The sequence below is a fragment of the Canis aureus genome, chromosome 9 (genome assembly GCF_053574225.1).
Source record: "Canis aureus isolate CA01 chromosome 9, VMU_Caureus_v.1.0, whole genome shotgun sequence".
In the NCBI taxonomy this organism is placed as follows: domain Eukaryota; kingdom Metazoa; phylum Chordata; class Mammalia; order Carnivora; family Canidae; genus Canis; species Canis aureus.
In genome coordinates this window covers 75,970,651-76,225,649 of record NC_135619.1, presented here as the reverse complement: position 1 = coordinate 76,225,649, position 254,999 = coordinate 75,970,651, and the positions used below count along the sequence as shown (strand labels likewise).

General features: G+C 64.3%; 9 protein-coding genes and 3 long non-coding RNA genes across 27 annotated transcripts; 4 read left to right on the top strand and 8 right to left on the bottom strand.

The window, feature by feature from the left end:
- Nucleotides 1–32,468: 32,468 nt before the first annotated feature.
- Nucleotides 32,469–35,551, bottom strand: TMEM121 (transmembrane protein 121). The gene is made up of 2 exons (XM_077908483.1): nt 35,488–35,551; nt 32,469–33,875 (listed from the first exon to the last, which is right to left on the bottom strand). The coding sequence occupies exon 2, from the start codon at nt 33,718–33,720 to the stop codon at nt 32,770–32,772; it is 951 nt and encodes a 316-aa protein (XP_077764609.1). The 5' UTR covers nt 33,721–33,875; nt 35,488–35,551; the 3' UTR covers nt 32,469–32,769.
- Nucleotides 35,552–48,023: 12,472 nt separating this feature from the next.
- On the bottom strand, nt 48,024–55,866 carry TEDC1 (tubulin epsilon and delta complex 1). Its single transcript, XM_077910877.1, has 8 exons — nt 55,690–55,866; nt 55,520–55,616; nt 54,961–55,163; nt 54,582–54,737; nt 53,360–53,458; nt 50,881–50,967; nt 50,361–50,528; nt 48,024–49,612 (listed from the first exon to the last, which is right to left on the bottom strand). The coding sequence occupies exons 1-8, from the start codon at nt 55,831–55,833 to the stop codon at nt 49,289–49,291; spliced, it is 1,278 nt and encodes a 425-aa protein (XP_077767003.1). The 5' UTR covers nt 55,834–55,866; the 3' UTR covers nt 48,024–49,288.
- Nucleotides 55,867–57,521: 1,655 nt separating this feature from the next.
- CRIP1 (cysteine rich protein 1) lies at nt 57,522–58,923 on the bottom strand. The gene is made up of 5 exons (XM_077910876.1): nt 58,763–58,923; nt 58,028–58,122; nt 57,880–57,937; nt 57,755–57,801; nt 57,522–57,649 (listed from the first exon to the last, which is right to left on the bottom strand). The coding sequence occupies exons 1-4, from the start codon at nt 58,800–58,802 to the stop codon at nt 57,761–57,763; spliced, it is 234 nt and encodes a 77-aa protein (XP_077767002.1). The 5' UTR covers nt 58,803–58,923; the 3' UTR covers nt 57,522–57,649; nt 57,755–57,760.
- A 761-nt stretch (nt 58,924–59,684) lies between these two features.
- LOC144321257 (uncharacterized) lies at nt 59,685–62,876 on the top strand. The gene is made up of 3 exons (XR_013387005.1): nt 59,685–60,067; nt 60,329–60,535; nt 60,918–62,876. It is a non-coding gene; the product is annotated as an uncharacterized LOC144321257 (long non-coding RNA).
- A 1,750-nt stretch (nt 62,877–64,626) lies between these two features.
- Nucleotides 64,627–69,163, bottom strand: CRIP2 (cysteine rich protein 2). The gene is made up of 8 exons (XM_077910875.1): nt 69,027–69,163; nt 66,417–66,511; nt 66,242–66,299; nt 65,867–66,007; nt 65,726–65,794; nt 65,552–65,646; nt 65,260–65,317; nt 64,627–65,180 (listed from the first exon to the last, which is right to left on the bottom strand). The coding sequence occupies exons 1-8, from the start codon at nt 69,154–69,156 to the stop codon at nt 65,113–65,115; spliced, it is 714 nt and encodes a 237-aa protein (XP_077767001.1). The 5' UTR covers nt 69,157–69,163; the 3' UTR covers nt 64,627–65,112.
- A 2,232-nt stretch (nt 69,164–71,395) lies between these two features.
- On the bottom strand, nt 71,396–100,545 carry MTA1 (metastasis associated 1). Of its 6 annotated transcripts, none has more exons than XM_077910873.1 (21): nt 100,464–100,545; nt 89,256–89,323; nt 87,104–87,197; nt 84,301–84,351; nt 84,029–84,155; nt 83,897–83,960; nt 82,767–82,884; nt 80,068–80,170; nt 79,340–79,439; nt 78,892–79,080; nt 77,827–77,901; nt 77,593–77,651; nt 77,173–77,288; nt 76,777–76,928; nt 76,495–76,684; nt 76,283–76,372; nt 75,084–75,236; nt 74,895–74,930; nt 72,368–72,399; nt 72,128–72,279; nt 71,396–72,017 (listed from the first exon to the last, which is right to left on the bottom strand). In XM_077910873.1, the coding sequence occupies exons 1-21, from the start codon at nt 100,489–100,491 to the stop codon at nt 71,867–71,869; spliced, it is 2,148 nt and encodes a 715-aa protein (XP_077766999.1). In that variant the 5' UTR covers nt 100,492–100,545; the 3' UTR covers nt 71,396–71,866. The 6 variants fall into 6 exon arrangements, with proteins under 6 accessions (XP_077766999.1, XP_077766998.1, XP_077766994.1 ...); XM_077910872.1 differs by lacking the exon at nt 100,464–100,545 and adding an exon at nt 90,434–90,743; XM_077910868.1 differs by lacking the exon at nt 100,464–100,545 and adding an exon at nt 89,785–90,302.
- Nucleotides 100,546–102,884: 2,339 nt separating this feature from the next.
- TEX22 (testis expressed 22) lies at nt 102,885–119,404 on the bottom strand (the record flags this gene model as incomplete). Its single annotated transcript, XM_077908427.1, has 3 exons — nt 102,885–106,657; nt 106,930–107,058; nt 119,168–119,404. Coding segments are annotated over 3 exons (546 nt in total), but the record flags the coding sequence as incomplete, so codon positions are not given.
- A 365-nt stretch (nt 119,405–119,769) lies between these two features.
- On the top strand, nt 119,770–122,635 carry LOC144321253 (uncharacterized). Its single transcript, XR_013387004.1, has 2 exons — nt 119,770–122,033; nt 122,252–122,635. It is a non-coding gene; the product is annotated as an uncharacterized LOC144321253 (long non-coding RNA).
- PACS2 (phosphofurin acidic cluster sorting protein 2) lies at nt 121,783–176,625 on the bottom strand. Of its 6 annotated transcripts, XM_077910866.1 has the most exons (27): nt 168,075–168,153; nt 167,366–167,480; nt 166,909–166,981; nt 145,952–146,039; nt 143,548–143,637; nt 141,974–142,099; nt 140,478–140,640; nt 139,881–139,954; nt 139,537–139,617; nt 138,429–138,488; nt 135,868–136,025; nt 134,095–134,185; nt 133,775–133,849; nt 132,995–133,137; nt 132,000–132,132; nt 131,653–131,757; nt 131,415–131,521; nt 130,854–131,008; nt 130,410–130,520; nt 129,992–130,100; nt 129,272–129,304; nt 126,088–126,130; nt 124,857–124,899; nt 124,608–124,743; nt 123,670–123,896; nt 123,328–123,441; nt 121,783–122,451 (listed from the first exon to the last, which is right to left on the bottom strand). In XM_077910866.1, exons 4-27 carry the CDS (start codon nt 145,955–145,957, stop codon nt 122,333–122,335), a joined length of 2,502 nt encoding a protein of 833 aa, XP_077766992.1. In that variant the 5' UTR covers nt 145,958–146,039; nt 166,909–166,981; nt 167,366–167,480; nt 168,075–168,153; the 3' UTR covers nt 121,783–122,332. The 6 variants fall into 6 exon arrangements, with proteins under 6 accessions (XP_077766992.1, XP_077766988.1, XP_077766989.1 ...); XM_077910862.1 differs by lacking the exons at nt 166,909–166,981; nt 167,366–167,480; nt 168,075–168,153 and adding an exon at nt 176,473–176,625; XM_077910863.1 differs by lacking the exons at nt 166,909–166,981; nt 167,366–167,480; nt 168,075–168,153 and adding an exon at nt 176,473–176,625 and having other exon boundaries at nt 139,561–139,617.
- A 1,847-nt stretch (nt 176,626–178,472) lies between these two features.
- LOC144320219 (uncharacterized) lies at nt 178,473–180,571 on the top strand. The gene is made up of 3 exons (XR_013385780.1): nt 178,473–179,372; nt 179,565–179,681; nt 179,935–180,571. It is a non-coding gene; the product is annotated as an uncharacterized LOC144320219 (long non-coding RNA).
- A 19,494-nt stretch (nt 180,572–200,065) lies between these two features.
- On the top strand, nt 200,066–254,782 carry BRF1 (BRF1 general transcription factor IIIB subunit). Of its 6 annotated transcripts, XM_077910855.1 has the most exons (18): nt 200,067–200,274; nt 208,297–208,377; nt 219,417–219,590; nt 229,248–229,279; nt 231,708–231,780; nt 236,438–236,587; nt 237,417–237,510; nt 238,657–238,783; nt 239,275–239,314; nt 239,397–239,489; nt 243,975–244,244; nt 245,601–245,662; nt 246,083–246,164; nt 246,239–246,294; nt 246,813–247,069; nt 249,920–249,971; nt 250,301–250,469; nt 250,718–254,782. In XM_077910855.1, the coding sequence occupies exons 1-18, from the start codon at nt 200,091–200,093 to the stop codon at nt 250,753–250,755; spliced, it is 2,034 nt and encodes a 677-aa protein (XP_077766981.1). In that variant the 5' UTR covers nt 200,067–200,090; the 3' UTR covers nt 250,756–254,782. The 6 variants fall into 6 exon arrangements, with proteins under 6 accessions (XP_077766980.1, XP_077766981.1, XP_077766982.1 ...); XM_077910854.1 differs by lacking the exon at nt 229,248–229,279 and having other exon boundaries at nt 200,066–200,274; nt 219,417–219,646; XM_077910856.1 differs by lacking the exons at nt 200,067–200,274; nt 208,297–208,377; nt 229,248–229,279 and adding an exon at nt 216,071–216,158 and having other exon boundaries at nt 219,417–219,646.
- On the bottom strand, nt 233,169–235,303 carry BTBD6 (BTB domain containing 6). The gene is made up of 4 exons (XM_077910861.1): nt 234,891–235,303; nt 234,710–234,800; nt 234,481–234,599; nt 233,169–234,362 (listed from the first exon to the last, which is right to left on the bottom strand). The coding sequence occupies exons 1-4, from the start codon at nt 235,286–235,288 to the stop codon at nt 233,330–233,332; spliced, it is 1,641 nt and encodes a 546-aa protein (XP_077766987.1). The 5' UTR covers nt 235,289–235,303; the 3' UTR covers nt 233,169–233,329.
- Nucleotides 254,783–254,999: the final 217 nt, after the last annotated feature.

Sequence of the window (254,999 nt, the reverse complement as noted above, 5' to 3'; positions counted from 1 at the left end):
CCCACCACCCCCGCGACTCCCGACTCCTCTGCGCCCCCAGACCCGCTCACGGTCCCCCTCCCTCTGGATGGAGTCACGTGCCCGCCCCCCCAGGCCTCTCCCCTGGCCTTGGTGGTCCCACCCGGATGCTCGCCTTGGCCCCCTGCAGGGGGTCTGGGTGTGGGGGCAGCAGCCCCAGCCCCCGGGACCCCGATCCCCCGTGGTGAGCCCCCGGATCTCTCTGGAACTCAGGGAGCTGCAGGTTGGGTGTGGCAGCCACTGGCCATCACTGCCCCGGTGCCCCCACTGGCCCCCCACTCTGGAGTCACCGTCAGCACCACTGGCCTCGGACGCCCTCTCCCTGCGGGTCACAGGGGCCCTGGGCCGTCACCCTGCCAAGACCCCATCCCTGGGCTGGAGTAGGGCCCCGAGGTCCCGGCCGAGGCGGGGGTCGGGGTGAGGGGCACCAGGAGGGTAAGGCTGCCGGCCCCTGATCAACAGTTTGAGCTGTGAAGACACACAAGTGGAGAGAGATAGAGAGACATCAGGAGATGGAGACAGAGAGACATGAAGATAGAGATACAGAGACTGGGAGGGAGACACAAAGACACACAGATGAAAGAGACAGGGAGCAACGGGGACAGGCAGGGTGGGGACGAGGACAGGTACATGGGGATGAAGACAGGCAGGATGGGGATGGGGACAGGGAGGTGGGGACAAGGACAGGCAGGATGGGGATAGGGACAGGGAGGTGGGGACAAGAACAAGCAGGATCGGGACGGGGACAGGTAGGTGCAGACAAGGACAAGGTAGGTGGGGATGGGGATAGGCAGATGGGGACCTAGACAGGCCAGTGGGGACGTGGACAGGCAGTGTGGACAGAGACAGGCCGGTGGGGATGAGGACAGGTAGGTGGGGACGGGGACAGGCAGGATCGGGATGGGGTCAGAGAGGTGGGATGGGGACAGGGAGGTGGGGATGTGGACAGGCAGGTGGGGACCTGGACAGGCGGGGGGGGTGAGGACAGGCAGGGGGGGACGAGGACAGGCAGGTGTGGATGAGGACAGGCAGGTGAGGATGTGGACAGGTAGGTAAGGACAAGGACAGGCCGGTGGGGACGTGGACAGGCCCAGGTAGGGGAGGCTGCAGGCTGACAAGGGCTCGGGTGCTGTGAGCACCCATGGCCCCAGGCCCGCTCCACAGGCCCAGCCCCGGGTGACCCACAGCTGCCTGGCCCAGCCGAGCCTCCCTGTCCTGGTGTGTAGTGGGGGGGACTGCCAGGTGGGGGGGGTGGCCAGTGCAGGGACACGGGGTCCCCGGCGGTGTCCTCAGCACACCTCCCCCCGCGCCCTCCTGTTCCCTCTACACCCCGCCAGCCCTGGGGCTTGGACCCTCCAGGCCGGCCTGTGAGGCCGCGTCCCTGGGGACTGGGGACAGAGGCCGGGGATGGACAAGCTGAGAACCATTTTGATTCACTGAAGTCACCATTTGCAGGCCAGTCACCGGGTCACTGACCCAGGTGGGCCTCCGCCGGCGGGGGGTTGGGCAGAGGGCCCCGAGCCCAAGGCCTGGGCCCACCTGGCCTGCTGTGGGGGTGGCGGCCGGGCCGCAGGTGGGGTTCGAGGCAAGCTATTTCTGGAAACGGCCCTGGTGGGTGAGAAAGATGTTTTTCAGTGTGGAACAAACAGCCATTTGCATGTCCCCTTCAGGGCCAAGTCTGCCCGAAATGAGTAATTTGGGGAGAAACGGAGACTGGAGCCCCGTGCACCTGTGTTGTGTGGGGGTGGGGGTGGCAGGAGTGGGCACGGAGTGGCGGGCCGTGCTGAGGCCCGGAGCCGCTGACGGTGCACCCCCTGCCCCCCCGCAGCCGTGCGGCTCGGACCCCAGACTAGGAGGCCAGCTTGGGACAGGTCACAGGGGGCCGTGACCCGGCCGATGGCCCTGGCCAGCTGGGGTGTGGCAGCCTGAGGGTGCGAAGCCCAGGAGTGCGTGACCAGTGAGGGCGCAAAGACGTGGGGTGCCTGCAGGAGGTGGCCGAGGACACCAGGCCAGAGGCTGGGGACGACGGCTCGTAGCACGGGCTCAGCGTGGGGGTTCACAGGCCCCCAGCAGGCCGAGGCTGTCACTGGGGCGTGCACAGGCAGCGGGGTCCCTGGCCTGCAGGCGCCAGGCTGCGTGGCCCCAGGGCGGGAGCCCCCGAGGTTCACGCCCCAGGAAGACCCCTGGACCTGGACTCGGGCCTTGACTCCTTACTGTTAAAACACAATTGAGGGGCCGGAAGCATTACCCCCAAACGCTCACGGGGCTCCTTCCAGAAGGAGACGTGCTGTGCCATCACCAGTCACGCAGCAGGAGAGGGACCCGCTCTTTCCGGGGGGCTCCCAGCTGACACAAGAGGACGTGGGAGAACCCTCTTGGTGCCCCTCACCCCGACCCCCGCCTCAGCCGGGACCTCGGGGCCCTACTCCAGCCCAGGGATGGGGTCTAGGCAGGTTGACGGCCCAGGGCCCTGTGACCCGCAAGGAGAGGGCGTCCGAGGCCAGTGGTGCTGACGGTGACTCCAGAGTGTAGGGGCCGGTGGGGGCACCGGGGCAGTGATGGCCAGTGGCTGCCACACCCAACCTGCAGCTCCCTGAGTTCCAGAGAGATCCGGGGGCTCACCATGGGGGGTCGGGGTCCCAGGGGCTGGGGCTGCTGCCCCCACACCCAGACCCCCTGCAGGGGGCCAAGGCGAGCATCCGGGTGGGACCACCAAGGCCAGGGGACGAGGCCTGGGGGAGCGGGCACGTGACTCCATCCAGAAGGAGGGGGACCGTGAGCGGGTCTGGGGGCGCGGAGGAGTCGGGAGTCGCGGGGGTGGTGGGGACAGCACAGCTTGGTTGCCTCTAGGGGCCCAGGCTGAGGATCTGAGGGGGATCTGGGTGTCCCAGGCTGCGGGGCGGGGTGAGCCCGGGGGTCCCTGACCCCTAGCTCCCCGCCGCACGCCCTCCCCCGCCAGGGCTCTCAGGGGGCCCGAATGGAAAGCAGGACAGGAGGGGCGGTGGGGGCAGGACACTAGTGCCTCTGGCGTGTGTGGGTGACCCAGACAGAGGCCGCCGTGGGGCCCTCGTCCCTGAGAGAGGTGACGGCCCCGATCATTAGGGTCAGGTGAGGGACACGGTGACCCCACATGTCTACACATCACTCCTGCTGCCCCGGGGAGGGCCATCAGCTCATGTCACCCACGACGCCGTCCCAGCGCCAGCGACCCCCTGCCGAGCGGCGCTCTCACACCGTAACCGGGAGTCGGTACCCCCGGGCCCTGCACCCGGGCCACCCGCCCCTCGCCCAGCCCCGCCGGCCACCGCCAGCTCACCCTTCTACCCTGGTCACGTCTGAGACACGTGCTGTGAGCATCAAAACACCCCGCGGCCTCCACACTCCCTCGCAGCAGAGCCGCGGGCCTGGCCCCCGCGTGGCCCACCCGCACCCCGACCCCTGTTCCCCAGGGGGCAGCCCCTCGGGGCCTGAGCTCGGTGCCAGCAGAGCCCGCCTCCCCCAGAGGCCCCCGCCTCATGGCTCCTCTGTCCCTGTTCCTCACGCAGCCCGGCCTCTCTGGGCGGCTCCGGGATCCCTCCCGCAGACCCCGAACCCACACGCGACACCCCAGGGCCTCCGCCACTCTGGAACTCCCCACCCCTGTCCTGAGGCCCTCCCAGTGTCCACCCGTGTCGTCAGGCTGTGCCGTGTGCTGCTCTTGCTCTCTGGTCATCCCCCAGGCACCGGCCCCAGGGCAGCAAGGCCAGGCCCCAGGTGTCCTCCCCCTGTGGGGGCCCCTGCATGAGCCCCAGGCCTGAGCCCAGCAGCTGGGGTCCCAGGGCCTCAGAGCACCAGAGCTCCCGTGTCCCCTGCCACAGGGGCCCCCTCTTCCCAGCCCCCTGCTGGGGACCCATGCAGCCTGCGTGCTCCCCCCTGAGGCCCAGAGGCCTGCTCGGGCCTGCACAGCAACAGGGCGCAGGGCGCAGGGCTGGGTGGGCGTCCCAGGGGCCATGGGGGCCAGACTCCCGAGGGGCGCGTGGGTGCCCAAGTGGCCCTGCCCCACCCGCACACCGCACCCGCCTCTGCCCAGGACTGCTCAGCTGCTCCAGTGGTGGCTGACCTCCGCCCTCGTGTCCCTGCACCATCCGGGGGCCTTCGTGGAGCACAGGGCAGGTGCCCCCTGGCAGCTGGGCCCCCGAGGTACACGGGGCGCTGGTCTAGGGACCCAGACACCCGGGTGTGCCGCTCAGCCCCACAGGGCGCGGCAGGGACCCCGAGCCCCCAGGGCGCGGAGGGGGCAGTGTGGGTGGGCATGCGGACATAGGCACGTGGGCATCTGGCCGCCCCCCTCTGTGGACGTGAGAGGGTGAGTTAGGTCGAGAGTGTGGAGGGCGGTAGTGGTCAGGGCCCAGCCGTGAGTGCGTGTGTGAGGGGCTGGGCCCCGGGGCCTGGGCCGTGTCCTGCCCCCTGTCTCTGTCTCTCCCACTCCCTGTGTCGCTACCGACTCTGCCATGGTCCCCGCCCCCGTCCCGGACCCCGGGGTCCCCGGCGGGGGATGTGGGTCCTGCCGTGACCCCCGTGGAGCGAGCGCACCTGTCCTGGTGCATGGCCCGGGGGGCATGGCTGCTGGGGTGCCAGCCAGCCTGGCTGTTTGTGGGCACAGACCTCAGCCCTCAGAGCCTGCACTCCCGTGCGTCCTGTGGCCCTCAGGAGCCCCACTGATCTGGCCTGAAGGTGTGGGTGTCACAGTGTCCTGCACGGATCTGAGCAGAACCCTGGCTGAGCCTGCAGACCTAGGGTGACTTTGTCTCAATCTGGATGACCTTGGCCCCCCGAGGTCTGAGCCTGGCTGATCCTGGTTCACCCTGTTCCTACCCTGGTCTCACCCTGACCTCACCCTGGCCTGACCCTGCCTCATCCTTTTCTTACCCTGCTTCACCCTGACCTCACCCTGCTCTGACCCTGTGTCACCCTGACCCCACCCTGTTCTGACCCTGCCTTACCCTTTCTGACCCTGCATCACCCTGGCCTCACCCTGTTCTGACCTTGGCCTCACCCTGACCTCACCCTGTTCTGACCCTACCTATCCTGTTCTGACCCTGCTTTACCCTTTCTGACCCTGCATCACCCTGGCCTCACCCTGTTCTGACCTTGGCCTCACCCTGACCTCACCCTGTTCTGACCTTGGCCTCACCCTGACCTCACCCTATTCTGACCCTGGACTCACCTGGGCTCACCCTGTTCTGACCTTGGCCTCACCCTGACCTCACCCTGTTCTGACCCTGCCTCACCCTGTTCTGACCCTGCCTCACCCTGACCTCACCCTCTTCTGACCCTGCCTCACCCTGCCCTCACTCTGTTCTGACCCTGCCTCACCCTGTTCTGATCCTGACCTCACCCTGACCTCACCCTGTTCTGACTCTCACCTGCACCCTGGCCTCACCCTTTCTGACCTTTCCTCATCCTCTCCTGACCCTGCCTTCACCCTGACCTCACCCTGTTTTGACCCTGCCTCACCCTGTTCTGATCCTGACCTCACCCTGACCTCACCCTGTTCTGACTCTCCCCTGCACCCTGGCCTCACCCTTTCTGACCTTTCCTCATCCTCTCCTGACCCTGCCCTCACCCTGACCTCACCCTGTTTTGACCCTGCCTCACCCTGTTCTGATCCTGACCTCACCCTGACCTCACCCTGTTCTGACTCTCCCCTGCACCCTGGCCTCACCCTTTCTGACCTTTCCTCATCCTCTCCTGACCCTGCCCTCACCCTGACCTCACCCTGTTTTGACCCTGCCTCACCCTGTTCTGACCCTGCCTCACTCTGACCTCACCCTCTTCTGACCCTGCCCTTACCCTGGCCTCACCCTTTCTGACCCTGCCTCACCCTGTTCTGACCCTGACTCACCCTGACCTCACCCTGTTCTGATCCTGCTTCACCCTGCTCTGATTTGACCTTACCCTGACCTCACCCTGTTCTGACTCTTCCCTGCACCCTGGCCTCACCCTTTTCTGACCCTGCCTCACCCTCTTCTGACCCTGCCTCACCCTGGCCTCAGCCTCTTCTGACCTTGGCCTCAGCCTGACCTCACCCTGTTCTGACCCTGGCCTCACCTTGACCTCACCCTGTTCTGACCCTGCCTCACCCTGACCTCACCTTGTTCTGACCCTGCCCTCACCCTGACCTCACCCTGTTCTGACCCTGCCTCACCCTGACCTCACCTTGTTCTGACCCTGCCCTCACCCTGACCTCACCCTGTTCTGACCCTGGCCTCACCTTGCCCTCACCCTGCCTTCACCTCGCCCTCACCCTGCCCTCACCCTGTTCTGACCTTGCCTCACCCTGTTCTGACCCTGCCTCACCCTGCCTCACCCTATTCTGACCCTGCCTCACCCTGTTCTGACCCTGCCTCACCCTGCCCTCACCCTCTTCTGACCCTGCCTCACCCTGCCCTCACTCTGTTCTGACCCTGCCTCACCCTGTTCTGATCCTGACCTCACCCTGACCTCACCCTGTTCTGACTCTCCCCTGCACCCTGGCTTCACCCTGTTCTGACCCTCCTCACCCTGTTCTGACCCATCCTCACCCTGGCCTCACCCTATTCTGACCCTTCCTCACCCTGTTCTGACCCTGCCATCACCCTGACCTCACCCTGTTCTGACCCTGCCTCACCCTGACCTCACCCTGTTCTGATCCTGCTTCACCCTGTTCTGACCCTGCCTCACCCTGACTTCACCCTGTTCTGACTCTCCCCTGCACCCTGGCCTCACCCTTTCTGACCTTGCCTCACCCTGTTCTGACCCTGCCTCACCCTGACCTCACCTTGTTCTGACCCTGCCCTCACCCTAACCTCACCCTGTTCTGACCCTGCCTCACCCTGGCCTCACCATGTTCTGACCTTGGCCTCACCCTGACCTCACCCTGTTCTGAACCTGGCCTCACCTCGCCCTCACCCTGCCTTCACCTTGCCCTCACCTTGCCCTCACCCTGTTCTGACCCTGCCTTCACCCTGACCTCACCCTGTTCTGACTGCAGCAGACCTAGGGTGACTTTGGTCTAATTATCTCTGACATTGGCCTCTTAGGCCTGAAATTGGCTGAGCCTGGCCTGACCCTGGCCTGACTGTGATCCTGCTGACCCTGACTGACCCTGACTGACCTTGGCCTGACTGTGGCCTCATCCTGGCTGACCCTAGTCTGACCCTGGCTGATCCTGCCTGACCCTGACTGACCCTGGCCCACCTAGGATGACTTTTGTCTCATTCTGACAATAAGTCCTGACCCTGGCCTGACTGTGATCCTGGCTGACCTTGGCCTGACCCTGGCTGACCCTAGTCTGACCCTGGTTGACCCTGGTTCACCCTGGCCAACATAGGATGACTCTTGTCTCAATCTGGCTGACCTTGGCCTCTCGAGGCCTGACCCTGGCTGACTCTGGCTGATCCCAGGCTGATGTTGGCTGTCCCAGGTGATCCATGCTGACCCTGGACAGACCCTGGCTGATGGGGACCCTCGTGAGGTGGGGGCTGGGGCGGTCTGCAGGCTTGGGGAACCTCCCTCGCTCAGGCCCCAGGCCCATCTGCCCAGGTCCCAGTGAGCATGTCTGTGTGTTCTGAGTGTAGGGGGAGGGGTGAGTGCGCATTTCAATACCTTGTGTGTGTGTTGATTTGTGCGAGCCTGCAGCATGGCGTGGGTACCATGGCCTTCAGTGTGTGTGAGTGTGTGGTGTGCATTGTCCCATGTGTGTTGAGGGGGAGTGGGTTCCAAGAGTCACTCTGTGTGTAGGTTGGGGCCACCTCCCTGGGGCCCTCGCTCCTGCATGAGGCTGACCACGGGCTCCCCACCCCACGCTCTCCACTCACTATGCCCCCAGCGGGTCCCTCGGGTGACCAAGCGCCACTCTTCCCTGCCGCCTCTGTGTCCCTTCCTGGCGCAGGCCCTGACTGCCAGCCCCGCCTGTCCCTGCCCACAGGGCTCCGGGGCCTTGGGGAGAACCAGGAGACACCCAGACAGCAGACCGAGGTTCTGTGCCAGAGGCACATGATGAGCAGCCAGGCCCGGAGAGTGAGAGGCCCTGACCCATCTCCTGGGGAGTGCCCACTGCACACTGGTGCACACCCACACACACTGCACACGTCTACACACACCTGTGCATACACTTGGACACATCTATACACTATATACACGTGCGCAGGCCCCTGTACACACCCACAAACCCTACACACACCTAGACACACTGTGCATACCTACTCACCTCTGTGTGTAAACCTGCACACACCTACACACTTACACCCCATGCACACAGTACACAGCTTCACACTGCACACATCTATGTGCTCCTGTGCAACCACCTGAACACACACACACCCATGGGCCCAACTCACCCCACTTTCCTCACATACACTCATGTGCTTACTGCATGCTCACACTCACAGCGTGAGCAGCATTGTGAAGCTGAGCTTTGTCCCTGGGGTAGGACATCTGCCTGAGTGGGCACGCTGGCCACCCTGGGCCTCCATGGTGAGAGCTGTGAGGCCACGGTGATGAGATGGTGTGGCACATGGAGTGTGGCAAGGGCCAGGTCTTCTTGCCACCCTTACCTCTAGGACACGCAGGAGGCCAGTGCAGTGAGTGTGTGCACATGCACGGGGTGTGAGTGTGGAGCCTACCTGTCACTGAGGCTCACTCTCCATCTGCCCCTCAACCCAGGGACACTGCAGCTCTGGAAGGTTCTGGATGGCAGGGCCTCGGGTCACACTCAAGACCCGCATCTTACTGCTGGGTATTGACCCCAAAGATACAGATGCAGTGAAACGCTGGGACCCCTGCACCCCGATGTTTACAGCAGCAGAGTCCACAAGAGCCACACTGTGGAAGGAGCCTCGGTGCCCATCGACACATGATGGATGGAGAAGCTGTGGTCTGTGCATACAGTGGGATGTTCCTCAGCCATCAGGAACGACCAATACCCACCATGTGCTTCGACGTGGAGGGACCCGGAGGGTATGATGCTGACTGAGATAAGTCAGTCGGAGAAGGACAAACATTATATGGTCTCACTCATTTGGGGAATATAAATAATAGTGAAGGGGAATAGAAGGGAAGGGAGAAGAAATGGGTGGAAATATCAGAGAGGGAGACAACATGAGAGACTCCTAACTTTGGGAAACGAACTAGGGGCAGTGGAAGGGGAGGGGGTTGGGGGTGGGGGTGAATGTGTGACGGGCACTGAGGGGGACACTTGACGGGATGAGCACTGGGTGTTATTCTGTATGTTGGCAAATTGAACACCAATAAAAAATAAATTTATTATTAAAAAAAAAAAGACCATCATCTTGGCCACTGGGGCCGCCCCCCAAGGACATGAACCAGGCCTGGGCTCCACATCCGCCAGAGTGGAGGCGCACACCCTGGGGCCCCACCAGGACCCTCAGTGCCCTCAGCACAGAAGCTGGACGCAGGGCCCCCCACCCCCAGCCCAGTCTGAAAAACATGACCCCGGGGGCGCTGGAGCGGCTCCCAGCCCCACCCAACACAGGCACAAACATCCACTTGCAAATATTTCTAAAAACACCAAGGACGGGAACCACAGAGCAGGTGGGGGCCGGGGTGGAAAGCCCCGTGGGCCCCTGAGAGCGAAACAGCCCAAGCAGAACCCTCCAGCATTTGCATTGTGGGGGAGGGAGGCTGTGCCAGCTGGCTGTGGTTGGGGCCAGTCCTGACCATCGTCCCCCTGCCTGGCCATCACCCCATGTGACCAGGTCCAGCATGGCCAGGCCCCACGGTGCCTTCCAGAGGCCTGCCTGGTGGAAGGGGCCTCCTGTTGGGTGGCGAGGAGGGGGACAAAGCCCCCGGGTCGCAGCCAGGTCCCATCCACCCTTCACAGTCCGTCCTGCCAACCCTCGTCCCTGCTGTGCCCAGGCGGGGGCTGCCCCCCCCATGGCCAGACACCCTGGACCGACAGGCCTGGAAGGCAGCAAGGGGGTGATGACCATGGCTGAGGGCCCCCCTGTGGGTGCCCCCCTCTGGGACACAGTAGAGCGGCCTCCCCGGAGCAGGGACCCTGCCCGTACCCACCCTCCAAGCCAGGCCAGAAGCCTCCAGAGAGGCTTCAGTTTAGAGAGGTCTCCAGGAGGGCTGGGTGATGGGCACTGAGGATGGCACTTGATGGGATGAGCACTGGGTGTTATGCTAAATGTTGGCAAATTGAACTCCAATAAAAAAATAAAATAAAATAAAATCAATCAATAAATAAAATCAATAAGGCTCCAGGGCATGGCCTTGGTGACAGGGGTCAGCGCGGTGGCCCTTCTTACAGTCTGGTACACACGGTCACGAAGAATCACAGCCACAGTGACATACAAACAGACACACAGAGACAGAGAGACACACTCTTAGAGATACACACACACACACACACACACACACACAGGCATTGACCTGAAGAAGTACCCACTGACCCCACAGATGACACATGTGGCCTCCAGATAAACGTGGTCACACTGCCAAACACAGACACATGGACACAGCCAGACACATAGCACACAGGTACCTCCCAGCCGCTCACAGTGTCGCAGAGACACATTCACTCACAGCCATGTCGACCCTGCACACACTCACACGCACTTAGGCACACACGTTCTAGAGGCTCACACAGAAGTGGAAGCACATACTCCACCAGGACCATGAGTGCCACAGGCTCACACAGCAGCTTACATGGGTGTACACAGTCTCACACACACATACGAGCTCACACAGGTGTACACAGTCCACAGACACACACGAGCTCACGTGGGTGTACACAGTCCACAGACACATGTGGGTTCACACATGTATACAATCCACAGTCACACATGGGCTCACATGAGTGTACACAGTCACACACACACAGGCTCACAGAGGTGTACACAATCCACACTCACAGGGGTTCAAACAGATGTACAGTGTCCCACAAACACACATGGGCTCAATGGGTGTACACACTCCTACACATGGTCTCACACGGTATACACAGTCCCACAGACACACACAGGGCCTCACACAGTACACACAGTCCTACAGACACAAAGGGGCTCACAGGAGTGTACACAATCCATACACACATGGGCTCACACGATGTACACAGTCCCACAGCCACACACATGGCCTCACACAGTGTACACAGTATACAGACACACACAGGCTCATAGGGGTATACACAATCCACACACACATGGGCTCACACGGTGTACACAGTCTCACACACACACATACACACAGGGCCTCAACTGTGTACACGGTCCCACAGACACACAGGGGCTCACAGGGGTGTACACAATTCACACACACATGGGCTCACACAGCTATACAGTGTCCCACAAACACACACAGGCTCACAGGGGTGTCCAGAGTCCACACACACAGGCTCACATGGGTGTATACAGTCCCACACACATGGGCTCACACAGATATACAGTCCACAGACACACAGGGCCTCAGACAGTGTACATAGTACTACAGACACACAGGGGCTCACAGGGGTGTACACAATCCACACACACATGGGCTCACACAGGTGTACACAGTCCCACACAGGGCCTCATACCGTGTACACAGTCCTACAGACACACAGGGCTCACAGGGGTGTCATCAATACACACACACACAGGCTAACACGGGTGTACAGTGTCCCACACATATGAGCTCACACAGGTATACAGTCCACAGACACTCACATGGGCTCACACAGTCTACACAGTCCCACAGACACACACGGGCTCACAGAGGTGTACACAATTTACACACACATGGGCTCACATGGCTGTACAGTGTCCCACAAACACACATGGGCTCACAGGGGTGTCCACAGTCCACACACACACAGGCTCACTTGGGCGTATACAGTCCCACACACATGGCCTCACACAGTCTACACAGTCCCACAGACACACAGAGGCTCAAACAGGTGTACACAGTCCCACACAAGGCCTCACACAGTATACAAAGTCCTACAGACACACAGGAGCTCACAGGCGTGTCCACATTCCACACACACACAGGCTCACATGGTATATACAGTCCCACAGCTACACACATGGCCTCACACAGTGTACACAGTTGCACAGATACACACATGGACTCACACAGTGTACACAGTCCTACAGACACACACAGGGCTTCACACAGTGTACACAGTTCAACAAACACACAGGAGCTCTCAGGGGTGTACACAATCCATACACACATGGGCTCACAGGGGTGTACAGTGTCCCACAAAGACACACATGGGCTCACACGGTGTACAGTGTCTCACAAACACACACGGGCTCACAGGGGTGTCCACAATACACACACACACAGGCTCACACAGTGTACACAGTCTCGCAGACACACACAGGGCCTCACACAGTGTGCACAGTCCTACAGACACACAGGAGCTCACAGGGGTGTACACTATCCACACGCACACAGGCTCACACAGGTGTACACAGTCCCACACATGACCTTACACAGTGTACACAATCCAACACACACACACAGGGCCTCAACAGTGTACACAGTCCTACAGACACACAGGGGCTCACAATGGTGTACACAATTGACACACACATGGACTCACACGGCTGTACAGTGTCCCACAAACACACACGGGCTCACAGGGGTGTCCACAGTCCCACACACATGGGCTCACACAGATATACAGTCCACAGACACACACAGGGCCTCAGACATTGTACACAGTCCTACAGACACACAGGGGCTCACAGGGGTGTACACAATACACACACACACACAGGATCACAGGGGTGTACAGTGTCCCACAAATACACTGGGCCTCACACAGTGTACACAATCGCACAAACACACAAGGGCTCACAGAGGTGTACACAATTTACACAAACATGGGCTCACACGGCTGTACAGTGTCCCACAAACACACACGGGCTCACAGGGGTGTCCACAGTCCACACACACAGGTTCACATGGGTGTACAGTCTCACACACATGGGCTCACACACTGTACACAGTTCCACAGACACACAGGGGTTCACAGGGGTGTCATCAATACACACACACACAGGCTCACAGAGGTGTACACTGTCCCACACACATGGGCTCACATAGGTATACAGTCCACAGACACACACAGGGCCTCACACAGTGTACACAGTACTACAGACACACACGGGCTCAAAGGGGTGTACACAATCCACACACACACGGGCTCACACGGGTGTACACAGTCCTACATGGGGCTTCACATGGTGTACACATTCCCACAGAAACACAGGGGCTCACAGGGGTGTACACATTCCACACACACAGAGGCTCACACGGGTGTACAGTGTCCCACAAACACACACAGGCTCACAGGGATGTCCACAATCCACACACACACAGGCTCACACGGGTGTACAGTGTCCCACACATATGAGCTCACACAGGTATACAGTCCACAGACACTCACAGGGCCTCACACAGTGTATACAGTCCCACAGACACACACGGGCTCACAGGGGTGTCCACAGTGCACACACACACAGGCTCACATGGGTCTATACAGTCCCACACACCTGAGCTCCCACAGATATACAGTCTACAGACACACACAGGCTCACAGGGATGTACACAATCCACACACACACAGGCTCACACGGGTGTACAGTGTCCCACAAACACATACATGGTCTCACAGAGGTGCACAGTGTCCCACAAACACACACGGGCTCACAGGGGTGTCCACAATCCACACACACACAGGCTCACACAGGTGTGCACAGTCCCACACAGGGCCTCACACAGTGCACACAATCCTACAGACACACAGGGGCTTACAGGGGTGTCATCAATCCACACACACACAGGCTCACACGGGTGTACAGTGTCCCACACATATGAGCTCACACAGTTATACAGTCCACAGACACACACAGGGCCTCACTCAGTGTACAGAGTCCTACAGACACACAGGGGCTCACAGGGGTGTACACAGTCCCACACATGGGCTCACACAGCTGTACAGTGTCCCACAAACACACAGGGGCTCACAGGGGTGTACACAATACACACACACGGCCTCACAGGGGTGTACAGTGTCCCACAAACACACACATGGGGTCACACAGGTGTACAATGTCCCACAAACACACACGGGTTCACATCGATGTCCACAATCCACACACACACAGGCTCCTACTGTGTACACAGTCCTACAGACACACAGGGGCTCACAGGGCTGTCCACAGTGCACACACACACAGGCTCACATGGGCGTGTACAGTCCCACACACCTGGGCTCACACAGATATACAGTCTACAGACACACACAAGGCCTCACACAGTGTACACAGTCCTACAGACACACAGAGGCTCACAGGGGTGTACACAATACACACACACATGGCCTCATATGGGTGTACAGTGTCCCACAAACATACACAAGGGCTCACAGAGGTGTACTGTGTCCAACAATCACACATGGGCTCACAGAGGTGTCCACAATCCATACACACACAGGGCCTCACTCAGTGTACACAGTCCCACAAACACACAGGGCCTAACAGGGGTGTACACAATCCATACACCAAAGGTCACATGGGTGTACAGTGTCCCACAAACACACATGGGTTGACATGGGTGTCCACAATCCACACACACACAGGCTCACACAGTGTACACAGTCCTACAGACACACAGGGGCTCACAGGGGTGTACAGTGTCCCACACATATGAGCTCACACAGGTATACAGTCCACAGACACATACAGGGCCTCACACAGTGTACATAGTCCTACAGACACACAGGGGCTCACAGGGGTGTCCACAGTCCACACACACACAGGCTCACATGGGCGTATACAGTCCCACACACCTGGGCTCACACAGATATACAGTCCACAGACACACACAGGGTCTCACACGGTGTACACAGTCCTACGGACACACAGGGGCTCACAGGGGTGTACACAATCCACACACACACAGACTCACATGGGTGTGCACAGTCCCACTCAGGACCCCACATGGTGTCCACAGTCCTATAGACACACAGAGGCTCACAAGGGTGTCCACAATCCACACACACACAGGCTCACATGGGTGTACACAGTCTCACACAGGGCCTCACACAGTGCACACAATCCTACAGACACACAGGGGCTTACAGGGGTGTTCACAATCCACACACATGGGCTCACAGGGGTGTACAGTGTCCCACAAACACACATGGACTCACAGGGGTATCTACAGTCCACACACACAGGCTCACTTGGTTGTATACAGTCCCACACACATGGGCTCACACAGTTATACAGTCCACAGACACACACAGGGCCTCACACAGTGTATACAGTCCCACAGACACACAGGGGCTCACAGGGGTGTACACAATACACACACACAGGCTCACTCGGGTGTACAGTGTACCACACATATGAGCTCACACAGTGTATACAGTCCCACAGACACACACAGGCTCACATGGGTCTATACAGTCCCACACACCTGGGCTCACACAGATATACAGTCCACAGACACACACAGGGCCTCACACAGTGTACACAGTCCTACAGACACACAGGAGCTCACAGGGGTGTACACAATCCACACACACACAGGCTCACATGGGTGTACACAGTCCCACACACACACACACAGGGTCTCAACAGTGTACACAGTCCCACAGACACACAGGGGCTCACACGGCTGTACAGTGTCCCACAAACACACATGGACTCACAGGGGTATCTACAGTCCACACACACAGGCTCACTTGGTTGTATACAGTCCCACACACGTGGGCTCACACAGTTATACAGTCCACAGACACACACAGGGCCTCACACAGTGTATACAGTCCCACAGACACACAGGGGCTCACAGGGGTGTCCACAATCCACACACACACAGGCTCACACGGGTGTACAGTGTCCCACACATATGAGCTCACACAGGTATACAGTCCACAGACACTCACAGGGCCTCACACAGTGTATACAGTCCCACAGACACACACGGGCTCACAGGGGTGTCCACAGTGCACACACACACAGGCTCACATGGGTCTATACAGTCCCACACACCTGGGCTCCCACAGATATACAGTCTGCAGACACACACAGGCTCACAGGGATGTACACAATCCACACACACACAGGCTCACACGGGTGTACAGTGTCCCACAAACACAGACATGGTCTCACAGAGGTGCACAGTGTCCCACAAACACACACGGGCTCACAGGGGTGTCCACAATCCACACACACACAGGCTCACACGGGTGTACACAGTCCCACACAGGGCCTCACACAGTGCACACAATCCTACAGACACACAGGGGCTTACAGGGATGTTCACAATCCACACACATGGGCTCACAGGGATGTACAGTGTCCCACAAACCCGCGCACGGGCTCCCACGGGCTCATGGAGACAGTCTCTCCCAGAGGCAGCATGGGGCTGGGTGGACCCAGGACTCCCCTGAGGAGCCTGAGGGAACAGCTGCTGTGCCCAGAGACCCCAGGTCTGTCCTCCAGCACCCTCCTCTGGTCTTTATCCTGGGAACATGGGGATCCCAGCTCTGCGCAGAGGTGCACTTCCAGAAAGGTCACACCCGCTCCCCAGGCCCACACCAAAGCCCCTCAGACACATGCCCCCCAGCCCGGGGTCCCTACGAGTAGAGGAGCAGATGGCTGCAGCTGTGAACACACACCCAGCGGGCACACACACGGCCCGGGGGGCTAGCCAGCAGCTCCCAGAGAGCCCGGCAGCCCCAAGGGCCCGGGCACGGCAGGCTCCCAGTCCGCAGCCTGAGTCCGTCCCCTGCCAGTCCCTGAGTGTGCGGGCCCCCACTGCCAGGCCCTGCACTTCTGCAGAGACCCACACCAACCCCTCCCCTGTGGGTCTCCCAGCCTGCAGCCCCCTGGATCCCCATCTGCCACCCTGGGGATTGTTCTTGAACCCACAGCCAACCGTGGCCTCCCGCATTCTCAGGGTGAATCCCGGCCAAGCCCCCTGGCCTCCTGCACGGCCACCTTCTGCCCGGGCCCGACCTCCAGCCCCACTCAGGCCCCTGGTTCCAACACGGGCTCTGGAGAGCCCTCTGGGGTAGGGGGTGCATGGAGCTGGGAGGGCCCGGCCCGAGAGCAGCAGGTGCAGGCAAGGTCCCCAGGGCCTCCTGTCCCCGCCTGCTGAGCCCTCAGGCCAGTCTGGACACTGCACAGGCAGAGGCTGAGCTACCCCATGATGACCTGTGCCCCAGGCTCTGGGGGCTGGTGGGGAACAGTCCCCCTCGGAACGTGAGGCCACGCAGGCTCCAGTGCCTTTGGGAGGAAGGGGCTGCTCTGCTGGGCCTGGGGTGGGTGTGCATCTTGGTTTGGGGGACTTTGCTTTCAGAATGTGACATTTCACAATAAAAAGCGACTTTCTTTCTCTCAGAGAAAAGGAAGACAAGCCCGTCCTGGGCAGAGCAGAAGCAGGGGGCAGTGAACCTGGGTCCCCCCCAGGGAATTCAGTCCAAATAGAAGGGAAGGCCAGTGGTGAGGAGCTCCAGCGGGGGCGGGGTCAGGGGGGGCCAGGAGGGGCAGGGGGGCAGCCCGGGGTGCAGGAGCCTCAGAAGGGTCTCAGCCCTCTCAGCTTTCTCTCCCTCCTCCGACCTCGGCTGATGGGAGGGGTTCTGGCCCCCACCCCAGGGTGGAGGGCACTCCCCTCCAGAACACCTGCCAAGCCCCCAGCCCTGCCTGGCGGAGGGGGAGGAGGGCTGCAACCAGTCCCCCCGGACTGCAGGGGACACACCATCACCCTGCCGCTGCCCGGGCCTCGCCCAGGTTCTCCCTCCACGGCGGGAGCAATAATGCCATTTTGTATTTTCCTGTGCTGAAAACACCGACTTCTAACCCTGCACTCAAAAATCTCTGAGGCCATGCCACATGTTGCAGACACTTGCACACTGGGTGATCAGATTGTCCTTGCGTGACAGGAGCACGAGCCGTCAGGCAAGTTCTCACTGGAGAGGGGCACGCGGGCACGACCGCCCACCGCTGGCCTCTTCAATGGACAAGTGTGTTACCTTCCAAATATAATTAGACACGGGGAGGGGCACGTGTCTCTAGCAGGGCCTCTGGGAGAGCCCCCTACCCAGCCCCACACTCCACGGCCTGGGGCCCCCTCCCAGGACAGGCTCAGGTGAGCATGGGGCAAAGGTCTGGTGACCTGAGCCCTGGGTCAGAGCAACCAGAGGCCTGGAGAGGTGAGCCTGGAGCCTGCGTCAGGCAGATGTGGGGCCAGGGTCAGGTCAGCTGGGGCCTGCGTGGGTGACCTAGCACTGGGTCAGAGGAGCTGGGGCCAGGGTCAGGGGAAGCTGAGGCCAGGGTCAGGGAGACCTCAAGTCTGGGCAAGTGAGCCTGGGACCTGAAGCAGTGACCTGGGGCCCCAGGGTTGAAGATGAGCTAGGGCCTGGGTCAGGTGAGCTGGGGCCGGGGTCAGGGTGACCTGGGGCCGGGGTCAGGGTGCCCCGGGACTGGCCTCACGCAGGCTCCCCCTCACGCCCACTCCCAGCCTGGCCCCCAGCACAGCAGCCAGGGCCCAGCCTCAGGCACCTGCACCCGCCAAGCTCTGCTGCCCCCCTGGGGCCGTCAGCAGCACCGCAGGCACCCTGCCAGCGACAGGCTGTTCCCAGACCTGGGCACAGGGCGGGGGGGAGGGGGCAGGGGGCAGGGGCGGGGGGCACGGCCGCCACCCCCGGGAGCTGTGCTGGCTTCATCTGGGGCCCAGGGCTGGCCCACGCAGCGTGCGCTTCCTGGATCCCTGCTGCCCCCCGCCCTTCGACTGGAGGTGGCCCTGGGGGCCTGGGGACAGGCAGCCTTGACCAACGGGCCACAGCAGGTGCCAGGCACCCTGGAGGGGCTGCCCGGGGGATGTCCTGCGCCTGCACCCTCGTGGCCAGGTGAGGCGCTGCAGGTGTGCCCGCTGTGCGGGTGGCTCCAGGCCCAGCCTGGCCTGAGGGCCGCTGCCCCACCTGGTGGCTGGGGTGCTGCAAGTGTCACCACAGCCGGGACAGGCTCCCTCACGGCCCTCGGCCCCCGCAACGACCCCCGGGCCCTCCTGGGCATGCCTGTGCCGCCTTCAGGTGCACGGGCTCCGGGCAAGCGGTCATGGCCGGGCGTCCCCACAGAGGACATGTGGCAAAGCCAGAGGAAGGACGGGGCCCTGACACCGGGTGTGGGGGGCCTCAGCAGGACCCGGGACTGGCGGTGCCCGCACAGGAGCCCCGGGCCCTCCCCGACCCCTCCCCACCCACGGTCTCAGGGTGCTGTGACCCCTGGCCTGGATGCACCCCACCCCAGCTCTCAGCCCCCCGAGAGACCCACAGGTGACAGCCGTGGCCCCACATGCCCAGCGTCCCCGCTCTGAGGCCAGGACAGGCCGACGGGAAGCTGCCCCCGCGTCAGGCTCTGGGCGCAGACCGTGAGGGGCGGGGCTCAGCCTGGGGACAGGGCTCAGCTCCCCAGGGTCACCCCACCCCGGGGCCTGCTCAACTGCCCCAGGGCGGCCACAGCGTGGGGTTCGGGCGCCCCCCGGTGGCCATCGTGCGCCGACGCTCGCGCCCCAGGCCCTCCAGACAGGTCACAGGGCCTCGGGCCATGGCTCCACCCCCCAGAGCCGCCTGCGCCCCCAGAGGGGACATCCCACACGGCGGCGGGGGGTGGGGCAGGGGGTGCCCGAAGCCAGGCAGCCGTCCCGGGGGAAGCTCTGACACCAGGCAGGCACAGGACAGGCCCAGGACCTGGAGGGGCACACAGGGGCAGCGGGGGGGACACAGGGCAGCACAGCCCGGGGCTGAGGCCTGGACGGGCCGTGGAGGGATGGTCACCGGGGACCGGGCCGTCCTGGCGGGGAGCCCACAGGGCCACGGGGCACCCACCTCGTCCTACGTGCACCTCGTGTCCCGGCCGAGAGCCCCGAGCCCAGAGCTGGGCCCCGAGCAGCTCGTGCTGGGGGGTCCCTGGAGCCTCAGTGCACCTCCAGGCCCACTCCACGGGGAGCCAATCGGGAAATAAAGGACGAGGGAGAAGACAGCAGTGTCCAGGGCAGGGGATCCCAGTGATTAGGTGGGCGCTGCGCCCGCCCGGGGTGGGGGTGAGCCGCTGGAGGGGGCACCGCAGGCCTGCAGGTGGGTCCTCCCAGGTGGCTGCTCCCAGGTGGGTCCTCCCTGCATTTCTCCCAGTCGCCCAGGGTGGATCCGGGCGCCGGCAGCCGCCCCCCTCGTCTTGCTTCCGGGCGGGCCTGCGAGCCCCACTTCTGCTGCTCCCGCTGGGCTGGACGGCGGAGCGGTCCTCTCACCTGTGCCCTGAGCGCGTGCGGAGGACACACCGCCGGCCCCGACCTCCGACCGGGACCTGACCTGAGCTGTTCCGACTTTGTGCTGGTGCAACAGCGACACACACTCAGGGGAAGCCACGCTTTGGGCCCTGAAGCCGCTCTCCCCGCCGGAGCCGGGCAGCCGTCGGTCCCACGCTCGCGCCCACGGTCCACACCGGGACTCAGCCGGTTCCCTGGGATTTCAACCCGGTCTACACAACAGGGTAGAGAGCAGGCTGGAGGCCCTCCCCTCCGGCGCCAGCCTGCGGCCAGGTCCGGCCCAGCAACAGCCAGAAGCGAAGGCCCACGGAGGCAGAGGGGTCTCAGGGGCCGCGACCCCGTGGGTCACCGGGACGGGACCCCGAGCCAAGCTGCTCACGCTGACACCTCTGCGAGCCTGAACCCCGACGGCGCGGGCTGCTTCTGTTCCCTGGGCTTCAGGGCGGAGCAAGGCCGAGCTGCGGGGGCCACATCGGGCTCCTCGCCCACCCGCGCCGCCATGCAGGACTTTGCTGGGTGCAGCAGGTCCGGGGCGGCCGCGCATCTGTGGCTCCGACGTTTCCGCTACGAGGCCTTCGGGGCTGTGGGTGCGACCTCACGAGGCTCCCCCGCGGCGTGCGCATCCCGAAGGTGTGCGGCTTCCCACCTGGGCCGCTGCTCCTGGAATATGCTCCTGCGGCGCCCCCGGGGCCTCCCCGTCCCTGCGCGCCCCGTCACCCCGCGGGGAGGCAAGGGTGCGGCCAGCGGGCAGGCACCTGTGGGCGCGGGGAGGGCAGGTGCGTGCATCTGTGCACCTCCTGGCTCTGCCCCTGGAGGTGCGGGGCAGTAATAAGTAAACAGCACGTATGTGGACACGGGGGGTGCTTGCGATGCTCCCGCAGCTGCCCTGACTTTGACACGAGGGCCCCACCGCTCCTCGGGGCCCGGGGCCCGGGGCCCACAGCCGCGTTTCGCACACAACAGCAGCAAGACTGCGACTGCGACACCCCCCGCGGGGGCTCCCCCGTGGCCCAGGCGGGCACTGGCACCTGTGCCCTGCTGGGCCGGGGCCGCCGGGGTCCCCAACGGAGAAAGGCAGGCAATGCCGCCCGGCCTGGCTGCTGCAGACACCTGGGCTGGGGACCCCCAAGAGTCGGCCGCGCTCCGGGAGGACCCCAGCCACCAGCGGTCAAGGCCAGCTGAGCCCGAAGCCCTGGCCACACTCCTGACACTACGAGGGCAGCGCTCAGGCGGGCGCGTGGGCCGGGGCACGCGGGGCTCACAGCCATGGGGCGTCTCCACGCGTCAGCTCGTGGCTGCTCGGAAAACCTGAAGGGTCCTCGGGGTCGCGCAAACCCAGCGTGCTGTCATCGTCAGCAGCCTGAGCCATCCCCGAACCTACTACTTGTCACTACTCGAAAACCACTACTCAAAAACCAGGATCCTGAGTTGTGGATCCTCGTGGGCGGCAAATCCCACCGCTGTGTGCAGATGTGGGGGTCCCGGGGGCCCCAGCACCCCCACCACATAAGGCGCTGGCCCCCGTCTGGGCCTGACCAACCAGACCCTCCCTGCAGGCCCAGCATGGACAGGTGGCCAGGAGTGGGCGCCCGACAGGCCCCGAGGTCTCCAACCACTGCCCTCAGGGTGCTCCTCATAAGCGCAGCCAGCTCCCCCGATGCCTGCGGGCCACGGCCAGGGCTGTGGAGGTGAGCTTGGCCTGGCAGGGGCCTGGGTCGGCGACCTAGGATCTGGGTCAGGTGTCCTTGGCCGGGGTCAGGGCGAGCTGGGGCCGGGGTCAGGGTACCCTCGGGGTAGAGTCAGGAAGACCAGGGGCTGGGATCCCGGTGTTCTGAGGCTGGGTCAGGGCGAGCTGGACCGGGGTCTGGTGACCTGGGGACACGATAAGGGAGACCTGAAGCCTGGGTCAAGTGAGCCTGGGACCTGAAGCAGTGACCTGGGGCCCCAGGGTTGAAGATGAGCTAGGGCCTGGGTCAGGTGAGCTGGGGCCGGGGTCATGGTGACCTGGGGCCGGGGTCAGGGTGCCCTGGGACTGGCCTCACGCAGGCTCCCCCTCACGCCCACTCCCAGTCTGGCCCCCAGCACAGCAGCCAGGGCCCAGCCTCAGGCACCTGCACCCGCCAAGCTCTGCTGCCCCCCTGGGGCCGTCAGCAGCACCGCAGGCACCCTGCCAGCGACAGGCTGTTCCCAGACCTGGGCACAGGGCGGGGGGGAGGGGGCAGGGGGCAGGGGCGGGGGGCACGGCCGCCACCCCCGGGAGCTGTGCTGGCTTCATCTGGGGCCCAGGGCTGGCCCACGCAGCGTGCGCTTCCTGGATCCCTGCTGCCCCCCGCCCTTCGACTGGAGGTGGCCCTGGGGGCCTGGGGACAGGCAGCCTTGACCAACGGGCCACAGCGGGTGCCAGGCACCCTGGAGGGGCTCCCCGGGGGATGTCCTGCGCCTGCACCCTCGTGGCCAGGTGAGGCGCTGCAGGTGTGCCCGCTGTGCGGGTGGCTCCAGGCCCAGCCCGGCCTGAGGGCCGCTGCCCCACCTGGTGGCTGGGGTGCTGCAAGTGTCACCACAGCCGGGACAGGCCCCCTCACGGCCCTCGGCCCCCGCAACGACCCCCGGGCCCTCCTGGGCATGCCTGTGCCGCCTTCAGGTGCACGGGCTCCGGGCAAGCGGTCATGGCCGGGCGTCCCCACAGAGGACATGTGGCAAAGCCAGAGGAAGGACGGGGCCCTGACACCGGGTGTGGGGGGCCTCAGCAGGACCCGGGACTGGCGGTGCCCGCACAGGAGCCCCGGGCCCTCCCCGACCCCTCCCCACCCACGGTCTCAGGGTGCTGTGACCCTTGGCCTGGATGCACCCCACCCCGGCTCTCAGCCCCCCGAGAGACCCACAGGTGACAGCCGTGGCCCCACATGCCCAGCGTCCCCGCTCTGAGGCCAGGACAGGCCGACGGGAAGCTGCCCCCGCGTCAGGCTCTGGGCGCAGACCGTGAGGGGCGGGGCTCAGCCTGGGGACAGGGCTCAGCTCCCCAGGGTCACCCCACCCCGGGGCCTGCTCAACTGCCCCAGGGCGGCCACAGCGTGGGGTTCGGGCGCCCCCCGGTGGCCATCGTGCGCCGACGCTCGCGCCCCAGGCCCTCCAGACAGGTCACAGGGCCTCGGGCCATGGCTCCACCCCCCAGAGCCGCCTGCGCCCCCAGAGGGGACATCCCACACGGCGGCGGGGGGTGGGGCAGGGGGTGCCCGAAGCCAGGCAGCCGTCCCGGGGGAAGCCCTGACACCAGGCAGGCACAGGACAGGCCCAGGACCTGGAGGGGCACACAGGGGCAGCGGGGGGGACACAGGGCAGCACAGCCCGGGGCTGAGGCCTGGACGGGCCGTGGAGGGACGGTCACCGGGGGCCGGGCCGTCCTGGCGGGGAGCCCACAGGGCCACGGGGCACCCACCTCGTCCTACGTGCGCCTCGTGTCCCGGCCGAGAGCCCCGAGCCCAGAGCTGGGCCCCGCGCAGCTCGTGCTGGGGGGGTCCCTGGAGCCTCAGTGCACCTCCAAGCACGCTCTGCAGGGAGCCAATCAGGGAATAAAGGGACACATGAGGGACGAGACAGCAGTGTCCAGGGCTGAGGATCCCAGTGATTAGGTGGGCGCTGCGCCCGCCCGGGGTGGGGGTGAGCCGCTGCAGGGGGCACCGCAGGCCTGCAGGTGGGTCCTCACAGGAGACTTGGGGGATGGAGCGAAGGGTCCGCTTCCCGGGACAAAGCTGGCACACGCTCCTCGGCCAGGTGAGCCACGGGACCACCCCGTGGCTCGCCCCCTGGACCCCACGGACCCACACTGTCCACACACATGAACCCATGTGCCGGGAAAAGGAGACAAATCCCGTGGAGCCTGGTCCTGCCGTTGTCTTCAAACATCCAGGCCGTCAGAAAGGAGCCTCGGAGACACCGTCCCACCCAGAGCAGCCTCAGCGGAGCTGGATGTCCCGCGGACCCCGGGTCGGGTCCCGGAACAGAGAGAAGGGACAATCCGAACAAAGTGCGGGTGTCCGCTGAGGACAGCGTTTCAATACCAGTCGGGTGACAGTGACAAAGTTCGCCTGGTGACGAGATGTTCGCAGTAGGAGCAACCGGGCTCCCTTCCCAATTTGTGAATCTAAAAGTCTCGTAAATACAATATTTCTTAAAATTTCTGAAGACCTGACAATAACCCCAACCCTCTCCGCAGGCCCGTGGCTCCTGTCTGCGGCCGCGCCCCTCCGCCCCGTGCCCCGCGGGCTCTTCTGCGGCTCCTGTCCCCTACCCTGTATTGCACGTGGTCCTGTGTGTTCTGTGTTTTGTTGTTCAAGTCATCCGGACCCTCAGCGACACCAACACACCCCCTGCCCTGGGGTCCGGGTGTGCCAACGCTCCTGCCTCCGACCGCACCTGCTGGACACGGCACCATCCTTCCTCGGGCGGTCGTGCACGCTGGCGCCTTGTCACCTTCGCCGCAGCTCACAGCCCCGAGCGATCCGGTTCCCGTGTCTCAGGATGTGGACTGAGTCTGGACAGCGTGTGAGCACGAGAGGCCCGGCCACCCTCGGGCGCCCGACCGCACCTAGGGCCACCTTCCCAGCGACCCTGCCGGGCAGGGCTGGCGGCCACCGTGCAGGTGCCCACAGGACAGGCTGCAGGGCCCGGCTGCCCCCACCCAGACCCACCGTGACAGGGTCAGGGCATGAGAGAGGACGCCCCGCGCCGTCCCAGGCTGCGCTCCCCCAGCGGGACGCTTCCCCGGGCGCAGAGGGCCCTGAAGTGTCACCACGGGGCCCTACCCAGATGCCGGGTTTGGTGGGCGCTTCAGCAGACGCCCGGGAACTCATCCAGCCTGGACGCACAGCGCCCCGCGGCGAGGCCAGGTTCCGGCTCAGGCGACACGGGCCTCAGGCTCACGAGGAGCTGAGCTCGGGGGCTCGAGCTGCGGCCTGGAGGTCAGCGAGGCGGGCCAGGGCCGGGCAGCCCGCAGTCAGGGGCAGAAGCAACCTGCCGTCACTCCTGCCGTTGCTCCGCGTCTGGCACGGCTCTGCAGGATCGCTCCACGTGGCCGCTCGGGCACCCAGGAAGAGGCCGCCCTTCGCCAGCTGACCCCCAAGCCCACCACGCGGCCGGGCACCCCAGGACGGCGGGTGCTACGACACACACTCCTGCCCTCAGCCCTCCGGCCAGCGCCTCCCAGCAACAGGGGGGTCGGCGACCGCCCCAGGCCTCTACCGGCCAGAGCCAGGGTCCCGCCCGAGGTGCCCGCGGTGCCCGCCAGCCTGGCACAGGTGAGGCTTGGGAGCCCCCTAGTGGCCATCTGCGCCGCTGCACGTTGTGCCCGCGCCCGGGGCTCCCCCAGGTGACCTTCACTGCCAGGAAACCGTCCCCTATCGTGGGCCAAGCCCCAGCAAGCATCCCCGGCAGGGAGGCCGCCTGCTGTCCCCTGCACCGTGCCGACCACCCGCCCGCACAGCACCTGCCCAGAGCCTCGCCCCAGGGAGTGGCAGCACATCCTCAGCGCCCTCGTGACCTGGGGAGCATGTGCGTGCCTGCGGCTCACAAAACCTGGGCCCGGCGGGAGGTCGGGGCAGGACCCGCGCGTTCCTGGCCTCCTGGTCCCGCACAAAGCCTCCCCTCCTGGCTGTCTACACTGCCCGCGAGCCGTTCCCGAAGCCCCCGTGTTCAGCCACGTGTCGCCGAGACAGTAAAGATTCTCTTCCTCATAAACGGGCTGCGAAGACGTGGCTCGCTCACGTCCCCTCTCGAGGCTTCTGTCACTTACCGTCAAGTGCAACCTGCCTTGGTAAAACCTTGCAGAACTGACTCTTGGGAGGAGACGGTGGCCTCCGTGCCCAGGCCCGGCGGAGGCACATGCTCCGGGCCGCACCCTCACGCTCCGCCGGCCGCTCCGTGCCTTCCTCATTTCATGCACGATATTCCCATTCGATTTAATGAAAGGTTGAAGGGATGCCCGGGCGGCTCAGCAGTCGAGCATCTGCCTTCGGCCCAGGGCGTGATCCTGGGGTCCCAGGATCGAGTCCTGCGTCGGGCTCCCTGCAGGGAGCTTGCTTCTCCCTCCGCCTGGGTCTCTGCCTCTCTCTGTGTCTCTCATGAATAAATAAATGAAATATTTAAAAATAATAATAATAAAAGGTTGAACATTTGCTTTCTGAGACTCCCAGCGAGGTGGAAAGGCTGGAGCATGTGCATCGTTCGCGTTCTCTCCCGAACCCGGTGAAAATGAGAACTTCCAAGACGGCCAGCGCGTCCCCTACGGCTTGTGCGGTCGCACACGCTCCGCCCAGAGCACAAGGTCGGGGTGGGGGGGCCGTGTGCGGTGAAAACACGAGGGAAGCAGAGCTCGGGGCCAGCCCGTCAGGCAGACACAGCCAGGACCTGGAGGCCAGCCCTGCTACAGCTCACAGCAACGCACAACGAGCACGAAGGTGTGCAGGGCACGGACAAGCACCGTGTCACCGCCCCCGCCCACCCAGCACCACTGGCTTCCCGGCCGGAGACGGAGGGCAGGGACCTCTGCGCGCTGGGCCCACCGGTGCAGAGAAGCCTCGCTGCCCACCCGGGCACAGCGCGTTCCAGGACACGGCGGACGAACCCACGGGGAGAGGCGGGGCTCACACACGGACACTCAAGACTTTTCCAACAGCAGATTTTCCGACAGCAACACTGGTGACAACAATCGCACAGGTGGAAGCACGGCCGGGGCCGGGGCCCACGGGCTCCTGGCTGGATGCGGGCGTCACTGGACACGGCTCGTGGAAAGCCGCGCGGCCTCTCGTGGTGACGGTGAACACCCCCTTCCCTGCGTCCTGTTGTGCGTATCCCCAGGAAAGCTCGCCCCGGAGGGCCACGCGGGCAAAACCCCAGGGTGATCCTCGTTCCCGGTGGCGTTCACACGGTGGGATTAACCCACACGCGAGGCAGCACCGGGGACCCTCAGCACAGCCCCGACTGAAGAAATGAGCCGCCGAAGAACACGGAGAGCGCGACCCCCTTTCCGCGGAGCTGGGAGCAGGAGACCCGGCCCCCACCCGGCGGGGAGGAGTGCACGCAGGCCATTGTCGCTGTGGCCTCGGGTGGCTGTTATCAGGACCCGCGGGGGCGGGGGTGCTTCCCAGAGAACGTCGGGGACGGCAAAGGTTTGGGGGGAAACTAAAAAATGTAGTCAGACTCCTAGATGCTTCTGTTTTGGAGTCCAGGAAGCGGCCCCTCCGTCCACGGAAGCCGAATGCCACCTGGACACCTGGGCGCCCCGCAGCTCGGCGAGCCCCCGAGTGAAAGCCGAGCAGCCGCGCAGACGTCCCACCAGGGTCCCTTTCCAGGTGCCCCGGGGGAGCAGGACTCGCACAGAGAAGCGCGGCCTCGCCAGGCCGGGCTGGCCCAGCCGCCGGGACAGCCCGCCAGACCCACAGGCGTCCCCTCGCGACCACCATCCTGGGGCACACGGCCGAGTCCGCGGTCAGTGGGAGTAGCACACCCTCCCCGTGACGGGCGGACAGAGGCGGGCAGCAGCATGAGGGACGCTGACCACTGGGCCTCCACGGCCGTGCCCGCTCCCGGCCCAGGGGGCATCCTGCCCAGCCGTGCCCACCTCCCTCCAGCACCCGGTCCCCTCTCTGCGGCCGCCAACCCCACGGTCCCCTCTCTGCACCGCTGGGCCGACAGGACAGGGCCACGGGACGTGAGCGCGGCGTGTCAGACGTGACTGCAGGGCACGCGAGGCTGCCTCCCGAAGAGACGGGCATCACGTCGGAGGACGGAGGGAAGCAGGCGGCCTCTGGGAGGCTCCAGGAGAACTGTTCTGCCCGCGGTCCCTCGACTCTGGGGGGCTCCCCTGGTCCTGCTCGCCGGCCCAGAGGGTGGGGCTTCCCAGGGCCCTGGCCTCCCTGTGTCTCGGCCGGTCCTAGCGGCCCCATTTCTCTGCAGAACCTGGAGAGCTCGCCCCTACGGCCTCCGGCCCTCTGCCCTCAGCGTCCCGCAAGCCTGCCTGCAGCGCCTCCCTGCCTCCCCGGCGTGCGGGGACCCCTCTGCCCCGGCCGCTCCTTGGAGCATCAGGGCCCCCCCAGGCCGAAGCCCCCAGGCACTACTCTGATCCCGCTTCTTCTGTCCTCTGGTTAGATGGCACTGACCTTGATTGTGCCACGAGTGACTTTGTGGCGTCCTTCCGGTCCTGGGCCTGGGGCCATCAGCCCGAGCCACCCACCCCCCCCACCGCCCCTTGCGGTCCTAGCCCCGGGAAGCAGAGGACACGGCGGCCATCCTGACCGGGACAGCGGTGCTGACGGCCTTTCCTCCCCGTGACTGCGCCCTGCCACCCTACAGGACAAAACGAGCCTGACCGCGTGAGGTTATCACCTCGCACGCGTGGGTTCCATTCCGCAAAGTTGTGTTCTACTGTCGTGAGGCCGCTTTGCTACAGAAAACAGGACTGTGCTTTGGACGGAAGAGGAAGGGTCAGAGTGTGTAGGTTTTGTCTGTGTCTGCGGCGCGGCGGTCCTCACAAGCAGGTGCAGGGGCCTGGCCCCACCGGGGCGGGGCGGGGGGACCCGGGGAGGCACCGGGCGGGGCTCCGGCCAGGGGGGCCTGGGCCAAGGGACACCCCGGAACTTCCCAGAGGCTCGGGAGCAGCTTGAGTCTTGCTGGGTGAGCACCTGGGAAGGGGCACGGCGAAGAGGAGGATGGTGCAGACCTGGAGACGCAGTGGCCTCCTGGGGTGTCACTTCTCTGGGGGCTTGGATGCGTGCCCGCGTCACGCAGAAAGGCTCGGCGACGGAGCTGGGATGAACACGGCCTCGACTCGGTCAAAGGGCCTCCGCGGGGCACGGTAGCCGCAGAGGGAGGGTGCGCCCTCAGCCGTGCGAGCCACACCGCCGGCTTCCCCATGTCCCCACGCGGCTGGTGGCCAGAGGAACCAGGCAGCCCGCACGGGGCTCCCACTGTGCCCCCAGTGACAAAGTCCCGTGTCTCAGACCCGGGGCGCTGTGGAACCCCAGGCCCGACATGTCACGGCCCCAGGCCCCGTGGCCAGCCATCAGCAGAGGGACTGTCACGGGAGCCAGACCTGGACGGCGGGGCCCGAGGGGACCCATGCCGGGGACTTCAGAGAAAGGTTTACCGGCCAACAGGAGGGGCCCAGCCCTCTTCTTCCGGCTCGTGGATGCTGTTAGAGACGACGTGAGTGTGGCGCTGTGTGGACCACGCCGGGAGCCGTCACCAACCCTCCAAGGTGGGAAAAACACGCAGACAGAGCCCGGTCCCACACGACATGGCCAACCTGCTGAGGCCACCCTGGGAGGGCTTGCCTCACGCTGAGCAGGGCACCAAATGCCCTCCAGGTCCCAGCCTGGCCTCCCCGTCTGCATCGAGGCGAGGCTGAGCTCTCGGTTGGAGGTTTCAGGCTGGAGCCCTCTGAGGACAGGACCGGGCGGTGGGGTGAGCTAGAGGGTGGGCACAAGACATCCGGAGCGCTGGGGAGGGCACCTCCGATCCCGGGAGGGGGCGGCTCCCCGGGCATCTTGGAATGGGGGCTCTCCCGCCGGGGCAGCCCGTGTGGGGGGAAGGGCACACCCCGTCTGGGGCCGCGGCACGGCTCGCAGTCCAGCGGTTACCCTTCCGCGGTTTTCTCCTGGGACCCTCAGCTGACACTTGCTGGCAGAGGGCGGGGGAAGGACGCGGCATCCGACCTTGCCTGGGAGGGGCCACAAGACAGGCAGCTGGGCCCACGGAGGTGCGCGGCTCCCAGAAACACCCCTTCCCTGCCCTCAATGCCCAGGTCCTCCCCGCCCCTCCCCAGGGAGCTGCCCACACCCCTCTTCACTCTCTGTCCCATTCACGCCCGAGCTGTCCGCCCCGCTGCCACCCACAACCTAGGGATGCTGTTTTGTCCCGGTGCCAATGGCCTCCCACGTGGCCCATGGGCATCTCCACCCAGCCGTGTCCCCCAGCCCTCCTCTCAGCCCCGGCCCTGTGGCCCAGTGCCCAGCACCCTCACGAGGCCCCTCCACCACCTGTCTGAGCAAGGCTCCCGCAGGGCCCGGTCCGCCCCCCGCCCGCACAGCGATGGTCTCTGCCTGGGCTCAGCTCCAGGACCTGTGTGGGGCCAGGTGACGGGGCACAAGGGACCAGTGGCTGGCTTCTCTGCCACGTCTGGCCATCGCAGGCCACTCGGGAAGCCAGGGGAGGACAGGCTGGAGTGCGGCCAGGTCCGTGCACCTTGTTGCCAAGGCTGACTCCTGAGGACAGACACCTCAGGCCACACGCCTGCCAAACGCCCCTGGTTCCCCGCCCCGCTGCAGCCAGAGCCAAGCTCGGTCATGGAAACAGTGGGCGCCGGCCACAGCCCTCGCTGCAAAGGGGGTCCCTCGCTGGCATCCTCCGCATCTGTCCAGACGCCCTCAGAGACCGTCAGAAGGACACACGGGTCCCTAAACCAAGTCAGGACAGGGTGGGGCCTGTGTCCTCCGCACTAAACGGCCAGGGGAGGCCAGTGGAGGCAGAGGTGGGAGGCTGTGACCAGCGCTGAGTCTGACCAGTTCCCACCTCTGACCCTGGACGCGGGGGCCTCACAGCAAGGCTGACCCCACGAATTGTTCCCCCGCACCGCCTCCCCAACCCGAGGGCCAGAAGGGGTTCCTCTGAGAACAGGCTTCCAGGGCAAGAGTCAAAACAGGTGGGAACCCAAAAGAGGCCAGGTGTCACCCCCTCTCCCACGCACCCCTCCCAGCATCCCTGTTTCCACAGGACTTGCCAAGGACATATCCCAAGAGACCACGTGGGGACCGGACGGGCAGCACTGGCTCAGGTGCAGCAGCTGGGCCCTCAGCCTCACCCACTGCCCCCACCCCACCCCACAGCCTGCCCCACCACCCCCTGCCCCCAGCGGGCTGGACCCCCTGCAGCCCCTCACCTGTGGCCCTTCCAGGGCAGCTGCCCCCAGCAACCCCTCTGCTCCTTCTCCTCCTCCCTCCTCCCCTCCCACCCTCTACTTGCCAACACAGGAGGAGACAGCACCCGCGGCTCCAGACCGGGGCTCCCCAAGCTCAGAGAGATACTGCCGAGGTTGCGGTCAGAGGGTGGGGCCAGGTGGCCACTTCAGAAGAGCAGGGCTGCAGCCACCGTGTCATCCCTGGGCCGCTGACGACAGAGGTCTCCCGGGCTCCTGGCTGGGAAGCACGCAAACTCCCAAAAGCCAGACGCCAGGCAACCTCAAGCTGGGGGAGACCAGAGATAGATGAGCGGGGAGCCACAGCCTGCTGAGGGGAGCCGGTGACCAGCCAGCCACAGCCTGAGGGGCAGATGGCCGGAAGGGGCTCAGAGAGGGCCCTGCCCTGCACCCACAGCCCGGAGCCCTCCTGGGAGCCGTTGGTTCTAGACACATTCAGGCAACAGGGACGGCGGGCGTTGTGACCAGGCGGTGGGGGTGAATGCACGGAGCACACGCCTGGCACGCCACAGGGCTTCACGACGCGGGCCACACGGTGCCACGTGTGCCACCTGCCGCGTGTGGAGCCGCCAGCCAGGAGGCTCGCGAGGCATCCTCAAACAGCCGTGTGGACAGCCTCCTGAGGCCTAAGGCAGAGGGCCCCCCCCCCCAAATGCTACAGAATCGTCCTTGGCAGGTGGAAGCCGGGGCCACGTGACAAGTGCATGGGGCCAGGGGACAGCCCCCCCCAACCCCTGCTCTTGGTGCCCTGTGCTCCCAATGACAGGCCAGACTGCATCAGGCACCCTCCCGGCCCCACCAGGGCGCCAAGCTGCTTGGGCCTCAGCGCTGTGGGCTTCCCGGGGTCTGTGTCTGTGGGCCCAGCCGAGGGGCTCCAGGCTACAACGTCCACCTGGGAGCAAAGCTCCCACCTGATCCCGCTCCTGCTCCCCGTCCCACCTGCGCCTGCACCCCACCCCGGCCGCGGGCCCTGGGGTCACCTGGGCCTCAGGCCACAGGCAGGCGCGTGGCTGAGGTATCCTGGGGGGCGCAGAGTCCGTCAAGGCGTCTCTGCGGGTGGAGCCGGTGCACCAGCGACCCCGGGAGCTGGCCCAGACACCCGCACCCACCCCACCCACCCCCGCGCGCGGGCCCGTCGGAAGCAGGACTCAGGAAACAGGCAGCGCAGGGCGGCTTTGGATACAAAACTGTAAACACGAGTCTTTAAAATGCCAGAGGCCCCCCCTCCGGCCTCAGACTCTGCGCCAGAGGCTCCCCACCACGGGACCCCCAGGGACCAGGCCCCCGCCCGCTCTGTCCTCCCGCGCGCACGGCCACGGGCTGGGGGTCCGTCCACGCGATGGGGCGCGGGGGGCGCGGGGCGCGCGGCGAGCCGGCGGTCCGGGGGATTCCTGAGATGAAGAAGCGGCCGCGGCGGCCCCCGGCGCCCTGGGGGGGCGCGCCCCCACCGCATCCCGGCCGCACGGGCCCTGTCACGTGCCCAGGGCGTCGCGCGTGGGCGAGGGCCCGTGGGGGCGGCCGGGCGGGCCGTGCAGCGGCGGCGGCACCGAGTTGCGCTGCGCGGGCGGCGGCTGCAGCTCCAGCGCGAGCGCGGGCGGCGGGAAGTCGCGCACCTGGCGGCGGTACTCGAGGAAGGTGCAGGCCTTGGTGGCCAGCGCCACCACGTTCTTGCCCACGAAGATGGCCGAGACGCGACTGTCGCGGAACAGGGCCATGTTGGCGGCGCGCGCCAGCACGGCCACCACGTTGACGGTGGCGAGGCTGAGCACGGGGTAGAGCATCATCTTCTGCGGCGCGATGTGCTCGCCCTGCATGCTGACCTCGCTGAGCGCCACGCACGGCAGCACCAGCAGCAGCATGTAGCAGTAGAAGAAGGTGAGGCCCTCGGCCCAGAGCGGCAGCCCGGTGCGCGGCGGCTCCCACAGGTTGGCCTGCATGTCCAGCAGGTCCAGCAGGTCCAGCGCCACCCAGAAGAGGCGGCCCCGCAGGTCCTCGCGCTTGCGGAAGGTGCGCACGTACTCCATGCGGTCGAGCGCCACGAGCAGCAGGAAGAGGCCGGGCACGCACACCGACAGCAGCAGCGTCAGCGCCTTGCGCGCCACCGGGTCGGCCGCGCCCCTGCGCGCCGCCTTGTAGTTCTGGAAGATGAAGTAGAGCTTGATCTCCAGCACGAAGATGTAGAGGAACCAGAGGATCATGGCGTAGCCGCGCTTGGCCGTGCGCACCTCGGCGCCCACCCACACGGCCACGTAGCGCAGCACCAGCAGGAAGCACACGTCGCCCACCAGCACGATGATGCACACCCCGATCTTGCGCGGGCCCTGGTTCTGCTCCACCAGGTACGCGTCCATGACCGCCATGCTGCCCATGATCACCAGCGTGGTCAGGCACACGTGGCGCCGGTCCGGGGGCGGCAGCACCATGGTCGGCCGCCGGGGCCCCGGCCTGGGCGCGCCCGGCCCCCACGCGCGGCGGGACGAGGCCCTGCGGCGGCGCCGCTCAGCCCGCGGGCATGGCGCGCCGGGGCCGGGCCGGCCGCTCCGGGGGCGCCACCGCTGCCGGCCGGCGAGCTCGGAACCTGCGGAGACCAGAGGGCACAGTGAGGGCGCGCCGCGGGCCAGCCCCCGCCCTCCCCGGCCTCCCCGGCCCGCGCCGCGCCGCCGTCCCCGCGCCGGGCACCCGGCCCTCGGCGGCACGCACGCGCCCAAGCGCGCGGGGGGCGGGGGGCGGGGGGCTGGGAGCCGGACGGGGCCTCCAGGGGGCGCTGCGGCCCCACCCGAGATCCAGACCCGCTTCCCGCCGCCGCCAGGAAGGAAATGGAGCGGAAGTGGTTTCTGCCCGCCGCGCGCGTCCGCGGCCCCCGTGGTGCGTCCCCGCCGGGCCCTCCGGCGTCCTTGCCCCCACCCCGCGCGCCTTGCCGTGCGCGCCCCGGCCCACGACCCAGGAGCATCCTCTCCCGGCTGCCTCCCAGCGCCCGCCCCCTGCACCTGCTGCCCCCGCCTCGGCGACCCCGTCCCGCCGCCCGCGGAGGCTCGCGTCCCGCCAGGCGCGCTGCCCCGGCCGCGAGGCCGCAGCCCCACACCGCCTGCTCGCCTGCCGCTGCCTCCCCGGCCCCCTGGGGGCCCCTCCGGAGGTCGCCCTCCGCGCCAGCCCCCGGCCCCGGCCCACGGGCCCCTGCCTCTCTCGCGGCCGGGGCGCGGGCTGTCAGCTCCGAGCTGATCTGATCGCCCCGCAGCGGACTGGGGCCCACGGCGCCCCGCGCGCCCTCGCCCGCAGCCCGCCGAGCCCCCGCACCCCGCCTCTGCCTGCCAGCACCCCTGGCCCCGGGCTGTTTACTGCCCTGTCTAGACAAGGACATAAAATTTCATGTCACCCGTGACTGTGAAGCCAAGGCTCAGCCTTCCCCTGCTGGCACCAGCGCCCCCAAGGCTGGGGCAGCGGGTCCGCCTGCAAGCCCGCGCCTCCACTCCCCGCCCCAGCAAGGCCGCTGCCCCTCCCAGACCCCCCCACCCCCGCAGCCACACTCGGGGGGGGGGGGGCCACCGAGTTCGCGCGCCTGGCGGGTGCGGGAGGGGCTGCCCCTCCGCCCTGCACGGGACCAGGGGCTCCCGAGGCCCACCCTCACCCCAGCCCGTGCTGCCCCACGAGGTGCAATCCCGTCCCACCCGGGCCTCTGGCCGCGGCCTGGGGATGGTCCTCCTGCCAGGCCAAACGGCCAGACTAGGCCCTCCCCATCCAGTCCTCGGCGCCCGCGGTCCCCTCCCGGCCACTCGTCAAAAGCGGCCCGGGGACGCCAGGGCAGACCCCATCCCGGCGGGAGCTCCCAGGGGGCCCGCGCCCCCGCCCCAGGGACCACAGCCGCGCCCCCCCCTCGCGCACAGCCTCCCCGGCCTGTCCCTGGGGAACCTGGCCCCCCGCCCTGGGTCCTGGGCCGGCCTGGGCCCCCGCGTGCCCCTGCCCGCGCCCCCCTCGCCACCTCCTCAGTGCCCAGTGGTGGGGGGCGGGCAGGAAGCGGCCGCCAGCCCCGGCCAGACCCAGGCTGCTCCCGACAGGCTGCGGCTCAGCGCCTCGGCCCGCACCGCCCGCGCCCGGCCCTGCAGCATCGCTGCGCAGCCCGCCCCCGCCCCCGCCCCGCGCCCCCCCCCGCGCCCCCCCCGCGCCCTCCCCGCGCCCTCCCCGCGCCTACCCACCGCCGGTCCCGGAGCTCCGGGCCGAGGCCGCGCTCCCTCCGCTCTGCTCGCTCCTCTCGCTCCTCCGCCGGCCCCCGCCGAGACCCCGCCCCCCGAGGCCCCGCCCCGCGCGGTGGGGGTCCCTGCGCCCCGCCCCCCGCGGCGCCGGTTGCCACGGCGACCGCCCTGCGCCGCGCAGGTGCCGGGACCGCGGCCGAGCTGGACCCCCAGACCCGCGCGCCAGCCCCGGGAAGCCGCTGCCCTGCCTCCCCCGCCCGGGCCTCCGACCCGCCCAGGCCGCCACCACGGTGACCCCGCGCGCCCTCCACGGGCAGCCTGAGGGCCCCGCTCCCTGCCGCGGAGCCCCGGCTGAGCGCTGGCCCCCTGCAAGCGGCCGGTGGGAACGGGAAAGAGCCGTGCGCCTCTGGGCGCCGCGTCCCAAGAGGCCGAGACCCGGATTCTTCAGCCTCCCCCAGCCCAGCCTGAGCCCCGCACCAGGCCCAGCCTGTCCACCCTTAGGGTGGAGGAGGGGCGTGTAGCTGCGGCTCTCGCAGAGCTGGGCCCACAGACGAGGAGATGCACGGTCAGGGCGGTCACCAGGATCCCCCTGATGCGGAGGGGTGAAGCCTGACTCGCACCTGAGGCCCTGAGCGACTCCCAGGCCCACACAGCTGAGGGGGTCTGTGCAGGGGACCCCCGACTGGCACCCGCCCTCAGCCCGGGGCCAGGGACATGTCGGTGCCAATGGGAGCAAAGATAGGAGGCTGCTGTGGCCACCCAGGCGCAGCACAGATGAGGTGCTGAGATCGTGGGGGCAGACCCTCCGGAGGGCTGGTTAGGACAGCAATCCCCATGCCCACTCCCACGCCCCCAGGTAAGGGCCCACCTGCCTCGGGGATGGCTCAGCTCCCCCAGGGAAGCCTCCAGAAGCCCCCTGCCTCGAGGGACAAGGGGCCTGAGTTGAAGGCCACCCCTGCAGCGTGGAGGGAGGGGGCAGCAGGCTGACGGCAGACAGGTCCCACTCGGGGAAGTGTGCACTCTGCGCAGACCCACCCTGGCAGCTCAGGAAGCAGAGGGCCAGGAGCCCCTCCCTGTGTCCTCCTGCCTCGGGACGGGCTCCCCCCCAGCCACCCTGCCCCTCTCCACAGCCTCTCTCCCTCCGCCCTCACTGACGTCACCCAAGGGCATGCTCAGGAAGCCCAGTCTGCAGCCCCAGAGCTGCAAGGCTGCCTCGGTGCTCCACACACCACCCCTGCACCCACTTCTTGCCTCCAGTGAGGCAAAGCCCAGGCCTGAGAACCCCTGATGTGTGTCTCTGCTCTGACCTCACTGGGGCTCACGCCCCTGCCTCCCGGTGTTTCCATCACCGAGGGCCGCTGCCCTGAGGGCAGCCCCAGAGCGGTTGGGGTTGGGACCTTGGGCGGGCGGGCAGTTCCTAGGGGACAGTCCGTTCTTTGCCTCTTCGGCCTGTGGTGACTGCAGCAATGCTTAGCCTTCCTTGGCTCGCGGACATCATGGGGCCTTTGTGTGTCTGTGTTCTTCTCATGAGGACACGTGTCATGTTGGAAAGGCCCACCCTAGTGACCTCATCTTGACAACATCTGCAAAGGCCTCGTTTCCAAATAAGGTCGCATTTGGACATGCTAGGGCTCAGGGCTTGAACATACCTTCCGGGGGGACATAGTTCAACTCACAAACACTTTCCCCAACTTGCCAGTCTGTGCCCCCCTCACTGCCGTGCCTCCCCAGCTCCTAGGTCTGGCTGTAAAGCGCCCTCCGCCCTGCCCCAGCTCTGGCCCTGCCAGCACCCAGCCATGTCTCTCAAGACAGCCCCTCACAGCCAGGCCAGGCCTTGTTTCCCCACCGTGCACATCGTCCTGCCAGCTCCCCGGGCCCCCAGCCGGATGGCGAGCCCGACCCCACGCACCTCACGCCAGGCCAGGCTTCCATCCAGCTGCCACCTCCACTCTGGGGTCTGGCTACCTGCCCTAGCCGCAGCCCCTCCCCTCTGGCCGTCACTCGGGTGCAGTCACCAGGCTGGGCTCCATGCCCCTGGCCGGCCTGAACCAAATCCACAGACGGACCGTGGGAGCCTCACGGTGCCTGGATCCCCTCCGGACACAGAGCAACTTCACACTTCTGGCAGCTGCGCCATGAGCTGTGTGCTGGTCCTCAAGCTCTTGGAGGGGGACGGCAGCTAGGCCCACAGGGGCTGGGGTCCCTAGCTCTGACCTTGGCAGCAGGGGAGGCGTGCAGGCCTCACCTCCAGTGCCCAGCAGAAGCATGTGGAAACCTCAAGGAGGCAGGGATCTGCACTGCAGCCCTCAGTTGTCCCACAAGTGATTTTCCAAACACAACAAGCCATCACACTGGACTCCAGGAGCCAGCAGAAACACACACTGAACCCGACGGAGACGCACCCTGACGCTTCAGAGCCTGGAGGTGCCAGGTGCAGGGCAAGACGGGGCCCTGGAAACAGCAGCACCACCGAGCGGATGGGGGAGAGCGCTAAGCAGACCTGATAGGACTAAAGCAAGGACGAAAGGAGCAGAGTGGACACCCTGGGGGAGCCCCGAGGACGGAGGGCAGTGGGGGAGCCAAGCAGACTGGGGCATGGAGGACAGAGGCGGGGACCATGGAGGTGAGAGGGCAGAGAGGGGTGGTGGGAAGCCTGACCCCGCGTGTCATTGCAAGCCCAGGGCCCCCACCAAGGCACAGCGGCACTCTGAGCAGGGTGGCTGTGAGGCGGTGCAAGGACGGCCTCCGGCCCATTTAGGAGAGCGCTCCCACTCTCACGGGGCACGTGATGGGCTTTCAGGGTGACGGGTCACGGAGCCTGCGCTTTACCTCCAGATGGCCTGGGACACGCATGCCGGCAGAGCTCAGCCATGTGTGGCTTCGGGGGTAAGAGCTGCTGAGCCCAGGCCATGGGCTCAGGTTTGCTCTTTTCGTGTCCTGGGGAGACAGAGCAGACACAGTCGACCCTACAGTGCGTGGAGCTCGAGGGCTCTGAGAAGTAAACGGTAGCAGGTGGACCGTGGTGAAAGCCAGAACTGGAAGCACCACCGAACGAGCGGTGGGTCTCAGGATCTTCCTCCGTATCCCCAGTCTCGACTCAAGCCAGCCTCAAGGCCAGAATGGGGTGGGGACCTGGACGGAGAAAGCTCCGGGAAGCCCTCTAGTTGTGGCTCAGTGGGCAGGGAATAAACAGGCGTCCTGATGCTCACGGGGATTGAGGGAGCCTTGGGCAGAGGGTGGGCTGGGGTGGCCCTCCTGTCCACACACCTGCCCCAGCCTGCAGTGGACACGCAGGCTCACAAGTGCCTGCAGCGGGGAGACCTCCTCTCCTGTGGGAGGAGACGTGGTCCCTAGACGATCTTCCTCTCTTGCCTGAGGGGATGCTGTGCGTGTGTGCAAAGTCTACATGTAGAGCTACAGGACAGTCCCCCACGGGCCACCGGGTAGTGCTCACCCAGGGCGATCCACGTGACACTGTGAAGGCTCCAGGAGGCTGGGTTCATTGCGTTCTGAAACAAAAATATCAGCATTCTCAGTGGGATTTTTAGAAGACCAGGTATTGACGAAGTAATATTTGATTGTGCAAGACACAATCCAAAACTATTCCGCATATGAAGAACCAGGAGAGGGACCCCTGGGGGGCTCAGCGGTTGAGCATCTGCCTTGGGCTCAGGCCGTGACTCCAGGGTCCTGGGATCGAGTCCCACGTCGGGCTCCTGCATGGAGCCTGCTTCTCCCTCTGCCTGTGTCTGCCTCTCTCTGTGTGTTTCTTGTGAATAAATAAATAAAATCTTTAAAAGAAGAAGAACAACAACAACAACCAGGAGAATTCAACCCACAAGGGAAAATAAATCTAGTGCCAACATGACAAACCCTCCACAAAATATTAGCAAGTAGAATCGATCAACATTAAAAAAAAAAAAAAAAAAAAAAAACACTACAACCACCTGAAGGGTGTCCCAGGAATGCAAGGCTGGTTCAACCCAGGAAAACAAATCAGTGTCATCCACCATGCTAACAGTCTGAAGAAGAAAGCCGGTGATCGTATCAGTTGATGCAGGGAAAGCATTTGACGGAATCAGCATCCACCCATGAGGAGCACTCTGAGCAAACGAGACACAGAAGGGACTGACTATCATAAAGGGCACCTACAGAAAGAAGCAACAACAACAAAAACCCTACAGTTGACATAAAACTGAAGGACTGAATGCTTCGCCTTAGTCATGTATGAATTAATGAGGACAACGTACGTCCTAGGTAACTTTACAGTAGAGGAATCTGGCAGGTGCCATTCTGACCGAGTAATAAAAATTAGAGGCACCGACAGCGGGGCAGATGGGCCTCGCGGGCTTCCTGGCGTGAGGCGCCGGGAAGGCACAGCATCCCGTGTGTAATATCCGTGCCCACCGGTCGGGGGACACGATGGAGGTGCATTCTACAGATTGGTGGTGAAAGTCAGGAACAGACAGAGGAACGTTCCAGATAGAAGAGGACTCAGGAGAGGTGGCAGCCAAATGCACACACAAGCCAGGCCTGGTTAGGGACCCATGAAGGATGTCATAGGGCAGTGGCGAGGTTTGCGTGGCATCTGCCCGTTAGACAGGGATGCTGGGGGGCACCCGGGTGGCTCAGCGGTTGAGCGTTTGCCTTCAACTCAGCTCATGACCCTGGGGTCCTGGGATCGAGTCCCACGTCGGGCTCCCGGCATGGAGCCTGCTGCTCCCTCTGCCTGGGTCTCTGCCTCTCTCTCTCTCATGAATAAATAAATAAATCTTAAAAAAAAAAAAAAAAAAAAAGACGGGGATGCTGGGCAGGAGCGGTTTCCAGATTCTGAAGGTGGAACTGAGGTTATATGGGAGAAACGTCCTTTTGCTTCGGGAATACACGGGGGTATAAGGGGAACAGGCGTGTGTCTGCGGCCTGCTCTCTAAAGGCACAGAAGAGGAACGCGTGTACCGCACAAAGGACACGTGTATGTGTTACGTGCATGTGCAGACGGAGAACAGAGGGGTAAAGTGTCAACGAGTGAGGAATCCAGGTGAAGGCATAGGGGAGCTATGGATACCACTTCTGTGGGCTTTTTATTTGAAATTCTTTCCTTTTTTTTTTTAAGATTTTATTCATAGGGCAGCCCGGGTGGCTCAGCGGTTTAGCGCCACCTTCAGCCCAGGGCGTGGTCCTGGGGCCCTGGGATCGAGTCCCACGTTGGTCCCCCTGCATGGGGCCTGCTTCTCCCTCTGCCTGTGTCTCTGCCTCTCTCTCTTTGTGTCTCTCATGAATGAATAAATAAAATCCTTAAAAAAGAAAAGAAACTGAAATTTCTGTGTATAAAACATGCATATGGGGCACCTGGGTGGCTCAGTTGGTTAAGCGTCTGCCTTCAGCTCAGGTCATGATCTCGGGGTCCTGGGATCGAGCCCCGTGTTGGGCTCCCTGCTCAGGGGGGAGTCTGCTTCTTCCTCTCCCTCTGCTGCTCCCCCAGCTCCTGCTCTCTGTTGTTATCCGTCTCTGTCTCTCAAATAAATAAATAAAATATTTTAAAAAATAAAATAGGGATCCCTGGGTGGCGCAGCGGTTTGGCGCCTGCCTTTGGCCCAGGGCGTGATCCTGGAGACCCGGGATCGAATCCCACGTTGGGCTCCCGGTGCATGGAGCCTGCTTCTCGCTCTGCCTCTCTCTCTCTCTCTCTCTCTCTGTGACTATCATGAATAAATAAATAAAATCTTTAAAAAAAAATAAAATAAAATAAAATAAAATAAAACATGCATACATGTGTATGTGATATATGACACCTGTACACACGTGTTTGTATGCAGTGTTTATAATACGGAGGAATAAATCTAACAAAGCAAGTATAATACCTCCAGCCAGAAAACCAGAAAACATTAATAAGTTACACCTAAACAGACGGACCTGTGTTCATAAATTGGAAGAATCAATATTTATAAAGCTGTCCCGTCTCCTCAAACTAATCTATACACTCTGCGTAACTGCAAGCAAAATGCCAACAGTTCATCCCCAATACATGACAAACTGATGATAAAATGTGTACCGAAGTGCAAAGGGTCAAGAAGAGTCAAGACCTTTGGGAAGGGGGCGCCTGGGGCGCTCAGTCGGTGAAGTGTCCGACTCTTGAGCTCACGCCTCGATTTCGGGGTCGTGAGTTCAAGTCCCACATTGGGCTCCACGCTGGGCATGGGCCCTGCTTAAAAAATAAATTAAATTTAAAAAAAATTTTTTTAAAGCCTTCGTGAAGTAAAACAGGATGACAAAAATTTTTTTTAAAGATTTTATTTATTCATGAGAGACACAGAGAGAGAGAGGCAGAGACACAGGCGGAAGGAGAAGCAGGATCCATGCAGGGAGCTCGACGCAGGACTCGATCCCAGGATCATGCCCTGAGCTGAAGCCTCAACTGCTGAGCCACCCAGGCGTCCCAAAACAGGGCGACACGCTGACCGACCACGGGTGCAGACCTGTTGTGAGGCTGCAGGAGTTCCAGCGCGTGCGTTCACGGAGGCGGGCAGAGGGCCGCGGGCCGCAGCAGAGCAGCAGACACCTGCCAGGCACAGAGCGCGCCGTCTGTGGCAGGTGCCACCTCCAGCAGTGGGGTCGGCGGTCTTCCCACAGATGGTGCCGGGACAGTGGTCGTCCACGTGGGCACGAAGAGCGCTGTGGGAGCGAACGATGCTCTAAACTAACAATAGGTACGTTTAGGAAGGTGAGAGCAATGTCACGGGACGGGTCAGTAAGGAAGAAAGCCCTGAGAGACTCATCTAGAGAGAAAAATCTTTCTGACTTTGGAGTTGGAAAAAAAGCTTAAATGGGCCACAAACAGCAGTGGCCATAAAAAAGAAAAGAGTGATCCATTGGATTATGTAAGTCTTGGCTTCTTTTTTTTTTCTTTTTAATTTAATTTAAATCCAATTTGCCAACATATAGTATAACCCAGACTCAGCTTCTGCTCATCAAGAGACATCACTGAGGGACACCCGGGTGGCTCAGCGGTGGAGTGTCCCCCTTCAGCTCAGGGCGTGATCCCGGGGTCCCAGGTTCGAGTTCCGCATCGGGCTCCCTGCATGGAGCCTGCTTCTCCCTCTGCCTGCGTCTCTCATGAATAAATAAATTCAAAAAAGAGAGGGAGAGAGAGAGCCATCACCGAGAGTGTGCGAAGGCAAATCACAGACAGGGAGGTGCTTCCTGCAGCTCCAACGACGGGCGGAGGACTCCCATCCAGAACGCACTAAGAACCTCTACATGTTGGTAAGAACCACGACACCCCGAGGGGAAACACGGGGGGAGATGCCAACAGGCACGTCCCAAAGGGGCAGCAACGAGGTGGCCAGCCCCTCTCGCCATAGGGAAGGGCACGGCTGCGGGGCCGAGTGTGCGTGGAGGCGCTGAAGCCCCCCCGGCTCTGCCCTGCTGGCGGGGTGCGAGCCGGGGCACCAGCCTAGGAAACGGGCCTCGCCTCCTGCCACTGAGCACAGACACGCTCTGCGGCTGGAGGGTTGCACGGTGCGTGCACACGGGCAACAGATGGCCGGGGAAGCGTCACCTGAAACAGCTGCGACAGCCCCGCAGCCCCCGACACAGGGCAGAGCCAGGATGTCTGTACGATGGATTCCGGGCAGCAGTAAGAGCGGGCGGATGACAGCTTCGTGCAGCCAACCCGCGTGAGGTTCACGAATCCAAGGCCGGGGAAAGAAGCCAGACACGAGCGTACAAAACGAATGACTTCATGAAGCCCCAAAACAAGGCGGAAGTAAGTTATCGCGTTGAGAGGTGTGGGCTTCGGGGTGAGCCATACGGAAGTTTGAAATCTATGATCTGAAACAGCTCATGGGAAAAATAAGAGTGGAAGAAAACTTTCTAAAAGTCACAAAACCGGGAAGGCCGGGTGGCTCAGTGGTTTAGCGCCGCCTTCAGCCCAGGGTGTGATCCTGGAGACCCTGGATCGAGTCCCATGTCAGGTCCCGGCATGGAGCCTGCTTCTCCCTCTGCCTGTGTCTCTGCCTCTCTCTCTCTCTTTCTCTCTCTCTCTCATGAATAAATAAAATCTTTAAAAAATAATAAAAAAAAATTAAAAAAAATAAAAGTCACAAAACCAGGCAGCCTGGGTAGCCCAGCAGTTTAGGGCCGCCTTCGGCCCTGAGCGTGATCCTGGAGACCCGGGATCAAGTCCTGCGCCAAGATCCCTGCCCCACAGGCTGCCCCTGGCGTGGGAGCAGAACAGGGGGACGGGAGGGACGTCCCCACACAGACGGGAGGGGACCGGCGGGCAGGAAGGGCTGCGTCCGAGCGAGCCGAGGCGGTGTTGGGAACTGGGTGGGCTCTGGCTGAGGGGACACGTGAATGGGAAAGAAATGTCGCAGACGAGGAAACGGAGGAGCCTAGGATGTAGGAGAGGCCGCGGGTCTCCAGGCGCTCTCCGTCAAGCCAAGAAGCAACGAGATGATCGGTTTGGTGAGAACAAAATCCAAGGTCTCTGTTGAGCAAACAGGATGCCATGAGCAAGCGTGTGAGCAGGTGACAGGATGGAGAAGATACGATGAGTAAACCCAGCGAGACGCACTGTCCCCAACACAAGTGATGAAGGGATATGACCAGGCGGTCGCATCAAAGGGGCCCGAAGAGCTTAGCGAGCGCAGGCGACGACGGCAGCACCTGGTGCCCCTTGCACTGCAAACCTGTGGACGCCACACAAAGCTGGGGAGGGTCTCGGGGACGGGAGCGTCCCAGCCGGTGGGAGTGTGGGCTGGAAGCGAGCACAGCCAGGTGGAGGGTCGCCCCCGCGCCCGGTCCCCGGCCGGTCTGTGACGCCAGAGCCGGGGGCGGCAGGGAAGTGAGCCTGAGGGACGTGGACATGCACCCACTGGACGGAAGCAGTGACGAGCTGGACACACAGCTCCAAGGACGGAGCCCTGAAAACGGAACACCAAGCGGAGGGGAGCAGAACGCAACACAAAACCTCGCGCGCATTAGGGTCGTGCCGAGGCACCCGAGGGTGCCACGGCCAATTCTCAGGGCACAAGGTACTTTGAGCTTTTTCAGGACACAGGTACGCACGGCCTGCCGGGTGGCCCGGAGTCGGGGCGCTGCACTGCCCTGCCGTCCCCTCCAGCGGTCTCTGCAAAGCGGGCTTTCCGGAGCTGCCCCAACACGGGGTCAAAGGCAGCAGCAGGCTGGTCGGCCGGGCCGTGGCGGCCCAGAGGGCAGCGCAGTCTCGGGCGTGAGAAGGCGCGCGGGGCCTCACGGTGTCCGGCAGCCCACGAAAGTACGGTTCTGTGAGAATGACCGCTTTCAGGGGTGCCCGGGGGGCCCGGTGTGCGGAGCGTCTGTCGTCGGCTCAGGGTCCTGGGGTCAGCCCCACGGTCGGGCTCCCTGCTCGGCCCGGGTCTGCTTCCCCCTCCGCCTCTGCCCCTCGCCCTGCTCCTGCTCTTGTGCTCTCTCTCTCTCTCTGTCAAATAAATAAAATCTTTAAAAAAAAAAAAAAAAAGAACATTTTCGGGCAGCCCAGGTGGCTCAGCGGTTTAGCACCATCTTCAGCCCAGGGCGTGATCCTGGAGACCTGGGATCGAGTCCCACGTCGGGCTCCCTGCATGGAGCCTGCTTCTCCCTCTGCCTGTGTCTCTGCCTTTCTCTGTGTGTCTCTCATGAATAAATAAATAAAATCTTTAAAAAAAAAAAAAAAAGAACATTTTGATCTTTAAAAAAAAAAAGAACATTTTCAGTAGATGGGTACTTGGGTTTGTTTCTGGTTTTTGTTCTGAACTGCCAAGTTGTTAGGACCCAAATGCATATTCGTTTTTTTTTGTTTTTTTTTTTTAATTTTCATTTATTTATGATAGTCACAGAGAGAGAGAGAGAGGCAAAGACACAGGCAGAGGGAGAAGCAGGCTCCATGCACCGGGAGCCGGATGTGGGATTCGATCCTGGGTCTCCAGGATCACGCCCTGGGCCAAAGACAGGCGCTAAACCGCTGCGCCACCCAGGGATCCCCCAAATGCATATTCGTAAACAGAACTGTCAGAGGTTTCTTTTGAGCAGGGGGGTCCTGTGAAGAGCCCTGGGGGCAATGCCAGACCCCAGCACGGGACCCGGGGAGACCCTCCTGCTGCTGCTGAGCCCCCATCCGCCCCAGGAGAGCAGCCCCGTGCCCATGTGCTCCCTGCACCCGCTCACATCCCAGGTCTGGGGGCTGCACAGGTGTCTCCACCACGTCCACGTCTGGCCCACGGCAACCCAGACAGGCATGGTCCCCCCGGAGGAGGGATATTGGCACATCATCCACAACACCCCACAGCTGGAAGAAGGACAAACACAGTGCCGTCTGTCCACAGATGGAACGGGACTCAGTCTCAGGGTAAGGGCGGAAGGCCTGACCCCTGCTCCCAGAGGCGAGCCGTGAGGACAGGGCCCTGGGTGACCTCAGCCTGTCACAGAAGGACAGAGCGCATGTGGTGCGCTCACCTGAGGGCCCTCCAGGAGCCTCATCCATGCAGCGGACGGGCCGGGGAGTGAGTGTGGATGGGGCCGGGGTTTCAGCTTGACGGGCTGAGGTTCTGGATATCTGCTGCCCAACGGTGGGGAAGTACGTAACACCACTGACCCATACACCTAAAAATGGTTAAGGTCGGAAATTTAATGTTAGCCTTTTACCACCAAGAAATATAAATGGTTCCCAAAACAGGGGTGGGGGGGACCTTGGTGTTATAAAGAATCTGAGTAAACCAGAAGGAAACACAAGAGAGCCATCAGCTCGCGTGCCCCAGAACCAAGTCAGCCACAGAGCCCAGAACCCGTATCCACCTGGACCCGCCTGGGCCCAGCCCCCACCCCACCTCCCGAGCCCAGCTCGGCTCACCCAGGGGCACGGGGGTTTTCTGGAACAAAGCCATCGGCGGCTCGGCGGGACAGCCCAACGGGCCACAGGCGTGTGCAGCCCCTGCGCCCCGACCCTCCCGAGCACTGCGCTGCCCCCACGCACACCCCGTTTCCATGCGTGGACCCCTCCTGGCTCCGGGTCCCCCAGCCGGTCCTCGGCTCTGCCCACCACCCTGACACCTCGACCCGCCGCCCAGCCGCCCAGGGTATGACGGTTATCCTCCGGCGCTGGCAGCGTGTAGGCGCTGCGGGAATGCTGGGGCACAGCCAGCGCAGCCGGGAAGAGCTGGGGAGGCGGCCAGACACCCTGCGGGGGACACGGGGGCTGGGGACACATGAGGGGAGCACCCAGGCCAGGTCACCAGCCGCGCCCCCCACCCAGGCTTCCATCCCGAGTGCATCGCGGCCCCAGAATGTGGACGTGACCGGCCTGCGGCCCCGCCAGCCGCGCCCCCAAGCGTGGGTCCAGCCAGGGTGGGCCAACAGCCCCGGAGGCCCCGAGCTGAAGGGAGAGGCAGCCGGCCGGTGGGCGCGGAGGTCAGGGCCAGGACCCGGGAGCTGGGGCGGGGAAAGGTCGCCGTGGGCGCAGGACACAGACGGACTTGTGTGCACGGCTGCCCGCGGGCCCTGTTGGCGCCGTAGTTGGTAAAACACCCGAGAGGCCAGCACGGGTGCGGGCAAGGACAGCAGACGCAGGTCCTGGAGCCCGCGGGCCCGGGCCACCAAGCCCCCCCCCATGACGCCTGCGTGGCCTCCTCTGAGGTCTCCTCATAGGTCCCCTCGTGACCTGTGTGTCCTTCCCTCGCGGACCCAGGAGGCCTGGTCACAGCGGGGCGCGTGGCCACACTTACCGGCCGGCTGCCGTGCGGGTCCCCCCTCCTCCCAGCCCCGGGGGGAAGGGCCTCCCCAGCCTGGGCTCCAGCCGCCCAGCCCTGCCCTGCGAGGACCCTGCGCCCACCCGGCGGGCTGGTGCCACCTCCCACCTCTCCCGTCCAGGTCCCATGGTGACCCGCTTCCTCTTCCCGGCGGGGCCTCCCCAGGGTCCCACTCCCTTCTGTGTCCTCTACGCCAAGTCTCCGCAGGTCACAAGTGTCACGAAGGGATTCTAGGCTGCCTCATCCTCCCTTGTCCATAAGATGGAGTCTTCAGAGAAGCAGGCTTCTGGCGTCAGTGGTGGCCAGTGGAGCGTGGTGTCCTTGCCCCGCTGAGCCACCCTCAGACACCTGCCTGCCCAGAGCAGCCCCCACTGCCCCTCGCTGGCCGGGCCGGCCCGTAGCGTGCACATGAGCTCTGCCGGCCTGCGCCTGCGCCTGCGCCTGGCACCTCGGAGGTGGGGGGCCCGGCCTCCACCTGTGGGCCGGTCGCGTCATGTGCATCTCAGGACTGTCACCGACCAGCCTGGGGCTGCAGGGGAGGCAGAGGAGCATCACAGGGGCCGCCTGTGGGAGATGGACCTTGCCGACGGCCCCGCACCCCTGCCCGCCTACGGCCGGGCCGCCGGGCCGCGCTTCCCCAGCCACCAGGTGCGTGCTTACGGCGGCACCCGTAGGAGCCCAGCAGAGCGCACCTGCTCCCGGGCAGCTTCCCCCGGCCTTGGCCGCCCGGGGCCGCCCCTCCCCGAGTACCTCTCACGGACATCACAGACACACTCGGGGTTTTCAGTGGGGCTGTATTGGACCTACAGACCGGTCTGAGAAGTGACAGCTCCGTAAGACCGAGCTTCCTTGGGCCTGTAAAAGCCAAGCTTCAGGGGCCAGGGGCGGCCTGGCTCGGACACGGTCCTCCAAGGCGGGCAGTTCTGAGTGGACTCGTTTCTGAGACGCGAAGGGTCCCACCCGGTGGTCGTGATGGCTGAGGGCAGGGCAGGCGGAGGGTCGAGGCCCGTGTGCCTGGCCTACAGCTGGAGCCCCGAGGAGGAGCGGGGGGGCCTGTGGCTGGAGGGAGGGACCCCGGGCCAGGAAGCTGGGGCGCAGGCCCAGAGGCTCTCCTGAAGGGGGAACCTGCCGGCCACTGCCTGGTCCGGCCCGTGCTTCTGACCAGTCTGCCTGGCGTGACAGCACAGAGGGAGCCCCGGCGTGTCCCCCAGGATGGGGGTGGGGACCAGGCTGGCCCAGCCCAGCGCCCCAAGCATGAGCAGCAGGAAAAGCCGAGGATGTTCTGCTGGGGACTCAGGCTCTGGAAGTGTCCCCGGGCCTGAACCGGCTGGCAGCAGCAGGCTGGGGTTCAGCTGCCCCGGGCCAAGGGGAGCCTGGTGGGAGGCAGGATGAGGCCGTCTGCGCCTGCTGGGTGAGGGGTGCCGACAGGCTGAGGCCCCTGCGATGGAGGGGGCCTGTTCCGGCGCGCTGGGGGCACGTCCCCCAGACACAGATGGCTCTTTGTCAGGGCCGAGCCCAGCTCCCCCATCGGACTCACGAACAAAGCCCCCTCTGTCCACAGTGGCCTCCCCCTCACCCCCAGCACCGCCCCCAGGAAAGGAACAGAGCCCCCACCCCAGGCTCCCAGCCAGCGTCCCTGCCCAACACACGCACACACCAGGCCCAACGAGGCGGGGCATGCGGTGGGGGCCCGGATGCAGTGCGTGAGGGGCACCGGCGACCCTGATGCCTGACACCCAGGGGCCCCTTCCCCCAGGCCTGAGCAGACCCAGCCCCGCCCAGACGGCAACCTGGAAGGGGGGCGGGGGGGGGCAGGACAGGGCCTCACCCCTGCAGGGAGGCCTCTACAACCCAGTTGTGCGTACTCTCTTGGTCCTGAATGCCCACGGACACCTCGCTGGGCCTGTCGTCCTGCCCCAGTATCGCCAGCCAGGGGGCTGGGCTGTGCCCGGTGAGGACAGCCACGGGCTCTGTGTCTGCCTCGTCCCCGGGGCCCGGCCCCCCTGGAGGCCTCTCCCTGGAGGAGGGCCACCCACAGCCCCTCAATGACCAGGCGGCAGGATCCAGATGAGGCCGGGCAGGGCCGCCGCCAACTGGGCCAGCTCCTGCCGACACTGGCTCTGCAGCTGGCGCAGCACCGCCTCCAGGCAGGCCTCCCGGCTGCGCAGTGCCCCAATCACCTCGGCAGCCCGCAGCCCCGGGCCCCCCGAGGCTCTGGCATCACTCTTCACCAGCCGGCAGGGTCCGTGGGGCTGGGCCGGGGCCCCACCTTCCTCCCAGGCCCGCCGAAGCGCCGCCAGCTCCTGTCCCACGGCCTCCTGGGTGGCCCGCTGCAGAGCTCTCCACTCGGACCCCGAGCCTCCAACCTGCGTTGGGGACAAGGCGGCTCGTGAGCCAGGGGCAGCCGCCCCCTGGCCAGGACACAGGCTGCAGGCCCAGATCCCACTCCTCCCCGGGGAAGGGGCCAACCCCGGTGCTGGCTGTCCAGCCTGTACATCACCCTCCCCGAGCACCTGAGCCCTGAGCCAGCAGTGGGCCCGGGACACGGCCAGCACCCGAGCAACCAGCGGACTGCAGCACCGCCCAGCGGCAGGCCAGCCAGCTCACCAGGTCCCCCGGGGCCTGTTCAGAGCCGAGGGCCAACCCTCCAGCCACCTACCCCCACCCCCACCCACCGTGCCGGGGTCAGGCTTGGCCTCCCACACCCACTGCCTTCCCAGGGCTCCCAGGAGGGGGACAGCGCCTGCCCAGCACTGGTGCTCCAGGCAAGCCCAGCCCAGGGGCGGGGGAGTGAGAAGAGGCTGTGTCCCCAGTCGTGGCCCTGACCCTGGCCCTCAGCGGGCTCCGCTGCAGGCAGCATGGGAGAAACGCCTGCAAACATCAAACACGCTCCAGGGGTCACCACCACGGACGGGAGGGGCCGCAGGCTGCTGGGAACACCCCCGCTTCACGGGGTCCTGAAGACTTTAGGGAAAACCCTGCCTGCAAGTTACTTCAAGATGCCTCAGAAAAGGCGAGGCAACTGGGGTGGCTCCCGGGGAGCAGGGCGGGGCTGGGGGGCTGGGAGGGGCTACGTGGGGACAGAGCGCAGTCCCTGCATCAGCGCCCCCTCACCCTGGCCTCCCAGGCCACCCGCCGGGGCTCCACGGCTCCCTGCAGCTCCTCGTGCAGGGCCTGCAGCTGCTGAGCCACCATCTCCAACTGGTCAGCCCCCGACTCGGGGATCCTGGGCAGAAACGGGGGCTGTGCGGCCTCCAGGGGGCAGGCCCCCAGGACGGTGTCCTGCAGAGAGAGACCCCACCCTGTAAGAGGCAGGCAGCGAGCCCAGGGCTCCTAACCACAGGCCCAGCCCCTCAGCCCATGGGGCCGGCGCCCACCGCCGTGGGTGGACAGCTACCTGTCACCCCAGCAGGCCAGAGGCCAGGGCAGGCTGGATGCTGAGAAGTTGGGGCTCCCGGGGAGCTGGGCAGCAACGGGGACGGGACAGAGTCCTGGAGAGGGCCCCGGGTCTGAAGCTGGCTTCATGGCCGGGTGTGTATGCGCCCCCCGCCCCCGACGCCCCTTCCCGTCTGGGCAGTAGGGAGGTGCCCCCAGGGCTGCTGGCTGCACTCAAGGCTGGGGGGCCCCGTCGTACCATCCACTGCCAGAAGACCAGCTCCCGGCGCCGCCACGCCAGGGCAGCCTCCAGGCGCGCGTTCTCACTCTCCAGCCTCCGGAGCAGCTGCAAGGCAAACCACACAGCGCGGCCAGGTCAGAGCCCCACCTGCCCACCGGGGAGCCCCAGCGCCGACGCCCGTCCCTCTGGCCCGCAAGCCCGTCACCGCCGCCACCGCCGGCCTGGCCATCTCCGGGCGGGCAAGGCAGGGCAGCCCCACCTCCAGACGCGACCGGGCCGACACGCCCACGGTCCCCACGGAGTCAGGAGCGGACATCAAGCACCTTGGACTCAGGACCTCTGCCCCACAACCCTCACTGGGGGCCGCAGTCCGAGACGGCGGGCAGGTGAGGGAGCCCAGAACGGGGAGCCTGCCGGGCTCTCGGGGGAGGGAACCCCTCCTGGGCAACCTGGGAACCCCAGCGGCAGGGAGGCCGGGTCGCACACCCCGAACCTGCGCCCCCCACACAAACCGGTGGACCCACAGACGGCCACGGGCCCCAGGGCTGCTGCCGCTCGCGGAGTGCCTGCCCCGGCCTCGGCCTCCAGGAGCTTGGCGGGGGCCAGGAGTCCCACACTGGGGGGCCCACTGGTCACTGGGGAGGCGCAGTCAGGCCTCCTCGAGCCCCGTCCGGGCCCCAGCACGCCCCGCCACCCCCACCAGGAAGCCACAGGCCTGCACCTGCTGTGGCTCCTCTGAACACAGCACACCCGCCGGGCGGCGCCCACAGCTCCTTCTAGAAGGCAGACCTGCCGGGCTTCCTGGGAACCCAGCGGCGCGCTGTGCGGCCAGGACGAGGGGCCAGAGCACAGCGGCCAGCGAAGAGCTCTGCCACGCCGCCGGCGGGAAGGTTCGGGGCACATGCCCTACACACCGGCCCGGGGTGGGGCCCGGGTCTCCCCACCCGGAGGGGCCCCTGCTCTGCCCCCGCTCCGCAGCAGACGGCCAGCAGGCAACCAGGAGTCCACTTCCTACAGCCAGAACCTGGGGCTCCAGGGGCCAGATGGGGACAGCCTCGCCCCCTGCCCCTCCAGCGGGGGGGCCTAGCGGAGCACAGCCCCGGAGGCTGAGAGGAGCGCCCTGCAGACCACGTGCGCGCAGGCGAGCTCAGTTCTGTGGTTTCCGAGAACAGTCCGCGGGGGCTCCCCACCTCCCAGGCTAGGGAAAGGGGGGCAGGCACAACAGGAAGGCGCAATGAGTCCCCGCTGCCCCCCACCTCCGGCCCGGTGCTGGAGTCCCCCCCTCCCCCCGCTGCAGCCTGCTGCTGTGGCCAGGCACGGGGACGCGAGAGGGCTGCAGGCCCAGCCCGGAGCCAAGCACGCGTGCTGCCCAGCTGCTCCGCGGCACGCCTGGCCACCCACAGCAACCACAGATCTCTCCAGAAGCTTCTGGGACCCATCCCAGGAGTGCAGGTCCTTTGGGTACACTGGCCCAGGTTTCTGCCACTCGCCCTCCAGAGACGCTGGGAAGGAAACCGATCGTGACCCCCATCCACCCCACGCCACCTGCGGTCCTGCAGCTGCAACACGCCCCAGCGTCAGACAGGAGGGGGGGCATGCAGGCCGGGGCCCCCAGGGGCAGGAGGCCCGGCCTCGCTGAGTCACCCGTAAAAGGGCACCTCGGGTCACCGAGATACTACTGCCTCCGCACGGCCAGGGACAAGTGCAGCCCTGCCTGAACGGGGCCAGCCAGGTATTGGCCAGGGATGCGGGCCTGGCAGGCACCCCCAGGTGGCCACCCCAACCCCACTAACGGGATACAGGACCTTCTGGGAGCACGTGACTCCAAGGCTGGGATCTGCTGGGCCTGGAAAGAGCGGCCGCACCAGCCCTGAGCCTCAGCCCTCCTGCCTGGCCAAGTGCCCCCCAGGCTGCATGGTGCCAGCCTCACACTCTGGACGAGCCAGAGTCCAGCCCTCAAGTGACAGCCAGCCCTGGGCCTGGCCCAGGACACCCTGGCCGTGCCAGCCCAAGGGAAGGAAACAATCATGACAGATCGGGGGCCACCGAAACGAAAGTCAGCAAAGTCGGGCCATGCTAGACCAGCCCTCTGCCCACCACCTCCATCGCCAGATGACCCCTGCTCGGGCTCCAGGCACCCCCATCGTGACCTTGACCCTCAAGCAGTCTTCCTTAATTCCAAAGGGCCCCCTCCCCCAGCTGCCAGTCCAGCCTAGACACCTGTGCCCCTGGGGCCCTAACCATGCCCAGCCACAGGCACACACAACAGCCGGTCTGCATCCTGGTCTAGGGTGCCAGGGGAGGCCCTCTGGACGTGCCTGTCCCCCACATCAGCAAGATGGTGAGTTGGGCAATCACCCAGAGATCAAAGCGGGTCGGCTGGGTCCTCCTTCGCAGCCCCCCGCCCACCTCAACCCCACTACCTCTGGTCTCTGCAGTCCTACGGCACCGACACACACCTGGCTCAGACAGGAGGGGGACCCACACCAGCCCTCACCTGCCGGCCTCCCTCCGGGTCCCTGAGCATCTCGGTCTCAGCAACAGACAGGTGGCCGAGGCTTCGGTCACTGTGGCAGCCACGGGTATACGAGTGGATCTGAAACAGGCAGTGCCAACCCCAGGCTGAGCAGGAGGAAGCAAGGAAACGGGCCTCGCCTTGCCAAGGTGGTCCAGGGCAGGCCAGGGTCAGGCTCAGAGAGCAGTCAGCACTGCGGGGGTGCTGGCCCAGGGCCCTCCCAGAGACCCCTGCAGTGGGAGGGGCGCTGGACAGTCCCCCCTGTAGCCTCCCTGTCCCACCCAGTTCCCAGGGGCATGGTGGGAATCGAATGGGGCACCCCTGCTTCTCCCTAAGTTCACTGAGTGCCAGGTCTACGTGGGGGGAGAAACAGCCTCTGGACAGGCTACATGGTCCGGTGGAGCCAACAGCAGGGACACAGAGTGACCATTTGGGTCTGGGAGGCAGGGAAGCTTCTCGGCAAGGTGAGGCCTGAAGGCATCACGGAGGTTAATGAGTGGCCATGGCCCACGCAGGAGGAGCAACTGGAGCCCAGGCCAAGCAAGAGACAGGTTCTAAGAAGGGCTGAGGGAGCAAAAGGCTCTCTGCAGGGGTGCAGGGTGCAGGGGCACAGGAGTGCAGGGATATAGGGGTTTAAGGGTGCAGGGTGCATGCATACAAAGATGCAGGGATACAGGGGTGTGGGGTGCAAGGGTACAGAGGTGCAGGGATACAGGGGTGCAGGGATGCTGGGTGGCGGGGCCCACAGTGGTGGGAGTGGGAGTCTGAGCATCCCTGCCCAGTGTCCTCTGAGCCTAGCTGCAGTGGGCCTGTAAGGGTGACCTGTGCCCCCATCACGGAGCCTTACCAGCCTCCAGGAACCCTACAGAAGCTGCCCACTGCCCACGAGCACCCAGGATGTGGTAGGAGGGGGTACCTTCCTCCCGGAAAAACACCAAGGCAGCTGCGGCTCCCCCAGGGCCCAGAGATCATTCTGCTCAGAGACGGAGCCTGAGGCCCCTGACGACTTCCAGGAACAGGCTCCCCAACCCATGGCTCCCTGTCCCAGCGATGCCCAGGTCCACCTGCCCTGGACTCCCCTGGACCACCTGGAGCCCGGGGCTCAGGATCCGGGCCACTGCAGGGCACACCCGGGCTCCTGGGTGGACAGGCCTCGGGGAGAGAGAGGCCGCGGGCCCCGGGGCCAACCCTCAAGCCCCAATACCTTGCCCAGGAGGGCACACTGCTCCTGCTGACTGGTCATCAGGTTTCGCCACTGCAGCCGCAGCTTTCCCATCAACCACTGCAAGTGGCGTATGTCCACAGGGCCATCTGCACCCCCGCAGGCCGCGGGCGGGCCAGGACTGGCCGGGGCTTCGCCCTGGAGAGGGAACGGGGGTCACGCCCTGCTCCCCCACCCCCTGCGGAGACCCCGAGGGAGAGAGAGAAAAGACGCCCCCCCACCCCGAGTGAAAGCCGTGGGCCCCCGGGGCTGCCCGGAAGGGGGGAGGGCAGGAGGCCGGCGCAGGGGTGGCCCCGCCGACCCCCAGGGCGGCCCCGAGGGCTGGCCCAGGCCGCCCGATGCCCGCTCACCCCACACGCACCTGGCACAGGGCTACCTCGTCGCCCAGCCGCACGCGTGTCCGGCCCAGCAGCCGCTCGAGCAGGGGCCCGCGGGCCAGGAGCCAGGCGAGGGCCAGCAGGAGCTCGCGGCTGCCCCGGGCGCCGTCCTCGGGGAGCTGTGCCAGCGCCCGCCGGGGGTAGCCCTGGGAGCGCAGCGCCCTCTTCACCAGGCGGACTTGGGCCTCTGGGAAGGGGCCCGGCTGCTCAGGGGGCGCCCAGTGGGCACCGCCCCGCCCGGGCCTCCGGGGCCCCGCACGGCCACCAAGCGGAGGCCCGGGTCGCAGGGGTCAGCAGGGCACTGGGGGCGGGAGAGAGGGGCGCCGGGGCTCGGGGGCGGGGCTCACGAGGGGGCGGGGCCTCGCCGAGCGGGGCCGTGGCCGGGTGGGCGGGGCCAGAGCCGCGGGGGCGGGGCTTACCGGGGGGCGGGGCCACAGGAGCCGGAGGCCCCCGCGGCGAGTGGGCAGGGCCAGGGCTGCGGGGCGCGGCTTCCTGCGGGGGCGGGGCTCGCGGTGGGCGGGGCTCGCGGTGGGCGGGGCTTACCCAGGGCCGGGGGCGCCGGCGGGGCCCGGGGCGCAGGGGCGCAGTCGCCCGGCAGCGGCGAGAGCGCGAGGAAGAGCATCCGCCAGAGCGGCGGGGCCTGAGCGATCAGAGGGCGGCGGTCAGCGTGGCCGCCGCCGCCCCGCCTCCCCCAGCCCCGCCGCGGGCCTCACCGCCTCCGGACGGTCGAACTTGGCGCGGCGGAAGGTCTCGGGGCTGGGCCCGGCGGGCAGCGTCCGGCTGAGCGCGGCGATGGCGTCCGGCAGGGCCCCGGCCGCGCCCGCCCGCTCCTGCTCCGCCCGGCGCCGCCGCCCCATGTCGCCCTCGCGGTCCCGGCGTCCGAGGCGGGCGGTGCGGCGCGGCCCGGACACGCCCCCAGCGCCCGCGGCCCCCGGCGGACGCGCTTCCTGCGCCGCAGCGGCCAATGCGCGTCGGCGGCTCCCGGGGCCCGCCCCCTGCAGCCCGGAGGCGGCCACGGCCCCGCCCGCCCCGCCCGCCCCAAGCGGCGCCCGCAGGGCCAGCGCCCGGGAGCGCAGCGCGGCGGGGCCGGGCCCCGAGGCCCCCGAGGCCCCCGCGCACCCCGGCCGCCCTGCTCGCCCGCCCCGCCCCGCCCCTGCCCCTGCCCCTGCCCCTGCCCGGGTCCGGCCGTGCGCACCGACGCCGCGGGGCGGGGCGGGGCGGGGCGGGGGGCAGCCGCGTCTCCGGTGTCTCGGACGGCGCCCGGGCCTGGGGAGCCGGCGGGCTGCCTGCGGTACGCGTGGGCACGGGCGTGACCCCCCGCGCCCCGGAGCCCAGGCCCCGCGCCCGCCCCGCCCGCGCCCCCCTCCGGCTGGCCGCCCTGCCCACGGGCGGGGGTGCAGCGCCCTGCGGCCGTCGGGACAACGAGCACACCCTGGCCCCGCCGCGCGGCTCCGCGGCTCCTCTCTGCGGCTTCCCGTGGGAGGCTCTTCCCCCCCACCCGTGTCCTGCGCTGCTGGGCCGCCCTCCGGCCACAGGCGTGGAGGCTCAGCCCTCATCCTGCATCCGCCCCACCTGGCTGTGAGCCCCTGAACCCGCAGGAGGCGGGAGCCCCCGCTGAGTCTCCAAGTCCCCCGCCCCGGCCCCTGCCCCGCTGTCCCCTGAGAAACCCTGCCTCGCCTTAGCACCATCTGTTCCCTCCTACCCCGTCCCCCCAGACGTGCTCTGGCTCCACCGCCTAGGCTCTGTGAGCCACCCTACAGCTGGCCCTTGAAACCTCCCGACACTGTCCAGCTAGGCCTCCACGGCCACGGGCAAAACCCTGGGGTAGGGCCAAGGCCCAGGAGGGGTGGCCCTCTGCCAGGGCCCGAGTCCCACTGGCTGGGAGGGGGCGGGGAATGGGGAGGCTCCAGTGTGGCCCAGCCTGCAGGTGCCCCCAGAACTGACAGGGGAGTTTCCAGAAATCCCCCAACTACGCACTGCCCAGCCAGTCCTCAAATTCCCCATCTGGTGGCCGGCGGCCTCTTGGGCCTCGGAGTGGAGGGCTGTGGGGGACAGCGGTGGTGGTGTCCAGGCGATACCCCCGCGGGTACATGGCCCGCCTGGCACACGGGGCGGGTGGGTAATGGGGACAGGGTGCGGCAGGAAGCGGGGAGAGCACGCAGGGACTCCCCAGCCCAACTCCCCCAGAGCTTCTCAAAAACCGGAACTGTGTGAGCACAGCAGATGCACCCTGTGGCCACCGCCCACCGGCTGGAGGCCTCATGTTGCCACTGAAGTGTGGGCGCTCCCTCGGCCCCATCCCAGAAGCTCTGCGGGTCCGGGCGCTGGACAGCCGAGCCGCCGTGGGGCCTTCCAGGCACACAGCCGCCTGCCCCGTGGAGGAAGCTTCGGCCTGTGGTGGTCCCCAGCACAGCAGCCACCAGGGCAGGGGGCAGCAAGGCTGGCCGCAGCAGGAAGAGCTAGTGTCCCTGGCAGGGCCTGGGGTCACAGGGGCCAGCTGCAGCCTCCCCCCCACACACACCTCCTCAGCACACACAGGCAGGGCTTCTGAGCGTTCAGCTTTATTGAGGGCACAAGAGTCTACAGGGGAGCCCCGGGTGCCAGGGGATGAGGCCTGCCATCAGCCTGGAAGGGTGTGGCCCGGTGGGCAGCCGGGGATGGCCTTTCCATGACCTGTGCAGAGAGACACGGAGACAGGTGAGAGCGGGCCCAGCGAGCCTCGGAGCTCGCTTAGGAGCGGGGGCCGCATCCGCCAGGCTGGGGGACGTGGGGGTGTACCTGGGTTTACTTGAAAGTGTGACTCTCGGCTCCGCCCCGCCCAAAGCCTGCAGAAAAAAAGAGTAGGCAGGTTAGGGGGAGCCAGGGGCTGGGGGGGGGCAGGTCAGGGGCCCCGAGAAGCGTACCTTTAGGCCCGAACATGGCGGAGTAGCAGGGGTGGTTGCAGTAGGGCTTGCCTTCATGCTGCAAAGAGAAGGGCCATGAGGGGCTGTGGGCCCTCGCCCAGCCCTGAGCCCCTGCCGCCCTGCACGCCCACCTGCGCGCCCCACCTACCTCGGCGTGGCCCCCTGACGTCAGCGTCTTTCCACATTTCTCACACTTCAGGCAAGGCCGATGCCAGTCCTTCCCCAGAGAGGTCACCCGCTCAGCTGCAGAGGCACAGACACCCCCCAGGGTGAGGCCCTGCTACGGGGTCACAGGGCACACCAGCCTCCTCCACCTGCCCTGCTCCCACCCACGGCCGCCCAGGGTCCCAGCTGGCCCTTGTGCCCAGGAGTAGGGAGGGGCACCTCCAGTCCCCAGGGCAAGCTAAGAGGGGGCGCTGGGGGGCCAGGGCTGGGGGCCTGGCTGAGCTGCAGGCCGGAGGGGTGGGGCCTGCGGGGCGCCCTTCTCTGGGGCGGAGGCGGGGAAGACACTTCCCACTTCCTCCCTCCGGGGTGGACCCCGGGGCGCGGGGCGGGGAGGCGGCACCCGGGATCGCGCCCCGAGCGCCGGTTTCCGCGTCTGCTTCTACTTAGCGATGGGAGGGGCGGCTCGAGCGCGGTCCCCACCCAGGGCGCGCCGCGGGGGGACGGCAGGGAACGGGGTGACCGGGGCCAGGGAGGAGCAGCAGGACCGAGGGGGGACACAGCGGGGCGGGGGCAGGGGGGCTCCGACGCCGGGTCCCCCCGCACAGCCCGGCGGCCGGCGGCTCGCTGCCCCAGGGTCCCGGGCGCGCCCGCCCTCCAGGGAGACCCGCCCGCTCGGCCCTGGAGGGGCCCGGGCTGGGAGGGGGCGGGGGGCGCTCACCGAAGTACACCTCCTTGTCGCACTTGGGGCACTTAGGCATAGCGGCTCGGGTCCGGCGCGCACGTCAGGGCAGGAGCGGACGGGAGAGCGGGACTGGGTGGGTGCGGCCGGGCGCGCGCCTTTCAGCGACCCCAAGGCCCCGCCCCTTCGAGACCCGCCCCCTCGCGCCCCGCCCCCGAGTCGAGGACCTGGACCCGAGGGCCTGGTTCCAGGCCAAGCAGCTAGGAAAGGTCATCGGTCCACCCCCGCCTCCGGGCAGCACCCGGGCCAGCCGACGGGGGGCGGGGGGGGCGCCCGGGGGCGCGCGGGGGTCCTTGGAGATGCACCGAGGGGGCGGCTGCTCCGGGGGCTGCAGGGGTCTAGGGAGAGGGCTCCCCAGGTCGGGAAGGCGCTCCCAGCCCGAGCCCCCGGATGCTTGGGAGCCAGGGAGGGGCCGAGTCACCGCTAAAATGCAAATCCCTGCAAACCGGCGTGGGCTCGCTCCTCCGCACCGCACCGCCCGTGTCCCGCAGAGGGTCGGGGACAAGCTGCCGGGGCATCTCAGCCTGGTGCCGCCGCTCCAAGACCTCGCCTCCGGCCTCCTCACTCCTGGAGCCTGGACACCCCCCCCCCCCCTGCCCCGCCGCTGCCCGCGAGACCACAGGACAGCAGCCCGGGGGACCTGGACGAGGGGGCTCCAAGTCGGGGCGTCCCCTGCGTCGGTGTCACCGCGATCTGTGCGGCCCGGCTTTGTCAGGGAAGGCGCGACCAGCCGTGCCCAGGGCATCTCGTCCAGGGAGGGGCTCCTTATCTCTGTGGGAAGCGCACGAGTGGGCACGGCGGGGGCAGTGCAGGGCCGCCGCCCAGGGAAAGTGGGGGCTGGCGCCGGGTGGAGCCGGCAGCCTCCACGCACCCGGGGTGGGAGCGCCCAGGGGCGCGGGCTCCTGTCCGCCTTGTAGCCCCGGCCTGGGCGGGGGCCTGGCCTGCGGGAATCCCTGCCCTGTCCTCCCTCCGGGTCACTGGCAGCCTCTCCACCTCCCTCTCTAGCTGCTGGGGAGCGGCGCCCTCCCTCGGGGGCTCTGTGGACCCTTCACCTCCGGCCGCAGCAGCACCATCCGGGGCTTCGGGGTCACTCTCTGCCCGGACCCCAGCCAGTCTGCCCCTCCTGCCCTTCCTCCACGGGTCCCTCCCTCTGGCTACCCTGGACACACCCGTCTCTCAAAACAAAACAGGCCCTGGGCCTCTCCAGGCCGCATCTTCATGGAAGGTGCTGGAGACCATCCTCGAACAGGACCCAGGGGCGCCTGCCTCCCCACAGAGCACACGGTGACTGCGGCTTTGCCCACTGACCCATCATAGGCCCCTTGGCTGTCACTGGGGGACGGGAGGGAAACCATGGGCGCCCCCACCCCCGGCCCCCACCCGCCTGGCCTCTGCCCCCCCAAGCCTGGCTTGGGGTGGGGGTGGCAGCTTCTGTGGTTCAAGGGCCACGGAGACCACCTCCAGGGCCAGCCCCCCATGAGGATGGCACCCTAGACCCCACAGCCTCACTTCCTGCTCCTCACTCTGCCCTCTACTCACCCCCAGCTCCGCCCCCCCGCCCCCGACTCCCTTCCTGAAGCCACAGCTGGACTCTGCACGCCTGGCACCACATCCGGGAACCCCTCAGTGGCTGGCTGGCTGTCGCCCTCAGGAGCAGGGGTGCACACCACACACTGGCGGAGCCCCCAGACTCCCACCCATGGACACTGCCCCTGTGGCCGGCGCTGGGGCACCTCGGCACGGTTTCTGCAGGTAAGCCCACCAGCCGCCCTCCCCCACGGCCCCACCCGTCCCTTGGTGTCTCCCCGGCCTGGCCTGTTGCTGCTGCAGACAGGCAGGGTGACGGGGTGGGGGTGTGGGGGGCTGACTTCCCCGTCTCCCGGCTCCAGGAGCTGGAGAGAGGCCGAGATGGGGAAGAGCAGGACGTGGAGGGAGGGAAGATGGACACTCAGAAACAGACACAGCAGAGGACAGCAGTGTAGACATGGGGGTGCAGCATCGGGGCAGGGGCTGCAGCAGAAGGGCCCTAGGCCCCAGACCACTGCTGACACGGTGTGGGGGGTTCTCTCATAGTGGATCACGGGGCTCCAGCCACGTGCGTACTCCCACTCATGTCACGTGTACCCCCTTGCAGCTTCCTGAGAAGGCTGCCCTGCACGGGGGTGCTGGCTGCAGGCCTGGGGCTCCAGGGCAGGGCTGCCTCCACCCCGCCCCGATGATGGGCCACGCACAGGGTGCCAGGCTGTGCCCACGTGTGTCCCGGTGCCATGGACACAGCCGTGTATGAGTGCGTCTGTCTGGGTACCCCAGCTGCCTCCCCATGTTTCCACCCAGCCTGCACCCCCAGCCCACCTTAAGGCTCCAGGCGGGGGCGGGGGGAGGCCATGAGCCAGCCTTGTCCGCTTCTCCACCCACCGCGCCCCGGGGTTGCCTCCCCCACTGCGACTCCAACCGCGCCCACCATGGGGGAGGCCCCCCTTTGAAAACGGTTGATGAGGTTCTTGCTAGCTTGCCTTGCTGTTATTCCCCGTTGCCATGGTCACGGGACTGCAGAGTGACGGGAGGATGCCAGAGGGGGCCAAGGGCCGTGCGCCTGGCCCTCCAGTTGGTATACAGCACAGTTTTTCCAGACACTCAGACACACACACACACACACACACACACACACACACTCCCTGGAACCCTCGAAAATCATCAGCCACAGACTGGCATGCTCCTCAAGTCCCCGGAGCTTCCCACCTACCTTGCTGGGCCACGGGGCCTGGAACCCCTCAGCAGCTGCGGTCCCCATCACCCCCCAGACTCTATGTCCGGGAGCACCCCCATCTTGGGCTCGGCTGGGTACCAGTCCGGGCCCTGACGGCCTCCCCTGGAGATCTGCCCCCCTCCCCAGGTGCAAGGCCTCCTACTCCCATCAGCTCACCTGGCTCAGGACGCACCTGTGGGGGGTCAGAGCGCTTACCTGGCTCAGGGGACCAGTTCAAGACCCAAATCTGCCCTGCCCAGACACCCACCCCCTGGCCCCGCTCCTTGGAGGGCACTATGGCATTTGGTGCCTGAACAATGGAGGACACCATGGGCCTCCCCACCTTGCGCCCTGGTGCTACCAGCAGGCACAGGGGCCGTGTCCGAGCGGGAGGCACAAAGCGGCCAGGACGCAGACGCCTGCTGGCCCCAGGCTGCCTCTGTGCCCAGAATGCCCCGCCTTGTTCCAGGACAGCATGGGGGTACCCCAGGACCCCCGAGACCTGGGGGAGGCAGCTGCGGGGTTCTGGTGCACCAAGCAAGACCTCAGTCCGCTTGCCCTTCCCTCCACACACACCCCCGCCCCACCCTTGCCTTGCCCAGGTTGCTCCCTCCTAAGGCTCAAGGGCCAAGTGCCCCGGGGCAGCTGCTGGCTCCCTCCCCAGTGTGCACTCCTCTGCCCTCCCCAGGCCCAGCTGAGTCATGGACGCTCAGACATTCCCAGGGCCTATTTTCAGCAGCTTGTCCCCCGGGACCCCCGGCCTGCTCTGAGGTTCTGCCCCAGAGCGGGTCTGCTGGGCCCTCCGTGGCCGCTCCTTGGCCCTGAGGCAGGAGAAGGGTTGGGGCGCTGCACCTTCGCAGGAGGACTCTGCTCCTGACCACCTGGGCCTCACCCGGGCCACGTGAGAGGGCCGCCCCGCTCCTCCTGTCCTGGAGGCGGGAGTGGCACAGAGGATGGCACCGCCAGCCCTGAGCTCCCTCAGTCAGCCCCGCATGGGCGCCAGTCTGGCCAGTTGGGGTGACCCTCGTCCCCCACGGAAGCTGAGCCTCGTTCCAAGGATCCATGTCCTGGAGACAAAGCCCAAGCAGAACTGCCTCAAATTCTGGCCTCACGAGTCCAGCAGCTGAGCCTTTCGGTGGGCCCGAGCCCGAGCCTCCCACCCCCGGCAGCCGGCCAGGCCCGGGAAGTGTGCTGCCTACACCTGCGGCCCTGGTGCCCTGCCAGTCTTCACCTGGCCCAGCCCCCGGCAGCCCAGAGCCAGGGTCACCGGCGCTTGCTGACTTCTTGACACCGATCCCGGGGACCACGGCTAGGGGCTGTGACCCGGGGTCCTTAGGCAGGTCCTAAAGAAATGTCGGGAGGGGGCCTCAGCTGGGTGGGGTCCTCAGGGAGCCTCGGGCAGGGGAAAGGGGGATGTGATGATACAGGGGCGGCGGGGGGACCGTGGGGAACCTGGAGGGGGACGTGCCGGGGTCTAGGCCCTCAGGGGGGCGGGGCCGAGGGAGGTGCAGACAGCTGACTGCACAGCAGACTGGGGACAGCAGCCAGGGCCACACGGGCCGGGCCTCCCCAAGCTGCAGAGCCCCGCTGCGGGCCGGGGCGTGAAGCGGGCGGTTGGCACGGGGAGGGGGCTGTGCGCTGGCCTCTGCGGGCGCCCCGCTGGCTGGCGGCCGTCGGAGGGGCTGCGGCCTCGGGGGGCCCGACTCGCCCGAGCTTCCTGGAGCGGGTGCCACCGAGGCGCCGGCGAGCAGCGCAGGGGCTCGGGCGTCCTCCCGACACGCCTAGCGACGCGCCAGGCCGAGGGTGGCGCCGCCCCGGTCTCCGTGACAACCGCTGGGAAACAAACAGGGCGCGCGTCATCGTCGCCCGCAGGAAGTGGGACGCGCCTTCCCTGCCGGGGCTGGGGCGCGCGGTGTCCCGGGCAGGCCTGGGGCCCGTCTCCCCCGGGGCCGTCCCCGCCGCCCACCCCGTCTGTCCCCGCATAGTTTCCACTGGAGGCTCCCGAGGGAGGCCCGGGCCGTGCCCTCAGCAGCTCCGCTCAGGGAGGGGCAGGCGCTTCCCATCCGACCCGGCAGCAAGGGCGGGCGGGCGGGGCTCAGGACGCCTCCCCCAGCCGGTAGGTGGGGGCCTTCCACGGAGCTCCCCGAGGGCCCTGTGGCCGCCCGAGCCTCCCTGGCTGCCCTGGGGGTACCTGTTCCAGCGTGTCCCCCCCCGCCCCCCGCGGGCCACCTGCCCTGCACATTCTGGCTGCACTCCCAGGCTGGCCAGGTGGGAGGAGACACTGCGGCCCACGGTGGGCCCCGGATTGGACCGCCTGGGAGGAGGGCGGCCTGGCATCGCTGGACACCGGATCCCGCCGATCCACCCCCAGGGACACGGCTGGCTGCCCCCAGGACAATGGCCACCGCAGCCAGGCTCAGCTACGTGGAGCCTGGGGCCCGGAGGGTGGGCCAGGGCTGGGACGCGGGGAGCTGGTCCTGGGGTGCAGGGCACAGGGGCCCAGCAGGGCCGGCGCCGCCCGCCCGCTTTCGGCCCCAGCCCAGCCCGGTTGCGGAGCCAAGGACAAGCTGCGCCCTCTGCTGGGCACCAGACAGGAGGAGCCGGCGGGCGAGGGGTCCTCAAAGCCGCAGGCGGGACTGCGTGGGGAGCGGGGGTGACTGCAGTTTCCCTGCCGACCCAGACACAGGAACGCTGCTTGGGCAGGAGCACCTGAGCAGGGCACTCAAGGCCCCGGGTCCCAGCCCCACGCTGCCTGCCTTCTGTCCCCCACGAATGACCACCCCCCTTCCCCATCCAGGCCCGCTGTCCCCCCCCCAGCTCCCTCACACCCATGGACGGCCCCTCCTCTGGCCACCTGCCCCCCTTCCTCCGCGTGCCAGGCCCTGGGCTCTTTCCCACGCTAACCCCTCCCGGGCCCGGGGTCCGAGGGAACCAGGCGTCTCCCGGCCCCGGTGCCCACGGCTGGCATTCCCGGGGAGCGGGACCCCAGCGCCAGCAGAAGCCCGCCCGCAGGTGCCGGAAGCACCCGTGGATGGGACACAGAGATGCCATCCTGGGTTCACGTCCAACCCACAGCCAGACACACAGCACTAGGTCCCCCGATCCTCAAACCTTTTATTGACAGCAAATCTCAGCGGTAAGTGTGAGCCGCGTGTCAGACAAGCGTTTGCAAGGCGGTGCGGGAGGTGGGCGGAGGGCTCCTGACAGGGACGCCCTCGGTGCCCCCCTGGGAACACCGTGAAGAGCGTGGCTGTGGCCGTCACTGGCAAGGGAAGCAGAAGTAATACTGTGGGGCAGGCCTGGGGCCGCGAGAGGGGGAGTGTGGGGTGGCCACCCCAGGGAGACCCACCGGGGCCACGGGCACACAGGGACACGAGACACACAGAGGAGGGGCACAGACCATGAGGACACAAGAGGGCGAGGGGCGGCCAGAGCAACAGGCGTGGGCAGGCAGGCCGCCACCCGCGGCACCGGGCCCTGGGCCTGCAGGCAGGACGCGCCGGGCCGGGCTGGGCAGCGGCTGCCCCCGGGGCCGAGCAGCGGGCTCCGGAGCAGGCCGGCGGGAGGCGGACGGGCCCTCGCCCTAGGGCTGAGCTTTGCCCTCGGGGTCTCTGTCGTAGATGTAGCTGCCCACGGCTCCAGTGTTCACTCCTGCGGGGAGAGGCGGCAAGGTGGCGGGGAGCCGGGCGGGGCGGGGCACCCCAACCCCAACCCTCCTGGCGACACTCACCCTTGGGCCCAAACAGTATTCCGTAGCAGGGCTTGTGGCAGTAGGGCTGGCCGTCGTGCTGCGGGCGGAACGGGGGTGGGCGGCGAGTCCCGCACCTGCCGCCTCCACACACCCCTCGGCCGGCCGCGGCCTTCAAGATCTCAAAGCCGCGACCTGCAGCCCGCTGGGTGGAGGCCCAGGCGCCTCGGGCCTCGGTGGAGGCCCATGCTCTGCAGCGACATGCCTCCCCTCTGGCCGCCGGGGGGCAGCACCCGCCCGCCGTCCCGCCCCACACCCCTGCCCCGGCCCTCACCTCCGCGTGCCCGCCTGGAGTAAGCGTCTTCCCACAGCGCTCACAGCGCAGGCACGGGCGGTGCCAGTCCTTGCCCAGGGACGTCACCTTCTCGGCTGGGAAGGGGGGAGACGGTGATGCCGGGGACCCTCCTGGGGAGACCCCCACCCCCTGGTGGTAGGCGAGGTCACTCACCAAAGTAGACCCTCTTGTTACAGCGAGGACACATGTTGGGCTCCCCCGTGAACGTGGTGACGCTGGAGGCTGGGGGGGACGAGCGGTGAGGGCAGGGCAGCCCCCCAGGACCCCCCGCCCCCCACACGGAACCCAGCCCACCTTTGCTGGGCCCCTTGGGCGGACCGCTCGCCTTGCGCTCCTCAGCCCGGACCACAGGCACCTCGATGGGGCCGGTGACCTGCGGCCCCTCAGCAGAGGGCTTGTCATAGATGTAGGAGCCGGCACCCCCGATGTTCACACCTGCGGGCGGCGGGCGCTGTGGGGTGAGTGGCGGGCGGCCTCGCGCACCCCACTGACCCGCTCAGGAAAGGGCCCTCGCGGCCTCGCTGTGGGGTCAGGACTCGGCACCCAGGGGGTGCCGAGGGCCGGGTTAGATTCCTGGGAAGGGCACGGAGGATGGGGGGGACTGTGGGGAGGGGCCAGGCCTCCCGGAGCCAGAGGCTTCGCAGGCTGAGGAGGGTGACCCAAGCTCACCTTTGGGTCCAAACAGCGTGGCGTAGCAGGGCTTGTGGCAGAACGGCTTCCCGTCGTGCTAGGCAGGGGGGCACCGGGTGAGGGCTGGGCCCCCGCAGCCACAGGCCCGGCCTGAGGGTGGGGGAGCCCGGGATTCCCCGCCCTGCTCCCCGCAGCCCCAGGGCAGGGGGCTCACCTCCGCATGGCCCCCGGGAGTCAGCGTCTTGTTGCAGCGCTCACACTTGAGACAGAACTTGTGCCAGTCCTTGCCCAGGGAGCTCACCTTCTCCGCTGGGGGGAGGGGGGGCCGGGGGAGGTGTCAGGGCCAGGGCTGCAGCGCCCTCATCCTGCCCCGCCCCCCACCTGGGCCCCGGAACACCCGCCCCCCGCCAGAACCGCCTTCTGCTCCTCGAACCGCCTTCTGCTCCTCGGAGTCCCTGCTTCCCTGCTGGGTCTTGGTCACCCTTGCTGCCCGTGCGGGGTCCCAGCCCTAGCACCTTAGGTTTTGAGATGACCCGGGTTTGAGGTTTTGCCTCAAACACCTGCCTCACACTCACACACCTGCCCCCCCCCCCGCAGGTCCCCGAACCCTTCCAGCTGGGCCTTAACTAGCCAGAGGCCCCCCGCCCCGGCCCGCAAGCAGGGGGCATGGAGGGTTACGGAGCCTCTGGACGCTCCACCCCGGGGGCAGGATGCCCACCTGTCTAGATGGGGAGAACCCTCGCCCCACTGCGTCCAGCTGCTGGCTGATGTTCAGGGTCAGCCTGGCCACTAAGGGCTCAGTCACCCCCCATCTCCCCACCCCGCCCGCTGGGCCACCTCCCAATGCGCGGAAGCGTGGGGCCCCCCCAGGAGAGCGGGGCAGGAAGGGCGGTGGAGGAGAGGGCAGGAAGAAAGGCCGGAGCCAAGCCGGAATTCCGAAGGGAAGGGGTCTGAGCAGAAGCCTGAGGGCGGAGGAGGTGAGGCGGCCTGGGCCCTCCAGCAGGAGGCCGAGGCCCCACAGATGCCTCCTGGGCCCCCCTTGCGCACGCTGCCAGCGGCTTCCCCGAGGGTGGGCAGCGACGGCCTGGCCGGCTCACTCCCTGCCCCCAGATGCCCATGGGTGCTGCTGCTGGCGCCCCAGGCTCGGGGCCCCAGGTGCTAGCTCCCCACGGCCCTGGCAGGACCTGCTGGGCCCAGCCAGGCCAGGGCCAGCCTCGGGGACCCCGTCCGCCCCACCCCTTTCCCCGAGGCCGCTCTGCCCACGGGGTCCTGTGTCCTGGGTCCCTTGCCAGCCCCACTGCCTCTCCCAGGGCTCCTGCTGGCCAGCGGTGGCCGTGGCAGCTGCAGCCCAGGGCCGCCAGGGCCAGGCCACACTGGCCAGCTTGAGCACAGGGCCACACGGGGGCAGGGGACGACCCTGAGAGCCACCGGGTGGGTAGGGGGCCGCACAGTAGCAGCCCGGTTGCCAGGATGGAGTGGACTGGGTCCAGTGGCATGGAAGGGACCGGCTCCCCACCGGGCTGCTGCACATTGTTCGGGACACAAAGGCAAGGCATTCGGTCAGTCTGGGTGTCCTGGCCCAGGTTCCACTCAGCATAAGGGTGTTGGTGCTGGGGGGGGGGGGGTGACTGGGGGATGGGCAGGATCCCAGCCCAAAGGCCCCCCTTCCTCTGCCAGCGCCTCCCGCCCAGGACAGAAGCCAGCCGGGTCTAAGCTGCCTTTGTTTCCTGCTGGGAGCCGGCGACCGCCCAAGCAGGCAGAAGCGCTTTCCGGGCTTTCCGGGCTGTCCACACGGCCGTCCTGTCCACACGGCTGTCCGCCAGCCCTGGAGGGCCCCGAGCTGGCCCTGGCCTGGCCGGGGGCAGGCTCGGGGGCAGGCTCGCAGGCAGTGCGGCTGGCAGGAGGACCCTGGGGCCGCCCCCCACCCCGACCCCCAGGGATGAGCCCCCTCGGGGATGGGGATGGGGATGGGGACGGGGACGGGGACGGGGATGGGGACGGAGGGCTGGGCCAGCTCCCGGGGAGGCAGCCGGAAGCCCCTAGGCTCCCAGCCAGGGCAGAAGCACTCGCGGCCAAATCCGGTCCCTCCCCTCTGGGAACAGCAAACAACCCTCCACCTCCTTCTCCCGCCCGGGGGCAGGGAGGCCAAGTGGCTTCCTCCACCTTGTCCAGCCCCCACTGCAGACCCGCTGTCCCCGCAACGACCAGGGAAGGGTCCCCTGCCTGCCCCCCCCACCGCTAGTCCCTCTGGGGCCGGGTTGGTGGGAGGCTCAGGGGCAGGACTTCGCCGCCCAGGCCACGTCGGGAGGGAGGGAATCAGCCCGGAGAGTGGCTGCGCGGCGGGCCGGGCACCGGGGGTGGGTGGGCGCCAGGTGCCCGGGGCTGCGGGCGGGAGCCGGGCCGCTGTGGCCCCGCGGAGGTGGGGGCGGCTGGGCGGGCGGGGAGCGCGCTGGGACTCGCAGCGCCTGCAGCCGAGGTCGCCCCCGCACGGACGGGCCCCGGCGCAGCGCGTCTGGCCCGGCCCGGGGCGGCGGTCGCGGTCGCGGTCGGGGTCGGGGTCGGGGTCGCGGGCGGGGTCGCGGGCGGGGCGGGGCGGGGCGGGGCGCGGCGGGGCCACGTGTCCGCGCGGAGGCCGAGGAGAGCCGCAGCGCAGGGGCTCCCGGGGCGCCCCCCGCCCCCCGCCCCGGCCTGACCCCGCGCGCCCCGGGCCGGGAGCCCCGCGCGCCCCGCCCCGCCCGCCCCGCCCGCCCCCGCCTGGGCGCCCGCGCTCGGGGCCGCGGCTCCGGGCGGGCGGCGAAGGGCTCCGCGGCGGCGCGGGACTCACCGAAGTACACGGTCTTGTCGCACTTGGGGCACTTGGAGGCCATGGTCCCTGCGCCCGCCCGCGCCCGCCGCCCGCGCCCGTCTCCGCGCCGCCGCGCCGCCCCGCCCGCCGCCCGCCGCCCGCGCCCCATTGGCTCCGCGGCCGGGGCGGGGCCTCGGGAGCCCGCGGCGCCGGGCGGGGGGCGGGGGGACGGGGGCGCACCTGCCGCGCCGCGAGGGGCCGCCCCGCCCCGCGCCCCGAGGCCCGCGCGGCGCCGTGTCCATGGCAACGGGCGGGCCCGCGGCCCCCGGCTCCGGGCCCTGCGCGCGGTGGCCTCGGCCCGAGCCCGCCCCGGGACGCGCTCCGGACCCCGCGCGGGACCCGCCCCCCCCGCCCCGCGTCCCTTTGTTGCTCGGTTTCCATAGCGACGCGCGCGGCGGGCGGGAGCGGCGGGAGCCGGGTTCCGGGCGGGCGCGGCCGGCGGGTGCGGGTCGGAGGGACCCGGCGGGGACCCGCGGCAGGCGCTGCCCCCAAGCGCTCACCCGCCGCAGACGCGGGAGGACGGGGTGCGCCGGTCTCAGGGCCCCCGCGGGGCTCCGGCCGCCCCGCCGCGCCGACCCCACCCAGCCCGGGCAGCCCAGCCCAGCCCAGCCCAGCCCAGCCCAGCCCAGCACCCCCGCACTCACGCCCTCTGGCCACTGCCATTCCCGTGAGGACAACAGCCCAGAAACATGTGGTCCCCTCAAGCCTGACTGACCAGCCTGACCAGCCCCCCTTCGCGGCCGCACCCTGACTCCGGCCCGTGCCAGACAAGGCGGGAGATGGGGGTGGGGAGGCCTCAGCGGTCCTCCCGGGGAGGGCGGCCAGCCACGGGCCCCTCCTCGCTGAGGCTGGGCGTCGGGGGGCTCCTGTAGGGAATGTGTGCAACAGGCCCAGGGCCCAGCCCTGCCCGGGGAGCGATGGGGCACAGGTGCCCCGCCCCCAGCCGCAGTCCCAGGGCACGACCAGAGCCTCCCTGGTGTGACAGGGCCATTCTGGACCAATGGACACCGAGGGCCGCAGCAAGGGCAGGGCCAGGGCAGACAGGCTCCCAGCGAGCAGGATGGAGGAGGGCAGCGGGTGCAGAGCAGCGGGCAGGGCCCACAGAGACCCCCAGGGTCCCCCCCCTCCCGGGGCCACAGTGGCTCGGCATCCTGGCAACACTGGTGGTAAACAGCACACAGGACCGGCTAGGCTCTGCTGCAGGGACCCCGGGCTGGGCTCGACGGCGGGTGGGGGCTCTGGAGGTTCTGCGGGTCTGTGTGCAGGAGGGGAGAGGGCCCGAGGGATCCCTACCCCATCCTCAGACCCCAGGGGTTTGGAAGAGGTGCCCAGGAAGCTCGTCTTTGTCAGCCCAGGGCAGCTGTCCCAGGGCAGGGTGGGAGTACCCGGGCTACAGACGACCCGGCCAGTGGGCCATATCTTCAACACCCCGGCCTGTCACCTTACAGGGCCCCATCACGGGCTCCAGGGAGGCCAGGGCTCCCTTATCTGTCTCCAGCGGGGGAGCACAAGTAGTTTCTATTTTAATTCCGTGGCTGAGATGTGCACGCATCAGGGGTGGGACTGGGGGAGGAGGAGGCAGAGCTCAGGGAGGAAGGTGGAGGGGGCCCCACCCCAGGAGGGCCCGGCCCAGCCTCCTCCAGGCCAGCTGGCGTGGCACAGAGCGAGAGGTGTCCCCCCCAGACCCTTCTCTCCGGTGGCTAGACAGCTTGCCCCTGTCTTGCCGGCCTGCAGGGGTGGGTGCAGAGGTATGGCCAGAGGTAGAATTTCTGAGAACAACGTATTTGCTGAAATCTGAGCAAATTCTCACTTTGGAAACTCCACACCTGCTGGGGGTTGGTTGGCCCTGTGGCTCTGGGCAGAAATCCTCGGACAGCTGGGACAGGGCTGTGCCAGGAGCAGGGTGGGGGGCCGGCCTGACCCAGCTATGCTGGCCGCCCTGGTGGGAGAGGAGCCACAGGGCCACCGGAGCCAGGCACCTGCCCGCCTGGGTCCCAGGCCAGGTCCAGGCCACCCCCCGACTCCACCAGACACAGGGGGTCTCAGCTCCGCTGTGTGAGGGCCCCGAGCTCTGCACCCTACCTCCACGGGAGACAGGGGGTCACTGGGCCAGGTCCCACAGAGGGCCGGTGGGGGGGGGGGCAGGGGCCAAGGGGCCAGCAGAAGCCCCAGCCCGGCCTGGAGGCCAGGAGAGCCGCGGGGCACGCGGTGTTCACGTGTGTTCCTGTCTGAGGACCCGATCTCGGCCCGGAGCTGCCCCCCTGCCCTGCGGTGCTGGGGGTCGGGGACAGCCTGGACGCCCGAGGCAAGGCGGGGGACGAGGGGACACAAGACACGGGAGGGGCTAGTTGGCTTTTTCTTTTTATGAGTTTTTTTTTCTTTGTTTTTTTTAATATGAAAATTACTTGAAAAGACCAGGGGCCAACCCCACCAGGCAGCTCGGCCGGCCGCTGGCCATGCCGATCCTAACATTCCAGATGTAAGTTACAGAGCTTAAGTTCATCTACAAAAAAAGTAATAAAAATAAAATTTAAAATGGCACCTTCAACAGAACACAACAAAACTTCCGGCCGGCCCGCGAGCCCGCAGCGCGGTGCGGGCCCGCAGGGCGGCTCCTCGGCTCCGCTCCGGCCAAAAAGTAAACACAAAGCTAAAAACGACTCCTGGGCGTCCTGGGAATCGGCGCGCCTCTTCCCGACGTCCCGGAGGAGCAGTTTCTGTGCGGTGGGGCGGGAGGGGGACGCTACCAAAACCGGGCGGGCGCGGGCGGGCGGCGGGCGGGGGCGCGGGCTGTGGTCGGCGGCGGCGCGGCGCGGGCGCTAGTCCTCGATGACGATGGGCTCGTCGTTGACGGGCGCCGGCGGGGGCGGCCGCAGCGGCAGGGCCTGGCTCTGGCGCAGGGCGATGGGCTTGTAGGGCCGGCGCGCGGCTCGCTTGGTCTCCGAGGACGATAGCAGCTTGCGGATCTTCCTGCGAACAGAGCGGCGTGGGGTGCCGGGGGTGCCGGGGGAGCCCGAAGAGCCCGGGGAGCCCGGGGAGCTCCCCCCGCCCGCCCCCGCCCGCCCCGGGGAGGCCCCCACCTGGTCTCCTCGGTGGCCATGTAAAACACATCATCGGGGGCGTCGATCCAGTTCATCCTCCGCCGCTTGACGGGGGGCAGGGAGCCCCCCCGAATCAGGCGCACTTTGGTGGGGTAGGACTTCCCGTTGAGCAGGAGGTTCCGGCTTGGTCCCTGCGGCAAGGGGCGGCGTGAGGGGGACGCCCGCACCCCCTCACCCCGGGCTCTGCCGCGCAGCCCCGTGGCCGCCTCGACCTCTTACCATGTGCCTGGTCTGTCCGTGGTTCGCCAGACCTGACAAGAGGGGGAACAGGGCGTGAGGCCTGCAGCTGAGGGCGGGGGCTGCGTCCCCTCAAGCCACGGCCTAGCACACGCGCCGGGCGAGCCTGAGGCCGCGGGAGCCCCCCCAGCTCCTGGGGCTCCAGGCAGAAGGCAGGCGTCCCGGTGTGACGGCCCGGTCCCTGGCACGCAGACCGCCTGCCCGGCTGGGCCGCCACAGACGAGGCCGGGTTTACGCGGTAGCCAGGCAACGCCTCGCCCGGCTATCAACACGGTGGTACCAGAACCCCGCGGGGGGCCGCCCCTCCTCGGGCAGCGCTGCGCCTCTTCCCCAGGGACATCAAGCATCCCTGGCTGACCCTGGGGCTGGCTGCCCCGGAGGAGCACATGGAAGCTTCTAGGAGAGGCCAGGGCACAGGCGCGGCCACCCTACCGGCTCGAGAGGGCACCCTCCCAGGCCGTGGTCCACACGCCCCCAGGCCCCGGCCACGGGCACCCGGGCAGAGAAGCCAGGTGACCCCCGATGACCCCACTGCCCCCCGGCTCCGCCTGCGCCAGTGAGCGTGCACGCGAGCACACGGTGCGGCCCGTGGGAGCACGAGAGCCTGGCCTGCCGGCGGCCTTCCAGAACTAGCCCTTCCCGAGCACGCTCCTTGGCGGAGGTCTGTCGCCTGCGTGCAGCTGTCCAGCCCTCCCACCGCACACCTCCTAGCCTGGGGCGCCCCTGGGCAGGGCGGAGGGACAGGCCACCGCTGCCGCAGCCCCGCAGCCCCCAGGCCCGGCGCTACTTACCCAGGTAAGTGCCTATCAGAGCGACGGGTGCGGAGGGAAGGAAACACACGGTTAGTGTTAGCCAGGGAGCACGTGCACTGCCACGGGCCGGGGAGGGCGGGTGCGGAGCAGATGCGCCTGGAGGGCTGGGTTAGTGGGTTAAGGCCCCAAGGGTGCCAGGGTCCGGGCCGGCCCAGAGCTCAGCTCCTGCCCCCGGGCTGCCCGGGGGCGCCTCAGGAGGCCAGCTGCCGCTGCTTGCTGGGCTTGTGGGTGGCGCCAGGGCTCCTGGGGGAGGCGCCCAGCAACGGCGCCCTTGGGACCCTCATGCTTGGACCCGAGCAGATGCGCAAACACGTCAATTTGGACAAACCGATAAAAGCAAATTAACTTTATCCACCTCGCTCGTTAATGGCTTTTTGCAAACAAAGCCCCAAAGCGCAGCAAAGATACCTGCTAACTAGCACCAGGGCCCGTGGCAGGCCCTGTGGGGGGCTGACCATGGGGGGCTGACCGTGGGGGGCTGGCGGCCAGGAGGCAGGAGCCCCCACGGAGGGGCTCACGAAGAGAGACAGCCGGGCACTGGGGGCCTAGGGCAGGCCAGGGGGCAGGGCCCAGGGCAAGGCGAGGCCAGATGGCCACTGCCTGCTGCCCCTCGCAGGTCCCCATGCCTGGCCCACTCCTTGGCAGCAGCTCCCCAGCCCTGTGTGAGCAGGAACTCTGGGCACGTCTGTGCTCGCTGGCCCGCACCATGACCCCGAGCCTCCGTCAGCAGGGCCTCTGACCTGCTTCCCCTGTCCCTGCCTCCCTTCCACACGGATCCCGCTGCGGGCGGACGCTGGGGGGCCAGAGCCTCCGGGGCCCACAGGCCCCTCGCTGCCACCACGGCCACCCCTCTTAGCACCTCACTGTGGCGCGGTCTCAGAGCCCGTGGATGCCCCTCGCCCAGCTGAGGGGGCAAAGCCAGGCCCTGAGCCACTGGGGCAGTGACTGTGCACCGGCCTGGACGATCAGGAGGCCCGCTCCCGAAGCGCCAACCACCGGGGCACTGGGTGGCGGCAGGGTCCCACGGCCCCTGCTCCCCCCCGCCAGCCTCCCCCCTTCCCCTGGGCGTCCGGCCCCACTCGGAGCGTGCTGCCTCTGCTCTGGGACACCTGGCCCCGCGTGCCTCCCCGTCAGGCCCTGGCCTGGACATTCCCTTGGGCCTTGCGTGCCTCCCCCAGCCCTGCCGGCCAGGCCCACAGCTCGGTCCTATCTGCCCCCACCAGAGAGGCCGGGGTCCCAAAGCCCCCCCCCCCCCACGGCAGGGCGCACAGGAGGGTCGTAGGCACAGCGCGGGCAGCCGCGGGAGCAGAGGCTGACGGCATGCGGGCGGTCACAGCGCGACGGCAGACAGTACAGGCAGGTGGCGGGGGCACCAGGGCTACACGAGCAAGGACAGTCCACTGACCGGGCACTGGGCCGGGAAGGAGGGGACACCCCACGAGCCAGAGGCCCCGGGGAAGGAGACGGCGTTCGGGTGCGTGCGATGGGGGGCCCGTGAGGCCGCACTTGGCTCTCTGCCCAGCGACAGGGGAACCGGGGGAGCGCGGGGAAGCAGGGTGCGGCCCGGCCCGCGTGGACTGGCCCCTGGGCGAGCCCTGAGCCGCCCGCCGTGCACCATGCACGCAAGGGTACAGCACACACAGGCAGCGCACGGGGGCTCGCGCAGCAACCCTGCCAGCGGCCGCCGCAGGCCTTACCCCTACTGGGCATCAAGAGGCGCTTCTTCATGTTGCCTGCCAGCGCCCGACGGCGGGAGAGAGAGGGAGAGAGAACACCATCAGCGGGCGCGGGCGAGGCAGCGACAGGGCCGGCCGGGCACCCCCAGGCCAGCAGGCCGCGCCGGCCCAGAGAGGAGGCCCCGCCTGGCCGCCCCGCCGGAGACTCACCGTCCACCCCGTTGTGCTGCTCATAGCTCCTCTTGCCCAGGATGGTGGGGGAGCCGTTGTTGATGACGGGGGCCGACTTGGCCGGGGTCAGGCCTCCGAGCACGCCAGACACGCTCTTCACGGGGTCGGGCTTGGGGGGGCGGGGGTGGGTCTCTGTTGGGAGCAACAGCGGGGGCTCACTGTGGCTAGGGAATGGCTCGAGCAGCCCCCGGGGCCCATCCCGATGGAGGTCGACCACGGGGCCGGCCGGGGGAGCACACCGCCGGCCCTGCCCATCAGGGTGTCCGAGGAGCGGGGAGAGCGAGGCAGGCCTGGGCCCCACAGATCACTGGGTGACTGCCAGCAGCTTCCAGGCTCCAGACACAGGCCCATAAACAAGCAGGCCCATCAGAGGTGTCTAGGTCCAGGCCACCGGAGCTGATGGCAGCGGGCTGGCCGCCGGCCAGGTGATGAATTAACTGCCAGGCTGGCCCAGCCAAGGCCACGCCCCCCCTCAGCGCCGGCCGGCCGCAGGCTCAGGCTCGGACCTGCCAAGCAACCCCCCCGGGCCCCGGTAGCTCTCAAGATGGGGCAAGGCCCAGCCCCCCGACCCAGACCCTAGACATCTGATGACGCCAAACCCACTTGTGTCCACGTGGAACGCGATTAGGTCATGGTTCTGGAATGTCCTTCACAGAAGGTCAGCCACCTCCACGCTGGAGGGACTGACTCACGATCCCGCCCTGAGCCCAGCACAGGGGCCAGCTCCCTCCTGCCCCCAAGCACCCTGGTGAGCCCCCAGGACAAGCCGCCCATGGCTGGCTGAGCAGTGGGCAAAGCCGAGCCCAGGGGTGCCAGCCGAGGACCCCCCCGTGGGCTGCAGACCAGGCATGTGTGCTGCTCACGCGGCAATGGGCCGTCCGCTTGGGCTGGGGGTGAAGAACCATCCTGCAGGTGTCTGCAGTGGATGCCCGAAGCCCGTCCTGAGTCCGTGCGGCCAAACCCTGGACCCCCCCCAGGCCCCCCTGGACCCCCCCAAGCCCCCACGCGCTGCAGCAATACAAAGCAATACAAACACAAATACGTGCCGGGGGCCACGGCAGCTCAGGCCCCAAGGGCCCCTCCAGGCCTGGCTCGGTGGCAGCACGGAGGCCGGCTCCCTCCCTTGCAGGCGCCCGCTGCCAGGCTGCCCACGCGGGGCTGGGGCGGGGCAGGCTTACCTAGGTACCGGAGCACAGCTTCCAGGGGCTTCCGCACGGCCTGCTTCAGCACCAGTGGGCTCTGGGAGGCTTCGGGCAGCCGGGCCGTGCCTGTGGGGGCCCGGCACACAGAAGGGAGCCCGGGGTCAGAACCCCCATACCCGCCAGCCGCCCCGCACGCTGGTGAGCCCCTCCTCCGAGGACCGAGCCCGGGGCTGGGGGGCGGCACTCACACTCCGCCTTGATGGCCGCGCTGTTGATCGGCATGTAGGGGTGCCGGGCAGCGTGCCACGGGCGCAGGATCTCTCGGCACAGGCGCCGGGCGATGCGGGTGAGCTTGGTGGTGTGCAGATAGAAGGCCTGTCTCGTCTTCATGGCAAACTTGGGACTCCCGCTGCTCCGGGCTGGGATGCCGTGGGGGCTCTGCGGAAGGGGGCGCGCCGCCCCGACACAGCGCCATGACCGCGGGCCGGGCGCCCGGCCACGCGTGGGGGCGGGGAGGGGTGCCCACTTACCATGTTACTGCGGTTTGGTCCTGGCCTCTCTCCATCTAACCGGGTTGGCATTTTCAAGCCACCATATTTCTTCCAATATGTCCAGCAAGATGCGCAGAGGCGACACTGCATGTTAGGGGGACCCCAAGAATACCACTGGTAAGACTGGGCGGCTACGGACAACAAAGTTGGAAATAGACGGGTCCTTAAGCAGAACCAGTGACGGCAGAGAGCATTACACAGTGTCGCCCGCCCGCCCGCTGAGCCGCCCCGCCCCGCCGCGGGCCCAGGCCCCCCGCACACCCGCAAGGAGGGTTTCCCGGGAGGGGTGGCCCCCGCCCCCCGGCCAGGACCCCGGGACGGAGCAGGGCGCCCAGCGCTGCGGGTGGGCCCCGATGCCGGGCGGCGGGCACTTACTGTAACAGCTCTCGCAGGCTCGGCCAGCCCCAGGGCTCTGGCCTGGCGCCCCCGCGCCATTCACCACGCCTGCCTTGACGTTATTGACGCTGATCTGGTTCGGGTTGGGCTTGTTACTTAGGGCAAGGGAGAGAGGCAGGACGTCACGGGAGCGCCTCGCGGCCACGCCGGGGGGCGCCGGCTTCCTCCCCGCCAGTCCTGGAAGCGGCTGCGGAGAACTTCGAGCCCCTGTCTACACCCCAGCTCTGGCCGCCAGAGCTGTGCTGGGCTCAGAGTGGAACCCTGGGCCAGGTGGGCTCGAGTCCTGGAGCCTGTGCTACAAGAGCCACTCCCACCCGCCCGGCGGCCAGAGGTCCGAGGACCCCGGCCCACCCAGCCCACGGTCCCCAGGGGCGGCGAGGACGTGCACGACGCACTTACTAGTTGGGAATATACACTTGCTTTAACTTGCTCTCCGCTTCAGCCGCTTTCAAGCGTTTCTGGAAACGTGGAACTGATGTCAAGGACGGTGGGAAGGGAAGGGCCGCCCCTTGGGGTGCGGGAGGGGGAAGGGCCACCCTGCTGGGCTCAAGAGGGAAATGGCTGTCCACACCTCGGGGCGTGGGAGGGGGAAGGGCCGCCCGTGGGGTGCGGGGTCCCCGTGGGGGCGCTCACCTGTTGCACGTATCTGTCGGTGGTCTTCCACATGTAGTAGTACTCGATGATGCTGGTGAGGGACTTCCAGGGCAGCTGCGCGACAGGGGGCGGCATGTGTACGTGGGGGGCCTCCCCAGCCAAGCACCCCTCCCTCGCATGGCCGTGACTCAGAAACCCGCCTGGTCGTGTCCCAGATTCAGACCCTGCCTACACCTCGAGTGCTCAGCGGTGGCAGAGGGGCCAGCGTGTCTCAGTCGGGGTCCCAGCCCCGTGGCCTCCGCCAGCGTCTGGCTATGCAAGTCGGCCCAAGGGTTCCCAGCAGCCCCATCTTCTGGCTGTCATTTTCTTTTTAAGATTTTATTTATTCATGAGAGAGGCAGAGACACAGGCGGAAGGAGAAGCAGGCTCCCTGCAGGGAGCCCGACGTGGGACTCGATCCCAGAACCCCGGGGTCACGAGCTGGGCTGAAGGTAGACGCTCAACCGCTGAGCCACCGGGCGCCCTTGGCTGTCGTTCTCGGGGAAGCTCTCAGCGAACTAATCCTACATCAGACTCTGAGCGAGTCAGACTCTGCTCTCCGCTCTGCCCCTCGGGGGCCTCAGCAGGCTTCTCTATCCTGAACGGGTCCCTTCCACCTTCCCGAGGCTTATCAAGATTCCCACCTGGGGCGGGGGCCGCTCCTAAGCAGATGCCGGCCGGCCTGTGGCGCCCCCCCCCCCCCCCACCTGGGACAGACACGCTCGCCTCTTGCGTGAGTGCACGTGTTCAGCTGAGCACAGGGGCTGGGGGGTCCCGGAGGGCACAGGCCCTGCCCGCGCTGCGAATCCCAAGGGCTCCCTGGGGGACACTCTCAAGGGACAGGAGACAAGGACGCACAGGGAGAAGCCCTGTGGGTCAACAACCGACAAACTCAAGGCGGCACAGGTGTTGGCGCCAGGAGGACACTGCGGGCCAGCATGGGCCCCCGGCCTGCGGCAGGAGCAGCTCTCAGCCCAGCCCTCCCGGGAGCCGCACACACACTCGGGGGGCAGGGGGTGCACAGCGGTGCTGGGAGGGGCCCGGAGCCCACCCGGGGGCACTCACGAAGTCTTGCTGAATGTCCGTGAAGTCCTTCCCGTACTTCTCCAGAGCCTCCTCGAAAAGGCTGGCCTCGGAGGCCGACCACTCCTCCATCTCGTCCCTGCAGAGCACGGGCCCGCCCTGCGGCACCAGCGCCGAGATGGCCTTGGCGACGTCGTACACGCTCTTGTGCAGTGTGTCCATGGCATGGAACTGGCAGGACACACAGGTGTCACCCAGGCCCACCGCCCGAGAGGAGAGACGACAGTCCCAGGGGCAGCTGCAGGTCCGGGAGTACCGGGGCCTCCGAGGGGCTCGCTCCCAGGACGAGCTGCTGGGCTCTCCTGGAGGGCATGGACGGCTCGCCCAGCCTGCCCTGGCTGGCGTGGAGACCCCAGGGGGAAACGTGGCCCGGACACAGCAGGCCCCAGCAGCACACCTGTGTGCAGATCCCCGCACCCGGCCCACTCACCAAGGTGATGTCCCGGGAGGCGGCCGCGGCGCTCATGTGCAGGCTGGGCTGCCGGACGGAGCTGCTACAGTCCAGGGCTCGCGCAAAGGTGCCGACGGAGCTGGGGGCGGTGGGGGCACAGTGACCACTGGAGCCCGACACAGAGGCGCCCCAGCCAAACCCCCAGCACAGCGATACAGGAAGACGCCGCCGGGAGGCCCCAGGGACAGAGCGGGGACACCCGGGACAGAGCTCTGACTCAGCCGCTGCCCGGGGCTCCCCTTCCACAGGCTCGGGTCCAGCTGAGATCCACGGGCGCCCCCGGGCATGGGGCTCCCGCACCCACACAGGGACTCCCCTCCTGCTGGCCCGGGCTCAGGGCTCCACTGGGGGCCTGCCGGAGGGAACGCCGCTCCTCGGAGCACTGCCTCCCTTGTGGCCCGAAGACCCTGGGTCGTAGGAGCCACGTCCCTTGGCCACCTCCCCACGGTCTGCAGGGCAGCGGCCCGCAGCCCATCCAGAGATGGCAGCATCCCCGTCCAGCCTGCAGCCCTGCCTGTGCCCGGCCTGCTCAGGCCCTGCAGGTGGGGGGCCCCGGGTGATGCAAGTGCACAGGTCCCGCCCCCAAAGCCGGGAGCTGCCCCCGGGACCCTCCAGGAAGGGAGACAAGGGCTGGGCCAGGGGAGCTGCTGAGCCCCAGCGCTCGGGTCCAGGCGGTACCCTGGCTGCCCCCGGTGCCCAGAACTCACCGAGCCACCACCAGGAACTGGTCGATCTGCTTGTCTATGAGCGGGTTGTGCGCCTCCCACACTTTGGTCTCCAGTCTGGACTGGTCTCGGCCGTCCTCCTCACCTATAGGAAACACGACACGGTGACGCCAACGTGACCCCGAGGCCCTCCCCCGCTGCTTACGGCCAGGCCTCTTGGAGCGAGGGCTCTGCAGGCCTCCGGGGTCCTGGGAGTGGGCCCGAGGGCCACTCGCTGCGCTAAGCGGTGAGCCCAGGTGAGGCGGCAGCAGGCATGCACGCACAGTTCCAGGCATACTCGGCTCGCAGCGGATTTTCACCTCTGCAAACACAGCAGCCCCCTCTTCCCCCCGCCGCCCCGGCCTGCCTGCTGGGGGCTGGCGGAGTCTGATGATAGGCTCAGGGGCCGGGGGAGCCCCGGGACGGCTTGGCCTGCCGTGGGCCCGGGCGGCCAGGTGTGACAACGGGGGTGCCAGAGGCTGGCTCTGGCTTGGATCAGGCTCCTGAGGCAGAGGCAGCCCGGCAGCCCGGCAGCAGCAGTGCGCTCTGCGACCAGGACACGGGACAATGGCTGCATCCGGCGTGGGCATCTGCCCGCCGGGACCCCTCGCAGTGCCAAAGAGGCCACAGTTCAGTTTATCCTCTTCCAGGAGGGCCACCACCCCCGGCCGCTCTTCAGCCTGCAGACGCCAGAGTCGGGGCTCGTTTGGGGGGCTGTGTCCTGCACAGCTGGGGGCAGAGCCCCACAATCCGGCAGGCACGACGGCTTCTGATGAAGCAAGCTTGCTCCCAGAGGACAGGGCGGCCGGTCAGGGGACACCTGGGGAGAGCCCGCGCCCAGGGCAGCCAGCCAGCGTGTGCAGGACGCCCACGGCCACACTGGCCAGCCCCCTGCGCCAAGGGCACGTCCTCAGGCAGCCCAGGCCCGCAGGCTGCACACCCGCAGGAGATCCACTCAGCTCCTGTGCTGCGGCGACAGCACGCTCCAGGCCAAGGGCGGGGACCCACACGGCGTGTCCCACCGGTCAGTGCCCAGCAGGCCGGCCAGGGAGCCTGTGCAAGGGGGTGGCTTGAGCGGGGCCGGTCACCAGAGACGCGTGTGCTCCCTCGCCTCGGGGAAGGTCGAGCCTCGCGGGCCCACCTGGGGTCACGGCAGGAGGGCCCCACACCGCAGGGGCGCGACGGTTATCCCTCCCGGTCGCCCCTGGAGCCTGCGGCACAGGCTGACTGCGGGTGGGACGTTCCTGGTCGTAGCCGGTGTCCCTCCTGGGGGGCCTCTGCCCTGAGGCCCCTCGCCAGGTGTCCAACCCCTCCCGGCCTCTGGAGTCTGAGGGCCATGGCCAGCACCAGCCACCGCCAGCACGTCTGTCCCGCCAGCCCAAGGGACCCTGCAGGCCCCCACGCTGCACCCACTTCAGTCTCCAGCGTATGAGTGGTGGGGCACAGTCCGTTCCCTGGGAGGGTCCCGGGCTCCAGGGGCCACCCTGTGCCCGCCCTGCTGCAGGTTCGCTCGACCAGGCCCGGGCCCCACACCCCGAGGCAGCCCTCACAGCCTCCTTGGGGCCGCAGCTCAAGGGTCTGAGGCGGCCGCTCGGAGGAGCCGAGGAGCCCTCTCCCTGGCACCAGGTCACTGCCCGGGAAACCAAGGCCCTCTGACGTTCGGGCCACTCTGGGTCCTCCTCTGGCCATCACCAGACCCGTCACCCTCAGCCACGCAGGGAAGGCAGCCTGGCACCTGCCGCGGACCTGCCACTGTCGGATGGGCCAGCCGAGCCCCGAAGGACGCCTGGTCCCCGGCACCAACCACGCCCACAGCAAGGGGATGGGCCTTGCTTGCTCCTCAGAGGCCGCCAGGGGGGCCGGCGTGAGCAGGCAGGAGGAGCAGGTGCGCTCGGGGACCCCACGGGAGAAGAGCCAGAAGGGGGACGCAGGGCAGAGGGCCAGCGGGCCAGGAGGGCAGCCTCACCACACACGGGACAGAGGGAACCTGCGTGCCTCCGGCGTGGCTCCTGCCCCGTCCTCATCTCCCACCGGCGGGACCACAGAGAGCCAACAAGCCAGCGCGTGAGCGCATCAGCGTGACGGCGCACACGTGCCTGTGCATGTGGTGGTCACGCGGGCGCAGACAGGGCGGGGGGGCGGCACACGAGCCAACACCAGACCGGCCTCAGGGGATGGAGCATCACACCCAGGGAGACGCAGAGGCCACAGAAAAGGGAACCTGGGCACTCAGGAACCGTCCTCGGATTAAAGCCAGGACCACAGACATTGGGAGGGAGGCCGGAGCCCGGGGCCGTGGGCTGGGCTGGCGGCCGGGCAGGCTCCACGGGAGCAGCTCAACGAGCAAAGACCTCAAGATCACCAGGGCCAGTGGGCCTACGTCGGGGTGACGAGGGCGGTCTCAGCAGCGGGGCGGCAGGGGCGGCGCCTGCACGCGGCCACGCCCGGGCGCACTGAGCCACGTACAGGCTCCAGCTCCCGGGACCCAGCCCCAGCCCCAGCCCCAGCAGGTGGCTCCCGGCTGGAGGCAGGATGCACGGCTCCTCCGACCACGACCACGACCACGGCCACGGCGGGCTGCGCAGAGTCGCTGGCAGCACCGCCCGGCGGCGGAAGTTGGCAGCACGGGCAGAGACTCATTCAACAAGTTTCTTTGGAGAAAAAGCTCAGCAGGGCGCCCGAAGGCCGCGGGGGGCGCCTACCTTCCTTCAGCAGGTCAGTGATGTCCGCCTGGTAGCGGTTTCCCACGCGGATCTCCCCCTTATCGGCCAGCAGGGTCTTCTGCTGGGGGTCGTAGACTAAAGAATAGAAGAAGAAATCCTGAAAGACAGCACACAGGACGGCGTCAGCAGGGCGCCCGCGGCCTCACTGAGCCGCCGCAGGGACCCGGGCCCCGGCCAGCCCGACCGTGGGGGGTGGGGGGGGCGCTCGACAGCGACAAAAACGCTCCAGCGCGGCTCGGAGCGGCTGTCACGGGAGATGCCCACGCGGGGCCACAGAATGTTCCGGGCTTGATGCCCCGGGCTGCAGCGCAGCAGCCGCCCTGTGTTTCTCGCCCGTCCTGGGGGCACACCCGGCCCTCCTGACCCCAGCCCCGCACGGAGCTCTTAGAATCTGTGTTGAGCGGGTTGGGCTGTTCTCCCACGGCTGCGGGTCCAGGTCACGAGCGGAGCGCCCCCCGGAGGCGGGCGACCACACTTCCAGCGCCTCCTCCAAACGCGCCTGGCGTCTCGGTCCGCCCTGCGGGATGGACTGTGGGCTCTGCCCCTCCCGGCGGCTGCTCCAGCTCCCGACCCCATGTCAAGCGGTTGCGGGACCGCACCACCGGCTCTCCTCAAAGCCACGCTGCTCGCTTCTGCACGCCGTCCCGGCCGCAGGCCAGGCTCCGCGCGGTGGGAGGGGCTGTGGCTGACAACGAGGCCGCCCCTCAGGCCTCCAGCCCCTGCAGGCCCCACCTGGCCCCCCAAGGCCCGCGTCCCCGCGTCCCGAATGCAGGCTCCGCCCGGGCCATGCAGCTCCCCAGGGACACACGCGCTGTCTGGAGACATTTTCGGCTGTCACAACCGGGGGCGGCATCGGCGGGTCGCGTCCTACAAACGCATGCGGTCCCTGCTCCTGTGTGTGGGACGAGAAGGCTGGCTCCACGGCCCCGAGCCCCTGACAACTCGTGTTTTTGGTTTTAGACTCAGAAACCCTTCCCGCCGCCTGGGCGTCCTGGCTCCGGCCCCATACGGTGAGGGTCCGAGGTGCTGGCCTGCGGCGGGCTGCGAGGCACTGGCCCAGAGGAGGGGCGGGGTGGGGACGGCCCCAGGGACGCCGCGGCTGGCCTCACCTCCCGCTCCAGGTAGGACTTGAGCGACTCCGTCTCGTTGAGCAGGGTGACGCTGCACTTCCCTCTGCAACAGGAGGGCGCAGCGTCAGGGGGGCAGGGTGGACCCCCGGCACCCTCCGGGCCGCTGGGTACCTGATGTGAGTGGCGGGCAGCGACTCCAGCTGCCGGGACAGGAACAGCTCCCGGTGCCGTAGCTGGTGCTTGAGCTTCTCGGGCAGGTCCACCATCTCGGGGTTCTCCATCTCCTCCTCGATCTCCCCTGCAGGGTCCAGGGCTTCCTGTGAGTCGGCTGCGAGGTGCCTGCCCAGCCGCGCCCACTCGCCCCCGGCACTGACAGGGGGGACAGGGGACGGCAGCTCCCGCCAGCCAGCCCGGGAGGGTCCTCCGCAGCAAGTGGCGCTTACCTTCCTCGCCGTTGTCGGCCCCTGGTCCGGTTTTATAGCAGACAGACAGGGCTGAACGACAGACAGACAGAGCCCAGACGGCAGGTTAGCGCCGGAGCACCGGCCACCCACCGGCTGCCCGCAGGCTGCGGGGAGGAGGGGTGGGGCAAGGGGGACACAGGGCCCAAGGGCAGGGAGGGGCCCAGGTCAGGTGGGCAGAGCGCTGACCATCCCGAGCGCCGATCAGGGGCCTCGGCCACACCTCCAGGGCTCGGACACTGATGCCCGCAGGGAGCGCCCCAGGCTCCCGCGTGAGCACGCACACCTGTCGGGCACCTACTGGGGGTGCGGTGACCGGGAGGCACAGTGGAGGTCTGGGGGACCTGGGGGGCCTGGGGGCCATGCCAGGCCAGGGCACGCGGAGGCCGGCCACCCCACGAGGCTGCTGCACCTGGGCAGCACCTGGGCAGCACCTGGGGACCCGGGTCTCTATCCCAGGGCCCTCCGCAGCCCTCTGCTGCCCCCCAGTGGTGACAGAGAGGCCAGGGCCCCGGGCTGCAGGGGGACGGGGTCCTGTGCCTGCTTCAGGCAGGTGGGCCCGGGGCCTGGGCATCCACACTGCTGGCCTTGCCACCTCCCTGCCCACTCCCGCAGACCCCACCAGCACACTGCGGCCCAGCTGGGGACGTCACCAGCGTCCACACAGCCACCAGCCGGCCCACCTGATGTGCACGCCTGTCGTGTGATGGCTCCGGGCCAGGGCAGCGTGGTCAGGAGCGGGGCCGGAGAGTCACCCGGGCCCCTCCCCAGCAAGACACAAGCCCGCAGTGGCTCCGAGATCCCCACCCCTCAGCTGCCACCGGCAGTGGTGAGGAGCCCCGAATGGGCCTTCCAGGCATGTGCACGGCCCAGGAGCCACACTCGCCAGCAGCCCCGGGAGCTTCCCACAGCCCCGCGCCCCCCACCCCAGCCTCCAAGCGTCCTGCAGGCCTGGTGGACCCGAGTGTGTGTGGCGCTCGGGCTGCAGGAAGTCAGCGAGTGGCGGCTGGGGGAGGCAGTCTCTGGCACAGAAAACCCTGCCTCCGGGACGCGTGCGTCCTGGTGCTGGGCCCAGTCTGGGGCTCACCCCCCAAGGCACAGGCGGGATCCATGCTCCCACCACAGCCAGCTCTGACACGCACCCCGGGAGCCCCCGCAGCCTGCTCTGGGGGCGTCCGGGGGGGGGGGGGCTGTCTCCTGCACCCGCCGCTCCCCAGGGCAGGGTCCTGCTCAGGCCGACTGTGTGTGCACGTGTGTGTGCAGGCCCAGGGCAGCGGGCTGCGGCTTGAGGGGACTGTTCTGGTTCCCTACAAGGGGTCGGGGCTGAGCAGAGCGTGGCTGGAAGATGGCCGGAGGACTTCCCTGCTATGGGGACACCCACGTGGCCTGGGTGCCTCTGGCCCATGCTGGGGGCTGGAGGCCTGGCAGGGGGCTCCCTGGGTCCCCCGCACGCCAGGAGAAGGGGCCCCACAGGTCTTCACACCCACCCCTGACACTGGGCTCGGGCCTGGGCCAAAGGGTGGACCAGGGTCACCCTGGCCACACCCGCCAAAGTGGCCCCATAGAATGAGGTTCCTGCCCCAGAGGACCACGCCAGCGGCTTTGGTGGACCTTGTCACCCACCTCGCCGCAGTGCCCTGGGGAGCCTCAGGGGCACTGGCCACCCCATCAGCCCCAGCGTGGTCCTTCCAGCCACACGGCCCCCCACCCCCCAGCTCCCCTCACGTGATGTCAGCCAAGCTCCCACCTGGCCCCTCCTGGCCACCAGCTCACCGACCTCCACGGTGCCTGCCAGCGGGAGCCCGGCCCTGGGGCCACCGTGTACTACCGTGCGCCAGGGGGGTAAGGACCGCGGTCCCGTTGGGCCAGGCAGGGGACACAGGGGAGGCGGCCCGTAAGCATCAGCACCCAGGTCAACAGTGACCCCTGTGGGACATCCTGGTTCCTGCTGCGGCTGGGGGGCAGCTTCAGCACCCACGACCAGACACAGCCACGTGCAGCATGAGCGCAGCAGCCGATGCAACCAGTGAGTGGCACAGAACGCGCCACGGCCCAGGCCCCAGCCACCCACCCACCCAGGAGGCCGGACCGGGCCAGCCAAGGACCAGCGGCTGCTGCCCTCCCCTCCCCTGCCCGGTGTAGGGGCCGTCCCGGGGGACCCGCTCAGCCGGGGCCCTAATGCACCTGGCTGCTCCCCTCCCTCATCCCCGAGGCCTGGGGAGACCCAGTCCTGGACCACCCCCAACCCCTCCAGGACCCAGGGAGGAGGCTGGTCTGCCTGGGCGTCCAGCCCCTCACACCACTGTGCTGGGGGCTCCCCCGGGTACCCCAGGAGGCTCACAGGTGGGGCCTGCGCCCACCCAAGGAGGACGCCTGATGACCTGATGAACCCATGAGAACGGCGCGTGTCCCCAGGCTGGACGGCCGTGTGGCAGGCAGCTGGGGGCCCAGGGGCAGCCCCCACGGAGGCCAGAACCTCAGCCCGGGTGCAGGCAGGTCCCACCCAGAGGACGGGGGCTCTGAGCGGCCCGGGCCCCGGAGCACACGCCCCCACCTGCTCCAGGCCAGTCCCCAGGGCGGCGCCGCTGGCCGCTGACCAGGAACAACATCCCGGGGCTCGAGCTAAGCCGCCGCGAGTCCCTCCGGCCCCACACTTCCCAGACTCAGGTTCGAACTACAAACAGGGACTTTGCTTCTGAAAACACTACACCCAGCGTCAGGAAACCTTCGGAGCCACAGAGGCCTCGCCCCTGACCCCCGCCCCCAGGGAAAGGCCAAGACTCACTGGCGTGCTTGTCGGCCAGGGCGATGAGGGTGCTGGAGATGTCGCGCCTCCGGTAGAAGCACACCACCTTGGCCTCCACGTTGCCGTTGGCCGTCTGCAAGAGCAAGGCAGGGTCTGAGCAACGCACGCCCCCGACCGGCCGGCGGCTGCCAGCAGGGGCGGCCCAGAGGGGCCTCGAGTGACCCCAGGGCCGGCAGGTCGCGGGAGGAGCCAAGCCCAGGGAGCGCTGACGCCGAGTGGGCCGGGGCACGTCTGACCGGGGAGGGGCGCTCGGCGGACCTGAGCCCTCCAGCGGTGCACCCTCCTCCCGGCCCGCCAGCCGGGTCCCCCTGTTGACCTGCGTCCCTCCCCCAGGCCTTGCTCGCTCAGGACCAGAACCTGGTGGACGTCCGGACGCTGGAAAGGCCACAGCCCCTGGGCCCCACCTTCCAGCACCCCCGGGGTGGATCAAGGCCTCCGTCGCACCGCTGGGCAGACCCCAGCGCCAGGGGCCTGGTTCCCCATCAGAACTGGAAGCAGCCACAGGGGCACCTGGTCAGGCGGCCGCCTCTCAATTTCAGCCCAGGTCGTGACCTCAGGGTCACGGGGCCGCGCCCCACGGGCTCCCTGCTCAGCGGGGGTCTGCGCGGGGCTCCCCGCTGGCGCCCTCCTTGGAACCACAGGGGCTGGAGCAAGCAGTAGGTGCCCCTGCCCCGCCGGCCCCCGGGGAGGCCGCCAGCGCCCAGACGCCTTCCAGGACCTCCGAAGAGCTCGGCAGACACGAGAGAGGTGGGGGGGGGCGGGGAGCGCCGGGTGACCAGCCGGGAGCTCAGGGGCCGCGGCCAGCTGCCGCCCCCGCCCTGCGCCAGAGCTGCGCCCAGACGAGCCCCGACTTCCGGGGACTTGACCCTCGGGGCCGTTTCTCCTGTGCCCGAGGGGCCCTGGGGGCCTGGGGGCTCCGGGCAGGGTGGCCCCAGCAGGGAAGGGCCCACAAAACGAGCTCCCAGCGGCCCCAGCCGGGACCGCCCCGGGTCCCCGGGCAGCAGGGGAGGCGGGCTGCGGGGGCCAGAGGGTCCCTCCCGCCCCACCCCAGTACTGAAGGGGGCTGCAGGCTCACACGCAGACGCCCATCGACCCCACCCCGAGCGCTCCAATGGCAGGCTGTGGCCACTGCCATGCAGACCCGTCACCTGCTGGCTGCCACAGGTGGCGCCACCTGCCCTCTCCACGTCACAGCCAAAGCGAGGGGCAGGGGCTGTGCTGGCCCCACCCGAGACCCACTGCCCGCGGCCAGCCCAGCAGTGGGCCCCTGGCTCCCCTGCCACGCTCCCCACCGCTCACTGGAGTCGCGGGCCCGACCCCATGTGTTCCCGAGCCGATGCCCACCCCGTGCCCTGCTGGCCCTGCTGCCCCGGCGGGCCGTGGGCAGCTTCCCCCAGCAAGCACCCGCGGGAGGTGGCCCCACAGCGTCCTGGTCACTGCCCTCGCCCTGCAGCGTCCAGACCTGGCCCAGCCTCCCAGGAGCTGCCAGGCTGCAAGGACCAGCCCCACACGCTGTGTGCAGCGGAGGCCTGGGGGCACCCCCTCCCCCGGGCAGATGCTGCGCAGGAGTCTCGGGAACGGGGGCACAGGGGTCGGGGCTCGGCTGCCACCAGTCTGCTCCGTGGAGCACCAGCACCCCGACCTCCGCCCCCAGCCCGCCGGTCCCAAGGATGCCCAGCCACGCTGCCGTGCTCGGGGTCCAGGAGAGCAGCCCTTGAGGACTGGCCTCACGGAGCACAGCCAGTCGGGGACAACAGGTGCTCCGGGGCCAGGTACTCCGCGGCCGCAGGGACACTCCTGCCTCTCCCCAGTGCTGCCGGGGGCGCCTCAGAGCGGGAGGCTGGCGGGAGGGGGGGCGGCTGCAAGGGCCCAGAGCGGGGCGGCAGGGGCCTGAGTGAGCCGGGAAGTGGCAGAGGCAGCAGGTGGGCAGGGAGACCCCGGCCAGGGGGACCCCACAGGGCGCCCCTGTCCCACAGAGCACACCCGCCACAGGGACCCCACGGAGAGCTCTCCAAGGAGAAGGACCCAGGTGTAAGCGTGTGGCACGGGAACAAAGCCACCGAAGGGTCTGGGGCCGGCCCTGAAGCCCCGGGCGGCCCCCCCCCACGCCCCCCCCCCCCCATGCACGTACCTTGTTGAGCTCCTCGATCCTGCGAATCAGGTACGGGTTGCTGGAGGAGTTCTCAAAATAGACGTAGTCTGCAAACAGGAACAGGGTGCGTCACCCCGCAGCACTGAGCCCGGGGACCAGGGGAGCCCCGACCCCCCTCACACCCGCGCCCAGTTCTAGGGGCCAGGGAACAGGAGGGAACGAAGGACACGGTGCCCCTGCCACCTTAGTGCAGAGACAGGTACCCAGACATGTTGGTGGGTGCCAGACACGGGTCCTAGAGGACGGAGGGGGCTGTCCCGGGCAGAGGGTCCACACGCCCCGCCCCCTGCCCCGCGCAGACGCTGTGGGAGCCAGACTGCAGCTTCCCCCGGGACAGCTTCCGAGGGGCTGCCGGGCGCCTGCACCTGCCCCCCCACCCCACGCGCCCCGGGCAGGGAACGGAGGAGGCCGGGGCTCCCTGGGCAGAGGCAGGGCTCTCGGGGGTGCGGACGGGGTCAGGTGCCAGAGGAACGAGGTCCCGCCACCGCCCGCCAGGTCCCCAGCACACCATGTGGGCACCAGCTCGCCTCCGGCTCCAGAGCGGCCTGGGATCGGTCCCCGGGAGGCTGGCAGGCACCCGGGATTTCCCAAGAGGCCCACGGGGGCGGCTGGCCGGCTCCCATGGAGCCCAGGCCAGCCGGGAGGCCACCCAGCTGCCAGCCTGGCCGCCGCCGTGATGTAGCAGGTAGCTCGGGGCAGCTGCGGGTGACTCGGTGCCAGGACGAGGCCAGGCTGCAGTCCCCAGCAGGGGTGCCCCGCGCTGTCCCCCGTGCCCCAGGGAAGGCCTGCAAGAGGCCCGTGTCAGCCGGGACACAGCCAAAGGGCCACTCGGAGCACAGATCCTGCCCCAGGACCCAGGCCAGCTCCGTCCTCTCAAGAGGTCCTACCGCTCCACCGTGTGGAGAGGCCCCAGCAAGCATCTGGCACCTGCTGCTGCTGTGTACCTGCTGCAGGCACCTGAGGGGGCTCACCTGTGCTTGGGGGGGGGCGCTCACCTGTGCTGCAGAGGAGAGCTCACCTATGCTGCAGGGAGATGGGGGCGCTCACCTATGCTGCTGCGGGAGGCTCACCCGTGCTGCAGGAGGGGCTCACTATGCTGGGGGGGCCTCACCTATACTGTAGGAGGGAGCGCACCTGTGCTGCTGGGGGGGGCTCACCTGTGCTGCCCGAGGCCACAGCCGGATGGGACGCGGCCATGGGCACCCACAGAGCTCCATGGAATGAAAGAGCAACAGCACTAACAGCCCAGAGGGAACAGGGCTGCCGGGCTCAGAGGGCCACGCTCGCGGGCTGGGGGGGAAGAGAGCTCTACGGGAGGGGGCCATCGACGGGCTCGAGGTCGGCTTGACGGCAGTGGAAACGCTCTGAACACAGACCGCGGCCACGCCGTACGCCTCGTGAGCGGGTGAATTTTATCACACGTGAATTGTCGCTCAAAAGAACAGTTTTAATATAAAGCCCTATTGGTCTTAAAGCTTTCATCCAAAGAAACCGAAAAACCAATTAAATCAAAGCTGTCGGGGATCCCTGGGTGGCTCAGCGGTTTAGCGCCGCCTTTGGCCCCGGGCGTGGTCCTGGAGCCCCGGGATTGAGTCCTGCATCGGGCTCCCTGCGTGGAGCCTGCTTCTCCCTCTGTGTCTGTCCCTCTCTGTGTCTCTCATGAATAAATAAGTAAAAATCTATTTAAAAAAAAATAAGTAAATAAACCAAAGCTGTTATTCACATGCAGTCTACACTGGACACGACCCAGGAGGAGCACCACCGGCTCTGCATGCGGCTCTGAGGATCCCTGCTCAGGCAGGGGGCTGGGGGGCACGGGGCTGCGTCCCAGCCGCCAGTTGCACCCCTGCGTGTGCTCCCCACAATTCAGACCTGCACGCCTGAGACGGGTGGGTTAAGCTTTGGTAGATGGGAAAACACGCAAAGCAAAAAGATGGTAGATGATGAGCAAAAACCAGCATAATGAGGAAAAATGAACTCGTGTAAACAGCCAGTAAGGGGATCAACCTCAGGCCAGGGTGACAAAGGAAAGACCCGGAGGGTGAGTGAGCGAGAGCTGGGTAGGAGGGGGCTCCCGGCGCCGCTGCCTGACGGCTCAGGTGACACGGGGCCCGCGCTGGGCGGACGCAGACCCCCGAGCTCCCTGCAAACAGGCAACCCTGTGCCCTAAAGAAATCAGGCTCGGGCAGCCCGGGGGGCTCAGCGGCTTAGCTCCACCTTCAGCCCAGGGCGTGATCCCGGGGACCTGGAATCGAGTCCCACGTCGGGCTCCCTGCGTGGAGCCTGCTTCTCCCTCTGCCTGGGTCTCTGCCTCTCTCTGTGTCTCTCATGAATAAATTAAATAAAATCTTAAAAAAAAAAAAAATCAGGCTCAGGGGCACCGTGGTGGGCTGAGAGTCTGCCTTTGGCTCAGGTCACGATCCTGGGGCCCTGGGGTCAAGCCCCACGTCGGGGTCCACGCTCAGCCTGGAGCCTGCTTCTGCTTCTCTCTCCCTTTCCCTCTCCCTGTGTTCTCTCTCTCTTTATTTTTATTTTTTTTTAATTTTTTTTTATTTATTTATGATAGTCACAGAGAGAGAGAGAGAGAGGCAGAGACACAGGCAGAGGGAGAAGCAGGCTCCATGCACCGGGAGCCCAACGTGGGATTCGATCCCGGGTCTCCAGGATCGCGCCCTGGGCCAAAGGCAGGCGCTAAACCACTGCGCCACCCAGGGATCCCTCTCTCTCTCTTTAAAGTAAATAAAATTCAAAAAAAAAAAAAAAAAGAAAGAAAGAAAAAGAAAAGTAAACCCTTTCAACTGCAAGCAAGAAAATAAAAATCAACAAAGGAAAGAAAGGCAGCCCTCCAGACCCAGACGGGCCCTGCTGAACCCAGCCAACACCCAAGGGGGACCTGACGCCAGCCCACGCCGTTCACCCTGAGAGCGGACGCGGAGACCACGCGGGAACCCCACAGACGCGAGGGAAGCCGCTGGGACCCGAGGACACAAGGTCGGCTCGACGGGGAGGATCGCAGCGGCGGAGTGAAGGCAGGCCAGGCCGCGCGGCCGTCGGAGCAGAAGCAGGAGGGCCACGCCGTCCCGACAGTCTCCGGCAAGCCGGGAGCACGGTCCGCCCCGCAGCAGGCGCTCGTGGAACCCGCCAACGGCAGGAGGAAAACCGGCGCTCCCGGCCCACCGGCAGGACAACGGGGCGCTCTCCCCGCCGCGCTCACGGCCGGGGCCCACCAGGGAGATCATCAGCACACGCGGGGCCCGGCCTGTGCGCCCGGGAGATGCCAGAGTCGACGGGGAAGTGACGAGCGAGCGAGCGTCACACAAGCGCCGCGGACAGGAGCTCCGAGGACCGTCACGTACTCAAGGTCCCTTTAGTAAAAGACCTACAGACGCTTAAAGCTGCAAAGTCCCGTGCGGGAGCCGAGGGCAGAGCTGCACACGCGGGTCGGGACGCGGGTCGGGACCCAGGAGCCTCCTCCCAGGGCACCACGCGGCCCGAGCGGACGTCCCCGCCTGTGGATGGCTCAACTGGCCGAGGAGCACGGGACGCCAGCTCCGCCAGCTCCACCGCGACCGTCTGCCCAGGAGCACTGATCGGCTTCCGGGCAAGACCTCTGGCTCCGCCGGGGTCCACGGTCAAGGCCGCGCCGTCCAGAGCGACCACGACGCCCGTCTGCAGGGACTGTGGGGCAGCCTGCGTGTCTCATCCTGTCCGACGGGGAACCACAGGGCGCGTGGAGGGCATCACGACCGCGTGGCGGCCTCGGGCGAGCAGCCTTGGGTCCACGTGGTGGCCGGAGAATCCGTGGTCCCCGGGAGAGGCCGCGAGCCTGGGCGCCGCCCGGGTGCCCTCGACGTCACTGCCCTGGCTGCAACGCTCTTGTGACCAGCCACGAGGGCGTGAGGGCCTCGCGCGTCCTGGGCCTGCAGTGCAGGGGGGCCGGGAGCCCAGGGCCCCCCAGCCCTCGATGGGGCCCACGTCCTGCCAACACGGCCAGGGCCGAGCTCTGCCTCCCGCTGTCGCCGTGACGCTCGGACACCACACGGGGCCGTCTGAGCCGCCAACCACCTCCGCTGTCCCCAACACGGCTTCCCCAGGTGGGAGAGTCGCCGGGGGCAGGGCTGCAGCTTGCCGCGGCCTCAGAAGCACCGTTACCGGGGATGCGGCGCCACGTGTCTCCACAGGCACGCGGGGAAGCAGCGGGCGGCCGTGGGCCTTCTGCCCCAGCGTCCGCCTCTGCCCGGAATGTAAGAAACCGCAGTAACGTTTAACCCCTGCGGCGCCGCGGGGCTGCTGCACGGCGGGGAGAGGGCAGCGAGGACGCTCGGCCTCCACCGTGGACAGTGGCGTCCCCAGGGTCAGGGAAGGTCGTGCTGACCCACGGCTGCACCAGGCGACAGAGACTCAAACATCGTGCACGAAGGCACCGGCCAGCAGGACAGCGGCCCCGAGCACTCGCGCTCCGTCCCCTCCGTCGCCGTCCCACGTGCCGCCTGCGCCAGCCGGGCCCCCAGGTGCCCCCTCTGCCCAAGGACGAGGGTCTCCGGCCACGGCCCAGGAACACAGTCCAAGCAGACTGGCCGCCCCGAGCCGCAGGCCCCACGTCCGCCTGCACTGGGCCGTCTCCTGCCGACTCGTCCCAAACCACGCTGGGTTGCAGGCGTCCCCGCTCACCCCTCGGAGCCCACGCCCAGGGGACGCCGCCCTGCCCCGGAGGCCAGCTGCCCCCTGCGAACACCGTTGGGGCGCGTCACCATCCGTCGGCGGCCTCCCGATGGCTGACGGACGAGGCGCCAGGACGCGTGGACAGCGGCACCTCACTCGGCTCCGTGGACACGCTCAGCTGTGACGAGATGCTCCGGTTCACATCTTCCACCTTTTGTGACCGTGAGCTGCTCACGAGCTGTGAGACGGGGTGATGCCCACACGCCCTGTGCTGCCCTAGCGGCCGCGCCACCCGAGCCAAGGACGCAGGGACGCCCACGCCGCTGGGTTCACAGTACACATTTTCCTGCGATGCGATGTCACAGCAGGGACGCCGCGGGGTGCTTGAGCACGGCCGAGATGGGACAGTGTCCGCGGGAGCAGCAAGGGGACCCCCGCCACGGCGCTCAGGCCACCGCTGCGGCTCACGAGTCGCTGGAGGAGACGTGGGAATGCACCCGTGGGGCTGCGTCTGGGGAGAATTTGCTGCGGTGCTGAGGCGGGAGCCTCCCGCAATTTTGGCGTCCGGGACACGACGGCAGGTGCAGGTGTCTCCCCCGCACGGACCTTCCCGCCAGCCTGACACCCCCCAGCGGGGCCCCGCCGCTCCTCTTCTGCGGACCAGCCGAGCTCCGTGTCACCCGGGTCCAGGCCGTGGCCAGACAGGGGGGCACAGCACCCGCCCGACAGCCTGCGCCCCGACCTCAGGGCTTCCTGGGAGGCGTGGACGCCGCGCCCGAGCACCGGGGACAGGAATCCGACCCGTGGCAAGACGTGACGGAGGGGCCGGCACGACCGGTGAGCGAGGACGGTGCGACTGCAGCCAGTGGTAACGGAGCCGGAGGAGGTTTGTGAACAGACGCACGCGGGTGAGAGCCCAGGGCCGGGGGCGCAGCGGTTTAGCCGCCTTCTGCCCAGGGTGTGAGCCCGGGTCCCGGATCGAGTCCCACCTGGGGCTCCCTGCAGGGAGCCTGCTTCCCCCTCTGCCTGGGTCTCTGCCTCTCTCTCATGAATAAATACAATCTTTAGAGGAAAAAAAAAACCAAAAGCAAAACCGAGAGCCTCCGAGTGCACCCCACACGAGGGGGAACCCAACAGCAAACCCCTGGGGCGCCCGGGTGGGCCGGTCGGATCTCAGCTCCGGTTCCGGTCGTGACCCCGGGCCTGGGACCCAGGGCGCCCGGTCCATTGCACCGTGTCCATCGGGTTAGGGCTGCACCCACGGGAGCCTGCCCCGCCCCCGCCCACGCATGCGCTCTCCCCCCCAAATAATCTATAAAAAAAAAAAGTAAAGCCCCGAAACTACAAAAATTCCACAAGAAAACAGAAAGAAATCTTTGTGAGCTTAGATGAGGCAGGTTTCGTAAGCACGGAAGAGCTGCGGAGCCCGTGCGTGAAGGCCGGGAAGACACGCGCTCCCACAGCCCGGCGCGGGGACGGCGACCCTGCGGGTGGGGGCCTGGGCTGTGCCAACCTCACCGCCAGCCTCACCCGAGAAGGAAGGCCCTGCCCAGGGTTCAGCGCCGCCGTCCGCCGTCCACCCCGGCTCCACGCGCAACTCCGCGCCGACCCAGGTCACAGCCCAGGACACGCATGAGCGGCGGCACCGGCGGGCGGGGGGCGAGGCCACTGCGCAAGGCGCCTCCACACTCCCTGCGCGCGACACGCGGCGCCTGCAGCCCCTGGTCCCCACTGACAGCCCGCTGGCCCCTGCAGCCTGGCCTGGGGTCCGCCGGCCGGTGGACGCCTGACCCGGTGCCACCCCACCCAGGGTGCTTGGGTGTGCGCCAGCCTCCCTCACCCACAGTCCGCACCCCACGCAGCTGGTAGAGGGCCGAGCACGAGCGTTGGTTCCGGCTGTGGTCCCCGCCGGGATCCAGCCCCGCATCGGGCGCCCTGCTCTGCCCGCGCCCTCGGCCCGGCCCGGCCCCCTGCTTGTGCTCGCGCACAGGCTCGCTCTCCAGTAAGTAAATAAAATCTTCAAAAAAGGAATAAAATAAACAGAAGTTGAAAGACAAAAATGTGGAAAACGCATCACGGGACGGGCCCGGGGAGGACCCCCGCCCCCGCCCACGGGGTGGAATGAAACCAGGAGGCAGGGCGTGGCCCCCGTGGGCCCGGGCTGGGGGCCTGCTCCTGGGGGACTCGGTCTCAGGGCTCTCGGGCTCTGGGCAGCGGCCACAGCACGACCCGCGTCACAGGTCAGGTGGGCGCAGGGGTGTGGGACCTGCGGGAACACCGGGATGGTGCCCGGGGATGGTGCCGGCGAGGGACCCGCCCACAGGAGGTGCCACAAGAACCGGGGAGCTGGGCCGTCCGGCACACCGCGGGCGGCCCTGGCACCCACCGCCCACCCCGCGTGTCAGAACCCGCCCACGCTCTGCGGGGGCGGGAACCCCCCAGCCCCAGGCTCCCTCCTGGCTCCTGCACCGCGGGGACACCTGCAAGCCCAGCATTCTTCTTTTCAAATTTGGGGACGGGGATCCCTGGGTGGCGCAGCGGTTTGGCGCCTGCCTTTGGCCCAGGGCGCGATCCTGGAGACCCAGGATCGAATCCCACATCGGGCTCCCGGTGTATGGAGCCTGCTTCTCCCTCTGCCTGTGTCTCTGCCTCTCTCTCTCTCTGTGACTATCATAAATAAATAAAAATTTTAAAAAAATTAAAAAAAAAAAAAACAAATTTGGGGACGGAATCGAGAGAAACCCAAGCAGTGGCCAGGACCTCAGGCTGACCAAGGGCAGAGCCAGGGCTGGGCACAGCCCTCGAGCGCAGGACACGGAGAGAAACCTGACTCATGCCTCTGCAGGACTATCCCCCAAATACCGCACGGGGTCCCCATGCCTCCACCACCCAGACCGGGGCAGTCCTGTGAGCGGAGGGCCTCGGCACCCACACACCCCACGGGGCTGGGCCACAGGGGACCCCAGAGGGCCCCTGAGAACACAGCGACGGCCCTAAGGACAGCCAGCAGCGTGGGGCCATGTCACCGTCCCCACAGAAGTCTGGGGACCAGAGGCTGACGTCTACTTCGGGCAGGTGCTCCGAGGGTCAAGGGCTCCAGACAGTGGGCCTGAGTGGGGCCGGGTCTCCCATGCTCTCGGGGACACATGCTGGGGCAGGGTCTCAAGTGTCGCCACCTCCTCTGCCGCCCGAGGGAAGGGTGAGTGGAGGCAGAGGCAGGGCCGCAGAGGGTGGGGGCCCAGCAGGGGGGCCTGTGGCCGGGGCGACGGGGACGGTGGCTGCGCGGGGGACCCCCGCTCCTCGGAAGCTGCTAAGCAGTCTTAAGCGGCGAGAGAGAAGCTTAGCAGGATCATCTCCTAAGGCAGGTCCCAGACCTAGAGCGGGGGCCAGACTGGGGGCCACCAGACAGCTGAGGGCCGGGGAGGGGCCGTGGGGCCCCAAGGACCTGCACCCTGGGTGGGGGGCACCCTCACAGCCTGGCGCAGGCCTCCGGGGCTAGCTGTGCAGAGACCTCGGGAGCCACGGGAAAGCTGCACCCCAAGTCTGTTGCCAGGCGGGTGGAGGGACAGAGAGAGAAGCCGCAGCCCCGGGCAACCCACACATCAAATTCTGGGGAGCCCGCGGGCGGGGGCAGAAGCCGCGGCCGAGCCAAGGGCAGCCCCGCATCCTCGTCCCCGCCGCCGAGGTCCTGCTGGGAGCCAGCAGCCACCCCGTGGGCTCCCGGAGGGACGCGTCCGCCTCTTAGGACCGTCTACTCCATCCTCGGGTTGTTTCTCATTAATCCAGCAGTTAATGACCGAATTCTTCTCTCGAAAGGGACGAGGGGAGCCAAAGCCACGTGGGCAGGCCGCTGCGGGCCCCCCCGAGGGACAGGACGAGGGCCGCAGACGCAGCCGGGGGCCCCTGGGCGCCCCACCCCTGCCCCCGGCACCGGCCTCGACAAGTTTGGGATTTTCACGTGCGTGACCTTGTCACCTGGTCAAAAGTTTAAATGACACAAAAGGCAACAGGATGGTGTGGCAGCAAGACAGGGCGTGGGAGCACAGAAGCAGCGCGCGGCCCAGGTGGACCCCGGGCAGCGGCCAGGAGGCTTGGGGTGCTCCCGTCACCTTTCTAAAGCACGTTTTCGAGAAGCAAACTACCACCCCAAAGAACGGGTGTTAACTTATAGCAAGGAAAGGAGAAAGGGGGAACCACGGCGGCTGGTTACAGGCTGTCGGTTAAAAAGAGACACCCCAGTCGGTGGCCGTGCTGTCAGGGGGCTCGCGGGCTCCGGAGCCCTCAACGGCCCCGCAGGACACGTGCAGAGGGAAGAGCCACCCCGCGGCACCCGCCGGGCCCAGAAGCCGGCCCAGGCCTCGGGGAGACGGACCCCAGAGGAGCAGAGTCACGAACCCCGACCCCGCACCCGCAGCCGGGCCCCGCCTTGCCACGCTCGGAGCCGCCAACAGAAGGCCTCTGTCGGCAGCCAGGTCACTTCCCTGGGAAGAACCGGGCCGTGTCCCCTCCCAGGCTGACCCACTCCACCCAGCTGGTCAGCTGGCACAAAGCCGCCTCCGGCCTCCGCCCCGCCCAGACATCCTGGCAGCGCCCCGGAGCAGCCTGCCAGGTAAAATGCAGGACACCCAGATAACTCCGGGTCCCTGCTAAGGATTTTCTCGCGTGAGTACGTCCTCTGCAGTATTGGGGACATGGTTACGCTCAGAAACTGCTTCTGCGACGTTCACGTCTAGCCGGCGTCCTCCACTTTCCTCGCTGAACCTGGCACCTTTGCAAAAGGCTCTTTTCTGAGGGTCCTGAGCGGAGATGAGAAGGTGGGGGGGGTCCCCTTCTCAGAATGGCCCTGCTGCCCTGCCCAGGCGGGGCCCCACTCGGGCCACCATGGGCTCAGAGAGGGCACCCATGTGCGAGGCGCCCCTTCCCTAAGCAAGTACTGAGGGACAGGGTGCCAGCAGCCTGGCCAGGACCCAGGGGCGGCACCACAGGGTCCCCATCCACAAAGCATGAGCCAACCCTGCTTCGTCTACAGGGACCCTGTGGTCACACCTGCGGAGCTCAGAGGGGAGCAACAGATGCGGGGCGGCCAGGCCTGTCCTGGAGGACGAGCCGTAACAGAGCCCCGCAGAGCTGGTCCACTGTGCGCAGCTGAGGCCAGGAAGGTGGGGGGTGGGGGGTCAAGGTCCCGCCACGTTCACGATCCGACCTCAAAGCCAAGCAGCTCGGCCCACATGACCAGGGGGCCCGAGGCCCGGGTGGGGGTTCTGCTAAAGCCCACGAGCCCTCGGAGCAGCTGCTGGTGGAGGGCCACGGCCGGGGTCGATGCGCCCAGGGCCCACGGCCTCCCTGCCACCCGCCTCGCCCCGTCTCCATGCAGGAGCCGGGTGCCCCGCTTCTCGCCATCACGCCTTCGTTTGTTCAACGAACCTTCTGGCCCAGACAGCACGTGGGAGCCACGGGGGCCTCACACCCGGAAGGGGGTGTCTGTGCTGCAGAACGGTGGTCCCCAGCGGGCAGGTGGTGGGGGTGGGGTGGGCAAGCCAGGGAGATGGGGGAAGCCCTGGGCCGCAGCCGGGGGGCACAGCTGACCAAGGGGCTGGGGACGGGGCCAGGTGGAGATGCACAGGGCCCGGTGGCACCTGCGTCCGCCAGAAGCCTGCGGCCAGGTGGGCTGTGGGCCTCGACCCGGCGCGGCCCCTGCGCCAGAGCGGGTGGGGGGCCTGGGGCCAGGCGGGGCGAGGGGGCCGCACACGGAGGAGGCCGAGCCCAAGGTCACAGGCTGGCCTGGCCGGCTGGAGCCCGGGTCCCAGGCCCTCGGGGGGCAGCCGGGGACACCCCGACACCGTGGGCGGGGGAGGCCGGGGGAGGCCGTCGGCGCGAGGAGGGAGCGCGGGGCCGGGCGAGGACCGGGCGGACACAGCCTCTGCCGGGCTCGCGGCTCGCGGCCCCCACGGCCAGGCCGGCCCAGCTCCCCGCGGGGGCAGCCGGCGGCCCCGGGCCATGTGCTCGGCGGCGGGGGCGGGGGCGGCGGCGGCGGCGCTCAGGCCCGGCCCAGGGATGCTCCCCGGTGCCGCGGCCCCAACAGGTGGGCGCCCCCCGCGGGCCGGGCCCAGGGGCCGTCGGGGCTGCGGCCGCGCGCAGGGCCGGGGCGGCGGCGGCGGCGGCGGCGGCGGAGGAAGAGGAGGAGGAGGAGGAGGAGGAGGAGGAGGAGCAGGAGGAGCAGGAGCAGGAGCAGGAGGAGGCCGCTCGGCGGGGATGGAGGGCGGCGGGCGGGGGCGGGGGCGGGGGGCGGCGGGGAGGGTCGCGCCGGGCGGGCCTGCGGGGGAGGGGGGAGGGGAGGGGAGGGGGGGAGGGGTGCAGAGGAGGAGCGGGGAGCCGGGCCGCGGGGGAGGGGAGGGTGGGGGAGGGGCGGACGGCGCGGCCCGGGGCGGCGGGCGGGGGCGGGGGCGGGGGGGGCGGCCCGGGCGCATAAAGGCGGCGGCGGCGGCGGCGGCGGCGGCGGGAGCGGGAGCGGGCGGGCGGCCTTACCTCCGACCCTGTACATGTTGGCGGCCATGTCCGGGCGGGCGCGGGGCCGGCGCGGGGCGCGGGGCGCGGGGCGCGGGCGGAGGCGGGGGCGCGGGCGCGGGGCGCGGGGCGCGGGCGGGGGGCGGGCGGTTTAAAGGGGCCGCCGCCGCCGCCGCCGCCGAGGCCGCCGAGGCCGCGCAGGGACCGAGGGCCGCGGCGCGGGCGGGAGAGGAAGAGGAGGAGCGGCCGCGGGCAGGGGAGGGGCCTCGGGCGCCGCCGCCCACCGCGCGGCCGTTACCCGCCGCCCTCCCCGCGCCGCCGCGCGCCCCTGCCGGGATGGGGGCCTCGCGCGCCCCGTGCGCCCCCCGCGCGCCCCTCCCCGCCCCCCCTGCGCCCCCCGTGCGCCCCCCCTGCGCCCCCCCGTGCGCCCCCCGCGCGCCCCCCCTGCGCCCCCCCCGTGCGCCCCTCCCCGCGCGCCCCTCCCCGCCCCCCCCGCGGCTGCCCCCCCAGGCCCCGCACCTCCCTGCAGACCCAGCGCGTCCGCCTGCCCCTCCCCGGGCCCCTGCCCCGGGCCCCTGCCCTCGCCGCCCAGCCCCGCCGTCCACGCTGCCGCCCGCCCGCGGCCCTGCCCAAGGACCCAGAGGACGGAGGTGGCCTCGCAGCCGACGCTCTGTAGGCCGCGTCTGACACCCATGAGGTTGGGGAGGACGCAGGTGACCTACCCCACAAGCAGGGGAGCTGGCAGGGCTACCTGTGGGGCGCAGCACCCGCCTGTCCTCCCCAGGGCGGTCAGGGCCCACGACCATGTGCACCCGCTCGAGGTCCCCGCTCGTGGACAATCCGGTGACCGCGTGGCGCACACAAGACTGCAGGCCCCAGGCAGGAAGAGCAGGAGGGGCCCAGAAGCAGGTGTCCCAGCCAAAGTTTGCAGCCAGGATGGACGTCGGTGCTGGGGAGCAATATAAAGGGAGCGTCCCGGCTCCCAGGTGGCTGGTCCGAGCAGTGCAGTGGGTTCCTGCCCGTCACTACGAGGGACGGGCCTGTGGCTGGAGGGGGTGATGTCTAGTTGAGGAGCATCCCTGTGGGGCCTGGAGGGACGCTCCAGAGAGGCCCCCGGCTGAGCATAGGATCCAGGGTGGTGGGGGAGGGACAGAGCACACATGAACCCCCCCACAGGCCCCCACAGGGGACAAGGCAGGTGGCAGGAGCCCCAGGCAGGTGCTGGGGTAGAAGGCAGGCAGAGTTCCAAGAAGGGCCGTGGGCTGCACACCACAGGCTGTCCAGCAGCCCAGAAATCCCAAAAAGGAAATGCCCGTAGCAGACACCATCTCTGAAGAGGGGCAGCCACGGGCCAGGGGATTGGTGGTAACTCAAAGGGGAGGTGGTGGAGGAGCCTGGGCACAGGACAAGGGGCAGACACGTCCAGGAGGTTCCCCAGAGGGCAATGGGGACGCAGTGATGCACCCACATCTCTCCCGCCCCATAGGCCCCTTTGCTAATGCCCTGGCCTGAGCCTCCTCATCTGGGCAGTGAAGCTGCATCATGAAATTTTCCAATACTGAACAAATTGACCAAAGAGTTACAGCTACCAAGAAGGGACAGCTGGGTGGCTCATTGGTTGAGCATCTGCCTTTGGCTCGGGGCGTGATCCTGGAGTCCCGGGATCTTGTCCCAGGTCGGGCTCCCTGCATGGAGCCTGCTTCTCCCTCTGCCTCTATCTCTGCGCCTCTCATGAATAAATAAACTCTTGAAAAAAAAAAAAAAAACTACCAAGAAATGCCCAGGCGGCTGTTGGGCCTGGAGCAAGCCCAAACCTCCGTGCCTTGTGAGGTGCCTCATCTGCCTCCATCCCAGGAGCGGGGTGGGCTTCATCCTGAGAAGTGCGGCACCGGCCCAGCCGGGGAGGGACGCCGACCGCGAGGGGAGGGGAGGCTGACTTCCTCCCTGCGGTGTGGACACAGCTTCCCCTCGAAGGGCAAAGGATGCGCCCGTCACAAAGCAGAGTGACATTTAAGGAGCCGTGGGTCACCGCAGGGCCCTGTGGCTCGGGCTGGCTCCCCCCACCCCCCCCCCCGATTTCTCCCCTTCCCAACCAACAAGAGAGGGGACGGTGCCTGCGGTGCCCCTGTCCTGCTCCGAGCCAGTCAACAGATCTGGGGGGGGGTTGCTGAGTAGCCGTAGGAGTCCGTCCATTAGGTGCAGGTGCATGTTCAGGAGATGCTCCTCGGCTGGCACCCAACGTCTGAGAAACTGGGGGGGTGGGGCGCCGGGGGAAGCCCTAAGGGAACACTCGGGAGGCCAGGAAGCCGAGCCCTCAGGAGCACCTCGGGGCGTGAGGAGAAGGGGGGCGGATGAGGGGACAGCACCCCCCCCCCCCGCCTTTGCTGGTTGCCAGCATCAGCGAGGAGCCGCAAGGGGTCATTTGGGGGCGAGACAAAACAATTAAAGCGATCATTTATTCATTCAGTTATGACTTAAGCACCTAATTCACGCCGCTGTTTAGACGGGGTGGCGGGGGGCGGTGGTGAGGAGACCAGGTCCCTGCCCCCCGGAGAGGCCGGCTGGTGGGGAGGAGGGCGCAGGTAAGGAATCCTCTACGGTGATGGCACAGGACGAGGGTAAGGGGACGGAGGGGTCACAGCGAGGGCCACGGCTGACCCTGGTGAAGGAGGGAGCACGGCCCCGTACAGCTGCGGCGCCCCGTGGGGCTGTGGCTCTGCCGCTGGAGGGCCCCGAGCCACCGCCGATTCGGGGAGCCCCTCGGCAGCCGAGGAGCCGCGGTGAGGCCCGGGGCGCCAGAGGCCGAGCGCTAGAGCTTTCAGAGATCCGCTTGCAGGAAAGTCGGGGTGACGGCCCCCCGGGTGGCGGCCGGGCGTCTGGAGCCCAGAAGAGCCCAGAAGGAACCCAAGTTCCTCAACCGCGGAGGAGCCGACCTTCCGCACCAGCGAGGCCGGAATCACAACAAAGGCTGAGCGGCCACGTGGGGGTGGCGAGGGGGCCACGCGGGCGGGGCGGGGGTGTCGCCTGAGCGCGGTGCCAGCGCCGCCGGGAAGGACGGAGGGACGGTGGCGGGGGTGGGCGGGGGCCCAGCGCCAGCTCCTCAGCGGCTGAGGCCGGACGTCAGCCAACGCTGTCTGGGGGGAGCGCGCTGCCAGAGCCACGTGACACCGTCTCTTGATTTTTGCAATTTCTAAAAATAATCTTGGAGGCTTTGAAACTTGGGGTGAAGACGCATTCATCTAATCCAGCGATCGTGTTTGCCCTTAAATTTTTGGAAATTTGCAGAGGGGAGCTCCGTGCTTTCATTCTGCGTCTCCACGCGCTCTGCCCCGGCCTCGGCTCTGGACGCACCCGGGTGACCCTCACCGGAGGTCGACAGCCTCATGTCGGTGAACTTGTGGGCGAGATTGTTAAGACTTCATCGTTGGATTGCTGGACAGCGAGCGCGTTCCTGCAAAGCCGACGAGGCTGGGTTTTTCCAGCTGGGGCAGTGCTGGCCCTGGGAGGACACGAAGGACACGTCCCTTGCTACTTGGGGTGTCTCAGCAGCGTCGCTCCCTGCTCCCAGCCGGCCTGGCTCGGAGCTCGAGGGACGGTGTGCGGCCAGCCCCGGCAAGCCTGCCTGTGAGGCACCGTCCCCCCAAATGGCCCACCATCCCCACCGGGGAGGCCTCTGTGAGTCCTGGGGAGGCCCCCCCGGGGAGCTTGGAGAGACACCCCCACCGGGCTGAAAGGAAGGGAACGGCAGTTAGGAGTGGACGCTGGGGGCAGCCCGGGAGGCTCAGCGGTTTAGCGCCGCCTTCAGCCCAGGGCCTGATCCTGGGGTCCCGGGATCGAGTCCTGTGTCGGTCTCCCTGCGTGGAGCCTGCTTCTGCCTCTGCCTCTCTCTCTCGTCTCTCATAAATAAATAAATAAAATATTTAAAAAAAAAAGTGGACACTGGGGTTAAGCATCTGACTCTTGATTTCGGCTCAGGTTGTGGGGTCGGGCTCTGGGCTCAGCAGGGAGTCTGCTTGGAACTCTCTCCCCCTCCGCCCTGGCCCCTGCTAGTGCACATAGGGTGGGGGCACCACAGTGGCCGCGGTCATGGGTGGCCCCAGGTGACGTCCTCACCAGGCAGGTGCTGCCCCATGACTCTCCCTGCTTGTCCTACCGATGCCCGCTCTGCTGGGCGGACCCTGTTCTCTCCCAGGGACTCCCAGCCGGGGTGCTGTTCACATCTGGGGCCCGATCACCCTCGGCTGTTAGGGGCAGTCCTGTGTTCTGTGGGATGCGAAGCAGCACCCCCAGTTCTACCCGTTCCACGCCAGGAGCCCCTGTGGAAGGCACAGTGCCCCCCCCCAAAGATGTCCATGCCTTCAGAGCAAACCCGCACATGTGCGGGTCCGCACAGCGGGGCCTAGCAGCAGCCCGCGCCACCCGGGGGCCCACGGAAGAGGCAGGCGGATGCCACGTGCTGGCTTTGGAGGCCGAGGAAGGGGCCTCGCGCCAAGGGGTGCCGACCGCTTCTAGAGGCTGCAGCAGCCGGGAACACACTCTCCCCAAGAGCCTCCAGGAGGGAGGGAGCCTGCCCACACCCTGATCTTGGCCTCGTGAGACCCGTCTTGGACTCCTCAGTGAAGTGCTTGGGGACGTGAGGTCTGGGGCGGCGAGCTCTTGGGGCAGCAGATCCGTCTCCAGGTGGTGGGTGAGTGACCTCTCCTGGCTCCACGCTCGACTGGAGAAGGCCACGGGCTCTGTGCTGTCCCCAACCCGTCCACGCGGGGCCGGCCCTGCGGCCTCCCTAACCATGGTGACCGTGAAGTGGCACAGGGTGCTGCCCCGCTGGAGGCCCCTCCGCTCTGCCCACTGTGGTGGGTGCTGGGGGCTGGTCCACCTGGCAGCCGGCTCCCAGCCCGGGAGAGACCCTGAGACCCCGTGAAAGGCAGAGGGCTGGTCATGGGTGTCCCGGACTCCCCGCCGTCTGACTGCAGCCTCTCGACACGCCCCCGGTGACACCAGAACCGGTAGGGGCAGCCCACTGGACCCCCAGATCTCTAGGACACCATGCAGTCCTGTAAGCCATTCGGTGACAAAGACCTCCAAGGCACTTGTCCCCGCTGCCCTGTTGACGCTGTAGCTCCCACCCGGCCCGTGAGCGCCCACAGCAGGTTCTGGCCCCACATCCTCAGAGGAGGGGGAGGCGCCGTGAGGGCCGCAGGCCCTGCCCCAACCTCACCCCCCACCAGGACACCTCCCCTCCCCTCGCCCCACCCACAGCCCCACCTGCTGAGGGGAGGGTGGAGGGAGGCAGGAGCCCGCGGGTGCCTGGGTGCCGCACAGGCCTGGGGCCGACCGCCTCACCCTGCCCCAAGTCCCGTCCCCCCAGCTGCCCCCCCACAGCCCCCGTCAGCCCCCTCCGCCGCCTTCCCACTTGCGGGCCTCTCCACCGTGATCTCCCCCGATGCAGCCCTGCCCCGTGACCCGGCTCAGAACCCTTCCGCCTACCCCTCAACCTCCAAAGGCGGACACCGCGGGGGGCCGGGGCCAGCCCCTCACAGCCCCCCTCCCTGCCCTGCCACCCCAGGACTACGTGTGCCCTCGGGGCCTCCCGCAGGCAGGGCCCACCAGGAGACCTGGGCCCCCACGCTGGGTGGACCTGGGTGCCCAGCAGGTCCTGGAGCCCACCCTCCACCCTGACCCCTCCAGCCGTCAGGCGGGGCACCCGCTGGAGCCCGGGAAGGTGCCGCGGCCTCTCTAGGCAGCAGAGGGCGATCCTGGAAGGTCCCGCCGCCCTGCCCCCCAGCGCCCCCCAGCGCCCCCAGGGCACCCCAGCGCCCACGGCCTCCCGGAGGCTGGGCTGGGCCAGGGCCCCCTCCCTCCCCAAGGTGCCCTCCAGGGCCCGGGGCTGGTGAGGAACGCGCAGCTCCCCCTGGACCTGGGACCTGTTTCCTCGTCCCTGGGCTCCCAGGCCCTGCGGGAGGTCAGGAGGCCTCAGCCGCCGACCCCAGGACCCCCAGGAAAGCGCTGGAAGCCGGACACAGGCTTAGTGGCTCTTAGGAGGGCGGGGACCTCGAGACCTGTGCGGCCCAGGTCACCCTCTGCCAGAAAGGTGCGCACCGGGCCAGGAAGGCGTGGAAGGCGAGGGCGGCCTCGGAGGACCTCAGCGGGTGGGGGAGGAGCACGTCCCTGTCCACGTCCTCGGACACCAGCCGGGCCACGAGCTGCCTGATGTCCTGAGGGCGACCACGGGGTCAGGGCCGGGCCAGGAGGGGGGGTGGGTGCTGGGAAGGGGGGTCTCCACCCGCGTCCGCCCCGCGCCCCAGGTGCACCCTGCGGGGGGGGGCCTCTCCGCCACGCCTCCCCTGGCCCTCTGCCCCCCACCCCTGCCGCCCTCCCCCGCAGTATCCCTCCCCCCCCCCCCGTCTGTGGGTCTGTGGGTGGGGGTCCCCGCGGTGCCCGCCCTTCCCCCCGGCTGCCCCTATCCGTCCCCCCCCGCACCGCACACCCGTCTATGGATAGGGGTCCCCGTGGTGCCGGGCTCCTCCCAGCCGCCCTGCACGGCCAGCTGCCGTCGCTCCTCGATGCTGAGGCTCCAGTGGCGGGTCGGGCGCTTGCTCTCCAGAGGCTCCCACACCTGCGGGGACAGGGAGGCTCGGCCGTGGCCACCTGCGTGCCTGCCTCCCGCGCCCACCGACCCTCTGTGCCCTGCACGCGAGGGGAGGCGCGGGGGCTTTCTGAGGTGCCCTCCACTCGCTCCTCCCCAGATCCAGCTCGCCCCCGGGCCTTTGCACGGCTCTGCGCCGGATGCTGCGGCCCCACCACCTGCCCGCTTTCCTGCGCTGAGTGGGCCCTTGACGGGGGAGTCCTGGCAGCGGTGGCCCTGCCCTTCCCACCCGGGGTCGGGGTCGGGGTCGGGAGGTGGCCTGCGAGAGCCTCAGAAGGCGGGGACGCAGAGGTGGGCCACCGCCCCCCAGGGCTCTTTACGGACCTAAGGAGGCGTGAAGGGGAAAGAAGCCGCAGGAACCGGGAGGACATGAAGAGGAGGCAAGGGGCCCGTGGGGGAGGGTGGCCAGCACGGGCAGGAGGCTGCAGGGAGGCCACCGTGGGAGAGGCCGGAAGCAGCCGCCGTCCCACCAGCTCCCGTGGGCTCCCGGCCCCCAGATGGAACCTCCCAGGGGGCTGCGTGGGAAAGACCCTCAGAGCGCGCCCAGGCCCCCTGCTACCGCCTGGGGGTACGGCAGCCAGTCACTGTCCCCGCGCCACAGGGGGCGTGTTCAAAATACACGGTGAAGACAAATGCAGATTAACCTCCGCAGATTCCTCCAGAAATTAAAAATAGAAGTCCCGCCGGGCTAGCAGTCCCACTTCTGGGGCTTTACGCAGGGAACTGAAAGCATCAAAGGGATGCCGCACGCCCGGGTCATGGCAGCGTGACTCGCAACACACTCGAGAGGCGGAAACACCCGACCGGCCATCGCTGGGTGACTACATAAGCCCAGGGGGAGGATCCCCTCCGTGGAATATTATTCAGCCCTAAGAAGGAACAAACCCCGATGGACCTTGAGGACACGGTGCCAAGTGACATAAGCCCGTCTCCAAAGGACAGACCGTGGGTGCTTCCACTCACAGGAGGTCCCTGGGAGAGTCAGGTTCACGGGGACAGGAAGCCGACGGGCCACGGGCCGGGCGGGTGAGCGTTTAATGACGACGGCGTCAGGTTTGCAAAACATAAAAGTTCCGGAGATCCATCGCCCAAAGACGTATCGGGGCATCTGGGGGGCTCAGCGGTTGAGCCTCTTGGGCTCAGGGTGAGATTCCACGGTCCTGGGATCGAGTCCATCATCGGGCTCCCTGCAGGGAGCCTCTCTGTGTGTCTCTCGGGAATAAATAAATAAAATCTTAAAAAAAAAAAAAAAAAAGACGTGAGTATCCTTAACGCTGCTGGACCATCCGAGTGAAGGTAACGAGCAACAGCAGGACCGGAGACGCACACAGAAGGACGGGGTGTGAGGGGCACGGAGGGAACGGGGCCGTCTACAAGCCAGGGAGGAAGGGGACACATCCTGGCCACGCGGCCTGGAAAAGGAAGCGGCCCCGTGACACTCGGATTTTGAGCTTCCAGCCTCGACTCTGAGCAGCACGTTTCTGTGGGTTTCTGTGGCGTAAGCCCCCCGCCCCCCACAGAGAAGTCCCCAGCCCCTCTGCTCACTCTGCCGCTCTGCACAAGAGCCGTGGGGCTGGCTGCGCTCCCCCTCCTCCCAGGGGGAAGGGGTCCTTTCTGGGGGAAGCGACCAGCCCGACCCCCGAGGGTGGGGCACCCAGCGCAGAGCCACCAGCAACCTGCCCCCGCCCGCGCCTGCAGCGAGCATCTGAGCGCTGGCACTGCGGCACCGCGCAACTCTTTTTTTTAATTTTTATTTATCCATTAATGAGAGAGAGAGGGAGAGGCAGGCTCCATGCAAGGAGGCCGACGCGGGACTCGATCCCGGGACCCTGGGGTCACGCCCTGAGCCGAAGGCCGTGCTAAACTGCTGAGCCACCCGGGCTGTCCCCCGCACCCGCACCCACTCTTCAGCACCGACCAAGAGCCGGTGCGGGAACCCGATCCCCGTGTCCTAGGCACGTGCGCCCCTGACCGGGAAGAGGGCGGTGCGGGAAGGGCCAGTCCAGCCACAAGCCGGAGCTCTTGAGACGCGCGGTGGCGTCAGCATGGAAGGCTGGGTGCTGGCGGTCCCTCGGTCGGGGTTCCCCGTCAGCAGCGGGCTCCCAGAGCACCCACTCTAGCAGGCCCGTGTGCCCCACGCCCGCCTCTCAGGTCTCCCCGCTCGCCGTGGGTGCGGCGTCCCCAGAGGGACCTCTGCAGAGGACACGCAGATCCTGCTGACCCCAGGCCCCTGAGCAGAGCGCGCGGTTGTGCATCAAGGAAATCGCTAGAGCATCGTTACAGCGAATGCTCACTGACAGTGCAAGGACTGGCGAAGCACCGACGACGAGGATACGGTGAACGGGTAACAATTCATGAGAAAACTGGAAAATCAGGGACGCCTGGGTGGCTGAGCCGTTGGGTGTCTGCCTTCAGCCCAGGGCGTGATCCTGGGGCCCCAGGATCGAGTCCTGCGTCGGGCTCCCTGCACGGAGCCTGCTTCTCCCTCTGCCTGTGTCTCTGCCTCTCTCTCTGGGTCTCATGAATAAATAAATAAAATCTTTAAAACAACCAAACCAAGATCCTTTCATAGTAAGGAAAATCTCCAAGTAAATTTTCCAAAAAAGTCTTTATTCCTTCAAACAACATCCTTACGATGCAGGCACACAGGCCCGCTTTTGAACCCTGGATAAAGGAAGCCGCTACACACACGTTGTGCCGCTGGCTTCTTGCACCCACGCGCACGTCCACCGGGTCGCCTGCTGCAGCGTGGAGGGGCACCCACGTGCTCCAACTCCAGACCCAAAGCGTGGCAGGAACGGCGGGGAGGCTGTTCGTGGGAGGTCTCCGTCCCACGCGTTGGGCCAGTCCCATGTTCGCCCCATGCACACGCGCATATCGACGATGGACTGGGTGGGTTTGAACCCGCGCTGCCGGGGGCTGCGTCGTAAGCGGGGCGCCGGGTCTGTGCATCTGCTGACGCGACTGCCATCGGGGTCACGCCTGCTGCGGGATCTTGGGCTTCGTCTTGCTGGGTCCACACCTCTTTCTTGGACCCGTCCTCTCTTCTGCTCCGCTTCCCCTCCACTTGTTCAAGGTGCCTCTCTCTCCCCGGTCTCCTGGCGTAATCACCGCGTGAGCCAACGACTCACCAAAGTCTGTTAACAACTGTGCTCGGGATCTGCGGGTGGCGCAGCGGTTTGGTGCCTGCCTTTGGCCCGGGGCGCGATCCTGGAGACCCGGGATCGAGTCCCACGTCGGGCTCCCTGCATGGAGCCTGCTTCTCCCTCCGCCTGTGTCTCTGCCTCTCTCTCTCTCTCTCTCTCTGTGACTATCATAAAAAAAACAAAAAACAAAAAACTGTGCCCACCGCCTTCGTGCCACCGGAGGGGATGGTGAACACTTAGCTCCACGTCCAGAGCCCGTCCCCACAGTCGCGCCCACGTGGGTGTGCGTGTTGGTCCACGCGCATTCGTTTCCGTTTGCCCACACTCTCCCTGCTGCGGCCCCTCCTGTCTGCGAGCACCTTCCGGGGTGAGCTCCGTCTTCGTGATGAGGGGGAGGTCCTGCTGGGGCAAAGCTTCGTTCTGTTTTGTTGTGGTGCATCGTTTTCTTGACTTTTCCTTCTTCTTTTGGAAGATTATTTATTTGAAAGGCCGAGCACGAGCGGTGGGGGGCCAGGGGGGCAGAGGGAGAGGGAGATGTAGCCTCCGTCCCAGGACCCCAGGATCACGCCCTGAGCCCGAGGCCGAGGCCTCACCGACGGAGCCACCCCACCGGGCGCCCCTATATTTCCGTCTCCTTAAAAGATCGTTTTTGCTGGGCGTGGAAGTCCAGGTGGACGGTTGTGCCCGCCGCGTGGGGGTCCTGTCGTAGTCAGGCTCTCTGCCGCTCCTCTCAGGCCTCTGTCTTCCCTCTTTGCCTCTGCTGCCCTGCAGCGTCACTGGGATGGTTCTGGGGACACGTTCCTCCCGCTGCTCCAGCTCTGGGCCTGCCGGACCTACGGCTGCAGGGACATCCAGGGACTCGTGTCTCCTGGTGCCCTCCCCTCCCACGTCACGCGGCGCTGACCCTCGGAACCAACGGGGTGGTGCGGTAACGAGGGAGCGGGGGTCCAAGGCTGTCCTCGGACACTGCGGCCCCCTCCTGCCGCGTCCCCAAGCGCTGGCTCGGGGGGAAGTCAGCGGCAGGACCGGAGGACTCCTGCAGCCCCGCGGGAGGAGCGAGGCCCCTGCCCACGCCCGGCACCCACCGACTTGCCAGGCACGCGAGTGCGCCGCGGGGGACGCGGATTCTCCGGCCCCGTTGGCCTCGCCGAGGACTGCAGCTCTGACGTCGTGACTGTAACCCCGCAGACCCTGAGCCACAGCCACGCAGCTAAGCAGCTCCCACATTCCGGACCTACAGACGCCGGGACAAGCAATTTACCATTGTTTTAAGCTGCTAAGTCTCGGGGACATGTGTCATGTGGCGACAGATATGCCAGCGGAGACATTACGCACATTTAGGATAAAATTTTCAACGTTAATGAAAAATTTAAAATAAATTGGTGTTGCACTGATTAAGATACTTGGGGGAAAAATCTGGCAGATTTAGAACATTAAATCTTCCCATCAAATATGATGGTATCGCTTTGGGCGCCCGGGGGGCTCAGAAGGTGAAGCGTCTGCCTTCGGCTCAGGTCGTGACCCAGGGCCCTGGGATCGAGCTCCACGTGGGCTCCCTGCTCCGCGGGGCGTCTGCTTCTCCTCCCTCTGCCCCTCCCCGCCGTGCGCGCTCTCTCTCAAATAAATAAATACAACTTAAAAAAAAAAAAGAAAGATGGTGTAGCTTTCCATTAGGTGTCGTCTGTGGTCCTCGGTCGCATGTCACAGTGCTCTTCACAGGGACACACTCATTCTTAAGGACTTTGCAGCTTCCGGTGTCAAAGGGAATAGATCACAAAAAGGAAAGAAAAAATAAAAATAAAGGAAACCAGACCCTTTCCTCCCACTACGTTTTCCGATTGGTTTCCAGTGTATGGAGAAACTATTTAGTTTTGTTTTATTTCATTTTATTTTACTTTTTGTTTTGTTTTTATTCAGAGAGAGAGAGAGAGGCAGTGTTTTATTTCATTTTATTTTTTTTTAATTATTTTTGTTTTGTTTTGTTTTTATTGAGAGAGAGAGAGAGAGAGAGAGAGAGAGAGGCAGAGGCACAGGCAGAGGGAGAAGCAGGCTCCATGCAGGGAGCCCGACGTGGGACTCCATCCCGGGTCTCCAGAATCACACCCCAGGCTGCAGGCGGCGCTAAACCACTGCGCCACCAGGGCTGCCCTTTTTTCATGGTTTTGTTTGTTTGTTTTTTGTTTTGTTTTTATTCAGAGAGACAGAGAGAGAGAGAGGCAGTGTTTTATTTCATTTTAAAGATTTTCTTTATTCATTCAGGAGACGCACAGAGAGAGGCAGAGACGAGGGCAGAGGGAGAAGCAGGCTCGACACAGGACTCGATCCCAGGACCCGGGGTCACACCCTGAGCAGAAGGCAGGTGCTCGATCGCTGAGCCGCCCGGGCGCTCCCCGACTATTAGTGTTAAAGGGAGGTCATCAGCCGCAGCCTTCCTCTGTGCCAGCGGTCCTGTTCCTCACCTGGCCCGCGTGGGGTTTCCAGGCAGACAATGGGTTAGCTGCAAATAGTGACGTTTCAGGCCTTCTTTGCAGGTATTTATAGCTCATTTCATCCTCCCCGACGACCGCAGGGCCTCGGGTGTCCGGTGCTCATCGTCATGGCGACGTGCGACCTGCCAGCAGCTCCCGCGGAGGCCCTGTGCGGCTCTGGGTCCTCCCTTGACCGGGTCACAGAAACGCCCATCACTCCCCGCCTTACTCAGAATCAACGGGTTTCCACTGGGTTAATTCTGCTTCAAGTAAAAACAAAAAAAGGAAAAAGAATCGATAGGCTTTTGTGTTTAAGGAAGGACACCAGAATTTATTAACGGTATTTTTCAACATCTATGGAGATAATCACGTGGTCTTCCTCCTTTGTTAACGCAGAGAATTTTATTAAATGGATTTCTTTTTAATTTTTTATATATTTTTGGATTTCTAAATTCCTTTGTCCTCGGGGTACGGTTTTCCTCACATTCACGCACTTCCTCAACCCCGTATCTTCACTGCGCCCCTGATGTGCCAGGCACCGCCGTCGACCCTGGGAGCGGAGCTGAGGAGGGCCGAGTCCTTGCCCTCCGGGGGTCCCGGGGACAGTCTAGCTGTACACGCTGCTCACGCCCTCGGGAACCCGCAGTCTGTGCCACACTTGGCCTGGCACCGCGCTTCCCCCTCCTCCTGTCCCGGCACCGCTGTCAGGGCGAACGGGAGGACTCGAGTCCTCATCGCTGGGCAGGGCCCGCCCCAAGCTCTTCACTTAGGGGTTTCTGGGACCACTGTAGAGAAGTTTCCGTCCTTGTCATCCGTGTCTTGAGGTGTTTAAGTTAATGGGGGTGGGCGCCTGCTGGCTCAGTCAGGTGGCCCTCTGACCCTTGTCGTGACCTCACGGTCATGAGCCTGAACCCTGGTCGGCTCGGGGTCGGGTGTGGCGCCTGCTTGGGGTGCTCTCTCCCTCGCCTTCTGCCCCTTCCCCGGTCTCTTTCTCCCTCTCTCTACAATAAAATTAATGAAATCTTCTTTACTTATTTTTAAAACATTTTATTTATTTATTCATGGAAGACACACAGAGAGAGGCAGAGACCCAGGCAGAGGGAGAAGCAGGCTCCATGCAGGGTGCCCGACGCGGGACTCGATCCCGGGACCCCAGGATCGCGCCCTGGGCCGAAGGCGGCACTCAACCGCTGAGCCCCCCAGGGATCCCCACGAAATCTTCTTTAAAAAAATAATTCTAGTGATACAGGTTCAGACGGTCGCCTTTCACCCGCTTAGTGAGCCCGTGACATCTCACGGCTGTCGCTGCCCGGCGCGCGCGTGGTCTCTCCGCACAGCTCCTGTTTCTCGTCTTTTCTCCCACTTCCCCGCCTTTCTCTTCCATTTCTCCGGCGGTTCCCGCAGCTGCAGACTCGAGCCCTCCGACCGGGCGTCGCGATCCTGCTCCGTCCGTGAACAGCTCTTTCTGTTTCTGTGTACAAACCACAATCCTTCCCAAGTTACGGGGAGGCACGTGTTCCCCCATTTCCTGGGGTTTCCCCGTGATGCTCTGGAGGCCTCCTGCTCCCCGCGTCCCGCCCTCCGAGTCCCTGCTCCGTTCGGCGGGTGCCAGCCGTTCCGCGGGGTGCCAGCTCCGCGGGGTGCCAGCTGTTGCTCTAGCTCCCGGGCGGGGCAGGCCTGCTGGAGGCGGTGTCAGCGGAGGGGCGGCTGCGACCGTCACCACCGGCCCCCTGCTGTCCCCCACTTTCCTCCTGGGTTGCTCCCGCCTCTCTGGGGCTCGGTCCCAGAGCGTCTGCGTCTCAGATCCTCTTGCCAAGTTCCGGGGCTTCCGGAGCGACAATGGAAAGAAAAAGCGACTCTCCGCTCGCTGCGCTCAATGTTCGGGGACCCTGTAAGTCAGACGTGTTAACTGTGCTCCTCAAACCCGCTATTGTTCTTCTTCATTTTGTCACTTGGTTGTTTTCTTCTGAGAAAAGCGCGTAAACGCTCCGGGATCGGGAGTCTGGTTCTCATGGCATCACGGTGACTTTGCGCCTCAGGTATCTGCATCCTCGCCGCGGCCCCGGGCCTCCGGGAACCACATCCGGGGGTGTCCCTGCAGCCCGTGCTGTGGGGCTGCCAGTGGCAGGAGGGCCCCCCAGGCTTCCGGCTGCGCTGGGGTGCGGCGGTCCTGCACTTGCTTCTCACGCGCACGCTTCCCAGCGGGTCCAGGTGCTCCCAGCAGGGGTCACGCTGTCGCTGTCCTGCCACCAGCAGCCACCGCCGGGGGTGCCGGCCAAGCTTCATTTCATGGACACCGCGGGCACCAAAGTCTTTACTCTGCGCGGCCAGCTGAGCTCCCCGACGACCGTGGCTTCGCCAGTGTGTCCCCGCACGACCCCCGCGGCTCTCTGCCCCCATCGCTGGCGCCTGTCAGGTGCTGGGTGTCAGGGCAGGGAGGGGCTGGCTGGGGACAGCTCACGGTGCCCTCCGTTGTCAGTGCGACCGGCTGGCCTGCGCGCCCCAGGGGGTCCACTTCAGACTGGCCCGAGCCCGGCGGGTCCGCTGCTGGGGCTCCGGGGCCTGCGGCCGCCTGGCTCAGTCTCCCTCCCAAGCTTCCAGCGCTTGTAGGAGGCACGTGTCCCCCTCTGTGCCCTGTGCTTGGTGTTCACGCCCGCCTGCTCCGTACGGACATCCCGGAGCTGTGTCCCCAGCTGATCCCTTGCGACACGACAGCATCTGCCAGCACCTGCCTTCCGGGACGGGCAGCAGCTCCGCCCCGTTCCCCACAGGGACGTCCCCAAGTGACGTCTCCCCTTCTTTTCTCTTCTCTTTTTTACACTTTCACATGTACCAAACTGCACATAAATCTCACCATCTTAAGGCGTACGGTTCAGTGTCGTTAAGCACACTGGGCAGCTGCCGGCACCGTCCGTCTCCAGAACGCCGTCTTCCCAAATGGAAACGCTGTCCTCGTTAAACACCAAGTCCCCACCCCCTCCTCAGCCCCTGCCCCTGTTGTATGTTCTGCCCACGGGAGTCTGAGCACCCTGGGGACCTCGCGTGGGGCGCCTTACAGTGTGCGTCCTTCTGCGACCCGCTGACCTCACCGAGCATCACGCCCCGAAGGTCCACCCGCGTCGTAACCTGTCGGAACTTCCTTTTCTCGGCCTAAGCCCGGCTCCGATGGGGCACACACCACACTCATCCCTCGCGGGGCCCCGGCTGCTTGCACTGCGGACATTGTGCACAATGCTGCTGCTCACACGGGCGTGCGCCCACCCGCTTGAGCCCCTGCACGAGAGGAGAGCTCGCACGAGCCCAGACGTGGAATCGCCGACCGCCCGGTGATTCCAGGGTAGTGTTTTCGGCAACTCCGTGCCGTTCCCCACAATCACTGCCCTACGTTGCACGGCCGCCAGCGCTGCACGGGGTTCCGATCTCTCCACATCCCTGCCAGTCCTTTCTTTCTTTTTTTTATCAGTAGCTACCCCAACGGGAGTGAAGCGGTTTCCGCTGTGGTTTTGATCACCGTTGCCCTAGGACCGGTGAGGTGGGGCATCTTCTCATACACCTGCCGGCCACTGATACACCTGGAGAAGAGTCTGTTCAAGCCCTCTGCCCGTTTTTTCTCAGGTGGTGGTTGTTTTGTTTTAGTCCCCTCTGCATTCTGGACAGTAATCCCTTACCAGGTACGTGATGTGCAAACGTTGTCTGTCATTCCGCAGGTTGGCTTTTCACTCTGGGGACTTGACGAACCCTAATTTACCTATTTTCACTTTTGCCGCTGGGGCTGTTGGGTATCATCCACGAAATCACTGCGAATCCAGTGTCATGAAGCTTTCCCCTGGGTTTTCTTGTAGGAATTTTGCAGTCTTTTTTTTTTAATTTTTATTTATTCATTCATGAGAGACACAGATCCAGAGAGAGAGAGAGAGAGAGAGAGAGGGGCAGGGACACAGGCAGAGGGAGAAGCAGGCTCCATGCAGGGAGCTGGATGCGGGACTCGATCCCGGGTCTCCAGGATCACGCCCTGGGCTGAAGGCAGCGCTAAACCGCTGCGCCACCCGGGCTGCCCGTTTTGTAGCCTCCTGTCTTTGATCCACTTTGAGTTAACTTATGTATGTGGCACTAGGAGTTCAACTTCATCCTTTTGCACGTGCAAACCCCGTGTTCCCAGCAAGCGCAGACAGGATGGCCCCCCACCCTCCCGGAGCGTCTCGGTGCGCTGGTCAGCTCTAACTCTGCGAGTGGTGTGTATTTTGCCTCCCTAAAAGTTTTGTTGGTTTTCCACACGTGGTTGCACGTAACCGTCTCTTCTTTCATGGCTTCTGGACTGAGGCTAGGTCAGAAAGGCTGCCCCAGGCATCTGGAGTTCGTCCTGGTGTTCAATGACGGCTTCTAGATAGCTACACCGCCGCCCAGCACGGTTTACCATAAACTCCACCTTCCCCACTGATCTGAGATGCCAGCTGCATCCTACACCCGGTGTCTGTCGGCATTTGGGTCAACTTCCAGACTCGCTCTTCAGTCCCGGTATCCACGCATCACACGCCAGGGCTCCGTCGCTTTGCTCACTGGAGCTCTGTGCCATGAATTCACACCTGTTAGGACTGGACCTATATTTATTTTTGTTTTGCCAGTTCAGCTTGCTGACAAAGAGAAAGACATTTACCATCTTTTAAAGCTTATCAAATATTTAGCATTTTTATTGTTGATGACACTGAATCGTCAAACACTTAAGGAGGACCCTCTGGGCCGGTGTCTCTTCCTGTTGTCAACTAATATTGTCAAAGTTTCTCTCAAATAGGTTGCTTGTCTCCTGTTAAGCTTACTCCCGTTTCCAAGTTGGTCTTTCTCGTTTCTCTCCTGGAGTCTGTTTACAGTCACGCGGGCCACTGCCTTGCACGCAGTTGTGTGCAGCGTCTTCACTAAAACCCTCCGCTGTGGATGCCTCCTCGAGCCTTCTCCTGCAACGGAGCAGGAGCAATTGCATGTCACCCGTGGTGCTGCTGTCACCGTGTGCACATCCCTGTCGTTTGGCTGCTTGCGACAATTTTTCCAAGATGGCACAGGTCCCGTGAGGATGGTGACACACCCGCAGCTCCGTCTTGTTCTGCCTGGGACTGCTGTGGTTCTGATTCCTTTTGCTTTCCTTGCTGTTTTGCTCTCCTTCATGATAGAAGTTTTCTTCTTTCTTCTTTCTTCCGCTGTGGTTTTGATCGCCGTTGCCCTAGGACCGGTGAGGCAGGGCATCTTCTCATACACCTGCCGGCCACTGATACACCTGGAGAAGAGTCTGTTCAAGCCTTCTGCCCGTTTTTTCTCAGGTGGTGGTTGTTTTATTTTAGTCCTCTCTGCATTCTGGACAGTAATCCCTTATGAAGTACGGGATGTGCAAACGTTGTCTTCATGATAGAGGTTTTCTTCAAAGGTGCGGCACCCTTGGCTGTTAGCTAGGGTGCAGCGGGGCACCAAAACCATTGGCAACACGTGCGGCCTGGGGCTCAGGGGCTCGGGGGCAGCCCGCTCCTGCTGCCTCCCACACGCAACTAAGAGCGGCCTGGCTCCGCCCAGTGGGATCACCCAGTAGAACTCCCGCTGGCCAGCCCTCCCACCCTCTTCCGCTCCGTGGGTCCTGGCCTTCTTCTGAGCCTTCCGTGGTCATTGCGGCGAGAGGCCCACAAGGCAGACGTGCACACGCTTGCCCAGCCGTTGGCCGGAGGCTGCATGTCTGCAGATGCTCCCCGGGGGAGGTCCCTTGCACCCGGCCTCAGCCTGAGGTCGCTACCCTTGGGCGAGCACCTGTCCTCACTACGTGCGGTGACGGCCGAGCTGAGCGCTGCACGGGAACGGAGCTCTTGCGGGCTTGGGACGCGGGGCTGGGGGACAGACGGGCGGTGCGGCTCCCTCGGGCAGGCTGGAGCTTCCCTGGGAGGCGAAGCCTGCAGGAGCAGCCGCGCACCCTAAGGAGCGGAGGGAGGAAGGACACCGGGCAAGACAGACGGAGCGAGGGCCAGGGGGCAGCAGGGAGTGGCGGCCCCAAACCCGGGGCGGGCCGTCCGCACACAGGGGTCAGCACTTTCCTCCCGGGCCCCCCAAATCCCTCCCCGCGGCGCCCCCGCGAGCTGGGGCTCCCCGGTCCCCGGTCCCTCGGTGGGCAGCGCGCGCCTGCTCCCGTCCCGCCCCCGCCGCCGCCCCCGCCCCCGGGTCGCGCCGTCCGGCCCAGCGGCCCTGCACGCACGTGTCTGGCGCCCGCGGGACAGGCCCCTGCGCCACGCTGGCCCCGGCGCTCGCACCCGCCCGGCTCTGGGCCTTCCCCGCGGGGCGCCGCGCCCGGTCCTGGGCTCCGGCCTCCTGGCTCCCGGGGCGCCCCCGGGCTGTCCGCGCCCTCGTCCGCGGGCCCGCGCGGCGGGGGGGGTGCTCCGGGGCCGCCCAGCCTGAGGCGCCCCGCCCCGCCCCCAACCCCGCCCCGCCCCCGCTTACCCAGTCCTGAGTCTGCGGCCGCCGCCCCGCGCTCCGGGCCCGGGACCCCGCGGGGCTCCGACGGCGGCGCTGCCCGGGCTCCCGCCGCGGCGCCGGCTCCTCCCCCGGGGCGCGTCCGGCCACGGCTCCCGGCCGCCCCTGTCCTCCCGGGCCCCCGGGGCAGCGGGACCCGCCGGCAGCCGGCGCCCCGCCCCCGCCCCCTCCGCGGCCCCCTCCGCGGCCCCCAGCCCGGCTGCAGCCCCGCCGCGCGCCCCCGCCCAGGGCCGCCGCAGAGCCAAGGCCCCGGGCCCCCCTGTGACCTCAGCCGCGCCGCGCGGGCCACGCCCCACGGGCCCCGCCGCCGCCCCCGGCCCTCGCGGGTCCGCTCGCAGGGATCCCGGCACCGGGCGGAAGGCGGGCGGGGGCCGCGGGGGCGGGGCGGGGCGGGGCGGGGCCGGGCGGGGCCCACAGCGCTGCGGGAGCCCCCAGGGGGCGGGCCCCAGCCCGGCGGAAGTTCCGCCGCGGCCGTCCCCGCCCCGCCCCGCCCCGCCGCTTCCGCTTCCGGCCCGCTCTGCGCCTGCGCCGCGCGCGGCCCCTCCCCCCGCCGCCCGGGGCGTGGCCTGCGTCCCAGGCCCGCGGGGATTGTGACCCGGCGCCGCCCCCGGGGCTGCCCTCGCGGGGCCTCGGCCGGGTCCGGACGCTCGTCCTGCGGGCCCCGCCCCCCGCCCCCGGTACCCCGGCCCGACGCTGACCCCGGGAGGCGGCGGGGGCGCGGGGCGGCGCCCGGAGGAACGACGCGGCGGGACGGGGAGGGCCCGGGCGCCCCAGGTTTCCGGGTGTCGCTCAGCACCTCGGCAGCCCCCGCGGTCCCGCGCGTGACGGGTCCGTCTGCGCCCCAAGAGGCCGCGTACACCGACCAGGGCCCCGGGCGAGGACAGAGCCGAGCCGAGCCGAGCCGAGCCCTAGCGGGGATCCGCTCCCGGACAGCGCGGACCGAGGGAGCCCGGTCGTCCCGGCCGACCTCGGCCACCCCCGGAGCTGCGGCGAGGCCCGGACTCGCACTGGCCGCACAGCCGCAGGAGGCCCGGCCCCGGGGACCGCATGGGGGGCGCGGCCTGCGAGCCCCGGTTCCCCCGGTGGCCCGGGGCGGGAACCCTTGACCCCCAGCCCCGCACGTGCTGGCGGCGGCACCGGCTCAGCACCCCCGGCTCTCACGTCTCTCGCCTGCGCCGCCTTCCCCGGAGCGACAGGTGCTTCCACGTGGGTCCTCTGCAGCCCGGAGGTGGGCAGGAGGACGTGCCGCCTGCTCAGCCTTGGGGAAGCCGAGGCCCGGGCCAGCGCAGCCCAGGTCTCCGAGGCTGTGCGCACGAGCTCCTGGGCCTCGGACAGTGCGGCGGGGGGGCCCCGGGGCACTTGGGAACAGACCGACCGCGGCTGGGCTCCGGCGCAGGTGCGGTGCGTCCCCCGCGGGCAGGAGGCCGTAGCCAGGGAAGTGGACGGAGGGGGGGGCGGGGCAGGTGGACGCGGCTGCTGCCCCCTTGGTCCCTTCCGTAGTCAGTCCTGCGGCTGGAAAGCGGAGTCAGGAGCCTCCCCCGTCCCTCCTCCCTGCTGAGTAGGACTCTTTGGGAAGAAACCCTGAGGAGCAGCGGGGACGGGGCCGGGAGGCTCGGGGTCCCAGGGCCTGCTTCTGAGGGCGGCTGCGGGTGGACACCACACGGGCTCCCGCGGCGTGAGGCTCAGCCGCCTTGTCCCGACCCCGTCCTTCCAAGCCGGTTCTGGCCCAGCTGCTGTCAGGGGAGGAGTCCAGACCCTCACGGGGAAGGGCCTCTGCCCACAGGCATCCCTGAGGCAGGGCCATACACGAGGTCAGGCCCGGGTCCTCCTGTTCCCCGACCAGCCCAGGGCCACCGGCCAGGACCCTCCGACCCTGAACAGCCTTGGGGACAGAAGTACACAGGTGGGTCACAGGTGGGTCACAGGTGAGAAAGCGGGCCGTCTCTCACCGCCCCGGGGTCAGACCTGTCCTCTGGAAGAATGGGAGCGGCCGCAGCCTGCCCTGCACTGGGCGCGGTGCTCTGAGCACAGCCTGGATGGCCCCCTGGGTGGGCTTCGGGTCCCGGGGCCACACCTGCCAAAGGATGGGAACTGGTGGGCTCTTTCTGTGCAGAGTGGGGGCACGTGCTTGTGGGGGGAGCAGCGGGACTGGGCCAGACTGTCTCCTGCTGCAAGGCGGGGGTGTCGCTGCCACCCAGGGTGGGATCCACACCCAAAACCTCGCTCTAGGGAGCTTGGCCCCAAGAGGTGAGAGCTCCCTGCCTCTTCAGGATCCCTCTGCGCCTGGCGCCTGCGGTCGGGCTGCCCAGGCAGCAGGTGGACGGCGGAGGCCGAGTGCGCTGGGCCGGCCGCGGGCCGCTGTGCTTGCTAAGTCTGGGGCGGGGACAACTGGCGGAGGAAGCGAAGTGGCTCAGGAGCAGCGGAGGGCGGGCAGCACAGGGTGAGGGGGGTGGAGGGCCGGGTCGCGGGGGCAGCGCTGGCTGGCTCTCCCCAGCCCCGGGGGGCCGCTGGGACGTCAGAAGAGCAGTGTCTGTTTGGCAGCTACATTTTAACGTGTATTTAAAAGCATTAAAAATATCTGCTACTATAAAACCTCCGCTGCCCCGCGAGGCTGGAGTTTATTGGGAACCACGAGTGGGCGGTGCTGGGGCATCTCCCGGCTGGTGGGCGGCTGGGCCCAGCCTGGCTGCCGGCCTCCCTGGCCTGCTCGGGACGCCCCCAACAGGAGGCCGGCCCCCAGCCTCCGGCAGCCCGTGGATCTGTGCGGACCCCGCCTGACCCCAGCTCCCTGAGGACGCAGAGTCCTGGCTTTCAGGAAGGACAGGACGCGAAGGTGAGGACCCTTCTTGCTGGGGGGCTCGGGAGGTCCTGAGGCCAAAACACACCTTTCGTGATCCTCAGAGCTCAGCACCGTCCGCCTGACCTCCCACCCCGCCGGCACGTCTGGTTAATGAGCAGAGCAGTTAGCGGGCTCCGAGGGCGGGAGCCTCCCCAGGAGTTTCCAGGTCGCGAGCACATTCATACTTAAGACTGTTTCTCTTTGTTTGTAAGGGTCTCTGTGGTAAACTGAAATGTTAACAGAAAAGCAGCTGGGCCCTCCTGGCGCTCGCCGTCCAGGGCTTCGGGGCAGGGCTAGCAGGTGGACTTGGAGTGTCCGAAGATGCAGATGGGGAAGTGCTTGACGTGGGAGGACCACTGGGCCGCCAGCTGGAAGAACTTGACGTCGTTCCACTCCACGCCGTCGATGAGGACTGTGAGGACAAGACCGCCTGACCCGCCTGCCCACCAGGCCCCAGGACGGGGCTGGAGGAGCCCAGCACCCCCCGGGGCCCCAGGCTCCTGGGGGACACCCAGTGGCAGTCCACCGGTGCCGGCTGGCTTCTCCCGGCCCCGGGGACCTGCTCGTCCACAGCCCCTCCACCCCAGCAGGGGCCTGGCGACTGCGTTCAGACACCCTCCACTTAAACCAGAAAAGCAACAGAGGAAGGTGGAGCGGTTCTTGACTGCAGTGGTCACCAGGCTCAAACTCACGAAGAAGACAAGTGTTTGGGGCTCCATGTTCTGAATTAATTGGTTGTAAAATATCTTGTATAAAAAATCTGAGACACACAAATCAATCTTAAAAGAATAGAAAAGAGGGACGCCTGGGTGGCTCAGCGGTTGAATGCCTGCCTTTGGCTCGGTGTGATCCTGGGGTCCCGGGTTCGAGTCCCCAAATCAGGGTCCCTGCAGGGAGCCTGCTTCTCCCTCTGCCTGTGTCTCTGCCTCTCTCCCCTTGTGTCTCCCATGAATAAATAAATAAAATCTTTAAAAAAAAAAAAAAAAAAGAATGAGAAAGACTCAGAAATCATTTCTCAAAAATTAAAAAGCTGTCCCTCTGGTATGAGCGCTTTATCCACACAGGTTCGGAGCTTCGACTACGTATGTGCATTTTGTAGCAGAGCAAAAGTGTTCCCAGACGGGAATTCTGAAAAGCACTCCAGCTTCCTCTGGTTTCCTTTTGTACTTTAGACAGAAGCACCGGGGACTGGGGTCAGGGACCCAGCTCCCCACGGCCCCCCGCTGAAGGAAGCACATCTAGACAGGTGACCTCCCAGGAGTCCCGGGAGCCCCCCCGAGGTGCTCACCCCTCAGCATGTTCTGCTGGTGCTTGGCTGTGCAGATGAGGCGGCTGATGCCCTCGATGCACTGGCTCTTGGACTCCACGTCCTTGTCCTTGGTTTTCTTGGGCAGAAACATCACTGGGAAGGAAAGGGCTGCAGGGCTCAGCCACGGCCCTCGCAGCCCTGCCGTCCTGAGCCCCCCCCCCCACCGTGACCACGGCCGCCAGCCCTCCCGCCGACCCAGGCGGCCTCTGCTCACTGCCCGTGGCCACGGTCAGGAGCGGCGCCCTGACCCGTGGTGACCTCGGGGCCTGTGTGGCCGCCCTTCCCGTTACCCCGACAGCCAGCCCACCACCCCCACCTCACCCTTCTTGTTCTTCTCCTTCGTGACCACGGTCATGGACATGGTGGGCGTGGCCGCGGCCTCGCCACTGCTGGGCAGCCTGCTGACCTGGAGAGACCGGAAGGTGCACTTGAGCGTGTTTTTGGTGGCAGGCAGGTCCTTCTTCTCCACCTCTCTCTTCCTGTCTGCAGGCGGCGCTGCCGTCCAGTAATCCACCTGCAGCCCCATCAGCTCAGCGCCGACGCCCTGGCTGCGAAAGCAGAGGGGGCCTCACTCCTCTGTCCTCGCTCGGGGGCTGGCACGGCGGGAGAAGGTGCCAGCTGGCGCCCGTGCTGCTCAACGCCGGGGAACCGCCTGCGGCAGCTGACCAGCACACGGGAGCCCCGGCCTCCGGGGACAGCCCAGTCTGTGCCTGTGGGTGGGCACGGTCGCGATGCTGAGATCCCCCAGGAGCGCCCGGGACTGCCCCCCGCCTGCTCCCTCAAGCCACCCCTTGGAGCCTGGCGGGCCAAGGTCAACCAGCCCCGTCTGAGGTGTGGTCCCCACGGGACTCGGGGGCAGCCCCATGAGCCCGCGCCCTGCCGACCACCCCACCTCCGGCTCCTGCCGCTTCCCCCTACACCCCATCTGCGTGCAGAGCACCCCCCAGCTTTACTCCTGTGTGGTTTCGTCCCTAGTGCCACCAGGGCCGGGGGGCCGAGGGGGCCACACCAGGCCAGGACCTGGCCCTCTCCCAAGTCTCCCAAGCCAGCAGGGCCCATGCCACCCCCACCCAGGGGGCACCTCGTCCCAGCAAGCCCGTGTCTTCCCCAAGGCCGTTCTGAGCCCCCTCCGGCCAGGCTCTGGGCTTGCTGGTGTCGGGGAGGTGCGGCCGGCGGCCGTGAACTCTCCGCGTCCTCTAACCCGGGGCCCTGCTGCGTCAGGAGGGGGTGGGCCACCTGCCTTGCGCGGCCACCTTTACCTGGGGGAGGACAGGCCCCCGCTCACTGACGGGGAGGAAGGCGGGGTGGGTGAGGCCTCCTTGGCCGCGGGAGACGTGGACGGTGGGGTGGACGAGAGCATGCTGGAGCCCGAGGGGGCCGCGTCGTCAGAGTCACCTTTGGGAGGGAGTTGAGCAGGGCTGAGCTCCGCAGGCCTCTGTCCGCAGAGCAGCCCAGGGGGCTGGGGAGGCGTTGCCAGGGCCCCCCAAGGGCAGGGAGAACCGGGTTACCTGACGTGGCTGAGGACGGTTCCACTATTCCAACCTTCACCACCTGGAAGGCAACGGGACGCTGGCTGGCAGTGTGGCCCTGGCCAGCGCTGCCCCCAAGTGCTGGGGCCCCACAGGCCGGGCGCGGTCCTCCCGCCGTGGGCCACCTGGCTCGCCCCACCCTCCCAGGGAGCTCGGGACGCTGCAGCACCGTCCCAGTTCTTCCTGTCGTCGGAGCGGAGCTGAACCCCCAACCGTGGGGGTCCGTGCCACAGGACCTTCCCGCTGCCGTGGCCGCGCGGGTGACCCTGTGGAGCTGCGGCACCCTCCCTGGTCATCCTGCACACCCGGGCCGGGGTGCAAGGCCCACACTCCAGCCCTCAACAAACCATGAGCCCGTGGCTGGCCTGGCCCAGATGTCGGTGGGGTCAGGGCACTGGTGTGAGGGACCCCTGCCCAGTGAGGTGCCTGCTGCTCCAGACCCCACGGGGGCTGACCTGCATGGGGACTAGGTGAAACTAAGGCTAATTAAGTGATTGTCAGCCTCAGTCACGTGACAGGGTTTGGGGCCTCTGCATCCAATGGGGCAGGACCCTCCTGTCGTTACAGAAGATTCCCCAAGACGGGCTGCCCCGGGCTACCTGGTTCCCAGGAGGGCCACTAGCTGCCCTGACGCCTGGCCAGGGTAAACGGCCGCGTGGACGTCCTGCTCTGCCAGCTGGCCCCCTCTGCCAGACTGCCCACGGCTCCGCAGCAGGTGCCGCGGCTGGAGGCCCCGCAGGGAGGGACCCGGCTGTGAACACCTGCGGCCGTGGAGCCGCTGCTGATCCCGGCAGTGGGAGACACGCAAACCTCCCGAATTACAAAGCCCACTCCCTGCTGAGCAGGCTGGCGGGGTGGAGGGGGTGCGGAGCTCCTCGGGACAGAAGCAGCCCTCTGTGACCTGTCCTGGGACCCTGCTGGCCCAGGTGCCCGCCCACAGCCGAGTGCCCACAGTCTGACTCGGGCCGTGTGCCCAGGATGAGCTGAGCATGGAGCACCGAGCCCTCGCCTGCAGGGGAGCAGAGCTGGGGGCAGTGACGTCCTCGGGCCCAGCCCTCAACGCGGGAAGGAAACAACGAGCTTTCAGATGGGGGAGATTTAAGGAGTCTTCAGCTCACACTGGTGAAGGAGCTTCTAGAACACATCAAGTTGATGCAAAACCAGGCAGTATGAGACAGTTTGGCAGGAGCCCCACCCAGGAAGTACTCACCCCTACGAACGGGATGAACTTTTGAGAGGATTCTTCGTCAGGGCTGAGAACAAGAGACACACAGTTACCTCTCCCCGCCCGAGGCAGGCAGCACCAGGGCCCGCTCCGCCCCTGCCAGGCCCACGCCCGTCCCTGCAGTGCCTGGCCCAGGCCTCTGACCCCCTCGGTCAGCTCTCAGCCCTGCAGGAGCCCAGCTTCTTGGGGGGATCTGCTTCTCCATCCCAGGCGCCTGATGTCTGGGCCCGACTGCCCTTCTGCTAACTCTGCAAGCCCATGCTTCTGCTCAGCCCCAAGACGACAGCTTGCCGCGTGTGCTCCAGGACCCCCCAGGGGACAGTCTGGCCTTCCTCCACCAACTGGGAGCGGCCAAAAGCCAGGGTGTAGAGGCTTTCTCCCAGTCTAGGTAAAGTCCGTGCAACTAGACAGGGTGGGCAATTCCCGGGGCTCTGGCCTCAGGGATGGGGTGCACACTCCGCGCTCAGACACAGTGCCCTCCCAGAGCAGCCTGGCGCGGAGACCGAGGCTTTGGGGCCGTGCCTCTGTAGGAGGCTGGGCTGCAGTGCAGGTTCTGTCTGGACTTGGCGCCGCACATCTTCGGGCAGGGCCCCGGCCTCCCCGGGGCCACTGGTCACCACCCATCCTCGGGCAGAGGGCCGTCAGGGAGCGGGGGACGTGGCAGCAGCGGTCCAGGCCAGGGCCAGTCCTGCAGCTCACCTCTGCAGCTGGCTGTACAATGACTGGTCTCTACCTCGGGGCCCAGGCTGTGGCCTGTGTGGCTCCCCCGGGGTGGGGTGGGCCTGGGCACCACAGTGTCTCCGGGCCCTGGGAAAATCCCCAGGGCAGGGCCAGTCCTGGGCCTCCTGTGACCTCAGAGTATGGAGGAGGCACCTCCATCCTCCCAGCTCTGCTTCTTCTGTCTCACGCCCCCAAACATCAGAGCTCAGCGTCGGAGAGCAAATCTTCCGCAGGTGGCTATGCACCGGCTGTGCTGTGCCCACGTGCTGGCTGGAACGGTCCCCCGGGCACAGGCCCTTCGGGGAGAAGCCTCAGCAGCAACCCCGGCCCTGCCCTTGTGGGCACGGAGGCCGGCACCTGGCCAGCGCCGCCCATGAAGTGTGTGCAGAGGCCAGCCCGGAACGCACACCCAGCCCAAGGCTGGTCCCAGCGGGAGGTGCTGCCCTTGCCCCGCGGCACCACCCATGGCCTCTCCTCGGCACCGCCCATCACACCTCCAAAGACCTGGAGAGCGTCTTTGGATAAAAAAACCTACAGATCTGGGCTGTCCCACTGAACGGGGCCACATCCCCAGGCTCTGACCTGAGGGGAACAGAGTTTATCCACAGATAGCACAGAATTCGAACCCTGTGCCCGGGCCGGCTTTCGCATGCAAGGTCCTCATGGGGTCCCCAGCCCAGCGCACGGGAGGCTCCAAGCCCGGGGGTCCCGGGACCCTCCCATGAGCAGCACGCAGAGAGACAGACGAAGGCCTGGAGGGCCGCCAGGATGCGCCATCACACAGGGACGTTGCTGGACTCTGAGAAGCCAAGCTGAGCCTCTGAGCCATGCAGACAGCATTCAGCACTCGACACGCGCCCAGCGTGACAGGGGTGACACCGGCTCGCCACTGAGACCCCCCCACCTGCCCCCGGGACGCAGAGGGAACACGCGTGTTCTGGGCGAGACAGAGGCCGGCACTCCTAGGCTCCAATGCGTGGCTCCGAGGGGGCCCTGGGTCTGGCTCAGGAGACCACGTGGGGGCAGGGACACTGGGAGCGTGGAGCTGAGCGGCACCGGGGGCGTCGTGCCCCGAGGCTGCTGTTGGGTTGTACACAGCAGGTGGGTCTGAGGTCCCGCCGGGAGCTGGGTGCTCCACGGGGGCAGGAGGCCGTGGGGCCCCGAGGGCCATGTCCACTGCCCACCCTGTCCCGGGTCTCCTGACCCCTCTGTTTTCTGTCACATCAAAGGCTACCCGCTGACCTCCTGGTCCTGGGCTCTAGGGTGGCCAGCATGCTGGGCGTCCATGGGGCTCCACCCAGCGTGTCCGGAGCCCCCACTGCAGGTGCCGGTGTCACCACTGTGACGCAGAGGCAGGGCCAGGGCCCCCTGAAGCCCGGGCCTGAGGCCGAGGAGCCAGCCATGGGAGAGACGAGAGGCCGTGGCCAGGCAGCGAAGCAGGCTGCGGGCTTCTGCAGGTCCCGGGCAGCTCGAGCAGTGGGCGGGCACACCTCGGCTGGTCTTTCTCTAGCTCACAGAGGCTTGTTTAGCAGGACAACAGAGAACTCAGACCCTCCCGCCCGCCCTGTCTGTCCCAGGGTCCAGCAAGAAGGCTGCCCGGGGCCCAGGGACCCTGCCCTGGATGCACTCCCCTGGACGGAGAAGCCCAAGAGCCAGGGTGCCCAGTGGGCAGGACCCAGGACGGGAAAGGGGACCCCGACTGAAGGGGCAGCTCTGGGGGCGCCCCGGACTGTGGCTCCCAACACCCAGGCTTTCAGGGGTAAAGCTGCCCTGGGGGTGAAAAGCCCTTCACTGCACGTGGGGGTCTTAGCGGTCTGGCCGGGCGTCCAGTTGAGCTGCAAAGCCGGGAAACCCTCTGTGCCGCTCTGTCCTCTCCGCAGCCCTGGGCGCGAGGCCCGGAGCCAGGCTGTGAGTGTGTGCCATCCGGCGGGCTCCCCACCCTTCTGCCTACACACCCCCACACGTAGGACCAGCACCCACGCTGTCCTTCTAGGGCGCTTAGCCCGTGAATCGGTCAGCAAATACCACGAGCCGAGACAAAGGCCCACACGCGGCCAGGGTGGCATCGGTGGTCAGAGGCGCGTGGGGGGACCCCAAGCGCCTGCTTCTGCTGTAAGAGGTGGTGGTGCCCAGGGCTTTGGAAACACAGGCACTCACGGAGAGGCTAACGTGGGCACCTGTTCACCTCAACCTCTGGACTGGCACGGACGGAGGACCGCCTGCCCGCTCTGACGTCCAGGCCACGGCGCTTTGCGCTCCTTCCACCTGGGTCGGGGGCGGGGAGCAAAGTCCTGGCTGGGGCGGGGGGGACCTGCCTGACGGGCGCCGCCCCTGCTGAGCCCACGAGAGGCAGGCGGCCGGGAGAGTGATGCACCCCACCTGCCCGCACTGCTAAACAGCCCTAAAGACCAGCCTGGGGACAGGGGCGCAGACCCACGGACAGCGGTACCTGAGGGTAAAGTCAAAATGAAAGTTCTTTTTCCTTTTCAGAAAGCCACCAAAAGAGAAAACACAGACATGTTACTAAGCGCTGAGGAGCAGGACGCAGCTCCAGGCGTGGGATCGGCCGCCACAGCCCTCGCTCCGGACAGCCTGGCGCGGGGAGCTGGGGCTTCAACCGCACTCCGTCTCCCACCCCGGGACAGCCTCGGAGCGTGCCGCGGGCGGGGACCGAGACGCGTGGCCTTGTCTGACCTGCTGCAGAGCTGGCCTGTCCCCCCTCGGCCACCCGCCCCCCTGCGCCGGCCTGGCAGCCAGACCTCTGCCCGGCCTTGGCTGTCCTGCCCGCGGCGGGGCGCGAGCTTGTCCCCGGGCCGGGAAGCCCAGGTGTTGAAGGAGCCGGGGCCTGCGCTTGCGTGAGCAGGTCACCGCGAGGACGGGGCCGTGTGACAGCTGTTCTTTTGACCTTTATTACGGGGAATCCCGACATACGAGATAGAGGAAACCTGACCAGCTCCTTCTAATTCCTCTTCTGCTAATTCACGAGCACCTGGGGCTGCCGGGCCTGCTCAGGGCGTTCCCCCAGCCCAGCTTGGGCTCCGTCCCCCGGCCAGCCAGGTCTGTCCCTGATGCCGTCCTGAGCCGCTGCCGTGTTGCCTGTGTCTGTGCCACGGAGCTGGGGCCCCCTCCGTCCCCCACGCCCTGCCCTGCCCAGCGCCCGGGAAGGTACCTCTTCTGCTTGTAGGTCAGCATGGCCTCTGCGATGGGCAGCTGGTGGGCACAGTTGGCGCCTGCGATGTACTGTGTGATCCTCGACACGATGTCCGGCGTGTCCTGCACTGCAGGAGAAGGCCGGGCAGGGTCCGTGGGGTGCACACGCTGCCCCCAGGCCACCCAGTACCCAGCCCGGGAGCAGCGGCAGTGCTGGGGGCCCCATGCCCTCTATCCTCAGGGGGTCCCGGGCACAAGCAGCAAGGCTTCTCCAAATCCCTGGGAGCCCTCGCCTGGGCCCACTGGCCAGCCGGCTCCGAGGCCCATGGTGGCCCGAGGGGAGCACCCGGCTGAGGCCCTGCTTCTCCTCGGGGAGGCGTGGCGGCACGGATGCCAGGGTAGCCCCACCCGGCCGGCCGGCCGTCCTCAGGCCTCACCGGCACTCTGGGCCTCCAGCTTGTTGAACAGGTCTCTCCAGGCCAGGTCTTGGAAAAAGTTGTTGTAGCGGTAGTCCACGGAGCCCAGGTACCTGGCCACGGGGTGGGAGCCTGCGAGCCGAGGGAGGCGCGTCAGGCGGCAGGCTCGCCCTGCGCCCCCTCCAAGCCCCTCCCCGCTCCTGGTGGACGGGGGCGCCTCGGGGCCCAGGTGCGTCCTGCAGGCCACAGTCGGTGCCTGGGGGCCGGTGAGCCCCCCGGGACTCCGCACTTCCGAGAGATGGCCGTTTACCAATTTCATAATAGAACCAATCGCGTAAGCCAACGAACGAAGGGTCGTGTCCCACGGGGCTGGGGAACACACAGCCACCCCGCTGTTCCCGACAGCGGCATCGAGGCAGCCTGACAACGGAGCGCAGGCTGGCGTGTCCTGTCCGAGCCCCTCACCCAGCGGGATGATGAGGAAGCGCATGTAGCCCAGCCAGTCGGGGGTCTTGTGGGACAGCTGTTCCACGAAGAGCCGCAGGACGGCGCTGAGGTAATGCTGAGCTCCCGCCACGGCGATCTTCACGGGGGTCGGGGGCTGGGAGTTGCAGTTGCAGCTGTCCAAGGGCGGACAGAGAGGGACAGGTGCGTCAGGGAGCCGTCCTTGCTGCCAGGACCCCCCGCCGGCCCGAGCAGGCCCTGCGGCCATGGGCACTGTGCCGGGACGAGGCGAGCGCTGTGCCCCCAGCGCCACACTCGGGCAGCAGCTGCTGCAGCCGCTCACGACCCCAAGAGGGCCGCCAACGCCCGGGTCCTCCACCCCAGACAGCGGGAGCCCTGGGAGGGCGCCGGGCCTCACCCAGCAAGGCCCCCTCGCTGCAGAAGTCCCGCCACCGCCCAGATCTGGACAGAAGACCTGCTGTGGGGAGCCTGTGGGCGGGCACATCGGGGCCCCCGGGACAGAGCCGCAGGCAAGGCCGGGGTGTAGGGGCCCTGACAGATGCCATGGGCCGCTGGACTCACTATCTCTGTATCCTCGAGACGATGGTGCTGAAGGCCGCCTGGACGTCAGCTGCGGAGCACGTGCACACCACGGGGAGCGTGTGCCTCTGCAGAACTTCCGACAGGAACTGCGAGCGAGGGCGCAGCAGCCTCAGGGCTCCACCCAGCCCCCGCGGCCCGGCGCTCCCCGCTCTCCCCAGCCAGTGCGGAGGATGCCCGCCACCTCCCCGCTGCGGGGGGACACCTGGCCCCTGCCCACCTGCCCCTGCCAGTCGGAGGTGTTGACGAGAATGATGTTTTCAGGGAGCTGGTCATCAGAGATGAGGATGTGGTTCAGCTGGTCGTACACGGTCTTCCTGGGGATCTGCAGACACAGGGCCCATCCACCCTGGAGGGGGGCCTGCCGCAGCCCCTCACCCGCCCCGCCGACCCCCCGCACCCCAGCGGCCGCCCGGGAGTGCTGGCTCGGGAACTCGGCTTTGCGTCAGGCAGAGGTCACTGGGCTGAAGGCCGAGGGGCCGTCCCAGCCACGAGGCGCCGGGCCCAGCACCGGGCTGGTCCTGGGCCACCGCGGCCTCCGCCCACACGCTCTCCGGGGGCGCGCACCTGCAGCTGGCTCCTCGTGTCCGGGCAGCGCTCATTGTCCAGACTGTTGGCCCGCTCGTTCTGCGGCCGCGCCGGCTGCCGCTCCTTCAGGGACGTGCTCCGGCCGCGGCGGCCAGCCTGCTTCCCCTCGGACCTGTGAGGCGCAGGACAGGCTGGGACAGCCCCTCGGGCTCCCTGCTCCCCACACGCGGTGGTGGGGCAGGTGGCAGGCAGCGTGGGCACCTCTGGGGGGCCGAGGGCTGAGCTGGGTGATGCCCACCCTCGGCGCACGCGCATATGGCACGCACGTGTGGCACGTGACGGCCGGCTGCTGGAACCACAGCCCCAGAGGGAGGGCGCGCAGCCGCAGCAGCTCCACTGTCCCTCCGGGGCCCGGGTCCCCTGCAGAAGCCTGACAGGGCTCGGGCAGGAACGGACGTCCTGGCTGCAGTGGCAGCACGTGGCCCATTGTGGCAGGGAGGGGTGGCCCGCATGGCGGCACAAGGCTGCCTGGGAGTGCGGCCAGGTGCCCAAAGGAGGTGAAGAAGAGCTGGCCAGGGAGCACATCCCGGGAGGGGCTCAGGTGACCCCAGACCGAGCGAGACGCAGTGGGGCGGGACAGAGACCCTGCGGATGTCCTCCCTGGGAGGCTGCCTGGGTCACTGCAACTCAGACCCCCACCTCTTGGATGAGCGCATGGGGGGCAGGGGCCTGACCCCACAGAGCCCGTGTCGGACCCAGCGCCACCGCCTGGGCCCTGCTGCGCTCGACCACACTGGTCCCCGGAGCCACCCCGTGGGCTCAGCGAACGGCGTCAGGTCCAGGAACGTGTGGGATGACAGCAGGGGCCACACCTCGGCCCTAGAAGGCCTGCTGGCGTCTGGCTACAAACAGGGGTGGGGGTCCCGGGGGACCTCCGGGGTGAGCCCAGAAATCTTCGAGCTTCTAGGTGTTTCTGCTCAGACGGGGCCATGGCCCCCACACTGGCCGACAGCCTCCCCAGGGCATCCTGTCACCTGGTGGATGGGATGACAAGGGACTCCGTCTTGGTGATCCTCCCACTGGGCGGCAGCTTCTCGGTGAACACGTCCAGAGCGGAGGTCTCCACCTCGGGGCTCTCCTCGGGCTGTGCGGGCTGCTCCCCGGGGGCGGGCGTGCTCTGAGAGGCAGAGAAGGGGACCCGCTGGGGGTGCGCGGCCCTCAGGTCCCTCCCCAGGCCACAGCCCCTGCCCGAGGAGCCCTGGTTTGGGGGTGTTCAGGTGCTGTGGTGCAGTTCAGGTGCAGTTCTGCCACCCGCAGAGCTGTCGGCACCGAGCGGACTCCACCTCCTACCACAGGGCTGCAGGCCTTGCTGCCACGGGAGCCCAGCACCAAACTGCCCCGAATCTCCCCAAAACCTGCCCTGTGGTCCCCACGAGGGCAACAGGAGCCAATCAGTGTTCATAGGGCCAGACAGCAAAGCAGGGGGATGCCCACCATCCTCCCAGAGCTCGGGTGAGCCCAGGGGGGGCCCTGACCTTCCCTCAGGGTGGGGGTGAGCCCAGGGAGGCCCTGACCATCCCCCGGGGTGGGGGTGAGCCCAGGGAGGCCCTGACTGTCCCCCGGGGTGAGGGTGAGCCTAGGGGGACCCTGACTGTCCCCTCGGGGTCAGGGTGAACCTTGGTGGGGCCCTCATTGTGGTTCTTGCTCAGATCCTGGGATGTGTGAGCTAAGGACCCACACGTCAAGGCCTGTCCCCCAAGGCACGTGTAAGTGTGCTCTGTGCTTGAACAAATAAAGGTGTCCCTCGTGCTCACGTGGGTCACTGTGTCAGAGACGCTGTCGCTTGGCTGCCTGCCTCCCAGGGCCCGAGTCTTCTCGGGCACGTCGGCCTGTGTGGACAAGGCGGGAATCAGGAGGTGTTCGGTGGTGGGCGGCTGGCTCACCTGGGGCAGGGGATCTGGGCTTGGGGGCAGCCTGGGAAGATGGGTCGGGCTTTCTCAGACCGCGGGCTCAGGGTCAGCCTGTGACAGCTTTGGGCCCGGGTCAGCAGCACCTGAGCGACCCAGAGAGACGGGCAGACCTCCCCTTGCCTGAGGTCCCAGGGGAGGGCGGCTGCGGGGTCTGGTCTGCTCACCGGACTCGGAGGCTCCTTGTGGCTCCGGACGCTGTGGATGCTCCCGATCTCCGTCTGCGAGCTGGAGTGTGACAGCCCCTCGAAGTAGGGCCTGGGTTGGGGACGGAGAGATGTCACTCTCCGGAGCCTCGCCGCACCGAAGGCAGGGCCACAGTGCTTGTGGGAGCCGGCGGCCACGCGGAGCTGGGGGGAGGCAGCCCCGGGGGGCCACGAGCACCGAGCAAAAAGCAGCCCTTCTCAGCTCTCAGCTCCAGCCCACTGGAGAGGACCCGCATCCTGAAAGCCACCTGCTCCTGGCCCTCGCCCTGCACAGGGCAGCGGCAGCACAGGGTGGCAGCTCCACCCAGAGGTCCTGCAGGAGGACATGTGGTCGGGGACCCTCGGGACCCAAGGCCAGCTCCGGGAACACGGGAGCACACTCAACAGGGCAACAGGGGCACATCGGCCGGACACAGTGAACCCAGGCCAGCCTGGCCGGATGCCCCGTCCCCAGTAGACAATGGGCAGAGGTGGAGGGACGGAGCCTCACAGAGAGGGTGGGCAGGGCTCGTGCGGTCTGACAAGGCCACTCAGGGACGTGTGAGGGCAGAAGGACCACGGCCTGAGACGGCCACGCTCACCCGCAGGGCTGTGGGCACCAGCTGGCCAGGAGCCTGCTCTGCAGGTGCGGCCAGCAGCAAGGGCCACACGTGGGAGGTGGCCTGCGACAGCCGTTCGGGGGAAGGCGGCTGGACGGCCTCGCTGGCCCTGCCGGTGGCCGACAGCTAGAGCACAGCCCCCGGACACCACCCACTGTCCACCATGGCGGCGGCCCCAACCACCGGTGCGGGTCAGGCTGGAGGCTCAGCAACCACAGAAAGCCCACCTCCCGCGTGTACGTCCGTCTCGCTGACTTATGTCAAAAAGTTAAAGGGCGCCTGGGTCGCCCAGTGGGTGAAGAATCTGCCTGCAGCTCAGGTCACGATCCCGGGGTCCTGGGACGGAGCCCCATGGGCATCTCGCTCCGCGGGGAGTCGGCTTCTTCCCCTCGCTCTGCCCCTCCCCCTACTTGTGAGTGCGCACTCTCTCTCTCTCTCAAATAAATAACATCTTTTAAAAAAACACATAAAAAACAGAACTAGAACACCAAGGATCTTCTGGACTCCAAATGGCCCCCACTTGGAAACCATAGGTGGGCCAAGCGTCCCCCCACCCCACAGGGGCTCCCCCAAAACTGGGGCCTCCCGCTCGTCCTGGGCTGGGGTCACATGTGCTCCTGCGCTCTCCTGCCGCGGCCAGGCTGACACCCTGCTCCTCAGGGACGGGTGCCAGCACTGCACGCACGCTCCTCCCTGTGTGCGACAGGGATGCCCTGCGGTTCCCAGCACCCCGTCTTCCCGGGAAGACCCGGACCACCGTCCCTGGCCGGAGCTCTCGCCCCTCCATCTCGGACAGCACGGCCTCTTGCAGGGACGACCCCGATGCCTCCTAACTGGTCTCCTGTCATCATGCTCCCAGTGGATTCCAGAGACATCTTTCCAGAATGCAGGTGTGACCCTGTCACTTTGCTACATCTCTCCCTCTACAAACACCGCGGACCTGGGCAGCCTGCTAGGATGCGTGCCTCCCTGCCCTCCCTGAGCCAGAGCCCATGTCCCCACAGCAGGCTCCGCTGTGACCCCATGTCCCCAAGTGCACACTCCGCTGTGGCCCCCTGCAATGCGTCAAATGGCCAAGGGCTTGCCTGCTGGGGCCTGGGGCCGGGTGGCAGACGGAGGCGGCAGGTGTGCTCACCTGAGCTTTGGCTTGGGGGTGCTGAGGACACTGTCATCGTCCTCCAAGTCAGGGCCACTGTCGCTGGGGTTCTCCATGTCCAGCGTGTCATACAAAAGGTCCAGATCCTCCTCTGCCTCCGGGACATGCTCTGCAGGGTCCTGCTCTGAATCCAGGACCTACAGTGAGGTCAGACGTGTGAGGACTGCCCTGGTGGGGTCCCCCTGGCAGGACAGACGGGAGGGGCACACGGAGCCCCCAAGCACCCTCTGTCCAGCACGTGCCACCAGCCCAGTTCTGCTAGACGCTGGGGTGACCTTGGGGACCTCTGGTCACCGGGCACTGGGCACGGCACGGCCATCCTTCCCCTCATGACTTGTGCTTCAACAGAGAAACGCACAGTAGCAGTGCAGGGCAGTGAGCGCCACCTGGGACAGGCCACCACTGCCACCACGACTCGAAATGCCTCCCTCTGCAGGGCGTCCCCAGCCCTCTCGCTGTCCCCTCCCAACCACTGCACCGCCTTCCGCCCCCCTGCGCTGGCCGCCTCCAGAACATCACAGAAAGGGAGTCACACAGCGGGCAGCCCTCTGTGAAGGGCTCCTCCCACCGCGACGTGCGGTCTGCCCCGGCACCGTCCTCGCACAGCCCGCCCGGCTGCCCTGAACGTGGCCCAGGCCTTGCCCCTGCCTGGACGGGGGATTTGGGCCGTGGACGAAGCTCCTGTGCCCGTTTGTCCCTGAGTCTTGGAGCGACACCTTGGACCTTGCCCAGGACTGCTGTAACTGCTGGGCGGGCGCAGTTCACGCTGCGAGGAGCGGCCAGGCCGGCCTCCAAGTTTTCTCCGGCCAGCAGCACGAGCTCTGACCGGCCCCCCCATCGGCGCCCTCCTGCCCTGTGGGGTCACGGCTACCCTTCTGGGTCTCGTGAGCTTGCCCGTATCTTCTCAGGGTCTTGGGGCCATCCAGGCTTTTTCAGAGAAAATGTCTAGTGAGAGCCTTTGACCAACCGCTGAGCGGGACGACTGATTTCTCATCGGGGTCGTCTCTCTACGGGGTTGGGAGCGTGCCTCCCGCCGTGTGGGCGCTGGTCCCTCACCAGGAGCCACAAGCACAAACACCTTCTGCCCGACGGTCACTTCCTCTTCCCGGCCAGGGTTCAGAGCACGGAAGTTTCTACGTTTTCATGTTCCCGGCTCACTGGTTCTCGCTCGGGCCACCTGTGCTTCCGGTGTCTGATTGAAGCCACACGATTGGGCCGCATCACCCTCCTGAGACTCCATAAGGTAAGCGCTTACGCTGGGGCTTCGATCCACTTGGAGCTGATTCTGGTACATGGGGCGAGGCAGGGGCCCGCCTGCACCCTGTGGCGTGTGAGGTCTGGCTGTGCCGTCACCGTTCGCCGGAGAGCCTCCCCTCCCCCGGTGGACGGTGCTGACGTCCCTGCTGGTGACTGGCCACGTAGAGGGGTTTCGTCCTGCCCTACGGTCTTACTAACTGGACGTCCTCGAGAGTGCTTGAACTGGGGAGCGGCGGTCTTTCTACTTCGTTCTTTTTCAAGACTGTTGCGTTTCCTGCGGGTCCCCTGCTTTTCTATGCGAGCTTGAGGACTGGCTGGTGTGCAGGAGGCAGCTGGGGATCTGCCGGGCCCACGGAACAACCTGCAGACCGAGCTGGGGAAACCGAGGCTCAGACGGGCCTGACGGTGGCGCGGGCGTCTGAGGAGGGCAGCCCACCTGCTGCTGCTCCCGAGAGACAGCCCCGTGCCCGAGGGCATCAGTGTGAGGACGAGTGGCCGCCACAACCGCATGCGGCGGGGACACTCGGACGCTTACACGCCGCCTCTCCCGGGGGGGGCAGAACCCGCACAGTATTCTCCTCTGCCCGTGTTCGAAGGAAACCAAGGCATTTTTCTTCAGGTTATAAAAGGTCTGCAGGGCAGCCCGGGTGGCTCGGGGTTTAGCGCCGCCTTCAGCCAGGGCGTCATCCTGGGGACTCGGGATCGAGTCCTGCGTCGGGCTCCCTGCAGGGAGCCTGCTTCTCCCTCTGCCTGTGTCTCTGCCTCTCTCTCTCTATCTCTCTGTGTCTCTCATGAATAAATAAGTAAAATCTTAAAAAAAATAAATAAATAAAAAATAAAATAAAAAGTCTACAGACCCATCAAAGCAAATCGGGAGGGGAGACAACAGCTCAGGGCAGGAGCCCCCGACACAGGTGCCGACGGCGGAGGCCGTGCGTGGGGCGATGGGCACGCAGAGGCGCCTGTCTGCCAGGAGCCAAACGCGGCCCTACGGTGCCATCGACCGAGAACCCACATGAAACACGGAACTTGTGGTCACACCGCCGAACGACATCCAGCCTCCCTCCCGGTCTCTTGGCGGGGTCGTGATTTGAGAGACATGCAGGTGGCTCCGCTCAGCCCACGGGGCACCTGGGGACGGCCACCACCCGCCTGCTCTGGCAGACAAGGACAATGGGGCCCGGGGCCACGGCGGAGCGGCAGAGCCAGGACGCCGCCCAGATGCCACCACAGCCCGGGCTCAGGGTCGCCGCGGGCCTGGGGGTCCAGGCGGGGTCACTCACCTCGTCGGACACTTTGAACCTCCGCAGCAACGCCACGACCTTCTGCTTGAAGTTTTGTTGCTGGAGACAAGCAGGACAGAATCAGAACCCCAGGGGGGCGGCTTCCCCAGGAGGTCGCGGCGGCGGGCGGGGGGGGGGGGCACGGCGTCGGGGCGCACGTGAGCCCAGCTCTCGGCAGCCGGCAGCGCTGACCTCAACCGGTGCTGGGCTTGGGGACAGGCCCAGGGCGGAGCACAGTCCCAGAGCCAGCCAAGGGGACTCGGGGGGCGGCCGGCCCTTCCTGAGGCACCCCTCACCCCAGCGGGACTCCGGGTGGGCAGGGGGTGGGCGGGGGCGGCAAGGGCTCCGCAGAGGGCCCGAGCTCCGTCCACGCCCCGTGCCGCCCGGGCCTCCGAGGCTGAGCTCTGACCCCTGAGGGAGGCAGCTGCCCTCAGCCACCCTCAGCAGGGTGTGTGTGTCCATGAGACCCCACGGGAGTCCTACGCTCCCCCCCGCAGGTGTCGGGTCCTGGAACCGAGGCTGCCACAGGCGCTGCCACGTTCCACCTGCTGTATCGGGACCAGGCCTCGGCCTCCCAGCTCTGCCAGGGGTTCCTGGGGCTGGGCTTGTGCCCCACGCCCCCACCCCCCACGGCGCAGGCCAGGAGCCCAGTGGTGGGCGTCCTGTGACGGGCTAAGGCCTCTGCCTGGGGCTCTCCTGGAGGAGAAACCCGATAGCCCCGCCAAACCTGGGGGGCCCGTGCCCGGTGAGCCAGACGCTGACTGGACAGGAGGGCCTGGCCTCGCACAGGGCTTGTCTGGCACAGGCAGGAGTGGGACAGTCTGCCCAGCTCTGCGCATGGAGCTGCCCTCGGGGACGAGCACAGGGACCCCCCAGGGAAGCTCCCACTGACCGTGGCCAGTGCCTCGCAGCCCGCCTGCCTCCGCGCCCCATCTAAGAGGCGGGGCCTCAGGGAAGCCAGCAGAGCCGGGCCCTGGGGGCCCTGGGACGACCGCCCCATTCCCGACACCTAGTCTTGGGACACCCAGTGCCCGCCCGCCCCGGCCCAGGGCCCCAGGCCCCCCACCTCCACCCTTCCCCAGTGTTAGTAAAACCAGTTTCCACCGACCCTGGTCATGGACGCCGTTCTTACTATCGATCGCCGCTGCTTCTTAGGCTTCCCCACATCGAAATCCTCCTCGTCCAAGTCCTGGGGAGACAAGCCACAGAAGTCGGCGGACGGCACCCCCAGAGCACCTAAGGCGCACAGCAGGGCCCCGGGGCCGGGAGGAGTCGCCCACACGCGTTCAGGGGCCGAGCTCCCAGCCCCCACCTCCCCGCCAGGGTGCCCCGCTCCTGCCGGCAGCTCAGGAGGGTCCCCGCCGTCTGCTGGGGGCTGCGCAGCTGCCGGGAGCCCCGAGGGCGGCATCTCCCACCTGGCCGCGCGGTCCCGCGCGCCAGACCCCAGGTTACCTGCCCTTGTACGGCATCATCACTGGCCTCCTGCTCAGAGGAGAAGCTCTCGTACTCCTCCTCGGAGTAGTTATCTATGGAATGAGCAAACGGAAGGGGGAGTACCGCGAGGTTCCGACTGGTGTTCTAGCAACGAGGCGGTGGCCAGAGGACGGGCCCCCGGGCACGCAGGGAGCTGTGCGCAGCCCCGGCAGGCCGACTTCAGGGCGGAGGCAGGGCTGCGCTTCTGCACTCCCACGGTGCCCGATGGACCCCAGAAGCTTCTGCCTGGATCTCGCGCCCAACTGGGTCCCCTGCGTGCCCTCCCACACTCCAGGGGGACAGGGGCCCCCCACGTGACGGTGGCAACAGTCATGCCAGGACCTGTGCCCAGACCTTGGAAGGCACTGCAACCAACCCATGACCTGCTGCCTACGGCTGAGCTCGCACACCCCAGCCCAGGCTCCCAGAGCACGCACGAGGCTGCCTGTGAGCTTGGATCCCAGAGGGAAACCCGTGAGCCCTCTCAGCCGCTCGCCAGCTCCTCAAACCCAGCAGGATGGGGGCCAGGAGGTAGCGAGAAGCAGCTAAGCAGAGGCCACGAGCAGCGGCACCCACCTGTGGACTTGGCCTTGGGCCCCGCCTGCATGGCGCTGTCCTCGTGGTCTATGGGCTGGCTGGAGAGGGAGAAGATCCAGATCTCGGCCACCTTGACCGAGGCCTCCTTGATGCTGCTGCAGAGGCTCAGCACCTGGCCGCCCTCAGAGGGGTGCTGCATCACCTGTGGGCAGGCCTCAGCTCTAGAAGGTGCCCTGGCACAGGGCCGGCCCCCAGCAGGGGCACATGGCAGGTGGGAGACCTGACCGTGGGGCAGGAGGATGACAGGGGGACACGACTCTGGGGGTCGGCGCCAGGCTCAGCCACGAGGGACTGAAGGCTGTCAAAGACGGGAGGGTCCGAGCCCACCTGTCCAGAGCCTGCGGCAGGAGCACGGTGTGTGAGGCTGTGCCTATGGGCCACCAACCCCTGGGATCCGCATCCAGGGACCTCTGTCCGTGGGGCACCAAGGAGGACCGGCCACCAGCACGGGCTGGGCGTCTCGTGTGGCAGAGCCAACACCCACCCGGCCGGCCCCCCAGGTGGGGAGTCGTTGGAGCCATTCCAGTCGTGAGAGATTCAGGCAGGCCAGGGACCGCGGCCCGTGCCCCTGAGCACCCCCACGCACCGACGATGCCCCTGCAGGCTGGAGCCTCTGGGCTCATGTGAGCAAGTGCAGATGTTGGGATTTCATGGACCAGATTGTTTTTAATTTCAGGTGCCAACTCTTCAGTGGAGCGCGAAAATAAAATTTTTGAGAAAGCTAGTGACACCCGCTAAGATGGTAATCCCCTCTTAGAAGCCAGACAGGGAAGGTGAGCCAGCGTCCAGATGCACCCCTGGGCCCGTGCATGTGTGGAGGTGGAGGCACGGGGACGCTGCCACGGTCTCCGTCCCCGCACCCTGCACACCTGTGCCACCTTCCTGAGGGGATGCTGGTCCAGGGGCAGTTAGGGTCTGAGGGGAAACAGGAGGCCTGCAGGCTGGGGCAGGTGCTGTGGGCCTGGGGGTCCCGGGAGCAGGGCTGAGAGGCGCGGGGGGCACCCTGGCTCCATATCCCCTGCCCTGCGCCCAGTGAGCACCAGCGTGGTTCCGCGTCCCTGGACCGCCCTGAACCCAGCCCCATGACGGTGAAGCCCCTGAAGCACAAAGCACACCGATGGCCTTGGCCGCCCTTCCGCCCAGGCCCACCCTACGCTCCCAAAGGCCCTGTCAGGGCTCCTCCTCCCCAGCCCCACGCCACCCACATGTCAGGATGCCAGGTCCTCGGTGGTTCCGTCTTCATGAGCTGTCCCCGTCTCCTCACCAGGGAGCGTCCACACCACCCCCGACCCACAGCAAGCATGTGCTGCCCACCCAGGCCGCCCCCTGGCCAGGGTCAGCGCCCACGGAGGGACCAGCCGGGGGCGGAGGCACCTGTGGGGACACCCTCCAGACCCACGCCGGGCCAGGGGGCACCATCGCAGAGCCCGGCCACACCGGCCATCGGGTCAGGGCGTGATGAGGGGCCTGCTCACCTCGGCCATGTTGATGGAGCCCGCCGCCAGCGTTTTGTAGCCCAAGATCGTTCGGTTTTTGTACCGTTTCCTCCGCTGCAGCATGATCTGGAGCTTGTTGCCTTCTCTTTTCAAGAAGTGAGGGTACTGCAGAGAAGGGGAGTGACGGCTGCCACCCGTGCCAGTAGCTTCGCCAGCCCAGCCCCAACGAGCCCCAGACGCTCACTCCTCGCTGCGTCACTGTGTGCCTCAGTCTGGGCAGATGTGAGCAGCTGGCCAAGGCCTCCGGGTCATCGGTGGGGGCCGTGGTCAGCCAGCACATCTGCCCACGAGGCAGACTGCAGAGGGTGTGACCCTACGAGTGGCGCTGGTCCACGTGGCCCGCGCAGAGCACGACAGGGGCTCCTGCGAGAGCAGGGCTCGTGTGCACGAAGTGGAGGCTCGCTAATTTACTTCTCGAAGTTCACACACTACACCCCTGTGCATGGCTGTCGAGCCCCCCCCGAGCCCCGCACTTACAGAGGGAGCTGCACGTTTTGCAAACGACACTCTGATAAAACTGATCCCTTGGAAGAAGACTTCCAAACCCAGCAGCTCCCGTGGTGGCACCAGAGCTGGAGTCGTGTGCCCCCTGCTCCGGGCACAGCCAGGCCGGGACAGGGAGAGGCGGTGCGGGAGGAGATGGGAGCTGGCAAAGCTGTCGCAGAGCTCACTAAACCACAGCCCCGCCTCACACACTCACAAGGAGAGACAGTTTTGAACAGGTCCGAGGTGGGCTGACACAAGTAGTGTTCGTGGGACGCCCGGGTGGCTCAGCGGCTGAGCGTCTGCCTCGGGCTCAGGGTGTGATCCCGGGATTCGGGATCGAGTCCCCCATCAGGCTCCTGCGTGGAGCCTGCCTCTCCCTCTGCCTGCATCTCTGCCTCTCTCTGTGTTTCCCATGAATAAATACATAGAATATTAAAAAAAAAAAAAGAGTTCAGTATTCACCTCTACAGCAAGTGCGTCACACAGACGCAAGCACGCCTGCCGAGTCTAAGCAGCACCCTCCTTAAAACAACCGTGCCAAGAGGAGCAGGATGCGTGCCACGTGGGTCAGCGGGGGCTGGTCTGCCCCCACCCCCCACACTCCTGGGCTCAGAGGGCCGGGGAGGAAGTCCTGGCCCACGCTGGGAGGGGGGTGCCCAGGGCACTGAGCCCCTGTTCATCGCCAGCATGCCCGGTGTACTTCCAAGGGGTCTGAACTAAAAACTGAGGTCCCATATATTTCCCCCCATCTTCTAAACACTGGAATGAAATGGCCTTTTTTTTTTTTTTTTTAAGTTTATTTAGATTATTTGTTTATTTAAGTCATCTCTACACCCAACGTGGGGCTCGAAGTCATGACCCTGGGATCGCGTGTCACATGCTCTGAGCCAGCCAGGTGCCCCCAAATGGTCTCTGGAGAGTGAGTTTGGGGCTCACCACACCCTTCAGCGCGGGACGGTTGGGAAATCTGGAGCTCACAAGGCTGCCCCGTCTCTAGCCCTCAGGAGTAAAGCAGGACCCAGGGGGACACCCGAGCCCGCTGCCCCCGCCCCGCGTGCCAGACCCACCTGCAGCGAGAAGGTCAGCGCCAGGTCGGTCTCCACTTGTCCACTGGGGGGCAGCACAATCTCATGCGACCGCAGGATCCGCTTGGAGCCCTGGGACAGAACAAGACCTTCGGTTCTCAGGGGGGCATCGTGCGGGGAAACCCGCTCCCCTACAACTCACAGGTGCAGCCGCACATCAGGGGGTGGGAGGCAGAAGCTCACGGATCCCCAAAGGCACCGCTGGGGAGATATGTCAAGAGCCTGAAAATGTCCTCGTCCCGTGACCCTCCAAGTCCTTCCCCTGGATGATCAAGACTGGTCACTGCTACATTTAATGTAACCACCAAATATGCAGCAGTGGGGTGGGGGTCACGGGACAGGGCTGGGGTGGGGGAGCCGTAATGCCTGGAAGAACCGGCGTGCAAGACGCCAAGCGTGTCTGAGAACGTGGACGGGTGAAGGCAGCTGCCTCCACGGGGAGCAAAGGTGGCCAGAGGTGTGATGATGACAGGGTGGCTGCTGTGTCGCGGGCCGGAGACGAGGCCCTAGAAACGCGCCTGAGGACACTCAGATGCGTATATGACACACATGCTGTGGCACGACGAGCCTGCAGGTGCCCAGGAGGGGCGACGCCCTGAGCAGCCCGGGTGCGTGGGTGGCCACTCGGGATAAACGTGCAGCTCCCCACCTCCAATCCTCCACCAAAATAACCGTCAACGGGTCAAAGACGCTCCCCATGGGACTGTTTCACAGACGCTGTCCATGTGCCCGGACAGCACATGGCCCCTCGCGTGGGGGGCACCAACCTCCATCAGATTCAGAGCAGCTACCAGGGCACGGGTGGGGGGCTCCTGCGGGCCTGACCCACATGAGGGAGCAGAGCCACGGGGCCGGAGCGGGATGCGGGGCCGGGGGTTGCAGACCCATGCCAACGGCCGGCAGGGTCCCGGGCACAGGGATGGGGCGCCTCCCCTGGGCCTCACGCTGTGGGCTGCTCCCAGCCCGTGTGGCACCGTGCAGCGCCCCGCGTGGGGTCCTGGGCTCTCCCAGGTCCTCTGGCCACGTCCCCCCGACCTCGTCCGCGCCAGGTCCCGTCGTGGAGTGCTTGCCTCGGAGGACCCGCGGGCAGGCGGCAAAGGTGAGGTGGGTCCCCGAGCCTGCGTCCCAGAGATGGTGGGGTCGGGGGCCGCCGAGGATGGGGCCCGAGTGCGGGTGGGCCGCTCGTGTGCGAGGTCAGGGGCGGCCAAGCTGCACCTGCCCCAGAGCCCGGGGAGGCCCAGGCCTCTCCCTGCCAGGAGGCCCAGAGCCGGTGCGAGCTACAGGTGGCCTCGGGCACGCTGGGTCCCCGTGGGGCGGGTCCCCGTGGCCCCGGCACGCAGCCTGCACGCCTGGCTTTGATGAGAACTTACGACAGATTCTTCCGTGAGGAAAAGGATCTTTGGGTCTTTACATGAAAGACGCTGGCGACCGACGGGATCACTAACGGCGGGGCTCACGCCTCCCTGAGCTCTCCTGGGGGGGAGCCCAGGCCGGCGCAGAGGTCAGGCTGCTCCTGGAGGCCCGCCACAGGCCCTGTGACCCTGCACTCGGGGCCCCGGGCAGCCCCGCAGTCTGGGAACGTGGGCTCCAGAGCCTGGGACTGAGGGCGAGGCAGGACGTCTGTCCTGTGGGGCGGACGGTCTGGGGACCTGAGGCCCGGCCCCTCCTGTGGCTCAGCTGTGGGGGCAACACCAGGGGCAGCCAGCGCCCATGACACGGCACTGGGGGAGGGGCCTGCCGACTGGACCCCAAACCTGTGGGGGGGCCCTTGAGCACAGGGCCACAGGCGACACCCCACGAGCGGCCAAGGGCTGGGAGCCACCTCCTGATGGTGGAGCAGACCTGGATCTGGTGGCCCTGAGAAGGTCGAGGAAGCACACGGCCAGCAGGAGCCCTCCCCACGGTGGCGGGGTGCTGGGCAAAGGCCGTGCAGGGGGCCGGGGCGGCTGTGAGTCAGGTCCCCCCGGACACGCTGCTATTTGTGCCAAGGCAGGAACCTGTGAGGACCAGGGAGGGGAGCGGAGCGGGGCTGGGCCGGGCCTGGGTCAGAGGCTGGTGGCAAAGGGCCAGCGTCCAGTCCACTGCATGCACCGGGGGTGGCCGGGCAGGCCCTGCGCCTCAGTTCTGCGCCAGGAAGGCCCGTCTGCAGGCGACCTACACACACTCCGTTCCCTCCATGCTCCTGAACACGGGGCTGCCTGCCCTTGACGGGGGCAGGACCGCGCCCTGGGTCTGGGCCAGTCCAGCCCCACCAGAGAACAGCAGAGGCGGGCGCCCTGGCTCCTTGCACGGTAAGGCTGGTGGCGCAGCTGTGCCCACTCCCACTCCGAGGCAGCACGGGTGCCCGGCATGTCAGCCCCTGGGACGGTGGCAGGGGGACCCTCACCTGCATCTTGACGGCAATCACCACCGAGATGAGCTCCTTCTCCAGCTCCTTGAAGACCACCAGCTTCTTCAGGGTCAGGCTGCACAACCTGCAGAGGGCAAAGGCCTGCTTAGCGGGGACGGCTCCCTCCCACACCTGGAGCCCTAGGAAGGCCCCGCCCTCGGGAGCTCCTGCCTCAGATGTGGCCATCACATCTCCCAGGGACCCCTGGCAAGGACTAGGGCCACCCTGCAGGAGGCGGGTCTCCCGCCGGTGAGGGCAGCTCTACACAGGCCTATGGGCAACAAGAGAAGGGCACACAGACTAGGCGCCCCCAGGGACCAGGCACCCTCGGGACCAAACATCCCGAAGGACCAGGTGCCCCCTGAGAGGAGGAGCCCCCAGGGACCAGGAGCACCCAGAAACCAGGAGCATCCAGGAACCAGGACCACCCAGGGACCAGGAGCACCCAGGAACCAGGACCACCCAAGGACCAAGAGCACCCAGGGACCAGGAGCACCCAGAGACCAGGACCCCACAGGGACCAGGAGCACTCAGGGACCAAAAGCACCCAGGGACCAGGAGCACCCAAGGACCAAGAGCACCCAGGGACCAGGAGCACCCAGAGACCAGGACCCCACAGGGACCAGGAGTACTCAGGGACCAAGAGCACCCAGGGACCAGGAGCACCCAAGGACCAAGAGCACCCAGGGACCAGGAGCACCCAGGGACCAGGACCCCACAGGGACCAGGAGTACTCAGGGACCAAGAGCACCCAGGGACCAGGAGCACCCAAGGACCAGGAGCACCCAGGGACCAGGACCCCACAGGGACCAGGAGTACTCAGGGACCAAAAGCACCCAGGGACCAGGAACACCCAAGGACCAAGAGCACCCAGGGACCAGGACCCCACAGGGACCAGGAGTACTCAGGGACCAGGAGCACCCAGGGACCAGGACCCCACAGGGACCAGGAGTACTCAGGGACCAAGAGCACCCAGGGACCAGGAGCACCCAAGGACCAAGAGCACCGAGGGACCAGGAGCACCCAGGGACCAGGAGCACCCAGGGACCAGGAGCACCCAGGGACCAGGAACACCCAGAGACCAGGATCCCACAGGGGCCAAGAGCACCGGGACCAGTAGCACCCAGGGACTAGGAGCACCCAGGGACCAGGAGCACCCAGGGACCAGGATCCCACAGGGACCAAGAGCACCGGGACCAGGAGCACCCAGGGACCAGGAGCACCCAGGGACCAGGAGCACGCAAGGACCAGGAGCACCCAGGGACCAGGAGCACCCAGGGACCAGGATCCCACAGGGACCAAGAGCACTGGGACCAGGAGCACCCAGGGACCAGGAGCACCCAGAGACCAGGACCCCACAGGGACCAGGAGTACTCAGGGACCAAGAGCACCCAGGGACCAGGAGCACCCAAGGACCAAGAACACCCAGGGACCAGGAGCACCCAGGGACCAGGATCCCACAGGGACCAAGAGCACCAGGACCAGGAGCACCCAGGGACCAGGAGCACCCAGGGACCAGGAGCACGCAAGGACCAGGAGCACGCAAGGACCAGGAGCACCCAGGGACCAGGAGCACCCAGGGACCAGGACCCCACAGGGACCAGGAGCACCCAGGGACCAGGAGCCCCCAGGGACCAGCAGCACCCAGAGACTAAATGCCCTGAGGGACCAGGTGCCAGCCTCGGAGCCCCACCTCAGCTTCCAGAGCACAGGCCTCTGCCAGCCCCGCCCCAGGCCCAACCCACTCACCTCCACCCTGTCCCCACACAGGTGCCTGGGTCTCAGGTCCATGGCCCCCACCTGCCCTGCCCCCCCGCAGGGCCCCTGGAGACACCACCACCACTTCCCTCAGCCCCTGTGCACACCCCTGCCCCCAGCACCCGAGTTCCCACCCCGGGGAGCTTCCCCTGGGCCCTCACACTGCCGGGTCACCACTCTGAGTGGAGGGTGGAGGCGGGGCGTGTGGGCCCTGCCGGGGGAAGGCCTGGGGACATGCCCACACTGTCCCCCGAGCTCCGTGGGGCACCTTCCCCTTCGCTGTGGCTGCAGCGCCTGCCTTGCAAACGCAGCACACAGGACCTCAGCTGCACGAAGGCTCCTTCCTGGGGGCAGCAGAGCCGTGGCAGCCCCCAGAGGAGCCACCTAGAGCCTAGGTGGGGCAGCTCGGGGCGTGTGGGGTGCAACACGGCCCCTGGAAGCCCGGCTCGCTTTCCCACTCCGGTGCCAGCCTGCTGCTCACAGGGCCGGGGCCACGCACCACCCACACGTGCACTGACGCCCGCACAGCTTCAAGTCGCCATTCACCTGTCCTGTCTGGGCAACCCAGACTCTCCATGCCCACCTGGGCTGTCACTCAGTCCCCAAAGTATGCATCTGAACCCCAAGCAGCAGGACAGATGCTGACATGGCCAGGACGGGGGTGGCCCATCCACTGACATCAGGGACTCCCCACTCTGTCTGCCTCAGAGGAGGCATGGGGTCACGCGCACCAGAAGGAAGGCCCGGGCCTATCAGCTCACATGTCTGCATCCAGGCGGCAGGGAGTGACGGGGTGAGGCCAGGGAGCTCAGGTCTCGATGTGTCTGGTCAACCGTATGGCCTTGGAACGTTTCACGGGCTCCCTGAGCACTTGCCAGCCACCCATGGAGCAGAGACACCCGGCACCATCCTACGCTTTCTATGGAGACCCCACCACCATCCTGGGCACGGCACAGAGACCCCACTGCCATTCGGGGCATGACGATGAATGTGTTTTATTAGATTCTGTATTTGTCTATTTGACCTCCATTATTTATAGGGCCAACCGGCAGCCAGGACTGTTTACATCTCCCCTGGATCCAGAGCCCATAGTCTGAAACCCTCATTATCCAACCCTCAACACCAACCTAATATCCCCCTGCCCTACACACCCAGGCCCAGGTAGCAGACAAGTAGGGACAGCCCTTGGGACCTCAAGGTCCACCGGAATGATCCCAACCAGCCAACCCTAAGCTGTTTGCCCTATGCTGTGCCTTGCCCGTGGAAACCCCAGGACAGACTCGGGTTGGGACTCTCCCTGGTGCCTCCCCATGGCCTTATGGACAGGGGACGGTGAACAACTCTCTGCACCGTCACTCAGTCACCTTTATAAACGAAGACCGGCACAAACCACCCACTCCCATCCTGGGCCCGCGGCCAGCCGGTCACAATGCAGCACTCAGGGCCACTCGGAGGATGATGGTGACAGCAAGTGCGCTGGACTGAGCCCAGGGGAGCCAGGAGATGGACACGAGGGCTTCCCCAGGCAGCGGGGCACCTGACTCGGGACGTGTCCCTGACAGCCCCTGACACGTGGGCACTGAGGGGAGGCCCAGCTCGCTCTGCCCATCAGGCCACCCCGACTTGGCAGGAAACAAATTGCAAAGGAAAGAGCAGGGAGAAGGAGGTGGGGCATGGGGGCGAGCGTCCGTCAGTGCGGGCCGCATCTCAGCCCCAGAGGAGCACCAGCTTCGAACAACTGCAATCATGGTCTCGACCAGAAATCAATACTGGAGGGCACCTGGGGGCTCGGCGGTAAAGCAGGTGACTCCTGATCTCGGGGTCATGAGTTCAAGCCCCACGCTGGGTGTGGAGCCCATTGAAAACAAACAAAAAGGAATCAATAGTAGACAGATGGCCGGAATGCCAACCACTCGGACAGTGAGTGGCACACAGGCCCAGGAGGAAGGCTCAAAGGATCCAGAAATACCTTGTGCCAATCAAGCAGATACGAATTGAGCCCGGGGGAGGCAGCCAAAGCTGTTACTGTGCACGCTCACGCCAGAAAGTAGGAAAGGCCTCAAGTGCACAGCCCGAGCTTTACCTCGAGACGTCAGGAGCACAGCAAACCGAACCCAGGGTCAGTGGAGCGAGGGAGTCACCAAGACAAAAGCAGAAACCATGAAACTGAAGACAGAAAAACAACAAAGAAATAAAAAACGGGCAGCCCAGGTGGCTCAGCGGTTTAGCGTCGCCTTCAGCCCAGGGCGTGATCCTGGAGACCCAGGATTGAGTCCCGCGTCGGGCTCCCTGCGTGGAGCCTGCTTCTCCCTCTGCCTGTGTCTCTGCCTCTCTCTCTGTGTCTCTCATGAATAAATAAATAAAATCTTTTTAAAAAAAAGAAATAAAATATAAAGTATTAAAAAACTCGTTCTTTGGGATGAGCAATAAAAGTGATAAGAGCTCTAGTCCAACAGAGAAAAAAAGGAGAGAGAACAAAATCACGAGCATCAGGAAGGGAAGGAGGAAGATCATACAGGTCTCCCGGGGCGAGGCTACAGACAGGTGCAGGGCTTGGACACACCGCAACCATATGTACTGACATGTCACAGTGCCCTGAGGCCACAACCTGCCAGGCTCTCCAGGATAAACAGATCATCTCAACAGCCTAATCTACCGAAATAATTGAATTAGTAGTTTAAAACCTGAAAAAGACGGACTCCTGGGTGGCTCAGTGGTTGAGCGTCTGCCTTTGGCTCAGGTCATGATCCGGGGTCCCAGGATTGAGTCCCGCATCGGGCTCCCTCCAGGGAGCCTTCTCCCTCTGCCTGTGTCTCTGCCTCTCTCTGTGTGTCTCTCATGAATAAATAAAATCTTAAAAAAAAAAAAAACCTGAAAGAGAAAACTCCAGGTGGATTTAACCAGATATTAAAGGATGAAACAACAGCAATTCAACACAGTATCTTCCAGAAAAACAGAAAAGGGAGGAATATTTCTCAACTCATTTTCATGAGGTCAGGAATTACCCTGATACAAAAAAAAAAAAAAAAAATCCTGATACCAACACCAGACAAAAACATACAAAAACAAAAACTACAAACCGATATCCTTCTATGAACATAGACATAAAGACCTTCAACAAAATAACAGCAAACCGAGTTTATCATACATAAAAAGGAATGAGTGATACACTATGACCAAGTGAGGTTTGTTCCAGGAATGGAAAGCTGGTCAACATTTGAAACCAATCGGTGTAATTCATCCCAGCAACAGACTAAATTTAAAAAATCATGAAATCTCCTCAGATGATTAAAACTGGACAAAATTCAATTCCATTTGTGATTAAAACTCTTGGTGAACCAGGGCCAGAAGGGAACGTCGTGAATGGCCAACATCACGCTGGCGGCAGGATGGAACACCCCCCGCGCCCGGGAGGCAAAGCCACACCCTCACACCCCTTTGCTGGGGCACAGAGCTGAAGGCCTGCCCTGTGCAATAAAGCAAGAAAAGGAATAAAAGGCACAAAGATCGAAAAGGAAAAACCAGAGCTCTTCTTTGCAGAGAAAACAACAGTTTAGGCAGACAACCCCAACTAATGTGGAAAAATGTGAAAGCAAATCCCCAGAACTAAGGAATTTATTATTAGCAAGACCATGCGATACAAATTTAACATGTAAAAAGTAGTCCCGTTCCTACATACGAGCAACAAAAGATTAGAAGTCAGGTTTTTTTAAACACTGCCATTTATAGGAACTCCAAAACGGAAAGAAAATACCTAAATCTAACAAGACCAGCGCAGGATCTGCAAGCTAATGAAAGGAGCCAGCAAAAGGCTGAGCAGGGGGAGAGGCAAGCCGCTGCATGGGCATCGGTGCTCCCAGACCAGATCGACAGGTTTCACTCCCGTGAAATCCCAGCACGACTCTTTTGTAGAGATCAACAAGCTGGTTTTTAAGTTTATATGGGATGGCAAAGGAACTAGGATAATCAAAAGGACTTTGAAAAGGAGAACCAAGGATGGCGGGGGCCGTCCAGACTTGTGTGGACACGCAGTACTCAGGGCGGTGCTCATGGGGTGAAGGCAGGAGGCAAGGAACAGAAACAGGAAGTCTGCAAACTGGACTTCATTAAAATTTTGTGAAAGAAGGCAGAGAAGCTAAGGCTGGGAGAAACTACTGGCCAACTGAGTATCTGACAAAGGGCTTGATCCAGAATATATAAAGAGCCCTCAAAACTCAACAATAGGAAAAGAGGGGATCACTGGGTGGCTCAGTGGTTTAGCGCCACCTTCAGCCCGGGGTATGACCCCAGAGTCCTGGGATCAAGATCCCGGTCATGATCTGGGGTCCTGGGATCCAATCCCACGTCGGGCTCCCTGCGGGGAGCTTGCTTCTCCCTCTGCCTGTGTCTCTGCCTCTCTATTTCTCTCTCTCATGAATAAATAAATAAAATCTTAAAAAAAAAAAAAAAGGAAAACAGAGAACCCAATTTTTTAAAAGGCAAAATATTTGCAGAAGCTTCACTAAAAAAGACAAATGGACAGTAAATTAGCACATGAAAATATGCAACTGAAAAGCACAAGGAGTCAGGAATCACCACCTCATGCAGATGGGCGTGGCTGAAACAAAACCAAAAACCAAAAGCCTGACACCCTGTGCTGGCAAGGGGGCGGGTGACAGGGGCACTAGATGTGGTCACACATATGCCACCAACAGCACTGCTCGGGGCATGCGTCCACCCAGAGACTCCACATGGACACTCACGGTGGCTGCGTGCACACCTGCCCACGCCTGGAGACACACTTCAAGCAAAGGTGAAGGAACCGGCCTGGCCCAGTGCACCAAGAGGCCCACAGCATCGGCACAGACGTGCACGCACACACACAGGTGTGCACACGGGCACACACCTCCCACACGTACATGCACACACAGAGGCCCACACTGGCCCCGGGTGGGAAGAGAAGCCAAAGGCAAGAGGCTGGGCCCTGCGCATGGGGTCGCCTCTGTGGCGTTCTGGAAAGCCCATGGGGACAGCCATGGCAGTGTGAGGACGCTGGTCCTAGGTGGAACCACCCAGTGTCCTGAGCCTGGTTGAGGGGGTAACGGGGATGTCTGGGTGGTAGACAAACATGGGGGCAGGTTGATTTTTACTCTGAGTTTTAAAAAGTAATTTTTCGGGAATCCCTGGGTTGCTCAGTGGTTTAGCGCCTGCCTTCGGCCCAGGGCGTGATCCTGGAGACCCGGGATTGAGTCCCACGTCGGGCTCCCTGCGTGGAGCCTGCTTCTCCCTCTGCCTGTGTCTCTGCCTCTCCTTCTGTGTCTTTCATGAATAAATAAAATCTTTAGAAAGTAATTTTTCAAAAGTTAAAAAAAGCCACAAGACCTAAGAGATGTATCAGCTAATTGCAAACAGGAGGCCTGTCTGGAACCCACTTCGAATCAACTAATTACGAGGAATACCTGCACAGCCCTTCCTCGGGACGGTGTCTCTTGCTTCTCAGGCTGCTTCTAGACAAGTCGTTCGGCTGGGCAGGGGCCACTGACCCGCTTACTTCTCCGGAGTCACGTCCCCACATGGCGGGAGAAATACCTACAAGCCATTTGGATTCTCTTCTTTCTTTCTTTTTTTTTTTTCTTTTTTAATTCTAAGACCTATTCAAGCTGATGCTACTTGTGCAAACAACATTAAAAGCATAAAAAGAATCATTTGCATACAGAAATGGAGCCAAACAGAACTCACATTATTTGTTTTTATACAAGACTGGTTCTGAGAGAAAGGCCTGAGGGCTGGAGTATAGATTATAGCCAAGGACGGGATTTATTGCATAATACTTGGCCCTAAAGGAAATCATGAGCAAATACACTAAAAACACCGCACGAACGATGATTCATCACGAAGCCGGGCTGTTACTGTGTAAGACGCCCTGCAATTGTCCTGGACTCAGCAGTAACAAAAAAGGAAGCCAAGCGTATCTTAGACACACTGTCAGGATAAAACAATCCCCCCGATGGGCAAAAAACCCAATATCCTGTCCAAGGGGCACGGGCCCCACGCTGCGTGCTCTCCTTCCTCTCGGATGATGGTGCTCAAAGGACTGGAAAGCCAACTTCCATACCTCACCCTGGAGAAGCACACGTTCTGGTTTTCTGAGAGAGAAGTATGGGGCCTACAGAAAAGTCTCCGAGACTCACGCCCCCAAACCCACGAATCCGACAACCAGAAGTAACAAATGCTCTCTGTACGGGCTTCAGATCTTTTTAAAGAAATGGGGACCAGGGACACTTGGATGGCTCAGCAGTTGAGCACCTGCCTTCGGCCCAGGGCGTGATCCCGGGGTCCAGGATCGAGTCCCGCATCGGGCTCCCTGCATGGAGCCTGCCACCCCTCCCCCCCCGCGTGTGTCTCATAAATAAATAAATAAAATCTTAAAAAAAAAAAAAAGAAATTGGGACCAGAACCGCATTCACCATGCGCCCTCCCTGCCCCCCTTCCCTCCGCAGGAGCCACCGTCTGGAGGGGTCGCCTTCCAGGAGACCGCCCGCTGTCCCCAAACTCAGGCCTCCCCCGTGTCACAGGGGGTCTGTTTCCCTGTCAGAGGCCACAGGCTTGCCTGGGCGAGGCTCCCGAGTGGAGGTGATGTGCGGCTCGCCCCCCGCTGGCTCCCTGCTCCAGGCTGGTGGCAGGGCCCGGCAGCCACCTGGGGCCTGCATGGCCACCAGGCACTGGCCCCGGCCCACAAACACCTGCGCGGTCCCCCAGCCCGGGTGGCTTGGGTCCGGGCTCGCTTAGGGCACACATGGCCTGTGCCACACGCGGCCGCACACGCTGGCTTCAGGGGGGTGCATGGCTCAGGTCGCCTGCCTGTGCATCCAAGACGTGTCCCTTCCGTACGAGGTGGGCACGGCCCTGCCAGCCGGTCCTCTGCCAGCCGGTCTCCCGCCAGCCGGTCCTCTTCCACCCTGTGCGGGCGGCCGTTCAGGCTGCTGCCAGCCGTCAGACGCCACGGGACGCTCTGGGCCACACCTGCCGCGTGGTGGGAGCCGCGTGGAGGGGTGGGGGCCCCCAGGGCAGGGGTGCGGGTTCCAGGCTCTGTGTGCTCCGAGCCCGCTCTGGGCAGGGTCCTGCTGTGCACCCCACTGGCCCAGAGGAGTGCTGACTCCCACGCAGTCCCGGCGGCTCCTGGGGCCGCTCGCTGCCAGAGGGGGCTGTGCCCCCGCCCTCGCTCTTCAGGGGCCTTCCCTCTGCGCACCCCGGCTGCTTCCTCTTCCTACTAGGACACGAGTCATACTGCATCAGGACCCACTCTACGGCCTCATTCCTCTAAATCTCCTGGCGAATGTCTCATCATTTCAACTTGATGGCCTCTGAAAGCCTCCAGGCCCCAAACACACCTTCTGAGGCGCCTCTGGGGTTAGGAATTCACGTGAACCCGAGGGGGACACAGTGAGCCCAGAACAGTCACCGACACCCCTTTGGGTCTGGGGCATCTGGCGTGGTGAGGCTCGCCGCGCCTTCCCTTCGCACCTGCTGCCGGGGGCTGCGTGGGGTGGGGGCGGCCAGTCTTCCTCCTGGACTCAGGCCGGCTGTCCAGGACTCCTCAGCGCCGGAGATGTACAAGGCAGGTGCCACCCCTTGGCTGTCACAAGGAGGCGCTTCTAAGGTGTTCACAGGACACCGTCTTCCGTGATTATGCCTCGGGGTCCTCTATCCTTTAAGCCCCGCCCCTCCTCCCAGGGCGCCACCTGTGCTTCTCACAGCACCCGGGGCGCCCTGCGTGTGGAGACGCCCACGTGACGACTGCTCCCTCTGTGGGGGGCCCAGCATCCCCAACCCCTTCCTCCAGCGCGCACCTGTCCTCTCAAGGACGCCGCGGTCAGGTGTGCCCATTTCATATGGCTTTAGTTGGTGTGGCTTAAACAAACAGCTAGGGACGCCTGGGTGGCCCAGGGCGTGATCCTGGAGACCTGGGATCGAGTCCCACGTCGGGCTCCCTGCATGGAGCCTGCTTCTCCCTCTGCCTGTGTCTCTGCCTCTCTTTCATGAATAAAAAAAATAAATAAAATCTTTTTTAAAAAACCCAGTTATCTGCTAAGGAAGGTTACCCCCTTCAACATAGACACGCGTCACTTTTCTTTAAAGCCACTTGCCTGTTCCACATAAACTGCAGCGTCCACTCGCCAGGTCCCTTCCCCGCCTGTGGCCTCGTGCACCTGACCTGGGTTTAGCGGGAGCGGGGTCTCTGCACCCCTCACTCAGCGTTCCGTGTCCCGGAACAAGTGCTAGACACCTCCTCGTGGCGTCTCTGATGTCCTGGGTTCACCGGGTCCTCGATGGCCAGGAGCTGCTTTTAGGAAGAGCACTGTTTTATTTTCAGATTGGTTACTGCAGGCGACCCTGCAGCAGTCAACGTCGCACGACTCACTCCTCCTGTTCTCACGACCCTACTGCCCTGATAAAGCGCACACTTTCACCCCTACTCTTAGCCTCTCTCCAATCTCTGCAGCACTTCATATGATACAGGGCTTATTCCTCAAAGATTTGGTAACATTCAGCAATTAAAACCATCTGAGGCTGTTTGGGGAAGAGGAGGTTTTAATGTAACGTAATTGTAGTGTAATTCGCGTCTTCTCTTGCACGAAGTCAGTGATTCATAATCTCACAAAATTATCCTATCAAGTCTCATAGCAACCGACGACGCTGTGTATCGGGATCTTCGACTTCCCCACGACCGTCATCCCTGCAATGTTAGCCTGTGCGTTCTCTCTTCCTCTTCGCCACCGTCCCCAGTGGCTGCCCCTGTCACCCTTCCCCAGCAGGGACGTCGGGCTGTTAACGGTCAACACTGTTTCTATTTCATTACGTTTCGCTCTATATTATCTGTTTCTCTCTCTCTTTTTACACCGTCCTTTGTCGGACCTGCGCTGGATGACGTGCCCGTGACGGAGCACTCACTCGGTCGCCGATACCTGCGCGGACAATGAGGTGTGTCGGTGCTCAGGACGGACGCCGGCCTGGACTCGACGTGCTGGCCCACCTCCTCGCCACCTCGGGGCCGGCCAGCCCTGGGCCCCTCTTCATGCAAGTGGGACCAAGATCTCCCCTGCATTTGTCCAAGCGAGGGTGTGCACCGTCCTGGGGACTGTGTCTGACGGCCTTCCCAAGGCAGCTGGCCTGGCTCTGCAAGGCCACACGGCAGCACCACCTCCCCAGCACCTGATGAAGCTGTCTCGTCACATGTCATCCTTGGTGTCGGGGGGGGGCAGATCACAGGAGACGCCTCTGTCCTGGGAAGGCAGTGCCTGGATCTCCGGGTGCAAGGGGCCTTCGATGCCTGAGCACACACGTCGATCGTCAACGTCTCTGGTTCCCGCTGTGCAGGAAGAGCCGGCCTACACGACCGCCACAGACATCAAGGGACGCACAGGGACAGCCACCTGTCCCCAAGACCCTACACAGCAGGGGCCAAGGAGTGCCTGATGGGCAGCAGGGGCGCCCACGGCCCAGGACAATGGGACGCCCGGGTCGGGCTGTCGTTGGGCTGAGGAGGGGGCCAAGCCCCTGCCCCTGGTCTCTGTCTGTCCCATACCAGCTCTGGGTGCTGTGGCTTCTGTGCGTTCTCTGGTCAGTGGTCCTCAGGGAGAACAGGATGCCAACAAGATCGAGCTCCTGGCCTGGTGCCCTGGGCTGCCGCAGAGAGCCACCCACCCAGGCCACGGACAGAGGCTGGATGACTGGGTGGAGAGGGCCAGCATCTGGAGGGTCGGAGGGGACAGCACCGACTGGGGGCAAGGGTGGAAGGAAGGACAGGAAGGAGCTGGCACCATGGGAGCGGGGAGCCAAATGTGGGACTGGGGCAAGGGGTGGGTATGAACCAAGCCCTAGGACCCTGGGACAGCAGGCCAGGGGGGAGGTCGGCGGAGGGGGGGCTCCCTGAGAAAGGGAGAGTGGGCCACAGGGGCCGGGACACACGGCTGCAGCGCAGGGCAGGCGTCCTGGGGAGCCCAGCGGGGAGAAGGCAGCAAGAAGCCATGCAGCTCCTCCAGGGCAGTGACACAAGGGCCGTCGGGAGCAACAGTATCCTGAAGCCCCCCCAGTGTTTGTGGTTGCAGAGTAAGTGACGTTTCAGAAAGCTCACAGAAACCTGGTTTTGCACAAATGTCTGCACACAAGGGCTACAAGGTATTTCCATTTCCACCACGGTGTCTTGTGGGTAAAGAAAGCCCTGTAGGGGCTGCGGGGAGGACATCCACCCACCCCTCCCCGCGGCCCGACCTGGGCACCCACAGGCAGGCCCTGCAGCAGGTCCCCCACGGCCCAGTCCTGCCTCCAGAGACCCGGCCAGCACCCATGCCGTGTCCCAAAACAAAGACCTCGGCCCACCCACCCCTGAAACCTGCATTCCATGCTTGGGGAGCAGAACCCCCGAAGGGGAGACAAAGCTGGAAGCAGCACAGGAGAGACTGACCCCCCACATCCCCTCGTACAACACCAACCAGAGATGGGTACGCACGTGGCAGCCAAGGAAGCATCTGGGTGTCACAGCAGAGCGGGGGTGGGCACCTCCTTTAAGCCACCAAACCCCCTAGAGTCTGGACAGCAGTGGGTGCTCACATGTGGGGGGGGGAGGTGGGTCCTGCGAGGGTGGGTCTGGTTGGGGCACTACCGGGGTCCCTCAGGCTCCAGGAGGTCGAGGGACAGAAGTCCAGCCCCATCGGGAGGCCCTTAGAGACCATTCCTCACGCCGCAGGAGCCCAGCAGACGGCGAGGCTCAGCGCTGCTGAACACCACGGCTCCTGGTTTTAACTCCCCTTGCCTCCCCACGAGTGTTCATCTCCATCGTCTTATTTTGGGGGACAGTTTGGCCATGCCCAGCTGTTTTTATTGTGGTAAAATATACACAATATAAAATTCACCATTTTTATTTTTTATTAATTTAGTTTTTAAAAGATTTTAGTTATATATTCACGAGAACAGAGAGAGAGAGAGAGAGAGAAAGAGAGGCGGAGACACAGGCAGAGGGAGAAGCAGGCTCCATGCAGGGAGCCCCATGCGGGATTCGATCCCGGGTCTCCAGGATCAGGCCCTGGGCCAAAGGCAGGCCCTGAACCGCTGGGCCACCCGGGCTGCCCAAATTCACCATTTTAAAACACACAGCTCAGGGGCACTGAGCACATGGACGGTGTTGCATGCCCTTCGCCACCATCCACCTCTAGAACCTTCTCACCGCGTCAAGCTGAAACCCCGGCCCCATCCACACTCACTCCCCAGCCCGTCTGCTGCATGGATGAGGCTCCTCAGGTGAGCGCACCACGCACGCTCTGTCCTTCTGTGATGGGCTGAGGTCACCCAGGGCCCGGTCCTCACAGCTCGCCCCTGGGAGCAGGGGTCAGGCCTGCTCTTTTACAGTGGGATGATGCTCCCCTTTACAGACAGACTTCTGTTTGGCCACGTGCCCTCTGACAAACCCTGGGGCTGCCTCCACGGCCCCTGGGACTCGTGCTGCCACGAGGTAGGAGTGGATGTCAAGACCCCACTGCCAGGCCCTCTGGGACACACACCCAGGAGTGGGGGGGCTCCGCTTGGCACCCCCAGGCTCCCCACAGCGTTGTCACGCACCCACCAACGGAGCACAGGGCTGTGCCTTCAACCTTCGATCCAAGCCCTTTGCCAGGAGGAGCTGTCCCACAGCCCCAAGAGGAGGGAGGACCGTCTCCCCACCTGCGCCCCAGGCCCTGCACGGGGACTCCTCTGCTCATTCCTTCAGAGAACTCTGGGCAGAAGGGTGTGGAGAACGCGCTGCTCCCCTGGAACGGAGGAATGGCCACGTCAGTCAGGAGGCGCCTGGGATCCCGCCTTCGGCGCAGGCGGCGTCTGTTACCGGGGTGCGGGGGCTCCTGCAGGGGCCCCCGACTCTTATCTCTTCTGTCCGTTTCCTCTCTGTTGCTGCTCCATTCTCCCCTTCTCAGCTGTGTCTGGCCCCATGCAGAGCTTTCCGTCTGCCATCAAGTTCTGGTGCTCACGAAGGAATGTTCTGGAATGTTCTTTCACTAGCACCTCCAGTTCCCATTTCACAGATGCAGGGCTGTGCCACTGTTCAGCTCTGCCCCCTGCTCATCTGCTCCCCCTTGCTCTGCTGGCTCTGGATCCAGGTGGCTGTGGAGCCCAGAGTGGGGACACGGAGGCCACCGGGCTCCACCCTCTGCCACGGGCACCTGTGTCTCGGCTCCTCTCCCTGCTGCCGGCCCAACCCAGGGCCCTGGTCGTCCTCCCAGGGGTCCTCCCGGCTCCAGCCCTTTCTGGCTCAGCCAGGCTTCCGGAGGAGGCACAGGGGCCCGTGCGTGCGCACCACCGCCCGTGCCCACTCCGGTCTTCTGCACGTTCCGCCGTAAGGTGAGAAGTTCCCACGGTGCAGCTTCCCTCTGCTGTGTGGTCAGTGTCTTCGTGGCCACCCCGGGGGGAGCCCCAGGCCCCCCGCCCCGACTCTCTCCATCTCCTAGAAGCCATCTGTTCTCTCCTGCTGCCCACCGGGCCCTGCATCACCTGCCCTGTGGCTCCTGCGGGCCTGTGCGTGCCGGCGGCTGTCGCAATGCCTCTGTCCAGCCTTGGGCAGGCCCGACGCACAGCGCCACCCGAGAGCTCCTGCACCACGGGCCCAGGACCCGAGCCGGCCCCCCACCCTCCTCGAGATCCCCCCCCGCTGCAATGTCCCCGCCTCCATCCCTCTGGGCCCAGGGCAGGGCCCGCCACCCGGACGGGCCCGGAGCCGGGAGCCCAGAGCGCCGCCTGGCACAGACAGGCAGGTTCTGGCTGAGGAAGGGGGCCAGGTACACCAAGCCGCAGGGAGAAGGCACGAGGCCCCGGCTCAAGAGACCGACTCCTCCTGCGACGGGAAACGCGGACGTTACCGCGAGCAAGTCGGGGACGGACAACAGATGCAGGAAAATAGCGGCTGGCAGACAAAGGACTAATGTCCCGAGCACAAAGCCTCTTACAGAAGCACAACAAAAAGACAAATAATCCAAAGAACGTGGGCGACAACCACGAAGAGGCGGCTCACAGAAGTGCAGACCCACAACCCCCCTGACCTCAGGCTCCAGAACCTTCCAGGGCTGCTGCTCCCCTGCCGCCTGGAGCCCCAAGGCTGGAGCAGGCCTCGCCCCCTGCACGGCCCTCCCTTCTCACTCTGAAAACCTCTAGGCTACAGAAAAGTCACAGGGGTTCAGGGAGCTCCCCCCTCTGTGCACCTGGGATTTCTGGCCAAACATCCAGGAGTGAGTCAGGGCGCCAAGCCCCGAAGCTCCCGGCGACCACCCCCGGGAGGGCAGAGCGGTCTGCGGGACGTGCACGGGCCTGCCCGCCTGCCGCACGCGGCACCGAGCCGCGGGGGTGCATCCCCTGCATCGCTCCAGCTCACCTGCCTGCTGGCCTCCTCGACCTAGAACCAGCCTCGCCCCTTTCGTAAGAGTGTTTTTTGTTTTGGCGAAGTACATATAACGTAAGACTGACCACTTTCAAGTGAGTTCACTTAATACGCTCAGCGTCAGGCAACTACCGCGTCTGATTCCAGAACGCTCTCGTCAGCCCCCGGCCTCCCGCGGCCGCTGGCAGCCACCGGTGTGGCCTCCCTCTGTGGCTTCTCCCCTCCAGGCGCTTCATAAAAGGGAACCGCACAGCACGTGGCCTTCCGTGCCCCGCTTCTTCACGGAGCTCGTTTTCTCCGATCCGTCCATGTCGCAGACCTCACTCCTTTTTAAGGCTGAGTAATAACCCATTCTCCGGACTTTTTGCTCACGCACTCATCCCCGGATTGGACGTGTGGCTTGTTTACACCTTCTGGCAATCGTGCGTGGCGCCACCGTGAACATGCGTGAGGGAGCCTCCCCTCATCTGGGGCCCCCGGTGGACGTCCGAAGCCTCGGGTCGTCCCGACCCCCACGTGTACTGTTTCCCTACACGTCGGCGCCTACGGCAAGATTAATCCAGGGTCACCGTAACGGCTGACGACCAGAGGGCGCGCGAGGACGCACACCGCGTGGGCGGCTCCAGGAGCGGCTCTGAGTACGCACCCTACCTGGGCTGACGCGAGATCAGAACCCAGGAGGCGAGGTGAGCGAGGTGAGCGGGGCGAGCGACGAGCGTGAGGCTGCACTGCCCTGCGACCGCCATCAGGACGGGGGCCGGCCGCCTCCAGACCCCGCTGGTGCCGGCAAGTTTCTGCTGGAGACCGAGCCTCCACTCTTTGAAACAGTGATCGGCTGGGCCACATGGTGACTCTGCCCGACCTCCTGAGGGCTGCACACTGTTGCAGGGCGGCTGGCACAGGGCACCCGCGTGGCCAAGGAGGGGCCCCGCCAGGCCCAGCCCCGCAGACGGCACACGGGGCCTACAGGGCCGGAGGAGAACACTTTATGGGTTTCTGCAAAACTGACCAGCACCCGGGCTGGCCCTCAGCAAAACGCTGACTTCTACAGTTTTCCTCTAGGCACGGAGAACAGTGAGCACCGCAGCCACGCGTGGGGCATACCTCTGTGGTCCCAAACACGCTGACTGTGTTTGATAGGAGGGAAAACTAAGGGGCCTTTTGTTTTCAGAGGCCGACCCGTCCGTGCGGTCGCGTGTCTGCCCTGGTGGGAGCCGGGCTCCGTGGTGGCTGCTGGGGAGGCCCCCACGCAGTCCCCACCTCTCAGGATCAGCGAGCCCGAGAGCAGGCCAGGGTGGAGGCAGAGGGCCGCCTTGCCCCGCTCAGGCTCCGTGGGCCGGACGTCCCGGGGCCGGGCTGGGTCGGGGAAGGCCTGGGGACTAGCGTCTGGCCCAACATGCTTCCTGCAAACACAGCCCAGCCATGGCGAGCCGTGGCCAGACAGCTCACAAGCCCAAGTTCTGCAGAAGGCCGCGGGCTCCAGCTGCACCCTCACCCTGAGCGCCGGTCACCTGTCTGCGGCAGCCTGGGGCTCAGCTTCCTAGGCTCAGCTCAGCTTTCTCTGGTGTCCGAGCCTTATCTGGACACAGCTGCTTCCTGCTAATCAGGGGCAAGGTCAGAGGTGTCTTCTCAGTGTCTCTCTGGCCAGCACGGCCTCCGTCACGGAGGCTGGAAGCCCCTGGAAGTGGGGGGAGGAGGAGGAGCGGCCAGGTCACCGGGGGGCCCACCTTCCGGCCCCGGTCCAGCCCGTCTGCCCGTGGTGGGGCCAGCGTGCCAGAGGAGGCAGAGGGGGAGCCCGTCCCCGAGGTGTGGGTGTCAGAGGACAACATGAGCACAGGAGGGAGGAGTCAGGTGCCTGCAGTGACTGCGTGTATGTCGGGGGATGCTCCGGGGACACCTGGGACCCCAGAAGCTCCCGCCGGCCAGCGATGACAACGCTCAGCAAGAGTGCTGGCTGTTGGCCACAGCCTGGTCCAGGACCAAGCGTCAGGGGACCTCCTCCTGGGGCTGCAGCCTCCACCTGGTGACCCAAACGCCCCAGCATCAGTTCAGGCATGCAGGTGTACCCCAGCAACCACTGCAGGGGAGCCCACATTGTCTCGGGCAGGTGAGACCTGGAGGAGGTGTGGGCCTCACTTTAGCAGAGGACGGCGAGGCTGGGCCTGGTGCCCTCCAGAGCGCGCCGCAGGCTGGACTTGAGGGATGCAGTGCCAGGGCTGGGCGGCCCTGCTCCAGGCAGGACACGGATTCAGGTGACGCTCAGCTGGCTGCCAGCCCTAGGGCCTGCCTGGACAGGGTCAAGGGATGGCCCTCGCCTGGCCAAAACTACCCACTTCCTGCCTCTGACAAGAGGGGTGAGGGCACACTGGGGTGGACTGCAAGGGGGGGCCCGGGCCCCCCTTCCAGCTGCTTCAGCACCAGCTCTCAAGGGCTCAGAGAGCCTGCCACGTCCTCACCGCAGCCCAGCTCACCAGGCATGGCCCCAGGCTACCCGGAAGGAGCCAGAACCTTCTCCGGGGGACAGCAGGCTCCCCACTGCGGGCGGGACGCACACCAGGTAGCCCTTCCAAGCAGCCAGCAAGGACCCATGCGCCCCACGGAAGGCCCGGAGGGACCGAGCGCTGGCCTGTGGCACACGCGCCTCCGAAGTGCCGCAGAGGCCAGAACCGTGGCCGGGGTCCGCGAGCAGGTCCCCACGCGGCCGGCAGCGGATACGCACACCAGAAAACAGACGTCCTGGAGGAAGCCCTAAGGGAAAGCCGACCACGCCCGATGGGCTTCTGAGGAAGCGTGACCAAAATGACCAAAACCAGCAAAGGAAAAGCGCATCAGACAGAAGGTGCCGGGGATGGGTGCGGCCGGGCGGGCTGCTGACCCCAGGGCTGCACGGGCCGCTCCGGACACAGCAAGGGGCCCGACCCCTGAAGGGGTGCCACGGCCAACGCCGGCCGCCTCCAGATCGCCGACGAGCGGGTCGAGCTGGGCAGGGGCACGACCCCGGCGGTGACCTGGGAAGTACCGGCCCCACCCCCAGGGCCAGGGTCCACGGGGAGACGCCGCTCGCCAGCCGCGGGGGCACGTGCCCGGGGCCTGCGGGAAAGCGCCACAGCACGGCGGGCCCCACGGACGTGGCCTCGGCCGGGAAAGGCCCCGAGAGTGCCCAGGGAGCCCTGTCCCTCTCTCTCTCACAGACACAGCGGGAGCTTGCTGGCACATCTGCTCCCTGCTGAGACCACCCAGGGGGCACTTCCACGACGCCTGGGCCGGGTCCTGCCCCAGGAGCCACCACACGGCCCCCTGCCCGGCGCCCCCTTCCCCCCACTGGTTCCTCTCGCTTCCCCAGCAGCCCCGCACCTGAGATGCTGGACACAGCCACAAACAGGGCCTGGCAGCAATGCCTACCCGGGCCCTCAGCAAGGACATCCGGGCGCCCAGCCTGCCCGGGTCTCTGCAGCACTGTCGGGGCCACCGCCTTACCCCCACCCCCACCCCCTGCCCCGACACTTACTCTTCTGAGAAACAGCTGATCCACCCAAAGACCTGCTTCTCCCGCCAGGACGTACACGGCCACCTGTTCCTCCTGGCATGCACCCCTCGCCCCCTCCCTTCCCATCACAGACACTGCCTGCGAGCCCCCTCCCCTCCAGCTACCACTGTGACCCTGCTGTCCCCGACAGCGCCCACCCCCTCCAGTTCTCTCGTGCCCACACCCCCGCAGGCTCAGCCACAACCGGAGAAACTCCTGTGTGGTCCCAACGAGGGGTTCGGGCGCACACACCTCCTCCCAGTAGCAGCCTCCTGGAAACGCTCGGGCTCAGGCCCCTGGTGTCCAGGGGTGTGGTCACCCTTCCCACCCCCCGGTGCCGTGGACACCAGAGCGCAGCTCTGGGCCCCTCCGGAAGGGACCACGCTCAGGTAAGCCAAGGCGGTCACCGAGTGAGAGGCAGGACCACACCGAGGCCAGGACAACGGTCAGCTGCATGGGCCTGCAGCCTCGGCCACTTCCCAGCACCCTCCGTGGGCACAGCAATCATCACTCAGGATCGTGTCCACAGCGTGAAAGAGCCCGGAAGGTGCCAGCACAGTGGGTCAGGCACACCTGTTTGGGTGGGCCCTGCCTCACAGCCCTCCTCTCTGCAGGCTCTGTGAGAGCCCGAGAGGTGAGGGGCAGAGCTGGGGGCCGGGCGGAGGCAGCACTCGGCGGCTGTGGTGCAGGTGGGCACTCGCCTCTCCTCCGCCCACTTGCGTCTCCGGTGTGCCGCTGCCCGGCCGCGGAGGTCTCATTCTGTCTGTGACGTGCCTGTTGGGCTCTGCAGCAAAGCGAACCCGCAGTGGAGCCGCCAGTCACCCAGAGCCTCAGGTCTGCGGAGGGTACCGCGGGCGTGCCCCACCCCTCAGCCATGGGAGAGGCCCTCCGGGGGCTTACAGCACAGCAATCCCCCCAGAGGGTACCACACTACAGACACGGAACGTGGGAGCCACGCACGCGAGGCTCTCCCAGAGCTCCCAGAGAACCCCGCGTCGTCTCCACAGCCACCAGCCAGTCCGGTGCCCAGGGTGGTGCTGAGGCTGGGGCAGCAGGCCGCGCCTGGTTCTGGGGCTGCCCGTCCAGGCAGGAAAGGCAACAGCTGCCAGGGAGCAAATCTCAGATGACGATGGGAATGCCAAGCTGGGCGCCCAGCGCAGGAGGGCGGGAGGAGGGGGTTGGGACAGCACGGGGGGTGCTGGCGGGCAGCCACAAGCACCCCTCTGGGGGGCCCACCCTGGCTCCACCTCGCCCTACCGTGGGGGTCAGCCTGCACAGGGGGCACGTGGCGAGATCCCCTTCTGTGACTCTGGGTCCCGGGGAGGCTGCCTGCCTCCCTCCTGGGCCAACAGCCACAAAAACAGGGTGCCCGGCCGCACTGCTCAGGAGCAGGGATCTCATCGTCCCCTCCTCTCAGGATAACTGGAAAAATGCCGCCGTGGAGGAACTTCACCAGGCACTCTTCTAAGCAGGCTACGCAGACACGTTTCTGCTCGTTCCAAACACAAACAGCTAAATCGGAAATTCTCCGAACCTTGTCCGGTGCGCTCCTAGAAGGCAAGGCGGTGCCTGGGGGCCTGCCCCGAGCTGGGTGTGGCAGTGCTTTCTCACCCCAGTCCTAAGACCAAGAGGCAGCCCGGGCTATTTCAGGTACAGAGCGCGTGCGGGACATCCCAGCTCTCCAGGGAGCCTGAGGCCAGCACAGTTTCCTGTGTCCCCTGACCGTGGGGCTGGTGACACAGCTGTCCCCTCCCCGGGGGCCTCGGTGTCCTGCTGGCACAGGATGGAATGTCTGCCTGTCCAAACTGCTGAGCCAGAGCAGCCTGCTCTCCTGCCAGCCACACGCCCTGGGGTGGGGGGTGGAGGTATCATCACCATTTCTTGAGGAAACTATTCTCCAAGAAACAAAACAGGCGAGCGGAGAGCAGGTGTGGTCATCCTGTGCTCGGCTCAGAAGGCGGAGGCCAGGACCCTGCAGGTCAGAGGGCACGGGCTGCACCCCCATCCACACCAGCTCCTCCCAGACCTCTGCCACGGCCCCCACAGCCTCTAAGACCTGGGATGGCCATGGGACGCCTGGTGGCTCAGTGGTTTAGCGCCACCTTTGGCCCAGGGCACGATCCTGGGGTCCCGGGATCGAGTCCCACGTCAGGCTCCTGCGTGGAGCCTGCTTCTCCCTCTGCCTGTGTCTCTCCCTCTCTCTGTGTCTCTCAAGAATAAATAAACAAGATCTTTAAATAATAATAAAATAAAATATTAAAAAGAACCCACCCGGGAGGTCCTAACTGGCTGTGACACAATCGAAGAGGTAACGTGATAGGATGCGAGCTCAGCAGTGGTCACCCTGGAAAGCAAGCACCAGATTAAATGAAAGATGCAGGTGCCTCAGCTGTCCCCAGTCTGAGGCTCTGATTCACACAGAATCACCCCAGAGGTCACCTGAGGGGCTGCCTAGGGGGGCGCCACCACTGTCCCAATGCGGATGTGTGCCCTACAAATTGAGCACTCGGGGGCAGAAGGGCCCAGTGCCACATGGAGGCTGGAGACTGCGGTCCGCGTGGGCAGAGCCAGCTGTGCTCAGGGCACAACCACACCGGGGCAGAAGGAAGTGCTTCCAAGGGCCTGGGGTAGGGGGCGAGACAGGGGCCAACCCCCTGCCAACTGGGCTCCTCCTTCAGCGAGGACAGAGGGTGACATGTGGACAGACCCCTGGGCCCACATCACTCACCTGGGACTGCGTGACGTGTGCGGGGGACGCGTGCTAGAGCGTGGAATTACCACATGGAAAGAGGACACGGATCCAGCTGACAACCAGCAGTGACACCTCCGAGGCACCTCCCTTTCTGCCGAGGGCAAAACCCAGCACAGAGGAGTACAAGGCTGGGCCTCGCTCCTCCAACGCCCACCCAGCCCACCTGACGACGGGAGCAGAGCCCCACCGTGGATCGACCTGACCTCCTAAGGCCACTGCGTGTCCCCTGCCATTCTCTCCCACCATCAGGACACAGGTGCCCTCGGGGCAGGGCCACCATAGGGTCTCTCCTTGTGCCTCGGGGTCTGGGCACCATGGCAGGGTGCTGCCTGTGGCTCGGCCAGGGGGCAGTGGGGACAGAACAGCCAGTGCAAGCCCGGCCACAAGGAGGGCAAGGGTGCCCGCTCCCTGGTGCCTCCCACCGCCATCTCTGGCCCCTTGGGGTGCAGACGACAGCACTCAGCAGGCGCTCCCACACAGGTCCCGCCCTGGGCGAACCACAGCAGACCCAGGGCTGCAGCCTCGCCTCCGCGGGGTGCGAAGTGCCAGGCCGGCAGCGGCCAGGCTCTGCCTGCGGACGGCTGTTGACGGTGGCACCGTGGGGCGTCTGCGTCGCCACCAGGTGTCCAGCACAGAACACCGCCTCCCCAGGGGGACGGAGCCAGTGCAGGCCGGAGACACTTACCGCAGAGGCTGCGCACACAGCGAGGCGGTCACAGCGCACCGCGGCTCTCGCACAGGCCGCCCGGACTGAGGGCCTCCAGACAACCTGCCTCCAGGGCGGAAGGGAACTGTAAATACGCACCCACGCTATTTTCAGGGCTGACTCTGCGTCCCCTGCCGCTGCCTAGCAATCCACGGGAGCTGACAAGGCGCAGGCCAGGACACGGCCAGCAGCTCCACGCGCTTGCCGGGCTCGGTGCCAAGTCCGAACTCTGCCCAGCACGGCCGCGGGGACACAGAGATGTGCCAGTTCCCAAACAGCAGCAGCAGCCGGGGGCCGGCTACAAGGCTGGATGAGGCTGGGTTGTGCCTGTGGGGACGATGTGCTCGACTCGTGGGGCCTGGGTGCGCGGCGGCATGCTGCTCCCCCTCCTGCCCGCCTGCACCTGAGCACCCAGCTCTGTATGGATCACTCTGGCCAGGCCCTGTGACACCCGGGCTCCTGGAGAACTCGAGATGTGACCCATCATGAGCCCCAAAACACCCATCATTGGCGCCTGGGCGGCTGAGCGGTTGAGCATCTGCCTTCAGCCCAGGGCGTGATCCTGGAATCCTAGGATCGAGTCCCGCGTCGGGCTCCCTGCATGGAGCCTGCTTCTCCCTCTGCCTGGGTCTCTGCCTCTCTCTTTCTTTCTGTTTCTCTCAGGAATAAATAAATAAAATCTTTTAAAAAGAAAAAAAAGAGGGGATCCCTGGGTAGCTCAGCGGTTTGGTGCCTGCCTTCATCCCAGGGCATGATCCTGGAGTCCCCAGATCGAGTCCCACATTGGGCTCCCTGCGTTGAGTCTGCCTGTGTCTCTGCCTCTCTCTCTCTCTGTGCCTCATAAATGAATAAATAAAATCTTCTAATAAAAAATAATAAAAAGAAAAGAAAAAGAAAGAAAAGAAAAGAAAAAGAAAAAGAAAAAAAGACCCATCATTTTTCCTGATTGCAGAGCCACTCTCTGGAACAACCTTCCTAGCCCCACTGGGGTGGTGGCATGTTGGGCAGAAGCAGGGGGAAAGCTGCTTTTGGAGCCCAGATCCCAAGAAGGGACCAGTGCACAGCAGGGCAACCCAGTGGTTCCCACCCAGCTCACAGGCCCTTGAGCGTCAGATGAGACCACACATCTGTCCTGGCAAAGCACCCGTCTGGGCCCTTCAAGGCAGCTGCTTCCTTCCTCACCAAAGCCCATCCACACATACGGGTGGGCTGACGTGAGCTGCAGCAGGGGACACTGGCTGCCCGAGTCCGTCCCACAGACGCCAACCCACAGGCCTCCTCACTCCCTGCCTCGTAGCAGACTTGGTCCTTCAGACCCTGCAAACACCGGGTCCACTCACCGTGCACACAGCCGATAACCCCAACCGCCAGCCAAGTCCACAGCTGGCTGCCCTGCTCGCCCCTACCCCCAGGCCTGCGCTGTCCCGGCACACACCCTCCAGTGAGAGGCGGAACCCACGTTCCTGAGCAGAGCACCGCCGCTGGGCTCCGGGAGCGTTCACCCAGCAGCCACTGCAGGGCCACGCCAAGTGGGGGCAGGAGGGAGACGGCGAGTCCCCTCGTGCAGGCCGCAGGGCAACGGGAGCGGACGGAGGCAGAGGGACGGCTGACAGCGGCCACCATCGCAGCGACATGCAAAACCTGCCCAGCCCACGCCCTCCACAATCACCCAGTAGGAAGAGCTCCTGCACCCCCAGATGTTGCCCCGAGGGGAGGACGCAGCTCATGCCACAGAGCCAGCAACTGCACCCGTGGGGCTGACACTTCCCAGAACTGGGAAACACCGCCGTCCCGCGACGTTGGAAGTCCCAGCCCTGACAGGGCGGCGTCAGGAGGAAACCACACCTGGACACCACAGGGCAAGGCAAAGCCACCAGGGAGGAGGACCGGCCTTCAAAGGAGTCTTGCTTCACTCACAGCCCACTTCTCAAGAGCAAAACTGAGAGCAAAGTCAGGGAAGGTGCATCCTCCATGGGCGGAGGGGAGACGGCGCCATAGCCCCACACCTCGTCACCCCCAACACCTGCACGTGTGGAGGGGAGATGCCACCTGCACCCCCACACCCCCCATCACCTGCACGTGCAGTGGGAAGACGCCGCCTGCACCTTGACACCTCGTCACCCCCAACACCTGCTCGTGCAGAGGGGAGATGCCACCTGCACCCACACACACCCCAACACCTGCATGTGCAGAGGGGAGACACCGCCTGCACCACCACACCCCACCCCACCGAGAACACCTGCACGTGAGGAGGGGAGGCACCACCTGCACCCTCACACTCCACACACCCCCCAACACCTGCACCTGCGGAGGGGAGACGCCGCCCGCACCCCCCCACCCCCACCCTGTGGAACACCCTGCAGAAACCAGGGTAAACGTTTTCAGAACACAGAAAGAGCAGTTAGTTATCAACACACCCTCAGCCAAAGAAAATCCTAAAGGTGCATTTTCAGACCTACAGGAGAGGAAAACAATTTCAGGTTCCGAGTTGCCGGAAGAATGAAGAAAAGCAAGTGGTGAGTTTCCAGGTGAATCAAGTAAGTGCAACCGGAATAAAGGAATAACAACCTCTTGTGGCCTTAGTGAGAAGAGACAATTAAAATATGACGAACAGGACCCTATAAGCCTGAAAGAGTTATGTCAAAATAAGTGTTGGAAGATCTATCCTCATGTCTGTCATGAACAGATAAAGATAAATTAATTTTAAAATATAGCCAGTATGGGGGCGCCTGGGCAGCTATGTTGTTTGAGGTCTGACTCTTGGTGTCAGCTCAGTCACAATCTCAGGGTGCTGAGACTGAGCCCCCCATCAGCTCCGGGCCGGGCGCACTGGGCCGGGAGCCTGCTTAAGGCTCCCTCTCTCCCTGTGCCTCTCCCCCCATGGGAAAACCACTGCCAGTATGCACATTACTACCTCCACAGTAACCACTAAAGATGCAGAAATAGCGCTAAGTTTCAAACTAACATATGAAGTGGAAACAGAATAAGGAAAGATATCAGGGCGAAATTAAGGTAAGACAAATGAGAAAAATAGACGTAAAAAACCAGGAAAATAATAAGCACGAAAACCAAAATGGTAGCTACAAACCCAAACATCAATAATCTTGATAAGGGACAACAGACGGGATGGATGTTCTAGTTAAAAAAACAAGGATTGTCAGATTGAATGAATATAGATTCTAGATCCATGCCGGAAAACCAAAGACACATGTCACATGTAAGGATACAGAAAAGTCTAAAGAAAAGAGACGAAACTACCCTGGGCTATCCTGTCACCAAAGTGCAATTCAGATGCAGAGGATCACCAGATAGAGTTGTGTAGCCTCAAAGTTCAAGACACTTGGAAGGTATTCTAGTCCAAGTACATATGGCTCGTGATGTAGTCTCAAAGTAACAGAGATCCAAGAGAAATAGATAGATCCACCATCAGGCGAGAAAGGCTTTTTTTAAAAAGAGACTTTATTTTTTTGAATGAAAGAGAGTGAGAGAGCATGAACAGGAGCGGGGGTGGGGAGCTGCAGAGGGAGAGGGAGAAGCAGGACCCCCCCAAGCAGGGAGCCCGACTCAGGGGCCCCGGGATCACGACGCTTCACCGACTGAGCCACCCAGGCACCCCAAGGTTAGAAGGTCTTAACACATTTCTGCAGCAGACAAAAAGGGGAACAGATCTGAGGACGGCAGGGATGGACAGACATCAAGCACCGCCGGCTGCCAGACACACATTCCTTTTCAGTACACAGACTGTGAAAACTGACCTCACAGTGAGCCATAAGGCAAGCCCCCAAAAATGTTAAGGACCTGGTGTCATACTGCCCACTTTCTCTGGCCACAACATGACTAGTTAGAAAAGAACCATGGGAAGAAGAGACATGAACTGGATCATGGAAAAGAACTAGGAAAAAACCCCAAATGTTTGCATATTAAGAAACTTTGAAATATCCTGGGAGGTTAAAAAAAGAACAATGGGAAATATAAAGAATACTTTTAGTGGGATGATTCTGTATAAAAGCTTGTGAGGTGCAGCCAAGGCAGCCCTTGTTCGGTAGATACAGATGCTGTAGGACAGGACACAAGGAGGAAAACAAGGAGCCACCCAGGGGTCTTGAGAAATAAGAACAAGAACAGCGAAATAAACCCGAGGAGCATACGTGGCAGGAAATAAACAACCAGTGTTCATTTTTAAACACCAATGAGGGACGCCTGGGTGGCTCAGAGTGGGATCCGGGGATCCGGGATCGAGTCCCGCATCAGGCTCCCTGTGGGGGGAGCCTGCTTCTCCCTCTGTCTGTGTCTCTGCCCCCCTCTCTCTCTGTGTCTCTCACGAATAAATAAATAAATCTTAAAAAATAATAATAATAAAATAAACACCGATGAGCCTCTGGTGAGACAGATCGGAGTGTGCCTGCCTACCCGCAGAGTCAATGGGAGGAACTGAAGGGAACAGCTCTACAGACGCTGCAGCCATTGAAAAAAGAATATCATGAGCAGCTTTGTGCCAATAGACCTGAAAATCTGGATGAAATGGACAAATTCTCAGAAATACATATTAAAAGAAAAAAAAAAAAGAGCTCAGAGGAGGAGAAAGTGTCCTAAACCGCTAAAGACACCGAATCTTGGTTGTGCTACCTACAAAGCAACCCCAAGCTATAGTTACTTTATGGGTGACTTTTCCCAAACATTCAGAGGATGCACAATTCCAGTCTCGCATCAACACCACCACAGGACAGCAAAAGAGGGCACACTCCGAAGCACATCCCACGAGATATCTTGGTGCCAAAATCTGGTGAGGCCACAGACTCTACGTATGCATGCTAAAGTCCTAAACAAAATCGTAATCATAAACCCACCAACGAACAAGGAGGGTAATGCTGCATGACAAGGCTGGAATTTTTCTAAGGTTGGAAGGTTAGTTTAATACCAGAAAATCCATTTACGTAGAGTAATGTTACGTAACATGACAGCAAATCAAGGAAAATCACATGATGCTCTTGATTTAAAAAAAAAAAACCCATTTGGTTATATTCAACATCCACTCACATTAAGCACATAATAAACTCTCAGGAGAAGCCGTCACCCAGCTGTCAGAATGGCTGAAAGTCACAAGACGGTGGCATGGAATGTAACACAACGGCCGGTGGCAGCTGCAGATGGTGCCACCACTTCCGAAAACCGGGAGTTCTTCCTGAGACTGGCACGTGGCCCCCCCACCCGTGGCCAGTTATTACTCAGGAGAAGTGAAAGCATACGACTTTCAAAGTCCTGCACCCAAAGGGTTGTAGCAGCTTTGAACCCAAGAGCCTTAGAGTGGAAACAACCCACCCACTTACCAGAAGGATCAAGTTGACACAAAGCGCGCTTTATTCCTGCAGTGGGGACACTGTACACCAAATGGAAGGAGCTGAGGACTCAGACTCGGCGTGGGTGAGCCCAAGAGCCACATGCTGCCCATGACAGCGCCGAGAAGCCGGACAACAAGGGGACTTGCACTTGCCTGCAGGTGCAGAGCAGCGCCCTCGTCCTGCTGGGGTGTGGCTGACGGGCACACCGCTGCCAGAACTTGCACTGCCAGCTGGACATCCCTCCACCATGTAAACTAAACCACGATGAGGTCCCTCAAGTGGGCCAAGGATGCAAACAAGGAGTTTGTAGAAGACAGACGTGAGTGAACAATAAGCATGGGGAAGGATGACCAGTCTTGTAAAATTTAAAAATTGATTAATAACCCCCAATAGGAACGAAAAATAAATAGGAAGCTCAACGGTGTAAAGTGACCCAGAACCAGGGCCGGGGGCGGGAGGGGGCGGGGGGGGGACGGACCAGCAGCTGCTCTGGGAACCCAGCAGGGGGCACACCCGGGAGGCTCCGGGAGAGGGTCAGCGGGGAAGACTGCCACCAGGTGCAGTGACCCCGAGGTAACCCATGACACCTGGCAGGAGCCCCGGGGAAGAGCAGAGAGCTTGCTGCTGCGACCAGAGGGGAAGAGCAGGAAACAAGAGCAGCCGCCTGGTGCCAAAGCGGGTGCGCAGGCCTTGCAGATGGCCAAGACATTCACGGGGATGGAAGAAGATGGTCTCAACACCTCTAGCCGGGGAAGGATTCCTGTCCTCTAAAGACAGTGCCGAGACTCAAGGCGGGGTGGGCAATGAAAATAAGGAGAGAGAATCCTTGGCAGAGGAAGTGACCTGCAATTCTGCTGACAAGGAAGCACCAACAGCCTGCATTAGTAATCAGAGAAATTCAAATTAAAACCACAAAACCATTTCACACCCACCAGATTGGCAAAAATTAAAAGTCAGGCAAAGTGCTGGCAAGAATGCAGAGTACTGGGGACGCTCATCCTCGCCGCTGGGGGCTGGAGTTGGCACAACCGCACTCCATGAAGCCGCTCAGTAGCAATACTGAGCACACACCCCCAAACCCTACTACGGCACGTGCTTCCGACGGGCCCGTGCAGAGGACAGGCCCTCAAATCCTGACACCAGCACGTAGGAAACTGGCCAAAGGTCCCCTGAAGAGCAGAGACCCACACTGTCATTCTGCAGGGACCGCCTTGCAGCCCTGACCGCCGCTGGCGCAACATCACTCCAAAACTTAAAGACTGGGCAAGAGCAAGACGTGCAGGGGAGCAGAGAGAGCTTGACCCCTTTTACATGAAGTCCCAAGAGCAAATGGGAACAGCCTGCGCAAGGACTCTCCGGCGCAGAGGGTACAAGCAAGGGACCAGCACCACCTCTCAGTGAGGGGCCACGCTCACCAGGACAAGTGGGGGGGCGTCTGCTAAACCCGATGTTCTCTACATTCCAGCCATAAACCGTGCCTGCCTATCCTGACGACTCTGTGGCTTCAGGACACAACCTGCCATTGTGTCCCCTCACCTGCCATGTCCCACCCATGCTGAGCCACGGAGCCCCCAGCACCTGGTGCTGCCCAGCCCTCTCATCCCACCCTCCCTGGAGTGGCCTTCCCAGACCAACTCCAGGAGGGGCTGACAGGGCCTCTAAATGCAGCTCCACCCTCCTGGCATCTCCTGCAACCTCTCCCACCACCCCCAGTCTAGCTGCAGGGGTCTTTCGGGGAGCCCCAGGAAGCTGCTGAAGACCTGCAGCACTGAGAGGCTGCAGTCCGCACGCACCCTGCCCGGGGGCACTGACAGAGACTTCCCAGACAGAGAAGAGGCAAGCAGGTGGATAAGGAGTCCTTGGCCCCAAGCCCTGGCTGGCGCTGACCCTGAGGTCACACAGGGACACTGCATCCTCCAGGAGGCCCCATGAGAATCTGGCAGATGCGCTGAGGCCCATCCTTTCCAGGTGGCACAGCCAGTGCTCCGACCTCCGGCCCTGCACTCCTGGAGGGCGAACCCCACCGACTAGAAGCGCCCACACCATGCTCCACGGCTCCTGGAAAATGAGCTGTGGCGGGGGTGTGCGGCCCCCTCGGCAGGAGGCCGCCCTTCCGGGACTGGATGGCAGCCCTGAGGTCCTCCCCAGGAGGCCTCCCCCCAGGCGTGGTGTCCACTCCAGAAGGGACCCTGGTGCCAGTCTCCCGCCCAGCCTGAGCGCTTCACCGCCAGCGACCAGCGCGACGGGAAGACACCGAGAGAGCTCCGAGGGGGCAAGAAGCAGGGAGGCTGCGGGTCCGAGTGGAGTTGACGCGCCTGCAGCGGTGGGCTGTGGGGCAGACCTCGGCCAGTCGTTCCCGCGGGGACCCACGCGCTTCCCCACGCAGCGAGAGGCGGTCTTTTGCCCTCGCAAACCTGGCAGCCTGATGCAGAGAGCCCGCTCGTGCACACTGCGCACCGGTGACCGGCACCAGGCCCCAGCACCGCGGTAAGGAGGCGTGAGCTGCACGAGCGCGGGCCTCGGGTCACTCCAGCACCGCGGCGGCGGACAGGTGCAGGCTGCCGCCGGGGCCGAACCAGGTGAGCGCCCGCAGCCTGCAGCAGCCTCGCGGCACCGCGCCACTCCCTCCCGGCGCCCCCGGGGCTCGGGGCCCTGCCGCCTCAGGGCTTGCGCCCGCAGAATGCGCAGACCGGCGGGGGGCGCCGCCGCGCGGCACGGCCCGGGGGGGGGGGGGTCCCGGGTGCGAGGTCCCGGGTGCGGGTCCCGAGGGGGGGGTCCCGGGTGCGGCCCCGCGCGCAGGTCCCCCGGGGCTGCCCCGCTGCACCGCCCCGGCTGCCCGCGCCCCTCCCGAGCAGGAGGTCCCGAGCAGGAGGTCCCGGGCGGGGTCCCGGATGCACGGAGCGGGGCGGGGGCCTCGGGCGCCTGCGGGCGGCGGTCCCGGGCGGGGCGGGGCGGGGCGGGGCGGGGGCGGCGGTGCGGGCGCAGGTCCCGGGCGCCGGCAGGTGCGCGCGCGAACAAAGCGGCGGGCGGCGGCGTACCTGGGCACGCAGCTGGGGCTGGAGCCGTCCACCTCCCAGGTGGCGAACAGGTTCATGGGCACCGGCGTGTTGAGCGCGGCGGGCGGGCCGGCCAGGCCCAGGCGGCCCCGCTCGGCCATGGCGCCGGCCCCGCCGCTCCCTCGGCGGCCTGGGCTGCGGCCGGGCCGCGGACGCGCGGCGGGCGGGCTGGCGGGCGGCCGGGCGCGCGGAGGGCGGCGGCGCGGTCACATGGCTGCCGGCGGCGGGGACGGCCGGGCGGGCGGCGGACAGGCCCGCGGGCGGCAACCAGGCTGCGGCCGCCCCGCCCCGCCCCGCGCCGCGCCGCGCGCCCCGCCCCGCCCCGCGCGCCCGCGCCGCGCGCCCCGCCCCCGCCGGCCGCCGCCGCCGATTGGTTGGACGCGCGCGCGCTCGCCGCCCGGCGCCCAATCGCAGCCCGCGGCCCGCTCGCCGGAAGTGCGGGGACGCGCGCGCTCCCGGCCGCCGCCTCGCCGGGCGGCCCCGCCCTCCGCCCGCGGGAGCGCGCGCCCGCGCCTGCGCACAGGCCCCGCCCCGCCCCGCCCCGCCCCCGGGCGCCGCCGAGCGGGGGCTCCACACCCCCCTCCCCTCCCCCGCCCGGCACCCCTGTCCCGCGCCCGCGGCGCCCCCACGGCACCCTGCGTGCCCCGTGTCCCCGCGCACGGCCGCTGCCCCCGGCGTCCCGGTGCCCCCGCCCTGCCCCCAGGGGCGCTCCCGCCCCGCGACTGCCCGTGCGCCCCCTCGGGTGCCCCGGCCCCGGCGACGCCCCCGCCCCGCCCGCGGCCCTGGTGCACCCCAGGCCGGGCGTGCGAGCCGGGGCGCTGGGCCGCCTCGCCGCGGGGGTCCTGCCTGCAAGGGGGTCCTGCTCTGGGGGGTCCTGCCCGCTGGGGGGGTCCTGCTCTGGGGGGTCCTGCCCGCTGGGGGGGTCCTGCTCTGGGGGGTCCTGCCCGCTGGGGGGGTCCTGCTCTGGGGGGTCCTGCCTGCAGGGGGGGTCCTGCTCTGGGGGGTCCTGCCCGCTTGGGGGGTCCTCTCTAGGGGGTCCTGCCTGCAGCGGGGTCCTGCTCTGGGGGGTCCTGCCTGCAGCAGGGTCCTGCTCTGGGGGGTCCTGCCTGCAGGGGGGGTCCTCCTCTGGGGGGTCCTGCCCGCTTGGGGTGTTCTCTCTAGGGGGTCCTGCCTGCAGGGTGGTCCTGCTCTGGGGGGTCCTGCCTGCAGGGGGATCCTGCTCTGGGGGGTCCTGCCCGCTGGGGGGGTCCTGCTCTGGGGGGTCCTGCCTGCAGCGGGGGTCCTGTTCTGGGGGGTCCTGACCGTTGGGGGGGTCCTGCCTGCCGACGAGCGGGGGTCCTGCCTGCAGGGGGGGTCCTGCTCTGGGGGATCCTGCCCGCTTGGGGGGTCCTGCTCTGGGGGGTCCTGCCCACTGGGGGGTCCTGCTCTGGGGGGTCCTGACCGTTGGGGGGGTCCTGCCCGCCGACGAGCGGAGGTCCTGCCTGCAGGGGGGGGTCCTGATCAGGGGGATCCTGCCCGCTTGGGGGGTCCTGCTCTGGGGGGTCCTGCCCACTGGGGGGGTCCTGCTCTGGGGGGTTCTGCCCGCTGGGGGGGTCCTGCTCTAGCGGGTCCTGCCTGCAGGGAGTCCAGCCCTGGGGGGTCCTGTGTACTGGGGGGGGGTCCTGCCTGCAGGGGGGGTCCTGCTCTGGGGGGTCCTGCCCACTTGGGAGGTCCTGCTCTAAGGGGTCCTGCCTGCAGGGAGTCCTGCTCTGGGGGGTCCTGCCCGCTGGGGGGGTCCTGCTCTGGGGGGTCCTGCCCACTAGGGGTGTCCTGCTCTGGGGGGTCCTGCCCGCTGGGGGGGTCCTGCTCTAGGGGGTCCTGCCCGCTGGGGGGGTCCTGCTCTGGGGGGTCCTGCCCGCTAGGGGTGTCCTGCTCTGGGGGGTCCTGCCCGCTGGGGGGGTCCTGCTCTAGGGGGTCCTGCCTTCAGAGGGGGTCCTGCCCACTGGGGGGTCCTGCTCTGGGGGGTCCTGCCTGCTGGAAGTCCTGCCTGCCGTGGGGGCACTGGCTCTGGGGTGGAGCTGATGCTCCCCCGCCCCCGCACGGTGCTCTCCCGCCGGAGCCCCTTACCTCTTACTGCCCAGCCGAGCCCCGGGTGCTCTTTCCCCGAAACCAGGGAGAACGAATGTGGGTGGGGGGCAGGGGGCTCATGGCCCCGGGGTCAGTGCCCTGGTGGACCCAGGCAGGAGGAGACCGAGACCAGGGTGACCCGCTGGGCCCGTGGGCAGGGCAGATGGGGAAAGGCCATCTAGATTTGGGGGCCCAAGGAGGGGTTCCCTCCCCCATCCTCCAGCGATAGCTCTGGGGGGTCACCAGATGCTGCACTGGGATGTAGGAAAAGCTTTTCTGGCATCTCTTCTGTTTTTTTGTATCTTTTCTTTCCATTCCTTTTTTTTTAAGATTTTATTATTTATTTATTCATGAGAGACACACAGAGAGAAAAAGAGAGAGACAGAGACACAGGCAGAGGGAGAAGCAGGCTCCCCGCAGGGAGCCCATCAGGACCCCAGGATCACGTCCTGGGCTGAAGGCGGCGCTAAACCGCTGAGCCACCCGGCTGCCCTGTGTTTTGTCTACAAGTAGTTTTATAGAAACAGGTGCCGTCCAAGAACCTCTCTCTTCCCCAGCCCTCCGGCTTTGCCACCGTGGGCCGCTGTCCCCTGCTGAGGGCCCCGCCATCGGCAGCTACAACGGCCAGGCCACACTTGGGAGTCAACAAGACAAGCTGTGCTTCCCACATGCGCCTGCCCCTGGGGTGGCACCACCCAAAGCCTGAGGGCCTGTGTGTCCTCCGGCAGCCGACTGGCCATTGTCAGAGAGAGCTGGTCCCGCCAGGCAGAGCACCTGTGGGTCTTCTACCTACGGGGTGGGGGGAGGGGGAGGGGGATGTGGCCGTGTCCAGGGAGCACGCAGCAGTCCCCCGTGGGGCCAGGCTGCCATTGACCTCAGCATTTGGCACGCTGCGCTGCGGGACAGTGTGGGGTACGGTCGCCGTCAGCTGGATAGGCTGCCTGACGCTTCACATCTGTGTGTGCAAGGAGTACGACGGGGGGCCAAGTGAGGAAATGTGGGGTGACCACGCCGTGCACACGGAGGCTTGACACCGACTGCCTGTTACAGCAGAGCTCTGCGCTTCCTGTGTGCCAGCCGGCATGGTGAGCCCTTGGCGGACGTGACAGTCCTGTCTGTGTTCCCACTCGACCACTGAGGAAACTGAGGCACAGAGGTTATGCAGCTGCTAAGGGGAGGTGCCCAAGTGTGTGCCCCACAATCTGGCCCAGAGCCACCCCAAGTGGCCACCATGGTGGAAATTCTTAAATACTTCAAGTCTGGGAGGCAGAGACGGAACACAGCTCCCTGTGCACTATACCTGAGACACTGTTCTGGTTTTTTTTTTCTTTTTTTAAGATTTTACTTATTTATTCATGAGAGACACAGAGGGAGAGGCAGAGACACAGGCAGAGGAAGAAGCAGGCTCCAAGCGGGAAGCCCGACGTGGGACTCGATCCTAGGACCCCGGATCACGCGTTGAGCCAAAGGCAGGCGCTCCACCACCGAGCCACCCAGCTGCCCCTGTTTGTTCTGTTTTTTTAAAGTGGTTCTGTAGGAACACCAAGGGGTCAGTCGGGGTGAGACTGTGGCCTTTTGTGTTTTCCAAATTTTCTACAATGGACAGACAACATGACGGTAGTCAGAGTTACTATTTTGGCCAGAACCTGTTATTTGCATTGTTATTCTCTGTATTTGAAAATGAGTCTGTGTCTATCTTCCACTTGTGGAACATCCCAGGGTAAGTGCCTTGAGAGCTGGGAGGACGCTCCTCCAAGTGAGCTTGGTGTTACACACACACGCACGCACACACACACCGGATGTTGGGAGCGTATCTGCTTTCTGGTGGCGGTTTCTTTAAGACGGGAACTTGGTTCAAGAGGAACTTGTCTGGACAACTGGGGTGTCTGGGTGTGATGGGGGAGGAGTCCCTGAGCTCCGTGGGCCCGTGGGCTCCGTGACGACCCCTCCTGAGGACTTGGTGGTGTGCCTCTGGCCTGCCCCTGTTTTGTTTTTTTGTTTTTTTTTTTAATTTTTATTTATGATAGTCACATACACACACACAGAGAGAGAGAGAGAGAGAGAGAGAGAGAGAGGCAGAGACACAGGCAGAGGGAGAAGCAGGCTCCATGCTCCGGGAGCCTGACGTGGGATTCGATCCCGGGTCTCCAGGATCACGCCCTGGGCCAAAGGCAGGCGCCAAACCGCTGCGCCACCCAGGGATCCCCCTGCCCCTGTTTTGTAGATGGATTAAAGCCTCCGATTTCCAGCTGGTGCAGTGAACTCCCGCTGTGTTGCAAGGGGGAGGGGGGTCAGGCTCAAAGCCCCTTTTATGGGGCCCCACTCACGGTCACTGAGAACCCCCGCTGCCTGCAGGTTGGGCTCTGGCGTTCTCGGTGGGTGGTAGGGACCTCCGGCTTATTGGGAACGCATTCATCTACTCAGCCTGACTTAAGCTGATACAGTCCAGGTGTGGGGACGCGATGAGGCGCCAGCAGGTGTGGTTCCCCTCCGGGTGCGGGGGTGGGAGGTGCTGGGCTCCCCTCGGTCCAGGAGCTGAGCATGCATCGTCCCAGCAGCACAGCCCCAGGCTCAGGGGGCAGAGCTGGCGACAGAGGGCACGCCGGTGCCGAAGCTCCGCTGTGCTCACACGGGCGGGCCACGTTCCCGTGCACCGTGTGGGGCGGCTCAGCCTGACGGGGGGCACGGTCCGGGTGGCCTCCTCCGCTCCAGCCTGCAGCTCCGCCGGCCTTCTCTGCCAGGAACCCGTTGGAGCGGGTCCTCGTCTAGCGTGTGCTCCTGGCAGGATAGGCTCGGAAAGCCGTGCCTGTGGCCCGCGTCGCGCCCACTGCCCTGCGTGTAACAGCCGTGTGCCCGACCCCACCGCCGAGGTAGGGACAGAAAGCCTGCACAGAAGGCACAGCAGGTGTCCGGGCGCGGCCAGGGGGCAGGCCCCCTGCAGGGAGAGGAACAGGGTCACCAGGGACCTGGGCGGCGTCCCCACGCAGAGCAGGTGCCCGGGGGGGCGGCGGTGAGTAGGAAGGCTGGCCGCTGGCCCCTGAGGGTAGAACAGGTGTGTGGGCCCTTGGTAGCCAGCCGCATAGGGCGTGTGGACTCACCTAAGGATGCCACCAACGATCGGTTGACGTCCAACCTCATTAACCGCTGCCGCTGCCTTACCTCTATGGAAGCCACCGGTTCCCTCAGAGCCGCCCGGCCAGCACCTCCCGGGTGACCCTCACGGGGGTTGAGTCCAAAGGTTCTGGTATTGGCTCCTCCGTTGGCTTAATAAATTATGATCAGGCCAGTTTCGAACCCTGAGAACACGGGAGTGACAACGCAGGACACGGTTCCCGCCGTCGTGGAGCTGCTCCAGAGGGAGCACGAAGGGTCGGCATCCACACGGACGCGCGGTGCGTGCGGATAGCGGGGTCTCACCAGCGTACCGTGGGCCGGGAAAGCGGGGTGGGGGGGGCACGGTAGCAGGTTAGAGGCCGCTGAAGGCCGAGTCGGTGACACGGAAGACAAACTGGGAGAGTCCCCAGATCGCAGCACTAACGGAGAGTACGGACGAGAGGTAAAGTATGTGGACGCAGGTGTGAAGACGCCCGATATGGTCTCCCAGAGTCGTGGAACACGAGGAAAGGGACCGGGGACCCCTGGGTGGTCAGTGGTTCAGCGTCTGCCTTCTGCCCAGCACATGCTCCCGGAGTCCCGGGATCGAGCCTGCATCTGGCTCCCTGCGTCGTGGACCCTGCTTCTCCCTCTGCCTGTGTCTCTGCCTCTCTCTCTGAGTCTCTTGTGAATAAATAAATAAAATCTAAAAAAAAAAAGGAAAGGGACAACAGGCTAGATGAGGGAGTTGAGGATGTGAGGTGCAGATGCAGATAGTAGCCACCATGTTGCTGTGGCAGGGGGTGGCTGGGGGGACACGGGGGAGGGGACCGTACCCAGTAGGCCAGCGATGACCCTCTTCATGGGCCTGTTAGTAATGCAATGTTGATGAAGACCATAGGGTACCTAGAAGAGTCCTTCCAGCAAACACCCCATCTGGGGCAGGTGTAAGGGAGACCCAGACAGGGCAAGGAAGGTCATTGACACCTGTAATGGGGCGGCAGCATGGATGTACCCAAGCAGCCCGTGGAGGCTGACCCACCCAGCAGCCGGGAGACAGGGAGCCTGTTCCTTCAGAGGCCTGCCTTGGCGGCGGGGGTGGGGGGTGCTCCAGGCACATCTGTTGACTGTGGGGGAGCCCACAGAGGAGGTGGTGAGCCAAGGCGCAGCACCCCATCACCCCAAACCCAGCAGGTGGAAAACAGCAGCGAAGCGGGGATCCTGTTCAGAATAGAAAAAGAAAAATAACCTACCTGGGAACAAGTTCTGTAAAAGTTGGAAAGGGTTAAAATTCTACTGAGGGGGCAGCCCCGGTGGCCCAGCGGTTTAGCACCGCCTTCAGCCCAGGGCGTGACCCTGGAGACCCGGGATTGAGTCCCACGTCGGGCTCCCTGCATGGAGCCTGCTTCTCCCTCTGCCTATGTCTCTGCCTCTCTCTCTCTCTCATGAATAAATAAATAAAATCTTTAAAAAAATAAAAAAAATAAAACTCTACTGAGGAAAATAAGAGAGGTTTCCTGACTCTCATTTGAACCTGAACTGGGATCTATACCAAAATGTGGATTTGGATATAGTCAAATTAATTCTCGGACGTCTGTGCCACACTGAGCTGGAGCACGTGGCCAGGACACTTCTGCAAGAGAAGAGGAGGAGGTGCTGCATGGACCTGAAGAATGGGGTGGAGGGTGTCACGACGGAGGGACCAGTGGGGGGGGGGGGTGACTGTGGACGTGTCTCCCACACACCGGAACCCAAGGGTTGCTGACAGCTCCGTGGCAGTTGTCAGGAAAGGATGGGTTACCCAGAAAATGGTATGGGGACATCAGGCTGCACTTAAAAAAAGAACACTGGGCAGCCCGGTTGGCTCAGCAGTTTAGCGTGGCCTTCGGCCCAGGGCATGATCCTGGGGTCCCGGGATCGAGTCCCATGTCGGGCTCCCTGCATGGGGCCTGCTTCTCCCTCTGCCTGCGTCTCTGCCTCTCTCTCTCTCTCTTTCTGTGTCTCTCATGAATAAATAAACAAAATCTTTAAAAAACCACTTAATTTCTACCTCACTTTTTACACCAAAATAAATTCCAGATGGAGCAAGAATTTAATCATGAAACATGAAACTCTATGGGCTCTGGAAAAAACTGGAAGAAAATAGTTTGTAATCTTGGAGCAAGGAGGGCCGTTACAAGCACACTGCAAAACTCTAGAAGATGAGATTCATAATTTTGTCTATGTTCCTAAAAAAAAGTCAAAGACCACAAATTTGGAAAAAATGCAAAAGATATACCAAAAGACTAATTCTTAAAAATATTTTTTACTTATTCATGAATGACACAGAAAGAGGCAGAGACATCAGGAAAACGATGTTGAAAAGAGCGTCGAACGCAGTGGCAGATGCTCCACTTGCCTAACAAGAGACAAAGGTCGTGGGCAGGCCGGGTGGCTCAGTGGTTTAGTGCCACCTTCGGCTCAGGGCCTGATCCTGGAGTCCCGGGAACGAGTCCCACGTCGGGCTCCCTGCATGGGGCCTGCTTCTCCCTCTGCCTGTGTCTCTGCCTCTCCCTCTCTCTCTCCCTCTCTGTGTCTCTCTGTGTGTGTCTCTCATGAATTAATAAATAAAATCTAAAAAAAAAAAAAGAGAGACAGACAAAGGTTGTGAAACAAAGACGGGAAGCAGGCTGCGGTGGCTCCCGATAGTGGAGAAGAGCTCATCCCTCCTCCTGCTCCGAGCACCCTCCCTGAGTTATCATCGCCCCAACCCCCACTTCAGGTGCACCTCCCGAGACCCAGGATCCCCACCTCAGGCCCCTCCTCCAGCGCCGACAGAGACGTGCTAGGGGCACCCCTGCATTTCACAGAAAAAGGCCTTGGATGACGTCAGCCGTGGCCAGGAGTGAATGACATGGACAGGGCACTCGGGGTGGGGGTACACTCTCCCACCCCAGATTTTAGACCTCAGTGACCACGGCCTCTGTCCAGCAGCAGGGCCACCGCCAGGTCTTCCTAACGTGGGGCCAGCTGGCGGCTCCCACCCCTTCCCGAAGGCTCCCAGCTCTCCCTGCCAGTGACCACCCATCCCTCCTGTCCTGCAGGGGCAGCTGCAGGGGGTGCAGCCTGCGTGGCTTTCGAGGCTGGGTGGGAACTGGGGCCCCGCTCAACTGGCCCTGACCCTCCGCCAGCTCCTCCCCTCGCTTGGCCTCTGCGGCTGTCCCTGTGCACGGCCTCTCTGCCCTCCTGTGAGCACAGGCCCGGGAGGCGGCCTTCTCTGCGGCCGGGACAGGGTCCTCCCGGAGCCCAGTTGACCTCGGGGTCCTTGACCTCGGGCTTGCAGCCTCCCGAGCTGTGAGGAGTCAACGACCGCGCTCACGGCGCCCGGTCGGGGTGTTTGTGCTGGCAGCTCCAGCAGCTCACCGGGAGGCCAGCCGCCCAGCACTGGTGCAGACGCGGGAAGAGCCCAGCATGGAGGGGACCAGCCCAGCCTTCCCACCGGGGTTGGTCCACCCTGCTGAGCCCCCATTAAATGCCAGTCCTACGACAATATAAATATTGTCCTTCAGGGATTTTTTGTTTTAAGTAGACGCCATGCCCAGTGCAGAGCCTGATGTGGGGCTTGAATTCACAACCCGGGGTCAAGACCCGAGCGAGATCAAGAGCCGGATGCCTAACAGACCGAGCCACCCAGGCATCCCTTCTCGGTGGATTTTTGTTTTTTATACCAGCTTTATTGAGGTAGAATTAGCACATAACAAAATCCACGGGGTGCCCGGGTGGCTCAGTTGGTTCTGTGTCTGACTCTTGATCTCCGCTCAGGTCGTGATCCCAGGGTCCTGGGATCGAGTCCCACGTTGGGCTCCGTGCATGGAGCCTGCTTCTCCCTCTGCCTGTGTCTCTGCCTCCCTCTCTGTGTGTGTCTCATGAATAAATAAATATAATCTTTAAAAAAAAAAGAACGTACATAAAATCCATCCATTTAGAGCATACAAGTAAATGATTTTAGTGAATGTGTTAAGTTGTGCGGCCGTCACCACCAATTTTAAGCCGTTCTCAGCACGCCCAAACTTCCCCTGTGCCCGTTTGCAGCCACCTCGTGTTCTGTCCCCAGCCCCTGGCAACCACTCTCTGTTTTCTGTGTAAGAAATATAATATTTCTTATCTGTAGATTTGCCTTTTTGGACATCTCACATAAGTGGAAATACACCATATGGGATCTTTCGTGTCTGACCTCTTGCACTTAGCACGGTGTTCCTGAGGTGCTTTCAGGCAGATCTGTGAGTACTTTGTTCTTTTTATGGCCAGCCGGGTAATATTCCGTGGTAGAGATATGCTGCCTTTTGTCTATCCGTTCACCGCTTGGCGGACGCTGGGCTGCTTCCAGCGGGGGCTGGTAGGACAAATGCCACCATGAACGTGCATGGACGAGGCTTTGTGTGGACCTGAGCTCTCAATTCTCTTGGGCACATTCCTGGAAGAAGAAACGTGTACTATGGTAGCTCTTGACGAGCGAGACTCTTAAAGAAACTTGTTAAGACCCTCTTAAGACTCTCTAATTAAAATGTTGGGACGCCTGGGTGGCTCATCGGTTGGGCATCTGCCTTCAGACCAGGGCATGATCCTGGAGACCCGGGGTCAAGTCCCGCGTCGGGCTCCCTGCATGGAACTTGCATCTCCCTCTGCCTGTGTCTCTTTGTCTGTCTGTCATGAATAAATAAATAAAATCTTTTTTTTAAAGATTTGAGTAGACATTTCACCAAAGAAGACACACAAATGGCCAAAAAGCACATGAAAAGATGCTCAAATCATCAATCATTAGGGAAATGCAAATCAAACCGTATATATATATATATATACACACCACCTCTTCTTTACCCATTCATGTATCAGCGGACACTCACGCTGCTTCCGTAGTTTGGCTGTTGTAGATAACGCTGCAGTAAACGCAGGGGTGCATGTATCCCTTTGAATTAGTGATTTTGTATTCTTTGGGTGAATACCCAGTAGTGTGATTACTGGATCATCGGGTAGGTCTGTTTTTCCAGAGTGACTGCACCAGTTTGCGTTCCCAGCAACAGTGCACAAGGGTTCCCCTTTCCCTGCATCTTCACCAACACTGGTTGTTTCCTGACTTGTCGATTTTAGCCATTCTGACTGGCGTGGCTTCAGGTCTCACATTCAGGTCTTCAAACATTCTGAGTTTATCTTTGTGTCTGGTGCAAGAGAATGGTCTAGTTTCACTCCTCTGCACGTGACTGTCCAATGTTCCCAGCATCATTTATTGAAGACACTGTCCTTTTTCCAGTGGGCAGTCTTTCCTGCTCTGTCGAATATTAGTTGACCATAGAGTTGAGGGCCCATTTTCTGGATTCTCTATTCTGTTCCATTGATCTGTGTGTCTGTTTTTGTCCCAGGACCACACTCTCTTGATGACCCCAGCTTTGTAGTACAACCTGAAATCTGGCATTGTGATGCCCCCAGCTTGGGTTTTCTTTTTCAAGATCGCTTTGGCCATTTGGGGTCTTTTCTGGTTCCATGTAAATTTTAGGATCGTTTATTCTAATACAGTCAAAAATGCTGTTGGCATTTTCATAGATTGCCTTAAATGTGTAGACTGCTTTCAGTAGAATAGATGTTTCAACAATACTTGTTCTTCTGACCCATGACATGCTGCCATTGCTTTGAGCCACTACATCTTGGGGCAGCTTTTTTTTTTTTTTTTAACTGAATAATAGATGACAGAAAAGGAACATGCAAAGGAACAGAAGTGCGTCTACAGAGAGGCAACACGTCACATCACCCAATGCATTGGAGGCACAGAATAAAGCAAAAGCGGAAGACAGAACCGTAAGCCCACTGTCCTGAGGGCCCTGCCGGTGGCTCAGGGGCATATCTCTGCAGTCCTGTTCTGTGCATACACACTTTTTTTTTTTTTTCAAAATCTAGTTTGAAGTATACAAATTCTTTTTTTTTTTTTTTTTTTTTTACCTAAGAACACACTGTGAGCATTTTTTATATCCTTAAACATTTTTCTGGAGTGTGGCTTTCCATAGTCTTTTGGTATTCTGTGATGTGGATACGCTCTAACCTGTTTACCCAGATGTTCACTGGGGGCATTTAGACCAATGTTGTATACTTGGCAACACATTACTAGCATCTGATTAAAATGGTCAATTAGTAAGAGCTATGGGAAGGAGGAGCTTATATTGCCAGTATATGTATGTATTTTTTAAAGATTTTTTAGAAGATTTTTTTATTTATTCATGAAAGAAACAGAGACAGGCAGAGACACAGGCAGAGGGAGAAGCAGGCTCCATGCAGGGAGCCCGACGCGGGACTTGATCCCGGGACTCCAGGATCACTCCCTGGGCCGAAGGCAGATGCTCAACAGCTGAGCCACCCAGGCGTCCCAAGATGTTATTTATTTATTCATGAGAGATGCAGAGAGAGGCAGAGACATGGGCAGAGGGAGAAGCAGGCTCCATGTGGGGAGCCCAACATGGGACTTGATCTCAGGACCCCGGGATCACGACCTAGACGAAAGGCGGGTGCTCAACTGCTGAGCCACCCAGGTGGCCCATATTATCAGCATTAATAGAACTTGGTTATATCCTGAGAGAACACAGGAGAAAAGGCTGGGACTGTCCAACGTTATGAGGTATAAAGGGAAGGTCCATCCCCCAAACAGTGAACAATAAAACAAAACACCTCTTGTGGCAGAGAGAGCTGGGTGGCACCAGCTTCTGCTCTCTCCTCTCCCCTAGGGACAGAGGCCTCCATTTAGGGCTGGACACAAGACCCCGCAGAAGGGAAACCCCCTTGCTCAGCCTTCCAGCAGAAGCTGGGACTCTGTGCCTGGCTCAGGAAGGAATATTTGAGTGTGTGGACAGCAACACCTTGTTCCTCGGTGAGGGAACTGATGCAGCGTGCACAGACCCAAAGAGGGTGATGGAGGAGGCTGAGGGTCCCCTCATGTGTCAGCGCGACCGGCCGCAGGCGCCCAGATCACACATTCCTTCTGGGTGTGTGTGTGTGGGGGGAGGTGGAGGGTTCACAGAGAGACCAGGTGGGGGCTCGGTGGCGCAGGTGGCCGTCCCGTGGGGGGCCCCATCCAGTCCAGGGCCCGGACAGAACTAAGGTGGAGGAAGGACGGATTCGCCCCCTTTCCCCACCTCAGAGCTGAGGCCAGGAGCTTGTTCCCGTCCTGTCCTCAGACCCGGTCTTGCACCACGGGCTCCCCTGGGCCCCGGCTCACAGACGGCAGATCGCGGGAGTCCCCTGGGCCCCGTGGTCACAGGAGCCAGGTCCTCAGCATCCAGTCTCGTGATGAGTCTCCCCACACGTGTGCTTCCTGCGGGCCCCGTTGCTCTGGAGACCGGGTGCCACAAGAAGCTTGAGAAGCGGGGCCCCTGGGTGGCTCAGCAGTTGAGTGTCTTCCTTGGGCCCAGGGCGTGACCCCAGGGTCTCGGGATCGAGTCCCACATCGGGCTCCCTGCGTGGAGCCTGCTTCTCCCTCTGCCTGTGTCTCTGCCTCTCTCTCTCTCTGTGTCTCATGAATAAATAAATACATCTTTAAAAAACAAAAGAAGCAGCAGCTTGAGAAGCTGGTGATAGATCCAGCTGGAAGGATAAATCAGGGTTGTCCCCGAGGAGCCGGCCTTGCCATGCAACCGGCTCACGGGCTGCGACGTGGCGGGGCTGGAAGCGCAACCAATGAAGTAGAACTTGTTATCACCCCAGAAACCGCACTTCGGAAGCAGGGGGTGATGCCAACCCACGCGTAGAGGTCCCAGGCGATGGCCATGGCTAAAGCCATGCAGGAATCAAGGGGGGCCCGAGAGCACGGCCTCTCTCACCGCCACCTGCAAGGACCCCGAGTTTCAGCCTTCCCCCCTACAAAACACCAACAGGAAGCCTGGGAGGATGGAACAGCGAGGCGGGAGGGGCATCGAGTACAGCAAAACCACGCTGAGACGCAGGGGACATTGTGGCTGAGAGCCTGGAGCTGTCAGGTGTGTCCACCGCCGAAGCCCCCCGAAGCAACGGCAGAGGGTGAGCAGGAGAGACGTGTCTATAAGGCGCAGCAGGCCCAGGGGCGGCATCCCCAGCCAGCACAGCCTCCTGCGGACGGGTAGGGGCAGGGCAAGGGCCGGGAAGGGCGCACCTGCAGATGGCGTGGACCGGCTGGGCAGGGCCCCCTGCGGGGACGCTCACGGTCCTCTCCAGGCTTCGGGAGGGGGTCGAATGCCAGGGTCCCTGTGCCACGCCGGCCGGAGCTGCGTGCCAGTGCACTGGAGGGGCTACATCGGGCACCGTGTAGCGACACTTGCTGGTGCCTCCGAGGTCACCCTCAGACCACTGGGGAGCATGTGTGCCTGGGGACCTGGCCAGCGGGGCCTCTGAGAGTGACCCTCGGGTCGCAGGGCAGGGCGCACTTGGGTTGCGTGGCATAGTCTCCCCAGCACGACAGCCGCGAGAAACGGCAACTATACAGACGCTAAAAATAGAGTATATAATACGATCCCATCTGGCTAACAAACGTGTGTGAGCGCATGTACGTGTAAAATATATATTTCCGTGTAGGTGACGATACCTGGCGGAGACCTTTTTCCAAGTTAGAAACGAACCCAACGTGTTAGGCAATAGTGGGAATGCACTCGATTTAGTTTCCCCTTTCTGCTTGTCTGTATTTCCTATTTTCTCTGCAACGGACACGTATTAATTGTGTGCTAAAAATAGAGGAAAAGAATACAAGCTCTGTAGTCAGAACCCAGCAGGCTCAGCCGGCTGCTGGCCGGGCGGCGGGTGCCATCTGGCTGGGGCTTCTCCTGGCCTGGAAAAGCCAAACGAACAAAGCCCCCCCCCCTCCCCCCCCGCGCCCGCGGCAAGCAAGGCCATGGTCCTACGACTACTGTCCTGCCGGGCTACAGCCCTAGTATCAAGGGGAACCACGCAAAACTCCGAGGTGGTAAAAAGGTCCCAGTGCAGATAGATCAGAAACGATGTGAGACGGAGACTCTTGTTGGCACCAGCAGCAGAGTCGCAAGTTAAAACACGACGCGCGCTTCCGTCTCCTGGGTACAGACTAACGTAGACCACACGGGACCTCAGGCCGCCAGGACACCCAGGTGCCTCGCTTTGCTCTCGGCTGCTGTCCGCCCACTCGCTCCTCACTCCCCTGCAGGCAGGGCTGGGCTGGCCTCTGGGCGGAGGCAGCAGCCCTGGCCTGTGGCTCGGTGGCTCCGTGGCTCGGGGCCGGCACAGAGTCTAGCGGCCTCTTCAGGCGGGACGGGACGTGTCAACCGGGATATGGGAACAGGTGCGTGCAACATTTCAAAGAGCAAAACTCGGAGACAGGAATGTCTAACAGCAGAGAAGTGTCAGAATCAGGGGTGGATGGGACGCCTGGTGGCCCAGCACTTGGGCGCCTGCCTTTGGCTCAGGTTGTGATCCAAGGATCCGGGATTGAGTCCCACGTCGGGCTCCCTGCGTGGAGCCTGCTTCTCCCTCTGCTGTGTCTCTGCCTCTCTCTCTCTCTGAGTTGCTCATGAATAAATAAATAAAATCTTTTGTTTTAAAGATTTATTTATTCATGATAGACATAGGCAACTATTTCTTTTTTATTTTTTTTAACTATTTCTTTTTTTAAAAAATTTCTTTTATTTACCAGGCATCCCAGTAACTATTTTTGGGGGTGCCTGGGGGGCTTACGCAATTAGGTTCAGGCCATGATCTCAGGGCCTTGGGATGGAGCCCCGCATCTGGGGTCCCTGCTTGGCGAGGAGTCTGCTTCTCCCTGTGTGTCTTCCCCTGCTCATGCTCTCTGTCTCAGTCCCTGTCTCTCTCTCAGATAAATAAATAAAATCTTAAAATTAAAAAAAAACAGTATTTCTTAAGTCAGAGAACTGAAGGTGGGGTGGGCCACATGGAGGTGAACCCCAAGGGCTGGGTTTTGTGCTGCAGCAGGTGCACAGGTAGGAGGGATGGCACAGTTCTGAGCCAAACAAGACCTGCGTGATGAGCACATCTCCCAGATCTATGGGACACAGGATGCGGGGGGCCCGGGGGAGCCTGGGCAGAGGCTGTGAGAGCCATGGGGAAGGTACCTGCCTGTGACTTGGTGACACTCGGGGCTGGGGCAGGAGGAGAGAGGGCTACAAGCCAGCTCAGGTGTGTAAAAGTGGTGGTCCCCCAGGAGGAAGAGAAAATTCAGTACAGGGAGCTGCAGTATAGAAGGTCACACACACACACACACACACACACACACACACACACACAGAATGCGAGCCTCTGGATGGGGAACTGTGGGCTGGGGGTGCCGTTCTACATCACACGGCTGCAAAGGAGCACAGAGTCACACAGATATGGAACTTTTCCTGGAAACTTCCAGACACTGCAAGCTGCGGGGAGGCCCCCTGACATGTTGGTGACCTTAACAAGGAAGGGACAGGAGGGGGGATCCCTGGGTGGTGCAGCGGTTTGGCGCCTGCCTTTGGCCCAGGGCGCGATCCTGGAGACCCGGGATCGAATCCCACGTTGGGCTCCCGGTGCATGGAGCCTGCTTCTCCCTCTGCCTATGTCTCTGCCTCTCTCTCTCTGTGTGTGACTATCATAAATAAATAAAAATAAAAAAAAAAAAAGGAAGGGACAGGAGGGATGAATCAGAGGCACCCAGAGTGGCAGGGTCACCCCAACGGCTGCCTGGGCAGGGTGGAGGGACGGCCGTGAGCTTCATGTGACGGAGCCGGCCTCGGGGACGGCGGGTGTGGCGTCGCCCTAGCCCGAGGAGGAGATCCTGCCCATCCAGCGGATAACTAGTGGGGGTCTTAGCCTTCGGGCCGGAAATCATGCGTCTGTACATAATTTTAGACTTTGCAATAGGGCAGCCCGGGTGGCTCAGCAGTTTAGCACCTGCCTTCAGTCCAGAGTGTGACCCTGGAGACCCGGGATCCAGTCCCACGTCCGGCTCCCTGCACGGAGCCTGCTTCTCCCTCTGCCTGTGTCTCTGCCCCTCTCTCTTTCTCTCTCTCTCTGGGTCTCTCATGAACAAATAAATAAAATCTTAAAAAAAAAAACACTTTGCAGTAGACTGGGAGTTTGCAAATAATAGGTCCCGCTGTTCTACTAACGCTGCGTGCTCATCTGTGTAATCCAGAACGACCCGGGTTCAGGGGCTGTGTCACAGGCCCTGCGTCCTTCCTTTCCTGGGACATGTGCTGGCTCATTACGTTCAGCTGAGGCTTGGAGACGTCAGGACATCCCGAGAACCCCGGTTCTTGATCTGAGTTGCAGAGGTGGGTGGCTGTGCAGGGCCGGGAGGTGGGAATGAGCGCCTTGGCCCTCAGCTTCTGTGGAGCAGGACGGACCGAGCCCCCCCACGCCTCTCAGTGAGGGCAGGACCAACAGATGGCTACGGGGAGTTGTGTTCTGAGCTGTCTGCAAACAAAACTGTCCGTGGGACGTTGGTGGTTTCCCACGACGCTAGGGTGGAGGTGCCATCACCCCTAGTGTGCAGACAGGAGATGGGAATTGGGAGAACTTGCACATGGCCGTGTCCTGGTGGGAAGGCAAGATGCTGACGGGCTCGGGGGAGAGGCCTTATAGCAGGCCTGGGGCTTGTACATCACATATGGTAAGGTGACAGACCTGGGGACGACTGTCTTTGAAGGAAGGGTTTATCACTGACGGTTCCCACAAGGAGGGGTGGCCTCTAGTGGTCTGGAACCTGGCCCCGGGTCATCCAGGGCAGGGGGATCGTGTCCTGACCGCAGCAGCAGGCTTGGAGCAGGCGCACAGGGTCTGTCCTCGGCGTTGGTTGGTTAGTGCATCAAAGCAGAGCTCAGGCCAGCTGTTTGCTCTCTGGAGGACTTACGTGACCCTGGGTCTGTGCAGCCCCAGGACATCAAAGCATCATAAAATATACAAAGTTAAAAAAAAAAAAAAAAACCAACATGATGAATACAGAAAGTAGGAGGAGCAGGCGGTTTGTGGCGCCTCCTGGTCCCCCTGGTCCAGGAACCCGCTGGCCGAGCTGTGTTTCTCAGGCCCTGGCCTAAGGAAACCCTTTCTGCTTTGTCTCCTGGGTGCATCCAGCTCAGATTAAAGCTGGTGTCTTGGGCACCCGGGTGGCTCAGCGGTTGAGCATCTCCCTTTGACTCAGGTCATGATCCTGGAGACCTGGGATTGAGTCCCCCGTCGGGCTCCCTGCAGGGAGCCTGCTTCTCCCTCTGCCTGTGTCTCTGCCCCTCTCTCTCTGGGTGTCTCTCATTAGTAAATAAATAAAATCTTAAAAAAAAAATAAACATAAATTAGAAAATGAAGCTGGTATCTTTCCAGTCCCACGGTCACGCTGCTTTCTGGGGTCCCCTCTAAGAAACAGCCATGCAGTGAGCCCCCAGCCTATCTGCTCTTCTGTTCCTGGAGTCAGAGAGAGCAGGGGAAAACCTAGGGCCCCTTCCACGGTTGACTGGAGTGCATGGCTCACCCCTCCTGGGCTGACTCCTTTTCCCTAGCCTGGGCACACCAGGTGCCCTTGTGGGTGCTGGGGGTCGGCACAGGGCCCCCCATGTCTCCCTCCATGTCTGGAGCTTGTCGGTACAGGCTCCGGCCTGGTGGTGCATCCTGTGCTTATCGAGACTCTTCTGTGTGGGAGCTGCTGGGTCCTGAGGGAGCCTGCCGGGCGTCCTAGGGAGACAGCTTCCCTACAGCCTCCCTCCACACGGCTGCATTCTTTGTATGCTCACCTGGCCATTGGGGGGCTCACTCCCCTCTGTGGTCCGGCTGAGCAAAGGCTTCTTGGCCCTGACAGCACCCACTTCTCCCTATCACCCAACCAGCCACGCTCTTCACACCTCTTCCTCTGTGGGTGCTGTCATCCCCACCCCTGCCCCTTTGTTCAGTGAAACCCCAGGCCTGGCCCTCCTGATGCGGATGTGGCCCCTGGGCGGCCCCCGGGAGCCTCCCCGGGAGTCCCCCTGGTTTCTGCAGCCACGGGGATCCAGGCTGGATTCCAACTCGGTCCCCTGTTGACTGTGTGCGATTCTCAGGGGTCGCACTACGCAGTGGGCATGAGAGCATCTGCAGCCTCGTGTTGCCACGATCACTGAGGGCGGCCGTGCACGGACGGAGCAGTGTGCCTGGGAAGCAGTAAGAGATACTGGGGAGACACCCCCCCAGATGCCCCTCCCAGCTGAACAATGGGCTTCCAAATAACCCTTGGATCCAAGGAGAAATCGAAAGGGGAATTAGAATTCTAGATTGAACGAAATGAAAACCGAACCCATCGAAATTTTTGGGATTAGAGGCAGGTGTCCAGGCCGCAACACCTACGTCACGGAGGACGGAAACTGCCCCGAGGAGCTCATCTCCTCCCTACAAAATGGGGGGGAGAAAGAACTAATTAAGCCCCACTTAAGCAGAAGGGAGGACAAAATAAATGTCAGAGTAGAAATCAATGAAACAGAGCCCTGAAAAACAATCAAGAAGATCGATAAACCAGGTGTGGTTGTCTGAGGAGGTCGGTCACGTTGACAAACCTCTGGATTGATCTGGACGCCAGACACCGAAGACAGAGATGGTCAGTTCTAGGGTCTTGGATGTGAGACGGACGGGGGCATCATTCTGCTCATCGTGTTGACTCTGGGGATGCTTTCGTGGGTGTCGGCACTTATCAAATGTACCAAGTAACCGTTGGGCTAAAGAAGAAGCCAGAAGGGAAACTTATCAAATCACACACATTAATATGTGTGGTTATCACATCCTTGTGAGAGCTCGAGGAAGCTGCAAACAAAACCCAAAAGCATTTTTTGGGAGAAATTTGGAAAGACCTCAATAAAGGAGTCTCAGAGAAGATGGAGGTGGACGTCGGCCGCAGGCCCCAGATCCCTGGTGACTCCTCAGACTCTAGCTTCGGCCCTGAACAGGCAATGCCTGCAAATGAGAACAGAGCACCCTCACAGAGCCTGAAATAAAGCTTGGAGTCCCATCAATGCCTGATTGTATCGAGGAGTGGGCCCCTACCCTATTTGACGGACAGAATAAAAAATGAATTCTCTCTGAATAGGAAAGACACCTCCCAGAACCTCGAGGTTTTCCATCAGGATGATCATCATTTATCCCAAAATGACCAGGTGTGCCAAGAAACAGGATCCCACAAGCCAAGAATAAATGGTGGACACAGACAGACGGGTCACCATATCAGAAAATCACTGCAGTGAACCTTAAAATGTGATTAATATGGGCAAGACAATGAATGGAAAAAGCAGAGAATTTCATCAGGGGTTTGACGTCTAAAGAGAAAAATACCAGATGGATGTTTGAGAAGTGAAATCTAAAATAACCAAAATCAACAATTGAATAGATGGTTTTAACAGCGGATTATGGAGAGCAGAAGAGGGGATTTGAGAAGTGGAAACTGGGTGAGCAGAGAATACCCAGGGGGAAGGGCGGAGGGCAGGCGAGGAGTAACGATGCAGAGCAGAGTGCCAGATGCTGGAGCACATGGGGCCTGGGGGTCACTGCTGTCCCAGAGGCAGGGGGCTGACCGCGGAGGGCAAAGAAGCAATATGTGAACGATATTGGCCAAGGTTTAAAAAAAAAAAAACATGAAAGACCAAAACTATAGATTTAAGACACTCAATGAATTTTAATTAGCATAAATACAAAGAAAATACACTTACGGACATCCTAGTAAAACTTCAGAAAGTCAAAATTTAAAAGCATCCAGGAGAAACTGATACATTATCCCTAGAGTGCAACGGAAAGAGACAAAGCAGAATTTTTCAACAGAAATGAAAGCAGGAAGACGATGGAATGGTGTCCTGGACGTGCTGAATGGCAAGGACGGCCAACTTTCAATTCCGTACGGGGGGCCGGTTACTGCTGCGGGGCCCCTCTCTCTGGCTGCCGCCCAGCGGCTCCCCCACACTGCGGGGACGCTCCCCGTGCCCTCTCACGGTCCCCCACCTCGGGGCTGTGCATCCTGGGCCTGTGATGTCTGCAGCCAGGCCCCAGAGGGCAGGCTCCCCTCCAGACGTCCCCCCTGCACAAGGCCCACCAGGGACGACACCCACCCCTCTCCCTGCTCCCAAGAGCTCCCCACAGGAGGCCCGGGCAGCTGCAGAGGCCTCTCAGGGTCAGCCGGGGTCCCCCTCTCTGGAGGCCCAGCTCCCACTCCGGGGTTCCCGCCCACCCGGGGAGTCCCACTCCCTGCCTGGGGCAGTCTCCCCTTGTCTCCATGGGCTTGCAGGACCGGTAGCTGGAGAGAAGGAAGCTCTGGGTGCTTCCCTGGCTCTGCAGCTGCGGCCTTGGCCTTGCCCTGGTGCTCTGTCCCCTTAGCTTAGCGTCTGTGTGTCCTTGCTTGGGTGAGCATTTCCTTCCCACCCCCAGGGCCAAGTGAGTCTCGTCCACACTAGCAGCAGCTGGGGTCTGGAACCGGCCCTCCCCTCCCAGGAGCCTGCAGTGGTTAGGGTCTGAGCACCCTGCATGGCCAAGTTGGAGTGACTGGAACCCCAAGGGAGACCCTGAGCCACAACCACCTTGCTAGGCTCTCCTGGATCCCTGACTACTCCGAGACACAGCAGGAGATGACAGATGTTTGTCATTTCAAGCCGTCAAGCTCAGTGGTAATTTGTCCAGCAGCAGCTAATAATTAATACACGATGTTGGGGGTGTGCATGCCCTGCACTCCCGGCTACTCCCCTGGGGTCCCCTGGGGTCGTAGTGGACAACGCCCGCCCACAAATAGAAGGCTCAGCCCTGCAACGACCTCCTTTTCCTAAGCAAGAGGTTGATACAAAGTCCCCTCTTTTGTTTTCACCATCTCCACGCAGCAGTGGAGAAGAATGTCTCAGGGCTGAGGAGAGGAGGGAGCTGTAGGCTAGACGGGGCGATCTATGCACATTTTACAAACATTCAAAACCGCTGCTTACCAGGAGTAAATCTTCCTATTTTCTGCTAGTTTTTCGGTCATGTTTGAAACTTTTTTTTATGAGGAAAAGCCACTAATTTAGGCTTTTCAAAGCAGGTGAATTCTTCTGGCTTCAGCCTCCTGGGGGGCTCCGCTTGTCACCGTGACTCAGCCAGGCAGTGTTTTCAGGCTGCGTGGCTTTGCTGGCCCTGCGTGGAGGTGAGGGCGGTGGGCCAGGTGTGGGCAGGTGCTGGAGCGCGGGGAGAGCGCTCAGAAGGGGTTCGGCTGCCAGCATGAGGCCCCGGGAACCAGCACGTCCTCCTGTTCTGGACTCTAGTAAAGCTTGCTCTGGCTTTGCCACCGTGATGCTGCTTGGAGTTTATGTTTAGATCTGCACTGAGGTTAGGGCTCAGTTTACCGGCTTTGTCCTCCAGGTGGACGAGAGCACAATGCCAGGGAGAGTCTGTATTTTCCTTAATGAGGTGAGGCCCCTGAATCTCAGTGTGCAGTTGGGTCTGTTTGTGCTGGTTTCATCCCCCTTGTCCTTTTGTCTGTCTCTGTGCAAATATCATGTGGTTTTCCTGCCTGAAATTCCGTATGATGCTTTGATATTCAAAAGGGCAATTTTCCTCTCCTTCAATTTTGTTTAATTTTAAAACCATCTTGACTGTGCTTGTGAATGATCTCTTCCAGAAGACTCTGGGATCAGCTTTCAACTTATCTGAAAGTCTTGTTGGCATTTTGATTGGGATGAAATCGGCTTTAGAAATTGAGTCAGGAGCGGCTCACGTCTTTAACAACTGCTCCCAGGGGGAAAGGGCGTTTCCTGCTGGAGTCTGAGCCCCGGTGCGCCCTACGGAGGAACTTGGGAGCGTTCAAACGAGATGGCCTTGCACATGGGACGCGCCCTGGGTGTCACCAGGAGTGTTCGCGGCACCTGCACATCTCCGGGAGCGCGTGTGTCGGGGACACGGCGGGGGCGGAGGGACATCAGGGGGCAGCCCCGGGGTCAGGGCGAGCCGCGAGGGGGGTCTGCGAGAACCAGGAAGGGGCGGGCGGCCCGGCCTGGGGGTCTCCACGCTCCACCCGGCCCCGGGGCTGCAAGCTCCGCTGCCTGCACCTGCCAGGCCCCGCCCACCGCTCCGGGTCGGGTCCCAGGGGGAGGTCCCCACAAGGCCCCGCCCACCGCTCCCCAGGGGGCACGCCCCGCCCACCACTTCCAGTCGGGTCCCAGGGGGCGCTCCCCACCGGATCCCAGGCTCCAGCCTTGGCCAGTTCAAGACTCCCGAGTCCGGTCCTTTGGGGGCCACTACAGAAGCCCCGCCCACGATTCCTGATCCTGCCCTAGACGGCGCCCTCACCACAGCCCCGCCCCCAGCCCTGGCCCCGCCCCCGACACGTCTCCCCAAGCCCCGCCCCCAACCCTGGCCCCACCCACCGGCCCGCGTCCGTCCCTGGCGGCCCGTCCTCAAGCCCCGCCCCAGCCCTGGCCCCGCCCCCGCCCCGTCCGTCCCTGGCGGCCCGTCCCCAAGCCCCGCCCCAGCCCTGGCCCCGCCCCCACCCTGTCCGTCCCTGACGGCCCGTCTCCCCAGGCCCCGCCCCCAGCCCTGGCCCCGCCCCCAGCCCTGGCCCCGCCCCCGCCCCGTCCGTTCCTGACGGCCCGTCTCCCCAGGCCCCGCCCCCAGCACTGGCCCCGCCCCCAGCACTGGCCCCGCCCCCGCCCCGTCCGTCCCTGGCGGCCCGTCTCCCCAGGCCCCGCCCCCAGCACTGGCCCCGCCCCCAGCACTGGCCCCGCCCCCGCCCCGTCCGTCCCTGACGGCCCGTCTCCCCAGGCCCCGCCCCCAGCACTGGCCCCGCCCCCAACACTGGCCCCGCCCCCAGCCCTGGCCCCGCCCCCGCCCCGTCCGTCCCTGACGGCCCGTCTCCCCAGGCCCCGCCCCCAGCACTGGCCCCGCCCCCAGCACTGGCCCCCGCCCCCCGCCCCGTCCGTCCCTGACGGCCCGTCTCCCCTGGCCCCGCCCCCAGCACTGGCCCCGCCCACCGGCCGTGTCCGTCCCTGGCGGCCCGTCTCCCCAGGCCCCGCCCCCAGCACTGGCCCCGCCCCCAGCACTGGCCCCGCCTCCGCCCCGTCCGTCCCTGGCGGCCCGTCTCCCCAAGCCCCGCCCCCGCCCTGGCCCCGCCCGCTGCTGGCGCCTGCGCGCGGCCCGCGAGGCCTGCTGCTTAGTGGTTCTGAGGTCCGGTGGCGGCGGCCGCGTCCGGAGGTTGCGGGTTCGAGTCCTCGCGGCCGCACCTCAGCCCCGGTGCCCGTCCCCGACGCGCGGGCGCGACCGTTGCGGGCGGCGTGCGCGGCGAATCTGCCGCTGCGAATCGGCGGGCTCGGCGGCGTCGGCGGCGGCGGCCTCGCGAGAGTCGGGCGGGCGGACGCGCGGGCGGGCGGCGGGGCCGGGGCCGGGGCCGGGGCCGGGGCGGGCGGCGGGCGGCGGGCGGAGGAGCCCGCGCGGGAGCCGCCGGCATGACGGGCCGCGTGTGCCGCGCCTGCGGCGGGACGGACATCGAGCTGGACACGGCGCGCGGGGACGCCGTGTGCACCGGCTGCGGCTCGGTGCTCGAGGACAACATCATCGTGTCCGAGGTGCAGTTCGTGGAGAACAGCGGCGGCGGCTCGTCGGCGGTCGGCCAGTTCGTGTCCCTGGACGGTGGGTCGGCGCGGGGCGGCGGGGGCGGGGGACACCGGGGACCAGGGGCACGGGGGGGCGGGGACACGCCAGGACAGCGGGGCCGCAGGGGGCAGCAGGAACGGCCGGCGGGAGCAGGGTCGCAGGGGGGCAGGAGGGGGCGTGGGGAGCAGGAGGGACACGCCGTGGGAGCAGGGGGCAGCAGGGTGACCAGGGACACACCAAGGGGACCAGGGGACGTCGGGGGCAGCAGGGGACACACCAGGGGACCAGGGGGCACCAGGGGGCGCAGGGGGCAGCGAGGGGCACCAGGGAGGCAGGAGGCACCTGGGAGGTGGGGAGGGACACAGGGTGTCGTGGGGGTGCCGCACGCCCCAAAGCCAGGTGTCCCCTGCACCCACCGAGCAGTGGAGCAGGGAGGACCCCCGGCCTGTGCGTAATAAGGGGGTTTGAGGGAAGAGGGGAAGCGGGATGACTGGCCCGGCCCGTGTCTGTAAAGGCCCAGGAGCACTGGCTTTGCAGGGCGCAGCTCCGTGACTCTCACCACCCGCGGGTTGGAGGAGCCACCGCAGGGTAAAGTTGCACCGCGGATCCGGGTGCGCTGGCCCCCTGGACTCCCGGGACTGTGCTGTCCCCACAGGTGGGCGCCGGCACCTTCCACTACCCCCAGGATGTTGTGAGTGACCGCACTCGCATCCTCACCCGCTGGCTCACGTCCCCTCCTGAGGGTGGAGGGTGATGTGGATGTTTAGGGACCGAGCTGCTCCGGCACCGCGGGGGGCCCTTCCTGGGAAGGAGGCTTCTGTTTCTTTCCGTTTTTGTTGTTGTTTTTTAAAAGACTATTCACAAGAGACACAGAGAGGGGCAGAGACCCAGGCAGAGGGAGAAACAGGCTCCCTGCGGGGGCCCCGCCGTGGGACTCGATCCCGGGACCCCGACCTGAGCCAGAGGCAGATGCTCAACCTCCAAGCCCCCCGGGGGCCCACGGGTGTCCATTCCCAGGGCCGTGCGCCTAAGCCCCAGGCTGGGCTCCGGCCGGCGGCGGTTCTCAAACACTCAGGCTTTAAGTGTTCCTCGCTGCCACCTAGCAATAGGGTTGACTCCTGTCCTTGGCCTGTTTCCTGCGCCCTGGCTAAACTTAGTTATTAGTTGTGAGAGTTTTCAAAATAGATTTCTGAGGATCTTCCGTTTAGACAGTCATGTTGTTTACAAATAAGGGCTGTTTTATGTCTTCCTTTTGTTTCTTTTCCTTGCTTTGCAGCGGCCCTGCCTGCCTTCCTCCCAGTCTCAGGGGAAGCGGCCACCGGCTTCCCACCGAGCGTCGGGGAAGCTCCCTTTCTATTCCTGGTCAGTTAAGAGCCTTTGCCGTGAGTGGCTGCTGAATTTTGTTAGATGATTTTTCTCTATCAACGGACACGATCACATTTTTCTCGTTCAGTGTGTCCGTGTGGCCGATTTTTGAATGTTGGCCCTGCCTTTCCTTCAGGGGAAACCCACTTGATGGTGGAGTATTAGTCTCGTGTGTGGGGCTGGGTTAGACACGCCAACGTTTTGTGGAGATGCTCACGTGGAACGTGGGTGGGTGTGTTTCTTGCGACGTCTTTGGTTTGGAGACCAAGGTACTGCCTCTCGGGGAACGGGTTGGGAAATGTTCCCTTCCTTCCTTTATTGTTTTTGGAAGAAAGTGTGGAATTGCTGTTATCTCTCTCTTGAACGTTTGGTGGAATCCACGAGGGTAGCCATCTGGGCCTAGAGGGTTTTTCCCCCAGCAGGTTTTTAACTGCAGATTCAGTATCTGGAGTAGTTGCAGGTTACGGTCATATTTTACGCTACCTCTTTCCCCGTGGGTGGGTCTGTGGTTTTGAGGCATTGGCCCAGCTGACCGAGGTTGCTGACTTTATGCCTGCAGAGCTGTTGGTACCATTCCCATATCCTTTTGGTGTCATCAGGGTCTCTAGTGAGGCCTTGTGTTCCGTTTACACGTTTCCTTTCACGTCTTCCTCTTTTCCCCTTTGTCTCTCTTGCTGCAAGTTTCCCACTTTGGTTGATTTTGGCAAAGCACCGGCTTTCGGTGTCATTGCCTTCTCCGTGCTGCTCTCTCCCGGTCGCCTCTGCTGCAGGGCACACATCTTCGTGCTCTTCTAGAGCGACTTCCTGGGCTGCCTGTTGTCGCTCTGTCACACGTGGTCAGACTGTCCCTCGAGTCCCTGGAAAGAGTGACAGTGACGACAACAGTAAGAACTAGCAGTTATCAAGCTGACACTGGGGTTTCCCTCGGAGCACACGCCTTCTCCTGCTGACAGCCTGCCCTCACTGTGGTTGGGGAAGCAGGTGCAGAGGAGATGGACACTCCGGGAGTCCTGGGCACAAGGGATGTGCTCCCACCCGTGTGCAGTGGGCACAGGGTCAGAGCCAGGTGCTGCTCGAAGGTGCGACCCACGGCTGTGAGGATGCCTCTGTCCCGCGGGCTGTTCTCTCGAGGCCCCCGGTGGGTTCCGAGCCCCCAGCGTGGCAGGCACACTGCTCCTGGGCCAGGGGAGGGCATCAGTGGTGCATCTGCCCGCCTGGCCTCTCCCTTCCCCCTCGGGGCAGTGATGACTTGGGTTACTCTCGGTGCCCCCGGGCTCGGAGCGCGTGCCAGCTGGCTCTTCTCGGATCTTGCTTACTCCCTTCTCGCCCTGAAAGCTGAGCTTGCTCCCAGAGCTCCCTGTCGGGCCCATGGTCACTCTGCGTCCTAAGGATGCTTTCTTCCTCTCCGAGAACTGCGCACGGAGAGTCAGGTTAGGGGTGTACGTGGGACCATGTGACTTAGACAGCAGGGCCGTGTGGCCAGAGGCCCTGCCCAGAGGCTCCTGACCCCCAGGGGTCTTTCCTGGTGAGCTCCCACTGTGCGCCAGGCCCGGACTCTAGAGGGTGAGGGGCTCTGGTCCCTGATGTTCTCAGACCAGTAGACTGTGAGGCCAGCGTCCAGTGACGGGGCCGTGAGTGGTGCTGGGAACGTCCTGGCCGAGTCCTTTGGCTGGAGGGCACGGGTGTGAGGAAGGCAGCCAGCCGAGAGGAGGGACGGGTCCGTGAGGACTGCTGGCAGCTCATGTGGCCAGAATGGCGAGTCACTGGGCAGAGCTGGACCAGCTGCGGCCTCAGTGGGGTCCTGAGGAAGGGTCCCGCTGCTTCTCTGGGGCCAGGCTCACCCCAAGTGTGTCAGGAACCGGGAGGGCAGAGCAGGGCTTCCCAGCACGGTGCGTGTGAGCGTCCTGTGCCGTGTGCGCGCCGAGTGCCTCAGAGCCAACAGCCCGTCCCCTGGGCGCGGAGGGGGAGGTGCCAGCCCCACTCCCCTGAGATGCAGCCTGGAGGCAGAGGGAGCCCTGGCACCAGGCAGCCTGCCGTGACTGCCTCCTGGGGTCCTTCCCTCTCCCTCCTGGGGAGCATGTCCCACGGTCTCCATCATCACGACTTTTCGTGGCTACGGACTTCATCTTTCAAGTCAAGGTGTTTATAATGCTGGTGTTGTCACAGCACAGCCGCGAAGCACCTTCTACATGTCTGTGTTGCATGGACACCCCCCCCCCCACCATAATACAATGAGAAAGGTTTGCAGCCCCCAGCCCCGGATGGAGAGGGCCCCTAGGAGGGGGAGCCGCTCCTGCTTGTTGGAGGGGGTCCCCCTCCCCTAACGAATGCTGAGCCTTGCACCTGCCGGCCTGGCCCGTGCCTTGCCCTTAGGGGGCTCTCCTGGGCACAGCCCCGCCACCCCCCCCCACCCCCGCCCCCATGTCCAGGCCGACCTCTGGTCCCAGAGGGGGAGGGTTCTGCATCTCTCTTCCTACCCTGTGGCCCCTCAAAGCCCCGGGAGTCCCTGGCCAGAGTGCCTGTTCTCAGGAAACGTTGGCTGAACTCTCCTAGAGGCACAGTGGTGAGAGGGGGCTGTTCTTTTCAAGATGTCATTTGCTGTGTTTGTCATCTCCCTTGCTCCGCGCTGCATGGTTTCCATAATCAGAATTTTAATCCCTACAAAACAGGCCCTTTGGGAGCTGCACCCGGTGGAAAGGAGTCTCGGCTGCTGCCGGCGCTTAGCTCCCTGTGTCCACACAGATCCCTGTCCAGGTGGCGTCCCGGTCCTCAGGACTCCCCGTGGTTTGCTCAGGGGTCTTGGGGTGACCCCAGGGGCCTGAGTCCTTGTGGGGCGCCGGCCGCAGGGGGGCTGAGCCTACTTCCAGGGCCTCTGGAGGAGGGGTTACAGCAACAACGGAAACCCTCCCCTGAAGTAAGAGCGCAGCAACTTATTCCCGGTTCTGCCCCCCCGTGGGCGGAGCTGCGGGTGGGATGGGGGCAGATGTGTGCGGCGGCCCTCGGGCCTGCCTTTCTCTCCCTGCTGTGGAGGTGCGGGTGTCGCTGGCTCTGTCCCCCGTGTCTGCAGGGCGCCCCTCCTGTCTCCGGCTCTGCCTCCCTCCTCCGGCGGCCTAGGGGCAGGGATGGGGGGGCCTGGGGGGTGGGGGGCATCCCGCGCTCCTCCGCCGCCCACAAGGGGGCGGTCTTGGCCCGCTCGTACCTTCCATCTGCTCCTTCCAGCTTGTGATTTTGTTGCAGGAGCTTGCGACAGAGTATTTCAAATGTTTTAAGAAGTAGAATCGTGTGAAGGGGATCTGAAGGCCAAGAATGTCATACCTTGGCGATGAAGCTCGATCGCAGGGAGCAGTCTAGCTTTTCTTCATGCTTCAGGAGACCTTTCGCTTCACAGTTAAGGGGCCGAGATTTGCTCCATAAGCATTTTTTACACTATCCACGCGTGCATTCCAGATTTTATCTCTTGTAACCAAACCCCAGTGGGTGGTGTCTGCTGAGTGACAAAATCTGCATCGGTTTGGCAAGCAGGCTTTGACGGCCACCCCCTTGGTGCAGAGGGGACAGGAGCTCAGGGACCACGGGGCAGGTGTGCACACGTGAGAGCGAGTCAGGAGACCGCGCCCCGAGATGTAGCAGCCCCAGGAAGGGTGGCTGGGTCCTCAGGGAGAGGCAGGGCAGGGCAGTGCGGAGACAGGAAGTACAGGTCAGAAGTGCAGCAAGGGGTGTGGGGGTCCTGGAGGGTGCAGGGGAGAGTCATGGAGCAGGGAAGGGGGGCAGAGGCGGCTCGTGAGGGGGACCTCTGGCGGCTTTGCAGGACATTGAGGAATAAGGAGTTTGCATTTAGCTCTCCAGCAGAACGAAGTCCCACTGCTTCAGCGTAGCATCTCTGTGGGTCTGCCCTGGCTTCCCTCTGTCTGCATTTATGCAGGGGGTGGTGCTGGGGGGAAGACCCCGGTCCTTGTTCTGGAAGCCAGGGTTCCCAGGGCTCACACCATGTCCTTGCCCATTTTTCTTTTCTTCTTTTCTTTTCTTTTCTTTTTTTTCTTTTCTTTTCTTTTCTTTTCTTTTCTTTTCTTTTCTTTCTTTTCTTTTTTTCTTTTCTTTTCTTCTTTCCTTTCCTTTCCTTTCCTTTTCTTTTTTCTCTTCTGTTCTCTTTTTTTTTTTTAAGATTTTATTCATTTACTTGAGAGAGAGTGAGAGAGCACAATCGGAAGGTCAGAGGGAGAGGGAGAAGTAGACTCCCAGCTGAGCAGGGAGCCCGCCACAGGACTCGATGACCTGAGCCAAAGGGAGACACTTCACAGACTAAGCCCCCCAGCGGCCCCTCATTGTCCTTTTTCTTTTCTTTTTTTTTTTTTTTTTTTTAAGATTTTATTTATTCATGAGGCAGGGGGGAGGCACAGAGACACAGGCAGAGGGAGAAGCAGGCTCCATGCAGGAAGCCCAACGTGGGACTTGATCCAGGGTCTCCAGGATCACGCCCTGGGCCAAAGGCAGATGCTAAAGTGCTGAGCCACCCAAGCATCCCCTCATTGTCCTTTTTCTAAACAGTTATTTATTAAAAGTGCACGTCCATTTTAATTAAAACAACATGGCAATTTTTATCTTCTCCCAGGTTGAAAGTTGGTGGGGGTGCTGGAAACAAACAGGCCAAGATATGGCTGTCCTGGTCAGGCGGTAGGAGTGGCCGAGTCTTCCCCATTGGTCCTGGTATATAAAAGATTGCAAATGTAAAAATCCTCAAGTGGTAAAAAGCAGCCACCACTGGAACAGGAGGGCGGGAGTGCAGAGCCCTGATCTCAGCCCAGCGAGCATGGGTCTGGCTGTACGGAGCTGACAGGTGGCACCAATGGTGTTGGAAGCCCCTTGTTGCTGGTTCAGGTAAAGGAGTCTCCTCTGGGCCCTCCAGCCCTCCAGCCCCCAGCACGCCCTGTCTGACCCTCTCTGGCCCCATCCTCTGTGACCAGCTGCTTGAGGACATGAGGTCTGGGGTGGCGAGCTCTTGGGGCAGCAGATCCGTCTCCAGGTGGTGAGTGAGTGACCTGGAGTGAGTGACCTCCTGGCTCCACGCTCAACTGGAGAAGGCCACGGGCTCTGTGCTGTCCCCAACCCGTCCACGCGGGGCCGGCCCTGCGGCCTCCCTAACCATGGTGACCGTGAAGTGGCACAGGGTGCTGCCCCGCTGGAGGCCCCTCCGCTCTGCCCACTGTGGTGGGTGCTGGGGGCTGGTCCACCTGGCGGCCGGCTCCCAGCTCTGCTCCCAGCCAGGCCCCTCACCTGTGCTCTAGCACCTGCCCAGCGAAAGCCCACTTGTTGCTCTTTTCTGTGTTCTGTTGGCTTGTCTTACTTCCTGTCTTTGCTGGCTAAACTTGGGAACCATTTTGCTGAGATCTTTAAGGAATCTTGTGAGTGTTGGTTTGGGATTTGGTTGCAGTCACAGATATGCTGGAGGTCATACTTATTCTGCACTGTGTGTGCTGGTGGCTGCCCATGGATGATCCCGAGGTCCCTGCTGGCCCCGGACAAGGGCCACGTGCTTTCCCTGGAGGCCTGTTCCCAGACGTCAGTGATCTGGGTTCTCAGGTCCCTGCCAGGTCTGAGTTTCCATTTCATTATCACGTGTGTCCCGGTCCTCCTGCAGGCTCCACATCACGTGGCTGAGGCTGTGAGGTATCCCCTAACTGCAGAAGCCTCTAACCCTTTGGTGTGTGCTTGGTCACAGACGCACTGGCCTGTGGGGACGAGCATCACTCCCCAGCTCCACTGCCTTTTCTTGGCTACCAGTGTACTCTTTGGCTTCGATAGTGGGGTTTGTAAGTCTGGTGAACAATCCAGACATCTACCTGGCCGTTTTCAAAGGGTAATAGGGCAGAAGTTCCAGCTCCAGGGCCTTGCAGAGCAGAGTGCATGGAATTTCCTGGGGTATCTGAGCATTGGAGACCCAAGGCAGAGCATCTGCAGGTCTGGCTGTGGTGACCCTTTGTGGCCGGGGCTCCAGGGTGCCGTCCTGTGGTGGGCAGCACACGGGGGGAGAGAGGTGCGAGTGCCTCCTGTAGAACGGCTGGCTCAGGGATCCCTGGGTGGCGCAGTGGTTTGGCGCCTGCCTTTGGCTCAGGGCGCGATCCTGGAGACCCGGGATCGAATCCCACGTCGGGCTCCCGGTGCATGGAGCCTGCTTCTCCCTCTGCCTGTGTCTCTGCCTCTCTCTCTCTCTCTGTGACTATCATAAATTAAAAAAAAAGAAAAAAAAAAAAAAAAGAACGGCTGGCTCAGAGGTTCCAGGCCTACAGAGATGAGTGCACTGACAAAAGCCATTGTGCAGGTGTAACCCCTGTGCATGGGCTGGCCCAGGGTAGGGTGCTGTAGTTTGGAAGGGAGCTGTGCCCTCTCTGGCTGCCATGTGGCAGCGGTCCACTCTGGACTGAGTGTGTGTCTGGAGCCGTGGTTAGAGAGTGCAGATGGGCATGGTCCACCTGCCATGGCTCTAGGTCAAGGCCACAACCCTGTTGGCATGGCAGAGGGAAAGGAGGTGTGCAGGCTGCTAAGAATGGCCGCAGGAGGCCCCACTTGCTGCTGCCTCCAGCCGTGAACACTGATCCCACAGTGTCCTCGCTCCAGAAACACCCCGTGCGGTAAAGGTGTGCAGGCACGGATCTTTCCTGCCAAGGTTTGACTAATCAGTCTGATACGTTTTTCTAGGTGCCGGCAAAACCCCAACCCTGGGCGGCGGCTTCCATGTGAACCTGGGAAAGGAGTCAAGAGCACAGACCCTGCAGAACGGTATTTCCCATGGCGGGGGCTCTGGATGAGGGTGGGTTTTGGGGTGGCATGGAGGTAGGGGATGAAGAGCAAGAGCGGGCAGCCTGCAGTAACCCCTGGCTAGCACTTTCTGCACCGTGTCGAACAGGAGGGTCTTATTCCTGAGTCCCGGGGAAAGCATCCGGTCTTACTCCATTACGGATGACGTCAGCTGTGGTTGCTCAGGCGGGGGCACGTCTGCCATCACCTCTCGGACACTCTCAGGAATGTTAGAGCATGTGGGGTGCCTCCCGCTGTGGTGCACCCCCTTGCTCTGCGGTGCTTACAGGTGTGCCTCGGACACACTGCAGGATAAGTGACTATCACAACAAGCGAGTTACGTGACCTTTTCCCTGGTGCATGTAAAAGTGTGTCTGTGTTACAGTGCAGTCTTTACGTGGGCCATAGCATTATGTCCAAAAAGTCAGTGTTCTTACCTTCATTTAAAAATACCCTCATTAAAAGAAAAAAAACAACAACAAACAAAAAAATACCCTCATTGCTAACAACATTCATCATCTGAGCTCTCAGCCAGTCATAATCTCTGCTGGGGGAGGGTGGGGTCCCCGCGGTGCTGGCTGCCCACTGGTCAGGGTGGTGGGTGCTGGAAGCTGGGGTGCTCGTGGCAATTTCTTAAAACAAGACAAGGAAGTTTGCCACATTGATGGGCTCTTCCTTTCATGGACAATTTCTCTGCAGCAGGTGATGCTGCTCGATAGCATTTTTTACCCACAGGAGAACTTTCAAAATGAGGGTCAGTCCTCTCAAACCTGCTGCTGCTGCTTCATCAACTCAGTTCACATGACAGTGTAGGTCTTTTGTCATTTCAACAGTCTCCACGGCATCCCGACCAGTAGTAGTTTCCATCTCAAGAATGCACGTTCTTTGCTCTCCCCTAAGAAGCCACTCCTCATCCTTTCGAGTTTCATCGTGCGATTGTAGCAGTTCCGTCTTCGGGCCCCACTTCTGATTCTGGTTCTCTCGCCATTTCACATCTGCGGTCGTCACATCTGTGATGACTTCGCCCACTCAAGACTTGAACCCCTCAACGTCATCCACGAGGGCTGGAGTCATCTTCCTCCAAATCCCTGGGAATGTTTTGAGCTCTCCCTAGGAGAGCTCTCCCAGGCTGCTGGGCGCTGCCCTCTGGCTGCTGTCCACGTCATGGATGTGTCATGGATGTCTGAATGGCATCTAGGATGTGAATCCTTTTCGGGAGGTTTTCAATTGATAGTGCCCAGATCCGTCAGAGGGGTTACTACGTGATTCTATAAGGCGTCTATAACCTTGTGAAACGTATTTCTTAATAATAGGACTTGCAAGTCAAAATGGCTCGTTGATCCCCGGGCTGTAGGATGGATGTGGTGGTAGCACGTGTGAACACGGCATTAATCTCATCGTGCATCTCCGTCGGAGCTCTCAGCCCAGGTGCACTGCCGGTGAGCAGTGATGTTTTGGAAGGAAATCTTTTTTCTCTGAGCAGCAGGTCTCAACAGTGGGCTTCAAATATTCAGTAAACCACGTTGTGAACAGATGCGCCGCCACCAAAGCTGTGTTCCGTCTGCAGAGCACGGTCGGAGCAGGTGTGGGGTGAGTTTAAGGGCCCGGGGCCTCCGAGTAAATGAGCACTGGCGTCCGCAGGGAGGCACCAGCTGCGGGGCACCTGACAGGAGGTCGGCCTGTCCTTGGAAGCCTTGGGCAGAGGCCCCAGGCTCACCCCCGAGCTGTGGGTGCTAGGTGCTCCTTCTTTCCGGGAAAGGCTGTTTGGTCCCGTGGAGGCCCCGCGGCCTCTCCAGGACCCTGAGCTGGGCCTCTCCAGCGGCCCGGCTGCCTCCCCCCGCGCTCGCGTGTTACCGCCACGGCTCATTGCCTGCCCCCCGCCGGGGCCGACCTCTGGCAGCGTCAGACTTTCCCTCTGCGGGGCCTTCGCCTTCACAGGATCGCAGAGCGGCCTTGCGGGCCGGGCTGCGCGGGGAGTGTGGCTGTGGCCGTTGATCTCCTCCCCGGAGGCTCCAGACAGCGCAGGCTGCTCTGCCTTCTCAGCAGTCGTGTGTTCACCAGGGTGGCGCTTTTAGTTTCCCTCGAGAACCTTCCCTTTGCATCCACAGCTCGGCTCACGTCAGGTGCAGGAGGCTGTGCTTTCGGCCTCCGGGGCCTCGCCGCGCCTCCTGCCTCGGCTGACTCGCTCCCAGCGTCGCTTCAGAGTGAGGGCGGCTCTTCCTTTCACTCGAGCCCTCGGAGGCCATCGGAGGGCTGTTAGCTGGCCTCGTGCTGAGGTTGCGCGTCGGGGACCAGGGAGGCCCGAGGAGGGGCAGGCGGGAGGGGCTGGAACGGGAGCAGCCCGGGCGCACACGGCCATGGGGGGCTCGCGGCTCGGAGCAAGACAACAGTAACGGCAGGATCGCTGGTCACAGGTCACCATAATGGGTAAAACAAAACATTTGAAATATTGGGAAAATTACCAGCGTGTCATATAGAGATGAAGTGCGCCAGCACAGTCGGAAAAACTGGTGCCCCCAGACGTGCTGGCGGCAGGGCTGCCGCAGACCTCGTGTGTGGAGAGCGAACGAGGCGCACCTGGGCCTGCCTGCTGGGACGGCGCCGGCGAGTTGTCGCCCTCGGACCCCAGCACTGTCCCGTCCCTGGGCTGTGCTTAGCACATCCAGCTCTGTGTTTCCATCTCCCTTGTGCTTGTTCTTTGACCCCATGGCTTGTTCTTAGTGTAGTTCGTTCTTGTGAGAAAACCTGCCGTGTGTGGGACCTCCGCCCCCTCAAAGGCCCAGCCTTACGGTCCAGCACGTGGTCCCGCGTGGTCCACCCGCACTCGAAAGGAGTGTTTTTCTGCCCAAGTTCCGTACATGTCACTCAGGTCAGGTTTCCTCGTGATGCTCGCTGATTTGGGTTCTGCTTGTTGTGTCGCTGGGAGGGGTGTGCAAATCTCCCATCGTGACTGGAGTTGCCCTGTGCTCCCCGTGGCTTTGTCGGGTTTTTGTTTCACCAGTTTTCAGACCTTGTTCTCGGTGCATCCAAGTGTGGAATTACCCCTGGCTGGCAGCCCGACCCTCTGCTGCCGAGGAAGCGCTGTGCCTTGACCCCTGGCTGGGGGCCTGGCTGCGCTTGCCCCTTCTGATTGCTGCCGTCACAGAGCGAGTGCTCCCTGTGGCTGACTGTGAGGCCTCTGCCTCTCCATGACTCTTTCTCAGTGGACAATGTATCTGCTCCTCAGACCCGGCTCGGTGTTTCCTAGGGTAGCTTGTGCCTCAGCCCCACATGGTAAAGAGCAGCATTCGGGCAGACGCACGCACGGCGGTGAAACTGGAAACTAATCATAAAGACAGAAATAACCCGTGTTATGAAAAGTAGTTACCTCTCGGTTAAGAAAGTAAAACCGAACATGCAGAGTCCTCAGTGTGGGGTGTTGGCGGGGTCTGAGGCCGAGGTATTTGGGGAGCGCGAGGCGGCCCTGGGGGCCTGCACCCCAGAGAAGACCCGCGCGTGCTGTCTGCCGCACACCTTCCCACGGGGCTCCTGCCTGCGGACAGGGCCTCAGGCAGCTCCCAGCAGCCTGGTGCCCACAGGAGGGCCTGGCTTCCCTTCCCCCCACCTGCCTGGGCAGGTGTCCCCCCCCTCCCGCCATCATCCGCATCCAGTCTCAGCCTGGGGGGCTGCAGGGAGGCTAGCGAGTCCAGCCCCCGGTTCTGTTGCTTTTGAGCAGGGCTGTCCGCCTGGCACTTGGGGCCTAGCGCTGTCCTCGCCTGGCGGTGCGCCCACACTCTGTTGACCTCCTGTCCTTGGAGATCGTTCTTTTCTCTTTGCCCTGGTCAGTTTATGCCAATTTTATCTCCTTCCTGTCATTTTTCTGTAGCTCTTGGGGAGATGGAAAGGGCAGATCCCAGCAGGTTCTGCAGGCGTTGTCTAGGAGGTGCCATCGGTGCATCTCAGATGCGTGGGGCTCCCCCCGTCCCGGACCTCCGCGGGGCAGGTCCTGGCTGCCCCTCCGCCCGCGCAGCCCCCCCTGGGGGTTTGGGTGCAGCCTGTGAACGTAACTTCTGCTGTCGCGGTGTCAAGGGCTGCGCGCCTTTCTTAGGAGACGGGTAGGTTGGCAGGTGAGCAGCAAACTGACAGCCCCCACGGCCCCGGTCGAGGTTGACGTTCACGCGGGGGTTGCCATCTCCCGGCCTCCCTCCGTATGGCGCTGGTGCTCACGCCTTTCCTGGGCTCGTCTCTGGTTTTGTCGGGGACACACTCAGGTTGTGGTTAGCGAGCAGGTGGGCGGAAGAGAGCATGGGCCCCTCGTCCTCACTCCGGGGCGTGTGTGGAGGGGCCGAGAGGGTACCCCACAGGAAGCAGGAGCTGGCGATCCCGAGTTGTCAGCAGGGAAGGTCCTGCCAGGCTGCATCTTCCTAACCGGGCCCTGTGGGGGGTTCCCTCTGTCCCTGGAGTTGTGATGCGCCACGTTGACTCTCTGAGCCCTTTCCTTTTACCGGGGAGACATTTCTATTCTTTCTGAGTGTCCGTTTTTCTTGGTGTGATGCACGTAAAGTGCATGAACTGCACTGACCCTCCGTGAGCTGCTTGATAAGCTTAGATGAGCTCGGTATGCCTCGCAGGCCGGGGCAGAGCGTGCTCTGGAGCCCCAGAAAGCTCCTTCCTTGTTCTGCTGCGGACGATCGGAATCACAGAGGGCGCCCTTTCTTGTGCGCGTCGCCCCTGGGCTCCGTGCGGTGTGGGGCCTTCCTCGTGTGGATACACCATGATTTGTTCACCCACTTCTCCCGTCGGGGGCGCTGGGTGCTGCCCTCTGGCTGCTGTCCACGTCCACGTCCACGTCTGCGCACGTCGTCCTTCGGTGGGTGCTGCTTGTGGGCAGGTGCGTGCCCGAGAGCGGGCTCTCTGGGGCGGCAGGTGAACAGACGGGCCGGGGGCTTCCCAGCTCGGCTGTGCCGTTCACCCTCCCACCAGCAACACCTGTGCGTGTGCAGGGGCCGAGGTCTGTCATCTCACGCCCGCGGCGGTGTCACCTGCTTTGCCTGGTGAGTGAGGACGGGCCTCCTGTGTGTGTTTGGCCATCGGAGACCCGTTCTTGTGTGAGGCACCTGCTGCGCCTTCTGCACAAGTGTTCTGAGAAGTTGAGCTGCCGCTTTCCTTCTGCTTCACTCATGTTTTCGTGCGTCCGGGGTGTGAGTCCTTGCTTGATTGCACACACTGTGAATCCTTTGCCCACTCGATGGTTGACTTTTCACTTTCTTGTCTCTTGACGAATAGATGTGTCTTAATTTTAATGAAGTCCCCAATATGTTGTTGTTGTTGTTGTTTTATGGCCAGGGGGTTTTGTGACTTAAATTCTTGTCTGTCCCAAGATCTGAAGACCCTTACCTGTGTTTTCCCCTGGAAGCTCTGTTGTTTTATGTTTCGCCTTTAGGTCCGGGATCTCCCTCAGACCAACTTTGTGCAGGTGCTGTAGGTGGGGGTTGAGGTTGACATTTCTCAGTGTGGACATCGGGCGTCCCACTCATCTACGGCACCGTCCTTTCCACAGGACACTGAACTGGTGCATTTGTGACACGTCAAGTGACCGTATGTGGGCGAGTCAGCTGCAGATGCTGGGGTGACACCCAGGGTCCTTGGAGTGTCTGCAGCTGTGCCGGGTGGGTCTGCGTGTCCCGAGGCTGCTGCCGCGCTGCCCGGCCTGCTGTGGCGTCCTCTAGTGATCCCGCGTGCACTCCAGCTCCTCAGCAGGGCCTCGGCGTCTGGCTCCCTTGTGTGGCAGAGTAAGCGTTGGGATCAGCCTGTTGGCTTGCCCGGATTCTGGTCGCTGTGTGGCTCCGTCAGTGCAGAATTGCTCCAATTACTTAGGAAACGTGGTCGCTTGTAGCTGCTGGTTAGCAGCCGTGTGACCGTGATGGCCCTGACCCCTCTCCTCCCCGTCTTTCTGCCCTCACTTATCTCCAGGGCTTCGTGGCTGTCGCTGCCGTGTGCTGCCCTCCCCAGGGCGAGGGGAGCAGAGTGCTGACCGTGCACCTTGTCCTCCGGCTCCTGACCTTCAAGTGACAGTGGCCACCAGCCTGTTGTCAGGAAGGATGATGTTGGCATTTTGTCACATGCTCCTTCCTGTCTCTTGGAATGATTACATGCATTCTATTATTTTGTTACTGGGCTGAATTACGCTGATTTTGTGAGTGTGCAGCTCCCCTCGCCCCTCTGGGAGAACCGTGCGGGGCCACGGCTCGTTATTGGTGTGCTGTCTGCGCGGGCCCGAGTGACCCGCCACTGTCCCCTCAGATGGAGGACGCAAAGCCGTCCGGGCCTCCAGTTGTCTTTGTGAGAAGACTTTAACGACACGTGAAGATTACAGCTGCAGCTTCTGCTGGGACTGTTTTTCGTAGGGTTTTGGTGGGACCGGTGAGATTTCTGTTCCTCCTTGTCAGTTGTGTCAGACATCCTCTTCGAATTGTCTGAGTAATTGGGACTCAGAGTGGGGTCGGACCGTGCTCCCGGGTCTCCGCGTCCCTGACCCGGGTACTCTGTGCTTTCAGCCCTTTTCCTGAGTTGGTCTTGCTGGGGATTTTTCGGTTTGGCCACCGTGTTCATCTTTCAGAGCGTCATTCGTGGGCCTCCTGCCTGAATGGGGTCTTCTCTGTGACTCCCCGCCGTGACGGCTTCAGCTCTGTGCGCTCTTTCAGCTTCTTCACTCAGAAGCTTTGGTCACTTTTTTAAGCCTCCTTTTTCTGATATTTGCAATTACAGCTATTTGTCACTGCTGGCTTTGCTCCAGCTGGAACCCACATGTTTAGAGATAGCTATTTTTCGTTTTCATTCTTTTTTTTTTTTTAATATTTACTTATTCATGAGAGAGAGAGAGAGAGGCAGAGACACAGGCAGAGGGAGACGCAGGCTCCACGCAGAGAGACCGATGCAGGACTCTATCCTGGGTCCCCAGGGTCACGCCCTGGGCCAGAGGCAGATGCTCGACCACTGAGCCACCCAGGCATCCCATGTTCTGTGGGTTTTTTGAGGTTTTATTTTAAACCCCCTCTAGTCTCCTAGCATTGCTGCCCTGCAGCAGCTTCCCTGGTGCAGACATCTCCCGTGCCCTGCCCGCAGGGCTGCCGCTCGTCCCCGGGACTGCAAGCAGCCTCTCCATCCTTGACCTCATCCTGTCTGCAACTGTCTCCCCCAGTCTGGACACCTTTGAAGAGACCTGGCACTCTGGAGTTGGCCTCGGGCTCGGGGTGATCCCGCAGAGCTGGCACCCTTGTCTTGGCCCCATGTCGGGGTACTGGCCGCAGTGACCCGGGCCTGGAGTGTCCTTCCATGTCCCCCGCCCCCCCCCCCCCCCCCCGCCCACTGTCTCCTGGGAGAGGCTGGGCCGCGCTCGGACCGGAGGGGTGTTGCTGTGCCGCAGGGTAGGGCCCCTGCCACGACCCGCAAGACCACGGGGGACCGGCCGAGCTTCTCCTGCGAGGGTGGCGCTGGCCCCGCGCTGCCTGCCGTCTGCCCTCCCTCTGCACCGCGGCGCTCACCACCGCATCCCGCACTCAGTTCCATGTGCGTGAAGCCCTGTCGGGTCCTCGCTCCGCGGGACTGTTGTTTCTCCCTGTGGCGTCCGCTGTCCTCATGCCGTGTCCTTGTTCTTTCTGATAACCCCTCCTGCAGGAGTCCGCGCCCCGCCTGGAGGGAGAGGCCTGTGGAGCCAGCTGCGAGCCTCCCCCGTGGACCCCGCCGGCAGCCGCTCCTCCTCCACCCCTGAGCCCACTGTCAAGGTCTTTATCTGTGTCTGCTCGGCCGTTCGGTTCATTTTGAGTTTTGTTTTGTTTCGTTTTGTTTTTAAGCAGACTCCATGCCCAGCGTGGAGTGCATCGTGGGGCTTGAACTCACGACCCTGAGATCGAGACCTGATCGAGATCAAGAGTCGGACACACTCAACTGACTTGGGCCACCCAGGTGCCCCTAATTTTGAGTTTTAAAAAATGTTCAGTAATCGTGTTTTTAGTTGTCAAAGGCTGTGACTTTTTTTTTTTTTTTTTAAGATTTTATTTGTTTATTCATGAGAGACACAGAGAGAGGCAGAGACGCAGGCAGAGGGAGAAGCAGGCTCCATGCAGGAAGCCCGATACAGGACTCGATCCCGGGACTCTGGGATCACGCCCTGAGCCGAAGGCAGACGCTAAACCGCTGAGCCACCCAGGTGCCCCAATGGCTGTGTCTTTTTAATTATAGGGTCTTGATATGTTTCTTTTTTTTTTTTTAAGATTATATTTATTTATATGACAGAGCGAGAACACGCACAGGCAGTGGGAGCAGCAGACTCCCCGCTAAGCAGGGAACCGACGCAGGACTCGATCCCAGGACCCTGAGATCATGACCTGAGCCGAAGGCAGATGCTTCACCAACTGAGCCACCCAGGCACCCCTCTCTTGATACATTTCTGTGGATTGATAGCTTTTTGGAGGATGTCATGGGCTTTGAAAGCTTTTTTTCCGTTACCAGTCTGCTTGTGGAGCCTGGTGCTTCTCTTCCCTCTCGTTGCCCTTTCCCACGGAGGTTGCTGGCTCTCTGTGCCGGTTCTCACTTCTGCACGGGTGCCCTTCTGTAGCCAAGCAGGCTTCTGTTGGCCACTGAGTGCCTCTGGGTGTCCCCAGAGCTGGCCACAGGAGTCGCTGTGCTGCGTGGCCCTGCTGGAGCACCCCAGTGTCTGCTGTACTGGCCTTGGGGCCCGGCTAGCATCGTGAAGGTCGTCCTGGCCTGGGGTGGGGGTGGGGGTGTCCTGTGGATGGAGGACCTGCAGACTCGAGCAGTTATGACTTAGGCCCTTCCTTCTGCATGTTCCTGGGGGCGCTTGCCCTGCCCCCACCCTGCTCTGGGTTCCTTCTGCTCTCCTGTCCGGGCCGGGCCGTAGCCGTGGGCCTGCCAAGATGCTGTTCAGCCACTGGCTGGAAAGGAAAGGCGGGCCTTTTTTTCATAAAACGCCAACATCTTGAAGGCAACTATGTACTAGCATGTTTACGTTCAGCATTTGTTTTTTTGGGAGGAAACCTAAGGAGAATAAGCTACGGTTAGTTACTTAGGAATCGGATCCAAGAAATTTATTTATTAATGTCTTTGCACAATTGTCTGCACGTGCTTGCTGACCTCACATGGATTACAAATTCATTTGGGGAGTGACTGCTAATGGGTACAGGGTTTCTTTTGGGGGGAAGAAATGTTCTGAATTGTGCTAAATATGCTAAAACCATTTTTAAAATTATTTTTATTTATTTTTATTTTTTTTAAAGATATCATTTACTTATTCATGAGAGACACAGAGAGAGGCAGCGACACAGGCAGAGGGAGAAGCAGGCTCCATGCAGGGAGCCCAACGTAGGACTTGATCCCGGGACCCCAGGGTCACATCCTGGACTGAAGGCAGATGCTCAACCACTGAGCCATCCAGGTGTCCCAAAACCATTTTTTAAAAGTTTTTTTTAATTGAGAGACAGAGGACACGAGCAGTATAGGCAGAGGGAGAAACAGACTCCCCACTGAGCAGCGAGCCTGATGTGGGGCTCCACCCAGGACCTTGGGATCCCGACATGAGCCCAAGGCAGACAACCAACCACTGAGCCACTCAGACGCCCCCAAAACCATTGAATTGTATACCTTAAGTGGGTAGATTGTATGGTATGTGAGTTTTATACAATAAAGATATTATGAGATAACTTCCTGCAATAATTCTGAGCCCCCAGGCTACCAGAGAGCCAGCAGATGGGGACCCGGTGTTCACAGGTCCATCAGCTGCTCTCCGTACCTGCCAGGTGTGCTGGGATGAGTGTGTGCGTGCCGATGGGGAGCCAGGGATAGACCCTGCGGCCTTTCTGTCCAGTCAGGGCCGTGGGCCTCCGGACAATGACCCCGACCCTATGTCAGTTCAGTGTAACTGGAGGGCTGCAGGCAGGGCAGGGGTGCTCTGTTGGGAGGCTGTGTTGACTGTCAGGTCCCCCAGTTGCCGGACCACATGCCAGACCACGCACCAGGTCCCCAGGTGCCCACCCTTGGCTGGCAGTCATTGTCAGGAGCATGTGTGGGGCGGTCGGGAGCCACACAGGCCTTGCCTTCCCCCGCCTGCTGCCCCTGTCGGAGAGCAAGGGATCTGCACTGAGCCTTTGTGGGCAGCACACGAGTCCCCCGCTTCTTTCCCCGGTGCAGCTGAAGGTGGCCTTTGCCAGAAGAGAGCGGGTCTGGGGGCCAGAGGGTGCTGGATGGAGTGAAGTCCGTGTGGGGAGGTCCAGCGTGGCAGCTGGGGGTGCGGTATGGACAGGGCTTCCAGTCCAGCTCGTGCTGTGTCCCTGACCTGAGCTTTGGACGTCTCTGCTCTGTAGTGTGTGCCATGTGGCCCACAGTGACCGCCGCCGTGTGGGCACAGCACGGCTGCACCCTCTGCTGCTGCTGCCTGTAGCTGACGGGAGGGGTCAGCCAGGACGAGGAGTGTGTGCGGGCTGTGTCCTGGCCGTCCCCTCACCCGGCGGCCCCCGCCCTCCCGGAATCTGCCTGCTGGTGCCCCTTGCCCAGACGGCGCGCGGCAGGCCGGAGCGGCGGTCTCGGTGGGGAGGCTGGGGTGGGGGCCGGCCGCGGGCACACACTCGCGGCCCCGCTGGCAAGGCGGGTGGGCACGACCCAGCCTCCCGGCTGCCGGACAGGAGGCCACCTGGGGCCCTCGGCCGTGAGGGGGGCCGTTTCCACGGGGGCCCCTGGCCGTCAGGCAGTGTCGTCTGTCCCTGCCAGGAGGTCGTGCTGTGTGGAGCCCGCGGCACGCGCAGTGGTGAGGAGGGGCGCCGGGCGGGCAGGCACCCCGAGCTCAGAGGCCCACGAACCAGGGCCGCTCAGGCGTGGAGAGGAGTGGGACCCAGCAGCGTGGGGCTTCGCCCCACTGGCCACGCATAAGGCTCGGGACGCTCGGAGAGCGGCCCTGAGCACGGACGGGAGAGGGCAGGTCGCGTGGCCCTCGCTGGGAACCAGTGGTAACGTGTCGTGTTGTGTCCTAGGGAGGCGCCAGATCCACCACCTGGGGAACCAGCTGCAGCTCAACCAGCACTGCCTGGACACAGCCTTCAACTTCTTCAAGATGGCCGTGAGCAAGCACCTGACGCGCGGCCGCAAGATGGCCCACGTGATCGCGGCCTGCCTCTACCTGGTGTGCCGCACGGAGGGCACGCCGCGTATCCTTTGCTGCGCCTCGGCTCCGGCTGGGCTCGCTCTCACGGCCGCCGGGTTTGTATGTCACTGAAGGCCCCGGACGCCACCCTCTGCGCCGCTCGTTCCTTCCCGCCGTCACCCTGGGCTCCCCACCGCCTGCTCGGGCCCCCCCCCCGTCCCGTGTCGTCCGCGTCTCGTGACGGCGCGTCCTCCTGGTGCTTTCCTGTCGGCGGCGTCCCTTCCTGCGCCCCGGGGGCTCTGGTGGACTCGGGCGCCCATCGCTCTCCAGCATTTGGACGGCGGTGCCCGCGGTCTCGTGCTCCCGGGCGCCCGGACCCTCGCCCTGTGCCTGGGTGGCTGCGCTGTTCCCGGAGCCCTTAGCGCCGCCTCGTCCTGCGCTCTGAGCTGTGGGCCCAGAGTCCCCGCCACCGCCTCGAGCGACTCGCGGTTCCCGCCTTGGCATCACTCGGTCGCGGCACGGCCCGCCAGCTGCCTTCTCGCGTGCCCTCTCCTTGTCCCCGCTTATCTTTCACTTTGGGGCCTCTGTGTGCCCCCACATCCTCGTTCCTGCTCCTGCGCTTCCAACCGAAGGCTCTTCCTGTCCTCCGAACGCTTCCTGCTCACGTCCCCTTCCGGGGGGAACGGTGCCTCCTCCTCTCCTGGGGCAGCAGCCACCCTCGGGCTCCTCTCGTGCCCTCTGCGTCCCCGGTGGCTGTGTCTGCCTGGCAGACGGTGCCGGCCGTGGCTCCTGGTTAGGCAGGCGTGGGCTGCTGGGAGGCTCCCGGCGGGCCCGTGTGTGTCTGGGCGTGTTGGGGCCCCTCTGCTTGGGCAGCCCTCAGTATCGGAATCTCTCATTACACTGTCATAAGATCTTGGAAACTGCCGATTCCAGCCTGCAGCGCCCGAAGCACACGTATGTTCTACGCGGGGCAGGGCCTCGGGCTCTCGGGCTCCCGCCACAGCGCCCCGCCAGAAGGCACCGCCGCCCCGATCGTGCGAGTGCCGGCCTAGTCTTTGTTCTGCCCTCATGGTGTCGTGTCGCTCATGTCACTGAGCAGCGAGAGGCCTGCCAGGGGTCGGGCCGGCTCAGGACGCAGGTGTGCAGGCCAGGCTCTGGAATCCGGCCAGAGCGTGGAGCGTCAGAGCTGATGCTCCCGTAGGGAGAAAATGGGTGTAGACAAGCTGCGAGAAGAGCCGTGCTGTGCTCTGTGCACCACGGCAGGGGGAGGGGACATGGCCTTTCTTCCTACATCAGAGTCCCCCCCCCCCCGGCCCCCAGCCGCACCCCTGTCCACCAGAGAAGGTTGTCCTTGGGGACCTGGCCCGTAGTGCCCACAGCGGCACTATCACTGTCGCCCAGAGGGAGTGGCCGGCCCGGGGCCAGGGAACCGGGATGTGGGGGCAGAAGCGTCAGGGTTGTAACCAGACACCCCTGTCGTGCTGCCAGCAGGCTGGGTCTGAGCCCGGGAGCTGTGTGTGCATGGAGGCCTCTGTCACTTGGGACTTGTCGCCATGTTGCCGCCAGCAGGGGCCCTGAGTGGGAGGGACAGACACACACTCCGCAGTCCCAGGGCCCCTGGCTGCGCCCTGCACATCCTTCTCCAGGCATCGGACTCCGGGGCTTGGTCAGTAGTGGGTGTGGTTTGCAGGCCTGGGCTCGGCTTCCAGGGTCTGATTCTGTGACTCTGGCCACTGCGTGTCACCCCCTCACACTCACTGAGGACCTTGTTCGTTTCTTATTCAGAGGGTGAGATGGTCGAGGACTGACCGTCCTGCCACCAGGCTCCCCAGCCCACCTTTACCTGCTACCTCATGTGTCCCCAGGGACAACCAAAGCGTTTCAGAAAGATGTTTTTACTTTTTAAAAAACATTTTTTAGTATTTTTTTTTTTAAGATTTTATTTATTTTTTCCTGAAATAAAACCTGGGGAACCAGCTGCAGCTCAACCAGCACTGCCTGGACACAGCCTTCAACTTCTTCAAGCCTTCTCTCTCTTCAGCAGAGAGAGGCAGAGACACAGGCAGAGGGAGAAGCAGGCTCCCTGCGGGGGCCCCGCCGTGGGACTCGATCCCGGGACCCCAGGATCATACCCTGAGCTGAAGGCAGATGCTCAACCACTGAGCCACCCAGATGGCCCTAAACAATGTTTTTAATGAACTATTTTCTTGATGAGTTTTAGATGCACACCGAAACTGAGGGGAGGTACAGAGATTTCCACGTGCCCACCTGCACGCAGCCATCCTCCCCTCGTGCAGACACCCCCGCCACATGGTGTGTCAGTTGTGCTGACGAACCTGTGTGACGCATCAGCACCCGAGTCTGAGGCTCACCGGGGCTCACTCTTGATGAGGTGCCTTCTGTGAGTTTGGGCAAACGTGCAATGACATGTGTCATCACTGTAGCCGACGGGGAGCCCGTGGTCAAAAGAAGGCCGTGGGACGGCTGGTTGGCACATGTCGGAAGGTGGCCAGTGTCTCCGGGCACCAGGGAGTTGCAGATTGAAAGCCACGATAGGCTGCCATGGAGCAGGCTGCCTGCGCCCGGTGTCGGGCAGCCGGAGGCTTCCAGGACCTGGGGCACTGCTGGCCAGCCTGTCGGTCCGGCCCTGAGCTGTGTGCACAGGGGCCTCCCCACTGCGCCGTGTCCGTAGTGGTGGGACCTTCCTGCCGCCGGAGCTCTGACGGAGGGCTACCTTCGCAGCTTGCCCCCTCGGCTGATGGAAGTCATGGAAATCGGGGAGAGGCTCTCATGGTGTCCCTTCCAGAAGCTTCTGGTTTTACAGGGCCCCTTGGAGTTTGGGATTTCTGAGGGGTCACCTTGCACTGTGTTGTCCACTGTGAGGAAAGGGCCGGGTTTGCTTCTGTCCAGGGGTGTCCGGCACGCGGTGCCCGCAGGAGCCCTCCTCTGCTTCGCTCGCCTGCCCATGGCCCAGGCCCGCGTCTGAGGACCTGTAGCAGCCCCCGCGGCTGTCCTTGGGCCTCTGGCCTTCTGTGTGACAATCACATTGTCTGTTCCTATGAGAAAGCTTCTGGGATTTTTTCATTGGGGTTCATGGATCCATATGTGGGGAGATTGACATTGATGCTCATTTTAACAATAGTGAACCTTCCAGTCGAGGACTATCCTTTGCTTCTTTGGGTGCCCCCCGCAGCCTGCGACGTGTTATTTGTGGCGAGGGGGTCTTTCCCGTGCTGTGTCAGGCTGTTCCAGAGCGCGTGCCCTGCACTAGCGTGGACGGCCTCTCTCTGGGTGGTGACACACGTCGACGTGACGGCCCATACTACAGAAGTCAGTTACCAATCTTAGTGTTGGAACGCTGGGATCGCCTGTGTGTGGCCACTGTGGCTCATCCCTTCCGATCTGTGTACCTGCCACCCGTTCTTGCCCGTCTGTGCACCTGCAGCGCTGCACGTGCTGTGCGCACCGGTGGGCGAGGCGCCCTTGGCTGTGTCTGGACCGTGGGCAGTGCCGTCCACACCCGCTGTGGGGGTCTGCAGGCGCCCTCCTGCTGAGAGCACTTGTCAGGAAGGGTGCGCATCTCCCACGTATTTATCAGAGTGATAAATACTGGGATGTGTCCCTTAATCGATGAATTACATCAACTAGTTTTTTTTTACTTTAAAAAAAATTTTTAAAGATTTTATTTATTTATTCGTGAGAGACACAGAGAGAGATAGAGAGGGAGAGACACAGGTGGAGGGAGAAGCAGGCTCCATGCAGGGATCCTGATGTGAGACTCGATCCCGGGACCCCAGGGTCATGAGCTGGGCCCAAGGCAGGTGCTCAGCCCCTGAGCCACCGAGGCGTCCCTTTTAATCCAGTCTTAGAATATTTCTGTTGGAGAATTTCACCTGTTTGAATTAAATGTCTTGTTGGTATATTTGCGTCTAATTCCACCGCTGTTTTGCTGTCCGTTCGTTTGTCCTTTGCTCTCTTTCTCACCAGCTCTCAGAGAACTCAAGTGTTTTATTCTGTTTCCTTGAAGTCACTGGTGTCTCACATGCTTACGTGTCACTGTGTTGCCCCCTGCTCTCCGTCACACCCTGTGCCCCCAATGGCAGCCCCGGGCGGCTTGGACCACGCAGTGTGTCACCGTGGCCGCCGCCGCTTGCCCTCTCAGCGCCCGTTCACATTTCCCCGTTGTGACCCTTCCCGTCCTGCATTTTTGTGCGTGCATCTGGGCCGTTTCCTTATGTGTCTGTGGTCGGCCTCCTGGAAGACGCTTCTCTCCGCTTTTGTCTCTATGAAACATGTTTACTTTGAAGGATGTCCCTGTGGCTGGCGGTGCTTCTCGTGGCGCTCACTGGTCTCCGTGCCTCTCCCCGTCCTGTCCAGGGGACTCTGCATCTTCCCATCACTGTTTTCAAGGCGCTGACCTCCCCACTCCCTGCTGGCAAGGAGTGTGTTTGTCCTGCTTGTTATTGTCGCTCTGTGTCTTTTGTCTGTCCTGGGGCAGTCTGGGGCACAGTCACGTCTGGTCTGGGGACTGCCCCATCCTCTCTGTTCCCTCTGGGCTCCAGTGCCGTCACAGCGTTACGTCCCACCCTGGGTTTGGCAGTTTCTGTTCTCTGTTTGCTTTTCTTCTCCTCTCTCTATTTCAGTCTGTTTTCCCAGAACCTGTATCTGTGAGTTCCCTTGAGCTTGCCTCTGTGTGTGTGTGTTTTTTTTAAGATTTTATTTATTTGTTTGAGATAGAAAGAAAAAGAGAGAGCATGAGCAGGGGGAGGGCAGGGGCAGAGGGAGAAGCAGGCGCCCCGCTGAGCAGGGAGCGCGAGGCGGGACTCGATCCCAGGACCCCGGGATCACGAGCTGAGCCCAAGGCAGACGCTTCCCTGCCTGAGCCACCCAGGCGCCCCTCAGTAGATTCTTTCTACTAGAGTCTGTGTCTTCGGTAAAATTCTCCTTCCGTGAAAGTCTTTAATGACTCCCGACAGGAGGATCGCTGGTAGTTCTTATTGGTTTGAGAATATTTACTTGGTCTTGCCTGCTCCCATGCTAGGTAAGTCTTATTGAATTGATGGGTGTTATGTTTGAAGGACTGTGGGGACTGTGGATAATTTTCCCCCCCAGGAGGGTCCTGTCCTCTGGCAGGCGGGTGGGCCTCGGGGAGCTGGCCGTGTCCGGTGCAGGCTGGCCCCGCCCGGGACCTAACCAGGAGCCTCGGTGTGTGCTCGCCTTGGGGCCAGGGGCGGGAGCCCGGGATCTCTTTCCCGCCGGCTCCCACCCTCCGCGTGGACTGCTGCTGCCAGGTCTGGGGGAGCCCGTGACATGACATTCGACCACTTCTCTTTTGCCACTTCTTGCAGGGGCTGCGTGCTCTTGACAGTCTGGTGCCTGAGTGTGGCCGTCTTGGAAACGCCCGGACCCTAAGCTTCACCTTCCTGCAGGCGGGACTGCGCGAGCCCCAGGCCTGTGCGCCTGGCCCCAGGGCAGCTGGTGCCCTAAGCGGGAGCTCAAGCAACGGGCATGCCCTCCTTCTCTTGAGGGTCTGCCCCACAAGGGTGGCTCCCAGTCGCTCTCCTGCATTTTATCTGGTTTTTTGGCTGGAGGGTCGCTCTCCTGTGCATCATGCGGGAGGGGGATCTCCTGATGGGGAGCAGCAGCCCCTCCTTGCCTGGCATTCACCCCCAACTGCTCTGCCTGCCTCTGCGGTGGGGCCCTGGGTGGGTTTGCCTCCAGCCACGGGTGAGCCTTTCAAGACTGAGGTCTGGACTGTCTCCTTCCTTGTGTGGACCGTCCGTGGCTTTCCCCATGGCCAATGGCTGTAGCTTCCAGCTCCCGTGTCCCTTTCCCTCCCTCCCTGCTTTCCCCTCTCTGGCTGCTACTCCCTGGCATCAGGGATGCTGGCCTTCCCAGAGCTCCCCAGTCAGAGATGCTGGCCTGTTGCCAGCCCGTGCAGAGCAGAGAACTTCCAGAGCACGGAGGTCAGCGTGATGCCCGAGTGAGGACTGTACCAGGCTGGGCCTGAGCCGGGTGCACAGGGCCCTCATGGGTGTGGGGAGGCACAGGTGTGCTGGAACCAGGTGCCGCCAGCACAGGATGGACTGTACTGGTGTCGGGGGGCTGGGGCTGGCGCTGGGGCCGGGGCAGGTCCTCCCCCAGCAGTCAGGGCAGCAGGGACACTGGTGTGCCAGCGCATGCGGCTGACCTGGGATCTGGCCCTCGGCCTTTCCCATACCTCTTCCTGGCACAGGTCCTGGTGTGGAGCCCCGAGGGCAGGGTGCAGGCACCTCCACACTGTGGGAGTGTCGTGCAGAGTGGTGACGGAGACCTGTGTCGATCATTCGAGGACTGGTGTACACAGAGGAAACCCCAGCACAGGATGCTGCAGCCTGGCCCTGTCTCTGGGGTCAGGTGCATTGTGCTGGGGATGTGGAGGGTGCAGGGAGCAGGGTCAGTGTAGCAGGCAGTGCGTGCTCGGCATGTGCGTGGGGGCAGGCTCGGAGCCCTGCAGGCTACCACTCCTTTGCCAGGCGAAACAGTGCAGGGGGCGCGGCTGCGAGCTCCTCTGTAAACAGAGGTGTGTGTTGGGCCCATAAATAAGTGCCTCCCTGCCCAGGTTTGCATCCGGGCCTGGGAATGGTGGTGCTAGCTCGTAGCGTGGCCACCCCGCCATTCCCACCGTCGTCTGCTGGACGCACGTGCAGGACCTTCCAGACCTTCTGGTGGACTGGACGCCAAGAGCAGTCTTCCTTGTCCTGTCTTTGGGCGTCCTGAGGGAGCACTTGGGTGTGAGGCCGTGTAGAGAAATCTCGCGTTGAACGTGGGTCTGAGTTTAAATCAAGCCTCGTCTGATCGTTCTTCCAAAAGCAGGATGCAGGCCAGCCACATGGTGTCCCCGTCCTTGTCGTGGTGGACCCGGCCCTGGACGTCAGGGCAGCGGAGGCTCTGTGTGCACTTCTCACAGCCTGCTGGAAGTCGGTGCGAGGCCCCTGCGTTTTGGTCTGTTGACCCTCAGGAGTGTCTAGAATCTTCTGGTGGTGGTTTATCTGCTGCCGTTCTCTTCTGCGACCGGCACTCAAAGCTGCTATTGGCTGAGCAGATGTCCCACCTAGTAGGGCATGTCTGGGAGGAACATGCCATGGGAGCAGGACGAGGGACCAGGAGGAGGGGCCGGCCCAGGGGAACAGATGTGGTCGCGCTGGGGCGCTTTGCTCAGCGCCACCGGGGCTTTAGACAGGCCTCGTCCACGCCGACTTTACGATTCCAGCAAATTTGGAGGACTGGTTGATGTCCCTGTGCCGGGAGGTTGGGAGCAGCTGCTCAGCAATAGGTGGAGACCCAGGCCCCTGGCAGGCCGGACAGAAGACCTTGCACGGCCACCACAACATCCCTAAATGCCCATCACTGGGGACCTGTCGTGGGCCCGGCCCTGCGGGCGTGAGCAGGCGGGAAGCACGGTATTCAGCCTGCCGGTGCGGCCAGCAGCCAGTGAGCCCTGGCCGCGTGCCCCACTGCCTCTGCGTCTCAAGGAGACCAGTCGTATCAGCTTGCTTAATTTGAAGTCCAGTCTCCTTTTTAAAATGTACACGCTCTCCCCCATCACTGTGCCGTGGGGACTCTCCGACACCTGGCAAGGCTGAAGGAATCAGACGGTGGACACCCCTAGCCGTGTCCATCCCGGCCCTCACCCGCTCCCCTGCCCCCGCAGCCTCCCACCGTCCGGCACATTTCAGAGTAAGGCACCGGCCTCTGCTGCTCCCTGTAAGCCCTTCAGCTGCCCAGTCGTTAACTGACCAGATTGCAGTATTTGTCTATATTTTTCTTTTCCCTTTTGGGGTCAAATTGGCGTAAAACAAATACATGAGTGTTTGTGGTACTGCTTGAGTTTTGCCAATTGTATGCATCTTTGCAACCAGGCCCCCCATCGGGACTAGGGGCGACACTACCACGTGGCCACCCTGCCCCCGAGGCACCCACTGTTCCGGGGACCCCCACCCATTCGTTTTGCTCATTCCAGACGCCCAGGGGAGCCCTGTTCGTAAGGTTTCTGTCACTAGGCGAGCTTCGGGCCCATCCGTGTGGGGTGTGCCAAGAAGTGCCCCCTCCGTTGTGGGAACGTGTGACAGGCCACGGGTTCTTCTGTGGGTGGACGTCTGGGCTCTTCTTGGCTTTCAGCTGCTGGTTCAAGGCTCGCGGGTGGACGTGGGGCGGTCCGGTCGAGGCAGGCGTGGTCCGTGCCACGAGAAACGTGCCCGCCTTGTGCCAGCGTGGCCGTTCGGCGGCAGCGCAGCCGGCGGACCGCGGGAGCGGGGAGGCCCACGTCCCTGCCAGCATTCGGTGCCGCTGGGGGCCCTTCGTCTGCAGGTCTCCGGCAACCGAGGGTGACCCCTTCGCGCGTGCTTACCGGCTCTTTGCTTCCTTGAAATGTCTGCTCCGAACTTACCGATGACTTGGCTTTTATTTTATTTTATTCTCTTTTGAAGACTTCAATTTTTAGAGCAGTTGTAGGTTAAAAGAAAAGCGGTGCAGACCCGCCACCTCCCCCGACCCCCTGCCCACGCCGCAGCGGCGTCCTGGACGGCCCAGCGGGGCTGATGAGGGCTCGCCTGGCCTGCCCCTGTGGTGTCCCTTATGGGTTTGACGTGAGCGGTGGGCGCCCGTGCCCGTGGCATCACGTGGAGTGGCCTCAGTGCCCGGAAGTCCCCTCCCGCCCGCCGGCAGCCCCTGACCTGCACGCTGTACCCCGAGTGTTTCTCGAGCCTTCTGGCGCCTCTCGGTTTGGCGCGTCTCCCGTGTTGCCTGTGTCGACGCGGGTCTTGCCCCCTCGCGTAGGACCGCTGCCCCCCGCTCCCGTGGACTGCTTTCCACACTTCGGGCTCGCTGCTTGTCCTGTGGCGACGCTCCCGCCGAAGCGCGTGCCTCCAGAGACCGGGACATAGGGTGCCCTTTATTCAAGGACCTCAGAGGCCGTGGCAGGGTGTCTGGGGCCTGGTGGGACGCTGTGGCATCGGGGGCCTCTTTCTCCTGTGTTTGGGCCCAGGGGTCCTCCCCGACCCTGGCCTGGCTCTGATGCGGCGCGTCGGACTCCTCTCGGTTACCTTCTCAAGGCCACAGCGCGCCGGGGAGCGACAGGACGTTTGACCTCGCTTGACCAGTTGCCTTACACAGGGGTGCGTGTCTTGTCGCGTGTCTGTGTGTGCGCGTGGGTCCACCTGGGTTTCGAATCACTGAGGACATGATGTGGTTACTCTTTAATCACCTGCTGAGAGTGAGGACAGGTTCCATGCCAGAGGCCCCACAGCTGTCCCTCGAGCACCGGCACCACAGAGGTGCCCGCCCGCCACCAGGGCCCTCTGTGCCTGTGTCTGCCCCCCAGGAGCCATGAGTCATGGGCCAGAGGCCCACGCAGCACCCAGCGGGCGCTCACTAGATGCTCCAGGGAGCAGTGAGTGTTGTCACGTGCTTCTGGGCTGTGCCACTCGGGGCGTGGGGGGTGCTCTGTGAAGCAGCAAGTACTCCAGGGACGACGTGATGGGCTCTGCTGCCCCTCCCCTCCCGGGAGTGCTTGTCAGGGGTCTCTGGCAGGTTCTGCGCAGCCCTGCTGCAGACACCTCCCTCCCTCCCCTGAGATCCAGGGCCGAGCCCAGGTTGGGGGGCTGGGTCTGTGCCTGGGAAGGTGGTCGGGTAACTGGAGCCCGTGGGCTTGGGCGCAGATGATCCTTGACTCCTGCTGCAGACATGCTCCTCGACCTCAGTGACCTGCTCCAGGTACATTGGCTTCCTTTCTGAGCCCCCTTCCCAAGGGAGGCTGTGACTGGGGCGTGCACCACACACCCTGGAGGCTGGTCCCCAGGCAGAGGACACGCCGGGCTGGGGTCTGATGCAAAACTAGTGCGGGGGTGGGGGGCAGTAAACATGGGGTCACTGGCCTGGGAGCCGGGCAGCCTCGGCCTCAGAACCAGTGGAAAGACCCAGGTGGACTTGGTCTGAGGGAAGGGAGGTTCTTTAGAATAAAAAGAACTCTATCTTCAACAGTATAAGAATCCACATTATAGCGTATTTAGGAACTCTGGGTACCAGGAAAGCATTTTCTGTTCCATCTCTTGTTTCCAAGGTACTGAATAAAATCGAAGGGCCCAGCAAGAGGGACACCTGTGTGGATGGGACATTCACCAGGGTGGAGCCATCGAGGCTCTGCGCATGTCCCGTCCCTGCTGACAGCGCTGAGGCAGGCACAGTGATCACTGCTGAGGACTCGGACAGGGCAGGGGTGTCCGGGAAAACAGACCATGACCACAGTGTGAGGGTGCGTGCGGGACTCACAGAGCTCCCGCCCCTCTGAGGAAGGCTTGTCAGGTGCACGTGTGCACATGGGGCCTGTGTGCTGGTGGCCGCAGGCCCCCCGCAGACAGAGCTAGACTAACAGGTAAAGCAGATGCTGCCTGCGTGCGTGGCATGTCAGGAGTCCCGCTCAAGTACTCTGTGGCCGGGCTCACAGTAATGTGCTGGGATTGTGGAAACCCAGCGCTCCACGTGTGGCGGCGTGTTGCCACCCTAGGACTTCCCAGGGAGCACGGAGCAAGGCTGGTGCGGGACCACCCACGGCTGACCCATGTTCACGATTCTGTTGTTGGTGTTCCTGCCGGGGTTTGGATCCGGGTGAGCTCTCCCGGGCAGGACGGGGTGGGGGGTCCCGTCACCCCATCAAGGCATGGTGGGCACAGGCGCACTCGGGCCGCCTTCACACAGAGCCCGCCTGCCATTTGGACAGGAGCGGGAAGGCTGGCCGGCCACACCCAGCGGTGACCAGCCACTTCCGCAGGGACCGATCCTCACCGATCCTCAGAGTCCATGTCCCAGTTTCTGATGCCCGTAGACGGACGTCGGCATCTCTGGCAATCACGCCAGGTGCTGTAGCCAGCAGGCCGCTTAGCATTTCGACTTTCCACTTGAAGTCCATTCAGAGAACCCTTTTCCGTAGCATCTAGGTCTTTGTGTGCTTGGGACACTGTCAGAGAGGTGGGTCAGCTGTGCGCAGTGCGCAGGGAACAGCACACTGCAGGGCACGTGAGTTCCACTCTGCTCCAGATGGGCATGAGGTCAGGAGGGTAAAGGTGCAGGAGCTTGGCAGGAGCCCAGCGAAGGCCGGGCGCTCCTAGAAGATGCACACCTGCACGTGTGTGGGCAGCCCAAGGGCAGAGTCCCCTTAGAAGCATGCTCCGTGAGCTGCCAGCCCGAGGACGGGGGCTTCTCGCAGGAGGCCTGGATGTGCAGCGTAGCCCCTGAGCTGACGGGGCTCCACAGATAGCCTCCATCGCCCCTGAGGGGCCTCTGTTCCATTCTTTAGTGCTCTCTGATGGCCATAAGCCCCCATGTGTGCTGCCCAGACCCCCTGATGGGCGTGCTGCACGCCGAGGTCTTGGTTCTTCATACTCTTTTCTGGTGGCTTCTTGGGCACGGGGTTAAGGAGCCCTCAACCAGGACTTCACAGGCCAGGCTTGATGAGGCAAAGGAGGTCTACGGGGAAGCCAGAGGCAGAGAGCCACACCCTCTGCAGCTCAGGCAGGAGGGGCTCAGCCCCGGCTTTTCCCAATTCTGCACCTCCTCCAAGCCCCATGGCGTTTTCCATGGCTGCCGTCAAACACTGCTCAGAAGCCCCCTCCCCATAGCACCGCAGCCTTGGTCAGCACAGGGCAGGCTCTTAGGACAGCCTCAGGCTCAGCAACAGAGGAGGTCTGCACCCTGGTCAGGCGCTGGACTGCACAGCCGATTTGGACTTGAAGTGGGAGCAGCCTGGGAGGTAGGGGAGTTCCTGAGATCTGCGGGGACCCATGGCCATGACTCAGCTGGTCCCTGGGGCCACAGATAAGGATCCCAGTCTGCGTGGGGCGGGGTGGCCAGTGGGCCCTGCATACGCAGCTGCACACCACCCTGAATTACACACACTGAGCTCCGGCTGTCTACACTTGGTTAGCAAACCCAGTTATTGCTGAGACAGTGGCAGGGTCTGAAAAAGCTGCCCGTGATTGGGAAGCAGGGCCCTGGGCTGCTCTGAGGGGTGGGGGCGGGGGCGGTCCTGGAGCTTTTACGCTGCATCTGTCACACTGGACAGTGAATGAAATGCATCGTGAGGAAAAAAAACCCAAACATCCCCTAAATTCAAATGCTGTTCTGTGTTGTGGTTTCTTCCTAACAGGTGAATGTTTATGTGCTGGGGAAGACGTTCCTTCTTCTGGCAAGAGAGCTCTGCATCAACGCGCCGGCGATAGGTATGCTGGGGCTGGCAGAGGGCAACAAGGTGCCCGGAGTGGGAGGGAGTCACGTGCAGGGGCCAGGGCCCCACTAGATGGTAAGGAATGTCTGAGAAGTAGCTGAGAGCCTGACAGTTTGGAGGTTACTCCTGGTTTAAAACAAGACTGCCCACGGTCTGTCCCCGGCAGGTGTGGAGGAGGACACGGAGGGAATACACCTGGTGGCAGGTGTCCCGGGGAAGGCAGGATCTCTGCACACAGAGTAGGGGTGTCGCTGGCCCATTCCGTCTCCTCGGGAGCTTTACTGAGAGGATTGTCTTCACAGTCCACTTGCAGGGGCTGCTCTCTGTTTTGCCCTTTATAAGTGTATCTCGTTTCAAGGAGGTGGAATGCAGGGCCAGGGAGGGTGGGCCGGGTTTAGTCCTGGATAACTCACAGGGTGGTACCCTGGGGCTGGGAAGGCAGGGTCCGGCAGGATGGGGCAGGGGCGGGTGCAGCTGCAGAGGTATACCAGGCTTGGGTGGTCTGCTCCCAGCCCAGACCCTGTCCAAGATGCCATTTCCTTGTGCCAAGTGACTCGGTCCCTCCCTCTGGGGGTCAAGCTAAGGGTTTTCAGAAGCAAAGCAACTGGCCCCAGAGCACACAGCCTGGGAAGACGGGCTCAAAGAGCCTGCTTTACCCTGAAGTACACCTGGGCAGGGGCTGTCTGGGGCCTGCCATGGAAGGTGCTGGCGAGCCTGAGGCAGGACATTGGTCCCCAGGGTCTGCAGCCTTGGGCCAGCAGAGAGCCCCACTTCACGCCACCACCCTCAAACCTGAGTCCTACAGTAGGGCTTTGTCTCAGAGGCTGTGATGCATCACAGAGTATGACAGAAGCCGACACTGGGCCTTTTCTGGAGCATTCTAGCGACAGACCCACAGCAGAAGCCAGCCTGCCAGCAGAGGGCATGCTCAGGGACAGCCGACCTCCCCAGGGGGCAGTTTGTTTCTAACCAGGAAGCAGGGCTCAGTGAGAGCTTTTTGTGTGCTGGAAGGAACACAGGGGAAGGCACCTGCCCCAGCTTCACGCTCCTTCCGTCACTAATCTATTGGTAGCTCGTTTCACTGAAACTTTGTTATGAAAATCCAGGTAGACGTGGACTATTTTAGGTATTTTTTCCCAAATGTGGATTTGAAGGGAAGGTCTGGGCTAGGCGTCGTACCACTGTGAATTCATGAGGGTGGGATGGATGGCAAGGTCCCCAGAGCTAGCCACGGTGTGGGCACCGCTGGGAGGGGACCTGGATGAAGCCTGCCTTGCACCCCCAGATCTGCCCAGCAGCCAACACTCAGCACCCCAGGCTCTGGCTGTGCAGAGGAGCCTCTGGTTCCCAGCTCTGGACTGCAGCTGACTAGTACGAGAGAAGTACAAAGTTGGCGAAGCCTTTAATGGGGTCAGGAAGGCAGCCAGCTGGGGGACGGGTAGCACAATGTCCTGCACTTCCCTTCCCGGCCGGACCAGCTGCAGAGAAAGGCCTCCTCCTGGTGCCCAGCAGAGGGCAGGGCGTCCACGCCAGCCCAGGGCCCCTCAGGCATAGAAGATGAGCTCGGGGATCTGCCCACCCTGGACCCCGGTCCCGTTGGTGCTGTCCGAGGAGCACTGGAACTGGAAGGTCACCTTCCCACACTGTACTTCCGTCATGCCTTCCTGCCCGAAATAGCTGAGCTCGCTGCCATCCAGGACGGCACTGGCTGTGTAGAAGGTGTCCTGCTCGACCTGCACGGGGTGTTCAAACCACACCGAGAAGGTGTTGCTGGAGCCGTCCGACACAAACTTGGTCAGGTTCTGAGCCAGGACCACCCCCAGCCGTTTGAGTTCGATCTTCACGCTGTACTCGGCTTTCCCGGAGCTGGACCCGTACAGGCCCAGCCCTGCAACAAACACCCTCCTGTCCACGGCAAACTGGATGCTGTCACAGCGCCCACGGTAGCGCCACTGGTTGCTGCGGTAGGCAGAAGACTGGAACCGGTGGCACCGCTGCGGGGCAAGGCCCTTCCTCTTGGTCAGGGGGAAGTTGAGGAGGGGCTTGTTGGACGCCGTGTACCACAGGAAGATGTCGTGGGTCTCCTCCAGGGTCAGGATGTCCGACTGGGCTGCGCCGTTGGCAAACTCCTCCAGGGTCATGGTTGGAATTCGGACCAGATAGAGGGCAGGCCCCAAAACGTGCCTCTTGTTGCGTGGGGTGACCGGCAGGCCCTGCCTCTTGCACTCGGCTTCAGCCCAGTTCAGGACGGCCTCGAAGACCACTGCCTCCTTGGCGTTGAGGGCCTCCCGCGTCACGATGATTTCCAGAGTCTGCCAGTCGATTTCGCAGAAGCCTTCAGATCTCAGGGCCATCTCGGCCTGAGCATCGATGACCTCCCAGCAGCGCTGGGTCAGCTCCGGCTCCTCAAACAGCCGGCTCTGGGACAGCAGGACACAGGCGTTCTTGGCTTCCAGGCTCGTCTCCAGGAAGTTGACACAGGCTTTTGCTAGCGCGGGGACGATGTACTTCTTGGCGGCGTAGAGAGTGGCCAGCACCGTGTCGGCCTCCAGGTCAATCTCGTCACTGTACATGTACCTAGGCAGGGTGGGGGCCGCGTCACGGGCTGCGTGGGCCCTGCCGCCGACCCGGGCCCGCAGCGTTCCCGCCTCCCCGCCTCCCCGCCTCCCGACCCGCGGCTCCGGGGCACACGCACCTCAGCAGGATCAGGAAGGCCGCAGGCTCCACGTCGGGGATGTGGATCTCCGACTTGACTTCTGCCAAGTCGCCGTAGAACATGGCATAGAAGACGGAGCTACCGACGGCCAGGACGTACTGCGGGGAGACGGAAGCTGCCCTGAGCCCCGCCCCGCCCCGCCCCGCCCCGCGGAGGCCGAGGAGGGCCACCCCGGGGTGCCGGGCGGCTGGGCCGCGGCTCGGCTCACCTTGTGCGCGGGCACCCTGCGGGCGGCTCCCGGGGGCCCCACGATGAAGTGCACGTCGGCCATGAGCTCGTTGTTGAACATGAGCGCGTTCCTGCGAAGGGCAGAGGCAGGCTCGGGCTCGCGGGGGCGCGGGCAGGGGCGCGGGCGGGGGCGCGGGGGGCGCGGGGGCGGCCGGGCTCACCTCTCGCGCAGGGTCGGGTGGAAGGACTGCCAGTTGGGGCTCTCCAAGTTGTTGTTGTCGGGCGCGGGGGGCGCGGGCGCGGGCGGCGGCGGGGCGGGCGGCGGGGCGCTGGGCGGGCCCTTCCTGCCGGCGGCGGCGGCGGCGGCGGCGTTGGCGTTGCTGTTGGCGATGTCCGTGGCGGCGGCGGCGGCGGCGGCGGCGGCGGGGTACAGCTCCGCGGCCATCTTCGCGGGCAGGGCGGCCTCCGCGCGCGTCGGCGGCGCCCCGTGCACCCTCGCGCCGCGCCGGGGTCGGGGCCGGGGCCGGGGCCGGGGCCGGGGGGGCGGCTCGGCGAGCACCAGGAGCGCCGTGAGGCACTGCGCCACCCGGCCGTGCAGGCAGGCCAGGGGCAGCAGCATGGGGCCGCGGCGGGCGCTGCTGCCTCGGGCCGCCCCGCCCCGCCCCGCCCCGCGGGCGCGCAGCCCGAGTCCGAGCCCGAGCCCGAGCCCGAGCCGCAGCCCCAGCCGCAGCCCGCAGCGCGGCCGCAGGGGGCGCCGTCCGGCCCGCCCTCGCCCCTGCCGCCGCGGCGCCCGCACGTCACGCCCGTCACGGCCGGGCCGGCCCCGCCCCCCGCGGGGGACGTGCGCGCTCCCGGCCCTGCGTCCCGGCCCCGCCCCCGCGCGGAGGGCGTGCGCGCTCCCGCCCCTGCGTCCCGGCCCCGCCTCCCCGCGGGGGGGCTGGGGCGGGGCGGCAGGTGCGCAGGCGCCGGCGGGAGCGAGGGGGCGCGCGCGCTGGCCCGGGTGCGGGCACGCGCACGGCCCCTCGCAGGTCGCCCCCGCCCGCCGGGCCCTTCCCTGCCCTCCCCGGCCGTGCGTCCGGCGGCTCCGGGGCCTCGGGGAGCAGGGTCCGGTGCGGGGGCTGGGCCGGCGGGTCCCCACGGCGTCCGCCCCGCGCCCCCCCGCGGCCCCCACGGCCCTGGGGACCCGGAACGCCTCGGGGTGGCCGCTCATCTCTGCTCCCTTCTGGGAACCGAGACGGGCAGAGGGTGCAAGGGCCCAGAGCGCAGCCAGGTGGGCCCCGAGCCGGGGAGGACGGCTCAGCAGTCCCGGCCCCGGGGCTCCCGGCCGCCCCCAGCCTGGCCCGCCCCCTGCTGGCCCCCGCCCGGGCAGGGCCTTCCCAGGTGACCCCGCCGCGACGCTCTGCTGCGCTGTGCCCGAGGCTGGCAGGGGGAGGGGGCCTGCGCGCGCCCCCGGGTCCCTCCGGAGCCCTGCCTTGCCGACTAACGTGGCCGCTAGAGACGCGCTCCCGCCTGCAGACGAGGGCAGAGTCCCACCGGCAGATGCAGGCGGCAGACTGGGGAAAGGCGCTCGCCGTGGGGCGTGTGTACAACCTGCGGCTGCCCGCGGGCTCAGCACCCTGCCCCGAGGCAGCTGTGGGAGGGACGAGGGACGAGGGACGAGGGCGGGCACCCCCAGCCCAGGGTCGGGCAGGACTGGGAGGGGTCGCCCTGGCGGAGGCCCTGCCCCAGGACTCGCCCCGGCCCCGCTGACGCAGTGTGTCTGCCGCAGACCCGTGCCTCTACATCCCCCGCTTTGCCCACCTGCTGGAGTTCGGTGAGAAGAACCACGAGGTGTCCATGACAGCCCTGAGGCTCTTGCAGAGGATGAAGAGGGATTGGATGCACACCGGCCGGCGGCCCTCGGGCCTCTGCGGAGCGGGTACGGCGGCCCCGCGCTCACCCCAGCCCCGCCGGCCGCAGGGTGGCTCCTGCCCTGACTTGGCGAGGCCGAGCGCGTGGGTGGGGGCGGGCGGTCTCCAGAGCTGACCTGGCCCCGGAGCCCGGGGGGCAGGGCAGCACCCGTGGAGGCCGAGGCCGCGTCCTCACTGCAGAGGGCGCCCCAGCCCTTCAGGCCGTCTCCTTAGCCCCCCAGAGGGTAGCTGCCCCGTCTCCCGTCTGAGTCCTCCCCCTGTGCCTGACACCCTGGGGTCTGACGTAGCCCTGGGGCCTGGAGTCCTCCTGGCAGGCCCCGCCCCCAGCACCCCTGCCCCGCTCCTTCCTGGAATGCCAAGGGTCTGCGCATCTGCGCTCCTGCACCTCGGCCACCAGCAGGACCGTGTCCCCTCTCAGCCTGCGTTCCAGGCGCACGGCCAGCTCGGCCTCCCGTAGTCAGCCCACCCCCTTTGCTCCCCGACCTGGGCTGTGTCCCCACAACCCTTACCTCCGTGGACAACCACCAGGCTCCCCAGAGTTCACTCACTGACTTTGAGGGGGTGCGCGAGGTTCTCAGAGACGTGTTTTAACCCTCTTTATATTTGAGGAAGAATGTGTGGTGCAGCATCTCCTCCCTTTTTAAACCATAGTGTAGTTGGATGGAAAGCAGCGTGTGGCTTTCGGGTGTTGGGACGGTCACATATACTGCGTGACCGTTATCCGCGGTGAGGCCGGGGACTGGACCGAGGCCCCCCAGGCAGGGCTCTCACCGCCGCTGAGTACTGGGCTGCTGCTGCCTGTTCTGACTCTCGATTCCCCGTCGTGCTCCTCTCCAGCACTTCTGGTTGCAGCCAGGATGCACGATTTCCGGAGAACCGTCAAAGAGGTCATCAGCGTGGTCAAGGTGTGCGAGTCCACGCTGCGGAAGAGGTAGGTGGCGCTCACTCCTGGCCTGGGGCTGCTCAGAGCCACCTCCTGGTCTGGGTCCAGCTCGGCCGGGGTCCTCGAGGGGCCTCCTGCCTCCCCTCCAGGGCGTCTTGGTCAGCCCTCCTGGTGCCACACCAGCTGCATCTGCCGTGGGGACACTTCCACCCCGAGTTTCTCTCTAAAGTAGGTTGGGGGTTGGCTGAGAGCTGACTGACTGGTCGGGGAAGCCAGGCTCAGATGAGGGCCACCACGCCATGGGAGCAGGGGCTCACGGGCTCTGCTTTGGGATGGAGCGCTCGGTCATGGGGCGGCACAGCTCAGCTCCAGCATGAGCTGCACATGGGCTGTGACTGGAGAGCCACCAGCTGACCACAGGCAGACCTTTCACTGTAGCTGTTTACACCACGAATCTGGAACATTTGATGGCTGTTTCTCAACTGAGGTCCTTTCCCGTGGCAGTTTCCAAAGGCAGATTAAAAGAAAGTGTTTCACTCATTTGATTTTTAAATCTATTTAAAAATTTTTTATTAAAATTAAAAGAATTTTTCTTTTTTTTTTTTCCCTTTTTTTTTTTTTAAATTTTTATTTATTTATGATAGTCACAGAGAGAGAGAGGCAGAGACACAGGCAGAGGGAGAAGCAGGCTCCATGCACCAGGAGCCTGATGTGGGATTCGATCCCAGGTCTCCAGGATCACGCCCTGAGCCAAAGGCAGGCGCCAAACCACTGCGCCACCCAGGGATCCCAATTTTTCAAATATTTTTATTTATTTATGAGAGAGAGAGAGAGGCAGAGACACAGGCAGAGAGAGAAGCAGGCTCCATGCAGGGAGCCCAACGCGGGACTCGATCCCGGGTCTCCAGGATCACGCCCCAGGCTGAAGGCAGTGCCAAACCGCTGAGCCACCCGGGCTGCCCCAAAATAAAAAGTTTTAGATGTTTTATAGATCACATAAGACGTAGGTAATTTGTAGTCAGTGACCACCTAGGGCCTCCTTCCTTCTGGGCCTTCTCTGAGTCTCCCTGTGGGAGCGACAGGCGTGCATGGCCTTTCCTCCCTGGGGCCTGGTGCTCGTAGCTGAGCGTGGCTGGGGTGCTGGGCTGGCTCTCTCCAAGGGCCCTGGGCCCCCTGCAACATCTCTTGTTCCAGGCTGACGGAGTTTGAAGACACACCCACAAGCCAGCTGACCGTGGACGAGTTCATGAGGATCGACCTGGAGGGGGAGTGTGACCCCCCTTCGTACACAGCCGGGCAGCGGAAGCTGCGCTTGAAGCAGGTGAGCCCCCCACTGGCCTGGCCGTGCCTTGCCTGTGTAGCCCGAGAGTATCTAGCAGCATTTTCTAGATCTCATGTTTCACGTTCTTATTTTGAAATAAGTGGCTCAGTTGCAAAGGCTAGACTGGGTCTGCGTCTACACGGCTTGCGGGGAGACGTGGACAGACAGATGGTGGGGTGAGGCGCTGAGGGGGCAGGAGGGGCACCGCTGCTGCCCACTAGGGGTGGCACACGGAGTGCCGGGTCTCGAGATGGTCCTCCCGCCTTCCCCACAGCCGTTAGGGTCTGTGCCAGGCTCAGCCTTGGGTGCCTCGGGCACGGTGCCTTGGGCAAGTGCTGCCTTGCTGTGGGGCCCAGTTGTTAAGACTTATGGGGACAGCTGGGGACCCTGGGCTGCCGCTCCGTGGAGGGCCTCCGGGCACCCTGGAGGGTGCTGCTTCCCGGGCTGGTCTCCTCATTTCTTTGCTGAACGTTCTCATTGCTTTGTTTCAGCTTGAACAAGTTCTGTCCAAGAAACTGGAGGAAGTTGAAGGTAACCAAGCGATCTTACGTTACAGACGCCGTCTCCTCCGAGAAGCGGGGTTTGTGCTTACTGTGTGCTTTTGTCACGTCAGGTGAGATATCCAGCTATCAGGATGCCATCGAGATCGAGCTGGAGAACAGCCGGCCAAAGGCGAAGGGTGCCCTCGCCACCCTGACTCGGGACGGTGAGTCCAGCCGCGACCCACATGGCCTCGAGGGGCCAGCCCCGCTCACTTCACTCCTGCCAGGCACGGGTGCAGGAGTGTCTGTCTGTAGCCACAGGGTCCTACTTCACAGGGTCCCACTTACTGCCCCGGCCGTTGGCCGCCTCCCGCCGTGACTTGCTATGCTGAATGTCCGGGGGCTCCCCCAGGTTCCAGGCCTCGGGGGAAGGCTGCTCCTCAGCACCTGGATCCTCCTTCCAGACTGTTATGCCCCCTCCCACCAGAATCCCTTCCTGCCGCCATTGCCTGCGACCTCCTCGGGGTTTCCTTCCCCACGTCACGGCTCCCCTGCACCTCTGTTTCCTACTGGGGCGTTGCAAAGCTGCGGTGTGTGTTCTTGGGTGGATCCTTCTGCGCACACGTGGTCTTGCTTTCTCTGCTGGACGCTGGCGCGTCGCCGTCCTTCCCAGTCCTCTGGGGCTGTAGGTCTACAGCTGGGCCCTGTTGCACCACCTGCCTGTTGACCAGGACCAGGTGCCGAGTAGGCGCTGGAGCCAACGCTTCTCACCCACGCCTCAGACCGTCTGAGAGTAGCATCTCCGCCCCTTCTCTAGCCCAGGGTCTGCCACCGATCGTATTTCCTCGCACGATCTGAGACACCTCTTGCCCACCTGCGCCAGCCCAGTGCCCTGTCGACTCCCTCCCGAGAGCGGGCGTCTCTGCACCAGGCCACTGCTGCCGTGAGCGGCGTCCTTCCCCTGGTTTCCAGGTGCTGCTCCTGTGCACTCGTGTGTTGGGAATTGTGTTTGGGCTCTTGGTACTGTGCTCTTGCTCACTGGGTTTTCCACGTGAGTGGTGTGTTCTACAGAGAGGGCTGCCTCGTGATTGTCACTGACGTTCGGGCCCCTGATGTCTCCCGCCACCAAGGCCAGGGCCCGGCCCTTCAGCGCCCCTGCTGAGTCGCCGTGGTGGCGGCGGGCACATGGCCTGGCTGCCTGCGGGGCCTGGGTGCCGCCCAGGACACAGTGCAGGCTTTGGGCTGAGACGCCCTGGGAAGGATGTGCCCACCCACTGTCCCCCCTGGGTGTTGTGTCGGCTGTCGGTGAGCGTCTCTAACGTCTGGAGGGCTCATGGAGAGAACATGGGGTTTTCTGGGCGTGGTGAGCGCAACCTGGCATCGGGCTGCCCTGCCCGGGTCCCACAGCAGACTTGGGCAGTCACGCGTCTCAGGATGCGTTTGATTTCGTGCCTCCCACAGATGTGTCCTTTCTCCGCCTTTCTCCCCCTGCCTGGGTTTTCCTTTCTCCGCCTTTCTCCCCCTGCCTGGGTTTTCTGGTTTTCGTAGCTAGTTAGAGATTTCCCGTGAGTGCCGTGTGCGTCGGTCATAGATCGTGCTGCCTCCCGTGTGCTGAGTCAGCGACTCCTGCTTCTCCCTCTGCGCGCCTTCAGCCTCGCCGTGTCCTGACCTTTGGGGTCACAGCTTGATCTTTGGGGTCACGGCTTGACGGATGTACTCTGGGGCTTGAGGCGGCATGTGTGCCGGGCACCCCCGAGCCTCATCAGAGCCTCTGGGACACTGAGTCTCAGCTGGCGTTTCTCTTTGATGCTAAAGTTTACGTGAGGGGTTTACGGTCCTGGGGGGATGCCTTTGGTTTTCAGGTCTTGGTGTAAATGTCCATGTTCATCAGTGTGCCCGGGGGTGTCACGGGCACTGTCCTCCGTGCCATCTCCTGTGCGCTTGTGCTTGGAGATGCCCACGGGAGTGTGCGTCCCCCAGGGCGTCACCAGCTCTGGTCCTCATGCGCTCGCCCGCTAACCCCTTGAGGACGGAGGTGGCCAGTGTCGGCCTGTCCCCACCGTGCCCCCCACAGCCCCCGTTTGCTGGCTGGCGGGCGTGTGTGGTGGCGCGCTCCGGGTGACGTGGGAGGCCCTCCGCAGGTGTGCGTGTGCAGCTCTGCTCCCCGCCCCGGCCCTTCCCCCGGGCCCTCCTCTTCTGTATGGCACAGACTTGGGAGCGGCCTTGGGAGCCGCCCCGCAGCTTTTCTCCTCTAGCACTTGGGGCTCGTTCACATGTGGCCGAGTGACTTGTCGCGTGGTGTTCTCTGGACCCTGGGGAGGTCTGGCTTTGTGCCGTGGTTTTCTTCGTGCCATTTCTTAGGCAACGCCTACCTGCGTGCCCTGCCCCAGCCGTGAGGGAGCTCCCCACCTCCTGCCCCCTCTCAGCTTCTCACACGTGTTCCCCCAACAAGACCGTCGGGACACGTCCGTCTTCCTTGCTCCCCACGGTTATCCAGACCATTTCTGTGTCATCGGGATGGCAGACGTGTCATTCCCTTTGTCTGGCCCGGGCCCAAAAATAGGTGGGGTCGTCCAGCCCCCTTGGTTACAGGAGGCTGCCTGGCGAGGCCTCAGCTCCCGTGTTCCCTTGGCTCAGTGTGCCGTGCCGCCACGTGGTGTGCCGTGGGGGTGCAGGCAGCAGGGCTGGCCTCCTGCCGCCAGCCTCGCTGCGGGGACCTGAGGTGACACACAGTTCTGACGGCACACCGGGGAAGGGACCGGCGAGGGCAGGTGGTGATTGGGAAGTGAGGGCGCCTGGAGGTGAATGAGGGGGCCTGGTGCTCACGTGGGGTACGGTGGGTGTGGGGGGGTCCCGGGCGGGGGCAGGGGCGGGGGGAACAGCACGGTCTGACTCTGGTTGAAGGGGAGAGTTGACATGGGAGTGGGAGCCACCTGGGAGCAGTGAGGCCAGCGGGGAGGCCTCCAGGGCGCGTGGCAGCTGAGGCCCGGGCCTGGCTCTCAGGCGGGGGTACCCACACGTCCGGCGGAGGTGCAGCAGATGTATCAGGAAGAGCCGTCACTCCCACGATTTCTCTGCTCTCAGGGAATCAAATGGTTTCCTGTCCCCAGAGAAACACTTATTGTGACGCGTTATCCTCACGTGTGTCTCGGTACTTACCCAACTTTTAAGTATCGTGTGTTGGAAAAGTAGAGTAGGGTGTTCCGAGGTGTGCTTTTTTTTTTTTTCTTTTTTAAGATTTTTATTTTATTTATTCATGAGACACGCAGAGAGAGGCAGAGACACAGGCAGAGGGAGAAGCAGGGTCCCTGCGGGGAGCCCCACGTGGGGCTCGATCCCCAGGCAGGGATCCGCCCTGGGCTGAAGGCCGCGCTCAACCACTGAGCCGCCCAGGCGGCCCTGAGTGGGGGGCCGTTCAAATGTTAAAAATTAAAACATTAAGATTCAAACGTTAAGAAATAAAAAATAAAAACCAAACATTCATAGGTGACATTTTAGCAAATTCCGTGGAGGTGTAATCCACGTACGACGAACTATGAACCTGAAACGCAGCCCGGGGGTCCCTGGGTGGCTCGGGCGCTGAACGTGGGCTTCCGCTCAGGCTGTGCTCCCAGGGCCCTGGGATGGAGCCCCGCGTGGGACCCTGCTCCGCGGGGAGTCTGCTGCTCCCTGCCCTGCCCCCGCGCTGTGTGTGCGCTCTCTCTCTGCCTTTCTCAAATACGTGAATAAAACCTTTAAAAATGAAAAATGAAAAAGTAAACTGCAGTCTTTGGTAAGTGTTGACAAACACGCACACCACAAAACCGTTGCGGTGGCTGGAATTGCGAACGTGCGCACCCCAGCACCCCCGGGTTGTCACCGCGCCCGGCTGCCTGCTGCCACCAGGGTCTCACATCTGTGGTGTGTCCTGGTTCCCCTTCGGCTCCTCTGCTCCGCGTGACTACGTGGGCCCGCGTGCACAGCTCCCCGTCTCTGGTGCCCTGAAGTCACCCAGGTGTCGGGTCCAGCCGGGGCTGAAGGAACATTTGTGCGCAAGCGTCTTTGTGGACGTTTACCTGCTTCTGTCCTGGACAAGCACCGAGCTGCTCGGGTTGGCAGCCCGGCATGTGCCCCAGCCTTGGAGGAGCCACCCAGTGTCCCCTGACGTGGCTGTGGCCGCAGCCGCGCATGTCCCCCCACTGGAGCAGGGGCTGCTCCCTGGCCCGCCGCTCCCGGCCCGGGGGGAGGGTGGCGCCCGGGGTGGCCCAAGTCCCCGTGTAGGCCTTTCGCCCGCGTTCGGTCGAGGCGTGTGTTTTCCTGTTACAGAGCTTTGAGGGTTCTCTGCGGCTGCAGACACAGACGCTCACAGGAGGGCAGAGCTCGAGGTGCAGCAGTCCTGCTCGGGGGTGTTTTATGGGTTGCTGTCGGCATCCCATCTGGGAAACTCGGCCTGATTCAAAGCCACAAACGTTTTCTCCCTTTTTTTCTTAAAGCTTCTATGCTCTTAGCTCTTATTTTTATTTAGATTCAGTTTTTTTGCAGCATGAGGTGTAGGCCAAGGGCTCCTCGTGTGCACGTGGACATCGGGCAGCTGTGACAAGGTGCGACTCGGTTCCCTAAGTTGGTGTCATAAATGCCTTTTGCAGCTGGACGGCCGTGTTTCTCTGCACAAAGGTGGGGCTCCCTGGCTTTCCGCCTGGTTCACAGGGTGTGTCAAATTGTGTCTGTAGGCTCTGTCGAGGACACCACATCCAGCTTATTTGGTGAGGAGGACCCCGAGGACGAGGAGCTGGAGGCTGTGGCCAGCCACCTGAACAAGGACTTTTACCAGGAGCTCCTTGGCGACAGCATTTCCAGCAGCTCTGAGGTGGCAGGAGGCGCCGAGGGTGGCAGCAGGCCCCCTGCCCTGGAGTCCCTGCTCGGGCCCCTGCCCACTGCGGCCAGCCTGGGCATCTCAGACTCCATTCGAGAGTGCATCTCCTCCCAGAGCCAGGACCCCAGTGAGTGCCTGGGAGCCCCGGGGAAGGGTGGGGCTGGGGCAGAGGGTGCTCCTCTGGGCGGGTGGGGTGAGGCTGTGGCCGGCAGATCCCAGGTCCAGGTCACCCCTCCGCCTCCATGGGAGATGGAGGTGCTGGGCTGTGTGAGCCATCGTCGACCCCAGCGTGTGCTGACACCCTGAATACCAGCAGGGCTTGTCACCGCCTCCAGAACCCTCCTGCACGAGCCCAGGTCCCGGCCAGAGCCCGTGCTTGATTGGGTTGTGGCTGCAGCTCCTTCCTGCCCGTGTGTGAAGCCTGGGGCCAGCCTCTTCTCAGGGGACAGGGACTGGTTTCCCTCCAGCGTCTGCGTGAGCTGGAGGGCAAGTGCTGAGTGAGGGCGCAGTCCCCATGCTTGGCCCGACGTCCCCCGGCCCCCGTGCTGCCGGTGCTGAGCCGCCTGGGCAGGGGTGGTGCTGGCAGCTCTGGGAGGAAGGCCAGTTTGGCTCTGCTACCGTGTACTCCCAAGAGCAGGCTCTGGCCCTCTGCTAGGACAGGCTCCCCCAGGCCCCCCGGGCTGCAGACCTCTCCTGCCTGGTCTCCGGGCGCCTGGGACTTGGCCTCTGTCCGCTGGGAGCCTCTAGAGGGGTGCTGCTCAGACATTTATCACGTGCCTCTGGGCAGGCATGGTGGTGGCAGCCGTGCGCCTGCCCCGATGGCAGTGGCGTCTAGGGTGATGGGGGTGGGGACACAGACCGAGCTGTACTTAAGAGGCAGGAAGAGACCATTCTTGCGGGAGCTGAGGGAGGAGGCAGTGAGGCAGAGCAGGGAGGGGCATGAGCCGTGTGCCCGAGCACCAGGGAGCCTGCAGAGCCGCAGTGTGCGGGAGAGCGTCCCAGCCTGCCCACGGGCTGTGGGTGGAGTTGGGCGGGCTCCGCAGAGGACCGCCTGGTGGTCAGGGGCCGCCGACAGCCGGGGCTGCCCCGGTTCCCGGGCTGAGCAGATCTTGCTGTTGACCCAGCTGGGGCAGGAGGAGGGTGGGTGGGGGTTTGATGATGTCCTGAGCACATCGCCGAGGGCTCCCTGAGGGCCCTGTCCTGGGCCGGTGGGTGGAGAGCCAGATGACCCGCTCTCCTGCTCCGTAGGTGCTCCTGTCGTCGGGAGCCCAGAGGCCTGGTGGGGCTGCCTTGCCTGTGGCTCTGGTTTAGCCTCCTCCTTGCACGGAGCCCTGAGGTGTGAGCCACACACTGTGCGCACAGAGCGGGGACAAGGGGGCTTCCACGAGCCCTCGGCCTAAGCCCCCAAGACGGCCTAGAGGGTGTGTATGCTTGTGCACCAGAGCTTGACCCCAAACGACACTGGTGCTGTGCTTCCCTGTAGCGGACCCGTGTGGGGACGGTGAGCTGGACCTCAGTGGCATCGATGACTTGGAGATTGACAGGGTGAGCATCCACACACACACACACTGAGCGCCCTGTCGGGAGCCCAAGGCTGCTGCGGATGTTCATGCCCATGGGGATGTGGCGGCTGTGCCGGCCCTGCCCACACCGGTCCCCACAGGCTCGCAGTGGCTCAGCCGGCAGCCCTGGCCTCCCCAGGCAGGCAGGGCATCCCCCATAGTGCTCCACACAGCCCCTGGGTCCCACGTCCCCACAGCTGGTCCGGCCTGGCCCCGGTGCCCGCGTGGTGGTGTGGGGACACAGGCCTCTGCTGCTGGCCATGGGCAGGCTGGAGGTCGACAGGTGTCCTGCCTGGCTCCTGGTGGTGGGCCCGGGGCCCCGCGGGTCCAAGGCCACCCTTGACTGGCTTGGGCGGGTGGGGGCGCCCTGCTGGCTGAGACCTGAGTGTGCTGCTCTGTCCAGTACATCCTGAACGAGGCGGAAGCCCGCGTGAAGGCCGAGCTGTGGATGCGAGAGAATGCGGAGTACCTGCGGGAGCAGAGGGGTAAGTGCCCGCCCCCCGCCCGGGAGCCCAGGCCCCGGGGCCCACGCTCATCCTGCCGTGTGTGGACTTTACAGAGAAAGAAGCAAGAATAGCGAAGGAGAAGGAGCTCGGCATCTACAAGGAGCACAAGGTAGGGCTCGCTCACGTGTGCGGGGCCGGCCTGGGCCTCCAGTGGCGCGAGGGCTCCCAGGGTGGCAGCCTGGGACAGAGGAGGCCGGCCCCCCTCGGACAGATGCCGCCTCTGGGTCCCGGGAAAGCCTGCTTGTCTCGTGGTCAGTCCTGTTGGGGTCAGTCCTGGCTCCGCGGCTGCGCCGAGCAAGAGCGGCAAGAGTCAGGCACACCCCAGCCAGGTCTCTGCTCCACTCGAGAACCTTTCTGGCAGGGAGTCAAGGAGGCCAGAGGCAGGCGTGGAGCTTGGGGTCGGGGTTTGGGACCCTTAACCGCGTGGCAGGAAGGCTGGCGGGCAGGGGAGGGGGAGGTGGTGCGGGGCCCTGCACACCTCAGCTCCTTGGGCGGGGTCCCCAGCAGATTCTGTCCAGCCCCGCCCCTGGTATCCAGCTGTCTGTTCCCCAAATCCCACGCAGCTCCTAGCGGGTTTGCAGGCTTTGAGATCCCGCAGGGGGCGGTAACTCTCCTGTTTCCATTGAGCCCAAGAAGTCTTGCAAGCGACGGGAGCCGATCCAGGCCAGCACGGCCGGGGAGGCCATTGAGAAGATGTTGGAGCAGAAGAAAATCTCCAGCAAGATCAACTACAGCGTGCTCAGGGATCTCAACAGCAAGGGCGGGGGCAGCGTGCCGGGGGAGGACACGAGGGCCGAGGAGCGCGCCAGCGCCCGGAAGCTGTCTCGGAGGAAGACACCTGCCAGCCGGAGCGGGGCTGACCCCGTGACCAGCGTGGGGAAGAGGTACTGCGCCAGGAGGGCCGGGTGTTGGGCCCGGGCAGGGGCGGGACGCCTGGGGGTGCTCTCACCACCCGAACGCTGGGAACGAACGTCTGGGGGCTGAGGAGGGGGCTCCTACCCCAGAAGGGGTCCTGAGGCCGCGGAGCGTGTTCCGTCTCAAGGCTCTCCCGAGGCAGCCTGTTCTCCTGGGAGGGGCCGTCCGTGCAGCCCTCCCCTGGCTGCGCACTGCTGTCCCTGCCAGGAAGGAAGAGCAGGGAGAGAGCCAAGAGCAGACTGCCCACCCTGGGGGCGGGGGGAGGGTGGTGAGCGGATCAGGGCAGAAGCCACGGCCCGCGCCGTGGTCCCGAGGGTCCTGGCCATGCCGAGCTGGCCCTGGAGGTCGTGCACCTGGTGCACAGGTGCCCCGGCCGGCCTGGATGCTGGCGGGCTGCCTGGAGGGTATATGTCGGTAGCAGTTTAATGCTGGTTCATCTGAGAAGCAGAAATATTGTAGTTTGCTTTATTTCCTCGTAACTCAGTGTAAATGTTTTCCAAGGTTTTTGTGATGCTTCTTTTTTAAAATTTATTTAAGTCACATCTACACCTGATGTGGGGCTCGAACTCACGGCCCCTGAGTCATGCTCTCCCACCTGAGGCAGCCCAGTGCCCCTCGGAACGCTTTTTTTTTTTTTTAAGTTTTTTTTTTTTTTTTAAGACTTTATTTATTCATGAGAGGCAGAGAGAGAGAGAGAGAGAGAGAGGCAGAGACACAAGCAGAGGGAGAAGCAGGCTCCATGCACCGGGAGCCCGACGTGGGATTCGATCCTGGGTCTCCAGGATCACGCCCTGGGCCAAAGGCGGGCACTAAACCACTGGGCCACAGGGGCTGCCCTCAGAACACTTTTTATGACTTGATCCTTCTGTTCCCTCGATCCGCAAGTGCCCAGCACAGCCTGTCACCGTCCAGCGTCCTGTGTTCCCTTCTGATTGTGGTCGGGGGCAGCGCACCCCCAGCCTGTCTCCCGCCTGTCGGTGGACCCTCAGACCATGAGAGACTCTCGGGAGACCCTGAGTCCTTGGGGGCTTTGCATCCAACCCCCCAGGGTCTCCTTCCTCTCAGGCTGCCCTTTGGAGAGGGGGCGCACCACCCCCTTGCTGGGGCCCGGTCACCCTGCTCACGGTGCAGAGGGGCTGCCCAGAGCTGCGGCCCTGCCCTTGGCTGCCTGTGGACAGACAAGCCCGTCTCAGGGGTCTGCTGTGCTCCACCACTGCTAGTATGTCTACCCTCCAGGCGCTGGTAGGGTGAGCAGGATGGGGGCCAGGGGGAGGGGCGTGCTTTCCACACGCTCATTGGCCCTCCGGGGGGCTGCTGACAGCTGCCGGGGCTGCTTGCAAGGGACCAGGGGGTGGCCAGCGTCAGGCCCAGACCCCCACCTCCGTGCTGGCTGCTGCACACGCCACTGACCACCATGAGGCCTCTCCAGCCGGTGGACGGACGGGCCAGCTGCCCACCTTCTGGCTCCAGTGGCTCTGGTCTCTGCTGGGCCTCAGGTGGTTGCTGCTGTGGCGTGAGCCTCCCACGGGAGCTCCTGTCCACCTGCTGCAAGCTGTTACAGCGTCCATTCCCAGTGTCCCCGGGGCTTCTTGGCATGTCAGTCATCTGAGATCCTCCGGGATGCCTCCCCCACCAGAGGCTAGGGCAGGGTCCCTGAGCCTGGATGGCTTCCGTGGCCAGGGCGTAGGAGGACAACCTACCTCTCGGGGGGTCCCACTGTCCCCCTGGACAGGCCAGCATCATCCGAGGAACGTCGGTAGGCGGCCCTTGCTCCTCTGTTCCTTGCGAGTGACGGTGTGGAAGGTGATCTGGCTTCTGTGTCTGGAGGAGGGACAGTAGAACCGTCGTGTCACACTCGTCTTCCAGCCATAGGGAAGATCAGGGCCAGGGATGGCCCAGCGGGAGGCGTCTCCCACCGCAGCCATTGTCCGCGGTCCCCACTCGTTCTTCCTGAAGCAAACCACCCAGAACCCTGACCAGGAACAGCTGGGCAGACCGCCTGGAGAGCCCGCAAAGCAGTACAATTTTAGGTCACCTTTAGAGAGAGAGAGGGAAAGGGAACGTGGGTGTGCACACAGGTGTGAGCAGGGGTAAGGAGAGGGGTGGGGAAGACTCAGGGCTCCATCCCACGGCACCCAGCCAACTGCCCCAGGTACCCCCAGGCACCCCTCCCTGATTTTAGGTTTTTATTCGTCAAATGACAAGCAGGCATCAGACCTGCCTGGGACTGTCTCCCGTTGGTCTGCATAGCGTTTAAGGTGAAATTTGGATTTGTTGGCAACGTTAAAAAGTTTTCAGAGAAAAATCCTGATTTCTGGCTTCTGGCACCTGCCCCCCATCCACCCCCATTCCCAGCACTGCGTGTGCCCCCGTGACTCAGGGCCAGCTGCAGTCACTCACGCAGGTCTGTATCGCGTGGACGCGTGACCGTTTGAAACACAGATTAGAGCCGTGTGTTCACGGAGGATAAGCTCTGGCCGAGCAGGCACAGGTGGATGCGAATGATGGGGCGGAAGAGCTGCTGGTGACCCAGAAAAGGCAGGAGGAGGACAGAGGGACGGGGACGAGTCACGAGGCCTGCAGGGCCTGCTGGGACGAGGGACATCAGAGGGAGCCCTGGGGAGGGGGTCGGGGAGGTAGTCAGGGCCACGGGTGCTGCGTCTGGGGGCAGGAGTCGGGGGGCTGAGCCCTCGCGGCGCATCCTGTACGTGGAAGAGTGGCCGGTGCCACCGCCCGAGGCGTGCCTCTCGGCAGGGCGCCCGTCCCCCGACCGCTGGCCACCGCCTGGACTGAGGCCGCTATGCCGTGCTTGCTTTCAGGTTGAGGCCGATGGTGTCTGCGCAGCCAGCCAAGAAAGCGGCGGTGGGAGAGGTACGTTGTGTGGCCACCGCCGAGCAGCTGAGCAGTCCGGCTGTGGCGGGAGGGAGCGTGGGCCATCCGGGCGCGCACACAGAGGGGCCTGGGCGTCTGCCGGGTGCCGCGCCGTGCTCGGGCGGGCTGCCCACAGGGCGAGGCCGTGGCAGACCGCAGGCTTTCTGGGTGCTCCTGGGTGTGCACGGGCTCAAGGGAGGGGCTGCTTGAGGGGTCGGGGGCTCCACAGGTGGGAGCGTCCAGGGGACGGCAGGGCCAGTCGGGCTGCGGCGGTGGGGCCTGTGCCCCGGGGCAGGCGGCCTCCCAGAGCCTGTGCTCCTTGGTTGCAGACGGTGCTCCCGAGCCCGCCCGCCCTGGGAGCCGAGGCTGTCAGGCCCGCAGCAGTGGTGGAGAGCGGCCCGGTGTCGTACCACCCCGAGGAGGACCCCGACGAGGAGGACCCCGACGAGGAGGACGGGGAGCCCTGTGTCAGCGCCCTGCAGATGATGGGCAGCAACGGTGAGGGGGTGATGGGCACCAGGTGGGGCGGAGTGGGGTGCTTCAGAGGAGAAGGCACAGGCCCTTGGCCGCACCCAGGCCTCTCGGCTTCGGGACAGAGACCCTGGGAGGTCGGCTGTGTCCGTTCTGAGGCCCTCGAGTGCCGGAAGCTGCTGGCCAGGCCCTGCATGTGCTGAAGGTGCCACGACGGCAGGGGGGCCAGGTGCGCAGCGCCCCAGGGCGTCCAGTTACCCTCTGTGCCTCCGCAGATTACGGCTGTGACGGCGAGGAGGACGATGGGTACTGAGCCGCGGCCCCACAGCCGGTGACGTCTGGCCGTGGGCCCTGCTGTGTCTGGTGGGGATCAGATGGGGCCTCAGGTGGCCCGCCTGCCCCGCAGCCCTCGCCGCAGCCACTCCACGCCTCCGTGGCACTTGCTGCCGGGACCACGTCTGGAGCACCGTAAGGCGCTGGACCAGTGTCTGCGCGTCCGGTCGGACGTGGGGCTTACAGCCCAGGAACGCTCACAGGAGGCTCGGTCCAGTCCCCTGGACGGACCCTGAGGCACGAGGAGGCCCGCTCTTAGAAGTGAGTGTGGGCCGGGGGGCTGTGGTACCCCGCTGTCCGCCCTTACGGGGCCAGGCGCCTGGGCGCCCACCCCTCCGCGGGGCTGAGGAACGCTGCACCCACTCCCCCCCACCCCGCTGCTGCGTCTTCAGCCAGACCCCGGACTCTCCTGCGCCTGGCCCCAGCGTAGCCAGCCAGCGAACTGAGTCAGCAGCACTGCTCAGCAGACGTGGGACAGTGGGCTCCACTGCGCCCAGGTGCACAGCCGCCCTGGGTGGTGCCCTGCGCCGCCGTGTGGCCGGCCTGGATGTCGGGCTGGCCCTGCTGCACGGAGCCGGAGCCAGGCGGAGCGGGAGGTGCTTCTTGTTCGAGCCGGAGCCTGGCCCAGTGTCCACAGGGGCACAGCAGGCAGAGGGTCCTCAAGCCCAGCTACTCTTCTGGATGGTTCCCGCCACCCTCAGCTGCCCCTCGGGGCCAGGCCTCGTCTCTGGAAGGCTCAGGGACCACTTTCCAGGCCTCAGCGTGGGCATCACTGCTCTGGACACGGCCAGAGAGGCAGGGCAGATGCTCGTGGCCCTCGAGACGCCAGCCGTGGTCACTCCACCCCCTGCAGTGGCAGAGCCAGGCCATACTGCGTTCCCAGGGCCCAGCCCTCCATCTCCGGGGTGGGCCAGGACCCTCCCAGAGTGCAGCAGAGTCTGCAGGTAGGGGATTTTCAGGTCCTTGGCTGCACCTGCCTGGACCCTGGGGCCCCTAGAAGGCTGGACAGGAGAGTGGGTTTAGTGAAATAGAAAGATCCATCACTTGAGCAGAAACCCAGTGAGGCTGTGGCGTGTGCTTCCCCGTCTGGCTCCGAGGCCTGCTCTGGAGGGGTGAGGCCACGCGGCTGCCCGACCAGCAGGGGCGCGACAGGCACACAGCAGGCAGGCTGGCCCACACACCTGGCCTGTCGTCAGACGCGCGAGGTCTGTCCCTGGCGTGGGCTCTCCTGGCTGGGGCCTCTCTGGGGTGTTCTCCGTGCCAGTCAGGGAGCGGAGCGTGGGCCGCCCAGCCAGGGACGATGGGCCCGCGGGACCTCCGGGTGGAGGTGTGGCAGTGGCTCCAGACGTGGTGGAGTCGCCTTCTGGGACACGGGGCTGTGTGTGTGTGCACGGCAGGACACCTCCGCTGGGAGCTTGGGTAAGAGGAGGTTTCTGGGTGGAGGCCGCAGGGGGTGTGCGGTCCTGCAGCTGCTCCCTGCAGGAGCTGAGCCTGCAAGGCAAGGGAGGGCGGGGATCCTGTAGGGGGTGTGCAGCGGGGGAGGGCACGGGGGGGGGGCTGAGGCCCCCGAGGCTGGACGAGGTCTGGGGGCAGATGGCAGGGACCAGGTGTGCTGTGTGCCTGCAGCAGGGGGTCCAGCCCCAGGATGTGTGGGAGACGGGCCAGGGCGGAGGGGCTGGCGGGAAGGACGTATCCCGAGAGGACGTGGTGAGGAGGGTGGTGGGGACTGTTCCACGTGGGTGCGTGGGTGGCACGTGGTCTGAGATGCTCACGCTCTGGCAGTGACCACGGTGCTGGTGAGGGCTGGGGCAGGGTGCTCTGGGCTATGGGCTGTGCCCTGTGTGCGGGCCACCACTGCCGCACTTGTGGGCTTGAGGGGGACATGCAGGCCTGTCTGTCCCTCCGCCCCACGTCCCCACACTGCTCTTCCCACCTCAAGGAGGACCTGTTCCATCTAACCCTGGGCACAGCCCTCCGTGCTCCCCAAGAGCCGGGCCAGGGCCTCGGGGAGCTGTGCCTGGCGGGTGTGGGCTCAGGCTGCAGCTCCCTGCGTTCTGCAAGGCTCAGCCCCTTCAGGGTCCTCGTGGCAGGGAGTGGACTCAGGCCACCCTGTCACCACCCCTGACCTATGTCCCTACTGGATGGGCGGCAGGAATGGGCACCCTGGGTGCCTGGGCGGGGGAGAGGGGAGGCAGCCCTCTGTGAGCAGTGTCCAGGGTCAGGGCCCCTGAGGTGTGAGGGCCAGCGGGCAGTCCCCTGGAGTGGTGGCAGTGGCCTGCCTCGGGCCGGGGTCAGGCCCAAGGAGGTGCACGGCAGTGGCCTGGCTGTGTGCTCTGCGCCTGCTTCCACCCTGGGCTCCGAGGCGACCCTGGGGCTGGACCCGTGTGGCTCCCTTGCCCTGCTTGGACGGCACCTGCTGCTGGTTACTTGTGCCGCCCCTCGCTTCCAGCCTGGTGTCACAGGAGACCACAGGGAGCCAGCGGGGGGGCCAGCGCGGAGGTGGCTTCCCCGGCACCCATCCTGACAGCCACCCCTTCCCGGGTGACAGTGGGCTGGCCCTGAGAGGAGCACTCGGCATTGCACCACCTCACTGCAGGGCCGGGGCGGGGAGCCGCGAGGAGGCAGCCTCCCCCCATGGGAGCCCCTCCCGGAGCCCTTGAAGCCGTCGGTGCTGGGGGCCCTCATGGGGCGGCGGCTGGGCAGAGGGCGGTGCTCGAGTACATGCCTGTCCCCCCTCCTGCCTGTGTGTGCCTCCACGCACGCGCACACACACTGTACACACCTTCCACGTGCACACGTGCCCTGACCCACTGCCAGGCACACACGTCCCGAGGGGCCGCAGCCACCGGACCGCCCTTCAGGGTGCCAGGCCCAGGGCGGCTGGGGGTCCCCCTGGGGGCTGCGGGCCGGTCGTTGCTCTTGATGGCGCGTGTCCTTGCAGGGCGCCTGTGACGGCCTGCCCTGACCCGCTCCCCAGGGGGCGTGGGGGCCGTGTCTCGGTGGCACCTGCTAGTCAGGCCCACACCGCGCTAGGTGATCTGAGCCAGAGCTGGAACTACCCGGTAGCTTCCTGAGAGGGCTGCAGTGGGGCTGTGCTGGGAGCAGCCCCTCCAGGACTGGGGGCACAGGTCTGCGACTGCACCCACTCATCCACCCAGAGCCCTGGCTAGAGCCTCCGAGGGCCGTCTGCAGGCGTCCTGAGCAGGCGGTGGGGCCCCGAGGGGTCGGCAGGAGGGAGGGAGGAATGGGCGCCCCATATCCACCTCCCAAGAGCCGTCCCCAGCGGCTCACATCTGTACGGTCACTCCAGGAGGCCACCCCCACACCTGCCCTGCCGGCCACCGTCACCCCAGCCTGCTTGTCCCTCAGCCTTGTGCGCCCCAGGCCCACACCACCTGCTCCCAGCACAGTGGGTTCTGGATTGCTGAGGCCCCTACCCCTGCTGCTGGCCACCCTGCTCCCAAAACCACCTGAGGGCAGTGTGGGCCCCTTTGGAGGAGGGGTGGTGGGCAGCCCCCAAGGACAGAGCTCTGCTGATGCAGCGTCTGCCCTGCCGGGGCTGCCTTGGGTGCCTCAGGCTTTGGGGACCCAGTGGGAGCCCTGCGGTGCCCTCTGGGGACACCCACCCCCCGCTGGCAGTGTCATCGGCGGTGCTTCCACCTGTCCCCCCTTGGCCCTCTGCTGCTCCACGGCGGCTTGCTGGGGGGGTGCGGGCTGTGGCCCGCTGCCCACTGCCGCGTTGGAGTTGGGCCCTGGAAGCGTGTAGGGCCCCCCCCATCCCGCCAGGCTGCAGGGCAGACTCAGGGACGTGAAGTGCAGGCCACAGGTGTCACCGCCAGGGGGACGTGGTACCTAGCCATCAGTCCTGGGTACGCCACCGTCCTCGGCCCTCCCTGCCCCGCAGCTGCTTGCCCCCTGGCGGCCACAAGTGGGTTCAGCCGAGGCCTCCCACCCCCTGGGAACGCTGCATTCCCCGAATAATAAAGACTAGGAGCCTCGAAGTGGCAGGTGCCGGTCTGGGTCTGCGGTCTTTGTCCAGGGTGCGTCGTCAGAGGGCCCGCCTGGCTGGGCGCCACCAGCACGGGCATCACAGGCTCACCGTCCCCCGCACGCTGGGCCCAAGGACCGACCCCCTTGCCCAGCAAGGCAGCAAAGACTGGCACGGAGCGAAGGTGACCCGACACAGGCGCAGCCCCGGGCCCCGCCACCTGGACTCCGGCCGCC

Bases quoted from the DNA above. Each gene is read 5' to 3' on its own strand.
- TMEM121 (XM_077908483.1), bottom strand. From the start codon at position 33,720: ATGGTGCTGCCGCCCCCGGACCGGCGCCACGTGTGCCTGACCACGCTG.
- TEDC1 (XM_077910877.1), bottom strand. From the start codon at position 55,833: ATGGGGCGGCGGCGCCGGGCGGAGCAGGAGCGGGCGGGCGCGGCCGGG. The intron at 55,164-55,519 runs GTAAGCCCCGCC...GCCCCTTCCCAG, and splicing joins GCCGGCGCCCCCGGCCCTGG to AGGCCCAAGTCCGCCTGGTG. The intron at 53,459-54,581 runs GTATTGGGGCTT...TGCCTGTTTCAG, and splicing joins AGTGTGCCCTCCTGGGCAAG to ATCCACTCGTATACCCGTGG.
- CRIP1 (XM_077910876.1), bottom strand. From the start codon at position 58,802: ATGCCTAAGTGCCCCAAGTGCGACAAGGAGGTGTACTTCG. The intron at 57,938-58,027 runs GTAGGTGGGGCG...TTCTCTTTGCAG, and splicing joins CGTCAGGGGGCCACGCCGAG to CATGAAGGCAAGCCCTACTG. The intron at 57,802-57,879 runs GTACGCTTCTCG...TTTTTTCTGCAG, and splicing joins CGCCATGTTCGGGCCTAAAG to GCTTTGGGCGGGGCGGAGCC.
- CRIP2 (XM_077910875.1), bottom strand. From the start codon at position 69,156: ATGGGGCGCGGGCGGCGGGCGGCGGGCGGGGCGGCGCGGCGGCGCGGA. The intron at 66,512-69,026 runs GTGAGTCCCGCG...CCCTCCCCCCAG, and splicing joins CGACAAGACCGTGTACTTCG to CGGAGAAGGTGAGCTCCCTG. The intron at 66,008-66,241 runs GTGAGCTTGGGT...CGCCGCCCGCAG, and splicing joins CACGCTGTTTGGACCCAAAG to GTGTGAACATCGGGGGTGCC.
- MTA1 (XM_077910868.1), bottom strand. From the start codon at position 90,196: ATGCTTGCTGGGGCCTCTCCACACGGTGGAGCGGTAGGACCTCTTGAG. The intron at 83,961-84,028 runs GTACCCAGCGGC...CTCCTGTTGCAG, and splicing joins CTGCCCGCCACTCACATCAG to AGGGAAGTGCAGCGTCACCC. The intron at 82,885-83,896 runs GTGAGGCCAGCC...GCTGTCTTTCAG, and splicing joins AGTCCTACCTGGAGCGGGAG to GATTTCTTCTTCTATTCTTT.
- PACS2 (XM_077910862.1), bottom strand. From the start codon at position 176,591: ATGGCCGAGCGGGGCCGCCTGGGCCTGGCCGGCCCGCCCGCCGCGCTC. The intron at 130,101-130,409 runs GTGAGGCCTGAG...CTTCTCCTGCAG, and splicing joins GCTGGAGGCCCAGAGTGCCG to TGCAGGACACGCCGGACATC. The intron at 123,897-124,607 runs GTAAAGGTGGCC...CTGCTTTCGCAG, and splicing joins GGGGGCCTGTCCTCCCCCAG to CCAGGGCGTCGGCGCTGAGC.
- BRF1 (XM_077910854.1), top strand. From the start codon at position 200,091: ATGACGGGCCGCGTGTGCCGCGCCTGCGGCGGGACGGACATCGAGCTG. The intron at 238,784-239,274 runs GTGAGCCCCCCA...GCTTTGTTTCAG, and splicing joins GGAAGCTGCGCTTGAAGCAG to CTTGAACAAGTTCTGTCCAA. The intron at 246,295-246,812 runs GTAGGGCTCGCT...GTTTCCATTGAG, and splicing joins GCATCTACAAGGAGCACAAG to CCCAAGAAGTCTTGCAAGCG.
- BTBD6 (XM_077910861.1), bottom strand. From the start codon at position 235,288: ATGCTGCTGCCCCTGGCCTGCCTGCACGGCCGGGTGGCGCAGTGCCTC. The intron at 234,600-234,709 runs GTGAGCCGAGCC...GTCTCCCCGCAG, and splicing joins GCAGGGTGCCCGCGCACAAG to TACGTCCTGGCCGTCGGTAG. The intron at 234,363-234,480 runs GTGCGTGTGCCC...CACCCTGCCTAG, and splicing joins GCCTTCCTGATCCTGCTGAG to GTACATGTACAGTGACGAGA.